At 45.2% G+C, this 281,444-nt stretch overlaps 12 protein-coding genes, 2 long non-coding RNA genes, 1 other non-coding gene and 4 pseudogenes across 63 annotated transcripts in view; 13 read left to right on the forward strand and 6 right to left on the reverse strand.

Moving 5' to 3' along the window:
* Positions 1–18,800: 18,800 nt before the first annotated feature.
* Positions 18,801–19,998, forward strand: LOC118672929 (annotated as a pseudogene).
* Positions 19,999–28,760: 8,762 nt separating this feature from the next.
* On the reverse strand, positions 28,761–47,188 carry ANP32E (acidic nuclear phosphoprotein 32 family member E). Of its 7 annotated transcripts, none has more exons than XM_036343376.1 (7): positions 46,797–47,178; positions 43,974–44,123; positions 42,402–42,524; positions 39,989–40,154; positions 37,263–37,426; positions 34,155–34,227; positions 28,889–31,010 (listed from the first exon to the last, which is right to left on the reverse strand). In XM_036343376.1, exons 1-7 carry the CDS (start codon positions 46,848–46,850, stop codon positions 30,943–30,945), a joined length of 798 nt encoding a protein of 265 aa, XP_036199269.1. In that variant the 5' UTR covers positions 46,851–47,178; the 3' UTR covers positions 28,889–30,942. The 7 variants fall into 7 exon arrangements, with proteins under 7 accessions (XP_036199275.1, XP_036199269.1, XP_036199273.1 ...); XM_036343380.1 differs by lacking the exon at positions 46,797–47,178 and adding an exon at positions 45,706–45,908; XM_036343378.1 differs by lacking the exon at positions 46,797–47,178 and adding an exon at positions 45,596–45,908.
* A 7,805-nt stretch (positions 47,189–54,993) lies between these two features.
* Positions 54,994–61,585, forward strand: CA14 (carbonic anhydrase 14). Of its 2 annotated transcripts, none has more exons than XM_036342445.1 (11): positions 54,994–55,669; positions 57,634–57,737; positions 58,884–58,944; positions 59,327–59,469; positions 59,686–59,781; positions 59,962–60,028; positions 60,247–60,404; positions 60,501–60,621; positions 60,849–60,869; positions 60,961–61,045; positions 61,158–61,585. In XM_036342445.1, exons 1-11 carry the CDS (start codon positions 55,618–55,620, stop codon positions 61,216–61,218), a joined length of 969 nt encoding a protein of 322 aa, XP_036198338.1. In that variant the 5' UTR covers positions 54,994–55,617; the 3' UTR covers positions 61,219–61,585. The 2 variants fall into 2 exon arrangements, with proteins under 2 accessions (XP_036198338.1, XP_036198337.1); XM_036342444.1 differs by having other exon boundaries at positions 55,066–55,669; positions 57,634–57,654; positions 58,765–58,944.
* A 761-nt stretch (positions 61,586–62,346) lies between these two features.
* On the reverse strand, positions 62,347–65,501 carry APH1A (aph-1 homolog A, gamma-secretase subunit). Its single transcript, XM_036342446.1, has 7 exons — positions 65,171–65,501; positions 64,449–64,619; positions 64,210–64,283; positions 63,854–63,976; positions 63,574–63,701; positions 63,040–63,163; positions 62,347–62,709 (listed from the first exon to the last, which is right to left on the reverse strand). Exons 1-7 carry the CDS (start codon positions 65,281–65,283, stop codon positions 62,645–62,647), a joined length of 798 nt encoding a protein of 265 aa, XP_036198339.1. The 5' UTR covers positions 65,284–65,501; the 3' UTR covers positions 62,347–62,644.
* CUNH1orf54 (chromosome unknown C1orf54 homolog) lies at positions 64,993–73,926 on the forward strand. Of its 5 annotated transcripts, XM_036342449.1 has the most exons (9): positions 65,006–65,095; positions 66,474–66,630; positions 67,863–67,919; positions 68,042–68,106; positions 69,329–69,412; positions 70,023–70,087; positions 70,497–70,682; positions 72,984–73,082; positions 73,847–73,926. In XM_036342449.1, exons 4-8 carry the CDS (start codon positions 68,061–68,063, stop codon positions 73,077–73,079), a joined length of 477 nt encoding a protein of 158 aa, XP_036198342.1. In that variant the 5' UTR covers positions 65,006–65,095; positions 66,474–66,630; positions 67,863–67,919; positions 68,042–68,060; the 3' UTR covers positions 73,080–73,082; positions 73,847–73,926. The 5 variants fall into 5 exon arrangements, 4 of the variants coding, with proteins under 4 accessions (XP_036198343.1, XP_036198342.1, XP_036198340.1 ...); XR_004973199.1 differs by lacking the exon at positions 68,042–68,106 and having other exon boundaries at positions 64,993–65,095; positions 67,863–67,995; positions 72,981–73,082; XM_036342450.1 differs by lacking the exon at positions 72,984–73,082 and having other exon boundaries at positions 65,003–65,095; positions 73,847–73,921.
* LOC118672739 lies at positions 69,862–74,999 on the reverse strand. The gene is made up of 2 exons (XR_004973200.1): positions 74,839–74,999; positions 69,862–70,098 (listed from the first exon to the last, which is right to left on the reverse strand). It is a non-coding gene; the product is annotated as an uncharacterized LOC118672739 (long non-coding RNA).
* A 671-nt stretch (positions 75,000–75,670) lies between these two features.
* CIART (circadian associated repressor of transcription) lies at positions 75,671–79,773 on the forward strand. Of its 2 annotated transcripts, none has more exons than XM_036342442.1 (6): positions 75,671–75,805; positions 76,423–76,850; positions 77,012–77,087; positions 77,340–77,418; positions 77,535–77,646; positions 79,089–79,773. In XM_036342442.1, the coding sequence occupies exons 2-6, from the start codon at positions 76,482–76,484 to the stop codon at positions 79,611–79,613; spliced, it is 1,161 nt and encodes a 386-aa protein (XP_036198335.1). In that variant the 5' UTR covers positions 75,671–75,805; positions 76,423–76,481; the 3' UTR covers positions 79,614–79,773. The 2 variants fall into 2 exon arrangements, with proteins under 2 accessions (XP_036198335.1, XP_036198336.1); XM_036342443.1 differs by having other exon boundaries at positions 75,780–75,858.
* Positions 79,774–84,660: 4,887 nt separating this feature from the next.
* On the forward strand, positions 84,661–93,147 carry MRPS21 (mitochondrial ribosomal protein S21). Its single transcript, XM_036342451.1, has 2 exons — positions 84,661–84,782; positions 92,859–93,147. Exons 1-2 carry the CDS (start codon positions 84,700–84,702, stop codon positions 93,037–93,039), a joined length of 264 nt encoding a protein of 87 aa, XP_036198344.1. The 5' UTR covers positions 84,661–84,699; the 3' UTR covers positions 93,040–93,147.
* Positions 93,148–98,178: 5,031 nt separating this feature from the next.
* PRPF3 (pre-mRNA processing factor 3) lies at positions 98,179–121,425 on the forward strand. 8 transcript variants are annotated; one of them, XR_004973295.1, is made up of 17 exons: positions 98,179–98,333; positions 102,893–103,082; positions 103,688–103,818; positions 105,793–105,939; positions 108,327–108,410; positions 108,678–108,898; positions 109,902–110,208; positions 110,796–110,962; positions 111,910–111,989; positions 113,228–113,371; positions 114,773–114,872; positions 115,045–115,158; positions 116,131–116,249; positions 116,528–116,611; positions 118,554–118,615; positions 119,386–119,447; positions 121,063–121,202. XR_004973295.1 is itself a non-coding variant. In XM_036343495.1 (16 exons), exons 2-16 carry the CDS (start codon positions 102,938–102,940, stop codon positions 121,207–121,209), a joined length of 2,052 nt encoding a protein of 683 aa, XP_036199388.1. In that variant the 5' UTR covers positions 98,179–98,333; positions 102,893–102,937; the 3' UTR covers positions 121,210–121,425. The 8 variants fall into 8 exon arrangements, 5 of the variants coding, with proteins under 5 accessions (XP_036199388.1, XP_036199390.1, XP_036199389.1 ...); XR_004973297.1 differs by lacking the exon at positions 116,131–116,249; XM_036343495.1 differs by lacking the exon at positions 119,386–119,447 and having other exon boundaries at positions 121,063–121,425.
* LOC118673071 lies at positions 101,162–101,931 on the forward strand (annotated as a pseudogene).
* An 8,055-nt stretch (positions 121,426–129,480) lies between the features above and the next one.
* Positions 129,481–196,699, forward strand: RPRD2 (regulation of nuclear pre-mRNA domain containing 2). Of its 9 annotated transcripts, none has more exons than XM_036343718.1 (12): positions 129,482–130,225; positions 153,386–153,515; positions 162,495–162,595; positions 163,459–163,536; positions 164,801–164,853; positions 166,005–166,131; positions 169,076–169,251; positions 180,236–180,518; positions 182,119–182,379; positions 183,839–184,039; positions 190,121–191,160; positions 191,443–196,699. In XM_036343718.1, exons 1-12 carry the CDS (start codon positions 130,021–130,023, stop codon positions 192,886–192,888), a joined length of 4,101 nt encoding a protein of 1,366 aa, XP_036199611.1. In that variant the 5' UTR covers positions 129,482–130,020; the 3' UTR covers positions 192,889–196,699. The 9 variants fall into 9 exon arrangements, with proteins under 9 accessions (XP_036199609.1, XP_036199611.1, XP_036199608.1 ...); XM_036343720.1 differs by having other exon boundaries at positions 129,485–130,225; positions 190,121–191,302; positions 191,443–191,676; XM_036343722.1 differs by having other exon boundaries at positions 129,487–130,225; positions 190,121–190,543; positions 191,443–191,676.
* LOC118673865 lies at positions 167,296–167,417 on the forward strand (annotated as a pseudogene).
* Positions 196,700–202,295: 5,596 nt separating the features above from the next.
* On the forward strand, positions 202,296–216,285 carry TARS2 (threonyl-tRNA synthetase 2, mitochondrial). Of its 8 annotated transcripts, none has more exons than XM_036343726.1 (18): positions 202,301–202,540; positions 203,284–203,582; positions 203,796–203,919; positions 204,763–204,887; positions 206,576–206,693; positions 206,814–206,878; positions 207,133–207,211; positions 208,241–208,387; positions 208,568–208,666; positions 208,955–209,172; positions 209,641–209,803; positions 210,015–210,152; positions 210,310–210,387; positions 213,759–213,859; positions 214,075–214,176; positions 214,348–214,372; positions 214,984–215,098; positions 215,931–216,285. In XM_036343726.1, exons 1-18 carry the CDS (start codon positions 202,466–202,468, stop codon positions 216,077–216,079), a joined length of 2,220 nt encoding a protein of 739 aa, XP_036199619.1. In that variant the 5' UTR covers positions 202,301–202,465; the 3' UTR covers positions 216,080–216,285. The 8 variants fall into 8 exon arrangements, 6 of the variants coding, with proteins under 6 accessions (XP_036199621.1, XP_036199619.1, XP_036199622.1 ...); XM_036343725.1 differs by having other exon boundaries at positions 202,304–202,540; positions 214,348–214,420; XM_036343727.1 differs by having other exon boundaries at positions 202,310–202,540; positions 203,284–203,480; positions 214,348–214,420.
* Positions 211,061–214,080, reverse strand: LOC118673189 (annotated as a pseudogene).
* Positions 216,286–217,313: 1,028 nt separating the features above from the next.
* ECM1 (extracellular matrix protein 1) lies at positions 217,314–222,789 on the forward strand. 10 transcript variants are annotated; one of them, XM_036343731.1, is made up of 12 exons: positions 217,314–217,514; positions 218,673–218,723; positions 218,804–218,905; positions 219,060–219,125; positions 219,214–219,324; positions 219,625–219,684; positions 219,844–219,858; positions 220,009–220,307; positions 220,543–220,917; positions 221,438–221,658; positions 221,824–221,911; positions 222,312–222,789. In XM_036343731.1, the coding sequence occupies exons 1-12, from the start codon at positions 217,445–217,447 to the stop codon at positions 222,540–222,542; spliced, it is 1,689 nt and encodes a 562-aa protein (XP_036199624.1). In that variant the 5' UTR covers positions 217,314–217,444; the 3' UTR covers positions 222,543–222,789. The 10 variants fall into 10 exon arrangements, with proteins under 10 accessions (XP_036199624.1, XP_036199627.1, XP_036199634.1 ...); XM_036343734.1 differs by lacking the exon at positions 219,060–219,125; XM_036343741.1 differs by lacking the exon at positions 220,543–220,917 and having other exon boundaries at positions 217,315–217,514.
* A 32,850-nt stretch (positions 222,790–255,639) lies between these two features.
* LOC118673325 lies at positions 255,640–260,373 on the reverse strand. Of its 2 annotated transcripts, none has more exons than XR_004973351.1 (3): positions 260,167–260,373; positions 259,085–259,236; positions 255,640–256,105 (listed from the first exon to the last, which is right to left on the reverse strand). It is a non-coding gene; the product is annotated as an uncharacterized LOC118673325 (long non-coding RNA). The 2 variants fall into 2 exon arrangements; XR_004973350.1 differs by lacking the exon at positions 260,167–260,373 and adding an exon at positions 259,535–259,818.
* On the forward strand, positions 259,077–259,239 carry LOC118673804. The gene has a single exon (XR_004973479.1). It is a non-coding gene; the product is annotated as a U1 spliceosomal RNA (small nuclear RNA).
* On the forward strand, positions 259,916–271,040 carry ADAMTSL4 (ADAMTS like 4). Of its 5 annotated transcripts, none has more exons than XM_036343948.1 (18): positions 259,916–260,050; positions 262,445–262,546; positions 262,785–262,905; positions 263,122–263,477; positions 263,666–264,347; positions 264,585–264,687; positions 265,420–265,556; positions 265,871–266,075; positions 266,260–266,432; positions 266,563–266,674; positions 266,775–266,960; positions 267,378–267,507; positions 267,826–268,030; positions 268,401–268,577; positions 269,120–269,326; positions 269,437–269,616; positions 269,872–270,031; positions 270,191–271,040. In XM_036343948.1, exons 2-18 carry the CDS (start codon positions 262,527–262,529, stop codon positions 270,325–270,327), a joined length of 3,291 nt encoding a protein of 1,096 aa, XP_036199841.1. In that variant the 5' UTR covers positions 259,916–260,050; positions 262,445–262,526; the 3' UTR covers positions 270,328–271,040. The 5 variants fall into 5 exon arrangements, with proteins under 5 accessions (XP_036199841.1, XP_036199842.1, XP_036199843.1 ...); XM_036343949.1 differs by having other exon boundaries at positions 269,887–270,031; XM_036343950.1 differs by having other exon boundaries at positions 269,905–270,031.
* A 10,159-nt stretch (positions 271,041–281,199) lies between these two features.
* Positions 281,200–281,444, reverse strand: part of MCL1 (MCL1 apoptosis regulator, BCL2 family member) — a 4,850-nt gene continuing 4,605 nt past the window's right edge. Inside the window, exon 3 of the mRNA XM_036343953.1 lies at positions 281,200–281,444. This exon is cut by the window's right edge and continues 2,626 nt beyond it. The gene's annotated coding sequence lies outside the window, so the exon portion shown is untranslated.

The following is a 281,444-nucleotide window of genomic DNA, read 5'->3' on the forward strand; positions in this document are numbered from 1 at the left end:
GGGACATCTGGCAACCTTGGATTGTGGGTGTCCCTGATGATTTTGGTTTCCCATACAAAGATGGCCCCCCTTCCCCATTAAGAGCTAGCACCACCTGCCCCCAGGATAGACAATGCAAAGGCTCCTCCCTAAAAAGTGACAGGGGTGCCAGACTGGAGTGGCTCAGTGGCTGAGCATCTACCTATGAACTAGGAGGTCACAGTTCGATACCCAGTCAGGGCATATGCCCAGGTTGCAGGCTTGATCCCCAGTGGGGCTGTGCAGGTGGCAGCCAATCAATAATTCTCTCTCTCATCACTGATATTTCTCTCTCTCTCTCTCCCCCCCCCCCCGTCCCTTTCTCTCGGAAATCAATAACAATATCACTAAGTTCAGAGGTGGCTCACCTCTTCAAGCCAGGGATGAAGGCAGGAGAGGTAATCACAGAGCTAGAATTGTTCAGAGCACTCATCACCATCAACAGAGAGAAGGCAGCAATAATAGGAGCTAAGAGTCAAATTATCTTAATGACCAGCCTGGTTGAAGGGCCAGCCAAGGGAGCTTGACCCACAGAGATCTGAGCTGGTTAATAGAACACAATGTCCCGAGGAATAAAATAAATGGGCAGCACATGAGAGCGTAGTTTGATATATAATCAAAAGAATGCAAGACTGGATGAGTAGGAGGCTGAGCACTTGATTATATTCCTTGATGTGGAGAAATTGGAATCCTACTGTTCGTGGGAATGTAAAATGGTGCAGCCACTTTAAAAAACAATATGGCAGCTCCTTATAAAAGCAGAATTATCACATGATGCAGTAATCCCACTCCTGGCATATTTCGAAGAGAACTGAAAGCAGGATCTTGAAGAGATACTTGCACACCCATGTTCATAGCAGCATTATCCACAATGGATCAGACGTGGAAGAACTCCAATATCCAATAAAGGGTGAATGTATAAACAAAATATGGAACATATACAATGAAATATTATTCAGCCTTAAAAAGGTAGGAGATCCTGTTATATACTACAGATGAATGAACCTTGTAGACATTATGTTAGGGGAAGCGGCCAGTCACAAAAAGACAAATACTGTATATTTCCACTTATATGATATATTTAAAGTAGTGAAATTCATAAAAATTTCTGGAGCTGGGATGCACAACATTGTGAATATACTTAACACTACTGAACTGCACATTTAAAAATGGTTATAGGTGATCAATTTTGTGTGTTTTTTACCAGTTAAAAATAAAATATTTTAACTTTTTAAAAACTCATGATCCCTTGCCCAATTCTAGACCTGAGATTGTTTTCAGATCTAAAATATATTGAATAAAACCGTGGCTGAGTCCCCGAAGGAAGGACCCTGCACTACCTCACCAAGGATATACTGTATTAATTCCACCAGTCTTTCTCCCACGGGGACTCACAGCCATTTACTTGGTGACTGTAAACTAGGGGAGGGGAACATCCAGTAGGACACTGGATCTGAAATGACACTGAGTTCAGAGACCTGAAATGTCACTGTGGACCCCCATTAGGATGGGATATAAGATGTAAGCCAGGTCAAAATGGAGTCTTAGCTGTAATTCCTCTTAAAGTAGATCCACTGGGTCCACAGCCCCACCTGGTAGTCACTGCCCCAGCCCCTGAATGTGTAACTGGGATGTATAATATATTTTGCAGTTCAGAAAGGCCCCACATTGGGTCATTGGTTTATGTGGTAAGAGCTAGCAAGTAGGGAAGGTCATTTCGACGCCTATGAAATTGTGCCTCTCTCTCCACTCCCCTAACTCCCAGACAAGATGGTAATAAAAAGATGATATCCTGTTTTGGAGGGAAGACAGAAATCAACGCCACCCTTAAAGATCTCAAGGATGCAGGGATAGTGGACTCTATCATTCGTCTGTTTAATTCACCAGTGTGGCCCCTGCAGAAAACAGATGGATCCTGGAGAAGGACTGCTGGTTATTGTCAGCTCAGTGAGAGGTGATCTCATTGCTAGAACATATAGATATGACTTCAAGTACTGTACACGACATGTGGCCAATGAATTCTTCTTTACTCCAGTCAGAAAAGAGGCTCTAGAAACAGCATTCACGTGAACGGAACAACAGCATTTAGCTTTTCCCCAGGCTCCAGTAACTCTCCCAATCTATGTCATGATACATTCAGAAAAGATTTAGACCAGCGGTCGCCAACCACTGGTCCTCGGACCACTGGTGGTCTATGAGGTCCGGAAGGTTGGCGACCACTAATTTAGACCATCTGGACATCACACAGAACATCACTGTGACCCATTGCATCGACGACATTATACTGATTGGGGAGAAAGAGCAAGAGGTGACCGGCACCTGGAAGCCTTGGTAAGACACATGCACTCAAGAAGGTGGGATAAAAACTCTATGAAGATTCGGGGAGCTGCTCCTTCAGTAAAGATTTTTGGGTCCAGTGGCCAGGGGTGTGCTAGGACATCCCCTTAAAGAAAAGACAAATTGCTGCATCCACAAAGAAGGAAACACAATGTCTGCTGGGCCTCTCTGTTCTGGAGACACCGTGTGCCACACCTAGGATACTGCTCCAGCCCACAGACAGCATGACATGCAAGCTTTCCACTGTGAGCAGGGCCTGAGGCAGGGACACTGAGCCTGGTCAGCAAAAGGAGGTAGAATTTCGACACAATAGGGCAGGGATGTGTGTGGAACTCGGGTCATTCATTTGGCCACCTCTTGGCACTGTGTTGCCCAATTGTGACGTGAATGGCAAGCGCGCCCCAGCCTGGAATGGGTGGGGTTCTCAGGGTCAGACCTCCTCAAGAGTAAGGGTTTGGACAGTGCCCTGGTGGTCCCGGGTCTCTCTTGTTTCAACAGTGGTGTCCGACCACCCTTGTCTTTTCCAGTCAGAACCACCTTCAGAACCACCTCCGAGACCAGCCAGCACACTGTTTTTTTTCTACCTTCACTCCTAATGCCGAACAACCGTGAGCCCCCAAATTCGTGGGAATTGTTCCACCCGCTGGAGGCTGCCCTCGACCGCCCGCCCGGCCGGCCTGCACCTGCGCCCGCACCCACCTCTGTCCGGACGAGGTGGCTCCGGGTCGGCGGCCGCGTCCTCCTCGAGTTGGTGGAGAAGCGCGAGGGCGCCCAGCGTCTTCGGCTGTGAAGCCAGCGCGGTGGCGCCTTCTCCTCCAGGACGAGCTGACGCCGCCCGAGAGGAGTGGGCACAGCTCGGGGCGCCCTGCGAGCCGTCCTGGCCTCGGAGAGGAGTGAGCCCGGCCTTCTGGGCCCGCAGGCCCCGCGCTCCCCGCAGACCCTCAGCTCCGGCTCCCGCAGAACCGCTGCCGGGGAGGAGGCGACGCCATCAAGGAGCCGGGCCCACCTGCCGCCCGCCGCCTGCGCCCCGGGCCGGGCCGGGCCAGTGTCTCCCAAAGGCCCCTCCGGCACCGCCCGGCGCCTCTGGAGCCCGGAGGCCGGTGCGGGGCCGCTGCCTCCCCCGGGGCCTGGCTTCCCCTGCGCCTCCCCCGGACCCGCCATTCTGTTCACCCCCTGAAGCCTCTCCCGGACCCGCCATTCTGTTCACCCCCTGAAGCCTCTCCCGGACCCGCCATTCTGTTCACCCCCTGAAGCCTCCCCCCGGATCCGCCATTCTGTTCACCCCCTGAAGCCTCTCCCGGACCCGCCATTCTGTTCACCCCCTGAAGCCTCTCCCCCACCCGCCATTCTGTTCACCCCCTGAAGCCTCTCCCCCACCCGCCATTCTGTTCACCCCCTGAAGCCTCTCCCGGACCCGCCATTCTGTTCACCCCCTGAAGCCTCCCCCGGACCGCCATTCTGTTCACCCCCTGAAGCCTCTCCCCGACCCGCCATTCTGTTCACCCCCTGAAGCCTCTCCCGGACCCGCCATTCTGTTCACCCCCTGAAGCCTCTCCCCGGACCCGCCATTCTGTTCACCCCCTGAAGCCTCTCCCCCACCCGCCATTCTGTTCACCCCCTGAAGCCTCTCCCCCCCCCGCCATTCTGTTCACCCCCTGAAGCCTCTCCCCGACCGCCATTCTGTTCACCCCCTGAAGCCTCTCCCCGACCGCCATTCTGTTCACCCCCTGAAGCCTCTCCCGGACCCGCCATTCTGTTCACCCCCTGAAGCCTCCCCCGGACCGCCATTCTGTTCACCCCCTGAAGCCTCCCCCGGACCGCCATTCTGTTCACCCCCTGAAGCCTCCCCCGACCCGCCATTCTGTTCACCCCCTGAAGCCTCCCCCGACCCGCCATTCTGTTCACCCCCTGAAGCCTCCCCCGACCCGCCATTCTGTTCACCCCCTGAAGCCTCTCCCGGACCCGCCATTCTGTTCACCCCCTGAAGCCTCCCCCGGACCGCCATTCTGTTCACCCCCTGAAGCCTCCCCCGCACCGCCATTCTGTTCACCCCCTGAAGCCTCTCCCCCACCCGCCATTCTCTTCACCCCCTGAAGCCTCTCCCCGGACCCGCCATTCTGTTCACCCCCTGAAGCCTCTCCCCCACCCGCCATTCTCTTCACCACCTGAAGCCTCTCCCCCACCCGCCATTCTGTTCACCCCCTGAAGCCTCTCCCGGACCCGCCATTCTGTTCACCCCCTGAAGCCTCTCCCCCACCCGCCATTCTGTTCACCCCCTGAAGCCTCTCCCCCACCCGCCATTCTGTTCACCCCCTGAAGCCTCTCCCCGGACCCGCCATTCTGTTCACCCCCTGAAGCCTCTCCCCCACCCGCCATTCTGTTCACCCCCTGAAGCCTCTCCCCCACCCGCCATTCTGTTCACCCCCTGAAGCCTCCCCCGGACCCGCCATTCTGTTCACCCCCTGAAGCCTCTCCCCGGACCCGCCATTCTGTTCACCCCCTGAAGCCTCTCCCCGGACCCGCCATTCTGTTCACCCCCTGAAGCCTCTCCCCGGACCCGCCATTCTGTTCACCCCCTGAAGCCTCTCCCATGCATTGGACCAAATGAAACAATAATAACGCTTTTTGCAGGGGGAAAAAAAGAAAAAAGAATAAGGGTTTGGGTCACACCACCAGGTAAGCCATTAGGACCAGCAGAGATGACAGTGGAATCATCTCTAGCAGAGGGGAGAGTGGAATTTAGAGCAGGTAATGGTTACCAGGTGCAGCCAAGACCAAGCACAGCACAGCCTGTGGTAATTTCTGGACCTCTCTAAGTCCCGACAGAGAGCGAGCACTGGAATCCTGGAGGAGCTACCCCTCACACGTGTATGGAGAAGTGGATCCACATGGTGGGTCTACTATAGGTACAGGGGTGGCTATAGTAGTCAGGGAGCTGCCCCACTTGGTCTGTCTTCAAGAAAGAACTTGATCATCAGCTGCAGGAACTGCAGGGAGCTCTCAGCCTCCAGCTGTTAGCACCTTCAGGACTGTCTCCTTTTCTCAGCCAATGACTGAGAGCAGAGTGAGGGGTCACGAGGGCCTGGCTATTTCTGCCCAATAGGAACTCTTCTCATGAGACTTCTTTGCTCTGGAGTTTCCCAATGGTTTGCCCAAGATGGTGTCTGCATTTCAAGCTGAGGCTCTCCCTGCCCATTCCTGCTTCCTCTCCCCTTTCCTTTCACAGGCGTTACCCCCTCTTATACCTCTCACACGCCTGACTCCGCAACACCTGCTTCCCAGAGGTCCCAACTGACACGTTTCTTCCTCTCGCCCTCCCCAGCGCCAATATCTAACCCATCGGCAAGTCTCTTGAAAGTATATCTGGAACCTGACCATTTCTTGGTCTCTCCTCTGCCAGGCCCCATGGGAATCGTCTGCAGTCTCCTGTTGACCTCTCTCCCACCTTCTCTTCCCCACACAGCACTGGGATGTCTTCTTACAGCACCTCATGTCACTTGCCTACTGAAAACCGTCCAAGTTTCACGTCCCTCTTAAAATAAAACGCCAAACTCCTTTCCCTAGTAAATAAGGCCCTTCATCGTCTGACCCACGCACCTTCTGTTGTGCTGATGCAGCCACAGAGACCTCCTTTCTGTTCTTCAAATACACCAACCTCTCCCACCCCAGGGCCTGTGCCTTGCTGCCTAAAATACACTCTAATTCTCTTCCTTAAAACATTTACTCAAATGTCAGCTCCTCTGCGAGCTCTTTACTGATCACTCTGTCTTAAGGAGCTCCCCTTCCATGGAATTGCTTCCGACCACATCACTCTATTCGGTTTCCTCACAACAATTACCAGTCTAATTATTGGACTCCGTTGCCTTTTTATTCTCTCTCTCCCTAAGTAAAATATAAGCCCCACAGGGGCCGGGTCTTGACTTGTTCGCTATTATCTCCTCAGCACTCAGTCCATAATACAAACTCGATCATTTTTGTGTAATGAGTGATTAAACATGATTACCTAACCTACTCACACCTCCGCCTGCCAATTAGTTCTGTTGTAATAATATTAATATATTTTGATGGCCCATTACAGTTTTTAAATAGCATATTCTTATTTGCTATTAATAGTTTTTACACACATTATTTGTTTGTCTTTTTATCTTAACAATGACCCCCAAATTAAGGATAAAAAATTGAAGCAGAGAGAAGTAACCAAGCTAGAAAGTGCCAAGATCTTAATCCAAATTCGGGTTTTGAGAAATGCCGTGATGTCTGACACCAACTGCCAGAGTTAGGCCAAACTTCACAGGTCAAGGGCACAGTCCTCCACAAGGCTGTCCTCACTTCAGACACCAGACCCAAGTTCAGGTCCCAGATGGCCTCCAGTTCCAGTGGAGGTCGGAACTGATATGGCATGTTCCCTATCATACGTCACATTGTTACACTGTCCAATGGCCAGACCCCACCAGGCAAACAAAGATACTCATGTCAGATAGGACATTTTCGGGGCCTAGAGATCACCTTCCAGCAGCTGAGGGCAATGGCCAAATCTCTCTTTGGGTAAAGTTAATTCTTCACTATACAGGGGAGTTTTATTCTTTCTTTAAGTTCCAAATCTAGTGCCCTTGGCACACTGTTTAATCTTTGTTCTCAAAGTTTTCCAGGCTGCTTCAGGTCACAGATTGCCCTGTGGAATGGAGAAGGTTGAGTAGACCAACAACCAATTATGGCCTCAAAAAAGCAAGAGGACAGAAGGAAGCAAAATTCTTATTATCAAACAAGAAATGTGCTGTTTACAAAGGAAATTATTACAAATTCTCTTCTTTTTTTAACATCATGTTGAAATACGATCTAGTGACTCTGTTAATAAGGAAAAGACCAAAGCAATGCCCAGCAGTGACATGAAAGTAATATAACACTGTAGCCTACTTGACATTTTCTGATGATCTACTCCAACACTGTACCCTATAATTTCCTACAGATTAACATGCCAAGGAAATCTCAGTTATTCATAGGAATGTAAAATGCAACAATTTACTGATGTGGGGGGTGGGAGTTACACACATGTATGTGTGGCTTCTTCCATTTTTTTACAAGCGTCATCATGATTTACTAACTTTTGAGTAAAAGGTGTCATCATGTCATCATTAAGTATCCAAATTTGCAAATTTGAACAAAAAATTGAATATTTGTCTTTGTAAACATTTGTTCACTTGCCTTTCTCCCAACTAGATGGTGAGCAGTTTATAAGGGTACTCAATAAACATTTCCTAATGAATGTCTACACAAGGTTATCTAAGTTGAATTTTCAAAACAGAGAATTACACAGCACAATAAAATCATAACAAATGCATAATAATAGTATGGAAGTTTAAAAAGGCATTGAGCCCTAGCTGGTTTGGCTCAATGGATAGAGTGCTGGCCTGCGGACTGAAGGGTCCCGGGTTCGATTCTGGTCGAGGGCACATGCCAGGTTGTGGGTTCAATCCTCAGTAGGGGGCATGCAGGAGGCAGCCATTCAATGATTCTCTTATCATTGATGTTTCTACTTCTCTCTCCCTCTCCCTTCTTCTCTGAAACCAATAGAAAGATATATATATTTAAAGCAGCGGTTCTCAACCTGTGGGTTGCAACCCCTTTGGCGGTCAAACGACCCTTTCACAGGGGTCGCCTAAGACCATCCTGCATATCAGATATTTCCATGACGATTCATCACAGTAGCAACATTACAGTTATGAAGTAGCCACGGAAATAATTTTATGGTTGGGTCACCACATGAGGAACTGTATTTAAAGGGCCAGAAGGTTGAGAACCACTGATTTAAAGCGACATGCATTTTATTAGAACGTAAAATATGATTGGGGAAACAGACTCAAGACTTCCAGGCCTACACAGATTGAGGTCAGGGGAGCGGCTCTCAGCTCATCAGTCCTGCAGTGGCCTAGAGGGGTCTATTCCTGCCCTCTGCTAGGTATTATGTATAGGCCTTCTCTGAGTCTCGGTTTCTTCATATCGATCACTCTGAGCCTCAGTTATGCCATCTGTTACATGGGAATGAAACATGCTTTTCTTACCCCAGATGGTTTGCTGGGAGGCTCACATTCGCTCGTTGTAGCTAAGGTCTCTTTGTGAGCCATCAGGTGCTGGACAAATGTAAAGAAACTTGGTAATATTTTCCTAAAGGGATGAACTCTCAGGACTGGTTCCAATCAAGCACACAGGCTGAGGCTGTGGGAGGCTGACACTGGCAGGCACATCCAAGGGAGAACAGAATATGCCTCACTGCCTTGGGCTGGATCCCATATTGCCTTACAAACTCCATTCCAGCAAGGCCTTGGGAAGAAGCAAAATGAAACGCAGGCCCTTTCACAGGCATTGGTTTATTAAATCTTCCCCACACTTCCACCAACCAGGAGTCAGTATGCCTGTTTTACTGATGGGGGAACTGAAACTTGGGCATGTGGAGACTGTCCCAAGATCATGCAACTGGCAAATGCCTGCATTTGAAACTAACTCTTTCAACATCCATGGGTGGGGGGGGGGGGGGGGCGGACAAAGTGTGTTTTAAGGAAAAGGAGGAACTAGTGGGCGGGAGCCTTACACAAACGGCCCATTTCTCATTCCTCCCTGGCACAACTTCCTATTCAAGCCATTGAACCTATTATATTCTGGCTTTTACAAATACCCCATGTCTCTGAATACGGCATAAGACAGCAAGTCGATCGAGGACACAATGGAGTGACAACCATGGATGGGCAAGAAGGCATTTCTACGGCAGGGAGTATCGCCAGTGTTCACAGCTGTGGAGCATCCTCCCCAGAAATATCTTTAATTGGTGAAGAAGGTGTTATGGCCAGCTTCAGTCCACCCCTGTTAGAAATACCCCATTCTTAAGTCACATCCCAATTCTACACAGACTTAAAGGTCTGCAGAAACACCCATTACTCTCCCACTTCCACCCTCATAAATACGGTCACCCTAAGACTTAGGCAAGTCAAGAGTAAGTAGTTCCTTGATCACCAGGGGTCCCTGTTTATGTATAAACCTTTTTTTTTTTTTTATCACCGAGAATTCTTTCTTAATTAATTTATGTTTCTTCTCTTATTTAAAAATCTAATTCAAGTACCATAAATTGGAAACAGCCCCAATGTCCATCAGTTTGGAAACTAATTTAAATAAATTATTATAACACATTCACTTAATGGACTATTAAGCTATCATTAAAAAGAATAAAGTAGATGTAGCAAGACTGCCAAAATATAATGTTAAGTGAAAGGGAAGAGCAGGGAGTACAGTGTGTTCCCATTTATAAAAATAAAAGTATTAAATATGTTAACACTTATTTTAGTAAAATAATTAAATTTAAACTTAAATTTACAAAAAATTTCTAGAAGAACACACAGGAAATATTAGAAGTGTTTGAATCTGGCTAATGAGACATACTTTTCATTGTATATCTTTAGTGCTGTTTGAATTTTATCATGACAAGTATTACTCTTTCAATTAAAAAACAACCTTAAAATCTTTTTCTCTCAAAAGTTTTCCTTGCCCTGGCCAGTGTGGCTCAGTTGGTTGAGCGTTGTCCCATGCACTGAAAGGTCACTGGTTCAATTCCCCATCAGGGCACATGCCCAGGTTGTGGGCTAGATCCCAGGTTGGGTGCGTGCAGGAGGCAGCCAATCTATGATTGTTCTCTCTCTCTCCCTATCCCTCTCTCTCTCCCCTCCCTCTCTCCTTTCCACTCTCTCTAAAATCAATGGAGCAGCTCAGTGGTTGAGCTTCCACTTATGAACCAGGAGGTCAAGGTTCAATTCCTGGCCAGGGCACATGCCTGGGTTGCAGGCTTGATCCCCAGTGTAAGGCATGCAGGAGGCAGCCAATCAATGATTCTCTCATCGTTGATGTTTCTCTCTCTCTCTCTCTCTCTCTCTCTCTCTCCCTCCCTCTCTCTTCCTCTCTGAAATCAATAAAAATATTTTAATATAAAATAAAAGTAAATAAAAATCAATGGAAAAATATCCTCCCATGAGGATTTAACAGAAGAAGAAGAAGAAGAAGAAGAAGAAGAAGAAGAAGAAGAAGAAGAAGAAGAAGAAGAAGGAAGGAAGGAAGGAAGGAAGGAAGGAAGGAAGGAAGGAAGGAAGGAAGGGAAAGAAAGAAAAGAAGAGAGAGAGAGAGAGAGAGAGAGAGAGAGAGAGAGAGAGAGAGAGAGAGAAAGGAAGAAGGAAGCAAGGAAGAATTACACCTGGTTATCAGGAATATTTAGTTAAATTGGAAGCTATTGGAGGGCACATCGCCAGTTCACACCTGTTTGCAAGCCATGTCTTGAATTACAGCATTCAATTTTGAGTGGTTTACCCTGAGCGCCAAAATTGTGATTCACGGTCCTGCCTCTGCAGGTTCAGGCCATCTACCTTTTCTCTTCAGCTACTGCCACAGTCCTGTAATGAGTCTCACCGACTCCACTGTTTCTCATCCTCCCTCTCCCAGAATCCATGCCCACACTGCAATCAGAGTGATCTAAAACTTAAATTTGATAGGCATGCTCCCCGTTGCTCTTGAGTTGATGTCTGCTTCCTTTAACATGGTTTACAGAGCCCTCTGGGTTCTTTAGCCTCATCGTCCCTTTTCTCCCTCTCCTTACTAGGTACCTCAGCACCTGGCCCTCTGCTCCAAACTCCAGCTAAGCACTGAATTTCCTGTTCCCAGTGCTCTCTCTGGCGTCTAACTCTCACTTGCTGCTTGCTCTTTAGGGACCCCACTCCCAAACTTGGCTGTAGGGCTGTGACCAGAGTATATGCTCTGCCACAGGCTTTCCTCGATGATGCATACCCTTCTCCTGTTGGAACAAGCACCCTTTCTGTTGAAAGTAATAAATCTCCTATTCAAGTGGCAGATGGTTAAGATTGTTACTTTTGCTTTCATCAATCCTCTAAAAAGGGACAGGAAATGTAAAAGCATAGCAGCAGTTCTCAGCCTGTGGGTCGCAACGCCTTTGGGGGTCGAACGACCCTTTCACAGGGGTCACCTAAATACATCCTGCATGCCAGATATTTACATTATGATTCATAACAGTAGCAACATTACAGTTATGAAGTAGCAACGAAAATAATTTTATGGTTGGGGGTCACCACAACATGAGGAACTGTATTAAAGGGCCGTGGCATTAGGAAGGTTGAGAACCACTGGCATAGAGGGTGAGAAGAGATCCAATATTAAGGCCAAGAACTCACGCCTAGCAGCCAAGAGGCATGGGGAGACTTGGGTTCTTTACATCAAGACCTCCACAAGGGCCCCTCCTGTCATAGACTCAAAGCTCTAAATGTAGACTCATCCTCACATGTGTGATGCCCTTTCAAAGCCTACTCAGAACGCCGTGAATCACTTGGACTTCACTTCCCTTTCCACCCCCCAACCTCCCAACCCCTGCCTGGCTTTTATTTTGATATTCACCAAGGGGACTTCCTGGGTACACATGGTCCAACAGAGAGCACATGTAAAGGCTTCACACTTGGACAGAAGACCATGAGTTTGTTCATGTATGTTCCCCCACAACACAGAACAGAGACTGGGTTTTTCTGGTTCTTTTATAATGTTCACACCATACCCATTCTTCAAAATCTGTCCCAGTTCCAGATAACTCCAGTTAACAATGAACTCTTCCCACATGAAATGGCAATTGATTACTCAGCTTACCCTTCATCATATATTGCCTGGATTCGTTCTCTAACAGTTACAAGGCACTTTCGACAACAGTCGAATGGAAAAATACGACCCTGGGAGTAAAGAGGTCTAGCCTGCAGTCGAGAGTCTGCCACTCTCGGTGCCATCCTGAGCAAGTCACCTTTCTGGGCCTCCGTGCGCCTGGCAGAATAAGGGTAGAGTGCTGACCTCTAAGGACCTTCCACAGTCTGTGGGTCTCTGACTCTGAGCTCCTCAAAGTTTGGGAGCACCAGCCACACCCTCTCTCAAGGCTCGGCACATACGGGAGCTGTGTTACTACTTAAATGAAAACCGCTGATAAAGAGGTTGCCGGGCCCCTGACCTTCCAGACCAAACCAACAGGCCGCAGATGATGGCGTCTTCCCTGAAGAGCTCTCTCGAAGTCTACAAATGAGTCCACTTCACGGCTACAAATCTAGTAACTTTCAATATCTTGTTCCACTAGAAAGTTATTCCTCAGCATAAACTGAAATCTCTCCAGATCAATTTCAAGAAAACGGAGAAGCCTGGCCGGTTTGGCTCAGTGGATAGAGCGTCGGCCTGCGGACTGAAGGGTCCCGGGTTCGATTCCGGTCAAGGGCATGTACCTTGGTTGCGGGCACATCCCCAGTGGGGAGTGTGCAGGAGGCGGCTGATCGATGTTTCTCTCTCATCGATGTTTCTGGCTCTCTATCCCTCTCCCTTCCTCTCTGTAAAAAAAATCAATAAAATATATTTTAAAAAATTTTAAAAAAAGAAAACGGAGAAACTATCAGTAATGGTTGAAATCATCAGCTTCTGATTTGCCTTATTTCGTCCACCCCACTCCTCCCTTTTGCTGCAGCACTGAGCTTCCAGTTCAGACAACAAACACTAGTGCTGTACCCCTAATCTTGGGGGGGGGACACTGCTTCAGCCCTACTGCCCAAGCCCCAGCGTTCCCACCCGGTACGCCGAATGATTGGGTAACTCACTGACTGACACCCAAAGGCAAAGGAGAAACAAAAACAAACACCTTTTCAGGAATGCCACTTAGGAAACCCTATAACGAGGAAAAAGAAAACTATCTTTTTAAGCTTTGGGGGACGTTGGGGGTGTGGGAATCTTGCGGGCTGGTTTCCGAAGGGCCTTGCATACCAGACAATGTGGCACAAGAGCCTCCGGGGTTCTGTGTCAATGAAGCCTTTCAGGCCCACCACACTACTTCGCTTGTTCCCCTAAAGTGGCGCTTTCTGGAAGTTAAACTCTCAGCTGGCGAGAACAGTGAACCCTGTGCCCTTTGTCCATCAAGTTCTTTACAAAGAAAAACCTCATGTGCAGTCGTCTTGCCTGGCATGTTCTGGTCTGTTCTTCGGTACACATAGTGGCAAACGGAGGAAGCAAGTAGGCTTTTTTAAAATGACGAAGAAAGAAGAAAGTTAAAAGCGCCCAGAAATCTCTGCGTTCAGCTACTGGAGAAAAGTTTGCAGCCCATAGAAACCAGCATTAATTAAAAAAAAAAAAAGTCAGTCCCTGAGCACTGGGAATTAACAGTAAGGCACTCCTCAGGTTTGGGGGTACAAAAAATAAGGGTGCAGGGCCCATCCATCATTTCCAAATCAAACTATATAGCTTTCCAAAATTTGAATGTAAACATCTTTTCATATGTGAATTTCACCTCAATAAAGTAATTTTTTTAATTGTTTTATTGCTTAAAGTATTACAAAGGGTATTACATATGTGTCCTTTGTTTTTTCCCCCGCCCTTGACAATCCCCTGTAATTTTTTAAAAATCTTATATACAGTCAACTCTATTGGCACTACTTTAGGAAAATAGTTGGAGCAGATAATCCAAAGCAGTAAATATTCCCAAAAGCATTTTTTTTCCAAACGCACGCTTTTACTACACATTGGTAAGTAACTGTTACAGAAAATTTATCTTTGTGGCTTTATTTTTTGTAAAATAAGTGATTAATATAAGTAGTTTATGCCACTTGAGCCCACACTCACTGACAGCATAATAAAGTTAATAATAATAATGAGGAGAAGAAGAAGAATCTATGGTACATTTACACAATGAAATACTACTTGGCCATAAAAAATAGAAGGAAATCCACCCTGGCCGGTGTGTCCAGTGGTTAGAGCCCATGCATTCCCAGTCAAGGGCAAGTACCAACGTTGCAGGTTCCCTCCCTGCCCCTGGGGCTCCTGCAACAGCAATCAGTCAATGTGTCTCTCAAATCAATGTTTCTCTCTCTCTCTCTCTCTCTCTCTCTCTCTCTATCTCTATCTCTATCTCTATCATCTCTCCTCCCTCCCTCCCTGAAAAACAATGGAAAAAATATCCTCAGGTGAGGATTAACAAAACAAAACAAAACACAGAAGGAAATCTTACTCTTTGCGACAGCATAGATGGACCTGGTTCTAGGGGACTACATGTTACTCCTGTATTTCGAAGGGTCTGCCCCGGTCCCAGTCTATCTTTCCGAGTTCTAGAAACTCATTTACCATTTACTGGCACCACTCCCACTGCCTCCAAGATTATAAGAATTTTTACCTGGACCAGTGAATCACCCAGCTGATTGCATGACTTGGGCAGTTTATGTACCTTCAAGGTTTAGATTCCCTCTTCTAAGGGCTAAGTGGCTTACTCTAAATATCTACAGTGGCCCATGTGGCCACACATGGCTCCTGAGCACTTGAAATGTGCCACCAGCAAATTCAGATGTGCTAAAAGTGTACAATACACACCACATTCTATAGATTTAGTACCATAAAATAATGTCAAATATCTCAGTAATTTTATGACGTGGCTACTAGAAATTTTTTAAATTTAAAAAGCAGCTCATGTTATCTTTCCATTACACAGCTTGACTTAAAGGACTGGAAACTACAGGACTTCAACGATCCCTCCTTCCAGGCTTATATAATAAAATTCCAACTGCTCAGCTTCAAAACTCTGCTCTGCAGGTTACTGGCTTTATGACCTTAAGCAAGTTTCTTAAACTTTCTGTATTTAGTTTCCTCATTGGTAAAAATGGAGATATGATAATAATATTACCTATCTCATTGAACTATTACATGAATAAATGAGTGTATACATGAAATGCACTTAGAACTGTGCCCACCCCTTGCTTACCAGTATTACCTATTTTCATTATCATTATTATTGACCACGGACAGCAGCATCACAAACTATGTCTGTACTGTATAAAATTCCTAGATGAAAACAGGGAGTATCTTGCCTAATTCCAAATATAGTATTGTTTAGTATCAAATGAAATATTCTAAATATCCAAGTACTGTGGTTCAATAAATTTTGAGGTTTCATCCAGATGGACTGTGTTCTATGTATTTGTTTATTCAACTAACAAGTATTCCTTGAACATCTACAAGTATAGACAAAACTGCTGTCTTCCTGGAGTTTACATTCCAGTAGAGGGCAGTAAAGTTAGTGACCAATAAAATCAGTCTAGCTTGTTGTTGTTTTTTAGATGACTTATTCTTGGATTTTTTAAAGAGACCTTAAAAGTAAGTTTAGCCCTGACTGGTTTGGCTCAGTGGATAGAGCGTTGGCCTATGGACTGAGGGGTCCCAGGTTTGATTCTGGTCGGGGGTGTGTGCCTTGGTTGCGGGCATGTCCCCAGTGGGGGGTGTGCAGGAGGCGGCTGATCGATGTTTCTCTCTCATCGATGTTTCTGGTTCTCTGTCCCCCCCACCCTTCCTCTCTGTAAAAAAATCAATAAAATATATTTTTTAAAATCTTTTAAAAAAAAAGTAAGTTTAAAAATTATACCAGCTCATTATTTTCCCTAGTCTTTCCCATTCCCAGCACCTTCTCAAAAGAAAGATAAACTTCATTGGTATTCTGTACCACTACACCAAGTGGTACCCACCCTGAGTTAGGGACAAAGAAGCTACAACAAAGATATAGTTAAGCTCATTATTTAAACCAAATGAAAGAGTAGGATTCAAAGAAATCTTTTCACATTTGTTTAAAAGTTTAAGACAATATACAATATAGATCTAACAAGTTATAGGGTTTTGTGCTTTTTAAAAATTATTTGAGCGGGCCTAAGCCATCAGTTGGACATCCCCCGAGGGCTCCTGGACTGCAAGAGGGCACAGGCAAGGCTGAGGGAACCCCCGTCCCCTTACCCCCAGTGCACAAATTTTCATGCACCAGGCCTCTAGTAGACAATATCTTTTTAAAATGAGTTTGACCGTTTCTGTTTCTTTGTTAATCCTTGCCCGAGGATATTTTTCCATTGATTTTTAGGGAAAGTGGAAGAGCGAGGGAAAGACTGAGAGAAACATTGATGACACATCAATTGGTTGCCTCCTGCACAAGCCCCGACCAGGGCCCAGGCTGGGGAGGAGCCTACAACCAAGGTTCGTGGCCCTGATCAGAATCAAACCTGGGATGCTTTGGTCCACAAGCCAACGCTCTATCCACTGAGCCAAACAGGCTAGGACAAGTGTGACTATTTCAATAAAGTTTTATCTTTAACTTTAATTTTCATGTAATTTTCACATGTCACAAAATATTAGTCTTCTTTTGATTTTTAAAAACCATTCAACAATGTAAAAACCATTCTTAGCTCTTAGGTCATACAAAAACAGGTGGAAAGCATTTGAATCAGCATAGTTTGCTGATTCCTGCTGCAGGGAACTTTTACACATGCACTAAAACAGCTATATATGAGAACCTACATAACATCGTGATTTGTATTAACAATTGAAAACAATCTAAATATCTATAACAGGGGGGAGGTAAATAAATGTTGGCATAACTGGAGCTACTTGCAGCAACATGGACATACAACAGTTATATGTTGCTACATATACTTAACACATGTAATACAAGTATGAAGAAATATGCAGGAACATTAGACATCAAACGCATTTCCCCAGCATGATGGCAGGGCGGGAGGCAGGGAGACAAGGGTGCACAGAGGGTTTCCACTGGACTTTTTTTTTTAGCTGAATGGCAGGTTCATAGATGTTCATTCTTTATACCATGTTGTACACCTTAAATATTTAATAATAAATGAAGAGGGTTGTGTAGGGTTAATGTGAGTTTAGCAAATGGTTTATCCTGTTTTGAGGAATAGGGCTCAATTTTTATTAAAATAGCCAGGAGGGTTATCTCCTGGATCTCTCATACAAAAAAAAAATTTTTTTTTTTTTCATTTAAAAAAACTGGATTGATCCTTAGGAGAAAAACAGAAAATTGTACTGGGTTCTTGCATCGTTAGCTAATATAAATAACCTTTGTACAACAAACTGGTTACTATCAGGGAATCAAAGAGCTGAATCAGAATGTGACGTCTAATGGCCTGTCTGACCTAAGTTCCCCTGTTCCAGACACAGCCTCCAACATTACAATGATCCACATGCCCCAGGAATAGCGACGTTCCATCACCTGCTTCACAGAGCAAATGACGCTAATGGCAATGACGCTAGTGTTTCTCCGTGTGAAAACCTAGCGTGAATTCTCCCCTTTCTCTGGCAAACGTTCACGAGGCATCATTATAAAAAGAAGAAAAAAACAAATCTGCTTTTACTGACTTCAGAAACAGTAGTCATTAAAACTGTCTTTTGATCTAGAATTACTTACATAGTTTCTTAAGGGTCTCCTACAGTCACTTACCTAAAACACAAGCTCCTTTTTGACTTCTAAGACCTCCCAAGTAAAGCAACATCAGTTTCATCTGTTGGACAGGGACTGCCCTCTAGTGCTTATACTTTTTTTAATAAAAATTTTAAACATTATCTGACATCATGCCACAGTAAGCCTATCAAAAATTAAATAACATTCTATTAACCCAGGATTTTTCCATTTCACACTATTCACATTTTGGGTCAGAAAGTCTTTTTTGTGGGGGCTGTCATTGCTGGGTGTTCAGCAGCATCCCTGCCCTCTACCCGACTAGGGGCAGTAGCACCCCCAGCCCTCTGTCTCCAGATATTACCAAATGGCCCCTGGGGAGCAAAATCGCCCCTGGCTGAGAACCGCTGCATTAGCCTAAAGGTTGTCCAGAACATTTACATTAGTCCTAATAATTATAAGCCAAAAACTCTTCTTCTCTAGACCAATTCCTTTGAGTGAGATAAAGGAGAATTTCATTTCTGCATGAAAACAAAAAATAGAAAATTATGACTTTCAGCTCCCTATCCTCCCCAAAGTCCTGGCTAGTGGGAAATTCTTTACACCTTTAACTTTCTGTTCCAGTTTTACTTCTTAGATCTGTTCACTTCCTTTCAAAGTGCTTAAAAAACAAAGCTTGCCCTTCTAGCAGAATGTAGGTAATATGTTAGGAATTGGGGGACGTGGGGAGGGGGGAGTATGAATGTTTGTACTATATTCTAGCACAACTTAGAGGGTCAGCATGAACAATATGGGCAACCAAGAATCTGTATTGTATAAACATTGGATAAGATGTTAAGTTTCAAATCTGAACTTCAGAAAGTTATATTAGGAGGGTTTATGCACATCTGCTCCGAATGATTATTACTCATGTAAATACATTATGCTTATAAATCCTGACTCTATCAATTTTAAAACCTACAAATCACTGAGGACTAGACGTTTAAAAATATTTTTTTAAATATATTTCTTTATTGATTTCAGAGAGGATGGGAAAGACAGAGAGAAACATCAGTGATGAGAGACAATCATTGGTCAGCTGCCTCCTGCACGCCCCCCTACTGGGGATTGAGCCTGCAACCCGGGCATGTGACCTTAACTGGAATCGAACCAGGGTCCCTTCAGTCCGATGCTCTATCCACTGAGCCAAACCGGCTAAGGTCGTTTGGACTGGCACTGAATGTAACTTCCTCCCTTCATCACATTTCTCACTGACTTACCTGATTTCACTAAAGAAAGAAATGAGGCCTCCGCAGGGAGCATGGACCCAGGAGGGAAATTCAAGGGGCGTGGTGTGGCCCGGACAGAAGTCAAGTGGGGGGTGCGTGCAGGGACAGACAAAGCGGGCAGCGGGCGCCCGGTGGCAGGTGCATCCTGTGACCGCGCCGCCCCGCCTTGCTGCAGAGGAGCAGGAGCGCAGCCTGCTCTGGGTGGCCTACGGGCACGTGGCCGGGAGCCGCAGGTCCGCCTCGAGGGTCATCTCCAGCATCGAGCAGAAGACCGACGCCTCCGACAAGAAGCTGCAAGTGATCAAGGACTAACCGGGAGGAAGTGGAGTCCGAGCTGCGGGGCATCGGCACCACGGCCCTGGAATTGCTGGATAAGCATTTAATAGCCCGCGCATCGAATCCGGAGAGTAAGGTCTTCTACCTGAAAATGAAGGGCGATCACTTCCGGTACCTTGCTGAAGTTGCTCGTGGTGATGATCGAAAACAGACGATAGATAACATCCAAGGAGCTTACCAAGAGGCTTTTGATATAAGCAAGAAAGAGTTGCAGCGCACACACCCGATTCGTCTGGGGCTGGCTCGGGACTTTTCTATATTTCACTATGAGCTCCTCAGTACCTCCGAGCTTTCCTGCGCACTGGCCAAAACGGCTTTTGATGAGGCCGTTGCAGATGTCCACACGCTGAGTGACTCACGCAAAGACAGCACCCCCATCATGCAGTTGCTTAGAGACAACCTCAGCGTATGGACACCGGGCAGTGCAGGAGAAGAATGAGATGCGGGAGACGGAGCCAAAAACGAACTGCAGAGTGTCATCCTTCCTCCCTCCAGAAGCCTTTGTGCACATCTCCATCCCTTACTCCATTTGGGTTTCCTAGAGCAAAGAAACCCATTCATGTGTATGGCATCAACGGCTTATAGTCTTTGCACACTGCAGCTGTGGGAAAGCTCCATTCCTTGAGTTGTGCTTGTCTTGGCCTTCCTAGTGTGCAGTTATCAATGTAGAGAAGTATTTTTTTTTTAAATATATTTTATGGATTTTTTGCAGAGAGGAAGGGAGAGAGATAGAGAGTTAGAAACATCGATGAGAGAGGAACATCGATCAGCTGCCTCCTGCACATCTCCTACTGGGGATATGCCCGCAACCTAGGTACATGCCCTTGACCGGAATCGAACCTGGGACCCTTCAGTCCGCAGGCCGACGCTCTATCCACTGAGCCAAACCGGTTTCAGCGTAGAGAAGTATTAATAGCTTCATTTCACATAAACACAAGTAACTTCCAAACACCTACAGAGAGGACTAAACATGTATTTGGTATTTAAGTAATCTGAACCAGTTCTGCAAGTGACTGTGTTTTGTATTACTGTGAAGATCTGAAAATGTAGCTAATTACAATTTAAAGAGGGTTTTACACAACTTCTTAATTTCTACATTCTCTCCCTTACTCTTCTTTGGGGGGTTCCTTCCGGTGAACAAGTTTCCATGTTCTTATTGCATTCCTTTTTGGCAGGAACCTGGATGTATTAGATTGAATGGGAAAGTATTTGATAATTCTGGGCTGCGGGTCACAACTTGAAATGCCTCCTGTGTCACATATGGTGGAAGTCTTGTGTTGCTGTGACAACAGGGAGTTTCCTTATTCACTCTTCATTTGCTGCTGTTTTGGTTGACAATTTCCTTTCCTAATAAAAACTCACTTACCAAAAAAAAAAAAAGAACTCTAGCTGGTTTGGCTCAGTGGATAGAGTGTCAGCTTGCGAACTGAAGGGTCCCGGGTTTGATTCCGGTCAAGGGCACATGCCCAGGTTGCGGGGCTCAATCCCTAGTGTGGGGCCTGCAGGAGGCAGCCGATCAATGATTCTCTCTCATCATTGCTGTTTCTCTCTCTCCTTCTCCCTTCCTCTCTGAAATCAATAAAAAAATATTCTTTTAAAAAGCAGATTATTCCAGAAATTAGTTTATGTATGCATTGCTAATTTCATAGCACTTTAAACTCCTCAGCAAAGGAAAATGTTTCTTTAGGTTTTGATTTAAAGGAACTGTAGGCAGATTACTCGCCCCACCCCGCCCCGGAAGTCCGTGTCCAATCCCCAGACCCTGTGAAAATGTTACTTTACTTGGGGATATAAGGTCAGGAATGTGGGCAGTGTCTAGCACAGGGGTCCTCAAACTTTTTAAATGGGGGGCCAGTTCACTGTCCCTCAGACCGTTGGAGGGCCGGACTATAGTTTAAAAAAAAACTAGTCGGCTTCTAGCAGCTGAAAAGGCAAGGAATGAATTCTCCACTAGAGCCTCCAGAATGAACACAGCCCTGATGTCACCTTGATTTTAGTAGCCTAAGACCCATCCCAGATTTCCAATATGAACAAATATATGTGTATATTGTTTGTATATCTGTCTATGAAAATGTGTATACATACACACATACAGGGTAGGGGGCAAAAATAGGTCTACAGTTGTGAGTACATGAACCACAGAGTTAATAAAGCTATTGTAATAATCATAACCTGCATGTCTTTTTCCATACGAACAACTATAAACCTACTTTTGCCCCACCCTGTATTCTCCGTTCACTGAGAAGGTCTGGGAGGAGCAACACTCCAATAGCACACCAAGCACCCATTCTCAAGGGCTCCTTGGAGAAATGGCTGATTCCAGGGCTGGCGCAGGAAAGGACAAGATAAGCAGGGACATCTTGGTGTTCCAGAAAGTAAGCAAGTGCTGAAATAAAGATAGGGGCATGTTGAATGAACACAGGAGCTTAGTTTGAAGCAATTCCAATGAGAAAATCTGAGAAGAGTTTGAACACCTAAATAAGGATATACTAACTCATTGACTAAAATAGAGAACTATGAACTCATAGATAGAAACAAACAAACTGAAAGTTTTATGAGGAATGTGGTCAAGCAAATACTTATTACAAAGAGAAGACTACCTTTACCATGAAGAAGCTCAAAAGATACCACCTATATCAAGAGATCCAAGTACACTAGTAGAAAACAGTGGTTTACACAGAATCAAAAGAAAAATTTGGTAGTATTAGTCTAGTATCTCTGAGACAAGACATGCTAAATACAACATATACTAAAACCTAGCCCTGGCAGGTATGGCTCAGTTGGTTTAGTGTGGTCCTGTGCACTGAAAGGTCACAGGTTCAATTCGCTGTCAGAGCACAATTCTCAGTGCCTTTAAACAAATAATATATCCCAGGATTAAAACCTGGAGGCTAATACACTACAATGAGGAGCTACTCTAGCATGGCAAGAGATTTATAGTGAACATGACACATGCAAGAGGCAGCCAATGGATGTTTCTATCTCCCCCCAACCCCACCCCGTTCCTATCTTTCTAGAAAAAAAAAATCAATAAAAACATATTTTTTAAAAAGGTATACCCTACTGTGGATCAGAGTAGGGTCATCATTTTTGTGTGGCCAATAAAATATCCTTCAAGACCATTTAGCATTCTGTATTCTGATTCTATGCTCACCAGAGAGCCTTCTGATTAGTAACTTGCCCTCCTATTTACCTTTTTCTCTTCAGGAGATATTCTAGACCTCCATGTAGCCACATAAGTACTGGAAATGTGGCTAATCTGAATTGAGATGTGCTGTATCTCCACCCCAGATTTTGAAGACTTTGTATGAAAAAGCAAATGGAAAATATCTCAGTAATAATGTTATATTGATTACATGTTGAAATTATAAACATTTTGGATATACTGGTTTAAATAAAATATAGCATTGAAATTGATTTTACCTGTTTCTTTTTACTTGTCTCAGTATGGCTACTGGAAATTTTTAAATTACTTCTGTAGCTCATATTTGTGGATAGTATTATATTTCTATTGGAGATCACTGATCTAGTATATTGAACAATACTGCAGTCAATGTAAATATACAACCTCCCTTTAAACTATTACATTGAGTTGAGTATTATTCATCTTTGTTTTCCTAGCACTTAGGTGTCTTAAGCAAAAATATTAGAAAGTCTATTAAATGGATGCTCTTCCACCATTTATGGCTTTGACCAGTAGCTATAGGCCTCCTTACTTTAAAAAGGATTTGTACATAACCTCTCCATTGTTTCCTTCTTCATCTGCTCATTACAAACAACTTGTAAAGACTGAACACAGAAAAACCTTTAAGAAAGTAATTTTCAGTTGTGCGAACTAAAAATAATGAAAAATAACTAATCTTATTAAGTGAAAGCTCACAACCATACAGCACACTGTATTTTATGGAGGACAGAGCCTCAGGAACAGATTGCGGAATTGAAATTTCATCACTATACAGTGGCCTACATTATATATCCTCTTATTTGTCTCTGAACTCCAACAGCAACCTCAAGGCTGACACAGCAGAGTGGTTAAAGGGAAAATAGATTATACAAAAAAGGAGGTTTATCATAAGATCAGTATAATGCTTTGGCCTCACCACATACACCAGATGGCAATAACCACTTCCTCAGCAGGTAGCTTCTATGTCTCAAGGGTTGTAAAAAACAAACTCACTATAAACTTCTCCTGCTAATAATTAGTTTTTTAATATTGTGGCAGCATCAAAATAGCACTGAGACACAATTCCTCAACATAAGAAGAAGAAGAAAAAAGTATACCTTACTGTGGATCAGGGTAGGGTCATGTTTACTCTGTTCAAAGGAAAATCCTTTTCTGAAAAATGATGTTATCCACCAGAAAATCTTGGCTTCTCAAAATACAGATATGTTCTCATTTCTCATTTTAAATGAAGTAAATGGCCTTGGTTTTACCCAATTCTGTGGCTGTTTTGTAAAAGACATTGAAAATGCCTGAGAAACTATTAACATTCGTTTTACTGAAGTTAAATATTTACAGTTGCTAATTCAATAGAATCATCAACCCATACTTTAATATTTTTCTAAAAATTGTTTAAAAACAAGAATTTAGTTGTCTTCTCCACCTTCCATAGCTCCAAAGAAACCTTTCTGGTGCACAAGACAAACTGAAGCAAATATTCTCTAAAAGGTGACTTACTGATTTCAATAAAAAGTGCAATTTGATGACAGTTCTGCTTCAATAATGTGAGGCACTTCTACCAAACTACAATTCAGTTGCCCTAACGAAAAGAAGAAAAAAATCCTAAGTCTGCAAGCTGACCTCTACAAAATTCCTGCCATGAAACCATTCTTTCCTTCCAGCGAAGAAAAAGATCCTACACGTTCAAGTTCTTTATCATTTTACATGTGGGCTGCATGTCATTCTCCAATGGTGTCCCTCTCGCTTGGTCGCTCTATGTCCTTCCCATAACTGATTCGTCCTTGGATACCGACTTGCCTAACGATTGAGACTCAGACCGATCCAGCCATTCTGGCTTTACGACAGGGAATAGAAACGACAAGGAATAGCAGGCTTCGGACCAGACGCAAAGGGCAGCCAAGTGCCATCTGGAACCAAAACCGGGACAAACAAGAGGTTGGGAAGCAAAGTGGCCTCAAGCCAATGACCTTTCCCCCTGACCTTGAAAAGGTACGTGCACACTGCCGCTCACAGTCGCTAAACTGAATGGTATTCATGAATGTGGAAATAAGAATAATTCAGTATTTGGAATTAAAAATAAAACAGAAACTAAATCATAAGCGACGGCTGCATGAAGAAAAGGAAGGTTCCAAGGCCCTGACAGGCGAGTCTGAATGTGCAGTAGCTGGAAAGAGGAAGAGGGAAGCGGAGGGAAGACACCGACACCTTCCGCCGACCTCAGGCGCCTGACGTCCCGGGGAGACGGCCACCGTCGGTGCGCATGCGCAACTCGCGGAGGGAGCGTGGCGGGCGCGCGCCTGCCTCGCGGATCCCGGGCCGCGAGGGTGGGGCGGGAGCACGTGACCGGCGTTGCCGCTTTTCCGGCCCGAGCCGCGGCGGTTCGGAGAGCGTCGGTGCAGAACAGTTCGGTCCGCCTGGGTTTGTCCGCAGGCCTGACCACTTCTTAGTCTCCCTGCTTCTCGTCTCTGCTCTTGAAGCCAGGATTCTGGTTTGGCAGACTTTTTTCCCACTGAGTGAAATTAGGGCACCTGAGGGGACTTCCGGTCAAGATGGCGGAGTGAGTAAACCGTCTCTGAGAAGCTGAAAATGTGTCCAAGGTCACAATTTTTTTTTTTAATGAGGGGCACAAGCTAAAGTGGTGCTTTTTCTGTCTTTTCCTCCATAGCTAGAGTGCCACTGCTCCAATTTGAAGTTCTGTGGCTCTCCCCGCAAGGCGATCAAATCCTGTTCCTACTGCTTGAGACTCCAGAATCTGTAGGGCACCCTGTTGTAAAAATAGTACCCTTAAAAGGGGAGAAAAAACTGCTTCATATCTCAAGGATTGAGGGCTTGGGGAAATTAAGGTAAAAATTTAGAGAGGCAAGTGTCCCATAGTAGTAGGACACATAATTTACCTCAAAACACGCATTCCAGAAGAGCACATTATTCCAATTTAAGCATCTAAAAGCATTTGAGCACTTAAATAAACTCTCCCCATCTGTTTATTCAAGCCTCCTGTCAAGAATCTGTAGTGCCCCAGCCGGTTTGGCTCAGTGGGTAGAGCCGCGGCCTGCGGACTGAAGGGTCCCGGGTTCGGTTCTGGTCAAGGGCCCAGGCCCGGGTTCCGGGCTCAATCCCCACCCAGTAGGGGGCGTGAAGGAGGCAGCAGATCAATGATTCTCTCTCATCATTGATGTTTCTTTCTCTCCCTCCCTCTCTAAAATGAATTTAAAAAAAAAAGACTCTGAAGTAGTGATGCCTTACCTGCATGATGGGGTGGGTCCGCCCCAGAGCAGTACGGCAGAATGAAAGGACTTGGAGAAACTTGATCTCAAGGCTGGAGTCCTTGACAAGAAAAGGAAATGGGGTAAAAGCAAATCAATGAGGCTTAATTCTAGAGTTCTGATCCACACACCAAAGGCTACAGCCTAGGAACCTTGGCAGCGGGGAAGCAAACAATCGTGCAAAAGGATAAAATGCCAAATATGTCAAAACAATAAAAAAGGGAATTTAGCCCTAGCCAGTCTGGCTCAGTGGTAAGAGTGTCGGCCTGCGGACTGAAGGGTTCCAGGTTCGATTCTGGCCAAGGGCACATGCAGGGGGTTGCGGACTTGATTCCCTGTAGGGGGCGTGCAGGAGGCAGCTGATCCATGATTCTCTCTCATCATTGATGTTTCTATCTTTCTATCCCTCTCCCTTCCTCTCTAAAATCAATAAAAATACAGTTTTTAAATTTAAAAAAAAAAAAAGGAAATTTAGCTCCACATATACCATTATACCGTAGATAGCTTGGTACAAAATAAATAAATAAGCCCCTGACCTGGAATCCTATTCAGAAAGATTTCCCTTATTTCCTACAAATATAAATCCTCAACATTACAGGTAGGAGTTCAGAATGTTCTCAGAAAACCAGGGGGGCGTGTGTGCACAGCTAACAGTGGATGTTTCCCTGCGGGAGTTGCACTGCGGTGGTAATTGCGGCTTCCCTGGCAGACGCCAGTTTCCTCAGGTGCAGCTGCCATTGGTTAAGTTTAGCTGCTGCCACTGCAGTTCCTTCCATTACACTTACCGCTTCGTCCGCCAATCCCAGCATTCCTCAGTCAGTCACAGCTACCGCGTCTATATAAATAACAGAGTTCCACTGAGCCTGTTGGCGTCTCCATGCCAAAAGGACAGGACTCCAGGAGAAAATGCCTCCAAGAGGAGAAACCTAGTAGGGCCTTTATGCGTTAACCCTAGGACTGTGGACTATTCAAGGAAAGTCACAGCTAAAGTGCAGGCCACAGCCCTAGCCTGTTTGGCTCAGCGGATGGAGCTGGGCCTGCAGACCAAAGAGTCCTGGTTCTCCCGCCAAGGGCACGTACCTTGGTTGCAGGTTCCCCCCCAGCCTGGGCCCTGGTCAGGGCTCCTGCAGGAGGCAACCAATTGATGTGTTTCTCTCACATCTCACATTGATGTTTCTGTCTTTCCCTTTCTCTTCCACTTTTCCTAAAAATCAATGGAAAAATATCCTCCGGTGAGGATTAACAACAACAAAAATAATAAAGTGGAGGGCATAGATCATGCATGGCCTCCTACAAGATGGTGCAGTCTGAGTATTTAATAGGATAATCAGAGGTGTAGGGAAGCATTTACAGTGTCACAGTAACTTCTTTTTTGTTGTTCTTTCTCTTTTTTAAATATATTTTTTGATTTCAGAGAGGAAGAGAGAGGGAGAGATAGAAACATTAATGATGAAAGAGAATCATTCATCTGCTGCCTCCTGCATGCCCCCTACTGGGGATGGAACCGGCAATCTGAGCATGTGCCCTTGACCTGAATCGAACTTGGGACCCTTCAGTCCTCAGGCTAATGCTCTATCCACTGAGCCAAACCGGCTAGGGCTGAAAGGAACTTCTTGAAGAGCTAAAATAGGTTGTTTTCACCAGTGTTGTGTGCCTACTAGTATTTAGTGGCTCGTGTCCAGTATTGACCAGTAATATGGATGTGTCCATTGCATAAGTGACCAGGTCCAAATGATGCCTAACAAAAATGTAAATGAGTAAACATTCACAAAATTTAAAACGTCACACTTGCTTCACTTCCTCTTAATCAGAATTGATTATAGGGTAAAACCTGCTTCAGGGTCTTATCACCCAAAAAAAGTGGTTAGATTTGTATGAAATAAAAATATTTTACTAGTACATAATCATTTTAAAGATTCTCTTGGAGAGTAACTCATTTTGTAATTTCCATTTTGTGGTATAACCTGTTCTCCTTCAAGTTAGGGTTGTCCAATAGACTAGTAACACAAGTAGCTACCTGGGGGCAAATTACCCAAGCCAGGCTCTCAAATCTTAGGCTGATTAATACATGAATAAGGAATGCAGCAGAATGCTATTAAGCAACAGCTGCAGAATATGATTGCACCCAGTCCTAGGAAGAACTGAGAGGACATTTTCAGCAGTTGGGAAAATAAATGTCCTTGAAAAGCCTCTCTTTAAAATATAGAACAAGGAATAAGCAATAAAAGTGTTTTGTTTTGAATTACAATCTCTCAGAACTGCTTCATTATCTAATACCCCCACCAAAAACTTTTAGTAGTTCTGCTATTTCCTTTAACCAAGAGGGGAAAGGCTTTTAATGTTTTAAAGATATAACACACACAAAAATGCCCTACTAATTTCAATAAACAATTCCTGTAGTTAAAATAAGCTTCAATATTTTCCAACTCTTCAGGAAACAGTTGCATAATTAATATACCTTTTCAATATTAAACTTTAAGACAATTATGAAAACATTACCTATTATTATACTTGTACCTTGATTTGATAAAATACATTCCAGAGTTGCCTAAAATGAAACATTTTAAAAACTACTTATCACAAGAAAACCAAGAGAGCAGGAAAAAAAAATTGTTTGGTTCAGGTTTGATTTGCTCAGGGTAAACATGCAAGAATTATGTGTTTGTATTTAGATTATCGAGGGGTCCTAAAGATAAACATACAGTATAAATGAAGAGTTTGGACCCATTTTACAAAACTACTAATGTACAACAGGTTTATAACAACTTTAGTTAACTACAAGTAATAATTACTTCAACTGTAGGTAATAAAGTTATTACTTCAAATCAAAATACAAAAAGTACTGGATCAATTTGCAACTCCAAAAGAAAAATTAAGAAAATCCAGAATTTTTTTCTGCTTCTTGGAAAAAAAAAATTAAGAAGGCAGATCATGAGTTAATTATTAAATTGCAATGCCTCATATCACACCCAAGTGTTTAAATGATTTAACTTCCAAGCTGTTGCTCAGTTTTTTAAAAAGATCTTCAATGCTCCCAATGGCCGTGTTCAAAAGTGAATATCATACGCTGAAACTAATCATTAACAACAAATCTTCAATTTATTTGAAGCAATTCAGTTTCAAAAACTTTAAATTACAGCAGTCTCAGAAAAAACAGGGAACAGTCAGAAACAATAAAGGAATACTCAGAAGAACTGCATTTTTTTTGTTGTTGTTTTAACACTGTCATGGCTTTATTCAAAACACAGTTGCACAAAAGTATTAACTTCAAAGATTTTTGAGTTTTGAGGAGTTTAACACACTATATACACACTGCCATACAAAGAAGCATTAAAATAGGACCGAAAACGTCTACAAAATATAAAACCCACCCTTATTTGCATGAAAATATCACCCACAAAGCTAAATAAGTCTTAAAAGTTATTTGGAGGCTCTTAAGTGTTGTTTACAAACCAAAGAACAATAATATTGATTGCACAATAAAATGATTGATAAGAAAGCCAGTATATAAATTTAACTTTAAAAATAAGTATTTTATAATCTGGCAAACAATGTGATGAGAATTCTTAGGGACTAAAACAAGGGATTTCAGTTGTTAAAAAGGAATAAAATGTTAGCTATTTGGATATTCGAATCCCCCCACTAAACTTATCTCAAGAGTTTTAGTTCAGTCATTTTGTGCCACTTTTTAGTTTAAGCTAAAGCAGTACTATACTCAGTAATTGAAATGTGTCCCAGTATGAAAGTGTAACTTCAGTTAATTTGCTGACACTAACAAAAAAACTTACAAATATTCAAAACCGAAGGGGGAAAAATTTAGAGAGCCAAGATTAAAAAAGCAATTGCCTTGAACATGGAGCCTCCATAACAAAAAGGGAGATGAACTTATCTACTCATATTATAATCAGTAGCCATATAAGAAAACACACTCGTACTTTTCCCAAATATTTTTCTATTTTTAATGGACATCCACTTGAAAACAAATCTTAATTTTAATATGGATTTAGTTTCAAATATTTTTCCATTGTCTAATATATTCCAATCAAATGCTAAATCTGATAATGCTTTAAAACTATAGAGAGAATAATTAAAGGTTCTACTCAGAAAAAATTAGAAATGCTTGCAGAGTGGTAGCTAAGTCATTTGGGAAGCTAACTTATAATTTGATTTGAATGTCTCATTAATTACCAACAGGCAAATTATTCTGACTTTTGAGGAACACTATTGCTGCTTCCAAAAGCCCATCTGCTTTTCTTTCTTCATCCTTCTACAGTCTGTATATCTTGTCAACCAAGAAGGATTTCCAGTAAGCAGAGTCTGTTGCATAAAACTGCATAGATAATAATATTCGTATCTCAGAAAATACTCAGTTTGTTTCACTTAGCTTTTTGAAAACTGAGACAGGTCTGAAAAGGTAATTGAGGTATAAGAATAAAGGTTTTCCTGGGTATTCATAAGTTTCCCCCCCATTTTTTTTTTTGAGGAGAGGGAGGAGAGTGAAACAAGAAAGGAAGGTGGTCGTAAAGGAATTGTTGATGAAAAATGCACACTTAAAAATAAAACAAAAACCAACCCTTAGCATGTCATGATCTTCATTCAGCTTGAGAACAGAGGGCTCCTCTGCATGTCTCTGAACTTACTATAAGCAATTTTTCCTTCAAAAATAAAATCTTATTAGCCACCTGGCTTAAAGGTTTCAGAAGCCTCCCCAAAAGCCAGGAACTATGTTGTTGAATAGAACCTTTACTATTCTGCTCCTACTTTCCAAGCACCCAAAATCCCTTAGCCAAAAAAGGCATTGCCTTCAAAATGAAGATCTCTGGGTCACCTCTAAAAAAATTACCAACTTATCATTCAAAAGACTATTTTTATTTCATACTCCAGCTGACTGTGATTTCTGTTAATTGATAAATAACTTTAAAACCTTATGAATGAAATGCACCATACTATGCCTGTGCAAAAGCCATCATGTTTTAACTATGGGCTAAAATGACTAAGAAGTAAACTTGTATTAGAAAAATTAAGATTCTAAATAAACTGCTAGGGAATTTCACAAGGAGGTCAATGAAAATTTTTCTCTACATATGATTAACAGACTAGTAAATCTTATTTGGAATGATAAGGCAAAAATAGTAAAACCACACTTTTCCTATAAAAAGTTACACATTATCTTATGTAGGGATAACTATTATACATAAAGAAACAAGATGTGACCACTCTATTGCACACCCAGGAATTTAGGGAAACTGGTTTTAGAATGATCTAGTCATCTTCTTCCTCTCCATCATCTTCAGCATCTCGTTTCCGCTTTTCCCCTCGAAGACCTTCTTCTGAAAGAAGAGTGAAAGGAAAAGTATAAAATATTTAATTTTAGCAAATAAATATTTGTTAAATTACAAAGTTTGGATCTATCTTAGTGAAAAGTTAATGGCGTAAAAAATGATAGGTTAAGTGTCCTCTGTGAATTTTTCAACTTCAGTTGAAAGAACTTAATAGACTTAGAAATCCATAAATAATGGAAGCTTGCTATGCACCCTTGTGGCCAAATCGTGAAGTACAGGTCAAGAAATTAAGGGCTTGCCCTGACCAGTTTGGCTCAGTGGCTAGAGCATCGGCCTGCGGACTGAAGGGTCCCAGGTTCGATCCTGGTCAAGGGCATGAACCTTGGTTGCGGGCACATCCCCAGTAGGGGGTGAGCAGGAGGCAGCTGATCGATGTTTCTCTCTCATGGATGTTTCTAACTCTCTGTCCCTCTCCCTTCCTCTCTGTAAAAAATCAATAAAATATATTTGGAAAAAAAAAAAGAAATTAAGGGCTTGATATAATGGACTTATTAGTGAATTTTAAAATTTATTTTGAAAGGCCTAGGTAGAGTACCAGAGAACAAATTTAAAAAGGGTATTATCGAGTTCAACTGTTCTTCCCTTCTAGAGAAGCCTTCATCCTCTCCAAAATGTAAGATCCTGAAAAAATTAATAAACTGAACTCAGAGATCCATTATCTTGCCTGGCCAGTGTAACTCAGTGGTTGAGCGTCAACCTATGAACCAGGAGGTCATGGTTTGATTCCCAGTCAGGGCACATGCCCAGGTTTTGGGCTCAAACCCCAGTGGGCAGGGTGCAGGAGGCAGCCGACCAATGATTTTTTTCTCATCATGAATGTTTCTATTTCTCCCTTTCCCCCGTCCTCTCTGAAATCAACAAAAATATATTTTTTAAAAAGAAATCCATTATCTCTTTATTCCTACTTTTTTTTAAAAATATATTTTATTGATTTTTTTTTTTTTACAGAAAGGAAGGGAGAGGGATAGCGAGTTAGAAACATCGATAAGAGAGAAACATCGATTCAGCTGCCTCTTGCACACCCCCTACTGGGGATGTGCCCGAACCCAGGTACATGCCCTTGACCGGAATCGAACCCGGGACCCTTGAGTCCGCAGGCCGACGCTCTATCCGCTGAGCCAAACCAGCTAGGGCTCTTTATTCCTACTTTTAAAATAAATGTTATAAGCTGTTTTTTGATTGGAATTAATGAATACCCTGAGAAAAAAGAGGTTTTATACCTTTCAAGGGAATTCTATGATATGTTGCCAAAATCAAAGAGATCAGTAGTAATTTTGAACTGTAGAGTCAATCTTTAAAGTCCATGAATAGCTGTAACTTTAATTTTAGGATATCTTTTTCTTCTTTTTTTTACTCTTTATCATTGAGTATTATAGATGTCTCCCCCTACCTCCCCCTGCCCCAACACACACACACTGCCCTCCTCCACCTGGATCCTGCCCCACTCCAGGCCTTTACCACCCTATTGTTTGTGTCCACGGGTAATGCATATATGCATATAAGTTCTTCCGTTAACCTCTTCCCACCATCCCCTCCCCTCTTCCTTCTGACATCCATCTGTCTGTTCTATGCTTCCATCCCTCTGGGTCTATTTTATTCATTAGATTCCTTGTTCATTTATTTTCATTTTTTAGATTCAATTTTTGATAGATATGTATTTGTTGCCATTTTATTGTTCACATTTTTTATCTTCTTCCTCTTTTTAAAGAAGACCTGTCAATATATCATGTAATACTGGTTTGGTCATGATGAATTCCTATACCTTTTTCTTGTCTGTGAAGTTCTTTATCTGACCTTCAATTCTAAATGATAGCTTTGCTAGGTAGTCTTGGTTGTAGGTCCTTGTTCTTTATCACTTTGAATATTTCTTGCCACTAACTTCTGGCCTGCAAAGTTTCTGTTGAGAAATTGGCTGACAGTTGTTTGGGCGCTCCTTGTAGGTAACTAACTGCTTTTCTTTTTCTGTTTTTAAGATTCTCTTTGTCTTTAACCTCTGGTATTTTAATTATGAAGTCTCTTGGTGTGTGCCTCTTTGGGTTCATCCTGTTTGGGACTCTCTGCACTTCCTGAACTTGTAAGTCTATTTCTTTCACCAGGTAGGGGAAGTTTTCTTCATTTTTTCAAACAGGTTTTCAATTTCTTGCTCCCTCTCTTCTCCTTCTGGCACCCCTATGATACGAATGTTGGTACGCTTGAAGTTGTCCCAGAGGCCCCTTACACTATCTTTATATTTTTGGATTTTTTTTTCTTTTTGCTCTTCTGATTGGGTGTTTTTTGCTTGCTCATATTCCAAATCGCTGACTTGATTCTTGGCATCCTCTACTGTTGATTCCTTATAAATTATTCTTCATTTCACTTAGTGTATCCTTCATTTCTGACTGTTCCTTTTGTATGTCCTTGAAGTTCTCATTAAGTCCCTTGAGCATCCTTAAAACCATTGTTTTGAACTCTGTATCTGGTAGTTTTCTTGCTTCCATTTCATTTAGTTCTTTTTAAAATATATACATTTATTGATTTCAGAGAGGAAGGGAGAGGGAGAGAGAGAGAGAAATATCAATGATGAGAGAGAATCACTGATCAGCTGCCTCCTGCACACCCCCTACTGGATCCTTTCAAGTTGCTGCCCCACTGCTGGAGCTCAGAGGGAGTGAGTCTGAGTAAGTCTGTGTGCGGGCCCTTTAAGAGGAACTGCCTGGGACTCCAGCAGCCTCTGCACCACTCAGCCACAATCCCCACTGGTTTTTAGAACCTGAAGTTACAGGGACTTCTCTTCTTGGCACTGGAACCCTGAGTTGAAGAGTCTGGTGTGGGGTTGGGATAGCCTTGCTCCTCACAGGGCGAACTCTGCAGCCAAGATATACCTTCTGATGTTTAACCATCACACATGGGTGTTGGACCAGCCCGTTCCACACCTCTGCCCCTCATACCAGTTTCAATGTGGCTTCTTTAATTCTCTAGTTGTAGGGCTTCTGTTCTTCCAAGATTTCAGGTGGTTCTGAATGATGGCTGTTCTGTGGTTTAGTTGTAATTTTGATGTGGTTGTGGGAGGAGGCAAATACTGTGTTTACCTATGCCGCCATATTGACCCTCCCCCTCTAATTTTAGAATATTTTTATGGCTAATATAACTCACCCTCTTCTTCTTCTTCTTCATCATCATCTTCTTCTTCTTCCCCTTCAACATAGTCATCATCATCTTCTTCATCCTTGAAATTCAAATATTCAGTTTAAGAATAAATGAGCCATGACACATATTTTCCAGTTTGATACTTATAATTTTAAAAACACAAGATACTAATCACATTTATCTCTTGATAATTTAGAAATGCCCAAGTTTAAAAAGCTAATTACTTCTCTGGAACTTGTTTTAAAGAAAATATGATTACAATGCCTATTATAAGTCCTACATAAAGTCCTTCTTTATACATATTAATTCCTTACTTTTGAAGAGCAGCTGAAATAGAAATAAGAGTCAAACTGCCCTGGCCAGGTGGCTCAGTTAGTTGGGACATCATCCTGTATACCAAAAGGTTTCAGTTTGATTCCCAGTCAGGTCACATCCTAGGTTTTGGGTTCAATCCCCATTCGAGGCACATATGGGAGGCAACTGATAGATGTTTCTATCTCACATTGATGTTTCTTTCTATATTTCTCCCTTCCTCTCTCTCTAAAATCAGTAAAAAAGATATCCTAAGGTGAGAATTTTTTTAAAAAAAGACTCAAACAAATAATACCTAATCAAATACCATTTCTATTTCCTTCTACTTTCTCTTTAAATCTCAGTAGTCTCTGACACTCCCTTCCACTGGCTCTTAGTTTCTAAAATCAAGACCTCATTTTAAACACCCAAATTATCTCATCATAATTGAACACTTCTAGTCCCTGCTATCTGGGTACTACCATTAACTTAATGTTATCTTACAGATGTTTGTTCTATACGTGACCATTCAGTTTTAGTTAATATTTCCCAATGTTCAATGGAATGATACACATAAACATTTGCAGTTAACTAAAGGTCATTTTTAAATTACTTAATACTATCCAGACTTAAAAAGAATGATTGACAGAGAAAATAAAAAGCCAAATACAAAATGACATGAGTTCATTATTTTACTAAATAAATTAAAACTTAGGGGAAAAATACTCAAGTTGTATACTGATTCAAATTAAACAGGTTGCCTTTCTCTATGAATACATAAGATACTTAAAAGTTCTATTCTTCATGATGCTATAGCTCCTAACTCACTAAGGGCCCAAACAAGTTTGAGTCCTATTTCTCCTCATACTAGTTTTATATTTAAAAGAGTATCAGAGAAAAATTACCATTAATCAGTGATATCATCTATCTAACCAATGTAAGTCATTAGGAAGACAAATGAGAATACTAACAATTTCTAGTCTAAGATATTATTTTTAATAATAAAAACTTGTTTTAAATTATAAATTATGAAAATGAAACTCAATAAATTAACAATAGGAGAAACTCCCTCCCCTTAAAGATCTCGCCATCTAGCAGAAAGTTGCCAAATAAACAAGTTTTTACAAAAGTGACTACAGGTAATAATAGAAGCCTAATCAAGGTTCAAAGGTAACAGAGAAAGGAGTAACTGTCTATTAAAAATTATAAAAAGCTTCAATGAGGCAACTCCAGAGCTGAGAGTTTGTGTGGTGTTTTTTTATAAAGTAGAGCCTTTTACAAAAAATACTTTCATTGATTTTTTAGAGAGAGAGGAAAGGAGAGGGATAGAGAGGTAGAAACATCGATGAGAGAGAACCATCATCGATTGGCTACCTCCTGCACACCCAGTGTAAGGATGGAGCCCGCAATCCGGGCATGTGCCCTGAAGGGGAATTGAATCACAATCTCTTGACGCTCAACCACTGAGTCAAACAGGCTGGGCCAGAATAGAGTTTTTAAAGATAACAGTTCACGAGACATGATTTGTGTGGTGGTTACACAAGTATAAACATTTGTAAAATCCTGTGGATTTTCCCTGGCTGGTGTGGTTCGGTGGACTGGAGCATTGTCCCGTATACGAAAGGCCGTTGCTTCAATTCCCAGTCAGGGCACATACCTAGGTTGCAGGGATCCGGGGCATGTAAGAGAGGCAATCAGTAGATGTTTCTCTCTCACATCTATGCTTCTGTCTCTCTCTCTCTCTCCCCCTTCCACTTTCTATAAAAATCAGTATTGAAAAAACATATCCTTAGGTGAGAATTAAAAAAAATGTCATGGGCTTGTACATAAAATCAGTGTACTTTACATGCTTTATTCTATTTATGTTTATCTCAAAAAAAGAAAATTCATCAGAAGACATGGGTACAAAGTCATTAATAGAATACTCACGTTATATATACAGACAGAAAGGCAAGAAATAGCTTCGTGTGACAATTTATTTTGGTATTGAGGGAGATAAAGCCAGAGAAGGAAGCAGGGGCTAGATAATGAAGGGCCCTGTGTGTCTTGGTGGCAACAGGGAAATATTAAAGGGTTTCAAGCAGGCTAGTATTTGCATTCAGAATACACAGGCAAGCACTGCAAAGGCTACACCTTAGTGGTGATGCTGTATTCAGAGAGAGCATTTAGAAAGCTACAACAAAAGCACAGCAAGAAACCGGCTCCAGTGACTTGGTTGGTTGGGCATCATCCCATGCACCAAAAGTTTGCCAGTCTGATTCTGTTGGGTGGAATACCTGAGTTGGGGGTTTGGTCCTTGGTCAGGAGGGAATGGAGAGCGGCCCATCAATGTCTCTCTCTCACCCCCTCGTCTTTCCTCTCCCCAAGCATGTCCTTGGGTAGGGGTTTAAAAAAAAAGCATAAGCAATTAATAATTAGGGTAAAGAAAAGTTTTCGTGAGTGCCTACAATGTGCTAGCTAGATACTTCATAGGTATTATTTTGTTAAACCCTTAAAACAATCCTACGAGATTGGTATAATCGCTAAGTTTTATAAAAGCAGAAACTGAGACTCAGAAACAGTTGTAAAATGTTTCCATCACACCATGCTGCTGAGTGCAGAATGGATTTGAAAGGTATCTAGGAGGTAAAATCAATAGATGTTTATGATTATCTGGATATAATATGAATTGAGGGGAGTGGGGGAGAAAAATGACAGGCAAGCAGACACATGCACCCCCAGAAGTTAGAAATAACTCAGATTTCTACACACCTTACTTTTTATAGTATTTAGCTCTATGCCTAAAAAACTAATTTTCAGTGCAGGTAAGAAGGGTCTGTTCACCTGAATTTCTTCTCTCATTAAGTATGAGAGGCCCACTTCCTCTTCTCCCTCTCCCAATTCTGAGCCTGCTTCATCTTCCTCCTCATCCTCTTCTTCCTCCTCTTCTTCCTCATACCCTTCAGGTGGTCCTGCTTCATCTTCCTCTTCATCATCTTCATCTCCATCTTTAAAAATATTTTCAGAGATAGGCAAATGGCTGGGCAAATGTTTCTTGATAATATATTGATTCTTTTAACCCTTGCCCCAATCACTTCAAACTCTTAAGCAAATGGGTAGGAGGTATCTCAGGGTGATTTTATTTCTTAAAATGTCCTCTTTATAACACCCATATTTACTACTTGAAAAAAAGGGTTTCTAAATATTGAAAATTTCCAACATATAGCTTTTTATCACAATATTACATGTACTAAAGTTTATTTTACTTTGTGGACACTTCAAAACCTGCTTGTCCATCATTCCATCACTTTATAACATTGTTTATCCACCAATTCTTTTCAAATAATAGTAACAAAGTGTACCATAACTAATAACAGCTTTTTGTCCATCTTATCTGTTAGTCACCCATTGTCCCAAAAATATATATTCACTATCTAATTCTAGAACATTTCCATCAACCCCAAAGTAACCCCAAATCCATTGGCACTCACTATTCTCCCCTCCCCTAGCCCTGGCAACCAATAATCTACTTTGTAGCTCTGTGAATTTGCCTACTCTGGACATTTCAATATAAATAGTTATACAATATGTAGTCCTTTGTATCCAGCTTCTTTAACTTAGTAGAAGGTTTTCAGGGTTCACTCTGGTATCAGTACTTCATTCATTTTTATGGCTGAATATTACTCATACATACATATACATGTATACTAGAGGCCCGGTGCACAAAAATTTGTGCACTTGGTGGGGAGGGGAGGTCCCACAGCCCGGCCTGTGCCCTCTCTCAGTCTGGGACCCCTCAGGGGATGACCACCTACTGGCTTAGGCCTGCTCCCCGGGGGATTGGGCCTAAGATGGCAATCAGACATCCTTCTGGCAGCCCGGCAGCCCTCGGGGGATGTCCACTTGCCAGCAGGGAGCAGGCCTAAACTGCAGTCAGACATCCTTAGCGCTGCTGAGGAGGCAGGAGAGGCTCCCACCACCACCGCTGTACTGGCAGCCATCAGCCTGGCTGTGGCTGAGCAGAGCTCCTCCCATGTGAGAGCATCCTGACCACCAGAGGGCAGCTCCTGCATTGAGCGTCTGCCCCCTGGTGGTCAGTGTGTATCATAGTGACCAGTCATTCCCAGTCCTTCTGCTGTTAGGGTCAGTTTGCATATTACCCTTTTACTATATAGGATAGAGGCCTGGTGCATGGGTGGGGGCCAGCTGGTTTGCCCTGAAGGGTGTCCCGGATCAGGGTGGGGGTCCCGCTTGGGTGCCTGGCCATCCTGGATGAGGGGATGATGGCTGTTTGCAGCTGGTCACACCCCCTTCAGGGTGGGGGTCCCCACTGGGCTGCCTGGCCAGTCTGGGTGAGGGGCTGAGGGCCATTTTCAGGCTGGTGGGCGACTGAAGCTCCCAACCTCTCCTTTTTTTCTTTTTTTTTTTTTTATTCTGGGATTTATTTACCTTCTATGGCTGTCACTGGAACTGAGAGCCAGCTTTAGCTCTGAGGTTCAGCTCCAGCTCTGACACCTTGGCTGCTGAAAGCAGGTATCTGGGTTTGTTTGGCTTCCATAACTGAAACACTGTTGCAACTCCAGCTCTGAGGCCCGGCTGGCTGAAAGCAGGTTTCTGGGGTTTGTTTAGCTTCTATAATTGCAACATTGTTTCTTAGAGTGCAGCTCAGAGGCCAGCAGCGGCAGGCGGGGAACCTTGGCTTCCTCCATTGTTGGAGCAAGCAAGCCTCCTGTTTGCTTCAGCTGCCTGGCTGCCGGCCGCCATCTTGGTTGGCAGTTAATTTGCATATTGCCCTGATTAGCCGATGGGAAGCGTGTTGGAGGTACAGATAATTACCATGTTTGTCTATTATTAGATAGGATATATTTTTTTTTTGTATTTTGTTTTTCTATTTATCAATTGATGAACATGGGTTGTTTCTACTTAGTGGCCATTATAGATAGATTTGTGCACATTGAAAGGAAATTGATTAAGTGTCCAGCAGGGTGGGGTCCCTCAGCCTGGCCTGCGGGGATTGGGCAGAAACTGGCTCTCTGACATCCCCTGAGAGGTCCCAGAGTGTGAGAGGGCAGTTCTCAGGTGACACACCCCAGAATTGAGCTCCCCCCTCTCTGGTTCCAGGGTGGGTCACCTGAGAAACGCCACTGCCAAGTCACCACAGCTCAGTAGCTCCTGCGTTGAGCATCTGCCCCCTGGTGGTCATTGCACATGATTGCTACCGGTCGGACAGGTGCTTAGCCTTGAATGGGATTTTTTTAAAGTACTATTTTAAAAGTTGCAAAAAAACCTTAACATTAACAAATAAATAAATAAATAAAAGTTGCCACTTTTACTGGGTGGCTTATACAGATACATAAAATTTCATGGAGCCTGATATAATAATCATTAAATGCCCCCAAAGCTATCAGAAATCTCAAAGAATATAGGACTAGGGCTATAGGTTTCTAAATGTTTCTTGTCTTATTAACATCTTTTTTTTCCTACACCTAAATATCCATGCCCAATCTAATTTGCATGGTTAGAGTGCAGGCTATAATTGTGGCATATTTATGAGTATTATGAATGATTACCCTCGTCATCCTCAGCTCCCGAGTCTGGTGCTTCGTTATCCTCCTGATCAAATCCATCTAAGTAGGTGATTTGCTGCAGCAGTTCAAAAATACTCTCTCTATAATCTTCTAGGGTTGTGATCTCACAGTTAAACAAGTCAAGACTTTTTAAATTTTTAAGATTTTGCTGGAAAAATAAGAAGTTAAAACTTACAATCAAGATGTAAAATATCTTGTTATTTTCTTTTAATTCATGAACCAGAAAACATGTACTTGAAATCAGAGGATGAGTTTTGAATCTTTAAAATTTTATAATGAAGGGTTATTATATCAAACACAGCCAATTCTCTTAACGAAGCACTGGCATGCTAACTCCACAGAAGTAGGAACTTGGTTGTGTTCAACTGCTGTGTCTCCAGCACCTGGCTTAGTGCCTTACGTATAAAAGGCACTCAATATATTTGTTGAGCGGATCCACGCACAAATAGGCAACAATAATAACATGTTTTGTTTAAATCCACAAACTTACTTCCAACAATTTCAACCTCTTCACAAACTTTTTAAAAATCAGAGCAACAATTTTTACTTTATCTTCTTTTCCTTTCATCATACTAGGAAACAAATGAGCAAATAATGAAATAACAAAAACAAAAAAAAAGTCAAGAAGAAAGGAAAAGGAATAGAATTTAAGAAAATACTAGAAATTTTCAGACCAGATATTCAACTCTAAAAGTTGATAAAATAAATTTCTCATGGGTTTAAAAAATTATCTTAATGTTTTACTTAAAAGGAAAAGAAAGTCTTAACCATCGACCAGTGATTTTCAACCAGTGTGCTGCAAGAATTTTTAAAACATGCAATACCTGACTAGTCAGGGGCACTCAACTCTTTTCCCCTTAGATTGTCAAATAAAAAATGACAACACGCCCTAGCCAGTTTTGCTCAGTGGAAAGAGTGTCAGCCTGTGGACCAAAGGGTCCCGGGTTTGATTCTGGTCAAGGGCACGTACCTTGGTTGCAGGCTCCTCCCCAGCCTGGGTCCTGGTCAGGGCTTGTTCAGGAGGCAACCAATTGATGTGTTTCTCTCACATTGATGTTTCTCTCTGTCTTTCTCTCTCCAACTCTCTCTAAAAATCAATGGAAAAATATCCTCAGGTGAGGTTTAAAATAAATAAATAACAACACAACACTAGCCATCTGGTGTGAATGCCCTGTCTTGAACCATAAATACGTATGTCATATAATAGAGTTGCATCTTATTGGTCACATCACATAAGGTTGTATCTGATTGGTTAATTCTTGATACCAGAAATTCTGTATAGGCACTTGATTTTTTTAAAAAGTCACTTTGGAGCAAAAAGGGTAGGTAATTATTTTTTTTCTGTAAATCATTCAAAATGCTATCTTTTTTTTTGGTCAGATCAGCAAAACATATATTTTTTGGTGTGTAGCAGAACTTTAGTAATTATTTTATGTGTGCCATGAGATGAAAAAGGTTGAAAATCGCTGATCTAGATAATAACATATAAGAAATTCAGAAGTTTCACAAGAATGAAATAGAAATCAATAGGATAACCTCTCCTGATATTTAAATATTTGTATAAATATTTATCAGTATTTTTCACAATAAGCAGATAAAATTTTCTGATATATATGAATTTTCACTTTTATTCTGATAGGTAATATCAATGAAAATTGTTATTCAAAGTACTATGAATATATCTATTTTTTAGTAATTAAAAACCATCTGAAATTTTTCAATGTTTTCAATAGTTTTCTAATATTGGTGTCTCATTTGAGAGTGACTGATTAAACTTTATTGTACCTTCCTATCTTCTTTTACTTTTTTCCTTCCAGCATGGTATTCATTGTATGCCTTTTAACCTTCTTATTTATATTCTTTTTTTATATATATTTTTATTCATTTCAGAGAGGAAGAGAGAGGGAGAGAGAGATAGGAACATTAATGATGAGAATCATTGATTGGCTGCCTCCTGCACACCCCCTACTGGGGATCAAGCCCACAACCCAGGCATGTGCTCTTGACTGGAATTGAATCCGTGACACTTCAGTCCGCAGGCTGGCACTCTATCCACCAAGCCAAACCGGCCTTATTTATATTTTTGTATTCTACTGATGAATAAAAGAAAAATATTTGTCTACTAAATAAATGAGCAATATTTTTCTGTTCCTGCTAATATATATATTTTATATATATAATATGCATATGTGTTATATATATGGTATCCCCAAAAAGATGTATATACACTTTAACAGCTGATAGCTCAATTTTGAAAATAAAATGTGTTTTAATAAACACTGCCTTTATAATTATTCAAAGTGTGTGTATACTTTTTTTTTTGGATACCCTATATATGCAAATCTCAGAAAATTCAACCAAAAAAGCAAGCCCAGAGACAAACCTTTCCACTTACCAGAGCTTCTAGTGCACTGAGATCTTTTATTTTGTTTCCACTCAGATTGAGGTGGGTAAGATTAGGACATTTCTCTGCCAGGACTTCCAACCCTCCAGAAATTCTATTGTTACTAAGTTCCAACTATATATTCAACATGGGGAGAAAACAAAGAATGGTGAAGACTTAGGACAGATCAAAGATTTTAAAAATATATCAATTTGACAGAAAGCATTTGTCATTCTCTCTGGCTTCAAGACTGTCACAAGTAATTAATTTCCAAATTCCACCTACAACCACCAAAGAGTATGTTAGAACTCCTGTATGGATGGATGCTTGATTTATGATGGGTTATATCCAGATAAACCCACCATTGTAAGTCAAAAATATTGCAAGTCAAAAATGCATTTAATGCCCCAGTCGGGTTGTTCAGTGGTTAGAGCATCAGCCTGCAGACCAAAGGGTCACAGGTTTGATTCCCAGTCAAGGGCACACACCTTGGTTGCAGCTCAATCCCCAACCCAGGTCAGGGCACATGCGGCAGGCAACCAATTGATGTGTCTCCATCACATAGATGTTTCTCTCTCTCCCCTCCTCTCTCTCTTTCCCCTCCCTCCCTCCATTCTCTCTAAAAATCAATGGGAAAATATCCTCACATAAGGATTTTTAAAAAATGCATTCAATACACCTAACCTAGCAATATCATAGCTTATGCCTAGCCTATCACATGCTCAGAATACTTACACTGATTAGCCTATAGTTGGGCAAAATCAGCTAATACAATTAACATATACACTGTAGGATATCAGTTGTTTACCCTCATGATCTCGTGTCTGACTGGGAGCTGTGGCTCATTGCCACTGCCCAGCATCACGAGAGAGTAACATACCCCATATTGCTAGCCCAGCAACAGATCAAAATTCAAAACTGGTGGTGCAGTTTCTACTTAATGCATATTGCTTTCACACCATCATTAAGTCAAAACGTTGTAAGTCAAACCACTATAAGCCGGGGACTGTCGGCATAATGTCTCCTAATGTAGGTTTGGTTCCAATTGTTTAACAGTTGGATTTTATGTTTCAGAGGAAAACTTTAAGCTGAAAATGTTAAGTTGAAATTCATACCATAAAGCAACTCATTATTAAATATAAATTTCTAAAAGCAAGCCCCAGCTGGCATGGCTCAGTGGTTGAGTGTCGACCTATGAACCAGGAGGTCACGGTTCAATTCCCCGTCAGAGCACATGCCTGGGTTGCAGATTTGACCCCCATTGTAGGGTGTGCAGGAGGCAGACGATCAATGATTCTCTCTCATCATTGATGTTTCTATCATTCTCTCCCTCTTCTCCCTTCTTTTCTGAAATCAATATATATAAAATAATTTTATAAAAGCAATTATTACAGCTGATTCCAAAATTCTACATAGCCCTTTTGCTTACCTCTAGAAACTTAGCACCTTTTAGTTAAAAGGCAGAATAGTAAAAATAAAGTAAAATAAATAAGGCAGAATAGTTATTACATTTGGTAAAAAAACAAACACAGAATAGCTCTTGGCATTCAAATCATAATGCTTTGATGCCTAATGTCAACTTACCTTTCGAAGTTTATTTAAGTTGGGAAGCCGGGCCAGTGAACTTAGTTCCACATTAATCATACTCAGAAACTCTAGTTTTTTAAAAGTATCATTCAGGCCCTCAATTTCCCCATTGACACAACGGCAATTATCAATGACTAACTGTGTCATCTGTAAGAGAACAAGAATGATTCTTCAGTTTGCAGTCTGTTTAGCAAAAGACCTGGGGTCCAGACACTCTGGAAAAGTGAATATTAAAACCACCAATCCCTTTTTTCATTCTCCAAAAATACTGAAATACAGTCAACCAGTCATCACTGTAAGTTAACCCTTTACATTTAAACCTGGACTAAGAAGTTTAATGCCTGCTTCAAATCACTGATGAACTAAAAAAAAAAAAAAAACCTTTGAAGAAAGTTCCCATGTGAAACTTGTTTCCAACTCTGACGAGAACTCTCAACATCAGGGCATATATTTATGCAGGGAGGGGACACCTAGGCTCCTGGGAAAGGATGCGAGTGAGCTGCCTGAAAACAGTAGAGAGAAGCAAGGAAATTATTTTTTCACTTTTTTTTTTTTTTTTCAGTTTAATCCCCCTTATCTTTGGTTGATAAATGCCACCAAAACTCAAAAATACCATGTTACCCTCCATGAAGAAATGTTAGAAAACTCCTCCTGAGACAACCCAACTTTTGGATGTTATTTGTTCTAATATCAAGGCCAAACAATACCACGCAGAATGATACATCGTTGACAGAATGTTTATTTCTCCCTGCCATCTTGGCAGCATTTTTGTGACTTTCTCCCCATGCCTGGGAGGGGGCAGGTGGTGGCTGGATCCTCTGTTAGGCCAGAGCTGTAGAACAAAACTTTCTGCTGTGGGCCTGCCCGGACTTAATCTTAAGGGGGAGGCGGAAGACCCTGCCTCTCCATTCCCAAAGGTTCCAAGTGTTCTGAGCGCTCAAATTAGCAACAAGGAGTGCCACCTTCTCTCCTTGAAAGTGTCTTCGCCATAATGACTTCGCTGAGCAGAGAAGAAGGCATCATGATCTGTTTAGAGAGGAGGAAGCCGAGCCCCAGAGGGTGAGAATGACCTGCCTGGGGTCAGACAAAACGTGGTAGCGCCGCAGGGCGGAGAGGACTGCTAGGTTTGGTGTCAGAACACCGGTTCCTCCACCCGAATAACTGCATGGCCCCGGGACGCCACTAACACAGTCCACCTCCCCAGCGTGTCTGGAGGAGTCGAGTGAGTAGCAAAGGGGAACGGTGCTTTGTAAATTGGGAAGAGCTATGCAAACGCACGACCGTTATTACACCATAGGGGAGGAAGGAGAGGCTGCAAAAAGCAACATCCGGGCACTCGCCAAAACTGGAAAGGAAATTACTTCCATGGCCCTAGGTAGGAGCGTGGGGGAGGGGTGACCGCGATGGGTAGGTAAAAGGATGGAGGGGGTATAAGTCCACTTGCCCATCCCAGGCCGTAAAGGCGCATTCCTAACGTGTGCTTCTGGGATGCAGCTTTTTAAGTTTGTTTTTTCCTGCAGCCCCCAAAGAGTCGGTGCTGGAAAACGTCCAGTTATCTCTGATAATAGCGGCCGCTTCCTCCTCCCGCCACCTGCCAATTCCGGGAAACAAACTTTTACAAGTGCTCGCCGCCGCCGGACAGCCCTGCCCAACTTCACGCCGGTGCACAGCACCGCGGCCACCGCTGAGAGATGACATCCCTTCGGCCCGACTCCGGCGTAAACTCCACTCTTGCAGTTACGGCTCTCGACGCCCGCCTCCGGGACCAGAAGCGCGAGGTTCCCTCTGGCACCCGCCCCACTCTGGCGACCTGCCTCTCCGGCCGACGGAAACCCCACACGGGGCGGGGACTCCCCCCGGAAAAACGGGGTCGCCTCCCAGTGCCGCCTCCGCCCGGGCCGGGATGGGCTCGGTAACGCCGGAGAGGCACCCTCGGGAAGGAGGCGGAAACGCCTCCCGCCCGACCCCCCAAAAGTTGACCGCAACCCCGCCTCGCGTGGCCCCTCCCAACCGCGTCCCTTTAAGGCGACAGCGGCGAGCGCGCCTCATTTCGTTCCGCCGAACCCATCTTTGAGGCACAAAACCCCTACGACCCAGGCGTTGAGTTTGGTGAAACCGTCTCCGGGGATCAAATTCGGGGTCGCGGCCGCCACGACGAGACGAGCCGAACGCCGCGGGGAAGGAGGCTGCTCCTCGGGTCCCCGCCCACCGCCGATTACAGCGACGAGTCCCCCAAACTTCCCCGCGGCCGGAGCGCCGGCCGCTGACCCACATTCCGCCCGCGCGGTCGGCGCGCGCTTCCCCGGGGAGTGGGCGCCGCCGGCGGGGGTCGCCGACCTCGGGAGCGACCCCGGGCTGCGCGGGCGCGACGTCGGCGGGCGCCCGGGGGCCTCCGGGCCGGGCCGCCCCTCCCCCCCAAAAAGAGGGCAGCACCGAGGAAAAGTTGGACTAACTTCTCGGGCGACGATGGCTGCGGAGGGGCGAGTGGGACTCGGGGTCGCGCCCACGCCGCCTGTCCCCGGAGGAGCAACTCGGGGAGCCGAGCGGCCCGCGACACCCTGCTTCCCGCCCCCACGCGGCCAGGGCGCCGTAAAGGAGAAGGGGACTAAGCCCCCAGGCACACACAAAAACGCCCCTAGAAACTTACACCCTTCGCCATTTTAAGTAAAAGATATATTAATGATTTAAACTTCAAATTGAATATTTCCTGGGGTTGGGGTTAATTCATGACCCCTCCCCGCGCACCCACCCGGGCCCCCCCGAAACCCGATCCTCCGAACACTGGCTGGTGGGGAAGGGGAGGGGGCTGAGTCATCTCACCTCCTCCGGGGCTCGGTTCCTCAACTCCTGGTTAATCCTCGTCTTCATCTCCATGTCCTCCTCCTGCTCTCCGCTCCTCCTCTCCTCCGTTACCCGGTCCTGCCTTCCCCACTGCCCCCAACCCTCAAATTGTAAAAGATTTGGAAATGAATGAAAAGAAACGCAAATATAAACGCCCACCACCAGCAGATAGGTGTGGGGGAGAAAGAGAATGGCCAATGGAGTCCAAGGAGTTGGGACTCTAACTCGGCTGCCAGCACCTCCTTGTCCACACACTCGCGCGCGCACTCACATGCACACACGCGCACACACACATACACACACCCGCAGTTCCTTCCCCTTCAATGGCTGCTGAGAGACTGAGCCTCCATGACACGACACCGCCAACCCCCTGGCCCACACCCCACCCACCTCCCGAGTGCATTGGTTAATGCTTCAACATCGCACTCTTCCATTGGACAGCACAAATGTCTATCAGCCTCGGGGGCGGGCCCGAACCAGCCAAGCCGTGTCTATTAGCTACAACCAAGCGCGCAGTTAACTCCGATAGGTCCAGGAGGGTGTTCGTCCTGGGAAATTATTTTGAATCCCACTAGCCCCCCTACTTTTCTTTGTGTGATTGGCGCGCTTTCTCTAGGCTCTCGGGCGATTCTGATGCTTGCTGGGTTTGTTTGGGTGTTTTGATTTGTTTTCTTCTTTATGTCCTTAGTGTTAAAGGGAGAAGGAAAGCATCCGTCTTCCGTGCCCAAGATGCGAGATTGGGTATTCACCACACAGCACGCACTGGTTCTTGGCGATTTGAAAGCACAGCTCCTGCTTTGTAGGCAAGGTGCACAGCAACATGCACGCACATCACATAAAAAGCATGCCTTCCTGGCACTGCCCTGCTGGGTCAGGCTTCTGGTGCAGAACCAGAGGCGGGATAAAAATGGTATTTTAGCCCTAGCCGGTTTTGCTCAGTGGATAGATCATCAGCGGGCGGACTGAAGGGTCCTCGGGTTCAATTCGGGTCAAGGGCACATGCCTGGGTTGGGGGCTGGATCCCCAGTGGGGAGCGTACAGGAGGCTGCGATCAATGAGTTTCTCTCATCATTGATGTTTCTATCTCCCGCTCCCTGCCTCTCTGAAATCAATAAAAATATATTGATTTTAAAATACCATGTTAATAAATGGTATTTTAACTTCCACCATGATGGCGCCTGACAAATTCTGCTGGCGTCACCCTGATAATTCCCTGAGATCCTGCCCCACCACAAAGATTGCCGGTGTTTCTATCTCATCCTTCCTTCCTCTCTCTCTAAAAATCAATAAAAATAGCCTGGCCAGCATGGCTTGGTGGTTGAGTGTCGGCCTATGAACCAGGAATCGGGCAGTCACGGTTCAATTTCCAGTCAGGGCATATGCCCGGGTTGCGGACTTGATTCCTAGTGTGGAGCTTGCAGGAGGTAGCTGGTCAATAGATTCTCTCTCATCATGGATGTTTCTGTCTCTCTCATCTTCTCCGAAATCAATAAAAATATTTTTTAAAAATTTTAAATTAAAAAAAAATAAATACTTTAAAAAATATCCTCAGGTGAGAATTAACAATAACAAAAAGGACCACATACTGTACATTATAATACATAGACTTTCTGGAAAGGGCAAAATTATAGGGTCAGAAAACAGATCAGTAGTGACCAAAGGATGAGTGTGGGAAGAGAAGCTGACTATGAAGGGACACAAAGGAATTATGGCAGGGAGGGTGTCAGGTGATGAACTGCTCTACATCTTGATTATGATGGTGTCACACAATTGTATGCATTTGTCAAAATTCATAGAACTGTACACTAAAAAGGGTGGATTTTACTGTATGTAATTTATACCTCCACAAACTTTATTTTTAAAAAAGGAATGAATCTGAACATTTTTTCCCAATAAAAAGGTGGGGTGTTTTTTTTTTAACTATATACCCTCTTGCAATTCCACTTTAAAAAACAATTGGCCGAAACTGGTTTGGCTCAGTGGATAGAGCGTCGGCCTGCGGACTGAAAGGTCCCAGGTTCGATTCCGGTCAAGGGCATGTACCTGGGTTGTGGGCACATCCCCAGTAGTGGGTGTGCATGAGGCAGCTGATCGATGTTTCTCTCTCATTGATGTTTCTAACTCTCTATCTCTCTCCCTTCCTCTCTGTAAAAAATCAATAAAATATATATTTTTAAAAAACAATTGGACGGATGTGTAAATGTACGTGAACAAGAATATTGTGATTGAAATATTGTTAGTTATAGGTAAAAACTGGGGAGGGGGGACCCTAAGAGTCTGAAGGCAAAGGATTGGTTCAATACATCAGTTACTTCTATATCATACTATGCAGCTTAAATTGATGACAGGGATTTATATTTTTGACATAGAAACATGTTCACAAAATAATGTTAGAAAGGTTATAGACCAATTATGTATATAATATGGTCCTATTTTTATAAAAACAATATTTATACACACAAAATATATGCATTCGGATGTAGCTTCACAGAAAAAAAAGTTTGTAAGGTATCAGAATACTAACAGTGGTTATCTCTAGTTGTGAGAATTTTGAGTGATGTTATTTTTTTGAATCTTCTATTTTCCCTAATCAGCTATCACTTCTATAATTTAAAATAATAATTAAGGAAAAGTGACAAATCATTTCCAATATCAGATGTTCTCTACCGTTCTGGTGCCAACTCCAAGGAACTGTTTCTTTTTTATTGTTTTAAAAAAGGAGCAAAAGGGCCAATCCTTCCCAAAGTGCATGGATTTATAACCAACTTGTGAGAGGGTTACTTAAATAAAATACATGTGATACATGAAATAAAATGCAAGATGAATGGTAGAACAATGGGGAGAATGCAGGGTCTGTGAGCGCATTAATAAGTGATTTATGAATCATTGAATAAAGCCAATGTAACCTTTAAAAAATTTTGCATTTCACTTTTGCAGGTGTTGCCTTAGAAATTACTTGAAGCTTTAAAACAAGGTGTATTAGTTTTTGTATTTGTACTTCCTCCTCAGAGCAATGCCTCCTTGGCTACTACAGGGAATTAACTGAGCCAGAATTGCCCTCTATTTCCTTTTATTTATTTATTTTTATTTACTTTTTTGTTAATCCTTACCTGAGGATATTTTTCCGTTGATTTTTAGGGAGAGTAGAAGAGAAAGGGAAAGACAGAGAGAAACATCAATGTGAGAGAAACACATCGATTGGTTGCCTCCTGCAGGAGCCCAGACCAGGGTCCTGGATGGGGGAGGAGACTGCAACAAGGTACCTGCCCTTGACGGTAATCGAACCTGGGACCCTTTGGTCCACAGGCCAATGCTCCATCCACTGAGCCAAACCGGCTAGGGCTTCCCTCTATTTTCTTTAAAGATTTTTGTTTTTTAATTATTTTAACACCTTTTGAGTGAGGGGTCAGTCAGAGCCTGATTCTTTGTCCTATTAATATTTCTATGTAACCTCAGCCAAGTGACTTTACCCTTCAAAACCCATATCCTTTTGAAAAATGTATAGATATTTTGAGAGCAAAATGTCAATGAAAGCACAGCAAGCTAGTTCATTATAAGGTTTCAAAGAAATCCAAATCATTTGTCACATTCTGATCTGAGAATAGACTTCTTATTTAGGGGATGATTTAAACCACTAATACCCATCGTCACAAGATTTTGGTGTATTACCCTCTTATTTCTATTCCTATAGCAATTCAGACATAAAGGAAAATAAAGAAAAAATTCTCTTTAACAGAATCTTCAATCAATCGAAAGGAAGTGTTAATGTATTTTGCTTGGGTTGGTACACAATCATCATTTGAGTTAGATGAATGGTAGAGAAGAAAAAGAAAGGGGAGAAGATAGGCAGAATGAGGTGGCCACCAAAGCAGATGGGACAAATAATCACAGTTCTAGGGCGCCATGATATCCTTTGTCCTTCCTCCTTGCAAAGGGAGCCGTTTATCAGCTGTATTAAGAGAATCCGGCCTTGATATAACCTATCATTTGGTGTCACCCTCAGAGACAATGAAGCAGGAGTCTGCCTTCCTTGAGTAGCAATTTTTATGTTCTTACATGTGACTATAGGACCTAGTTATGCTCCCTTCCTGTGGAAAGATTGTTGACATGAGGTCAAGAAAATCTCACTGCTAATTGTCCATCTGCCTTGGTTCCCATAAACACTTTGCTCTACCGCTAATTAGAACTTGTCACCGTTGTATTCCAGTAATTGGGTAAGGTATCTGCATCCCCTAAGAAGTTCTTAAGGGCAGGGATTACATCTGATTAATTTTTTTTTTCTAGGGTCTGGCATGATGCCTAGCGCCTAGAAGTATTCCATATATGTTTATAACTAACGAAGGTATTGTTGCTAAACTCTACAAAAGTGACTGCAAAGAACAATTCGAGATGGCTGGAACCCCTACAAAGAGTGGCAAATCCCCTGCTACCTCTGCTTTTCCAGCTCGTGTGGGGCATTCGTTCTTGTGTGGTGCCTCAGACCAGTAGCCTCAGCATCACACTGAAACCTGTCAGAAATGCAAATTTCTGGACATACCCCAAACTATGGAATCAGAAACTGTGAAAGGGGGAGGCCCAGAAATTTTTACTTTAATAAGCTTTCCAGACGATTCCGGTGCACACTGTCGTTTGAGAAGCAGTGGTACAGGAGGAGGAAGTTCAGTGGTACCTATATCCTTGCTCTGGTTCAGCTTAGCAACTGTATGACAAACCACAGGAAAATCCCTAAATCCCTCAAAACTCAGTCTTTACAAGGTAAATAAGGGAGTTGGAATGACGCCCGAGGATCCTTCTGGCCAAAAATTCTGCGAAAAACCAAAGGTAAAAAAAAAAAAAAAAGGTAAATAAATGTCCCAATGACTAGATTCATTCATTCAATCAGCAAATATTTATGTACCAGGCAGTATTCTGGGCATGGAATCAATGCATGACACAAAAGTACTCCTTTTTAATTAAAGTCACAACATTTCAGACCACAAATTCTTACCTGTCCTCTTTCTACAAGATTCTTATAGTGTATCTGTCCTGCATGTGAACTGGAAAACTGAGAAAATGATCCACCCCTCCCCCAAATTACTTTAATTCTTGGAAACTTTTGTGTTCACCTAAAGGGCTTCAGTACCAATGTGTTAGAAGACAAGGGTGTGATAATAAATGTGAGTATCTACCAAGTTAGACTATTGCTGGTTCTGTATTACTTCACAGAACACAGCTGCTTGCACTTGTAGGAAATCAGATGCTGTCGAATTCTGTCTCCTCATAGATTCTCTGCCCTCCGCGATTAGTTACCACCTGTACTGCTTGAGGAAGTTCCTTTTGATCTGCCTCCCTTCCTCTGAACTCTCATATACAGTGGGGCCTTGACTTACGAGTTTAATTCGTTCGAGACCGAGTTCGTTAAGGAGCTCGTTAACTCAAATTACTCTATCAACTTAATGCAAAAAATCCGCCGAGAGACAGTTGGTATCTCAAAAAACTCGTTAGTCGGGACACTCGTAAGTCAAGGCCCCACTGTACTCGTCATACAAACTCAGAGAACCTAGTGGCTTCCTGTGAGGTGTTTTAGACTATTTGGGATATTTAGTAAGTTTAAATATCCTTTTGTTAAAAAGGGCCTTTGAAGGAAAAACAAACCAAAAACTCGCCACACTTGCACGCTTTTGATTCTGACCTGTTCACATTTCACTACCTTGGAAAGGTCAGGAGATGGCGCCAGAAGGCAGCGGAGTGCCTTGGTTTTTGTAGGGTTTCAGCCAAACCCGGTGTAAGGCAAGGGCTGGAAAGTGGAATTAAAACAAAGGTGCCAGAGTTTGAGTAGCAACTAAGGGGGTGAGAGTGAGAGTGAAGGTGGGGGTGGGGGTGGGGGTGGGGAGGCTTTTTTTCTTAAACATAGAAGGCTCCTCTTGACATCTATCCCAAAGCAGCCTGGTGACGTCGGAAATACCCACATGGGAGCCAAAGATCAAAATAAAGGCAAGTCTCTGGAGACGGTGCTTCTCTCGTCTAGAAACCAGGCCCTTTGTCCTTTGGGGAAGCACGAGGGCCTAGATGAGCTGCTCCCTCGGAAGTGAGAAAATGCTGAGTTGGGGCTCAGACATCTTTGGGAAACAGTGTTCAATTGTGTAGACAAAATCCCAGAGCCCACCGCAGTGAAACACTTCCCAGAAGGAATCACTCACAAAACATTTTAAATTCAAATTCTAACAAAGTTTTTTTTAAAAAAGTTCATAAACAACCAGGAGGTGGCGCCTGGCGAGACGCACTCCCTGCCTCGGGAGGTGGAATCACAGCCCCAGGCGCTCCCCAGGAACTCCGGTCATTCTGAGCAGGCCCCTTCCTTAGTGCCAAGCAAAAGACTTTCTGCTTTCTTTATTTTCTTTTATTTTTGTTAATCCTCACCAGAGAATATTTTTTCCATTGCTTTTCAGAGAGAGTGGAAGGGGGCGGGGGGAGGGCGGGGAGGAGAAGGAGAAAGAGAGAAACATCAATGTGAGAGAGACGCATGTACTGGTTGCCTCCCACACACGCCCAACCCGGGGGCAGAGAGTGAACCTGCAACCCAAGTATTTGCCCTTGACTGGGAACGGAATCCGAGACCCTTCGGTGCACAGGCCAACCCCAGCCAGGGCTCTGCTTCTTCTTTGCTTTTTTTCCCCTTCTTGTTCCTCTGTGATAACTATCCTCATCCCCAGGAAGTCTAATTTACACTTTACCATCCATTCTTCTTAGATGAGATGTGTGGGGACTTTATGGGAACCTCAAAACAAAAACTTAACTGTAAGTGCCTTGGCTGGTGTTGCTCAATGGATAGAGCAGCAGCCCATGCACGGGGGCGTCGAGGATTCGACTCCGTGTCAAGGGCATGTACGAGGGTTGCAGGTTCAAACCCAGACCGGTTTTGGGGAGCAGTGGGAGGCAACCAATCATATGTCTCTCTCAAATCGATGTTTCTCTTTCCCCCTCCCTCCCTCCCTTCCACTTCCTCAAAAAAAAAAAAAAAATCAATAGAAAAATATATCCTTGGGTGAGGATTAACAATGACAACTTTCCTGCAAGGGAAAAATCATATGGAGGGTGATGAGAGAATTAAAAAGGAAGTGACATCTGCAAAATGGCTTGGCTTTGCAGATCAACCACAGAAAGGCCGGGGCCAGGGGCTCCTGCCTCCACAGGTGCTGATGACCCTGCACAGGCTTTATTCTGTGGGGCGTTTATCCTGCTCCCTTATTCAGCTTCCGCTCCCTTTGCTTTGGCTATTTATTGCTACTTAGCAGGCGCGAGGAGGGAGGGCAGAGGGAGCTCAGATGGGAGCATCCTCCCGGCTGGTGACTGATGAAGGATATGGAGGAGAGAGAGATCGCAGCGTCTGGTCTGAAAGTATCTGGGTTTCCCATTCTCTGATGAAGGACTTCGGGTGTACATTCCGATCGGGATTTCCAGTCCCCTGGGGAGCAAGCAGCAGCAGCCCACATTCCCGACCCGGCCCCGCGCCCAGCTCCCGGTGGCAGGTCTCACTGGGCCCCACGTGTCCTGCTCAGCCCTTTGTTGGGAGGGAAGACCCTGGGCCCCTCTTCCCGCCGGGTCACATGGTCTCCCTGTGCTCCCTCCCCTCTCTTTCTCCGGAGCCCGCCTTTTTTGGTGATGGCAGTGATTGTTTCTAAGGTCTCCCCACCTCTCCTCCTGCCCTGGCCTCCCTGCCAGGGGTTAGTGTCCTTTTCAGTGACAAAAGCCTGCCCTAGATCTGGACTCCCTGGGGAGGGAGGTGCCTGGGTCTGGCAGTTGGAGCCGCTGTCTCCCCATGGTGCTGCGACAGCCCCTCCCCCGCTGGGCATACAAATGGGCTTTATACAACAAACAAAACCCCCACCCCCCACCCAGGCCACACAGGCACGTGGACCCGGGCCTCACCGTGGGAAGGGGGTGGTGACAGGCACTCCAGACAAGTTCTCTTGGCCTCGCTGCTCCTCTTTATTTCCCACAACTCAGGTTTTAGTCCTTGACTTCCTACCCTGAGTCTCCCAACTCCTCCTCGTCACCTGTCTCCTAACTCTGGCCTCTTCCTATTCCAGCGCCGTTCAAATTCTTCAGGAGATTGGGAACGGGTCCTCCCACCATCTGCCCCACGCCACCCAGGGAGCTGCTCCTCAGAGCAGCCAGCCGGGGAATGAGAACCCAGTGTCCCCCTGCGTGGGCTGGATCGAACCCCGAAGCCCTCCTTCCCTGCCCCTCCCCCTCCAGGGGACACCCTTCTGAACAGTGTCTGTGTGGAAAGAGGAGGAAGGAAGAGCTCACCCAGCTGGGCTCCTGAGCCAGGGCCAGGTCTCCAGTGGAACCCGGGGTGCACTCAGCGTGCTCCAGCTCTGAGCAGGGCCAACCTGCATGCCTAATCGGCTATTTAAGGAGCTGTTGGCCAGCAACCCAGGCAGCCCAGCTCCCCACCTATACCCATCCAGAGCCACCTTAAAAGCAGAAGGCAATTGTGAAGTCGCTGGCCAGCAAGTAGAGTGAAGACTGCAGAGGGAGATAAAAGAAAGAGGGCCCAGAGAGAGGGCAGCGAGATTTGTCCTGGGGAACCTCGAAACCAACGGTAGCCGACTGAGAACCAACCACCTGGAAGCCCACAGAGACACAGAGACAGCAAGAGAAAAAGAGAAGAGATAAATACATTCAACTTCAGGACTCTCTCTCTCTCTCTCTCTCTCTCTCTCTCTCTCTCTCTCTCTCCCTCCCCCCCTCTCTCTAATCTGGTCCTCCAGTCTCCAAACTCCCAGTACCTTGTGCTCCTTCTGAGGATACCATCATGTTCTTCACGTTCCTGCTACAGGTGATTTGGATCCTGGCTGCTTTCGGGGGTAGGTACATCTGAATGTCGGTGTCTGCTGATGTCCTTACGCAAGCTTAGCGGGAGGAGGGTGGTTAAGGAAGCCTAGGGGCTAGAAAAATAGTCTCAGTGGTTGGGGGGCACAACAGGGGAGTGGGGAGAAGATCACTTTCCTTCTTTCCCCTCTGCCTTCCCAGCCCTGCTGTTAGTGAGGAGGGGGAAGCTGGGGGCGGGGGGGGGGGGGGGCGGGCAGGATGTGTAAACACACTCTGGAACCTCTGTGCTGGCTACGGATTCTCTCCAGAGCTCTTGCCCCCACTGTCCTCGTCCCAGGCAGCCCTCCTGGCCTGTCTCAGCTACTAACTCCCCCAATTAGGGAGTCAAAGAGCCCTGGAATGAGAAAATAAAAAACTAATGTCAGGGAAGGGTATAGCCTAACCACCGGCCTAACTCAGACCCTGATACCAGCCCATGAACCTCATGGCCAAGGGTCCCTTTGAGTCTGTGGAATGACTAATTTCCCAGTTTTTCCCTAGAAGGAAGTAGCAATGATAGTCAACACAGCTGGGCCCTTTACAGTTTACAAAGGCCTTTCAGGGGCCCCAGGGACATGAGGAGGGACTCTTGGGAGAACAGGCTGAGGTGCTTCGGGGGGGCGTCCCCAGGACCCCACCCTCATTTTTGTGTCTCCTGTGCCTCCCGCAGTACCCAGCACCCAGCAGGTGTGTGATTGGGTCGTTGGAAGAACACGGTGATGAGGGTTGTCTGGAGAGCACGGTGGCACAGAGAGGATGGTGGGGGAGCCAGATGCAGAGCAGCTCACTGCATCCGAGGAGAGAGAAAAACGGGAAAGTCCTCAGGAAGCGATGTAAAATGAGTGTGTGAGGACTTGGTGGAGGGGAAGGGCCAGGCGGCCCCTGCCCAGAGCCAGGGTTTCCAGTTGTTAGGACGTCCCGCTGAACTGGTGAATGGAGGCTGCTCTAGCCTCCAGTGGGCGGCTTTTCACTGTTGTCTGAACCAAGGGATGGGCTAGCGGAAGAACCCAAGACTGAGATCAAGGATATCTTAGAAGTCTGAGGAATTTAAGGGAATAAGAGAGAGAAAGGAAGTTAGGATTTTTCTCCAAAGTTTCTAGCCATTTGAATAATGCTGACGGAACCTGCAGGGAGGGCTCGCTTTCCCCCTGGAAGCAATTTGGCTCTGGGTGCGGTGAGGGCTGGGCCAGCAGACCCCCTGCCTGTCAGCCCCAGACGGGACTGCACGCGAGCCTGGCATGTGACCCAGCTGGCAGCTCTCTTTCCCACACACAATGCTCCACTTTCATCCTGTCCCTGCCAGCCTGGCTGCCTGTGCCCACCCACCACCCTCCGTGTAGAGTGGACCCTGGCCTGACTCCCGCCTTCCCTAGCCATCTGGGAATCTGGGGACCAGAGGCTCCTGGTGATGGGGGACGTTTCCTTTAGAGTGACTGGAACCAGAGCAGGAAGCTAAATGTTCACTGCCCGCTCAGTGCTTTGATTTGAACAATGCCCTTCTCCCCTCAGTAACACTGTCCCCTCCTCTGAACTTCCTTTCCCTCCCTGTTCATCTCTTTCCTCCAAACCCCCTGCCCACTCATCTCACCCCGATCTTCTCAGTGTTAGACTGGCTTGGCACAGGCTGGGGAAAAGTGAGGGTTGGGTGGACTGCTCATTTGGATCCAGGTTAATTTTAGTCTCCCGGCTTTATCTCTTTTCATTTCTCCTCCCCCTTTACGCAGCAGCAAGCACAGGCACAGCCTGGCTGGTGATTTTAAATAGGCACCTGACCTTTCCGACCTTTCCACTGAGGTGTCCAGTTTCAGGCCTTCCTATGGGAAGTGCTGGAGTGGAGGGAGGAGGAGGAGGGAGGAGGAGGAGGGAGGAGGAGGAGGAGCGAGCAGAGAGGGAGGTGGAGGGTACAGATGCCCCAGAGGGCCCTGCCCCAGGCTGTAACTCATATTACTCTGCCTTGCAGATGAACACTGGACATATGAGGGTGAGCTGAATCCAAGGCCTGCTACCTACACTGATTTCTCCTCTCACACGGGGACCTCTTCACCTGGCAGGAAGATTTATGTCGTACGGCTCTGCTTTAGCTTTTCGCCCTAGCTCCTTTCCTTCCCCACCACCCCAGGTCCTAGGTTTTGGATATGTGACTCCTAGACCTTGTTCGAATCATCAAATCCCACACCTCCTGACTCGGCAGAAAAGCCAGTTACGTCCTCCGTTTGTGGGATGGGGGAGTTGGAGTGGAAAGAATATTGGATAGGGCCCTGACCGGTTTGGCTCAGTGGATAGAGCGTCGGCCTGCGGACTGAAGGGTCCCGGGTTCGATTCCGGTCAAGGGCATGTACTTGGTTGCGGGCACAGCCCCAGTAGGGGGTGTGCAGGAGGCAGCTGGTCGATGTTTCTCTCTAGATGTTTCTAACTCTCTATCCCTCTCCCTTCCTCTCTGTAAAAAATCAATAAAATATATATTAAAAAAAAAAGAAAGAATATTGGATAGGGAAAATGAACCATGAGCTTAGCTGCCAATTCACCTCCTACCTCTCTATCCTAATCGATTCTACCCCCAACCTGCATCTGGAACTGGGACAGAACTTGAGGTCAGGGGTGAGGCACAGAATGGCAGGATTGTTTGTGATCCTGGTGGAGGTGGAATTCAATTCCTTTGAACTTCTGATTAATAACAAGTCCAGAGTCGATGCAAGGTCCAGGGTGAGAGCAAAAAGCAAATGAGGAAAAGCCCTATAGAGACCCTGCCTCTCGGGGACCCTTTTATGTCCTGTTTTCCTGCTTCTACTCCCCTCCCTGAGAGGTTTTATCCAGCCCCTCTTTCTCTCAGTGAGCTTTCTTGTCCTCAAACTACAGGTAAGTAAAACCCACGACCCCCATCTATCAGGAAAGCTGGGGGTCAGCCCTGCCCCGGGGGAGGAGGAAGAAACAGAAGCATCGGGCCCAGCAGGGGCTCCTGCCTCACCCAGCTGAACACAACGGGGTCTTCACCTGGGGTGGGAGGACACGCATTTCTGCCTCTACACAGATGTGTAACTTGGTGGGGTGATGGCTGGAGGGCAGGACAAATATCTGTGGTAACTTCCACCAGGCCCACATGGTCAAGACCACTGGCCGGCCTCTTTCCCTGAGTGTGGAGGCAATGCCCAGTCCCCCATCAATATCGAGACAAACGGTGTGACTTTTGACTCGGACTTGTACGCTCTGCAGCCCCACGGATACGACCAGCCTGGCACCGAGCCTCTGGAGCTGCACAATAACGGCCACACAGGTAACGAGCCCAGGCTCTAAGCAAGGGACCACGCTGGCTCTGACCTTACAGTCAGGGGAGAAGCGTTCTCCCAACTTCTGAATCCCAAAGCTGCTTCCAGAAAGGTGGAGATGTGAGAATGGGGATGAGGCTCCTGGAGCAAAAGTGGGAGCGGAATGTCTATGATCAAGCTCTCTGGGTGGATTAGTCTAACACCATCGACTTGATCTTCAGTGAGAAAGAGGTGCTAGAAAAGCAGTGGCCCACGGGAAGAACTGGGTGCTGTTGGTGAAGGAAGACTGAGAAGGCTGGCCAAGTCTCCCAAGGATTGGTGGCAACCCAGGGGCGGGGATGTGTCCACACTCCTCTACCAACCCGAGCTCTCGCTCTCTTTCCCTCACAGTGCAACTCTCTCTGCCCCCTACCCTGTATCTGGAGGGACTTCCCCGGAAATATGTAGCTGTCCAGCTCCACCTGCACTGGGGTGAGAGAGGATCCAAGATGGGGTCAGAGCACCAGATCAACAGCAAAGCCTCGGCTGCAGAGGTACCAGAGAGCGAGGCTTGAACTAGCACGTGGTGACAGGCAGGGTCGGCACCCGGGAAAGGAGGGCCTGGAAACTGGCAGAGTCACAGGTGGAGGATAACGCCGACCTGTGGGCAGATCTGGGGCTGGAAGTGGGGGTGGTGGCGGCGGAGGTCAGAGCCTTTGGGAGTGGGTAGTGGAGAAAAGATGAAATGATCCGATTCCCTCCCCCCTCAGCTCCACATCGTGCATTACGATTCTGATTCCTACAACAGCGTGGGTGAGGCTATGAAGAGCCCTCAGGGCCTGGCTGTCTTGGGCATCCTCATTGAGGTTAGTGGCCCCCACTGCCTTCTAGGTCTCTCTTCACTCCCTCTGCACCTCTCAGTCCTATTCTGCCCATGTCTGTTGTTGGTCTCCCTCCCAAGGCAAGTGAGCAACCACTCTGACCATTTATTTTCTAATGAATGTCTTACTCCAAACATGGACTCATGCCAAACTCTCCGTTTCCAGGTGGGTGAGAATGAGAATCCAGCTTATGAACACATTCTGAGTCGCTTGCATGAAATCAGGTATAAAGGTGAGCCCTAAAAATCTATTTTAGGACAAAGTGAGATTAGACGTCAGGGAAATCCCTCCCTCCCCCACTCCCCCCGCAAAATAAATAAATAAATGAATACTAAGAGGCCAGAGATGAGGGAGTGAGGTAGCAGCAGGAATTCTGCTTCCGGGCACCCTATCTAGGGAAACCAGAGCTAGGGTGCAGCCGGAGGGTGATCCCAGTCCGTTCTCCCCCAGGTCAGAAGACCTCAGTGCCTCCCTTCAGCGTGAAAGAGCTGCTCCCCCCAGAGCTGTCACAGTTTTTCCGCTACAATGGCTCGCTCACCACACCCCCCTGCTACCAGAGTGTGGTCTGGACAGTCTTCAGTCAGAAGGTCCAGATTTCAGCGGGACAGGTGAGTGGTGGGGAGATGAGGCAGCAAAGCCACAGCTGTAACCCCAGACCCTTTCCCACACCTAAGTGACACTCTCCTGTAACCCCACTCTTCTAGCTGGAAAAGCTTCAGGAGACACTACTCTCTAGAGAGAGGGAGCCCGCTCAGGTCCTGGAACAGAACTACCGAGTCCCACAACCTCTCAATCAGCGAAAAGTCCTTGCTTCTTTCAACCAAGGTGACTGTACAAAGCTCGGGAAAGGAGGGGGGAAACTGGGGTTCTCCATGGCAGGAACTAGGGAGCCCCTGGAAGGAAAAGAAGGCTAAGAGGGTAAGGGTTTCCAGACTCACTTGGACTGGGAACCAGGCCCCAACCCTCAGTGGCCAGGTGACCTCCCCAAGTTACAGGGGCAAGCTGGGACGGGGCTCTGACACCCCACTGACCCAAGTTTCCTTTCCTTACAGACGAATCCCCGTATACCACAGGTAAGGCACCCTGCCCAGTTACGGGGAGAAGGGAAGGGCTCAATATCTATGTCAGTCTTAGGCTGACACCCCCCATCTTTCTCTCTCCCAGGTGAAATGCTGAGCATAGGAGTGGGAATCTTGGTTGGCAGCCTCTGCCTTGTGGTGGTTGTTTATTTCATCGCTAAGAAAATCCAGTGAGGCCCTACTTCCCATTCCTCTAGTCCCTTCTTTCCTACTGAAAAGCATTCTCCTAGTCCACTTGGCTGTCTCTCCTAGTACACCAGTCATGTCCATTCCCTGTTCCAGGAAGAAGAAGTTGGAAGATGAGAAGAGTGTGGGATTCACCTCAGCACAAGCCACGGAATAGACTCCATCTCGAACATCATGGACTCCTAGGTCATACCTGTCAGGGAGCGTCTAGAATGGGAGACGGGGACTGGCCAGAAATACAAACCCCTCCTTCCTCCAGACAGTCATGGACTGGCTCTCAGTCGAGAAAGAACTTCAGTCTCTCAAAACATATAGGAGATGAGGAGACCCCTACATTGATAACGCAGAGGGCACACTGTGTTTGGTTGCAGGGGAAGTTGGGAATGTGACCCAAATTCCCCCACCCCCTCTCCTTTATGGCTCTTTCCCTAGATACGGGCAGGATATCCCCTCAGGAAAAAGGGTTGCTGTTGTGGGGGTTATATTTTTGCTCAATATATTTGAAAATTAAGGTTTCTGACCCACCTCTGGCTTTACCGTTGGGACTCTTGAGTGTGGGAGAGTTCCTTAATCCCTCAGGTGGCAGAGGTAGGCAAAGGATAGGGAAAAAGAAGCATGTGTGAGTAACTTCTTTTACCCCGATCCTCGGAGAGACCCTAGAAAATGCTTAACCCAAAGTTTCTGACATGTTAAACCACCAGCCCATATTTCTGCCCTTGCACCAAACCTAGGTCAGGCGGGGATCGCAGGTGCCAAATTAGGAAGAGAGTTGCACCAGAGACGTGAGAGGACAGGAATCTCAACTAATGTTACCCCTTCCTTCAAAGGCACATTCCCCCACAATTATAAAGTCCTTTTTATTAGTCAAAATCACAGTCACCTTGATTAAAAGGATGGGACACGCCATCCTCAGCAGAAAATGATACAGTTTATAGAAAACCTCCCCACCCCACCCCCATACAGTCCCAATTAAAAACTAGAAAAAAATCTTCCCTCCTTCCCTACGATGTCATGGTAGGCTGGCTCCTCCAGTGGCACTGTAGCTCCAGAGTGGGCCAGCTCACCACAGCACCCTCCACTTCACCTTGGGGAGAGGAGGGATGCTGGTGGTCAAGGAGGTTAAAACATTAGTTCCAGTAATACCAGTTCCCAAACATGCATTTCCTTTCCTATCCCCCATGGGACCATGGAGAATAGGGGACAGATAGGAGCCCAGCTAGAAGGAGCAATTTGAGGAGGTTAGGAGAAGTCCAACATACCTCCTCCCTTTTCCTTCTCAAAAAAAAAAAAAAAAAAAAAAAAAAAAAGAGGAAAGAAAAAGGCAGTTTTGGGTCTTTATCACGCCAAAAATGGTTCCCCTCAGACCTGAGAAAAAGACCAAGAAGTCCAGTCTGGGGCGGGGATACTGGGAAACTCAGAGCTCATCTAACCTTGCGCCGCCAATAATTTCACCTTCATGGTGATGGCTAAGCTAGGCCCCTTTTCTCGGCCACCTGCACTGTCCAGAACTGGAGATGGAGAAATACAGAGCGAGGAGATCAGGGGAGCACCCCAGGCACAGGGGTTCCCCCCCCAAGGTTCCCTCAATCCTCGGGTGGGATGCGCAGGGCAGAATACACCATCACCTGACTGTCCTCCTGCCGTCGGCCTGCAGAGGGGAAGGGAGGTGAGTCTTGGGCAGGGTGGAAGCAGAGCATTGACACATGGAAAGTCCTGGGTAACAAAGGGGTCCCCAGATGGTGGGGATAAGTGCAGGCTCAAACCCACCAGTCACTGACTGGCTGACCCCAGGCTGCTCCTGGTAAAGCCTAAAGGTCACCAATGGACAAAGAAAAACCCTGAAGGTGGTGGGACAGACCGACGAGAAGGAGGCAGAGAGTGGTGAACGGTGGGCCGGGGCTGGGGCTGGGCTCAGTCATGGGCAGTGGGCAGACAGGTGGGATGTGTCAGGTGATCGGTCCAGGTAGTCAGTCCTTACACGAGAGGCTGCGCTGGATACTTCGGAGGGACCCTCCAGCTGTAATAAAGGCCCAGAGCCCCATGGAAACCGTGACTGCATAGATGGGCAGCAGGCTGGCCTCGTACCATGGGTTCAGGAATGTCTGGGGATGGGAGTAAGAGTAGAAAAAAGGTTAGATTCTTCCTCTGCCTAATCCCCATGTACTCTTTGTGCCTTTGACCCAAACCTCGCCCAGACATCTCACTCAAGTCCCCCAGGCCTTCCCTTCAGCACCAACATCTTGTGGTTAAAGAGACTTCTGATTTTCAGCTTCCTCCGCTCCTGCTCACCTCAGGCCATCTGCATTACAGCTTGACCCATCCATGCAAACTCCTCCCCAGAGCACCCAGGGAAGGTTACTTCATTGATGCTGAAGTGAGGGACCTCTGAAGACTCACCTTTCTGCCTTCTCCCAAGATAAGTCTTTAAATGTTCAGAAGTGAAGATACGGTTCCCCTCCATACAACCCACCATTCAATTTTTCTCTGACTTAGGCCCCTGTCCCTGACTCACCAGTCCTGATGTCAGTAGGTGACTCCCAACCACCAGGCCCAAAGTCCAGTACCGTCGCCTCTCACAGGCGTCAAAGAACACAACTCCCCAGAAGGTATGAAGCAGGATGATGGCTGCTGTCAGGAAAGCTGCAGGGAGCGAGAGGGGGAGGGGATACATCCTTCACTTTCTCCCAGCCTCCTGAGATACTGAGCCGCCGAAGTCTCCCCGGGAGGGCCAATACATGAGGTCAGGGCCAGGATGGGTGGGGCATGAAGTCAAGAGAAAAAGTGGGACTTACCTGATGTCAAGAAGTAATAGGGTGAATCTCCATGGATCCCAACCACACCTGGCCCAAGTGCATCGGCCAAAATATTGATAACAGAGAAGACACCACTGATGATACCGAAAGAAAGACCAGAAACTGGGGGGAGGGAGGGGCTCATCAATGTCAGAAATCAGTAGAGCCTGCTTACCAGTGATCCCGCCCCGTTTCCAGGCACAAGCCCCCACACCTACTCTCCCTCCAGACCACCTCTCCTTGGAAGTCAGACATGAAGGAAACACGTAGCCACTTAGAACATGTGGGCGCTTAGAGACTTCCCAGAGAGAGGAAGGTGTCCACTGCCCTCCTCCAGTCCATCTCCCTTGGCTCACCATAGGCCATCTGGCGGATGGAGATGGGTGATCTTCCGTCCTCACTCAGCGATGCTAACCCCTCATCTGCCTTCCTGGGGTGGGGCGGGGCGGGGCAAACATGAGGGAAGGCGAGAGGCTCCTTTCCCGCTAATATCCTCCCTTCTTGCCTCTCCTTCCAAACCACCACCCGGGGGCTGCCCCACTTTTCAGGGTGCAGTCCTTTGCCCTTCTCCCCTCCAGACCATCCATCTTCTTACTTAAGCAGCTTGTAGTAGGCAAAGCGGAACATCTCCTGTAGAAGGACAGAGACCGCAGCACCAAAAATCAGGAGGCCATACTGGAGCCGGGCATCTGACGGGTCGGTCACATGGACCAAGATGAACCAGACCACAGAGGCCAGGAGCAGAGAGACCAGCCAGAAAAACGCCCTGAGGAAAAACGGGGGCCATTAGACAGGCAAAGGGGAGAGGCAGCCCGAGAAATCAAGGAGGGGAACCAACCAAAGCTGCAACGTGAAAAGTGGAAGTTAGACTTCCGGATGGTCAGGGAGACAGGGAACAGATAAGATAGGTGTCTCCACCAAGGGAGTCTCAGGGTTCCGGACCCAGGGGATGGGGTAGAAATGGACTCGAGAGCCTTCAGACCAATGAGAGTGGGAGTGTATGCGCACAGTAGGGCGAGGTATCCATGCCTGGACCCTCGCTTAGGGCCGCCCGAAGTCCCACAGCCCCTCCCGAGCCCTGGCCGCGGCCGCCTCTGACGTCGCCGGAAGAAGTGTAGAAGGAATCTGTGCGATCCCGGGAAGGCGGAAACCAGCTGCGGGAAGGGGCAATCGCCCAAACCCCCGACTCAGCCCTTCCGGATCTTCACCTCCGACTTGCCTCCCCCAACTCCGGCTCCCGGGGTAACCCCACTTCCTCCAGCCCCTTCCCGATCTCATTCCTGGGCGCCCTCCCGAGTCTCCCCGCCCCCTACTCACCCTGCGACCAGGATGATGACACGAAGGGGGTCCCCAGCCACAGTGATCAAGAAGAGCGCAAAGGCCGGGCCGAAAGCGACAAAAGTGCACCCGAAAAACACTGCGGCCCCCATTGCTGGTCAGCTGGGGGCGGGGTGGAGGCCTGGCCAAGAGAGGCAAATGGGAGGAGCACGCCCGCCAGAGAGTCCGCGTGGGGTGGCGACGCGACCCCGTAAGGGGCGCGGTGCAATGTCACCCCCGGGCCCCGGGGAAGGGGAAGGGGGGGCACCGAAACCCCAAATACAAGTCCGCGCGACTTCCTCTACGGAAGCCGAGGAGGGGACAAACCCCTGCCGCAGCCCCTTGGCCACCTCCCATCTACTCCCCGCCCCGCCCCCCGGCCAATGGAAAATCGGAGGGGGCGCGGCGGGGGCGGGATGCAGGGCCTGCTGGGAGTTGTAGTCCTCCCGCCCTTTTAAACCCTCCACTTCGGTGCTGGGCGTGGCTCAGGCCACAAAGGGAATTGGCCGAGACTGGGCCTGGGCGGGGCATGGGTTGAAGAGTTCGATTGTGCCAAGGCTGCGATTTCCTTTAGTTATTTTGTGGGAAAGGCTGGTAGCAGTCCTACCTCGACTTGAAGAGCTGCAGAGGGGGGAAGATCCTGTAGGAACCTCAGGGACAAATACGAAGAAAGCACAGGATAGAGGTTGCGAGGAGATAGGCACGGGTATTGTTCTGACTTGAATGAGAGGAAATGGGCTAGAGCTACTGCCTAAGGATGAAGGTTAGACTTAAAAGCAGGAGCTCTTCCAACAGGCCAGTATAGGAAACATGCAATACCGTGTATTATATCGCCAGTGAAGCCTTCATCGGTAATGACAAGAGAAATAGAGAGAAGGAAAGGGAGCTTGGAGAGCAATATTAAGGAGGTCAGAAGGGATTCACAGTTAAAATTGTAAAAAGCAATTAGAGCGAAGGGGTTGAAGGAAAGTTATTTCCTCCCCACCCCCCCACCCCCCCATCCCAGTCACTCAGTTCCTTTGATGTCATATTTCCTCTTTTTCCTGAAATGAACCTTGGTGGTGTCTTTTTCTCAGGCTGGGGGACGGGGCGGGGATTCCCCATTAGAGCGAAAGAAAGAGTAAGAGAGGAGGGTGTTGGACCCTCATTTGGATGGGTGGGATTAGTCCTTAGTGAGGATGTTGAGGCAAAAGTACCAGGAGGTTGTTCAAGGAGAACCAGGCCTCCTTTCCTTCCTGGAAGTGATTTATGTTTTAATGCATATATATCCACATAAATGTTTTTACATTTTTCTTTTTTTCAGGAAATTCTGGAAAGGAGAGGAAGGAATAGATTGTATGGATTTACATGGAAAGTCATCAAGCAAATCCTCTCCCAATAAGGCTGAGAGGGAGGGGGCACCCTGGCCAGTGCTCAGAATTCTAGTGTGTCTTGCATCTGAGTCTACCAGGCCAAGTCAGGTTAGACTTAAAAGCAGGAGCTCTTCCAACAAGATGTGGGGATAAGACAACTCTTCCTCTATCTCCTTTGAACCGGTACCACAGCATCTCCTAGGAGAGGAGAGCAGGTGCCAAATCTATCTTGTTCATGTGTGGTTCCACAGAGACTTGCAAGTGCCTGGCTCATAGTAGATATTGAAAAACATGTATTAACGCCCTTAAAAAAGCACACACACACACACAACACACACACACACTGTATTTTTTTAAATGTATTTTATTGATTTTTTACAAAGAGGAAGAGGGATAGAGAGTTAGAAACATCGATGAGAGAGAAACATTGATCAGCTGCCTCCTGCACACCCCATACTGGGGATTGAGCCTGTAACCAAGGTACATGCCCTTGACCGGAATCAATCCTGGGACCCTTCAGTCTGCAGGCCGATGCTCTACCCCCTGAGCCAAACCGGTTAGGGACACACACTGTATTTTTTTTTCTTATTCTTTTGCCTGTGAACCTGAATTGCCTATCAGACTCGGCCTAGCACTTTGTGCCTAGCCTGTATATTACTAAATGTTTCTGAATAGAATTCAATAAAAATGGAAAATACAAAAGTAGAGAAAAGGATAAGAGAAGCTATACTCCTGTAAGGCTGGAATGAAAAGAATACACCAAGTGACTGAAAGTGGAAGAGGTGTGGCCCTACGCAAAAGAGACTATCTGCTTTCTCCCTTCCATCCTGAATTCAGCAAGTTAAGAGAGAGGTGAGGTGAGGTCAGTACTTACCAGAGAGGAAATAGCTGGCCTTGGCTGAGAGATTTTGATCAAAAGCAATGCAGCAGGTGCTTTGAGAGTCAGACAATGATGTTGCTATTGCTCCCGTACTTCACAGTCCAAGGCAGGCAGAAAAGAGGGACTCTTTTCAGCTAGAAAATGCTCATCCCTTCTCAGAACATGTCAACTGTGAAGAAAGAGACTGTGATACAGCCTCAGAGAGAAGGGCGACTCTGGATGGTGATGGTAACTTAGGGACAGTGAGAGGGGAGGGGAGCTTTTTGTGAGGACTGAGAGAGAGGGAAGGGGAGGAAGGGAGAGGGCTTGCTAAGAGAAGCTTCTTAGTAGTGGGAGTGGGGGTTGTTTTGTTGTTGTACTTTTCGTTAGTGGCGGCAGGAACCCTAAATGGACCTAATCTAGGGCTGGGGGAGCTCAATGAGCATGCTCCCATCGAAGCCCACTTCACTTTTCTTCACAGGGGCAGCTCTGACTGAGGACAAGACCAATAGTGACTGAGGATCTAGTCCGTCAGCAAGTAGGAGGGGAATTCCACCCCTGAGAGTAGAGTTGCTGCAGCTCCCTCCCTGCTCTGGAGGAGGGCCGGAGGCGGGGTAAGTTTGGTGGGAAACGCTGTAATTTCCTTTTTAACTTTCACAGTCATAGTGCAGCATCCAGAATGGATGTCCTCCTTGTAGCCATCCTTGCTGTGCCACTCATCCTGGGTAAGTTCATGTCTCTCCCTGAACTTTGGGGCCAGGTCTTCTACTGTAAATGGAGTGGGAGGGGGGAAAAATGAGGAGCGGTTGAGAGGTGCAGTTCAATGGGGGAGTGCTAAACACTCTCCCATCTGTGCTACGGGCCAGTGTCGGGGGTGGAGGGGAGTCTGGGAAATACAGCCAGGAAAGGGGGAGGGGAGCAGAGTCCTGTCAGAGAGGAGACAGCTGATGAGGATGAAGCCCCAGAGCGTGGAGGTCCTAACAAGAGTGAACTCAGCTCTCCATCACCACAGAGATGAACAAGATGAGAGGGTCTGGACGGAGAGGAGAGCCGTGGACTCTGAAGGTGGGGAAGTTTGCAACTAGTGAGGGGAGCCAGTCTATCTTCTTTCCAAGAATGTTGGAGGGGGGTGGGCTGGGGGGACTTGCATTAGTAAAGAAATGGAAATGGAGGTGACCTTTAGGGGAGTGAAGAACTGGGTGCCTTCAGGGACAGGGTCTGAAAAGCAGCTTGGGTCCTTCCCTCCTTTGTTCCCCGTCTGCCAGGTGCTCTTGTTTCCTTTTCCTCCAGAGTCTTGTGTCACTGCTTGTGGTTAAGGACTTCAAGGGGCTTAGGGAAGTGTTTTAGCAGGAGGCCTCGAGCTCTTGATCCAATCATGTCAAAGCTACATATTTCCAGTCTGGGGAAGGAAAATGAATGCAGATGGGTTATTTACTCCAGCTGACTCATTTTAAGAAAACGGATGTTAAGTGGCTTGTTCAAAGTTATCCTGACAGCAATGAAAACTAGAACTAAAATAAAAATCCAAAGCCGAACGGGCGTGTATGTTCATTATTTGTGAGAGACACTGATAAGAGAATAACTCTTATAAACACAGTACAGCCTGGAGCATACTGAATTGTAGATTTGGAGTTCTTAATTTCTGGTCTCTCTCTCTCTCCCTCCTGCCTTTTTTTAGGTTTAGTTTTTGTTTTTGGTTTACAGTATGTGAAGGGATCTGTTTTCTGTTCTGGGATTTCCTGATTGAAAGGGCACAGAGGAACAAGCCTCATCCTGATATGAAGCCCAGAAGACTGAGAAGGGTTGAGAGGTACAGAGACAGGGAGATAGTTTTACCCTTGGAGGTGAGGTCGAAAGGAAAGTGATAGAGCTGAGATAAACTTCAAGTGTCCTTCTGTTGCTAAGAAGTCCCAGATACCCCTTGACCTCTAGTCCTTGTCCCCTTAGGACAAATATATGAGGATGAAGAAGGACTGGAAGAGGATTATTATTATCAAGTAATCTATAATTACACAGTCACCCCCACTTATGGTGAGTATTTATAAAGCTCTGACCCTTAGCAGGATGGAGAGAGGTTTAGGGGATACTTAGTTCTGAGACAAAGTCTTTCCCTTTGCAATAGAGCAACGGGGTCGGAGAAATTTTGCTATGAGCAGACTATCGAGGCTCATGATGTTGTTTCTCAAGATAGCAATTTCCAGTTCTTTGGAACTGGTTGAACAATTTGAAATTTTTCAAATTTGTAAATTATTTTAGGTGTTAGATTGAAAATATAAATGCTCTTGTGGCTCAATTGGTTAGAGCATCAACCCATACACTGAAAGGTGGTGGGTTCATTTCCTGATCAGGATACATACCCGAGTTATGGGTTTGATCATCAACTGGGACACATACAGGAGACAACCAATGGATATTTCTCTCTCACATCAATGTCTCTCTCTCACTCTAAAAAAATAAAGAAAGAAAATATAAACACATTCACAGACATTTCTCACATTCAAGTTTATTAGAATTAGATTTTACCAGTAAATTTTACAACTTGAACAAGTTGAAGTGTTCTGAGCAATTTCTTCAGCTTTTCATTACTAGAGGTAGTACTACCGTTCTCTTTTGTTACTACTGATTGTTTTCTCCTCTCCAGATCCAGATTATTTTGGTGCAAATTTCACTGTTGATTACTCCATGTTTGAGTTAGAGGACAGACTGGTAAGTGACATCTAAGAGGATCAGGAGAGATAACAGTTAAAAAGAAACTGAACAATGTTGAAATGAAAATTATTAACAGAAATGAAAATGAGTTAGTAGAAGTAAAACTGGGGAGTGGATACAAAACAAATGTGTTATCATAGGTGGGGAAGAGAAGCCAGAACCCAGTAGGTTAAGACACTAAAAGGAAGGAGTAGCCCTTGAGTCCAGGGAATTGGTGAATGGGATGGGTACACAATCCATGCAAATGCAAGGTAAAGAGGATCCCTGCGCTTAACTCTTGGAGGGTGAGCAGGATGGGGCTGGGGACAGGAGAAGTGAAGGAGAGATGAATTCTAGAGAATCAATGAGGATGTTGGATGGAGGTGATGATTGATAACTCTTAGTTTCCTAATCCTACTGAGGATAGAACAGGCTGGATAAGGAGGTAACGGAAGCAGAGGAGACAACCATTATTCATGAAACAGAACGTGTAGACCATCAGAGGCCTGTAACAGTGAAATCAGTGACAGTGGAACCAGTGACAATGGAACCAGTGACAATGGAACCAGTGCCAATGAAACCAGTGACAATGGAACCAGTGACAATGAAACCAGTGAGTTAATTGGGGATAAGATGGGAGGGACATGAGACATCCCTTACCCTGGATAGGTCCCAGGGCTGGTGACATGGAACAGAGGAAGGAATGGAATACCAGGCTTTGGTGGATGGGGAAAACAAATAACTAGTATTGCAATGCAGGTGTTCATCTCAGCTTCGCCATCATTTCTTTTACTGAGATTTAATACTAACCCTGTATACAGAACCCTGGGAATATTTGGTGCAGTTAAATTTCAGTTGGGTGTGTAATGTATGTAACCTATGCCTAAAGCAGCTAAGGATGCTGCCAATGATGAACAATAAATCCACGGTGTTGTTATTGTCCTCAAAGTATTTATGATACCCAAGTTTACACGTATAAAATATTTAGAAAAAAATGAGGAAATTTATAACAATGTTAAGTTACATACAAGTTTGAGAGCATGTGATGTAGACAAGTGCTTTAGGCAGTGGAGGGACAGAGATCAGTACAGGAGTTGAAGACTTTTAGAAGGTGATTATGCTGAGATACACTGAAGAATAGGTGAGCTTTTGATTGGTGGTACATAATAAAAGGATGAAAGCAATTAGGAAGAATAGCTATTAGAAGAATGGAGGAGCTGCATTAACTATGGGGATAGAACAAGCATGACATATTTTTTAGAGGAGCTATGATTGAACGAGGGGGTATATGGAAAGGAGCAGTGGGAAATTAAGAAAAAATAAAATTTACAAGACTCTTAATATTTGTTTGATAATTTCACAAATGGGAAGATAGGACAAAATAATATGAATCTGAAATGTCAGGCTTTATTTTTTAAAATAAAAAAAGTTTGAACTTACAAGAAATAGGGAGCCTAGTAAGTTCTTCAGGGTGGTAAAGACACACTAAAAGCGGCATTTTAGAAAAACTATTTGTCTGGTTGTACACAGGATGCAATGGAGTGAAGAGAGATTCATGAGATTTCTATCATCCCCAAAACAATCCATTAAAAGCTTGGACTAGGGAAGGCAGTGGCATTTTGAATGGAGAGAAGAAAAAGAAATACTTTGGGGGAAAAATACCGTGTTTCAGTGATAATTTCATATGAACACTAAATGAGTAGAGAGTTAAAATAACATATTTTAAACATGGATATCCAGGGAAATGGTTGACCAAAATGGGAAGTGGGAGGTCAGAGGGTTTTAGAAGTGGTTATAAATTTGGTATTGGCCAAGCTGAACTCATGTGGTCAGCCCTATGAGGCTATCGTAAAGGTAGCGGAATTAAAAGAAAAGAAGATTAAAAAAAAAAAAAAAAAAAAAAGGTAGAGGAATTAGGCCAGGACTGCAGTTCTAAGTGCAAAGTCACAGTTACGAAAGTAGTGAGCTCAGTAGAGCTGTACACACAGGAGACCAAAAGGCCAATGCCTGTGCCTGTAGAAGGTGAAAGAGGAATCAACCAAGGAAATGCAGGTAGCTAAGTTTGTATTATAGAGTCTAGAAGAGAAAGTTTAATATAATCAATGAAAAGCTACCAAGAGGCCAAGGAGAAGGAGATTATTCATAACCCCCAAAAAGCAGTTTTAAGTGAGTGGTTGGAGCAAAAGCTAGACTTTGTGCAATTGGAGAGGGAGTACATTGTAAGGAAGAGCATAGACCAGGGGTGGGCAAACTTTTTGACTCGAGGGCCACAATGTGTTCTTAAACTGGACCGGAGGGCCGGAACAAAAGCATGGATGGAGTGTTTGTGTGAACTAACATAAATTCAAAGTAAACATCATTACATAAAAGGGCACGGTCTTTTTTTTTTTTTTTAGTTTTATTCATTTCAAACGGGCCGGATACAGCCCGCGGGCGTAGTTTGCCCACGGCTGGCATAGACCAACCATTTGTGATATTTGGCAATGAAATAAAGAGAAGCAACAGGACCGAAGTACAGCCTGAATACAGTTTAACACAGATGGGAGGAATGGAAAGTTATAATTGACAAGGACAGAGAAACATTTTAAAGTATATAGTAGGCTTCCTTTAGGTTATAAACTCCTTGAGTAGGAACCATGTCTTAACCATATTTCTATCCCTCCTATAGCATGTAGCACAGGGACCAGCACATAAATAAAAATACATATTGAATTGAGTTGAACCTCCCTGGTATGGCCAGGAATGGGTGAAAGGCACAGAGGAAAGAATTCTTTATGGTGCTGGGATGGAAGGTATGCTCAGAGGAAAGGAAGACATAAGTTGGTATAAAGAGATGGCTATCTTTCCAGATGGTGAGGGAGTAGTAGGAAGGATGACACTGGCCTACTATGGCATGACATCTCTATTTTAGCAGAGTCCAGATAGGAACCACGCTGTATCCAGTCTGCAGAGTCCTGTTTCCCTTCTCCTGTCCTGGGCCCTCCTTCAGGAGTGGATGTATTTCATGTAGAAGGTGAGAGTGCAGCCACTGGCCTTGATAAAGTCTGTGAAGCAATTTTTACCACTATCTCTGGCTAGTGTTTCCAGCCTGGTCAATTTTCAAATGCATAAAAGAAGAGGGATCACATCTAGAAAAACCTTAGGAGATGTCGAGGCCAAGACTTTTGTAATAAGAATAATTAATTTTTTTGAACTGGAAGGATTTCAGGGCCCCCTAGAGCAGAAGCAGGTGGAATGGAGAAGAAACCTCTCCTGGTTCCCAGTCTGCCTTGAGTTATTAAAGGTGGTTCCAGCGTGATGGTAGTTTAAGGCATGGCAAGAGCCAGAGGGCAAAATGGGAGCGGCCCTATAACCTGGCAGAGTCAAGAGGCAAAGTTCAGAGACAGAAGGGGTGGCAGTTCCCTAATGTAGGGGAGAGGTGGTGGGGGAAAGGAGGAGGGAATAGAAACCTGTGTTATAAGGAAGGGATTTAAGTTGGGATTCTAAATAACTATGGGGCGGTGGGGGAGGGAAGGGGGAAGGGGGGAAGGGGGGGGGATAAATAAATAAATAAATAAATAAATAAATAAATAAGGGGCATGAAGAGATTTAGCAGAAGGAAAGGGTGAAAAAGGGAGGGGACACATCTTCCAGGAGATGTCATGGAGAAATATAGCTCAGAACATGAAATCTGGGGCGTTTTCATAGAGGTGGGGCATGGAGGGGTTTCCTGAGTCCCCTGAACCTGGTTGGTATTGTTTTCCTTTTTTTTTTTTTTTTTTTTTTTGCTTTTTTTAGGATGAGAATGCTGTTATGACTCTTTGGATGGGGATTTGGGAAGAGGAAGTTGGAAAATAAAATAAATAAATGAAATAATCTGATTACTCTCTACTCCTTCATGAGGGTCTGTTCTAAGGCTACAACACTAAAGGAAGCACCAGGATATGGGGGTGGGAAGGGTAGACTAGAAAGGGAGTTAGGTGGCCCAGCAGGTGTTGCTCAGTGGTCGAGCATGGACCCATGAACCAGGAGGTCAGGGTTGGATTCCTGGTCGGGGCACATGCCAGGGTTGTGGGCTCCCCACATGTAGGGGATGTGCAGGAGGCAGCTGATCAATGGTTCTCTCTCATCATTGATGTTTCTATCTCTCTCCCTCTCCCTTCCTCTCTGAAAACATAGTTTTTAAAAAATATATTAAAAATAAAATGTTTTTTAAAAAGGGAGGTGACAATAGTATTAGGACTGTGAATAAACCTGAAGTTTTGGGAAGAAAGGAGAAAAGCACCCTCAGACAACAGGTTTATTCATAGTCTATGACTCCCTCTGATTCTATTGCTTTATTTGATTATTTATAGTGTTAAAACTGTGTTTGGGGATAGTTGAAATTAGTTTATTTAGAACCCTTGTTTTCCTTTTATAAAATAAGCCTATTGTTAAACATATGTAAAATATAAAATACTACTTAGAATAGATAAAAATTTCACACCCTCCTCCATTCCTCCCACCCCCCCAACAATGTGCCTTTTCCAATTAGTAATTAGGGCAGGCAGGGACATTTTTTTTCTCTGTCCTCGAGACCCTAATCAAGACTGTGCTGCCCCCTTGCGGTCTCTCCTATGTTACAGCTTCAATCCGCTTACAGTCCTTGAGTCTCCCCTTTCTCTCTCCACCGTACCGTTTCAATACTGCAAGGGGCAGCGAACTCCGGACTTGGCACCTTCCCTCCTTCAAAGCCTTTCGAATTTCTCCAGGGGACAAATGGAGAAACTGAAGCCAGACAAACACCTCACCTGGAGGATCGGGGACCTCCCCCCCACCACGTTCCAGTGCTAGGAATCACAGAATTCAGGGCGCGGAGCCGGAGGAGCCCGGGCAGAAAGGCCAGGAACAATCGAATTCGGCTTTGACCTCTGGAGTCGTGGCGGGCTGGCATCTGAGCTAGTAACGTGCACGGCGGGTTATGTAAGGGAGGAGCCGCCCCAGCGGGAGCCCGAGAGAGAACGCGGTGTTCTCGGCGGCAGTCCCCACCCTCCCCACCCAGCAGGGCAAGAGGCACACAACTTGTAGGAGAAAGAGGAGGGGACGGCGAGACAGAGACGGCGGAGTAACGAGGTCTGGGCAGCCGACAGGGGGCGAGGCTACACGGCGGCACGCATCCATTAAGACACACATTGCAGATGCCAGTCGCTGTTGGCTCCACGTGCTTCACCCGTGAGCGGAGGCGCTCAAAGCGGGGGCAGAGGGGCCGGATCCCGAGGAGCCGGGAGTCCTACATCTCGAGGCGTGCGCCTCAGGTCACGCAACCATTCAGCACACCCCGGCCACGCGTTTCCGGCGCACCACCATCCTATTTAAGGCCACGGCTTCCGCCCTTTTCCTCCCCTCCCTTCTTTTCCAGTCTTTTTCCATCCTCCTCCTCTTCTCATCACCGGGTCCTCTCCCCGAGCCGCATGTAGGGGCGGGGCACGGAATGCTGCCCTTCCAGCCAATCGTCACCTGACCGCCTCTCTATTGGCCGAGCCCCTGTGTGCTGTAGCCAATGGGGTGAGACTGTCAGTAACTGTGGTCACGTGCCACCGGCGAGCAGACCAATGAGGGGACGAGGTCTGTGTACGCAGGGGGGAAGGCACGTGCGGAACTGCACGTGTCTGGGAGGGGCAAGGGGCGGGACCCCCTGGGAGCGAGGCGGAGGTGGGTAGCCGCGACCCGGAGTGTGCGAGGAGCTGAAGACAGCCCTGGCTGAGCCGGCCGACACAGGTGAGGAGACCGGGAGGACGGGGAGCTGCGCGGGAGGATCGGCCCGGGAGAGAGTAGGTGTAGGGACCTCTTGGTATTGGGAGGGATCGTATCACGTGGCAGAGGGACCCGAGAGGGTCCGGAGCAGGAAACCTGATGAGAAAGACGAGGAAGAGGCAGAGGGGGCGGGAGTGGGGGGGGGGGAGGAGGAATGTCTCTATGGGAGGGGTTCCTGCAGAGTCACTGGGTGGGTTCCGGTGCCGGAGCTTTAACGCTCCCGGGTGGCGCTCCCGGGTGGCGTGACCTCCGGAGGAGAGGCTCGCTGCGGAATCAGGCTCGGAACTCATCAGGCGAACCATGGGCCGGGCCGGGGAAGGTGTTAAGCCAGGTATTTGCTCTTGAAATCAGGGAAGAGAGAACAGAAGTCCGTCGGGCTAAGAGCTGCTCTGCCGAGGCCAGAGCGGCAGTTTGGGTTCTTAATGGAGGCTGGGGAGATGGCTTTTTACGATGGCCCTGAGACAGGTAACATTGGCGAGGCAGAGAGGAGAGAGGATTGTCCCGCACCGTACACCCCAGCCGCCCAGTCCATTTCCTGATTCTCGGATTCTGGTTTCCAACTCCTTTGCTTTGCTCTTCAGTTGCAGGTCCGATCTTTGGGTACTCCAGGAGCTGCTCTCCAGCCCCTGCTTCTGAACCTATGGATTCTCCATCTAGCGTTTCCTCCTATTCTTCCTCCTCTCCCCCTTCCTCTTTTTCCACCTCCCCAGTGAACAGTGACTTTGGCTTCCCCTCGGATAGTGAGGGGGAGGAGAAGGGGCCCCGTGGCCCCAGGCCGGACATTGTTGGGCAGAGGGGAGGCTCTCGGCCCAGCCCCGGTCCTATCCGCTGCAGGCAACGACCCAAGGTTTCTAGGAACCAACGTACAGCATCTCACTCGGAACAGCGGGGCTTGGCTTCTCCTATGGCAGGGTCTGGGGTCAAAAGATCAAGAGATCGCCGTGCATTGGAGACCAGTCTAAACATCCGTAGTACAACCACAGAAGGAGACCTGCTCTTTGCTCAGAAGGTAAGAGAAAGCTGGGGGGAAGCAGATACTACTGGGGTGTCTTAGCTCCCTGCTACTGGTAAGGACCCTGTGAGGATAGTATTGGCTCCCGGATTTGGAGGTGGAAGAAGAATCAGTGCTGGTGTAAGCAATGCTCATAGCCTTCCTCCGTTTTTCTACAGTGTAAAGAGCTCCAGGGATTCATACGTCCTCTCACAGACCTCCTGAATGGGCTGAAGATGGGTCGCTTTGAAAGAGGTTAGTTGCATTCATCCGAGCTAGGTTCACATCTCTTGTGTTTCCTCTCTCCTCTCTCTTTGAAAATCTGTTTTCAATGTGTATTTCTTGTAAGTCTTAGTTTGGGTCTTGATTATTCCTTTTTTTTTTTTTTTTTCGGGGACTTAATTTCTGTGGGTGAATCCATTTTAACCCCCTGCTGTCCTTCCTTTCTTTACCTGACTAAATTCTTGAATTCCAATCCTTGATCTCTTTCTCACTCCCTGAACCCAGGATTGAGCAGTTTCCAGCAGAGTGTGGCAATGGACAGGATCCAGCGTATCATAGGTGTTTTGCAGAAGCCACAGATGGGGTAAGTTCTTCTGGCTCTTTCCTCAGTACGTCCTTAAAAGGGAGGTATTTTCAGCCCTGTCATGTTGCTTCTTTCACATTTAATTGTGTGTTGTTTTTTTAATTTCTTTTTCACAGGGAGCGTTATCTGAGAACTCTGCTACAGGTAGAAGGAATGCTAAAGACTTGGTTTCCTCACATAGCTGCCCAGAAGTCATCATTGCGCAGTAGCAGGCATCAGCTGACCAAGGTAAGAATCTATAAACCTGAGGAAGAGGTGGGAAATTAACCAAGGAAATGAAGTGTACAATTAGAAATGGGCTTCCTCTTCTATTTCTTTCTGGGTCTTTTTATCTTTTCGACAAGTTCCTTTTCAGGGAAGGGGAAAATGAAACTTCCTTTATTGTCTTGATTCCTAGATGTTATTTTTGTTCTGTCACTGCAAAGGACTCTGTGAGGTTTAATCCTACCCCTCAGATGGCAGCTTATCTGCTTTTTGCATAGATATAGAAGGCTTTTACCTGGCCAAATGATTCAGGTCGGAAGGTGTCTCACTCCCTGAACCCAAATCCTTTCTCTCTGCAAATCTTTTTTTCTCTGCTGCCCCTAAGATGCTTTCCTTCTCCTTTTTATTCCTACCCAAGTATGGTCATACCAGACCCTCTAGAAGCATGGGCTTACTGGACTGGGAGAGAGGAGGGCAGCCCTGGAGCATTCATGGGGGATTGTTTGAGCCTTAGACCTAGTGTGGAAGTGAACTATTTTCTGGGCCTTCAAATAATAAGGTATTTAGGGGCACTCGAATGATAGGGAGGAGAAAGTTTCCTGTAGATAATAGACAGTCCTTGTTTTCAATCAACCACAGTTATCACTGTGAGAATAATCAGTTTTAAAATAAGCCACCGGGTAGCTCAGATGGTTAGAGCATCGTCCCAATATGCCAAGGTTGCAGGTTTGAACCCTGGTCAGGGCACATACAAGAATCCACCAGTGCATGCATAAGTAAGTGGAACAGCAAAGATGTTCCCTCTCTCTCTTGTTCCCTTCCTCTCTCTAAAAAATCAATTAAATTTTAAAAATTATTAAAAATAATTGGGAGGAAAACAATGAAATCTTACCATTTGCAATAGTATGGATGGACCTAAATAGTCTCGGGCATGTAAAGTACAGCATAGGAAATATAGCCAATAGTATTGCAAAAACTGTGTAACTGTGTAACGTAATACACCTAAAACTAATACAAAATAATGTTGAATGTAAACTGTAATTTAAAAATAAAATCTTAAAAATAAGCAGGAGGATCTTGCCTGTATGTTAATTTATACTTCTTAAGGCACTCAACATAGGAAATTAGAATTTAAAATACAGAAATGGGAAATGATTCCAATGAAAAGAAATTAAAAATGAATTATAATAACCCATAGAACTGTTTTATTTGGTATATGTCTGAATATCTAGTGCCCTAATATAGTGTGTGGTACATAGTGGGCCCTCAAGTATTGGTTGAGTAAATGAAAATATAATTTGGTTACTAAAACTTTTACTTAGGACCTGGCAGGAAATTATCTGTTGCATAAAACAAGGTATGTTTGCTTTGCAAACCGTTCCCAAGGAAAGCAAAGGTTTAAGTAACCAGGTAGAGTTCATCTGAAAGTTTTCTCATAATTTCTTTTCTTTTCTCCCCTTCCCTAGCATTTTCTAAGCCACCACAGTTATCCAGCTGCCTCCTCTCCTGCACCTTCCTTGGAAAAGATGGAACAGACACAGCTGGGACATCTGGTATTAAAACCAAAGCAGCCTTGGCATCTCCCTCAATGGCCAGCTATGAACCTCACTTGGATCCACACCACTCCAATTTGCAACCCCCCTCTCAGTACTCCAAGCACTGTCTCCTTTAGCCAGGGTCCTTTAGGCACTGGAACCAGCATTGGTGTCATCTTTTTCCTTCAGCATGGAGTGCAGCCTTTCACCCACTCTGCCCCGACCAGTCCAGTTCCACCTACTACAGCGTCTCCTGCCATCTCTGGTCATCCTAAGAAACTGTCTGGAGAGAGACCTCGCTGCCACAGTTTGCCAGTAACTCTGCAGTCAGACTGGAGCTGTCCCCTGTCCCCTCGTGATCTTCCCACCATGGCCAGAGAGAAGACTGTGGGACACCTAGAACAAATGAGAAGCCGTCCTCCAGTTGCTCCTGATGTCCATCCTCTCAACCCCTAATCCAAGACTTAAGACTGTAGTTTCTAATTTGTATAAATATATGTCTATACATATATATGTGTGTGTATGTATGTGTGTGTGTGTGTATTACTTTTAATGTGTGCATTTGTGTTGAGGGAAGAGAAATCCTTTCTGATTAAAGAAATTTTATACTTAAACAGTTTGCTGATTGGGGGGGAATTGAAACCTGTTTCAAATACCAATATTTATCCTCAATGCTGCAGAAAAGAAGGGATGGGCAGGTTTGTGAAGTTGAGCTCCACCCAGTGGGAAGTCTGGATGGGACAATGAAAGTCCTGTGGGAAAGGAAGAGGGACTCCGCTGCTGGCTTCCTAGAGAACAGCCTTGGGACAGTTACAGGGCTCAGAGTTGGCTTTGTTTTTTTTCATTCGGGCTCAGAGAATAGTACCTTTCTCTTTGTGTCTTTCCCTCTTGTAATCATCCAGCTGGCCCAGATTAGCAGGTTCTTCTGCTTTGCAATAGCTCTTTGCCTTGATGGGAGCTGTTGATGCTTGTGGATAAATGATATGTAATCTGCTGCCAGAGGTGGGACATAAGAACCAGAACAGGCACTGTGGTTGCCAGTTTTGAAGAGAAGGGGTGCCCTAGAGTTGTTAGAATGGGGAGTCCCTTCAGACATTGGGCCTCATCTTTAATAAAAAAGCTGCAGTTAAAAAAAAAAAAAAAGCTGCAGTTGCTAAATGTAAAAGGGTGGGCAAAAGTATGTTTATAATTGTAAGCATGGGAAACAGTTTATTGTATTATTATTATGAACAAGTATCAACCTACTCTTGCCCACCTCTGTATGTTGGACTAAGGAAGGCTACCTACCCAGTGTTATCAAATAGCAAAAATGAAGTCTGTGAAGTTACCTATATATCTACTTTCTGTATAGAACTCTTCCTGATTTGTCTCACTTTCCACCAAAACCATATCCTCTCCCATTCTAAGCCTTGACTGTGTATCAGACTATACAGTCATAGTTATGGTTTATTGGCTATTGAGTATGTTCCTCACAGCTAGTTACATGTCTTTCCCCTACGTCTCAAGTCCTCTTTTCTCAGTGAATAATTGTTTCCTTTTATTTCAGAGAACATGACCTCCTTTCTAAAGCAAACCTCTCCATTTGTGCTTTTGGTTGCCTTTCACTTCTGGAACTTGTGCTATACCACTTATTCTAACCTTTTTCTTTTATAACTTCAATATGTTATTGAATTATTTCTTTATCCTGCAAGTTTTTAAAAAATGTTTTTCTTTATTGATTTTAGAGAGAGAGAGAAACATCAGTGGGAAAGATACATCGATTGGCTGCCTCCCACACGCCCCCCAACCCCACCCCTGGGGATCGAACTTATGACTCCTTTGTACATGGGGCAATGCTCAATCCACTGTTCCACATTGGCCAGACTCTCCTATAAGTTTGATCAGGTTCCCCCTTCTTGAAAACCTCTCTTGAGCCTGATTGTCTTGTTTTTTTTCTCTCCATACTTCTTGACAGAGTAGTCTAATCATACTTTCTGATTCCCTCCTACCACTCAGTCCATAACCTCTTGTAGGCTAGCTTCTACTAACACTCTACTGCACCTTCCCAGGTCACTAATGAGCTCACAGAATCAGAGTATTAGAGTGTAGGTCCACCCAATCAATAGCTAGATCCAGGGGGCCTTTACAAAGGCTATGTAGTTCACGCTCCCTGTATCATTTGACACTCTGGATGCGGCCTCCTGAAACTCTCCTCCCTCGGATCCCATGACACTAGCCTGATTCTGCTCTTACCTATCTGGCAACGACTTCTATAACTCTAAACGGCACCACTTCTGCCAATTCCAGAGTGTGGGTGTTCCCCTAGGCTCACACATTGGCTCTTTATTCTTCTCTGACAACATCCTTTCACTAAAGGTTTCATCCCCATGGCTGTAATTATTGCCTCAATTTTAGAAGACTGCAAAAACTTCATCTCCAGTCACAATCTTCCACCTGAGAGATGACATAATGAATGTCTAAGTTCCTGCTGGAGAGTTCTATTTACATATTACTAACGCTTAAAACTTATTAAAAATTTCAGCATTTTATATCCAAGAGGTACCATTTGTATCTGATCAACCCCCTTCATTTTATAGATGACAAAACTTAGGTGCAATTGGATTATAGTCTGGTGCTTTTTCTAGTGCTCACCAATACAAACATTATATTTCCTTTAGAGATGTTCTGCTCTGCCTTCTTACAGTCTCTTTTTCTTCTGTTAGTGCTATCTATCTACCATCATTTTTCCAGATAACTAGGCTTAAAACTTGGTGTTATTCAGTCATCAAATCCTTTTTATTCTGTATTTGGGATATCTCTTAAAATACATTTCCTCCCATTCATTTCATTGCCACCTCTCTGATGTAAATTTTGGCTATAGCAATAGTCTTTCTTACCTCCAATCCCTTCTCACGATAACCAGATAAATTTTCCTAGAACAATGCTTTGAGTGTCATTCCCTGTTTAAATCCTCTAATGGCTCACCAGTGGACTTTATGATGAAAGTCCAAAACCTTTAGTCAGGCTATTTTCCCCCCTGCTCTCCTGTGTGATCCCTCTGTTCCAGTTTTCTTATTTGACCCTGAACACTATAAGCCTTTTTTAAAAAATATGATTTTAGAGAGAGAGAGAAACATTGATGAGAGGGAAACGTCAATCAGCTGCCTCCTACACGCCCTTGCATGCCCCCTACTGGGGAGCATGCCTGAAACCTGGTCATATGCCCTGATCAGGAATGGAACTGGCGATCTCTTGGGACATGGGGCAGCATTCTCAACCAACTGAGCCATAAACTCTAAGTCTTTTTGCCTCTCAACTCATACTCATGCTGATTACTTTGTTCAGTCTTTTCTGGTTCTGTTAACTAAACCCTACCCTTCTGTCAGTGACTAACAAGCCTTTCTCCCAATTACTCTCTCCATTAAACATTGTATATAGGCTCAGCCTTTGGCCCATAAAATGAGATCATGTACAGGGTTTGGTATATAGTAGGCCCTCAAAATATTACTTTCCCCCTTCCTTTATTTCAAGGTATTTTTATATTTTATTTCATTTGATTCTCAACAAATTTTGTGTGATTGAGGGCAAATATCAGTTCCATTTTACATATGAGGAAATAGACTGGAGGTTTAAGTCAGGAATCAGCAAAAGCCAAATAGTAAATATTTTAGGCATTGTGAGCCATACATCTCTGTTGCAACTATCCAACTCTGCCATTGTAGCCCAAAGCAGCCATACCTAATATATAAACAAATGAACACAGTTGTGTCCCAATAAAGGTTTATTTACAAAAACAATGATGGAGTTGGATTTGACCTGTAGACAGTAGTTTGCAGACTACTGGTTTAAGGGACTTGTTCAAGGTCATATGCCTGATATCAGAATTTGAATAGAATCCAGGATTCCTGACTTCTAATCCAGTGCTGTTTCACCATATTATGCTGTAACCTATATAACTTATTTTGCATTTATCATATGCTACCTTGTTTTATTATTTATCTTTTGTCTACATACTGTTTTTTGGTGATCCAAAAGGTACTGGATATCAACAATACTTAGCACAGAGTAGGCGTTCAATAAAACTTTGTTGATAAGCATGATGTCCCAGTGTAGCTCTATTTGGGTATTTTGAACATGACTTACTCTAAAAGTAATTAGCATAATTGATGAGGATGAGTGTAGTGTGTGTGTGTGTGTGTGTGTGTGTGTGTGTGTGTGTGTTTATTGTACGAGTTGCTTTCTTGTTTTGAGCCTTTCCCTACTATTTTCCAAGAGCCACTAGATCTGAACTGATGTGAATAGCCATAAATGGATATGTAGAAGTGTATACGAGTAAAAGAAAGGCTGTTTCCATAGTGAGAAAGAAAGAAAAAAGAGATATTTCTCTAGGTCTCACTAGGGGGCAAAATGACATAAAAGTCTTCCATTCTAAACCCTGCAGGCGTTTCCCAGTTCTTTATTTAGTGACGCGGCTGGCAAGATGATGTTATAGGAAACTCGTGGCACGTTCATTTCGCTTCTTTTCAGACCAGTTTTTAGGCAGATGAGGGGTGTGACGCTGTTCTGCATCTGGAGAGCAGAGCCCAAAGAATCCGTGTTCGTTGCGACGAGAAAACAGGATGCATGCGCAGGGAGGTTCGCCCACTTCTTCCATTTTCCTGAGAAAGATGAGAGAGAGAGAGAGAGAGAGAGAGAGAGAGAGAGAGAGAGAGAGAGAGAGAGAGAGAGGGAGAGAGAGATCAATGGCTTTTATTATTTTATTATTTATTAAAGATTTCATCGTTTTACGGGGTGAGGAATCGGGCTGATCTCCGGAGCCTTAGGACAACGACCTCCTCCGAAGGCGAAGGATTTGCTTACGGGAACGTAAGGCAACCGGTACTCTGTCAGGCGCAGAGGCCGGCCCGGGGTCTGGTGCGGACCGCGGGAGACACCGTCAACCCGGCAAGAGAGAACGTTGCCATGGTTTCCGCGTAGGTTCCCCCCCCCCTTCTTTCAGCCTGGATTTCCTTGCGCGGCGCCGGGATTACGCACTTCCGCTTCCGGTTGCGAGGGGGCTCGCGTCGGCTGGGGCCGTGGGCGCGGGGTGAGGAGCGGTGTCGGGCGCGGGGGGCAGGGAAGGCGGTGCCGCGGGAGGGCGCGTTGGCGCGCGGTGGTCCCCTTTCTAAAGGCCGAGAGCGGCCCCGGAACAAGCCCGCCCCGGCCCTCCCGAAGCCGCGAGCGGTCCTGGGGGTGGGTGTGCGGCGCGGGGTGCCCGCTCGGACCCGGCCGCGGACGTCTGCGCGGTGACCCCTCGCTACCGTCGCTTCGCTTCCCGAGGCAGGGTTTGCAGTGGCAGAAAGAACGAGGGTCTTGGGCAGGATGCGCGGTGACCTGCAGGCTAGGAGAACTTGCACGTGCCGCTCTCGCTTACTTTTGAACGTGGCGTATCCAGACACAGCAGAAGCCGTGCGGTAGAGTGTGCATTCGGGTGTTTCTCCTTCTTAACCTGGTACCTATATTTTCTTCCCCGTTTTAACATCAGCCTCTAAGTCCCAGGGAGTGAAGACTTCATCCCAAGGTCATGGCAAAACACCTGAAGTTCATTGCCAGGACTGTGATGGTGCAGGACGGGAACGTGGAAGGGGCATACAGGACCCTAAACAGGCGAGTGTTAAAGGGCCAGAATCATGCCGAGACCAGCTCTCCTGAGAAGTGCGGTGGCTGTTCTTTCCCCCTTCCCCGGTCACACCTTGTTCTCAAACCAGTGCGCGGCCAGGTGGTCACAGTCTTGAAACTTCCCAGCCCCTCAGGACCTGAAATCCATCCAAGGCCTCAAATAGGGCCCAAAGCGGAAGTCAGGTCATAAAGTTGCCAGGAGGCAGGAACCTAGGGCGTGATTCAGAGAAAGCTCAGGGAGGGAACGGTGTGGGACAGAGCTCATGGAAAAGGTGAATTCAGAGTTGGGATCTCGGAAAAGCAAGCAAGAGAGGAAAAGTGTTACAGGTTTAGAGGAAGGTTACAGCAGAAGCAGAAGCATGGAGATGGAAGTGAGCTGGCTGGAGTGGAGGAGCTGTATTGAAATGTTTTAAATGCTAGACTGAGAGATTTGAATGACCCTACTGAAGAAGGCCTTACCACTGTAGCTCCTCAAGCAAATAGTTCCTTAGCCTCCCCTTGGTTATAAGTTTTAGACTTTCTGGCTATGCCTCATTCATCATTTTCTCTCTCCAGTGTGAAGCAGAGTTTGGAGAAACAAAGGTTTGTTGAGTTGAATTATCGAAGAATGGTATGAAAGAGATCTTAAAGAGATTACATGAGGTGGCCCTCTACCTTAAGGCTAGCAAGGTGGTAGCTTTATTTCACAAGTCTAGCAAGATAAAATTATATTTCTTGGCCACACAGTTATTGAATGGTGGAGAGGAGTGTAAAACCCATTCTTGCTAGTGCAGTGTTCTTTGCTCTATGTTACTAGACTGTTGACTAGTTTCTCTGGAAATGGAGAGACTTCTGGTAGTCATTTTCCAGTTAGGAATCCTTATTTGACTGGGCTTAAATACTAGTGGGATTCTTGGGGGCTGAGAGGGTAAAGGAGAGAGAGCCTCGTTCTTAGCAAAGGGTGCTAGGTGCGATCGGCTGGATGGCAGAAGACCACAGTAAGTAGGGGCAAAGGTGCTGTCAGAAGCTGTATAAGTGAAAAACAGTTGCCGGCTGAGGGTAGTTTGTGTGTCTTTTCAAGGACTTGGTGTTGGGTCAGCCCCATTTCCTCATTCTATGTCTGCATGCCAGTCATATCCTTGGGCAGAAGTGGTTCCCTCTGCATTGTCACTTACATTGAGAGTAAAAATGATCAGTGACATACCCGGTGTAAGACACCCGATTTCATTTTTCTCTATTACTGCTCGTTCCCACCTCTCCTATTTCAGCCCTTTGAGCGGCATGTCGGTGAGAGGGTTGTGGTGTCTGATGACCTTTTTCTGCCCCTAACTGGAAGCACAAAATGAATGTCTTTAAGACTCCTGTAGTGAATTAGCTAGTGAGATGAAATGTTAAACTTGGAGAAAGGAAACCTTGCAGATTACTTCACCTTTTTTTCTGACTTCTCTCTGGGTGATGTGTTTTTGTAGATTTACATGGGTCTCCTAGTCAGGGTGATTGAGCTGTATTAGTATCTGCCTCTTTCAAAATCCTGATTCAGCCAATAACTTTTAATTTAATCAGCATTCGAGTTTTGCTCTTTCTGTTTTTTTCTTTTATCTAAAAACTAGAGGCTCAGTGCACAGCCGGGCCTGCACCCTCTTGCAGTCCAGGAGCCCTCAGGGGATGTCTGATTGATGGCTTAGGAAGCGACTGGCGGGCCAGTTGGGGGATGGCACGGCCAGTGAGCGGCTGGCCCTGCCCCCCTGATCACCCCTTTGTCCCTTATCACTGTCCCTTCTCTCTGCCTGCTGGCACCCACCTTGGCTGGCCTGTCACCACCTGCTGACCGGTTGTTCTGCTGATTGGTCAATTTACATATTAGGCTTTTGTTATATAGGCTCCTTCTTGATCCTGGGTGGGTGGTAGGTAAGAGAAGAATAAATGAATGGCAGAAGGTGAGGCTAATTTGTTTGGATACCTTTTGCCATCTGGCCTGGCCTGGCCCTATCTCAGAACTCATTCCTAGGCTGTTTTCAGATATCTCTAAACTTCTTTCTCCTTTTTGCTAAACAGCAGCCCCATACTTCTTTTAAGGGCCTCTTTTAGTCAGGACACTGGTCAGTGTGACACCACGTGGTTTTCAACCCTGGCTGCCAATTAGAATAACTCAGGGAACCTTTAAAAATAATTCCTGCTGCCAGGACCCAACCTAAGATTAAATCAGAGTCTCTGGACAGTGGCATCTGACAAGCAGCATTTAAAAAAATTTCCCATGAGCCCTGACCAGAGACATACAAGAAGCAACCAGGGAATGCATAAATAAGTGGAACAAAAAATTGATATTTCTCTCACTCTCCCTTCCTCTTTTATTTATTTTTTTAAAAATTGATTTTAGAGAGGGGAAGGGAGAGAGACAGAGAGAGAAACATCAATGTAAGAGTGAAACATTGATTGATTGCCTTCCAAATGCGCCCCAAACAGAGAAACCTGGGTATGTGCCCTGGCCAGGAATCGAACCCACAACCTTTTGGTGCATGGGACAACAGATGTTCCAACCAGCTGAGCCACACCAGCCAGGGCAACAGGCTTCTTAAGGATAGAGACATGTGCTTTTTCATTAGTATATCCTTTGCATTTACCAAAGTGCCTGGCACATGGAAAGCTCTCAGTAAATGTTTACTTAATGAATGTAAATGTTCCTTTTACCTTCTGTCAATTCCTTTACTTTAGTGTTTGTCACACCTTCCCGCTGAAGTGTCCTTAACAGCAGGGAGTGAAGGAACCACAGGCATACCTTGTTTTATTGCACTTGGCTTCATTGCATTTTACAGATGTTGGGGGTTTTTTGTGTGTGTTTTTATTTTTTTTATTTTTATTTTTTTAAAATATTTTTTTGGTTTTTTACAGAGAGGAAGGGAGAGGGATAGAGAGTAAGAAGCATTGATGAGAAACATCGACCAGCTGCCTCCTGCACACCCCCTACTGGGAATGTGCCTGCAACCAAGGTACATGCCCTTGGCCGGAATCGAACCTGGGACCTTTCAGTCCGCAGGCCGATGCTCTATCCACTGAGCCAAACCGGTTAGGGCATGTGTGTGTTTTTAACAAACCGAAGGCAAGATCCTTCAACAAAACGATTACCTGTTTTTATTGCGATATTTGCTTTATTGCGGAGATTTGAAACTGAACCTGCAATATCTCCGATATGCCGGGGTTCTGCCACCACAGGCAAACATGGAATGTCCTTGAAGTTGTTGTTTTTTTAATAAAAAAAAATTTTTTTAATATATTTTTAACTTATTTTTAGAGAGAGAAGAAGGGAAAGGGAGGGGGAGGAGAGAAAAACAGAAACATCAATGTGAGAAGGGAACATTGATCACCTGCCTCCTACAAGCTCTCTACTAGGGATCAAGCACGAAATCCGAGCATGTGCCCTGACCAGGTATTGAACTGGCAACCTTTCCTTGCATGGGATGATGCCCAACTGAGCCACATTGGCAGGGCTTAAATAAAATTTTAGGGTTTTATTTATTATTATTATTGTTGTTGCCATTACATCTGTTTTAGAGCTGACACCATCACCCGTACGTACTCAAGTTAAAATTGGTGTACTAGGTAGATATATCAAATTTATTCAGAGACTTTTGCCTTTGGATAGTACCTTGGGCACTCTGTCAGGTATCCTGTTAAGAAATGTGGCATTGTTGCCCTGGCCAGTGTGGTTCATTTGGTTGAACATTGTCCGATGCACTTAAGGTCACTGGTTCGATTCCTGGTCAGGGCACATGCCCAAGTTGTGGGCTCGATCCCTGGTGGGGTGCAAGAGCTGATCAATGCTTCTCTCATCATTGATGTTTCTATTGCTCTCTCTTCCTCTCTGAAATCAATAAAAATATTTTTAAAAAATAAAATAAAATTGCTAAATCCCTCATCTAATTTAAAAAGAAAAAAGAAAGCATGGCATTACTTTTTTTTTTCACTTTAGGGATTAAAACACCAATGTAGGAATAGGTTTTGGGAAAACCAATTCACATTGCTTAAAAAGAAAAGAATTTAATCAGAATGAAGAGGAATGGTTAGATAGAAAAATAATATAAGAGATTCAAGCATGGCTCAGTGGTTGAGTGCCAACCTATGGACCAGGAGGTCATGGTTCGGGGCACATGCCCAGGTTGTGGGCTCAACCCCAGTGTGAGGCTTGCAGGAGGCAGCCGATCAGTTATTCTCTCTCATCATTGATGCTTCTGTCTCTCACTCCCTCTCCCTTCCTCTCTGAAGTCAATAAATATATATGTTAAAGAGAGAGAGAGGGAGAGAGATTCAGGCCTGAGACTCGGGCCCTTAGGTATGATTATCTCTTTTAGGCTTCCTTATGAATTCGGAACATTCGAACTTTGTGGCTGGGATTATCTAGGGAAGCAGTGCAAGAAGGGCATGTGGTTGGAAGGAGCCAGCTTGGGGCAAATATTGTGGCAGTGATTTTTGTTATTTATGGGAAAGATACTTATTTTATCAATTTAGATTTTAGGAAGCTGCATTTCTCTCTCTCTCTCTCTCTTTTTTTATCGTGGAGTGTTAGATATGTATCTCATAATTGCATTTTAGCCTCAGGAAGTAAAGTGATATTTTAATCTATATTATTTTGCTCTTAGAATAATTTCCTAGGCAAAGAGTTTTAAGCATGCAGATATGAACTGGCTGGTGCTGGAGTGTCCCAGTCTTCTGTTGGTCAGACACAGTGTTTTCTGATACACTCTTCTTCTTTTTCTCTGTTTTTCCCTAATGTCCTCTCTCTGGCCACCTTTTCTGTATATGTCTACTACATCCCTGGCTTCTTATCTCTCTCAGCTTTCTGATAGTTGGTAGTTTAAAAATAAGTTGCATGTTCTGTGGTCTAATTACAACAATAGGTGGAGAGCAAATGAGAGGAGAGGGAGGTGGTTAAAACTTGAGCATGTGTTGTAGAAGCAGTCTGACAAAGGAAACAGCCTATGTGTCTGCCTAGTTAGATCGCCATAAGTGTTCATTACATAACCAAGGGCCCTCATGGGTGCCCTGGGATGAGGAGATAGAGAGTGTGGGTTGCTAGGAAGCCCTGCATGATTGGCTGGCCCCAAGCGAGGGAAGTTAAGTACACTGCACACAAGCCCGGATGACCCCTTTTATTTCTGGTAGGCAAGCTTCTGGGCCCATTGAGTCCTTCTGCGTACACATTGGTCCTGACGTAGGCTAGCTACATGGACATGTGAGTCTGCCTCAGCTCCTTTTACGTAATCCCTTGAATTTCACTAAAACTGGCAGCTGATTTCTCCTTCAGTGTCATGTTGCCAGGCGCCTGAACTCAAGGCTGATCTGTTTACACTAAGGCCGTTGGTCTTCTAGTCCTTGAACTACCTTTGGAAGCAGGAACATCTTTAGTAACACCCTGTCTGTTTACTTCATGAGTTCTGCGAAGCTCTTCCTGTATCCTTTTTGTTAGAAATAAGTTGAGTAGATGCCTCTATGGTAGGAACTCAGGACCATTTGAAGATAATCTGTACTTTTTTTAGGATAACTAAAATCTTGGAACTTATTTGGTCTGTGTTCAGGAATTAGGTGGAATAGTCCCGAGAAAACCATTAGCAATCTCCTAATTACGTTGTGGGCCACCGATCTTTTTGTTCTTTCCCCTCCCCCATTCTCATATTCTTCTGTTAGTTTCCTTCATGTCTTACTTTTTTGCCTCACCACACAGGCATTTACTTGGTAAGATGACCACTTCGGTTCCAAACCCCTTTTGAAACTCCGGTAGAATACCTGAGTATGTCTACTACACTCTCTCCTCCCTTTGCAGTTCTCTTTCATCCTACTTTTAAACTGCCTTTGTCATTCCAGTAGGATCCTCTTCCAAAGTGAAGTCATATCCAGGGGTCCCTGTTCTTTTTATAGTCTATCCTCGAATCCAGTCAGTCTCCTTATCCTTTTTATATTACATTTCTAGTTTTTTCTCTCTGGGACTTTTCCCCATTTTTTTCTCTAATATACTAGGGCCTAGTTGAAAAAGTGGCCTTCATCAAACAGCAGTAAACAACTGAAGTAAATGCGTAGGTGTTTCCATGGTTACTTACATGTCAGTGTGCCATGTCTTGGCTTACATCTTTTGAATTAAGGAGCCTGGCCCAGCTCTTCCTCCTTCCTTCTTTCCTTTGCTCAGGAGCACTGCAGTAATTTGTCTTCTGAACCTCAGTGGTTTTAGCTTGAGGAGCAGAATGCTGTTGTGGAACACAGCACTAAAGACTGAATTCTACTTCCAGCTGTATTCTGTGATCTTGGGGCAGATTAGCCTCTACGAACTTCAGTTATCTAAAATCTAAATCTTGCCGAAACCGGTTTGGCTCAGTGGATAGAGCGTCAGCCTGTAGACTGAGAGGTCCCGGGTTCGATTCCGGTCAAGGGCATGTACCTGGGTTGCGGGCACATCCCCAGTGGGGGATGTGCAAGAGGCAGCTGATCGATGTTTCTCTCTCATCGATGTTTCTAACTCTCTCTATCTCTCTCCTTTCCTCTCTGTGAAAAATCAATAAAATATATTTAAAAAATAAATAAATAAATAAATAAAATCTAAATCTTAGCAAAGATAATATTATTGAGGCTTTCTGAGTCAACATTTCCAAGAACTGTGTCTACTATAAAGTCAACCCCTTGAGCTGTAGACATTTGTCAGTCACCTAGAGGATTCATTTTTGTCATATATTTACTGATAAAGGCTTAATTCCTAACCTTAAACAGCACACAAACCAGTAAGGGAGATGAAAAAAAAATAACAAATAACCACAGTTAAATATAATATTGTCTGATCAATGTTTTAAAAGGGGCATTAACACTGTGCTGTGGCATTGGTTTTCCCTGGACTTTCAGCAGCAACATCATCTGGGAACTTGTTAGAAATGCACATTCTTGCCCTGGCCAGTTTGGCTCAGTGGATAGAGCGTTGGCCTACGGACTGAAGGGTCCTGGGTTCGATTCCGGTCAAGCGCCCATGCCTGGATTTCGGGCTCGATCCCCAGTAGGGGGACATGGAGGAGGCAGCCAATCAATGATTCCCTCTCATCATTGTATATCACTGCCTCTCTGAAATTAATAAAGAATCTATTTAAAAAAAAAAAATGTCCACCCAAAACCTATGGAGTCAGAAACTGGAGATGGCACAGTAGCCATGTCTCAACCTCCTTATCTCCAATTGTGTTTATGACTTCTTATATGTAATGAAAGGGCAGGGAAGGCAGGAATGGAACCACTCAAACAATGCCAGAAATGGAGGGCAGCAGCAGCAGGTGCCTCCAGATCTCCTCAGGATCAAGTGATGATGGGTTGAGAGGGAGACACAAATTACAGATTGGAGCCAGAGCTCTCCGGAGCATAGGGGTTAGATAGGTTATAGAATAAACCCCCATGTCTTCCTGGCTCAGTGAAAACAAAGAGGTGAGTTTGAGTTAGGCATGTTCTAAATCCAGCAGGAGAAGCTGCATTGCAAGGAATTGGGGGGAGGAAGAGGAAAACAGATTGAGCTCAGTTTTATGGACACTTAAAGATTAATAAAATGTGGTTTCTACCTTTGAGGATTTTCAGTCTAATAAGGGAAATATTTGTATAAGTAACGGAAGGGCAGAATGAAATAGTTGCTAAATAGGTCTACAAAAAAGTAAATGATTGTGTAATTAATTGCTTTTTTATTCCCCTCAAATTCCTATTTATATTTATTAATATTTTATTTAAAATTTCATAAGTTAATGCTGTATTGCCACCATTTCATACCTAATTTTTTTTTAGAGAGAGAGAAGAAGGGAGAGGGACAGAGAGATAGAAACATCAATGAGAGAGAAACATTGAGCGGCTGCCTCCTGCACTCCCCCCACCAGGGATTGAGCCCACAATCCAGGCATGTGCCCTGACCGGGAATCAAACGGGTGACCTCTTGGTTCATGGGTCGATGGGCCACACCGGCTGGACCCTAATTTTTTACAGACATCAGTTGTTTGGTCAGTTGACTTCTGGCCATCTGTAAAATTGAAAAGGAGTAATAATGAGCCCCAGCTTCTAACTTCATTGCCTGCCTTCGTACAGAATCCTCACCATGGATGGGCTCATCGAGGATATCAAGCGACGCCGGTACTATGAGAAGCCTTGCCGCCGCCGACAGAGGGAAAGCTATGAAACCTGCCGGAGGATCTACAACATGGAAATGACTCGCAAGATCAACTTTTTGATGCGAAAGAATCGGGCAGATCCATGGCAAGGCTGCTAAGGCCTGTGGATAGTAGGCCCAGTAGGAAAACACCTATCTGGTTGTATCTCCATCTCTTTTCTTTCTGCGACCCCGCTTCTTGCAATAAACTCAATCACGTATATACAAGAAGGCCTGTGTATATTGAAATAATCCTCTAGTCAGCAATGGACCCTCTCTTCTATTAAGTGAAAGAGAAACTGAGTCAGAAAGTAGTCTAGGAATAGAGGGGCTGGTTGGGAGGGGGGAATGGGGAGTTATTGTTCAATGGGTAAAGAGTTCGAATTTGGGAAGATGAAAAAGTTCTGGAGATGGATGGTGGTTGCATAGTTACATAACAGTGTGAATGTACTGAATGCCACTAAACTGTACATTCAGGTGGTTAAAATGGTGTATTTTATGTTAGGTCTATTTTACTTTAATAAATTTTTTAAAGTAGTTTAGGAGAAGTAAGGAAATTTCATAATTGTAGTGGAATATACCAGTATCTACCATTTCCTACCCAATTTTTATGAAACACAAAGCAAGATCTTACTGGAAAAGCATCTGTTAATCTTTTTCTTTTTTTGACAAGAGAAAATAAAATTTAATATCATGCACATGGGAACCCAACATACATGAGAGAGTCAGAGACCCTGCATACAGGAGAGATTTAGATACAGAAAGGGGGATTGAAGTATGTAAGACACCGAGTTAGAGATGAGGTAATGCATATTGCAGGATGATAAAAAGAACATATTTTCAGTTAATAAAAGTGCCCTGCCATATAAGTGGGTCAAAAGGTTAGTACTGATAATCTCTTTTTATGGGCAAGGCCTTTAATTCAAATTCTTCGAAGTAATTAAGTGGGGGGAAGGGGAGCAGAAGTTTCTCCTGAGCCTGAAGCTAAAATTGCCTTCAGCTCAAAGTAGTTTGCATACCACCGAGGCGCATCCTGGGGTGGCTGGTTCTAGACCCCCATACAATTTTCCCATACCCTTGTCACTGTCCTAGTCTTCTTTTTAAAAAAAATATATTTTATTGATTTTTTACAGAGAGGAAGGGAGAGGAATAGAGAGTTAGAAACATCGATGAGAGAGAAACATCGATCAGCTGCCTCCTGCACACCCTCTACTGGGGATATGCCCTTGACCAGAATCGAACCCAGGACCCTTCAGTCCGCAGGCCGACGCTCTATCCACTGAGCCAAACTGGTCAGGGCTCTTCTTCTTTTTCTTAAATCAATTTTAAAATTTTCAATTATAGTTGACATGTATTATACTAATTTCAGGTGTACACCCTAGTGATTAGACATTATATAACTTACTAAGAGATGATCCCAATAAATCTCATAATCATCTGACCCAATAATAGTTATTAAAATATTATTTATTTATTTTTTAAATCTTTTTTTAAAATATATTTTATTGATTTTTTTACAGAGAGGAAAGGAGAGGGATAGAGAGTTAGAAACATCAAAGAGAGAGAAACATCAATTAGCTGCCTCCTGCACACTCCCTACTGGGGATGTGCCCGCAACCAAGGTACATGCCCTTGACCAGACTCGAACCTGGGACCCCTGAGTCCGCAGGCTGACGCTCTATCCACTGAGCCAAACCGGTTAGGGCAAAATATTATTGACTATATTACCTATGCTGTACTTTACATCCCCATGACTGTTTTGTGACTACCTATTTGTACTTAATCCCTTCACCTTTTTCACCCAGTACCCAAACCCCCTTCCATCTAGCAACCATCAAAATGTTCACTGTATCTATGAGTCTGTTTCTGTTACACTTGTTCATTTATTTTGGTTTTTTAGATTCAGTTGTTGATAGAAATGTATTGGCATTTTATTGTTCATGTTTTTGATGTTTGTTTTCTGTTCTTTTTAAAAAAATTTTTTTATTGATTTCAGAGAGAAGAAGGGAGAGGGAGAGAGAGAAAATCATCGATTGGCTGCCTCCTACAAGCCCCTTACTGGGGATCAAGCCCACAACTCAGGCATGTGCCCTTGACCGGAATCAAACCCAGGACCCTTCAGTCTGCAGGCCGACGCTCTATCTACTGAGCCAAACCGGCTAGGGCCTGGGTCTGATGTTTAATAGCGGGAGGGGAGGGTGGTATCTGGCCCCTGGGAAGAATAGCTACTCTGCTTCCTCTCCTGCTGTGTATTTCCTCTTGTCTTGTTCCCCTGACAGCCATGCTGCTAATATAAGGAGAGTTGATGGCAACCCCCTGAAGGAGAACAGGGTAGGCAGAAGCTGCTAGCCCACCTCATCTCAACCAAGCGGCAGCCCTCAGCATGGTGTTTTAAAAAAAGTAAGGGGGTGGGGGGAGCAGTGGGTGGATAAGGACACATATGCAATACCTTAATCAATAAAGAAAAAAAATTAAACAGAGCAGATTGCCAAGGCCACCCCGCCTCCAACCTCTCCAGATTGCTAGTGTCCACACATTGCCCCCTTGTGGTGTAGTAGTGTGGCTTCAGATTTCTGGTCTCAATTTTCTTTTCACTATCTTTTCTCCCTTGCACAAATACCACACTTATTGATAAAGCAGGCCTGCCAGAAGATATGCTGTAGCCATTGTTCTTGCCATTCGAGGCTTGATCTCTCTTCCACTTGGCAGCTGTATGGTGAAGAAGACGTATTACAGGGCATTGCACAGAAATAGCTTAGATCTGGGCCTTGCCCTCTGGAATCTCACACTGTGGTTGGAGAAATTTTAGATACAGATAATCTTCGACTGGGTCACCTTTGTCTAACCTCATTTTAACAAGTTAGTCAGTTAGGCTTTGATACTCCTGAATCACCTGTCAATCTCTGACTCTGGTCTTTACTACATCATTTTCCTATGATTTTGAGCATGGTGTCACCTCCTGCCAGGTGCTATTGGTGAAGAATGGAAGCCTGGCCGTTGCCAAAATGGTATGGTATGTTTGAGATAGGACCAGGCCTGTTACTTCGCAGTATTCCTCTGAAGTAAAAGTTGCTTCTGAGCTCCCTCCAAAATACTAAGAGGTGACTAAGATCTATAATTTGTCTCTGAAATTATACCCTGCTTGTCTTAAATCTCCAGTCCTGTCCATTGCCCATGTCCCCTAGGGTAATGATGGGCTTTAGCAGCTGGTCCATTGAGAGGCCTCGTGTAAAGTGGGTATCTGGCCGGCTGGCTGAAGTTCTAAACAGCTCGTGTTGTCAGGGCAAGTAGAAAGACCTTCCACTCCCTGCTCTGGGAAGGTAGAAGATAGCTCGTGTTCATATAATGAGTAGGGATTGTCCTAATATCTTTATCTCTGTATTGGGTTCAGAAGAGGGGTGGTTTGGTATTCACCCACTTACAAGGTGATACATGCAATACCTCCTACCCTGTTCTTATGTACCTGTGACACTGGATTGCCTCTGGCAGGCCTGTTCCGATCACAATTTAAGGATCTTATGGTTAGTGCTCTGGAAACAGGTATCCCCTTAAAATTGGGACTGTTGAGTATCAGATGAAAAGCAATCTAGGCAGAAAGCAACAAATGCAAAGACCTTGAGCTTGGCATTCTTTGCATGTCCAAGGTACAAGGGGTCAGGATTCTAAAGCTGAATGAGTAAAGAGTGGCAATAGATGAGATCACAGAGGTAATGGAGTGGGGCACATATTGGAGGGCACTTGACTCAGGGATATGGAAAGCCAGGGGGGATAGTTTTGAGCAGGGGAGTAATATGACCTTTTTAATGTGTTTAACGTGCTCACTATAGTACCAGATAATTTACTTACGTTTTTGTGAGAGACTAAAAGGGGACAAAGTGGAAGCAAGAGAAAGCAGTTAGGCGACTACTAAAATAATCCAAGCATAAAAGTGATGTTAGTGAAGGTGGTGAGAAGCAGAAGAGTTTCTGTAAATATTTTGAAAAAAGGGCCAATGAAACAGGAGTCCAAAATGACTCCCAAGATTACTGGCCTGCATAACTGTAAGAATAGAGTTGCCATTAGCTGCGACGAGGAAGACTGTATTGGGAGCTGGAGTGTGTTTTCTTGGGGGAGGGGGAGTCAATTCAGTTTTCATTGTGTAAATTGTTTACAGCTTTATCGTAGATATAAGTAATATATAAAATATCTATAATAGAGATGTCTATTATACATGTATGTATATCCTGTATCCTATAGCTTTATTGAGAAGCACTGTTTTAAGTGTATTGTCCTTAGTCACTCATGTTCTCACAGCAGCCCAATGAAATGGATTTTTTTACAGGTGAGGAAATAGAGGGCTTCAGCGGTTCTCAACCTGTGGGTCGCGACCCCTTTGGCGGTCGAACGACCCTTTCACAGGGGTCGCCTAAGACCATCCTGCATATCAGATGTTTACATTACGATTCAAAACAGTAGCAACATTACAGTTATGAAGTAGCAACGAAAATAATTTTATGGTTGGGTCACAACATGAGGAACTATTTAAAGGGCCAGAAGGTTGAGAACCACTGGCAGTAGTTTGCCTAATGTCACAACTAATGAGCAGGAGAACTGGAATACAAATCTAAGTAGTTGAGCTTTAAAGCCCAGGTCTTACTTAATCATTAAGCAATATTGATTCTCAGAGGATTCCCGACACATTCTAGTAGGCAGTCAATAAATGTTTGTTCCAGCAATTAGTGAATGACATAATAAAATGTAGGGGGCGCTACTAACTCCAGAGTCCTACACTCGCCTTTTTTCCTGGGTGGTTGGTCTCTGGTACCACCGTTCATTTAATCGAGGGAGAAAGGGTAAGGAGACGTGGCTAAAACTAGGAAAGTCGACTGTTCCCAGGGGTTGACTTTCTGCCAGAAAGGCTTCGTTGGGGCTCGCTTTTAGTTTTAGCATGACTTCAGCGCACTTACTCTCCACACCAGGAACGCTGCTTTATGCAAAATTGTGCCGGCAGTAACCTCTGGGACGGAGTTGGCTGGGAAGCCGCAGCAGGCTGCAACTCGCAGGCTGCAACTCGCAGGCTGCAACTCGCAGGCTGCAACTCGCAGGCTGCAACTCGCAGGCTGCAACTCGCAGGCTGCAACTCGCAGGCTGCAACTCGCAGGCTGCAACTCGCAGGCTGCAACTCGCAGGCTGCAACTCGCAGGCTGCAACTCGCAGGGCGCACCTCCAGGGCTCCACTGCGCGTGCGCCCCGCCGCCGGGAAGGTGGCTACTGCGGCTGCGCGAGTGACGGGCCCGGCCCTCCCCCGTCACGTGTTGGAGGACCGCGGCGTGGAGGCCCCGGTGGCGGTAGCGACGGCAGAACGTCGGGCAGTCGGAGGGTTTCCGGTTCCGGTGTAACGTTCGGGCTCCGTCTCAGGGGCTGAAGTTTGTGAGGTGAGTAGTGGCCCCGGGCCCTGAGGGGGTGTCCGAGCGCCAGGGGCCGGGGCTCCGTCCCGGAGGAGGACCGCAGCGGGCAGGCTCCGCGGGCAGGCAGCCGAAGGAGCACCAGGCGCTGTGGGAGGACGGCTGAGAAGGAGATTGTTGAAAGGGCGGGGGCGGGAAGGAGACGGGCTGGGAGACCCGCTCAGAAATGGGGAGTTTGGGTGGAACAAGGGGGGCCAGGGACCCGCCGGAGGGAGGAGGGAGCAGGAAGGGAAGGATAGGACTGGGGGGGCGGGGGGGGCTCGGGTTGTGGTGAAGAAGAGCCCGGCGTGAGGAAGTCCTTCCGAAGACTGGGTTCTGCTCCCCGCTCATTCAGACATCATTCCGCCTTCCTCGCCTTCCTCCTCATAGCAAACACCCCCCCCCCGCCCCACTCGGTTATTGTTCTACGTTTGATCAGCGACAAAGCTAGTTACTGTGTGAGACTGATTTTTGCCCACTGCCTGTTCCGTGTGCACGTCATCTTACATGGACTTGGATACAGCTGTTTGTAGCGCTTGGGCGCACCTTGCATCGGATGAGCGGTACCTCCTTCGCTGCTGTGGGTTTCCACGCTGCGTGCACCCTCTCGCCGGTGATTCCGCTTGGCTGGACTATACCTCTCTTAAGGCGAGCATTCTTCGCTGGTCTGTTCACTGGTGTCCATATCCTCAGCACCCAGCGTATTGCTTGGCACTTGGTAGTTACACCGTACATATTTTTTTTTTTTTAATATATTTTATTGATTTTTTACAGAGAGGAAGGGAGAGAGATAGAGAGTTAGAAACATCGATGAGAGAGAAACATCGATCAGCTGCCTCCTGCACACCCCCCACTGGGGATGTGCCCGCAACCCAGGTACATGCCCTTGACCGGAATCGAACCTGGGACCCTTCATTCCGCAGGCTGACGCTCTATCCACTGAGCCAAACCGGTTTCGGCTACACCGTACATATTTATTGAACGGATTAAGTGCAGTGTAGGTATGGCCGTTGTCCTCATTTTGTAAGATGGGTAAACTGAGGCTTAGAGGGACTCACTTGCCCGAAGCCTGCTAAATAGTAGAGGCTTGGTGTTGTCCATGGTGAGCTCTTTTCTTCACTCTGGTATCAGGATGTGCTGCTTTTGAGCAGGACACACTTACACACTTAATATGTAGAGATTGGTAGGCTATACTTCTATTTCGTGATGGGTAAAGAGAGAACTGTTTCTGTAATGTGTCACTGAGGCATAAAATCTTTTTCACTCCTAGTTTCATGATTTTAATCTACTAGCTGCTTATGGTTATACCAAAATTAAATACAACTGTTTAACAACGGATCTTAAAGAGGATAAACCTGCCAAGAAAGTAGAAGTTAATCAGATGATCTTTTAGGAGAAAAGATACCTTAAAACATCTTGAAAGATTGATTCCTAGGTTAGACCTTGATAGGTTGCACTGCTGGGAGGTTAGCTTGGAAATCGAGGTCAGTGCAGTTACTGACTTCTAGGCATTATGGAGGAAGTCAGGGACATAAAATGTTCTCTATGCTCATGAGTTGTTTTTTAAATATATGTTTTTTAATTTTTAGAGAGAGAAGGAAGGGAGAGGGAGATAGAAACATCAGTGATGAGAGAGAATCACTGATGAGCTGCCTCCTGCACGCCCCTACTGGGGATTGAGCCTGCAACCAGGGCATATGCCCTGATGGGGAATGGACCCTGACCTGGCTCATAGGTTGATGCTCATCCACTGAGCCACACTGGCCAGGCTCATGAGTTTTGAGTTGAGATTTAGGTAGGAGATCAGAATGGAAACATGAATAATGTTTAAGAATTCGCCAAAACCGGTTTGGCTCAGTGGATAGAGCGTCGGCCTGCGGACTGAGGGGTCCCAGGTTCGATTCCGGTCAAGGGCATGTACCTGGGCTGCGGGCACATCCCCAGTGGGAGATGTGCAGGAGGCGGCTGATCGATGTTTCTCTCCCATCGATGTTTCTGACTCTCTATCTCTCTCCCTTCCTCTCTGTAAAAAATCAATAAAATACATTTAAAAAAAAAAAAAAAGAATTATACCAGCTTGCATTAAGTAACAAGGATTTGTTGTAGAGAGTCCTTTATGATAGTGTTTTCTCTACTAACCTAAATAGTAGGAGAATAAAGGTGAAAAAAGCAAAGAGCTAGAACATCCAAATGAGGGTATTCCCTTCTGAGCTGAGGGATTTACTCTTATCAAGTCAACTGACAGAGACCCTGTAGAACAAGCATGTCAAACTCAAAGGCTAACATGGGCCAAATAAGGTTGAAGTTGATGTGGGCCACAAAAACACAAAAGCTTCAATTTTCATAGAAACGTAGGTTTATTTCGATAGAGACATGCTGAATACAAAAGGCTGAAATAAATGAGTAATCATTAACATAAAATAATAGAACATTTTAATAAAAATTAATATTTTTTCTTGAACATTAACTTACCAGACACTGAATAACTGCACAAATTAATAAGCGTAACACAAATAAACCTATTTTTCTTGTTCTCCGAAAGCAAAATATTTCCTGTTGCGCACACCAGACAAGTCAGTACAAGACTAATGATGTGGCAGTTGGCTGTTCAAATATTCGCTGCTAGTATTAATGGAGAGAAGTGCGCCTGCGCGTAAGGCGCGTAAAGGAAGTGAATGCAACACGATTATAGTAATCAGTCATTAGCGAACATTGTAGTTCGTTATTATGTATAACAGGATATTGTAAAAATTAAGCTATGACGTTTTTATTAAAAAGTTTCTTACATACCGATATATTGGCTGGGCCACAGAAATATTTGTTGTAGACCACATATGGCCCGCGAGTTTGACATGCTTGCGCTAGGACATGAGAGAAAATTATCTGGATATAGAATTCTCACTGGGATGAATATGAGTTCAAAGAAATGTGACCAGCTCTTTACCGCATCTACTGCGAGGATGAAGACCATTCTCAGCAGTCAGACTGTGGACATCACTCTGAAGGGACGTACAGTTATTGTGAAGGGCCCCAGAGGCACCCTGTGGAGGGAATTCAATCAAATCAATGTAGAGCTCAGTCTCCTTGGAAAGAAAAAGAAGAGGCTCTGGGTTGACAAGTGGTGGGGGAATAGAAAGGAATTGGCCACAGTTTGCACTATCTGCCGTCATGTACAGAACATGGTCAAGGGTGTTACACTGGGCTTCCGTTACAAGATGAGGTCTGTGTACACTCACTTCCCCATCAACGTCGTTATTCAGGAGAATGGTTCTCTTGTTGAAATTAGAAATTTCTTGGGTGAAAAATACATCCGTAGAGTTCGGATGAGGTCAGGCATTACTTGTTCAGAATCTCAAGCCCCGACAGATGAGTTGATTCTTAAAGGAAATGACATTGAACTTGTATCAGATTCAGCTGCTTTAATTCAGCAAGCCACAATAGTTAAAAACAAGGATATCAGAAAATTTTTGGATGGTATCTATGTTTTGAAAAAGGAACAGTTCAGCAGGCTGATGAATAAGATCTAAGTTGTCCAGATATAGAAACACCGAGATGCCGAATGATTTGTCACAGTTGTTTGTGAAATTATAAAGATGTACAATAAAAAAAAAAAAGAAATGTGACCAAATAGTCTTAAGGATTATGAGCTTTAATATAGGATAAACTGAAAAAAATAAATAAAAATATAGGATAAACTGACCTGGATAAGCCCTCCCTTACTTGCAACCCTTAAAAGAAAGGGAATCTATAGGTCTGGGTTGAGCTAAGGCAGTGGTTCTCAACCTTCCTAATGCCACGACCCTTTAATACAGTTCTTCATGTTGTGGTGACCCCCAATTTCATTGTCACAAATTGAACATAATTAAAGCATAGTGATTAATCACAAAAACAACATGTAATTATATATGTGTTTTCCGATGGTCTTAGGCGACTCCTGTGAAAGGGTATTTCAACCCCGAAGGGGTCGCGACCCACAGGTTGAGAACCACTAAGCTAAGGAATGCCTGCTTAGAAGTAGAAAAGATAAACTCTGGGTGGGCTTTTTTCAATCTTGTTTTCATGTTATAAAACAAGTCCTTGTTGATATGACAGGATCAAAAAAGAAGCTAGAACTCTATCCTTTTGGATTTTTTTGAGAGAGGGGAAGCAGAGAGAAAACGTCTATCAGCTGCCTCCTGCATGCACCCAAGCGGGGATTGAGCCCACAACCCACGCGTGTGCCCTGACCGGGAATTGAAATAGCAGCCTTTCCATGCCAGGAGGACATCCAACCAATTGAGCCATACTAGCCAGGGCTAGAACTCATTCTTCAGACTAGATTATTCCCAGGGTTGGTTGGTTTATGCCACAAATTTCATTGACCCACTGATACTGAGTTAGGGTTAAAAATCCAACAGGATGGAGTTCTTTTTGCTATGAAGTATGCGTTTTGGGTAAAGTATTTGGCTTGAAATGAAGTGGAGGAACTGCCTAAGCATAATGATCTAACCATTGCCTGGAATCACTTTGGTCTTTTCCTGTCCTCTAAGACTTTCCTGATTTCTTTTTAGGTGCTGTATAGAACTCCGTTTGAGCCAGCCTCCTCTTCCTGAAGAATGGCGCTGTCGAAGAGGGAGCTGGATGAGCTAAAACCATGGATAGAGAAGACAGTGAAGAGGGTACTGGGCTTCTCGGAGCCCACAGTCGTCACAGCAGCACTGAACTGTGTGGGGAAGGGCATGGACAAGAAGAAGGCAGCTGGTATGTACCTTTCTGAATCTTCTGACTGACCCTGAGAGATGACCCCAAAGACTGCTTTGAACTTTCCCAAAAGGATCAGGCTACAGTTTTTTTCTTGCATTATAATGAAAATACCTCAACTGATGTTGCTTTTTCTCTTATTTCTTATTTTTGTGACATTTTGAATCTCAGACTGACGTCCCTTGACCACTGTCCTGAGTTACCTAAGTTAAACTTACTTAATAAATATATTAAAGGGAGGTGGATACATCATCTAAATATATAGAAGTTGTTATGAAAAAGTTGAGGGAGGTAGATTTTGTTTATGATCATCTCTGCTATTTGGAGAAGAGTTAGGGAGATTTTTTTCATCTCAAGTTTGATGCTCAACTTAAATAGATTGCTCTGGCTATGCTACCTCCTACTCTGAAGAATTATAACTGTATTTTTACCTCATAGGGTGAAGTTACTCAGTGTAAGAAGATTTATGGGAATCCTACAAAGAACTTAAAAGACTTTCCTCCCTCAGGGATAAATTTCCAGTGTTGGTGTCTGTTATATGCCTAGTGTTAGACTAAAGTACTCTTACCTTTTTAACCCTACCACCTCTTTTTTTCCCCTTTTAGACCATCTGAAACCTTTTCTTGATGATTCTACTCTCCGATTTGTGGACAAACTGTTTGAGGCTGTAGAGGAAGGCCGAAGCTCTAGACATTCCAAGTCTAGCAGTGACAGGAGCAGAAAACGAGAGCTAAAGGTAGGTTACAGTTAACTATCTGATGAACTCGGGATTCAGTGTTTTGAATGGTAACAAAGTTGCTGAGCTTACCTGGCTCACACTTTGAGATCCACTATTAGAATACCTAATATTCAAGAGAGGTACTTACTTAGAGCTGAAAGCAGAGGGGGTTAACTTGTATTATCACCGTCTATGGTAATGAACTACCTAAGTTCATGGGTTGAAATATTCCAAGGAAACAATTGATAAATTTGTCCTATTTTCATATACAGTTAGGGATTTTGGTTCTCATGTTTCCCTATGTTTCTTTCTCCCCCTCCCCCCACCTTTACTACTACCTAAAAATTGATTGATCTAAGATTTTATGCTTCGATTTGCTTGATGCCTGATAGATTGCTTCAGAATGTGATTCCACTGCTACCTGAGTGTAGACCTTATTGTTGCTCCTTTTTTAGAGGTTTCTCTGCAATGGACTTACAGATGGAATACCTAACAACAGTTACTATTTATTATTTGTCTGGAGAGCCTGCCATTTTTCTATATAGCATCTTACTAGCCATCTGGCCCCATGAGTAGAGTACTTAATGGGACCATCATTACTCCCTTACCTCCTTCACTTTTTATTCTATGGTTGCTGATTGGTCATGGCCTCTTGGAATATTTGCAGTATCAAGTAGCTGATCTCTATATATCTTTGCTCTCTGTCTCTCTCTTTAAAAAAATCTTCTTGTGACTTCTATCAAACCTTCCAAAGTGCTTTTGATACTTTGGCTATCCTATTGCTTTTCCTGAGGCACAAAAGGGGAATAAGCAATGTCTGCTTGGTCCCTAGCCAGGCTATGGAACTAAGAGAAACAAACATTCATGCACTCTTTGTGTTTAGGGCATTGGAGGGTGATCAGCGGAATAAGAGCTAGTCCTTGCCTTAAAGGAATTTGCTATTTAAGGGTTGAGGGTCAGGGGAGCACAACAAAATACTCACAAATTATAAAATATGAGTAGCAATTTCATGTAAATTTTAGAGTTGACTGTAGACTTTTGTTGAATTTTATCTTTAAAGGGGAATGCTTGATGTACAGTGTACACAGATCTGTAGAGTGAACATTAGTTATGATAGGGCATGCTGCTGTATAAGTGCTTAGGTGGGATTAATAAAAATGGTTTCTTGTAGGAGGTATCTAGATAGCCCTGGGATATGGGTCCCTTTTTGGTCCATTCACGTCCCAACCCCACACAATATATTATGGGAGAGTCCTTTTTCTTGAACTGTAGGAGTTCCAGGAAGCGCTCACCCCTGGCCGAGGATATGTCCTTGCAAAACACGAGCCCTCCTAGTGAAGAGGGGATGTCACCCAAAGCCTACCACCGGTGTGTACATTTGCTTTTTCCCATTGTCCCTTCCAGTTGGCCATTCTTGGTCCTGTTAAATTCACCTTGCAAGCTAGTCAACAATGAGTTCCCATGGTTTGATAAGAACAAAGTGTTATTGGGGAGTACTGAAGAAGAAAGAGAAAGCCCCTGTCCTGGAAGAGCTTAGATTCTAGTTGGGAGAAAGTACTAACATTGAAAGATGTAACACTGGGCAAGCAGAATGTAATTTTACGTAGTATAAACCAAGCTATTAAGTGCTAAGAGAAGGCGAAACAACAGTTTGATCAGAATGGGATGAGATTATTAATGAGGAAAACTTCCTGGAGGAGGTGAGTTTTAGGCAGGAATTGGAACAGGGGTTGTGGGAAAGTTGAGGGAGATCATTACACATATGGGCAGTAGCATTTGCAAAGACCTTGAGATGGGCATGTTGATAAGGACATGGGGATGAAAGTTGCTTGACTGGAGTGGGTGAATGATGAAGTTGGGTGAGATGGTCCATTTGGTGGAGGGTCTAGAAGACTCTGGGAAATGCCACAAAATGTTGATAGGAACTAGGATGATTCTTCTCTTCTCCCATGGGCAGGGATACAACTCTTCTTTCATCTTGGGTTCCCTTAGGAAGTGTTTGGTGATGACTCTGAGATCTCCAAGGAATCATCAGGAGTAAAGAAGCGACGGATACCCCGTTTTGAGGAGGTAGAAGAGGAGCCAGAAGTGATCCCTGGGCCTCCTTCAGAGAGCCCTGGCATGCTGACTAAGCTCCAGGTTAGTATTAAGAAATGGAAACACCTCTGGCCGGTTTGCTCAGCGGTTAGAGCGTTGGCCCGAGAAACAGTGTCTTGGTTTGGTTCCTGGGCAAGGGCATGTACCTCGGTGCAGGTTCAATACCTGGCCCCAGTTTGGACTCCTGCAGGAGGCAACCAATCGATGTGTCTCTCTCATGTTGATGTTTCTCTCTCTCCCCTCCTTTCTACTCCCTAAAAATCAATGGAAAAAATATCCTCACTCCTCGGGTAAAGGTTTTAAAAAAAACAGAGCTGGAAACAGTCGTTTTGTGAGTTGGAGAAGCAAGAGATATGTGGATCCAGATTTACTGTGGCCTCGATGTGCATTAGTGTTTAGTACTGGGGAACTTTCATTTCCTGTTTTATGTTTCATCATTCCTTGGACTAACCAGGAGTATTTCAGTTGAAGGTTAATGAAAGGCATTTACTGAGCACCTATTATGTGGCAGGCAAGGTGTGTTACATAATGTCATTTACCCAGGTATCTACCTCATTGGGTCATTGAGAAAATTATTGAGATAATCAGAATTCAGCTTGATGGCAGAAGAGAATTTCCAAAAACAATTCAGAGAAGGTATAATCCACTTAAATAGTTTCAGGTTGACTTTTAATGTTTTTAATAGGAATTACCTGGTTTGTTTTTTTTAATGGTCACTGTTAGACAATTTTGATACCTCATAAGCAGTAACTGTTTCTTACACCAGTTAAAATTTCTTGGGAGGAAATATATATGGATATATTCTATTGGATAGATAGGTTTGCTTATATGATATTTCTGAAAGGAATGAAACTGATAATGATGTTTTTTAGTAGAGAATGAGGTGGAAGAATTCACAATATAAGCTTTTGTACTTTTTACATTTTGAACTATGTAAATATATTACCTACTCAAAAAAAAAATGTGTTGCCCTGGCTAGTTTGGCTCAGTGGCTAGAGCATTGGCCTGCGGACTTGGAGGGTCCCGGGTTCAATTCCAGTCGAGGGCACAGCCCAGGTTGCAGGCTTGATCCCTAGTGGGGGGTGTGCAGGAGGCAGCCAATCAATGATTCTCTCTCATCATTAATGTTTCTATCTCTCTCCCTCTACCTTCCTCTCTGAAATCAATAAAAAAATATATAAAAAAAAAGTTGCCCTAGCCAGTTTTCTCAGTGGTTAGAGTGTTGGCTGAAGACTGAAGGGTCTTGAGTTCAGTTCCAGTCAAAGGCACATACCTTGGTTGTAGGCTCAATCCCCGGCCCGGTCATGGTGTGTGCAGAGGCAACCAATCAATATGTCTCTCTCACATTGATGTTTTTCTCTCTCTTGGTCTCTCCCCCTCCTTTCCACCTTCTCTAAAAATCAATGGGGGGGGGGGGGCGGGGGGCGGGGAATGTCCTCCGGTAAGGATTAATAACAAAAAATGTTAAAAATAAATTTAAAGGGGGGAGGGGAAGGAAACATTTGTAATACTTTAAGCAATAAAAAAAAAAAATAAATGAATTTAAAAAATATCTTGGAATGCCCTGGCCAGGTAGCTCAGTTGGTTAGAATGTTGTTCCAATACTCCAAGGTTGCAGGTTTGATCTCCTGTCAGGGCACATATAAGAAGCAACGGACGAATGCATAAATAAGTGGAACAACAAGTCAATGTTTCTCTCTCTCCCCCCTCCCCAGCCCCCTCGCCCCACCCTTCTCTCTCTGAATATAAATCTATAAAATTTTATATATATATATATATATATATATATGTATCTTGGAGCCCCTTGACACCAGTTCTCTTGGAAACTTTAAGAAGAGTTCATTTGATTGTGTCCTCAAGGAGTTTACAGTGACTATGAAGCAGGTCTTTGTATTGTCATCTCTGGTTACCCGAACAAGTAATTCAGGGACCAATAACCTGATTTAAAAAAAAAAAAAAAAAAGGCATGATGATTTCTATTCTAGGAATAGAAGTTCTGTTATGAGTTTGCATATGTTATTTAAATGCTCACAATAGCTTTGGTAAGGTATGTGTTACTGTTTTTACCCCTTTTAGACACTTGGAGGTTTAGGGATTAAATACCATGTCCAAGATCACACAGCATTAAGTGGCAGAGTTAAGATTCAAACTCAGATTTCTCTGACTCCAAAGTCTTAGTCATCAAGCTATGTTACTACCTAACATACCAGTCCTGCCTTGGGAAGATAGGTTGAAAAATTTTAGTGCTTAGCTATGTAGATTCATCTTTACTAAATTTTCTAGCCTATGATACAGGCAGAATGTGATGTAGTCATTCAAAAAATGTTAAGCCTCTAGACCTGAAAGCCCTTTGGATTTAGGAACTTGTATGGGAGAAATAAAAAGGAGTCATTAACAGCTTTCCAACTCTCCCCTATTCCCGAGAGCAGATCAAACAGATGATGGAGGCAGCAACACGCCAAATCGAGGAGAGGAAAAAACAACTGAGTTTCATCAGCCCCCCTACACCTCAGGTATTATACCCAGATTACTCTGAAAAGAAGAATCTTTAACACAGAATTTCTTGCCATCCATTCAAATGAGAGTCCAGAAGTGCCTGCATGTTTCACTCCAGTCTACCACTGAGTGCGTGTGCATGTGCGTGTGCGTGAGTGTGTGTGTGTGTGTGTGTGTGTGTGCGCGCGCGTGCATGCGTGCACGTGTGTGCATGGGCGCCTACCCACCTACCTACCTGCCTGCCTAATCCATCTAATTCTGACTTCTTTTTACCCATCTCACAGCCAAAGACTCCTTCTTCCTCTCAACCAGAGCGACTCCCAATTGGCAACACTATTCAGCCCTCCCAGGCCGCCACTTTCATGAATGATGCCATTGAGAAGGCAAGGAAAGCAGCTGAACTACAAGCCCGCATCCAAGCCCAGCTGGCACTGAAGCCAGGGCTCATTGGCAATGCCAATATGGTGGGCCTGGCCAATCTTCATGCCATGGGCATTGCTCCCCCGTGAGTATCTATTTCATGGAGCCCTGTTTCTGAAGCTTGAGAAGCAATAAATGCCTTTGAATGTCATTAATCCTCTTCTTCCAAGGAACCTAAATTATTTCTCACAGTTACATATATCTTATAAACTCAGTAAATACCAGTTGAATTTATTCTTTTGACTTCCCTGTTGCAGAGTTTATAATATTTCTATAATTGGTAGGACTGAGGTTAAGATTATTCATCTAATATTGAAGCTAGAAATAGAATCAGGTCTCCTGGTTTCTAACTCAGCTCTATCCAATAAACCACATTAGGTGAGACCATATCTGAGTGTTCTCTATAACTGGGTAAAGATGATAAACTTCATCTTTAGCATCTACGATTGGTGTGGCATCCCTTACTGACCCAAGAATTCAGGAGTAAAGAAAGATAGGATTGCAAATTTATATCAGTGTAATCTATCAGTTTGTTTAATCTGATTGTACTTTTGTTTTGAAAGTCAACATGCAAAGTATATTAGTCAATGTTTCTTTCTAAGAAACCTTGAAATCTCAGTGCATTACAACAATAAACATTTATTTTCTTGCTCACAAGTGTGCAAGTCATCTTTGGCTCTGCTGGACTTGGCTCCAAGCTGTGAGTTTCGGTTCAAGTCTATTCTTTGCATTTCCTCAATCTTCTGTGTCAGTGGCTTCCAAGTTCTTCCTGTGATGGATCACAGTAGTGCGTGAGAGTGAGATATCTCTTAAGACCTTGGCTTAGAACTAGCACACATAGTTCCTTCCACATACATTCAATTGGCTAATGCATGTTGCAAGTCCAAGTCCAACATTGATTGTACTTTATAGTCAAATAACCAGTTTGGTGTTTTCAATCAAGATATTACTCACTTATGGGTTTACGTTCCCTAGAATTGGGTAACCTGGTTGTGTTTGTTGGGTTTTGATTTGTTTTATTTTCTGTTTGCTTTTTGTTTGCCTTATTGTTCCATATGCAATTTATTTCTGTGTGGGCTATTTTTCAGGAAAGTTGAATTAAAAGATCAAACTAAACCTACACCACTGATTCTCGATGAGCAAGGTCGCACTGTAGATGCAACAGGCAAGGAGATAGAGCTGACACACCGAATGCCTACTCTGAAGGCCAATATTCGCGCGGTGAAGAGGGAACAATTCAAGCAACAGCTTAAAGAAAAGCCATCAGAAGACATGGAATCCAATACCTTTTTTGACCCCCGAGTTTCAATTGCCCCTTCCCAGCGGCAGAGACGCACTTTTAAATTCCATGACAAGGGCAAATTTGAGAAGATTGCCCAGCGGTTACGGACAAAGGTATCTGGATAAGAATATAACCTAGAACTCCAAAGAAGTTAGGGAGGCGACAAAGGACATTGAATAGAGTCTTAAAATACTGTCAACTCATTTCTCTGTGTTTTAGGCAATTGGATTTTTAGCTGATTTGTCTTCCTAATTATATTCTGTTTAGGTGGAAATAAAATTGAGTTGAAAATTCTCCACATCCAAATAACAGTAGAGGGAGACAATCCAGAAAACCCTTTGAGTGATTGAGGAAAGCTATCCTGGTGTTAAAATTTACTGAAGACAATCCACACACTTGGAGAGTTGAATTGACTGTATATTCAATGACTTTTGCCTTGTTTTTATCTTCTCAGAATGAAGTTTTCATAACATCCAATTTCTGCACATTTGCTGCAGGCACACATTGGGTGAAAGTAGTGATGAGGGTGAGATGTATTACGTAAAGGATAAAATAAAGCAGGACAGCTCTTTTTTCTAAGCTTTCAGAAATTATGAACTAGTGACAGTAAGTGTAAAGAGTTTAACAGGGGAGTGTTTTAAAATTTGGGATTCTACCACTCCATGTTTTATCTTCCTTTCTTGGTTTATCTTGTCCTTAGGCTCAACTGGAAAAGCTGCAGGCAGAGATCTCACAAGCAGCTCGAAAAACAGGCATCCATACTTCAACTAGGCTGGCTCTCATTGCTCCTAAGAAGGAGTTAAAGGAAGGAGATATTCCTGAAATTGAGTGGTGGGATTCTTATATCATCCCCAATGGCTTTGACCTGTGAGTTTGTTAGTTCCTTTTAATAAAACTAGAGTTTTAATGGGAGAGATGACACTTATGCATTAAGTAAACATTTAAGATCCAAGAGAAATAGGTAACTGTACACAGGCTCATATACTTAAAAAGAATATGTTGTATGAGTTATTTTTGTTTGTTTTTTTGGATAATATAGGAGAAATGGGCACAATCTAAAAGAGCAGATCTATTAATTATTTGCTTTTGTTATTATATTGCTATTTGTTTATAGCATACTTGTTTCTTATATTTTTTGTTACTTATAATAGGTGTTTATGTTTCTTAAAGATCCAGTTCTAGAATAGAGCAAGGATTCTTAGTTGATGGGAGAGAGAATGATAAATAAAGCATATAAGAAACATTTGGGAAAGGGTAAAGGGAGCCAAATATATAGTAACAGGGTGATTTGACTGGATGGGGGGCACACAATGCTGTATGCAGATTGTGTGTCATGGAGATATATACTTGAAACCTATAGAATCTTATTAACCAATGTCACCCCAATAAATTTAATTTAAAAAATAAAAATGTTTAAAAAGAAACATTTGGAGAGCATTAATTATATCTGCTTCATCATCCTGATACATGGCTTTAGGAAACTGTATTTCAGCCTTTCCTACCCTTTCTTTGTCAACCAATTAATGTTACTAATTAATGTTACTAATGAGAGAATGTGGTATCTATCAGGGTGTTAGAGTAGAAAAAAGGTCGAGAATAACTGGTGTGGAGAGTGCATCCAACCTTAGTGGGACCCAGTTTTCTCATCTTGAAAATGATGTGTAATGTAATTACATGTTATAGATATGCAAATACTAAAAAGTGCTTGAGTGCTATTATAGAGAGTGGATTTTTTCATTGTGTTTCTGAAACTCCCCCCTCTCGGAATCATCTCTACCCACATATCCTGTTTTCCCTTCTTCCTCCAATTTTAGTACAGAGCAAAATCCCAAGAGAGAAGATTATTTTGGAATCACAAATCTTGTTGAACATCCAGCCCAGCTCAACCCTCCAGGTAATATATAGATTACTCAGTCAAGACTCTAAAGAAGACTCAATAGAACTTTATGTGACAATGGTTTCTATCTGAATAGTAGCCACTGTCCACATGTGACTATTGAGCACTTGAAAAACTGAGTTGCACTAATATAGCAGGGATTGAATTTTTAATTTTATTCAATTTTAACTGATTTACATTTAAATGGTACATGTGGCTAGTAGCTACAGTATTAGTGCAGCTTTAGAGCACTGAGGCCTAATTTCAAGAGGCCCTCACTGATATATATTACAAGTTGGGCTTTTGCCATAGTGTTGACTCCCAACTCCAGTCTGTACACCAACTCTAAATATCTGTCCTTCAGTTTTTGTCTTTAGCCTTTCTCTCTCTTTATCATTATTGTAGCAAAGGTTTATTAGCACAGCCCTGGCCAGTTTTCTCAGTGGCGAGGGCATCAGCCCGTGAACTGCAGGGTTGTGGATTCAATTCCCTGGTCAAGGGCACATTCCTGGATTATAGGTTTGATCCCAGGCCCCAGTGGGGACACCAATCGTGGGAGGCCACCAATCGATGTGTCTCCTTCACATTGATGTTTCCTTTTCTCTCTCTGCCCCGCCCCCCCTTCCACTTTCTCTAAAAGTCAATGGAAAAAATATCCTAAAGTGAGGATTAACAACAAAAAAGAGTTATATGGATTATAAAACACTTTAATGTTTTTATCAGGTTTGAGATGAACAGAGGAGATAATACCTCAATTAGTAAATTTGCTTGCCAATATCAATATCTCCAGTAACTTCAGAAAAATAGATTGAGATCTTGAGTTCTAATACAAGGTATAATATTGAATTTTATTTAATCAGAGTCTAAAAATAAAACCTTACTACCTAAAAATAACCAAAACAATTAAAGATTCTGGTTTATTTGTTTTTTTGTTTTAATCCTTACTCAAGGACATTTTCCCATTGATTTTTAGAGAGAGTGGAAGGGAGGAGGAGAGACAGAGAGAAACATTGATGTGTCTCTCACATCGATTGGTTGCCTCCGGCACGCGCACTAATTGGGAATTGAGCCTGCAACTGAGGTACATGGCCTTTACTGGAATTAAACCTGGGACCCTTCAGTCTACGAGCCAGTGCTCTATCCACTGAGCAAACCGTCTAGGGGTAAACTAAAGATTCTTTTAATGTGATTGATATAACACCAATGTCCCTCTAATATGCTTATTGCTTTAGTACATTCATTTTTCTGATTAACAGTCGACAATGACACACCAGTTACTCTGGGAGTATATCTTACCAAGAAGGAACAGAAGAAACTTCGAAGGCAAACAAGGAGGGAAGCACAGAAGGAGCTACAAGAGAAAGTCAGGCTGGGCCTGATGCCTCCTCCAGAACCCAAAGGTACATTTTTTAAAAGCAGGGATGAAAGGGTGGCATGTTGATCTCTGCAATTCTAGAGGAACTTTAGCATCTCTCTGTATTCTGTTCCTGAGGATCATTTATTGGTGGTTCTTCCTTTTCCAAATTTTCTGTCATCTTTCCTTATTCAGATAGATTTTGAGTGAGCACTGTTATGTATAGGATCTTTCACTAAATGCTGTTATCGGAGTGAAAATACCAAAGAAATTAAGGTCCCGAGGTGAAAGAGAGTAAATGAGGGATAAGTGTTGATGGAAGGAGACTAAACTTGGGATGGTGAGTGCACAATACAGTGTTCAGATAATGTATTGTAGGATTGTACACTTGAAACCTATGTAATTTTTTAAAATATTTTTTATTGATTTCAGAGAAGAAGGGAGAGAGGGACAGTGAGACAGAAACATAAATGATGAGAGAGAATCATTGATCAGCTGCTTCCTGCACTCCCCACACTGGGGATTGAGCCCACAACCTGGGCATATGACCTGACCAGGAATCGAACTGTGACCTCCTAGTTCATAGATCGACACTTCACCACTGAGCCACACTGGCCAGGCAAAACCTATGTAATTTTATTGCTCAGTGTAACCCCAGTAAATTCAATTAAAAAAAGAAAACAATAGCCCTGGCTGGGTAGCTCAGTTGGTAGAGTGTTGTCCTGATAAGCCAAGGTTTCTGGTTCGATTCCCCGTCAGGACATACACAGAAATCAACCAAAGCACGTATAAATAAGTAGATCAACAAATGGATGTTACTCTCTCCCTCTCTCTCTCACTCCCCTCTCTCTCTAAAAAAATTAAAAATTTTTAAAGTTTCTTTAAAAAGAATAATAAAAAATAAAAATAGTAAAATAAAAATAATAAAAAATAAGGACATTTTATTTTATTTTTTATTTTTATTTTTTTAAATATATTTTATTGATTTTTTTTCTTACAGAGAGGAAGGGAGAGGGATAGAGAGTTAGAAACATGGATGAGAGAGAAACATCAATCAGCTGCCTCCTGCACACCCCCTACTGGTGATGTGCCCGCAACCAAGGTACATGCCCTTGACCGGAATCGAACCTGGGACCCTTGAGTCTGCAGGCCAACGCTCTATCCACTGAGCCAAACCTGTTAGGGCAAAAAATAAGGACATTTTAAAAAATTAAGTTCCTTGTCTTTTATAAATTTAATGCATGACAACTATTTAGATTAACTGTGTGAACATCCACAAATACTGAGTTAATTGTATGGTCTTTTCAAGGTAGGAGTTCCTAGAAGAAGTGAGTTTTCAGCAGATCTGAAATATGTAAACAATATGAATTGGTAGAGAAGAGAGGATAGGTTATCCCAGCCAGAGACGCGATATGGGAGATTGATTTCTGTCCTCTCTCCACTGCAGTGAGAATTTCTAATTTGATGCGAGTATTAGGAACAGAAGCTGTTCAAGACCCCACGAAGGTAGAAGCCCATGTCAGAGCTCAGATGGCAAAAAGACAGAAGTAAGTGCCATGGGATTGGGTGGAAACCCAGGGCAAGTATTTTTCCCAAACTTTTCTGGGGGATCCACATTTGAAGGGAGGGGAGAGTCCTCCGTTGCTCTCTCTTTCCCTCAGCCCTGCCTCTGATCTTCAATGCCTTTCTCACTTGTGGATGTCCTTCCTGTCACGACAGAGCGCATGAAGAGGCCAACGCTGCCCGAAAACTTACAGCAGAACAGAGAAAGGTCAAGAAAATTAAAAAGCTTAAAGAAGACATTTCACAGGGGGTACACATATCTGTATATAGGTAGGTGTTCAAACTGGCAGCCTTTCCCTTAGAACATTTCCAAGTCCTTGAGGCAGAATCACTGTGGTCTAAAAGCATACCTAACATCAGCCCCTACTCCTTAAATGACCTTAGTGTAAAGAGAGAGGAGTTAGTAAATCTTTTACAATGGTGACGGTTAAAGGCTTACTCTTCTGTGTCTGAGGCTTCTTAGTGGACCAGTAATATTTCTGAAGAATGAATGAGTGAGTATATTTGTTCAGGCTAAGATGTGAACTAAAGATCATCTATGATTTTTGAAGCATAAAATACCCTATTTCTCCAGGAAGCATTAAAAGTTTCTTCAGTAACTATATCCTTATCCTGATGTATTGCAGTAACCTTTTACCGATATTCCCACTCCAAAATGCACTTTATACAGTGTAAATACTTTTTACCTTTGTGTTGATTTAATGTTTTTATTCTCTTACGTTGAGTACCTGTGTGTCTTCTATTTTTTTAATGTTTTAGTACCTAGTTCTTTATTATAAAAGTGATATATTTATTATAAAAGTAGTGAATCCTTGTTCAGTTTAGAAAAAAAATTCTAACAATACAGAAGGGCACTTAAGGGGAAGTCCCCTTCCTATTCTCTATCCCTTAGGAACACTCACTGTAGATAATTGCTACTAACAGTTTTTCATGTATCCTAGAAATTTTTTATGGATAGCATTGTAACTACATTCTAAGCATCTAGAGTAAATTTTGATTACCTGTTATTTGTTTTAAGGTGGAGTGCTAGACTTGGAAGAAGTATAAGACAGTATAGACATAGAAATATGTCTAGACTCATCAGTTCTACCTTTTAAGCATTAGTATACTAGTATTTGCTTACTTCAAAGACCTTTGTTTTTAGACAGAAAATCATTTTGGATTCATCTTTTTATTTGCCATTCCATTCAGGCAGCTACCAATGCTAAAATGAAAGCCATAACTAAACTTTCCCTTCTCCAGAGTTCGAAATTTGAGCAACCCAGCCAAGAAGTTCAAGATTGAGGCCAATGCTGGGCAACTGTACCTGACAGGGGTGGTGGTACTGCACAAGGATGTCAACGTGGTAGTAGTGGAAGGGGGTGAGTCTGAAAAAATTGAGGGAGATTGTCCCCAGGCAACCCTGTGCCTCGAAGTGATTAGCATGGCGGGAGAAAGGAGAAAAAGATACTGTTTTAGAACCATACCCGGGTATAATATCCTGGGCCTCTGCTTTGTGTTTATTGGAGTAAAAGGCCCTAAGATATGATTCCCGGGATTGCTTCAGCTACCACAGTAATGTCAGCATTGAATGAGCTCAGAGGTGATTTTCTACCCCACCATCTTCCACAATTTTGGCAAAATTCTTTTCTGTTTCTAGGCCCAAAGTCCCAGAAGAAATTTAAGCGTCTTATGCTGCATCGGATAAAGTGGGATGAACAGACATCTAACACAAAGGGAGATGGTGAATGGGGGTTAGAGGGGATTAAGTGGGAGTTGGGATGGTATTGTGTCCACTCATCAATTCCCCTCCTGACGTTCTTGCTAACACTGAGTAATGTTCAGGAATTTTAGAAAGACCCATTTGGACTATGAATATGCTAGACATTCATACATGGTCATGTGCATGAGTGTTCGTTATTCTGCCTATCCATTAAGGCTTTTCCCTCTTTCTACCAGTTTCCCTGCCATGTGTGCATTGTCTATTTTATCCTTTATTTTAAATCCTCACTTGAGGATGTTTTTATCGATTTTAGAGAGAGGGAGAAACATCCATTGGTTGCTCCTGTTTGGGATTGAACCAACATTTAGGCATGTGCCCTGACCGGGAATCAAACCCGCAACCTTTTGGTGTGTGGGACCATGCTCAACTGACTGAGCCACATGGCCAGGGCTGTTTTTTAATTTTTTTTTTTTTTTTTTTAAGGGGTGGAGGGAGAGAGAGAGAAAAAAAAACATCAATTTGTTGTTCCATTTATTTATGCATTCATTGGTTGATTCTTGTATGTGCCCTGATGGGGGATCAAACCTGTAACCTTGAATGATGCTTTAACCTACTAAGCTACCCAGCCAGGGCCTTGTCTGTGTTGTTTGTGTGTGTGTTTTTAATTTGAGAGAGAAACATTGATGTGAAAGAGAAACGATCAGTTGCCTCCCTACGTGTCCTGACCAGGAATCAAACCTGAAACCTTTTGGTATATGGGACAATGCTCCAACCAACTGAGCCACCCAGCCAGGGCTGTATTATTATTTTTTTATATATTTTTTATTGATTTTTTACAGAGAGGAAGGAAGAGAGATAGTTAGAAACATCGATCAGCTGCCTCCTGCACATCTCCCACTGGGGATGTGCCCGCAACCCAGGCACATGCCCTTGACCGGAATCGAACCCGGGACCCTTCAGTCCGCAGGCCAACGCTCTATCCACTGAGCCAAACCGGTTTCGGCAGTATTATTTTTTTATAAAAAAATTTTTAGGGGTTGAAGGCAAAAACAAAAAAGATTTTCAGATCAAAAAAGCTTCCTGCTTTGTTCAAGAGAATGTACATTTCATTCTTTTGCCCAACTTCATCTTATCAAATATGTATATTTGAAATCCTCTTGGCCACCATTCTTCCGTCAGTATTCATTATGTTCTTTGAAAACTTTGGTTGGCATTTAACATATACAGAGAGCCTTATTTTTTTACTTTATTTTACCTAACATTTCGGTCTTAAAGTATTTTTTAACCTTACAAAGTTTATTTTTTTTTAAATATGGTTTTATTGGTTTCAGAGAGGGAGTGGGAGAGAGAAACATCAATGATGAGAGAGAATCATGGGTCTGCTGCCTCCTGCACGTCCCCTACTGGGGACCAAGCCTGCAACCTGGGCATGTGCCCTGACAGGGAATTGAACCGTGACCTGGTTCATAGGTCGATGCTCAACCACTGAGCCATGGTAGCAGGGCACAAAGTATATTTTTTACAATAATTGACCTATATTTTGTTTCGTAAGTGTTCCTATTTTTGTTTGATATATCTGCCCTCCTCCTCCATTAGGCTAAAACCTCCTTGAGAATGGACTGTTATGTTGGCATATGAAGCCTGGCTCTCAAAGTGCTCATGACAAGTTTTTATTTTTAATTGCTCGTTTTATTTATCTACTTATTCCCAGTATCTGGCACAACTCTTGACACATAGTAGGTGCTCAATAAATGTTTGTTGAATTAACTGATTTTCCTGCCTATTTAAAGCTTTCAGTCTAATTTGGGGTAAAGAGAAACAGAAGACATTTGATCCCAACTCATGGTAAAGGGTGACAATATTTAAAATAATTTGGGTAGATTTGAACATTGTTTGTTTAGAACCTAATTTTTGGTCTCTAGTCTATATCTAGAGCAAGACTTAGCTATATTGTCTTTTCCAGATGATGAGGAATCCGATGAGGAAGCTGTGAAGAAAACCAACAAATGTGTACTAGTCTGGGAGGTAGGTGATTCTTTTCTTTTTTTTATTTAATATATTTTATTGATTTTTTTTACAGAGGGGAAGGGAGAGGGATAGAGAGTTAGAAACATCGATGAGAGAGAAACATCGATCAGCTGCCTCCTGCACATCTCCTACTGGGGATATGCCCGCAACCCAGGTACATGCCCTTGACTGGAATCGAACCTGGGACCCCTCAGTCCGCAAGCCGACGCTCTATCCACTGAGCCAAACCGGTTTCGGCCAAGGTGATTCTTTATTAAACACTGAAGCAGAACTTTAATTCTTGATTGTACTATTCAAATGGAGTGATGGAATGGTAAAATTAAGTAATGACTAATCCCTTAAGTAATTTGTGTTTCTTGATTTTTTGGGGGTGGGGGAGGGAATTTATTGTTAAACGTTTGGTAGCAAATTCTAACTTATTATATTTTAGTTAAATTGAAGATCATGTTAGTATCTGCCATCTGGAAAAGAGTATGGAAAACCAGTGGCAAGATCACAAATTCTCAGTTGAGCTATTTCATAGTCATAGAAGTTGGGGAATCTGGGCAGTACTACTTATTAGCTGTGCAACTGGGTGAGGCATGTTTAACATCCAATACTGTTTTATGTAAATGTAATTTTCCCCTCCCTATTGTCAGGTATTTTTTTGTTTGTTTGAGAACCTAATTAGATTATTTGTGTAATTGTACTTTGTTCATTATAACTAAATCACTCTTCAAATAGAACTTTTTTATGATTATACAATTTTTTCATTCCTGAAATCTTAGTGAAGCAGTATTAGTTCTGAAGAACGAATGAATGAATATGCTTATTCAGACCAATTTGTGAAGTAAGCATTGTTCTCCTGTTTTGAAGCATAAAATATCCTATTTCTCTAGGAAACATTAAAAGTTTTTTTCTCAGTAGCTATCCGTGTCCTGATATAGTACAATAATCCTTTTATTCCCACTCCAAAATACACTTTATACATTGTAAATATTTTTACCTTTGTGATTATTGTTTTCATTTTGTTCTTCTGTACTGAGTTCGTGTGTACCTTCTATTTTTTATTTTTATTTTTTAATATATTTTTATTGATTTCAAAGAAGAAGGGAGAGGGAGAGAAAGATAGAAACATCAGTGATGAGAAAGAATCATCAATTGGCTGCCTCCTGCAAGCCCCACAATGGGGATCAAGCCCTCAACCAGGCATGTGCCCTTGACTGGAATCAAATTCGGGACCCTTCAGTTCGCAGGCCAACACTCTATCTACTGAGCCAAACCAGCTAGGGCAATATTTTAAATGTGCTCATGTATAGTAACTAGTTCTGTATTATAAAAGTAATGTTCTACAAAAGCAGTGAATGCTTATTAAAATAAATTCTAGCCCTAACCGGTTTGGCTCAGTGGATAGAGCATCGGCCTGCAGGTTGAAGGGTCCCATGTTTGATTCCGGTCAAGTGCATGTACCTTGGTTCCAGGCACATTCCCAGTAGGGGGTGTGCAGGAGGCAGCTGATCGATGTTTCTCTCTCATCGATGTTTCTAACTGTCTGTCCCTCTCCCTTCCTCTCTGTAAAAAAGCAATAAAATATATTTTTAAAAAATAAATAAAAATAAAATCAATTCTATTTTATTTCAACAAAGAAAAGCGCTTACTGAAATAGTTCCCTTTTGATTCCCTGATTCTTTAAGACCACTCTTTTATAGGTAATTGCTACTAATTGTTTTTCATGTATCCTTCGTTTTTGTCTCATAAGCCCCACCTGCATATTTAATATCCCGCCTCTTCATCTCTTCCATTAATCTGAGTGTCCTCAGAAATTGTGTCTCAGGTTCAAAAACAAGCCAAGTTCTGCTCTAGCCTCCTTATTGGAGTCTTCTCCCTGGAAGTCTCTTGAGGTAGCACTTTCTGCCTTGTTGCTACTGGTGCCTTTTGTGAGAATGCGCTTCCACCCAGTGTCTTTTTCTATTGCAGTTCTCTGGAGATCACCCCCCTGGCTCCCATTTCCCTCTCCCCCTTGTCCCTCTGTTCTTCATCACTGGGCCCCAAAGCCGCCTTCTTGTACACAGGGTCTCACTAAGTCTTGTGAAAAGAGTCCTTTTGGCCTCTGGTTCTCTAACACCTTTGTCCTGAAAAGACCAAATTTAGTCTTTGAGGCCTGGTGGGAGACAAGTTCATCCCATCTCACCATCCATCGTCCTTCCAGACTTGCTCTTCCACCCAAGCACCAGAGCACAGAACTCCTCTTTTTCCACTCAGTCAAAAAAGACCAACAAACCCTTATGCATAAATTCATGAAAACTCATGCAACATCCAAGGAGGTGGAGATTAGAATTTCTTTTTACCATCAAATCATGTTCAGCTAGGCACATTGCTACACAGGTGTTTAGGTTTTATGAAAGAATATCTGATTTAAACTAGAAATTGCAGTGTCGTTATTACAGATTTTGTCTCTTTCTCAGGGTACAGCCAAAGACCGGAGCTTTGGGGACATGAAGTTCAAACAGTGCCCTACAGAGAACATGGCTCGGGAGCATTTCAAAAAGCACGGGGCTGAACACTACTGGGACCTTGCGCTAAGCGAATCCGTGTTGGAGTCTACTGACTGAGACTACTGCCAGCCCTTGCCTCCACCCTCTTGCCCATGTCTCTTTAGTCCTCTCCCTTATGCTACTTCCCAGCCCAGCCCACTTGTGTGTGTGATCTCAGAACGGCGCCACGCTGACATTGGGACAGAGGGAGAACACATTGCTCTCTTCCCCTGTCAGCCTGGTGCTGCCCTTTACTCCCCTTATGTGTATATGATTAAAGAGTTATTTTTAAAATTTGTATGATATTTTTCATACACTCATAGGTATTGGAGTTTGGGTCTTCAGGTGATCTTTTCTCCAGACGCCTAGCAATTGCTGTGGAAAAGGAAAATTTTGTCCTTGAAGCTTATGTATATATGAATGAATGAAAGGATGAATGGGTATATATTTTTGAGGTCTAATGGAAATTTTCTGGCCTCATCTTGGAGCAAGAGTGCTAAAACGGTTTTTCTGGAGCAGAGTGAAGCAAAAAGAGGTGTTAAGTAGGTGAGGGGGCCGAAACCGGTTTGGCTCAGTGGATAGAGCGTCGGCCTGCGGACTGAAAGGTCCCAGGTTTGATTCCGGTCAAGGGCATGTACCTGGGTTGTGGGCATATCCCCAGTAGGAGATGTGCAGGAGGCAGCTGATCGATGTTTCTCTCTCATCGATGTTTCTAACTTTCTCTCTCCCTTCCTCTCTGTAAAAAATCAATAAAATATTTAAAAAAAAAAAAAAGTAGGTGAGGGGGAAACAAATGAGTGTCCATCTCTCAGCCTTCAATAGAGTCAGGAGGTAGACAGATTACTTCTGGTCTTGGCTAAGTAGTCATTTAAAAAAATATTTTATTTTAGCCCTAGCCGGTTTGGCTCAGTGGATAGAGCATCAGCCTGCAGACTAAAGGGTCCCCGATTTGATTCCGGTCAAGGGCACATGCCTGGGTTGCGGGCTTGATCCCCAGTGTGGGGCGTGCGGGAGGCAGCTGATCAGTGATTCTCTCGCATCATTGATGTTTCTATCTCTGCCTCTCTGAAATGAGTAAAATATATATATACATATATATATAAATTAAAAGTCTTTGTTCAAAATTTTTTTATTTTAAAATGTTTTTATTGATTTTTAGAGAAAGAGGAAAGGAAAGGAAGAGAGAAACATCGATCGGTTGCCTCGTATGCACCCCAACAACCTGGACATGTGCCCTGACCAGGAATCAAACTGGTGACCTTTCAGTGCATGGTACGACCCTCAACCAACTGAGCCACACTGGCCAGGGCTAACTATTTTTAGCAGGAAATGAAGTGGATGCAGAGGGAACATTGAAGGAGGATATTATGGGTCAATTTGTAAAGTGGAATGGGAATTTAGCGTTATTTCCTCTCTTTACTGATTTAAAAAAATCCACAATCCTTTTCCCACTGGTAGGCAATAATGCATAGAGCCATCATCTATGATAACAATGCCTTCTGAAATACTTCCTGAAGGATCAACCTTTTAATGATGGGATCCATGTTTTTAAACTTTCAATACTCAGTCAGTTTCTCAGGAATCATCTCTAGAAGCTCCTCAGTGTCATGCTCATCTACACCCAGGTTAAAGTTGTTTACTGTTTCAGCCATAGCCTTGTTGATTTTTGTTTTGTTTTTTTAATCCTCACCTGAGGATATTTTTTTCCATTGATTTTTAGAGAGAGTGGGAGAGAGAGGAAAAGACAGAAATATCGATGTGATAGAAACACATCTATTGGTTGCCTCCTGCATGAGGCCCGACCAGGGCCCGGGCCAGGGAGGAGCCTGCAACCAAGATACGTGTACTTGACCAGAATCGAATCCGGGACCCTTCGGTCTGCATGCTGATGCTCTGTTCCCTGAACAAACGGGCCAGGGTGCTTCGTTGATTTTTATAACCTCCTTATCCTTGGGAAACACTTTCACATCATAGATGAACTTCTTTAGTGACTTCTTAAAGGATGCTGTTCATACACTCCTTTGTTACCTAAGCCCAAGCCAAGTCCTTGATGTAGTCATAGATGTAATTCTTCCCGAATTGCATTAGTGTCTTCTCAGTGTCTTCCTCAGTTGCAGCAATAGCCTGGGAAAAGGTCCTCTTCAGGTAGTAGGCCTTAAAAGCTATTGTAACTCCTTGATTCATTGGTTGGATCAAAGAGATGGTGTTTGGAGGGAGAAACACCACGTTGCTATTGAGATGAAGATCACCAATAAAAGGAGGATGTCTGGGAGCACTATTAACAGTAAGCAAAAATCTTGAAAGGTATATTATTCCCCAAATAGTATTTCTCTATTTTTCTGGCATAGCAATTCAGGAAGACATCTTAGAAGAGGAGCTGGTCATCCATGACTTGTTACTGCTTCTGTAGTACACTGGCACTGTATGCTTATTGATATGCTTGAAGGCCATGGTGGTCTCACTTTGCCAGATCAAAGGTTTTAATTTGTAGCCCACAACATTGCCCCCAAGCAATTAATAACCTGTCCTTAAAAGCCTTCAAGCCCTAACCGGTTTGGCTCAGTGGATAGAGGGTCGGCCTGTGGACTGAAAGTTCCCAGGTTCGATTCCAGTCAAGGGCATGTACCTTGGTTGCGGGCACATCCCCAGTGGGAGGTGTGCAGGAGGCAGCTGATCAATGTTTCTCTCTCATCGATGTTTCTAACTATATCCCTCTCCCTTCCTCTCTGTAAAAAAGCAATAAAGTATATATATATTTTTAAAAAAGCTTTCAAGCCTGGGGGGAGGAGGGGTTCTGGTCAAGATATAGGGTAGTAAACATGGTATTCAGAACCTCTCACAACCACATCAAAATTCCAACTAAAGTACAGAACAACCATCATTCAGAATCACCCCAAATCTAGCTGAACAGAAATCTTACAACTTGGGATATATAGAAGCCACATCAAGATCGGTAGGCCCTAGCTGGTTTGGCTCAGTGGATACAGCGTTAGCCCTCAGACCGAAGGGTCCTGAGTTTGATTTCCAGTCAAGGCCACGTACCTCAGTTGCAGGCTCGATCCCAGGCCCTTGTCAGGGCACATGTGAGAGGCAATCAATCAATGTATCTCTCACATTGATGTCTCCCTCTGTCTCTCCCCCTCCCTTCCACTCTAAAAATCAATGAGAAAAATATACTTGGGTGAGGTTTAACAACAAAAACATGATAGGTAGGAGGGGTGGAGAGCTACCATATGACCCGGCAATCCTGGGTATCTACCCAAAACGTTTGAAAACATTTATTCATAAAGATATATGCACCTCTATGTTATTGCAGTGTTATTCATAGTGACTAAGACATGGTTAAAGCCTTGTCCTAATAACGCCAAGGTTGTGGGTTCAATTTCTGGTCAGAGATATATGTCTCCACTATAGTTCTGTCTAGAGAACCTCACTTCCTGGGCAACCTCATCCATCTCATCGTTTTAAAGATCCATCTATATACTGAAAATTTTTAAATTTATATTTTCTACCTAGACCTCATGAATTTCATACTTACATATTCAATGCCATTTATGTGTCTGATAGCTCAAACTCAAGATATCCGTACCTGAAATCCTGATTCCTACTCATTTTTCACATGACTGCTCCTTTCCCTCTTTCCTCCCCTGGTTCATCTGAGAAAATGGCCACTTCATTCTTCTAGTTCATACATATTTCCTCTAAGTTCATTCAGTTCTTTATTGGTTGTCTGGGTCCTTTAGCTGCCCTTCAACTTAGGGTCTTCCTGAGCTGCGTAGAAAGACCTATCACCTTCTGGGACCAGGAAGGTAACAGAGGTGGTGGTCCTTATCCCAACATACACACCCCACCCTTTGGGGCTTATGTTCTAAGACTTCTAGGGGTACAAACCTGTATCTTCAAGATTTATAGCTCATTATTCTCCCCTTGACTAGCATGAACTTTAAACTCATTTGCAGTGTTCTTAGATTCCAGCATTTCCCCCTGGAAGCTCTTCTGTTTCTGTTTTTCTCCAGTGGGCCTATGACTGCCCCCCAGTTTCCCCTCCAGGGCCTGGGGCTTCTCCTCCATCATTTCCTTGTCTGGATTATTCCAACAGCCTCCTTAACTAAGTGTTTCTGAAGTCTTGTTTTTTTTTAATCTTTACCCAAGGAGGGCAGATATTTTTTTCCATTGATTTTTAGAGAGAGGAAGGGAGGGCTAAGGTGGAATGAAAAGAGAGAAAGAAACATCAGTGTGAGAGAGATACATTGATTGGTTGCCTCACCCATTTGCCCCCACTGAGGGCAGGGATCAGGGATCGAACCTGCAACCTAGGCACTTGCCCTTGACCTGGGGATTGAACCCATGAGCCTCTGGTGCACAGGCAGACGCTCTAACCATTGAGCCATGCCAACCAGGGCTCTGAAGTCTATTTTCTTTTTTTTCTTCTGAAGTGTATTTTCAACAGCAACCAATGTGATCTTTTTTTTATTTTTTTGGAGAGGGGGGGGGGAGAGACAGAGAAACATCCATGTGAGAGAGACACATCAATTGATTGCCTCCTTCACTTGTTCCATCCAGGGCCCAGGCCAGGGAGGAGCTTGCAACTGAGGTACATGCCCTTGACTGGAATCGAACCCAGGACCCTTCAGTCGCAGGCCGCTCTATCCACTGAGCCAAACCGCCTAGGGCCCAATGTGATCTTTTCAAAATATTTCCCATGTAATTTTTCTGCTTAAAACTCTGCTTAGAGGAGTTCTCATCTCAGAGTTAAAAGCCAAAGCCCTTAATAGTGACCTCTTAGACCTCTACCACTTATCCCCTCTCCTACTCTTTTCTAGCCACACTGGCCTCCTTGTTCTTTGTCTGTCAAGACATTCCTATTTTAGGGCCTCTGCACTTGCTGTTCTTTTTTTAAAAAAAATATACCTTATTGATTTTTTACAGAGAGGAAGGGAGAGGGATAGAGAGTTAGAAACATCAATCAGCTGCCTCCTGCACACTCCCCACTGGGGATGTGCCCGCAACCAAGGTACATGCCCTTGGCCGGAATTGAATCTGGGACCCTTGAGTTCGCAGGCTGATGCTCTACCCACTGAGCCAAACCGGTCAGGGCTGCACTTGCTGTTCTTTCTGCCCTTCCCCCATATCTGCTTTGTTATCTTGTTATCAACATTCAGAATGACAAGGAGAAAATTATGAGATAACCTAAATTAAACTACAGCAGGCCAGAGGGTGGAAGGAAGAGACAATTAGAGGTTAAGCAGTTAACATCTGTAGTGCAAAACTAACAAAAGATTGCTTGCACTCAGTGTACTTGGGACTTCTGGGTGACTATTTCCAAATTACCTAAAAAGATAGAATAGCTAGTTTGGCCAATTTCTTACCTCCCCCCTCCCATTTTGAACCCCAGGAGTCTCTGCTTCTTGTTTACACATGAGTTTTACAGACTCTTGTGGACTCCGCTGCTCCTATCCCAGCTTCACCTTCTCCCATCCCCTTTGTCTATAGCTAACGTAAATTATTTAAGAAGGATTTGTTTGTTTTTTAATTTCTTTATTGGTTAAGGTATTACAAATGTGTCCTCATCCCCCCATTAACCCCCAACCCCCTCCCCCCCCCCCCCCCACACACACACTCATGTTCTCATCCCCCTGCTGTCCATGTCCATTGGTTTGGCTTATATGCCTGCATACAAGTCCTTTGGTTGATCTCCCCTTACCCGCACCCTCCCCTACTTTCCCTCTGGGGATTGATAGTCTGATCGCTGTTTCTCTGTCTTTGGATCTGTCCCTGTTCATCAGTCTATGTCAGCCATGGGCAAACTACGGCCCGCGGGCCGGATGCTGCCGTTTGAAATGAATAAAACTAAAAAAAAAAAAAGACCGTACCCTTTTATGTAATGATGTTTACTTTGAATTTATATTAGTTCACACAAACACTCCATCCATGCTTTTGTTCCGGCCCTCCGGTCCAGTTTAAGAACCCATTGTGGCCCTCGAGTCAAAAAGTTTGCCCACCCCTGGTCTATGTAGTTCTCTATATTCCACAAATGAGTGAGATCATGTGGTATTTATATTTCTCTGACTGGCTAATTTCACTTAGCATAATGCTTTCCAGTTCCATCCATGCTGTTGCAAATAACAAGAGTTCCTTCTTTTTTACCACAACGCAGTATTCCATTGTGTAGATGTACCACAGTTTTTTAATCCACTCATCTGCTGATGGGTACTTAGGCTGTTTCCAAATCTTAGCAGCACAGTTCACCATAGCTAAGATTTGGAAACAGCCTCAGTGCCCATCAGCAGATGAGTGGATTAAGAAGGATTTGTATCTTACTCCCCCTACTTAATGTACTGCATAATGCTTGCAGACCTGGCCAGTGTGGATCAGTTGGTTGGAGTGTTGTCCCATACACTGAAAAGTTTTGGATTTGATTCCTGGTCAGGGTACATACCTAGGTTGCAGGTTTGATGACTGGTCGGGGTGCATATGGGAAGGCAACTGGTTGATGTTTCTCTCACATTGATGTTTCTCTCTTTCTCCCTTCCTCTCTCTCTAAAATTAATAAGCATGTCTTCAGGTGAGGATTAAAAACAAAAATGCTTGCAAAACCCAAGGACATTGGACATGTTTTTCTTACCTAGCCATGTTGGTGGTGGTTAGGCTCACAACCCCAAGAATCAGTCTTTTTTGTAGCAATGGCCTAATAAACCTTTTCTTTTAAAGACTGTGAAAGTTAAAATTTTTGTTTAACAAGAGCAAGTATCACTTCCTTCCTGATTCACCAAACCACCATTCCTATGCCCATACAGGATCACCCATTCTATGCCCTCTGCCTCTCTTAACCTGCTTCATACTTCTTTATAGACTTCCTTACTACCCCCTGATATATATTTGCTTACGGTATCCTGACACTAAGCCCCAGAGGGAAGGAATTTTTGTCTGTTTTGCTGTTACTCTCCAACATCTAGAATGGTTCATTCCACATGTTCAACAACTTTTTGTTGAATTAATGAATACTAGATATGAGCTTGACAAAACAGGTTTCCTGCATCAAGAAACACGATTCTACTAGGGAGACATAAAATAATTAAAATATAATAATTGCATGTGTTCAGTGGGACACAGAAGCCTCCAAATCTGCTCAGAGGATTTACATGGCAGATGAGATAGAACAGTTAATCTAGGTGGTGCTAAGCAATATACTAGCTATCTAAGGCTCCTGTAAACTATAATGTATTATGCAATTGTGAGATTGTCTTAACTGGCCAAGGTGAGATATGTTAACCTTTACTGGTCTTGAAAATTTTAGGGGGAGCCTGGCCCACGTGGCTCAATGGTTGAGCATAGATCTATGAACCAGGTCACGGCTCATTCCTAGTGGGGAACATGCTCGGGTTGTCAACTCCATCCCAGTTGTGGGACGTGCAGGAGGTAGCCAATCCATGATTCACTTTCATCATTGATGTTTTTCTCTCTCTCCTCTCTGAAGTCAATTTTTTTTTAAAAACCTCACCAGAGGGTGATTTTTCAGAGGGGAAGATAGAGGGAAAGACAGAACTATCGTGTCAACTGGTTGCCTCCTGTAGGCACACCAACCAGGACCCGGGTGGGGAACTGGTCTGCAATTGAGTTCCGTGCCCTTGACCACGAACAGAGGACCCTTTGCTCTGCAGGCCAAGGCTCTATCCACGGAGCCAAACCGGGTAGGGCTGAAATCAATTTTTTTTAAAAAAAGAAATTTTTACCGGGAAATTTTCATTTACTGCTTCATCTTCCTATAATTCATATAGTCAAATGGCTATGAATGGTATGGTCCCAGGGTAATGGAAACTATCGCTTGGTCTGGGAGTCTGCGCAGAGAACGGCTCGCTGGAGCTGGCGCATGCGCATCATCAAGGCACTGCAAGATGGCTGCCAGCCACTTTGTCGTGCGTCAGTTCCCTGAGGAGTTAGTGCCCGGCGGCTGCAGCCGCCAGAAAGTAACAGTGGCCGCTAAGTGGTGGGCGTTCCCGGCCCTGTTTTGTGAAATGGGAAGCCCCGAGAGAGAGATCTCACTAGGGAGGAAAAGGCAGGGCGAGGCGAGGCGGGGCGGGGCAGCCCCCTCCCCCAACCTCTCAGTTTGACCAACTCCCTCCTCCTCCCCTCCCCGTTTTTCCTCCCAGCCCGCTACACGCCGAGGGGTTGCGCACGCGCAGAAATCATAGACGCGCCTCCGCGGCCCTACGGACCTGCGGCTCCTGCGCGCGCTTCTCGTGCTTCTCCCTTGATTGGTCAGCTTGCCCCGCCATCACGGCCTCTCTGCTTTCTAGGTTGAGAAGAGAGGGGAGGGACCACGCGGCGCGTGCGCGATACTGTTGCTGTCCCCTGGCTATTGCGTTGCAAAAAAAATCCTGACTAGCCATCCTTGGGCCTTTTCTGTACTAGAGGATCTAAAGGAGAAAGATTTCTGCTACCGAAGGGGCAGTCGGGTAGTATTACATTTCAGATATTAACGCCCGCCCTCATAGGAGCGTGGGGATAGGCGTGGGGAAGGGCCTCCGCGTAGAGAGCCGGAGTAGAAAACCATTGATTTGGGGGGCCAGGCGTTTGGAAAGGCTTTGCAAGGACCTGCCTTCCGCGTACTTCTTCCTTGGTTACTGACTGGTTTAAACACAACCCCTTGAGCAATTCTGATAAACCTTCGCGACCCACAGCCCCTCCTCGAAGCGTGTAGGAGCCGCCAGCGTGCCCAGCAGCTGGTCCGCCCGTCCCGCCGCCAGAAGAGCCCAGCGCGTGCACCATCCCCTCCCCCTGGCCTCCCTCCCCACCTCCGGCCTCCACGCACTCGCAGTGATTGTTTTGCTCGCTCCCGCCGCCGCCGCCGCCGCCAGAGGAGCAGCAGCGCTTGTGCAAACCGGGAAGATGGCGGCCGGCGGCGGCGGAGGCAGCAGTAAGGCCTCCTCCTCGTCGGCCTCTTCGGCAGGGGCTCTGGAGTCCTCGTTGGATCGAAAGTTCCAGTCGGTAACCAACACCATGGAATCTATTCAAGGCCTGTCGTCTTGGTGTATAGAGAACAAGAAACACCACACCACTATCGTCTACCATTGGATGAAGTGGCTCCGGAGATGTGAGTGTTGGGGGTGCCTAGGGGCCGGGAAGACTGGGGACATGAAGGAAATAATTGCGTGACTCGCGTGGGGTTTTCCCGTGGAGCCGCTGCATGTGGTGGGGCTGTTCATGGCTAAAGCTTTGACCTGAGTGTTCCCCAACCCAGACTCCATTCCTCCCAGGGTTTTCCTAAATTGCAGGAGGCTTCGCATTTCTCGGATGTTTTAGCCACTGACCTGGTGTGACCTTGGGCCGTTGGCCCCAGATCTAGAGGGATTTGTGCACGATGTCCTCGCAGAGCCCGGTGCGGTTTTGTGGACTTTGCTGAGCCTCCACGGAAATTGTCGCGTCCGTTTGTCTCTTAGGAGAGGCCTTGACGTGTTAATGATTTCTGGTTTTCCTGAAGATGGACGGGCTCTGGTTTAAGCGGTAGTAAACCCACCCATTTCGCTGGGATATGCTGGATCACTCTGTTGTAACTGATCTAAACTGGTGATGTGTAATGAGAAGGGCCTTACCTGGATGAATGTTAAGGAACATGAGTTCCTCTTAGAGCTGAAGCGACTTGACCTGGGAGGTTTCCCCGTGTTTGCTGCGGGGCTTTTCGATACTGGCCGGAAACAACTGTCGTCAGTATTATCGATGCTTTCAAATCACTTGCAAAAAAAAATTTTTTTTAAGGAATTGAGTTTGGTTTCATGTGTAATAATCAAAACGGGAAATCAGGAAATGCGCTTTCTTTTGGGGGTGCTGTTTGAGTAGTACCTTCACCACTCCCCTGGTTATGACTTTTTTGTCTTCATTGGGGAGTTTTTCCACTTTGCTGCTTTACTGCTGAAAAGAGGTCTGGTAAACTGTCAGGAAGCGTGGATCGTTTGCAGAAGGTGTCACGTCTTTCAGAAGGAAGTGTGGAGAAGTCACTGTTGCTTCCTGCTAAGAAGAGATGATTAATCCCGAATCCATCTATGCTTGAATTTTAGACCTTTGTTGCTTCCTGTCCATCGCTGGTCACCAGTGATACCCACCGTTCAGTTATTCTTATTCCACTGCAGCCATTGCTTATGTAGTGTTTTGATTTGTGTTTAGGGAGCAGATGGATGCAAAATCATAGGCCCAAGCTTAAAATCATTTGTATATATGAAGTTATTGTTGGGAGAGATGTTTTGTGGCTCTTTAAATAATATAGCTGAAACGGTTGTAGAACCAAGACGGGGATTACCTATATTTACCAATAGCAGATCGAAGTTACTTTCTGTACTTATCAAAAGCAGATTGAAGTTACTTTCTCTCGAAGAGGTCAAATTAGAACATACAAAATCAAATATATGTTATCAGAGACCCTCTCATATTAAATATCTGCCATGTGCCTCGCCCTCATCATTTAAAACAACTCTAAGAAGTAGAATTTTTAATCACTGATTTACAGATGGGGACACTAAGGCTCAGAAGTGTTAATTAAGTTGCTTAAGTTTACACAATAAAATGGTGGAGTTGGGATTTGACTCTACCATATCAGTTGGCAATGACCACATTTAACTTTGTAAAATGTTTTCAAGATTATTTTTTAATGTACTTGGTATACCAGTGGTAGCAAGCAGTGCTCATGTGAGTGGAGGACTTCTTTTCTTAAACATATTCTTTGTGTTTTAAAACATTTTTACTAAATTATGAAAGTATTTAGCATTTTCTGTCTTTGGGCTCTGGTGCTTTAACTGTATGGTTACATCATTTGCAAGAATAAATTGGTTTTCATCCCTGCCTTGTGGGATTACAAATGACAATTACCGTATTTTTTCTAGGCAGCCATACTAGAGCCAGAATTTTTCTGCCTCTGCTGTTGATATTGTGTCAATATCAATATTGTTAATATCTTAAGAAGGGAAAAAAATGATTGCTCTAGGATGGGTGGGGAATGTCTGGCCCATGGGCCCTATAAGGCCCTGGAAACCATTTGGTCTGGCCCTGCCAAGGCATTGGGGGTGAGTTAATTAAATGTTTTACCAAATATAGCAGGCTAATTTTTAAGTTAATAATTTTGTATGGCCCGCAAATGATGTTATAAATATCCAAATGACCCATGGTGGGGAAAAAGGTTCCCTACCCCTGCTCTAGGAAGACTACATTTGAAGTGCATAATATGTAGTTTATTTAATTAAATGCTTTTGGCTTTGTAAAAACCTGATTTTTGTTCTCTTGGCCTAGTGGAATGTAAGTAACTTTCTAAAATAGTTAAGGGTAATTTGTAGTAGTTTTGTATTTACAGTTGACCTTTGAACAACTCACGGGTTAGGGATGCCAACCCCTGAGCAGTGAGAAATCTGTGTATAACTTTTGACTCTTCCAAAACTTAATTACTAAGAGTCTACTGTTGACTGGAAGCCTTACTGATTACATAAAGAGTCGATTACACATATTTTGTGTTATATGTATTACCTACTGTATTCTTACATGAAAAATGAGGCTCAATGCATAAGCTACTTTCATTGTGCCCTTCACCACTCTTCTGTCTCCCCTTAAACTCTTGTAAGAAGAGACAGTAAATAAGTAAAATATTAAATATATTAGGAGGTGAGAATATTAGCAGTGTTGTAGAGAATATAAAATATAAAGCAAGGAAGGGCGATACAGAGTGTTATGGGAGTTTGCAGTTTTAAATTGGATGGTAAGGGAAGGCCTCACTGAGAAGAGATATTTGAGCAAGGAGGTAAGGTATTAAACAATATAGATATGAGGATGTGAGATAAAGAGTGTTCCAAGACAAAGAGGACAGAAAAATACAAAGATCTTGAGGTGCAGGGGTGGGCAAACTTTTTGACTCGAGGGCCACAATGGGTTCTTAAACTGGACCGGAGGGCCGGAACAAAAGCATGGATGGAGTGTTTGTGTGAACTAATATAAATTCAAAGTAAACATCATTACATAAAAGGGTACGGTCTTTTTTTTCAATAGTTTTATTCATTTCAAACGGGCCGGATCCGCCCAGCTGGCCGTAGTTTGCCCACGGCTGGGTTAGAGTGTGCCTGCTAAGCTTAAGGAGCAGCAAGAAAGCTTTTGTGGCTGGAAAGGAGTAGTTAAAATGAGGATTAACAGATGAACTCAGAAATTATGGTGAGTGATGGCAAACGGAGAGGCAGATCACAAAGAACTTTGTAGATACAGTGGGGCCTTGACTTACGAGTTTAATTCGTTCCGTGACGGAGCTCGTAACTGAAATTACTCGTATGTCAAATCAAGAAGTGATGCCGAAACCGGTTTGGCTCGGTGGATAGAGCGTCGGCCTGCGGACTGAAGGGTCCCAGGTTCGATTCCGGTCAAGGGCATGTACGTTGGTTGCGGGCACATCCCTAGTGGGGGATGTGCAGGAGGCAGCTGATCGATGTTTCTCTCTCATCGATGTTTCTAACTCTCTATCTCTCTCCCTTTCTCTCTGTAAAAAATCAATAAAATATATTTAAAAAAAAAAAAAAAAGAAGTGAACGAGTGAGACACGTGATGCTGGGCTGATGTTGTGGCATTCACTGTGACGTTCGCTGTGCCAACTAGCGGTGGGGTATCTGAAGCTGGCTCATAACCCGAATTTTAGCTCGTAACTCAAAGCAAAAAATCGGCCGAGACGGCTCTTATCTCGAAAAACTCGTTAGTCGGGACACTCGTAAGTCAAGGCCCCACTGTATTTTAAGGAGGTTTGGCTTTTATTCTGAATGAAATGGGAAGCCATTTGAGCAGAGGAGTGATGTGAACTGATTTGTGTTTTTAAAAAGGTCATTGGTTGCTGCAGAAACACGTATATCAATTAGGTGGCTATAATAGTAATCCTGGGGTCAGATGGTTTAGACCAAGTTGTGGCCAGTCGAATTGCTATGAAGTAATTTAATTCTAGACCTCTTCTTTTTTTAAAAAATTTTTTTATTGATTTCAGAGAGGAAGGGAGAAGGGGAGAGAGATAGACACATCAATGATGAGAGAGAATCATTGATCGGCTGCCTTCTGCACACCCTACACTGAGCATCAAGTCCAGGAGCCTGCAACCCAGGGCATATGTCCGGGAATCGAACAGTGACCTCCTGGTTCATAGGTTGAATGGTCCACCATCCATCACTGAGCCATGCCAGCCAGGCTAATTCTAGATCTCTTTTGACAGTAGATCGTACTGGAGTTCTAGATGGATTAAATATGGGGTAAGAGAGGAGAGTAATAAAAAATGACTTTTTTTGCCTGAGTTGTGCAACAGTCACCACAGGACAGGGTGTTAGTTGAGTGTGTCTTTAGAGCCACCAGGCTGGAAGAGATCTACAGTCATGTGCCACTTAATGGGGATGCATTCTGAGAAATGCATTGTTAGGTGATGTTGTCATTGTTCGAACATCAGAGTGCACTTACACCTAGATTGTATATATAGCCTAATACACACCTAGACTACATGATAGAGCCCGTACAGCATGGTACTGTACTGAGTACTGTAGGCAACTGTAACACAGTGGTAAGTATTTGTGTATCTAAACATAGAAAAGGTACTAAAATGTGGTATAAAATGGTTCACCTATTAGCATGAATGGAGCTTGTAGGATTGGAAGTTGCTCTGAGTGACTGTTGAGTGAATGTGTACACTACTGTACAGTAAGGCTACACTGAACACTGCACTCTTAGGCTACACTAAATTTATAAACAACACAAGATTAAATCAAGCACAAGAGAATGATGCGATCAGGAGAGTGGCAAACACCAGATCTGTGAGTCTACTGCTGGCATAACAAGGCCTAATGTTTTACAGCAAACTTTTTTTTAATAAGTAGAAAGAGTGCACTCTAATGACAAAAAGTGTAGTATAGTATAGTAGTAAATACATACACAGTAACAAGGTTGTTTCTTACCATTTTTAAGTATTATGTACTATACATAATTATATGTGCTATACTTTTATACAACTGGCAATGCAAGAGGTTTGTTTATACCAGCATCACCACAAAACAGGAATGAGGAATATGTTGTGATGGATACATCACTAGGCGATGGGAAATTTTCAGCTCTATTATAATCTTGTGGGGCCACCTGTATGTGCAGGCTGCTGTTGACCGAAATGTTGTTATGTGGCCCATGACTGTACTAGGGATTAAGTGTGGATAGAGAAGTAAGTGTAATAAGATAGAATAATAAGAGTAGATAGACAAAAGGTTGAGAGAAGGCTCTGGGGCATTCTAGTATTTTAGATACCTCTTTCTATTTATTTGATCTGATGTGTTCTGGGCTTAGGTTCTTTTTGAGGTTCAAGGTAAACTTTGTCTCAGGTCCCCAAAGAAGTAATACATCTATTTTGATCTCTTGCATATTTCTACTCTTGGTTTAGGCTTCTTGGCAAATTATAGCATAATTGGTCTTCTTCCTCCCCTTTGGATACCTAGGTCACATTTTCTTCATTCCATTGTCGTAGGTTCATAGAGATGCAAATAATATTTTCCATGTTTCCTGACAATGTTTAAAAACATGGAAGTACCTTAGTTATACCGTATAATTATTGCAATGGTATATACTAAATGAGCCTTTTTATCTGTATTGTGACATTTTATAAGCCATTGTTATGCTCTTCATAGAGCTGCTTTGTCTGTCAAATGCAGAAGGGTGGTATTATATACATGGCTCTAAGTCAGTGGCTCTCAACCTTCCTAATGCCGCGACCCTTTAATACAGTTCCTCATGTTGTGGTGACCCCCAATTTCATTGTTACAAATTGAACATAATTAAAGCATAGTGATTAATCACAAAAACAATATGTAATTATATATGTGTTTTCCGATGGTCTTAGGCGACCCCTGTGAAAGGGTCGTTCAACCCCCAAAGGGGTCGTGACCCACAGGTTGAGAACCACTGCTCTAGGTGGATCTGAAATAACATATAGAACATAATTTTGCTATATAGCTCATAGTAGGCTAAATAAATTATGTAACAGATAAACATTCTATTCTCATAACTCAAAGTGTGAAACAATATTGATAAGCTTCACATGGTCCTGTGATATGGAAATCTTGAAAGGAAAATTTCATTGGCAGTAGAATAATATATATTTTTTTTTTAAATATATTTTATTGATTTTTTACAGAGAGGAAGGGAGAGAGATAGAGAGTTAGAAACATCGATGAGAGAGAAACATCGATCAGCTGCCTCCCGCACATCCCCCACTGGGAATATGCCCGCAACCCAGGTACATGCCCTTGACCGGAATCGAACCCGGGACCTTTCAGTCCGCAGGCCGACGCTCGATCCACTGAGCCAAACCGGTTTCGGCTGCAGTAGAATAATATTAACATTAAAATTTGCTCAAACAGGTCACCCCAGAATTAAAGTTTTATCTGCAGAGAAGGGGTATGTATGTGTGTAATTTCTTAGGAAGTGAGGCTTACTAATTTTATTCAAGTCCAAAGAGGGTATGTGAGTTAGTTGTTTTAAAATTTCAACTATCTGATTATGTGAGGCCTTTTAATGTATAGAAGGAGCTCAGAGACCCTATAAAATTGCTCAATAATTTAACACTATTGTACAAACCAGCTTGACTGAGTTTCTCATTTGTCAAAGAAACAAAAAGTAGTTGTTTTGTATAATTATAGAGCACCTGGAGAAATGCACATCTTGTAGAGAAAGTAGTAGAACCTAGTTCTCCTTTTGGAAAAAGGCAAAAATTTCATCTGGGCTTTGGAACATAAAGTTTTTCTGGCTAAGATAAAGACAGTTTAAAAAATACCTCATTCTTTTTATTCTTTTCTTAGAGAGAAACATTGAAATAGAGGCTCTTTGATGAAAGAAATTAAATGTTTAGTTGCTGGGTTTAAATTTTTTGGTTGTGGCCTTTATTTTTTCCCTCATCTCTCTTACTCTCTCCACTCTTTAGTGAATAGTTTCACTTGCTTTCACTGTATGGTTCTTTGGTAACCACTAGAAGAGGGAGAGTGAGTGAGCGAGTTTCTTTTTTACCCTTTAGTAAAAGCCGCAGTGTTCGAGGAGGAAAGATCTTTTAATGTTAGGAGGTACAACATTCCACATTTTATTTCTAAAAGACCAGAACGGATACCGAGCTGTTTGATAGTTTAAAAACTATAGCATAAAGCAATATTTTAAAATGATGATCTCTTGTGTCCAGGAGACAGTCAGCATTACTTGAGTTACTGAAATGTATAGTGTCTTCCTGTGTCCAAAGACAGCATTCAGAAAATGAATTCAGGAATATTGAATGCTTGCTTATGTAAAACTCTGTATAGGATGCTGAAAATTATAAGAAACTGAACATTTAGTAGCTAAGATAAGAATTGAACAAAAATAATTGGTTCTGGGAAGTGTGATAGTATGCATTTTTATATGCTGTAATACTTTAAAAGCGGTATCACTTTTTGGTTGGAGTGAAAGTATTCACTGAGTTTATTTAATTTTTTAAAAAATGTAGGCAGAAGGTGAGAGTGGGAGAAAGAAAAGAAATAATAGATTCAAAGCCTCTGTTGCTTGCAAATACTTTATTATTTAACAATATTCTTTATTAAATTTCTAGTCATTAATGTAGTTAACTTCACAAACATATCACTAATAGATTTAATAATAAATAGTTAACATTTACTGAGTTCTTATGTGATCTCATTTAATATACAATTCATGAGGTAAATGTTTATTGCTTAATAAGTCTATTAGTGATATATATGTAAAATTACACTGGTGACAGGGAAAATAATGAAGAAATATTATAAATGGTAATAAGGGAAGTACTAAAGGCCTAGTGACGTAAGTTGTTCAAGGTACAGAGCAAGTGAACAGTAATTTCAAATCTAAGCACTCTTTATTCCAGAGTCTACTCTCTACCACTGTGCTAGACTGCTTCCCATTTCTTTCAAAGTTTATTGGTATTTTGTATTATTCCATACGTAGTGAGTGTGGTGTATATAGTATAATGGTTCCCAAACAGCCTTATGCCTATTTTTTTCCAGCTTTATTGAGATGGGATTGACATCTCAATAATCATGATACAACATGATTATTTGATATGCATATATGTTGCAAAATGATTACCACAGTAAGGTTATCACCTCATAAATTTATTTGTGTTAGAGAACGTTTAAAGATCTAGGAACTTTCAAGCATATAATACCGTATTTTAACTATAGTCGCTATATTGTACATTAGATCCCCAGAACTAATTCATCTTATAACTGGAAGTAAGTAGAATTTGATAGAACTTTTCAGCCAGTTGTATGTTGGGAATGAAGTTAGAGGAAAATTTGAAAGATGGATTCTATGGGTTCTGTCTTGGGTGACAGAGAATTGGGGAGGAAGCGATAGATAATGAAAGCAGATTTGAACATATGGAGTTGGAGTGTTTAGAGGGCATCTGAGAAGAGTTGTTTAGTAGGTAATTAGCCCTTTAGATAGTGTATATAATCCTCATATTGGCTAATATTTACGGACAGTTATGTACCTGATGCTATCCTAGGAACTTTACACGTGTTATGTCATGTAATCTTGATAATAACCTTTGAATAGGTAGGCATTATTATTATCCCATTGAGTAGATAAGGAAAGAAGTGTTTTGAAAAGGTCATGCAGTTGGAAATAGGGGCTGGGCTTTGAAACTAGGTCTGACTGACTTAAGAAATGTTCTTGCCCTGCTGGCATGGCTCAGTGTTGAGCACCGAACTATGAACCAGAAATAGTATAGAGAGTTGTCATATACCCTGTATCTAGTTTTTCTTGTTATTAACATCTTACATTAATTAGTGTGGTGCATTTGTTACAACAAATGAACTAATATTAATGTGTACTTATTAACTAGAATTCATACTTTATTTGTGGATTTCCTTAGTTTTTTGCCTAGTCATCATGTCTCTTTTTTGACTAACAGTTTTGAGGAGTACTGGTCAGGTATTTTGTAGAATGTCCCTTAATATGGGTTTGTCTGATTCTTTTTTCTTCATGATTGGGTTATAGTTCCTGGGAAGAAGTAAAGTGCCATTTTTATTGCATCATATCAAGGGTAACTACCAGCATGACTTATCACCCATGATGCTAATGTTGATCACTGGTTAAGGCAGTGTTTGTCAGGTTTCTTTTGTAAAGTTACTTCTCCCTCTCCCCCATCATACTGGACACTTTGGAAAGAGGTCACTGTGCATGGTACACACTTTAGAAGTGGGAAGTTATGTTCCTCCTCCTTGAGGGGGTAGTATCAATGTAAATTATTTAAATTCTTCTGTATGGAAGGTTATAAGCATATTTTTAAATGTTTTTATTCATTTTTAGATAGAAAGGGAGAGGAGAATACATCTTCAAAGAGCTCCTTTACTTTTTTTTTTAATATATTTTATTGATTTTTTACAGAGAGGAAGGGAAAAGGATAGAGAGTTAGAAACATCGATCAGCTGCCTCCTGCGCACCCCCCACTGGGGATGTGCCCGCAACCAAGGTACATGCCCTTGACTGGAATCAAACCTGGGACTCTTCAGTCCACAGGCCGATGCTCTAGCCCAGCCGTGGGCAAACTACGGCCCGTGGGCCGGATCCGGCCTGTTTGAAATGAATAAAACTATTGAAATAAAAGACCGTACCCTTTTATGTAATGATGTTTACTTTGAATTTATATTAGTTCACACAAACACTCCATCCATGCTTTTGTTCCGGCCCTCCGGTCCAGTTTAAGAACCCATTGGGGCCCTCGAGTCAAAAAGTTTGCCCACCCCTGCTCTAGCCACTGAGCCACACTGGTCAGGGCGCTCCTTTACTTTTTTAGCATACACTAGTAATGCATTAAAAATATGCTTATGCCTGGCTGGTGTGGCTCAGTGGATTAAGTGTCATCCCGTGAACCAAGAGGTCCTGAGTTCGATTCTGGTCAGTGCACATGCCCTGGTTGTGGGCTTGATCCCAGGTAGGGAGCGTGTAGGAGACAGCCAATCATTCTCTCTCTATCATCGATGTTTCTATTTCTCTATCCCTCTTCCTTTCTCTATAAAATTAATAAAAATATTTTTTTAAGAAAAAGACTAAGCAGATGAAGTATTTATGCATTTACTTTGGTAGCTCACAGTGAGTCATGGTCAGAGAAGATCTGTTAGACTGTAGTTTCTAGGTATGAGCTAATCAGTTTAAGAAAATAAGAAACTAAGGGTGCTGAAATAGGATTGTTTATATTGCCAGCTAAGGACATTAAATTTGTTATTATCATTTCATAAAGGTATTTTTAAATTGTTTTTTTTGTTTTTATATTTTATTGAGTTTTTACAGAGAGGAAAGGAGAGAGATAGAGAGTTAGAAACATCGATGAGAGAGAAACATCGACCAGCTGCCTCCTGCACACTCCCCACTGGGGATGTGCCCGCAACCAAGGTACATGCCCTTGACCGGAATCGAACCTGGGACCCTTCAGTCCGCAAGCCGACGCTCTATCCACTGAGCCAAACCGGTCTCGGCTTCATAAAGGTATTTTAATAGAAAAGTAGAAAGAAGATGATAAGGAAAAATCCCTTAGTATGGATACATTTTACTTTAGGAAAAATAAGCTGCTATGTCCTTATTTTTTTCATTTTTCTGCAAACCAGTAGAAATTTCATTAAAGGCCAAAACCAGAATTTGGGAACAACTGCCAAAGGCCATACTGCTTCGTGGAATTTTTTCTTTTTTTTTTAAATTATTGATTGATTGGTTGATTGATATTAGAGAGAGGAAGGCAGAGAGAAACATTGATTTGTTGTTCTGTTTATTTGTGCATTAATTGGTTGATTCTTTCTTGTATATACCCTGACTGTATATGGAACCTGCAACCTTGGCATATTTAGACGACACTCTATCAACTGAGCTACCCGGCCAGGGCGAAATTTTTCTTTACTTACTAGATAGATTGAGAAAAAAGTCAAGGCATGGTATCCAACTGTGACAACTAATTGTGACGTTAAATAAGTTTTATAGAAACCAGTTCTTCTAAATCTTTTGTAAATGTATAGTTTTACAACTCCTGATCTCAGATATGCTTTGTTATTGGTGGTGGCATTGATTTTGAAATGTCAACTGATACTTTGGTTAATATATTGTGGTTTTTTAAAAAGATATATATATATATTTTTTTAAAATATATTTTATTGATTTTTTACAGAGAAGAAGGGAGAGGGATAGAGAGTTAGAAACATCGATGAGAGAGATGGATCAGCTGCCTCCTGCACGCCCCCCCACTGGGGATGTGCCCGCAACCAGGGCACATGCCCCTGACCGGAATCGAACCCGGGACCCCTGAGTCCGCAGGCCGACGCTCTATCCACTGAGCCAAACCGGTTCGGCAAAAAGATATATTTTTATTGATTTCAGAGAGGAAGGGAGAGAGATAGAAATATTAATGATGAGAGAGAATCATTGATCAGCTGCCGCCTGCACGCCCCCCTACTGGGGATGGAGCCCGCAACCCCGGCATGTGCCCTCACCAGGAATCAATCCATGACCTCCTGGCTCATAGGTTGATGCTCAACCACTGAGCCACGCCGGCCAGGCAATATATTGTTTTCTTACAAGTTATCCTTTCTGCTCTTTGCAGCATCTCTCTTCCTATCTATTAGAGAAATATAAGGTGTGGAGAGGTAGATTATCATGATACACATTTAAGCATATAATTACCAAGGTAAATTTGTTCAAAGAATCAGTATGATGTGTTCTTAATACTCAATGGGATGTTTTGGGAATTAATTTGTTTGAATCAACCACACTAGTATTTCTCTTCATTGATGTACATAATAAATAGTTGTCTTGTGCCAATACTTATTGAAGATGAAAAGGAAAAATCTGCTGTTTTTTTTGGCCTCAGGTTAGACCAGGGCAGACAGGCAGTCAACAAAATACGTATTAGCAAGCTAGTTCATAGATAGTCAGCATTGTTGAAGATAGAAAAGAAGTAAAACATTTTACAGTCCACCCAAGAAGAAGCTAATGTGTGAAACACTGCATGATTCTATACAATAAAAGCCCAATATGCTAAGTGTCCAACCATTTGTTCAGCTGTTTGACCAGTCACTCTGACACGCACTGACCACCATGGGGTAGACACTCCAACTGGTAGGTTAGCTTGCTGCTGGGGTCTAGCCAATTGGGACTGGGCGAGACGGGCCGGACATGCCCTGGAGCCCTCCCGCTGTCCCTCCCCAGCCCTGATCATGCACCGGTGGGGTCCCTTGGCCTGGTCTGTGCCCTTTCACAATCTGGGACCCCTCGGGGGGGTGTTGGAGAGCCGGTTTTGGTCTGATCTCAGCAGGTCAGGCCGAGGGACCCTGCTGGTGCACAAATCTGTGCACCGGGCCTCTAGTATTAAATATAAGAGCAGTATGAGTTCAGAGTAAAGAAAAATGGAAGTGGTTCCAAGAGTTTTCATTAAGGACTAGGGATTTGACTTGGGTTTGTTTATTTTTTAAATTGATTTCAGAGAGGAAGGGAGAGGACTTTTTATTATACATGAATAGAGTTTTGTTTATAATCAACTTTTTAAAAAAATATATTTTATTGATTTTTTTTTTTTTTATAGAGAGGAAGGGAGAGGGATAGAGAGTTAGAAACATTGATAAGAGAGAAACATCAATCAGCTGCTTCCTGCACACTCCCTATTGGGATGTGTCCGCAACCAAGGTACATGCCCTTGACTGGAATCGAACCTGCGACTCTTCAATCCTCAGGCCGATGCTCTATCCACTGAGCCAAACTGGTTAGGGTGGTTATAATCAACTTTTAAAAATATTTTGTTAATTAAAGATATGTGCATAGTTATTCTGCATAGTTATCAGGTACTAGTGGCCCGGTGCACGAAATTCGTGCACAGGGGTGGGGGTGGGGGGTGTGTGTCCCTCAGCCCGGCCTGCACCCTCTCCAGTCTGGGACCCCGCGAAGGATGTCCTACTGCCGGTTTACAGGGATTGGGCCTAAACTGGCAGTCAGACATCCCTCTTGCAATCTAGGACTGCTGGCTCCTAACCGCTCATCTGCCTGCCTAACCTGATTGCCCCTAACCACTCTGCATGCCAGCCTGCTCATCCCCAACTGCCCCCCACTGCCGGCCTCACCCCCAAATGCCCCCCCTGCCAGCCTGAGCACCCCCAACTGCTCCCCCCTGCTGGCCTGCTTGCCTCCACCTTCCCTCCCCACCGGCCTGCTCACCCCCAGTTGCCCCCCTGCTGGCCTGCTCACTCCAAACTGCCCCCCCCCCCCACAGTCCTGATCACCCCCAACTGACCCCTACTGATGGCCTGCTTGCCCCCAACTGGCTCCCCTGCTGGTCTGCTCACCCCTAACTGTCCGTGTCCCCCTCCCCACCCTCCCCCGCCGGCCTGATCACCCCCAACGGCTCCCCCCCACACACACACTGGCCTGATCACCCACAGCTGCCCTCCCCTCTTGGCCTCTAACCGCCTCTACCTCGGCCCCGCCACCATGGTTTTGTCCAGAAGAATGTTCGGGAGGTCTCCTGGAAGGTCTCCCAGTCTAATTAGCATATTACCCTTTTATTAGTATAGAGGCCTGGTGCATGGGTGTGGGCTGGCTGGTTTGCCCTGAAGGGTGTCCCGGATCAGGGTAGGGGGGGTTCCCTTGGGGCATGGGGCGGTCTGGGCGAGGGGCCTGTGGTGGTTTGCAGGCCAGCCACACCCCCATGGGGTGAGGGTCCCCGCTGCGGGGGGGCATGGCCAGTCTGGTTGAGGGGCTGAGGGCTGTTTTCAGGCTGGCCACGCCCCCCGGTGACCCAGGCCCCCAGTCCCTCCTTGAGCGGAGGCCAGGGCAGGCTGGAAGCCTGGGTGGCCCCCAGCGACCTAGGCCCCCAGTCACTCCTCCATCGCTGGGGGCAACCCAAGCCTCCTGCTTGCTCCAGTTCCGTGGCCTCTGCCATCTTTGTTGGGTTATTTTGCATACTCACCCTGATTGGCTGGTGGGTGTAGCGGAGGGATGGTCAATTTGCATGTTTCCCTTTTATTAGTGTAGATAGATTTTATATTCCTCTTTTCACCAGCATTGTTATTAGTGAAATATGATGAAATTTGAAAGAGTAAATGTTACAAAAGAGCCGTGATTGTTTAAGACTGTAAAATATAGACTTATTGAAGATAGAGTTGGTTAACATGGGATGGAAATAAAAGATTCCTTTGCCTTCACATCTTAGATCATTGCTTGGTATTATTTAGTATAGTAAATATGTGCAAGGTGTTAGTAATATTGAGGAAGGGCAGTATAAAATGTAGCCATATATAGGGGTATTTTCTTTTTAATTTTTAATGTATTAATTTGAATAAGTAAGTACCCAAGTCAAATTCTAAAAAGTGTACAAGTATAAAAATAAACTCTTCTGCCCTAGCTGGTTTGGCCCAATGGATAGAGTGTCAGCCTGTGGACTGAAGGGTCCTGGGTACGATTCCGGTCCAAGGCACATGCCCCGGTTGCAGACTCGATCCCCAGTAGGGATTGTGCAGGAGGCAGCCAGTCGATAATTCTCTCTCATCATTGATGTTTCTGTCTCTCTCTCCCTCTCCCTGCCTCTCTGAAATCAATAAAAGTATATTTTAAAAAAATAAACTCTTCAATCATGACTGTCCCTGTCTCTCATTATCCTTTGGTTTCCTTTTGTAGCAGCTTCTTGTATTCCTTCCCAGAGTTATTCTCTATGAATATAAAGTACATGCTCATTTGTATTTTTTGTACAGATTTAGCATACTAGACCCATTGTACCTTGTTTTTTTCACTTTATATCTTGGAGATAGATCTAGATGAGGTATAAAATATCCTTGTATTTTTTTATGTACTATTCAGTGGGTAGAGGTAACATACTTTATTTAGCCAAGCCCCTATTAATGGACTTACGATATTTCCAGACTTTTGTTGGAAATAGTGTTGCAAAGAATATCTTTATAGTCTTTGTACATAGGGGCAAGCATACCTGTGGGATAAATTCTCAGCAGTTTGGAGACTGCATTGCAGAGTGGTGAAACTAGAGGCAGAGATCAGTTAATTAGGTTGTAGTGATAATGAGAAAATGAAGTAAGGTGGTAGCAAAAGGAGTGGGAAGGGAGAGAATGAATTATGAATTATATATATGTAGTCCATCAATTCTGAGACGTACGTTGTTTTTCACATTTTAACATGTTTGAAATCTGTGCATTTTACAGTTGATGGTTTCATACAACTAATTGGAAGTACTTATTCTTGGTGATATATTAAATGGTACATGTTATAAAGAGTGGTTTCTTAAATTCAAAAAAATACAGTAATAAAGGAGGTAGGATTCACAAGACTTACATGTGGTAACTAAGGGGAAACAAAGGTCAAAGATGACATACTTTTTCTCTACTTTCAGTATGTAAACCATTTTTCTATTTTCTGTATGGTCTTTATATTTGATTAGTGGTTAATTAATTTTGTTAATTAACCAACTCCACTGTTGGTGGATGGTTTTTTTAAATTTATTTTTTTTAATTTTTTTATTTTTTTAAAAAAAATATATTTTATTGATTTTTTACAGAGAGGAAGGGAGAGAGATAGAGAGTCAGAAACATCGATCAGCTGCCTCCTGCACATCCCCCACTGGGGATATGCCCGCAACCCAGGTACATGCCCTTGACCGGAACCGAACCCGGGACCCCTCAGTCCGCAGGCCGACGCTCTATCCACTGAGCCAAACCGGTTTCGGCTAAATTTATTTTTATTAAATATATTTTTATTGATTTCAGAGAGGAAGGGAAAGGAGAGAGAGATAGAAACATCAATGATGAGAGGGAATCATTGATCGGCTGCCTCCTGCATGCCCCCTACTAGGGACTGAGACTGCAATCCAGGCATGTGCCCTTAGCCAGAATCAAACCCGGGACCCTTGAGTCCACAGGCCGATGCTCTATCCACTGAGCCAAACTGGCCAGGGCTATTGGTGGATATTTAGATTCTATGTTTCTTTGACTCTTTATTGATCATTGGTAACACTGAACAGTTTTCTGTTTAGAATTAGGGAGTGTTTGTATTTAGTAGATTTCTAGATAATTGTATATAACAGTATTTAATAAATGAGTGGCAAATTATTTAAAGAACTTCTGAGTTGATATCTTATGAATGTTAAGAGACAACTTTGAAATTTTTAGTTTAGATGGTTTTCTTTTGGTATACATTGAAGTTATTTTATTCGTGATTCCCAACCTCGTGTATATACATATATGTATGTATGTATGATATATACTGTAACTGGTAGTATATAATTCCATAGAGTGAATCATTCAGAAATTAAATCAGTTGAAAGTTTTGATGCTTGAAACACCCACAGATTTAGGAATATTCAAACTTGCTGGTTCTTCTGTTTCTTTTCATCTTTGTGAAGATAATCTTATTATTTCTCCCAGTTCTTTGTTAGTCAGTATTTCTCTATGGCCTCCAATTTTATCTTGAAATTTAATTGCCTTTGTCCCTGAACCCTTGTTTAACTTTGTTGTTAATTGTTTTTGTTCTTAAACTCTGGCTCAGTACTTACGGATGAATTCTTGTAAGTTAAATGTAAATATGATTTGACTTCCATTAACCTATAGCTCTTGAGATCTCTAATTTCCCTATTGGGATATTCTTTGTACTTTATTTTATGGAGCATATTAATATATAAGACTTGGCTATTGAGGACGGTTCTCAAAACCATGGCATCACACCACTGAGTTAGTACATTGTTTCCAAGTCTCAACAAGAATACCTCATCATGAGGGAGTTCCAGGTACATTTCAGGTATGTTGATGAATCTGTTCCCAGATAAAACTGATTGTAAATCTGAGCCCTCAAGCAAAATATTAAGCTATTAGTTTTTTTTAAAGATAGTAAAACAATATAGATGATGTATGATAGAATTGTGCACCTGAAACCTACGTAATTTTATTAACCACTGTCACCCCAATAATTCAGTTTTAAAAATTCCTTTTTTTAAAAAAAATATATTTTATTGGTTTTTTACAGAGAGGAAGGGAGAGGGATAGAGAGTTAGAAACATCGATGGGAGAGAAACATCAATCAGCTGCCTCCTGCACACCCCCTACTGGGGATGTGCCCACAACCAAGGTACATGCCCTTCACCGGAATCGAACCTGGGACCTTCTGTCTGCAGGCTGACGCTCTATCCACTGAGCCAAACCAGTTAGGGCTAAAAATTCCTTTTTAAAAAAAAAACATGGCCAGTTTTGCTCAGTGGACAGAGTTTTGGCCCCTGGACAGAAAGGTCTTGGGTTTGATTCCTGGTCAAGGGCACGTACCTTAGTTGTAGGCTCGATCCCTGGCCCCGCTGATGGTTCTCTCAGCTGCCTTATGGGATTATTAACCAAACTGAATGGAAAACTACTTATTATTCTTCATTCCTTTTCCTCTTTTCATTGTATCTTCTTTCTCTTCTAATTTATTCATTTAAAAAGTTGTTACGAAAGCCTGCTGTGTGTAGATGCTGAGAATTCAACCATAAACAAAACTGACAAAAATATCCTTCCCTTGCATGAGGCTTATATTCTCACTAGGGGCCTGGTGCACGAAGATTCGTGCACAGGGGGTGGGTCCCTTAGCCCGACCTGCACCTCTCCAATCTGGGAGTCCTCAGGGGAGCCCTCTCCAATCCGGAGGTTTCTGTCTGTCTTTGCAATCGTATGAGCGAATTGTCTAAGACCCTCAACCCAGTTTGGTTTGTTGCTCACAGAATAATAGAGGCTTTTCTTTTTTCTTTGCTTCACTGGTGGAGATTTCCTGGAAGTTTTAGGATATCTTCCCTTTAATTTTTCTTAGACACTCTGATTTTACTATGTCTCTCACCTTTGCTTTCCCTCCACCCCCCACCACAACAGTAACTTGCTCCAGGCTCACTTTGCTCTAGTATCTAGGACTGTGGTTGGCAAACTGTGGCTCACGAGCCACATGCGGCTCTTTGGACAGAGTTTGCTCAGTGGACAGAGTTTTGGCCCCTGGACAGAAAGGTCTTGGGTTTGATTCCTGGTCAAGGGCATGTACCTTAGTTGTAGGCTCGATCCCTGGCCCCGCTGATGGTTCTCTCAGCTGCCTTATGGGATTATTAACCAAACTGAATAGAAAACTACTTATTATTCTTCATTCCTTTTCCTCTTTTCATTGTATCTTCTTTCTCTTCTAATTTATTCATTTAAAAAGTGAGTGTGGCTCTTCCTAAGCCTTAGGAGTACCCTAATTAAGTTAATAACAGTGTACCTACCTATATAGTTTAAGTTTAAAAAATTTGGCTCTCAAAAGAAATTTCAGTTGTTGTACTGTTGATATTTGGCTCTGTTGACTAATGAGTTTGCCGACCACTGGTCTAGGAGATCTATCTGCCACCAGAACTACGATTCCCAGCATTCCTGGTGCTCCCCGCACTCTTGGTTTTCCCTTCCTGCTCTGTCTCCGTCCCATGGCCTCCCACTCTGCCAAGTCCTCCAAGCCGCCAGCTCTCCCTCTCTGCTCTCCGTCTGGTGGCTTGGGGAGCCAAGTTCCCCAAGCCACTCCACTCTCTGCTGGCTCTCCCGCTCTGCTCTCTGCCCGGTGGCTTGGGGGGCATGGCTCCCTCGGTTGCTGGGAGTGACTGAGGGAGCCACGTCCCCCCAAGCCTTTGGCTCTCCTGCTCTGCTCTCTGCCTGGCAGCTTGGGGGAGCGACTGCGGGAGCCAGGTCTCCCCAAGCCGCTGGCTCTCCTGTTCTGCTCTCTGCCTGGCACCCATGTATGCAAATTAACCCACCATCTTTGTTGGGTTAATTTGCATACTCACAGCTGATTGGCTGGTGGGCAGTGTGGAGGGATGGTAAATTTAATGTTTCTCTTTTATTATATAGGATGGGAGGAGATAGGGAAAAAAATAAATTCTACAGTATATTGGGAAATTATGTATTATGTGGGAAAATAAAACAAGGAAGGATGATAGCAGTGTTGTTGGCTTGATGTTGTAGTTTTCCTGGTTAGGGAGTACAGGAAGTCACTGAGAAAATGACATGTGGGCAAATATTTAAAGGTGATGAGAGAGGTAAACTATAAGACTATATGGGAAAGGAATGTTTCAAGCAGAGAGAGCAGGGAGCTTAAAGGACCTGGAGGCAGGGAGTAGGCCAGGTGTATGTAGGTCTTGTAGCAGCAAGGTGGCCAAAATGGCTGGAATGGTGACCAGGACAGGGGATTGGAGACATAATGTGGGGTCAGATTATTTAGGACTTACAGGCCATTGTAAGGACTTTGATCTTTGCTCTGAGTAAGGAGGGGAGCCATTATTGGAGGGATTTAAGCAGTGGAGTAATATGATCATATTTCTATTTTAAAAGGATCAAGATCACTCTTCTGAGTTGAGATTAGACTGAAGTGAGGCAAACAAAGGTAGAAACAGGGAAACCAGTTAGAAGGCTACTACAGTAATTCAAGCAAAAGATGATTATGACTCAGACCAGGAGGCAATGGTAAGTAGTAGTTGGAGTCTGTATTTTTAAAATTTTGTATAAAAGCTTTTTATGGCTTCTTGTTAGCCACAGAATAAAGGCTGAAACTTTTTAGCTCATTATTTAAGTCCCACCAGAATTTGTCATCTGGCAAAGATTCTCCCACTGTTCTTCCCCCCAAACCTTCCTGGTCAGACAAATATAGAAATAGGTAATGGTTAAGAATATAGATTCTGGAGCCAAACTGTCTGTATTTAAATCCCAGCTTTACCACTTACTAGCTGTGAATAGGGACAATTCATTTAATTCTATCTCTTAAATGGAGCTAATAATAGTACTAGGGTTGTTGTAGGGACATCAGCTAAAATTTGTATCATCTTTAGAATAGTGCCTAGCACACAGAAAGGGATACATAAGTTTTTGTTAAATAAATTTAAAATTCTACCCTAAATTTCTCCCTCCTCCAAAACAAAAGACGATCATTGCACAGGCCTATTCAGCACCTTTGCTCAAGACTTGTTCTCACTGGAGTGCTCTTCCCTTCTTTCCTATGAAAATTTAACTTCTTCATTAAACATTTAATATTAATTGAGCACCTATCAGACACTGAATTAGTCATTGAGGACATGGCAGTAAACAAGACAGAATCCTAGCCTTCAGGGAGTTTATACTCTAATGGAGAGTGCAAACCAATACACTAGCAGGGGTCCTCAAACTACGGCCGCAGGCCCGCCGGGTGTTTTTGCCGCCGCTGCCTGTCCTGCTTAGCAGCCGACTTGTCCCGGGCCCGCAGTGCGCATGTGTGGAATGTCTGAGGGACAATGAACTGGCCCCCTGTTTAAAAAGTTTGAGGACCTCTGCATAGTGTGGTAAGTGTTGACTGGGTAAGTTCAGAGTTCGCTAAAGGCATCATCTTGTGGAGTTAGGGGAAGCTTCATCAAAGATGTGAGATGTCAGCTAAGACTTGAAGAAAGTGAAGGAATTAGCCTATTGAAATGGGTGTCAAGACGAGGGAAGGGGTGAGGCTTGGAGATGAGAACAAAGTTTTGTTCACCAAACTGGAGCTTTAAGGGAGAGAGAGGCTAAAGTTGAGGCTAAACAGGTAAGCAAGAACTATGGTATAAGAGGGTTTGAAAAACATTCAGGATGGGCCATCTCGAAAATCCATAGGCATCTTCCCAGATTACCTCAACCAACTTTTCTCATTCCTTCTGAATTTCTTAGTGCTCTGACTAAAGTGGAGGGTTTACATTGGGGGAAAGTGGCAGTAATGTTGTTGGGGATGATTTGTTTTGGGCAGAAGTAGAAATGAGATGGAGGGTCAGAATCTGACATGGATTAAATTTAAAATTTTGGATGTTTTCCGGTGGATGAGTGGAAACACTAAAGATTATTCAGAGTGGATTATCATAGAAAAGGAAAGTTCTGAGAGACAGAGAGAGAGAGATTTCTGGGAATTGTAATTCATTAAAGATAAAATTTGATTTTGAAGGGGAAGAGATGAGACTAGAACAGAATGTAAGATCCAGATCATAAATGGAGTCTAAGGTATTTGGACATTTTCCAGTAAGCAATTGGAAATCATTGGCAGATTTGATATCAGAAATAACTGGACAGTTTTGCATATTAGAAGATGAATTTAGCAACAATGTAGAGAATAAATTTGGGGTGCCCAAATCTAGAAGCAAGATCACCAGTTGGGAGGCTATTGAAGTAGTAGTCCAGGTCAAAGGTGATGAACCCAGCAAAGAGCTAAAGTAGATAGAGAAGGAGAAGAGGGATAAATTTGATATTATAGGAGACAAAATTGACTAGACTTGGAGATTTAACAAATGGGGGCTGAAGGGTAGGGAGTAGGAGGAGTCAAAAAAATTGCTAAAATTCTGGCTAAATACAGGAGCAGTAACAGATGGAAGAGGAGGAAGATTAATATTAGTAAAATATTGAAAAATCAAGTTCAGGGTGCCTCTGAGACTTAGCATTGATTGATAAAGGGAAATCCAGGCTTGAAAAGTATGGATATGGGAGTCATGGATACATAGGTGGTAGTAGTTAAAGGCATGGAAGTGAATGATTATGCTGGTAGCCATTTTCTGTGTGCTAAGCACTCTCCTTAATGCTTTATATACATTGTTTTATTTGTTTTAAAACATTTTTGTTGATTTTAGAGAACGAGGAAGGGGAGAGAGAGAGAAACATCAATTTGAGAGAGAAATATCGATTGGTTGCCTCCCGAATGTACCTGACTGGGGATCAAATCCTCAGCCTTTTGGTGTATGGAACGAAGCTCCAACCAACCAAGCCACCTGTCCATATACATTGATTTATTTAATTCTTATAACAACCTGTGAAGTTGTCATTCTGTAATTATGGAGTTAATAGAAGTTAAAGTGAAGACAGCGAGTACATAAAGCTCTTTCAGATTCCTGATTCTGAAAGACCTTACCTGACTCAGATAAGTTGATCTGGATGGGTTTAAATGTGGATACATTTTTTCGAGAGAACATAATTTCCATCTAATGATTTATGCTCTCTCTGTGAAATAGCATGTAAGCTTATCTCCTGAGAGTGAGAAAGGAATGTGGTAACATAGAGGGCTTGACAAGAGTAGTAGAAATTTGAAATAGCTTTTACAGTAAATGAGAGAAAATGCTGATTAAAGACATGTGGAAGGACAGTAGCATTGAGGGCCCAGCTGAAGGAGATTGAATTTATATGGTTTCAATCTTCCTGGTGATAGGATTTTTCTTCAACAGAACACAGAGCGGAAATAAAGTTGTAGTGAAGGCATTCAATTAGATTGATCCAGATTTAAGATTTTGTTGAGTGCATATGCTAGAAAGGCTAAATTTGAGGCAGGTGGGGGAACGATGATGAAGGTTTTGATAAAAGAGTTATTTTAATAATGGATCAGAAACTCTGGAATTGATGGAGAAAGAATTTGAATACTGGAAGAGGCTGTAGAGAAAATAAAGAACTGAGATTCTGATGAAAGTGAAGAACAAAAGAGTGGTTCCAGGAGGATACTGAATTTGAGATCAAGAAATTGGGGGACTAGAAAATACAATGGATCATCCATGTGGATATTAAAATTGTCCAGGATAACAATGAAATTTGGGGTGACATTGCTCAAGGTTCCAGATAGTAAGTTGATTGGGCCTAATCATGGGCCTTTGAAAAAGGTTGACTCAGGTGTGTTTTATGGGATCAAATTATTCATTTCCCAGGACCTTTGCTTGGTGATGCAAGTAGCAGCAGAACCTCTTTTCCAGTAGATGGAAGGACTTACATGTATCTGAGTGGATCTGGACTGGTTGATGAAAGGAGTCTATCTACAATTATAAGGAATTTGCCTGAGGTCACATTCTGATTGGATTCTAGAAAAGCCCACACTCTTTCCAGTAAACCTGGTGTTTTTGCAACAAGTTGAGCCGTTTCTACTCAATTTTTTTTATCTTTTCAAATGTTTGGGAGAGCAGTTTTTTTGTTTTTGTTTTTTAATTTTAGTTTCTCCGGAGTTAATGAGTTTTTTAGTGGCAAGCATCTATAAAGTGAAGTAGAAATCTATTCAAGGAGTACCTTAAACAAAAACTTAACCTGAAGCAGTCAAGGTTTTTAGAGCGTAGGTTCAGTAAGTTGATCATATTAGTTCATTTGTCTGTTCATCCATCCATCCAATAGCAGTTTGAGAACACTGTATTTGGAATAAATTGAACTAAGTATAAATTGACTGATTTTGTTTTATTTATATCTTTTATCATCTCTAGCTGCCTATCCCCACCGTTTGAATCTCTTTTACCTTGCCAATGATGTCATCCAGAATTGTAAAAGGAAAAACGCAATCATATTCCGTGAATCATTTGCTGATGTACTTCCTGAAGCAGCTGCTCTAGTGAAGTAAGTAAATTCTTACTGGTCTTTGGGATCTAAGCTTAGAAAATGTAGAATTTTAGATTCCATTTTTACCCATTACTAAGAACTGTAATTGTTGTACATGCTTAAGGATCCAAGAATATTTTGTCCAAGTTATTCATTGTAACTTTCCTGCTAATGTCGCATTTTTTTCTTTCAAAAACTCTTTGTTCCCTTTTTGAAAGTTTGTAATTTACAGTCTGCCTCTTCTGGTCTACCTTGCCATATGTATCTCCTGCTCATACTCTCTGGCTACTTCTTTCCAACCGCTTCTTCTGTTTTTATGGGGGGTTTTGCACATTTGCCTACTTTTTTTTAGAGTTTTTCTGAAATTTTGTTCCCTTCACGAAATCTGTGTAATTAAAGGGGAATGGAGATATTTATTCCCAACTCCATATTGATTTATTTCATTCTTAGCAAAATTATATTTTGGAAAATGCTGGAACACATATCTGATCTTATTTTTGCCCTGTACTAATTGTTTTTCTTGTGTTTTATCCATATTTGTAAGTTGTTTGGTACAAGAGACACACACACACACACACACACACACACAATTGGAAGGAAAATAATCATATGGAATAATCAAAATAGCTAAATATTTCCTCAAATTAGATATTTATTAGCTTAATATATTTGTATAAATATGTTAATATAATATACTACTGATCCATTTGTTAGTATTAACCCCATCATAGCTAAATGATCCTTGTTCCTTCCTTTGGATTATTAACTTGAGATACCTACTTTGGTATTACAAAAGGTCAAAATATGGCCCTGCCTGAATGTACTAAGTCAGTGGTCGGCAAACTGTGGCTCGCAAGCCACATGCGGCTCTTTGGCCCTTTGAGCGTGGCTCTTCCACAAAATACCGACTTCTGCGCATGGGCCACGAAATTTCAATCGCACTGTACGTGTGCGCCCGCACTTGGTATTTTGTGGGAGAGCCACACTCAAGGGGCCAAAGAGCCGCATGTGGCTTGCGAGCCGCAGTTTGCCAACCACTGTACTAAGTGATAAAGATTTATACACATGTCAGGAATACATAAAATAACAATTGCACCTAACATTTATTGAACACTTGAAATTGACCAGATATTTTACAAAGTGCTATGTGTGCTTTAAGTCATTTAATCCTGAGGACAACTTTATAAAGTAGCTACTACTACTATTCCATTTTAAGGAGGAGGAAACTGGCTTAGAGAGATTAAATAACTGGCCTAAGTTCTCACAGCTCCCTGGGTGGAGGGGTGGTGTCCTGTAGAATTCCCACCCAAGCCTGTCTAGACTCCAAAGCCCATGTTCTTTGCCACTTACCCACTAGTATGTGCTGCCTCTTTACATATATAAACCCAGTAATTTTAAGTAAGAAAAGCAGTGTGCCAGGTGATCCCCACTTAGAGTTTCTGCTGTAAATGTCACTGTAGTCTTTTTAAAATTTAACCTAGTCTTCCCTAGACTTAAGATTTCATGACCTAATTCATGGTTGTCAGCTTTTATTTGACAATGTGAAGATATTTTTTTAAAACAACTACTTTGTATTTCTATTACTATTTCACAGTAAAAGATGGGAAGGACATAATCTCAAAATACAGTACAGTCCTTTAAATTAAAATTTTAAGCTCTGAAAATGTTCTTAACTCAATGAAGGGTATCTTTAGAAATGTCTAGTAAATATCAGACTTAATGATAAAATAATAAAAGCATTCCAAGATGAGTGCCTTCTATTATGCTATTCCCTATTTTATTGGATATCCCATTCATTTCTAAATAAATAAGAAGAATGCATTTAGAAGAGACAGAATTGTCTTTATTTGCATATCATATGATTACACACATCAGGGGTAGGCAACCTTTTTCTGTAAAGGGTCAGGTAGTAAGCCTTTTAGGATTTGCAGGCCATAGGATCTCTGTCCCAAGTAGTCAACTTTGCCATTCTTGCATGAAAGCAGCCATAGACAATACATACATGGGATGGCTTTGTTCCAATAAAACTTTATTTACAGAAATAGGCAGCAGGCCAGATTTGGCTCAAGTTTGGTAGTTTACCAACCTGTGGCCTACATAGAATCAACTAGTAAGAGAGTTCAGTTAAATAGCCAGATTCAAGTTCAACATAGAAAAGCAGTACCTTTCCTATACTGTATATGTTAGCAGTAACCAATTAAAAAAATTTAAGTTCCAGGCAGGTAACATAGATGAGTGAAGTGAGTTGAATGTGAGGAATATCCATCAAAAAGGGACAGCAGCTATTCGGCCTTAGCCCATGGCAATAAAGAAATACGAGCCCAGTGTTAAAAACACTGCCAGACCTTGCAAAGACTTTTTTTTACTCTTTAAACTAAGTCAAAATGTGGATTTTTATATGAAGTCTTCCATTTTTTAAATGTGTAAAACTAAATCACGTTAAAAAAATATTGTTTGCCAAATAAAACACATCTGATGACTAAATTTGAGCCGTAGGCAACCTATTAGAGACCTCTGTAGTAGGCATTATTTTATTCTTTTAGAACCTTTAAGGGGTTACTTGATTTCACTTGATTAAAAGTTATGGGGTGAACTCACTGTCGTATGTTAAGGAAGATGGCCAGAGGGAAAATTAGTTCTTTTGGATGGGTTAGGGGACTTTTTCTTTCCAAATAATAATCTAATTATTCCAGTTCCTTTTTATTATAGTTCAGTTTATCCTTCCCTCACTGGTTTGAAATTTCATAGGTTGAGAACCTGAATGTGCTAGTTATTATTGTAATGAAAATATTTATGTGAGCCCTAGCTGGTGTGACTCAGTTGGTTGGAGTGTTGTCCCATACACTGAAAGGTTGCGGGTTCAATTCCAGTTGGGCACATACCCAGGTGCAGGTTTGATCCCAGGTTAGCGGTACTATAGGAGGCAACCAGTTGATGTTTCTCTCCTCTCCCTCCCTCTCTTTCTAAAAATGTGTGTGTGTGTGTGGGGGGGAGGCATAAATGAAGGTAACCTGATGATATTTATTTGCTATTTCTATCCTAGAGATCCTAGCTAAGGGGCAAAAATGCCAATTCATCTGCATGTATACATCATTGTGAGAACAGAATAGTTGAAATATCAATTTGAAGCACAGGGAAAGTGTCTTTATGAATGTCAGAGTTGAGTTACCACTTGGAAAACTAGGGATTATTCTTCCACTTCAATAAGTTTTTTATTTTATTTTTTTACCAATAAGTTTTATACACATGTTATATAGGTTGTAGAAGAATCCCTATAACTGAAGGTCTGTTTGTATTATATCAGAACTTTCCTAATGCCTGTTTCTATCCAAGGTTTTCAGAAAAGGCAGTCATTTTTGCTTTTAAATTCTCTTCAATTGAACTGAAAAGTGCATTTATGCTGATTATTATCATCAGAGCGTAATGTGTTTTGTTTGTTTGTTTGTTTTTACTTTGATGGTATAAAGATGGATATATGACCTTTATTGGGAAAATATACCATGACAGATTTTTGGGAAATGATGAGGTTGGTACTCTGAAATAAACCCAACTTAAGAGATTCTGATGACCTCATGGCTAGTTGTTAGTTAGTGAAGAAAGTCTTGAAACCTTTTGGAGTTTGAATTTTGGCAGTTTTCTCACCTTCTTGCTAAACTGTCAGACTTGCCTTTCTGCTGTATTTACACACTTTCTCTCGGAGACTTATCTACTCATGGATTTAACTGTTACTCATGTACTAATAACTACTATATCTGTATCCCTAGATTTTTTACTATGTATTTGATTACTTTCTGGGAATTACTGCTTCATTGCTACCTGATGATATTCAGCTCAAAATGTCTAAAACAATAATATACCTTATATTTGTATAAAGCCCTACTCCTATAATTTGTTGTGAAAGTATATTATATATTGAAATTGTTATACAATGTTATTTGAAACTCACAGTAACCAACTTTGCAGGTAAGCAGATTAGATTTTGTTTTTCCTTTTTACAAAATGAGAACACTGAAACTCAGAACAGTTAAGAAATTGCCCAAAGTAAAATGACAATTTAGTGAAAGAGCCGAGACTGAAACTGAGATTTTTCTGACTCTTAGTCCTCTATTATTTTTACTCTAGTACATAGTCTTTCTAAACTTAATTTATAGGTGTGGGTTTTTTTTTTAATCTTATAATGGACCCTTAGTAATTTTAGATTCTTATCTCTTTATTTCTTAGTCACTTACTAGGGACTGATTCTTCTGTTGTTTCTTCCTCCTCTTCTCTCTGCCTTTTAATTTCCCATTATCTCTATTTAATATATTGTATTATTATATCATCCTTCTAACTAGTTTCTCAGTTTCTGATATACTTTTCATTCACTTTAGGCTACATACACATTGATGTCCAGACATAATGGTTTAAGGCCATAGGCTCTGGAACCAAGGTACATGGGTTTGAATCCTGGTTTTGCCACCTTCCAGCTCTATAACTTTAGGCAATTTAAATTAGCCTCAGTTTTCTTATCTGTATAATGGAGTCAGTAATAAATAGTACCTACCCCACAGAAAGAGGGAACTGAGTTAATAGTACATATAAAGAGCTTAGAACAGTGACTGGCATATAATAAACACTTAATAAATGTTAGTTGCTGCTATGATGATGAGTCCGGCTGAGTAGAAGCTCTTCATTGATAACCTGACCAATAGAGTGTTGCTGGGGCGCACTACCAAGAGCTGGGGTTTGATCTTGCTCTTCTTCTACTGAGTCTTTTATGGGTTCCTGGCTGCACTTTTCACATTCACAGTGCTTCAGACTCAGAGCGATGAGGTTCCAAAATAGTGCGACCAGACTTCTAGTCCAGGACTTAGGGTTTTTCCAAAACTAGTGTCTATGCTGGAATATTCATTCAGTATGTTTGATCCAGAGTCCTATGAAAGGTACATTGAAAACATTATGGCCCTAGCCGGTTTGGCTTAGTGGACAGAGCGTCGGCCTGTGGACCAAAGGGTCCCGGGTTTGATTCTGGTCAAGGGCACATACCTTAGTTGCAGGCTCCTCTTCTGTCTGGGCCCTGGTCAGGGCTTGTGCAGGAGGCAACCAATCGATGTGCTTCTCTCACATTGATATTTCTTTTTGTCTTACCCTCTCCCACTCTCTCTAAAAAAAAAAATCAATGGAAAAAATACCCTTGGTGAGGATTAAAAAATTAAATAAAAAAGAAAACTTGATGAAGTTTCTAGAGATTTAGAAGAACAGAAGAATTTCACAGTCTGTCCTGATGGAGTACTTTTTGAAGGTCCAGTTTATGTTGCATGTCAGTTTCCCGTTATCGTACTTTAGGCATGCAGTGGTATGGATGATCCTGTCTGACTCTCCAGAGGACACCTCAAGGAGAACTAAGGATAGAATGCTTCAGTATTCCTAAGAGTGACAACTCTTATCAGCTTATCCTCCCAATTTTATTATAGGCAAAGTATTTTTCCATGTTATTGCTTGTCCAGCTTGGCTTTGGTGCTAGTTGTACGCCAAAAGAATAGTCAAATGCAAGATTATTGGACACCTAACCTGAAAAACTGTGATGATTGTGACAGGTTTTTAGGACAAGTTGTATTCAAAATCACAATATATACAGAGTAGGAGTTAGACTATCGCCACAGAGTAAATGTTGTATTGTCTTCATTTTGTATTAGCCGGAACTGGCATGCTAGGATCATGAGACCACCTTAGAGAAAGGGTGGGGTGGTACACACACTGGGATAACATCATGATGTGCTTCCTGATCATAGTGTTCAGTGTCCTCTGAAGTAACTGACTGTTGCCTCTGCTGCCTTTTGGAGCTGTTGTACAGCCACCGAATAGGGCCTGTGAACACCTGATTCTGAACATGTAGAATGGAGGTCTTGTCCTATTTTTATGTGGTTTAATTACCACATAAGCTTAATGTGCTATGCTCTATAAACATTTTATAGATTGAACATGGGTTAACTGTCATATTTTTATGCCAGCAAAGTTTTAGGGATAAAATGGTACCTGATCGACATGCAGTGACTTGATAGCTGAAAAAATAAATGTGGTGTGTGGAGAAGTTCTGTATGTGAAGAAGAAAAAAGAAAAGAAAAATGGATTTAAAAGCTTGCCTTGGAGGTCAGGGAGTGAAAAACAAGCCACAGAGTGGGAGAAAATATTGCAGTGCAATCAACAATGGGATCATAAAGAATTCCAAAATAGGAAGAAAAAGGCCAAAAAAAAAAATTAAAGAGTTTACCTGGCACTTATTATACTAGAAATTAAAACAGAAATTGTTTAAATACCTATTAATTACTTTAAAATGTATATATTTTTTGCCCTAATCGGTTTGGCTCAACGGATAGAGCGTCAGCCTGCGGACTCAAGGGTACCGGGTTCGATTGCGGTCAAGGGCATGTACCTGGGTTGCGGGCACATACCCAATAGGGAGTGTGCAGGAGGCAGCTGATTGATGTTTCTCTTTCATCGATGTTTCTAATTCTCCATCCCTCTCCCTTTCTCACTGTAAAAAATCAATTAAAAAAAAAATATATAAAATAATAAAATGTATATATTTTTTATTGATCTCAGAGAAGAAGGGAGCGGGAGAGAGAAATTGAAACATCAATGATGAGAGAGAATCATTGATTGGCTGCCTCCTGCATGCCCCCTTCTGGGGATTGAGCCCACAACCCGGGAAAAAGGGGACATCTATAATACTTTTAACAATAAAGATAAATTTTTTTAAAGAAAAACAATAAAAACATCCTCGGGTGAGGATTAAAAAAGAATTGTTAAGTAGGTAAAAGGTAGCTACTAACTACTAGAAAAGACTAAAAGAGCTCTAAGGTACGGCGGGACTACTTCTGAACCTGAGGGAAAAGTAAATGAGGAGCCCCCTCTTCTCCCAGCTGAGACTCAAACCTGAGGAGAGGGAATTGCTACCTGCACATGCTACTTGCCACTGTACTGGCTAAGAAACAGGTGGAGAGCACTCATCACTGAACTGCAAGAGCAACCCCCCACCAAAATGCCTGTATGCTTGCTGATCCATTTAAGAAGCAGAATAGAGCACCAAAAGAATCCCTACAGCCAATTCCAACCTCTCAGTGTCACTCTAGGGCCCTCTATTGGCAGAGTCTAACAAAGAGCCAAGGGTTCATTCTGGCTGCAGTAGCACCAAGAAGGGTGGCTTAGAGCAGAGAGGCAATAAATTAATATCTGGTACATATACATTTTAAAGTTCACCAATACCAAAATTAGCAAGATTGTGGCACAATGGGAACTCTCATATACTGTTGGTTTGAGGGTTGGTGGGTATAAAACAACCTCCTTTTGAAAAGTTTGTTATAGCCCTGGCCGCTTTGGCTCAGTGAATAGAGCATTGGCCTGCGGACTGAAGGGTCCCAGGTTCAATTCTGGTCAAGGGCACATGCCCAGGTTGCGGGCTCGATCCCCAGTGTGGGGCATGCAGGAGGCAGCCGATCAGTGATTCTCTCTCATTGATGTTTCTGTCTCTCTCTCCCTCCCTTCCTCTCTGAAATCAATAAAAAATATTTTTTAAGCCCTAACCGGTTTGGCTCAGTGGATAGAGCATCAGCCTGTGGACTGAAGGGTCCCAGGTTTGATTCTGGTCAAGGGCATGTACCTTGGTTGCGGGCACATCCCCAGTGGGGGGTGTGCAGGAAGCAGCTGAATGATGTTTCTCTCTCATCGATGTTTCAAACTCTCTATTCCTCTCCCTTTCTCTCTGTAAAAAAATCAATAAAATATATTAAAAATATATATATGTATATTTAAAATGCCCATACCTTTTAAAAAAATAAAGATAAAAAAATAAAAAGTTTGTTATGTACACCCTGTGATCTTGGGATTCCACCCCTAGTCTTTTAAAAGCCCTGAGAAACTTTTGTATATGTACAGCAAATTGATGGAAGAGAATTTTTATAGCAACAGTATTTGTGGTAATGAAAATTTGGAAACAGCCCAGATATATATTGCAAACTTATTTAAATCTTGGGGTATTAAATAAAATTTGGAAAACAACCCAGATATTATATACTTCAAACTTAAACCTTGGGGTATTAAAACTTTAAAATGTTAGAAGAAAATATGAAAAATTTTATGACAAAGGGAGTTAAAAAGCTCTTAAAACACAAAGAACAATAAATAAATGTATTTATGAATTTATTTACATCAAAATTAAACTTCTGTGTTATAGAATAAGCCATAAAATTAAAGACAAGTGACACACTAGGGAAGATATTTGTTATAAACAAATAAAAAAATTAAGTTATAAAATGGTCATTATTTTAGGAGATACGGAGTAGCAAGTTTTTAGAGATAAAATTTATCTCCACTCTAATTTCTGAATTTTTAATTATTATTTTTTAAGCTTCACTTGATATTTTTCCCATTGATTTTTAGAGAGAGTGGGTAGGGTGGTGAGAGAAAGATAGATTGACATGGAAGAGACACATTGATTGTTTGGCAAGAGTCTCAACCATGGCCGAGGATGAACCTGCAACCCAGATACGTGCCCTTGCCTGGGGATTGAACCTGCAACCCTCTCTGTTCCACGGGCCAAGCTCTAACCACAATACACACTGGCCAGGCCTAATTTCTGAGTTTTTTAAAGTATTGCTAAGCCTTGTCTTATTCTGTACTCATACAATTGATTTTTTAGACCAGATTCTTTATTATTAGATTATATCTTATTAGAGTCAGTCTATCTTTTGGGAGGCTAGTTGTGTCAAGGCATTCCCTGAGTGGCCCTCTCAACTTCATATCCCTCAATAAGTTCAGTGTGTTGTCCATAGCCTCATCTGTGTCATTCATAGAACTGAATAAGAGTGCTTCAGATTTTAGTCCTAGACATGTAGAAAAAAGTTTTAAAATAAACATCAAAAGATATTTGGAAAATAATTTGTTGATAACTTTATTTTTAGATCTATAGTTTGAGATATATTAACATTTTTATCTATCTCACTTTTTCTTTCTCCTCAGGGATCCATCTGTCTCTAAATCTGTAGAACGAATCTTTAAAATCTGGGAGGACAGAAATGTTTACCCAGAAGAAATGATTATGGCATTAAGAGAAGCTTTGAGTAAGTGTCTTTTCTTTCCTAGAAGGAAATTTGAGTCATTATTCAGACTTTACAATTATATATATTTTGTAGATTTGGTTCTGTTGCTTAATAATGAAATAGAAAGTTTTGGATCTGATCTTGTTTGTTTAAAATTAAATACTTATAAAAATCCGAATTAAAATTTAAGTAGAATTGGTTTGGGGAGGGTTGGATTTTGTTTTTATTGACTAAAGAAAGTCAAGCATATTAAGTGATGATGGTCATCTAATTATTCCATTTGCTTTACGTCAAGTGTTTAAACTAAAGTTCACTTTTTGTGCTTAATAATTACTGCCCTGTCCTCTTACTGTTGGAGAATTTTTGGACCGGATTTCAGTTTTCACTAGGTATTTGATATTAAGCATATATTGGCATTCTTTAGTCTCTCTTTTGGTTTAGATTTACAGTAAGTGGCATGCATATTTTTTAAAAAGTTATTTAGTTCCTATGTATTAGATACATGCAATTAAGTCATGGAATAGAAGCTGGTGATATCTTAAATCATGACCATTATTGACTAGAAATTTGCTTTACAAATAGCAACTTCTAAGAAGCTGTTAAATTCTTCATTGGAATGTGTTAACTGGTATTTTTAAGCTTCCTGTCCTGTTCTGAAAATCAGTCATTTCATTGACAGTAGAAATCATGTTTATTTGACAGCTTCTTAGAGATCTGGTAGGTGTTTTATTTATTTTTTTTAAAATAAAAATGAAAGAAAAGGAAAGAAAGAAACAACACACAGTCTCGGATTGCCTTTTTTCGTGCTACAACTTTGACACTCAAGTGGACAGACAGAACAGCTTCCCATAATGCCAGATTGCAAAAACTGAAATGTTTTCCAGGTACCACTTTCAAAACTCAGAAGCAGCTGAAAGAAAATCTGAACAAACAACCGAATAAGCAGTGGAAGAAATCACAAAGTAAGGAATAAAATCTCAACTAATATAAAATTAACTCCTCTTTTTGGAGCAGAAGAAAATGTAGACCATTTGACATCATACCTCGCATAAACTATGGGCAAACCTGTGTTTTCCAGGCCTGGGAGGCTCCCAGTGACTTACACTAAACAAGCCATCATGGAGTTACTTCTTAAAAACAAAACAAAACAAAAACTACTTTTAAACAAAGAAAATGCAGGAAGAGGGTTTAAATGAGTGAAGATTCAAGAGTAGTTGGGGGATTGAAAGAAGAAAATAAATACTTGATAGTGCCCAGGCTAACTCTCAGGTTCAAAGATATATGAAGTTAGAGGCAGCTGGCATTAAACAACAGAGCTGAAGAGGAGACTAGGCATTAAGAAGCATTTCTGTGGGAGCCATGAAATCCTTCAGATTTGGGGATACACTCTACCAGATTAGACATGGGCCTCAGATCAGGCCAGAAGCTCATTCTCTAACAGGAGCTCCTGCTATGTTTATCATGTTTACCCAGCATGAGATCAAGGGAGTGGAATACTGCATGTAATAGGCTGCTGTGGGCCAAACAGGAATATTGAGAAAGACCTGAAGGTGTGGAGGGAACAAGGTAAAAGACAGTGAGAATTGGGAGGTGAATCAAGACACTTGGGATGGTTTTGCTCCAGCAAGCATTTGATATTCGTCATGATTAAGGGAGTCCTCTATCTTCTTTTTGGGCATAAGTTGCATGCTTAGGAACAACAGGAGTCATCATTTCAGCCAAAGTTCTACCACAGTGGTAATGTACTTAGAACTTACTTTGCCTGTTTTTACTATGAACTGAGTCACCAGAAAAAGAAATCCAAAGCTAAAATACATAGGACTAGAGTTGATGTTTGTAAATAATTTTCTTCAGCCGGTGCTCAGGATTAATTGGATGTCTTGCTCCTTAACATTCTTTATTTTGAAGTATTGAGATCCTCTTACACTCAGTCAGACTAGGAAAAAAGGTACTTCATGTATCTCAGGATCTCCAAATCAATAATTCTAGGACTTTATGACTTAAAGGGCCTATTGGAGGTAAGTCGGTCAGTCATATGTTTTTATATTGACCATGCTTGGGAATGTTTAAATTTCATATTCCACTATTCTAGATACTATGATTTAAATGTGCATGTTTGACATATGTTAAAAAGTACACCCTTAACTATAAGAGCTAAAATTTTTCTGAATATTAGTCGGTATTTTCTGTCTGTATTCTTAATGATGTTTTGTTTCATTCCAACAGCATCCACGAATCCAAAAGCTGCTCTCAAATCTAAGATAGTTGCTGAATTTCGAGTAAGTTACAGAATATGTTGAACATGGCCAAAGCATAAATTATTTACCCTTTTTGTGTTACAGCTTCCTGTGTAGTCCAGTAAGATTTATTTTTAATCAATTTGTACATCAATTATATTTTAAGTTCTAAGGGAATCCAGATTGGGATCAGATTACTTGAAGTTTTATCTGTTTCCCTAATGCAGCGGTTCTCAACCTGTGGGTCGAGACCCCTTTGGGGATCTAATGACCCTTTCACAGGGTCGCCTAAGACCATCGGAAAACACATATATAATTACATATTGTTTTTGTGATTAATCACTATGCTTTATGTTCAATTTGTAACAATGAAAATACATCCTGCATATCAGATATTTACATTATGATTCATAACAGTAGCAAAATTACAGTTATGAAGTAGCAAAGGACAAGAGAGCAACTAAAAAACCAAATAATTTTCTGGTTGGGGGTCAACACTACATGAGGAACTGTATTAAAGGGTCGCGGCATTAGGAAGGTTGAGAACCACTGCCCTAATGGAAAAAATAACCTTACAGAAAATCTGTTACAGACTTAGTTCTATACTGAATCCCCCAACAAGGGGTTCATCTTTCTTTGAAGCTCTACTAAATTAGAATTTGTGTACAGTTAGAATAATAAGGCTATGTTTATCTAATTAAAATTTAAAGATTTAAAGTGAACCTTTGTTTCATTCTTAACCTTACATCTATAAAATAGCTTTGAATAACTAAGGAAAATGGCCCTTTTTTTTTTTTTAAATCCTTACCTAAGGATATGAGTTGATTGATTTTAGAAAGAGAAGATTGATTTTAGAGAGAGAAGAAGGGAAAAAGAGAGAGAAACATCAATCGGTTGCTTCCCGTACATGTCCTGGCCCAGGATGGAACCCGCAACTTATGTATGTACCCTGACTGGGAATCAAACCCACAAACCTTTTGGTGTATGGGACAAGGCTCCAACCAACTCACCCACCCAGCCAGGGCAGGAAAAGGATCTTTTAAAGTATAAGACTAAAAGAATATTTTGACATGAGAATTGCTATTGATATCCCTGATTATGAGGAAATGTGAAGGGTTTTATTAGGTTTTAATGGGGAAAGATAAATAAATCAGTGATCTTGTGAGTGAAATTTGACTCTGCTCTGTGTTCAGTCTCAGGCCCTCATTGAAGAGCTGTTGCTGTACAAGCGCTCAGAAGATCAGATAGAATTGAAGGAGAAACAGCTGTCAACTATGCGGGTGGATGTGTGTAGCACAGAAACTCTCAAATGCTTAAAAGGTAACATTTACATCCTTTAACAAGAGCAACTCAGATTTTCTTCCCAGATCTGTCATTTTCAAGTAAGACTGGCTTCTTACTTAAAGAGAACCCTCAGTTGATTGTAGAGAGCAGTTGTGCCAGCTCTGGTTTCCCAGGTACTGATTATATGCATATACATTTCGTAAGTAAATTTCTGTCCTTCACCTGTGCACATTAAACTCTCACAGTTTTATATGTCAATTATATCTCAAGAAAGCTGGAAAAAAATAAGTTTAAAAACCCAAAGAAATAAATTCTGTCATTTTCTTCATTTCTGGTGCTTTCTTGATATATTAGGTTATATATAGGCAGGTGTATTTCAAATATGTGATTAACTGGTTTGAATATGCTCTTTAATACGGTCACTGTAATGCCTCATAAACTCTAGTTAGTTGCTCTCTTGTCCTTACATTGTAAATTATAAATAATAGTTTTTGTTTTGTTTTTGTGTGTTAATCCTCACCTGAGGGTATTTTTTTTCATTGCTTTTCAGAGAGTGGAAAGGATGGGGGGGGGGGGGAGAGAGAAACATTGATGTGAGAGAGAGACACATAGACTGGTTGCCTCCCACATGGGCCCCATAGCAGGTGGGGAGCAAACCCCCAACCCAGGTATATGCCCTTGACTGGGAATTGAATCCGTGACCCTTAGGTGCTTGGGTTGACGCTCTAACCACTGAGAAACCAGCCAGGGCATAAATAATATTAATAGTTTATCATAGTATAAATCTCATGATGGTAGAAACTATCCTTTGTGCTTTAAATATATATTTTTTGTTGTTGACTTCAGAGAGAGGAAGGGAGAGGGAGAGAGAGAGATAGAAACATCAGTGATGAGAGAGAATAATCTATGGGCTGCCTTCTGCATGCCCCCTACTGGGGATGGAGCCTGCAGCCCGGGCATGTGCTCTGACCAGGAATCAAACCGTGACCTCCTGGTTCCTAGGTCAACATTCAACCACTGAATCACACTGACTGGTAAAATTATCCTTATTTGTTCACTGCTGTATCCAGCCTAGACCAATGCTTGCTTGGGACATAATAGGCATTTAATAAATATTTTTGAAGTAATGAGTAAATGGCTACTAGATATTCATTTTGGCCTTTATTTTGTTATTGTAACATCCTTTAAATTTAACATGTTAGCTTTGCACAGTGGCAGTATCATAGTCAATGGGGTTTATCTGAGGCACGATTATTGCTAATTGAATAAATAAATAAATAAATAAATTTAACATGTTATTGAATTTAATTCTCACAACCCAGAAGTATATTAAAAATTTCCATTTTATATATGAGAAATTCAAGACTTCATAAGGAGATGAATAGCTTGCCTAAGTTACACAGCTGATGAGAGACAAAGCCAAAATTTGTGCCCTTTTCTAAAGCCATATTCCTACAGTCATGGGGAATGAAGTATACTTAGAAGTGTAAGTAACAGTTCGTAATGTCACTATTGGGTTTTTTTTGTGTGTGTGTGTTTTTAATCCTCACCTGAGAATATTTTTTCCATTGATTGCTTTTTAGAGAGAATGAAAGGGAGGGAGGGAAAGAAGGAGGCAGAGAGAGAGAAAGAAACATCGATGTGAGAGAGACACATCGGTTGGTTGCCTCCTGCACATACTCCAGCCAGACCAGGGATCATCTACAACCTAGTTACGTGTCCAAGACTGGGAATCAAACCTGAGACTCTCTGGTGCTCAAGTCAATGCTCTAACCATTGGGCACAACAGCCAGGGCCATAATATCATTATTTTTTTTTTCCTTTTTAAAAAAAAATATATTTTATTGATTTTTTACAGAGAGGAAAGAGAGGGATAGAGATTTAGAAACATCGATGAGAGAGAAACATCGATCAGCTGCCTCCTGCACACCTCCTACTGGGGATGTGCCTGCAACCAAGGTACATGCCCTTGACCGGAATCGAACCTGGGACCTTTAAGTCCGCAGGCCAACGCTCTATCCACTGAGCCAAACCGGTTAGGGCCATAATATCATTATTGATGCAAAAATAATTGAGGGTTTGTACTCTTCATATATGAAATTATTAGACATCTTCAGATAGGAAAGAAGAATTTTTAGTGTGATTCACAGAGCGGTCACTTTATCTTTACTTTTCTGAACCTTAGTTTTTTCATGTATCTTACACATTCTAGTGCAGTGGTTCTCAACCTGTGGGTCGTGAACAATGAAAATACATCCTGCATATCAGATATTTACATTACGATTCATAACAGTAGCAAAATTACAGTTATGAAGTAGCAACGAAAATAATTTTATGGTTGGGGGTCACCACAACATGAGGAACTGTATTAAAGGGTCGTGGCATTAGGAAGGTTGAGAACCACTGTTCTAGAGGATTAAAAGTTAATGGTCTAAGTCAGGGGTGAGGAACATCCAGCCCAAGAAATCATTTGGTCTGGCCCTGCTAAGGCATTAGTGGTGAGTTCATTAAATGTTTGACCAAACACAGCAAGCTAATTTTTTAGTTGGTAATTGTGTATGGCCCATGAATGATATTATAAATATCCATATGGCCCTTGGCAGAAAAAAGGTTCTCCACCCCTGGTCTAAGTGAACAGAATCAACCTCATTCCATTATTCCAAAGTAGTAGAATGGCATCAAATTTGTAAAGAAAATCAATGAACCTTCTTTTAGTTGGACTTCCTTTTGTTTACTGTGATTATTGGTACTTTCATGATGCACTATTGCTTTTAACTCTAGCAGATTCACATGAATCATTTTAATAATCTGTTTTGTGATTTGGAGAAGCTTTTTAAAGTGGAAACTATGAGACTAAGAATATTACATGTTAAGGCAGTAAGAACAGGTTCACTGATAATCTGGAGGGAGGTTTTCAGAAAATTAAATTATTTACTTTTTCTTTTTTATCCTGAAATGAATACTTCCTCTGTTATTTTAGATAAGACCGGTGGGAAGAAGTTCTCCAAAGAATTTGAGGAGGCAAGCGCCAAGCTGGAGGAATTTGTGAATGGATTAGATAAGCAGGTGAAAAATGGGCCCTCACTAACAGAAGCACTGGAAAATGCTGGAATTTTCTATGAAGCACAATACAAAGAAGTAAAAGTGGTGGCCAATGTAAGTAGTAATTAGAGCTATCAAATTGATTGGTTACTATATGTCAGTGACTGTTTTACATGTGTACCTAACTCAATGTGGATAAACATTATCTCCAGTTCACAGATGAAGAAGTTACTTTTGAAGAGGTTTAGAACCTTGGATAGGTAATACTAGTATAGCTAGCAAGTGGTAGAGTCTAAATTAGACCTGGGTCTTTTTGATGCTAAAGCTCATGCATACCCTGGTTATTATTATGCCTTATGTCTTAGAATTTCAAAGGGAGTATGTCAAGTTATTGTTACAGGATATAAAATTAGGCTGACATATATGTAGAAAACTAGATGGAAACATTCTGTTACTAAATTTCATGTAAATTGACTGCGTTAAGAATCCACTGAAAAGGACTTGATAATGTTCATTTTGTACATAATTTTTTTAAAGTTTTAATCACCATATGTAAAAGCATATAGTATTATAGAACCCACCAGTCCCCACTTCCTAAAAACCATTCCTTTTACCTCATTTAACTATTTTTCTAGCATTTGCCTCCATATTTCTAAATTATATATCCATATGGTTCTTTCTTGGTTTATCCTATTTAAGAAAGATCTTTTAACTACTTGATGTGACAAATGAGGATTTGGCTTATATTTACCAGCCTTCCACTTTCTCCCAGTATTATTATACAACTGTTTTAAATCTTTGTATTACCTTTGTAAAGGGAAGTACAGTTGACTCTTGAATACACGGGGTTTAGGGGTATTGACCCTCATTCCCTGTGTGGATGAAAAACTGCATATAACATTTGACTCCCCCAAAACTTACTACTATGCAGTCATTTCTCAGCATCCACTGGGGATAGTTCCATGACCCGCTGCAGATACCAAAATCTGCAGATGCTCGAGTACCTTATATAAAATGACATAGAACAACACATCTGCAGATTGAAAATTCTGTTTTCAATCCATGGGTGGTTGAATTTGTGGATGGGAAACCTAGGGGATACAGAGGGCCAATGGACTCTTATAAATGGATCTGTGCAGTTCAAATCTCTATTGTTCAAGGGTCAGCTATACTATACTATTTTTTGACCACTAACTCTAGACTCCCTGCTTTGTAAAATGAGGATATTAACATCCTATCCTTTCCCATTAGTTTTCACCTATCTCTTCAGTTTCCCAGCTTCAGTGAACTATACTTTACTTACATACTGTTGTAAGATAGATAATATTTACATTCCATTCTGTAATCATAATTGTCTTCTTGTTTTAAAGGATGGAAATTAATAAATAAAGCTTACATTATATCTATGTAAACATTTGTTCACTGCAAGGTCTATGTTAACTATGGATATATTAGAAATATTTGGCTTTCTTATAGAATTTCTTTTTTACCTGCATTGTTTGCCTTTTCATATTCCCCTCCCCACTCCCCCTCCCTTTTCTCTGTCGCTTCAGATATTCTGAATCTACATTTTCCCCAGAGGCCTTTCTGCCTGAACTTCCATTCTCCTGATCCAGTTTTAGGTCTCTAGATCTCATCCTAGGATTAGTATTTACTGTTATTCTTAGATAAGCCCTCTATTTTGAAGATTTGTGTCTTCTTTTCTTGGTATTTTCTCATCTTGCTGGAGCACATCCTCAATAAATTTTTATTTTATTTTATTTTTTAAAAATTATTTTATTTATTTAAATATATTTTAATTGATTTTACAGAGAGGAAGGGAGAGGGATAGAGAGTTTGAAACATCGATGAGAGAGAAACATCATTCAGCTGCCTCCTGCACACTCCCTACTGGGGATGTGCCCGCAACCAAGGTACATGCCCTTGACCGGAATCAAACCTGGAACCCTCCAGTCTGCAGGCCAACCCTCTACCCACTGGGCCAAACTGGTTAGGGCTCAATAAATTTTTTTAAAAAGAGGGTATTGCAAGAAAGAAATTTCTGAATCTTTATATCTAAAAATGTCTTTATTCTGTTTTCACATATGCTTTGATAGTTTGACTGGTTGAAGAGCATTTTCCCTCATAGTTTAGAAGACATTTCTCCATTGTCTTTAGTGTTGTTGATATGAAGTCTTTGCAAGATCCTTTGGGGATGACTCTTGTTTCTCTGTAAGCTTTTAGGGACATTGTCCATGATGTTCTGAAATTTTTACAATGATGTATCTACATGGTTTTCATTCTTTATGGGTTACTTGGTGTGCTCTTTCAGTCTAAAGATTGGTATTCTTCAACTCCAGGACAATTTCTCTCTTTCCTTTTCCTTTATTTTCTCTTTCTGGAACACTGATTAATCACATGTTGGATCTCCTAGGTTGATATTTAATGTGTCCTATGTTTTCTCAACCTTGATCTTTTTGTTTTGCTTTCTGGAAGATTTCAACTTTATCTTCCAGCTTCATCTCTTCATATTTTTATGTTTGACAGTCATATTTTAAATTTCTAAGAATTCTTTTTTGTTCTGTGTTCCCTTTTTTATGGCAATCCTTTCTGATTTTATGGATATAGTATCTAGTGCCCATGAAGATATTAAAACTTTTTTCTCTTCCCTGAATTGTCTTGTTTCCTGGTAGAGCCTTTTATTTTATTTTTCCCCTCCTAGTTGTCTTAGTCTTTCTCTTTTATAAAGATTTTGGCTTTCCTCGAAATTCATATATCTCATTGTCCATTCCTAGTTAAGAATGAGTTATGAAAAAATTGATTGAGGGGCTTTCTATCCATAGGTAGGGATTCTCTACTTCTTGGGTTTAACCATTGACGTCTGTAGGTGAGGAGCTGGCTGTTAGTCTGGGCAGGAGGAGCTCTAAATGTGAGAAGGCTGGAGTCTTTTTGCCAGGATATTTTAACTCTGTAGAGAAGAACTCACATTTTTTGCCTGGGACATAGTGCCTTGGCTACCAAGTGTGAAGGCTGCAGAGGAGGTGGTATGAGTGTTTGGCATTCACACTTTTAATGAATTGTCCTATTTTCAACCCCACTACTTAACTCCTCCATCCTTTTATACTCATCATTTTCTGGATCAAAGTTTCTCAGGGGTTCTGCAAGACAGATTTGCTCCTTTCCTAGGTATAGCTCCCTTTCTGTATACTCCTAAACTCATTTTTCTCCACCCTGCCTCATCACTTCTCACTCTTCCATTCACATTCTGTTGTCTGAAAATCTGTAGAAATCTTTTTCTCAGGTATATTTCTTGTTGTTGGTTTATACCTTTGTATTCCTTTACTTTTTGTTTTATAGGAGTCTCAGGAGGGAGAAACATGAATGGGAATGGTCAGTTCATCATTTTGACCCAAAAATACTTTATAATTTTTGAATAGTGACCTATATCCCTAGCCCTTTATTTATAGAATCATATAAAATCATTTAGTCTGCTTTGGAGGCTATTCAAAAAATGGCTTGGTGAGGTCTATTAAGCAAGCATTTGTTGAGCACTTACTCTGTGCCACGTATTGTGTAATACAGAGAAAAGAGACATTGTTCTCACAGAATTCTTTTGCTCTGATGGAGAAAATACAGTAAAACACATCATTGCAATTTTGTGTGATATAGGTTACAGTAGGAGGATACTGTGAGAATAGATTGAATTGGTACTTTTATCTAATTTGGGACTGAAGGTAGACGATATGGAGAAAATTTTTTCCAAAGGAGCTGAACTCTGAAATTGCAGTCATTAGATAAATGAAAGCTCATAATCTCTGATGAGCATTTTCAAAAGCATGGGGACATAACACAGCATGGCAAAACTGGTAGACCTGAGAACAGTTTCTGATAGCTGGGTTTGTATGAGGAAGTAATAAGTAAAACTGGAGAGGTAGTTAGGAACAAAGTTCTGAAAGCAGTAGGAGGCAGTTGTGAGATTTAACTTTTTTTTTTTTTTTTACTGTTTTTATTAATTTTAGAGAGGAAGGGAGAGGGAGAGATAGAAACATCAATGATGAGAGAGAATCATTAATCGACTGCAACCTGAGCATGTGCCCTAACCAGGAATTGAACCAGGGTCCTCTTGGTTCATGGGTCAGTGCTCAACCACTGAGCCACACTGGGTGGAGAGTTTACTTTTTTTAAGTTTATAATATCCTATATAATAAAAGCCCAGCGACCTGTCAACCAGTTGCTATGATGCACACTGACCACCAGGGGGCAGACGCTCAACGCAGGAGAACTGTGAACCCTGGGTCAATAGGCAAGAACCCGGGCTGCGAATGTTGCCTCCTCGCCCCAGGCTCCTCCTCACTCCCTGCTGCTGCCTCCAGATGCCTGCAGGCCGCACAGTGCTGACCCCGAAGGCTAGAAGGCAGGTTTGTGGCCGCTGTGGGACTGAGGCCCACTCCGCCACCTCTCAGTGCTATTGTCCCCCAACCGGGTCCCCTGGAGAGGCGAGTGCTCTGGCTCCACGGAAGGTGCCGGACCAGGGAGCAGCCACTCAGAGGGCAGGTCCATAGCCACTTGGCAGACCGGGATGAGCGGTGCTCCCACAGCGGGCCCATCCCCATAGGCCATGCCCCCCACCAGTGCATGAATCCTGAGCACCGGGCCTCTAGTATTTTAATGATAGGGTTAATTTTATGGTGAAACACTGATGTAAAAGGCAGAGTATGAAATAAGTCAAATTCACGATGTAAAGAAAAAGCACGACTTTTATAACATTTCTATAACTTTAAAAGAAGATCTAAAGTAAATATTAGAAAATATTAACTTTTCAAAACATTTTAGGTAGTAAGTATATCAATTTTTTTATTTCACTATATTGTAGTTTATCAGAACTTTTTTTTAAAGGAGGAAAAGATCATGGGAAATAGATTGTAATAAAATTTTACCAAACCTATCACTTTTGGGAACTCATAAAATGGGTCTTCTTCCCCCCCCCCCCCCCCACAATTTTATACTTTTTATCAGTGTTCAATATTTCCTATAGGGGAAAAAATTCCCTCCCAAATGAACAAAAATCACCCAACCAGGCTTTAGACATAAGAACTTTTCAAAAAACTCTAACATCAACTAATTATTAGTTAACTGAAATTTAACCTCCCTATCCATTTCCTCATTCATAAAATAAATGGGTTAACATTTCTGTTTCCCAGAATTTACTGTGAGAATCATGTAATAAAATATTCTACAGCAATCCATCTCCATAAGGAGTATATTTTTTTAATGACTATCTTGGGGAGGGAGCTGACTTGGGAAGTAGATTGATTTGGTTTGTGGCTGAGAGGCTCAGTATTGGTTCTTGCAGTTATCACTAGAGTTAAACTGCTTCATCTAAAGCTCTTTTTAATGGGGAGTGTTGTTCATTCCTTTTGGAAGACAGGGTATTACAATGCCAATGTCATTCTGTGACTTTGGCAACATTAAAGAGAACAATAGAGGCAGAGGCAGAAATTTTGTTAAAAGCCCTGATTTATTTAGTTAAGGCAGTAAAATATTAAGTACCAAAAAGGACTTTAATTTGCTATAAATGTGGTCACGTTTGCATTTCAGAATCAATATAGCAGAATGGAGAATAAAAGAATGTTAGAGGGAGAGAGATGTTATTTTCTCTGTCTCTGCTTTTTAGTAGTTATTTAATGTTGTGTCTAGGTATGATAGATGTGGTCTTCAAGTTTGTATGGTTTTGGGTTTGCAGAACTATTTATTTTTATTTATTTATTTTTTAAATATATTTCTTTATTGATTTAAGAGAGGTAGGGAGATGGAGGAAGAGATAGAAACATCAATGATGAGAGAGAATCATTGATTGGCTGCCTACTGGGAATCAAGCCCACAACCCGGGCATGTGCCCTTGGTCGGAATCGAACCCGGGACTTTTCAGTCCACAGGCCAATGCTCTACCCACTGAGCCAAACCAGCTAGGGCTGCAGAACTATTTAAATCAATGGTATATTAGTTTATTAGGACTGCTATAACAAAGTACTTCAGACGGGGTGGCTTACCCAATAGCTTATTGCCCCATACTTCTGGACACTAGAAATCTAAAATCAAGGTGTCAGCAGGGTTGATTCTGGGGCTGTAAGGGAAGGTTCTGTTTCTGGCTTCTCTTTGCCTTGCAGATGGCTATTTTCTCCCTGTATTTCTTCGCGTTGTCTTTCCTCTGTGTGTGTCTCTGGGTCCAAATTTTCCCTTTGTGTAAGGATATCAGTCACTGGATTAGGGCCCATCTTAATGACTGCATTTCAACTTGATTGCCTCTGTAAAAACTTTGTTCTCCAAATAAGGCCACATTCTGAGGTACAGAGTTAGGACTTTAACACAGAAGATTTTGGGGGAACACAATTCAACCCTTAACAAATGGCTTAATGATTTTCATAAATTTTAGGAAATTCTTGGCTGTTACCTCTTTATGAATTGTTCCTCATTTCATTTTTCTTTCCTCCTGGAACTCTATGAATATATATTAGATCTCATTGCTGTGTTCCAAATTTCTTTATTTCCTTTCTGTATTTTCTATCCTTTTTTTTTATCTCAGGGCTTCCTTCTGGATATTTTCTAGGAACTGGTCTTCTAATTCATTAATTATCTCTTCTGCTAACTCTTATCTATTGTTACGCCTATCTATTAATTTTGGTTGGTTTAGTTTTCAGTTCAAGAATTGCCATTTGGTTCCTTTTTAGAAAGAATTCAATTTTCTGGTAAAATTTTGTTTATATATTTTCTTCATTTTTGCTGTTCATATTTTTGGTCTTACTCTTTTTTGGAAACAATCTCAAACTTAAATACCTTAAATACATGAAGATTTTGTTTTCCTGAATCATCTTCTATAGTAGCGGTTCTCAACCTGTAGGTCGCGACCCCTTTGGTGGTCGAACGACCCTTTCACAGGGGTTGCCTAAGACCATCCTGCATATCAGATATTTACATTACAATTCCTAACAGTAGCAGCATTACAGTTATGAAGTAGCAACGAAAATAATTTTATGGTTGGGTCACTACATGAGAAACTGTATTTAAAGGGCGAAAAGGTTGAGAACCACTGTTCTATAGTAATAAAAGCATAATATGCTAATTAGACATGATGTCCTTCTGGACAAAGCCGCAGCAGGTGGGGGCCAGGGCTAAGGCCCTTGCATGAATTTCGTGCATCAGGCCTGTCTCTCTCTCTCTCTCTCTCTCTCTCTCTCTCTCTCTCTCTCTCTATATATATATATATATATATATATATCATAGCCTAAGCAACCATATGACTGGTTGACCAGTCACTATGACACACACTGACCATCAGGGGACGGACGCTCAACGCAGGAGCTGACCCCGATGGTCAGTGCGCTCCCACAGCCAACCTCCCATGGCTGGCCAACCTCCCGCGGTCCCCGCCTGCTGGCCAGCCCCAGTCAGGACTGGGCCAGACGGCCCCAATAGCCAGCCAGGCCGAGGGACCCCACCCGTGCACAAATTCATGCACCAGGCCTCTAGTTTGAAAATAAATTGCTAATACCCCATCCCTCACAGGGTGCCCCCAAAAATGTATACAAACTTTTAACAGCTGATAGCTGTTAAATGAAAACAAAATGTGTTTTAATAAAAAAGTGTGTGTATACATTTTTGGGGGATACCCTATATTTTCATGTGTATTTCCTCCCAGTTATATTCTTCTTCATAAGCATAACATATAGCTATTTAATCAGGAAATTAATTGATACATTGACACTATTATTATGTAATCCTCAAGGCCCTATACAAATTTACCAGTTTTTTGGTTTTTTTTAAAATATATTTTATTGATTTTTTACAGAGAGGAAGGGAGAGAGATAGAGAGTCAGAAACATCGATGGGAGAGAAACATCGATCAGCCACCTCCTGCACATCCCCCACCGGGGATGTGCCCGCAACCCAGATACATGCCCTTGACCGGAATCGAACCTGGGACCTTTCAGTCCGCAGGCCGACGCTCTATCCACTGAGCCAAACCGGTTTCAGTGTGATGTTTCTTTGTGATCAGATTGAGATTATGCATCTTTAGAAGCAATATCACAGAATTGATTTGTTTGCTTCTCTTTTTATTATTTCAAATAGCATACAAGTTTGATTTTACTACCTATAATATTCCACTTGATATCTTTTATTAATGTGAGATCTTCTAGGCTTGTCCATTGACAAGTTCTACCTTGCTAATTGCTATGGGTTGAATTGTACCCCAAAAAGATATGTTGACACTCTAACCCATCCGTGGGCAAACTACGGCCCGCGGGCCAGATCTGGCCCGTTTGAAATGAATAAAACTAAAAAAAAAAAAGACCGTACCCTTTTATGTAATGATGTTTACTTTGAATTTATATTAGTTCACACAAACACTCCATCCATGCTTTTGTTCCGGCCCTCCGGTCCAGTTTAAGAACCCATTGTGGCCCTCGAGTCAAAAAGTTTGCCCACCCCTGCTCTAACCCCTAGTACATGTGAATGTGACCTTACATGGAAATAGGGTCTTTGCAGATGTAATCAAATTGAGATAAGGTAATTAGGGTGGGCCTTATTCCAGTATAACTGGCATTCTAATAAAAAGAGGGAAATTTGGATACCGATACATAGGGAGAACATTATGTGACAACTGAAGCAGATATTGTAGTGATGCAGCTGCAAGCAAAGGAATGCCAAGGGTTAATGGCCACCACCAGAAGCTAGGAAAAGATAAGGAAGGCCCTAGCTGGTTTGCTCAGTGGATAGAGCAGTGATGGCGAACCTTTTGAGCTCGGCATGTCAGCATTTTGAAAAACCCTAACTTAACTCTGGTGCCGTGTCACGTATAGAAATTTTTTGATATTTGCAACCATAGTAAAACAAAGATTTATATTTTTGATATTTATTTTATATATTTAAATGCCATTTAACAAAGAAAAATCAACCAAAAAAATGAGTTCGCGTGTCACCTCTGACATGCGTGTCATAGGTTCGCCATCACTGGGATAGAGTCAGCAGACTGGAGGGTCCAGGTTCGATTCCTGTCAAGGGCACATGCCCCAGTTGCGGGCTTGATTCCCAGTGGGAGGCATGCAGGAGGCAGCTAGTGAATGATTCTGTCTCATCACTAATGTTTCTATTTCTCTCTACCTCTCCCTTCCTCTCTGGGAGCCCTCAGGGCATGTCCGACTGATGGCTTAAGCAGTCGGACATCCTTAGCACTGCCACAGAGGCGGGAGAGGCTCCCGCCACCGCTGCTGCGCTTGCCAGCTGTGAGCCCGGCTTCTGGCTGAGCAGTGCTCCCCCTGTAGGAGCACACTGACCACCAAGGACAGCTCCTATGTCGAGTGTCTGCCTCCTGGTGGTCAGTGCGCATCATAGCAACCAGTCATTCTGCCATTCGGTCGATTTGCATATTAGCCTTTTATTATATAGGATTTGTCTATATGTATTGAAAACCATGAGTTCTCTAATCCCAATCCAACATGCAAGGTTTGTTCTAGTTTTCTTCCTTCCCACATTTGTATTGCTTTTTTTAACAGTGTAAAGCCTTGCTCCCTTTATCTTCTATATAATCACTTATTTGAGCAATCCCCTTGTGTGTAACCAGTCTTCCAACATGTCTGTCTCTTTCCCAATCTCCTGTCTGGGCTTTCTCTTTTTCTTGCTTGGGCTTCAAACATCCCGTGCAATGCCTTTCTCCCATGAAGACATTTTTCTCACCCCATTTTGGCTGCACTTTCTTACACTTATTACATCAAGTTCCAGCTAATGGGTTTTGGGCTGAATTGTTCAGAAAGGGAAAGAGGGGGGATTTTTCTCTATTTTCTTGAACATATAAAACAGTAGCTGTTGGTTTTGTTGGATAATTAAGTATTGGCTTTAACTGTTGTGATTTTGTCTCTAGTGACTGTTTTTCTTTTAGGTCATTTAGTCCTCTCTCTTGGCATGCCTACTGATTTTTTATTGAATGTTGGACATTGTATGTGAAAGTGTTTTTAGTCTCTAGATGATTTTTCTTCCTCTAGAGAGGATTCACCCTTTCCTTTGCTAGGAAGATATTTATTGTGAGAGCTGATCAAATTAATCAAATCTGAAAGTAAACTGATTTAAGGCTGAATTGCAGTTTGGGCAAGGCTTTGTCTTTCTCTGATGGTTCATTCCAGCTTCTAGGATATTGGTTTTTCCCACTGAGAGCCTGGGATGGTCACTGAATTCTAAACCTTGTCTCCTCGCCACCAATAAACTACATTAAACTCCACTTTGCTTCTCAGAGGTTTTCTTCTTGGCTTCTTAATTGTCTCTTAAGCAGCTTCAGACTTTTGCAGATATCTTGAAGGAAAAAACAGTAGCATATTGATGAGCCAGTTCTTTCCTTCCTCTTTCATCGAAAGTTGGCTTTTCAGATCTGCAGTATTTTTCTATACAGACCATTTCTGTTTAATAGTGACCCTTTGCCTTGTCCTTTTGCCTTGCATTTTTAATTTCTTGCCTCCTTCCCTAGTATCAGAACCCTGAGAGAGAAGGTAACTGCAGAATGTCACCGTAGCTCTCCTCATGGTTTCCCCCTGGTACATAGGGTTTGTCACTTAGGTTTTGGTTGTCTCAGCACTCTTCAGTACATTTAAATATATGTGCACACATGTGCATGCATATAAAAAGATGCATGTGTATATGTCTGGCTCTACAAAAGCTACTCAGTTATATCCAGAAGCAGAAGCTATTATAATCTTTTCTGTTCTGTTTCATTTTTAAAATAATGTTTTTTGAATGAGCAACCAAAATGATTTTTCAGTGAATGGTCCAAGACTAAAAAAAAAAAACAGGAAAAAGACACACAGCTTTAAGGCATTGGAAATTAAGATAATCAGATCAATAAGATTTAAGCCAGGTGATCAAGGTTAACATCAGTAGTGGTACATCAGACAACAGTAGTATGGTAGTTACCATAGGGAAAGGGAGGTGGGGGAGAGGAGGGTTGAAGAAGGACAAAGGGGGTCAAATATATGGTGACTGAAGGAGACTGGACTTTGTGTGGTAGGCACACAATGCAATACAAAGATGATGTATTATGGAATTGTACACTTGAAACTTATTCTTTCTCTTTTAGGCATACAAAACCTTTGCTAATCGAGTGAACAATTTAAAGAAAAAGCTGGATCAATTGAAATCAACCCTTCCTGATCCAGAAGAATCACCAGTTCCTTCCCCAAGTATGGATGCCCCCTCCCCGACTGGTTCTGAGTCTCCTTTTCAAGGAATGGGAGGTGAGGAATCCCAGTCACCAACTGTGGAGAGTGAGAAATCTGCCACACCTGAGCCTGCAACAGATAATCGTGATGTGGAAGACATGGAACTCTCAGATGTAGAAGATGATGGGTCAAAAATTATTGGTATGTCCTTATGTGATTAGTAGACAACTTGTTCTTTATCTGTTTTATTTCCCCACCAATAAATCTATCATAGGCAGATGTTAAAAGATAGTTTACCTCTGGCTCAGAAGCTCAGTTGGTTAGAGCATTGTCCCAGTACACTAAGGTTGCAGGTTTTATCCCCAGTTAAGGCACATACAAGAATCAATCAATGAATGCATACGTAAGTGGAACAACAAATTGGTCTGTGTCTCTCTCTCTCTCTCTCTCTCTCTTTCTCTCTCTTCCTTCCTCTCGCTCTAAAAATGAATAAATTGTTTTATTAAAGATAGTTCAATCCTTATAAGGTAGAATACCAAGGTAGCAAGCATTGTCTCCAGAGCAATAGTTCAGGATTTGGTAAGCCACATGGGTGAAGAATCATTGCTCAGGATCTATGTTATTCAATATGGTAGCCACTAGCTACATGTGACTGTTGAGCATTTGAAATGTGGCTTATCAAGCTTGAGATGTGCTCTAAGTATAAAAGGTACACATTAATATATTGAAATAAATAAGACATTAACATTAATTTTACCTTATTGTGGCTACTAGAAAATTTAAACTTATATGTGTAGCTTGAATTATGTTTTTATTAAACAGTACTGCTCTAGAGGGAGGAGCACTTATACTGAAATTCCCTATACTCTGTCACTCTTAACCTTCAAGATTCCAAAGCAACAGTTTGTTTACCACACTTTCAAAATTAATCTGGATAGCTCTGGCCGGTGTGGCTCAGTTGGTTGAGCGTCATTCCGTGTACCAGAGGTTGCCAGTTTGACTCCCCGTCAGGGCACATGCCAGGGATGCAGGCTCAGTCCCCAGGAGGATGTTCACAGGGACATTTCTCTCCTCCTTTTCTTCTCTCCCTCTCTTCCTTTTCCCCTCTCTCCGTCTCTCCCTCCCCCCTTCCTTCCTGTCTCTCTAAAATCAATACAAAAAATACTTTTTAAAAAAAAGCTAGCCTGCATTGGTGAATTGCTTCTCTGACATCCCCAGCTTTTATAATAATTGGAGAGTTTTTGATTTGTGTTGGATTTAATGTGCTATCCATACAGCGCATAGTCTTTTAGTTATTAAAAGCATCAAGAGTTAAAATTGCAGTTTCAAATTAGTGCCTAATTGCATCCCCTAATAGGCCAATGTCAGGAAGCCACACAAAAAATACGGTAAAGTATATTACAGAGTTCCTACTCTTTAGAAAGCTCTCAGGTTAACAAAAAAGACAGGACAATTTATGACATAAATATCATTACTGAAAGACAGAACACAAAAGTGTACCCAATAATAACATGCTTCTAGAAATGTACAAATTTAATATACAGGTGCTAAAAAGATGCAAATCATTAAAAATAAGATAAAGTATGAATTTGGGAAATTTCTTTTAAGTAAGTGTTGAAGTCAAGAAGGATCATAAATTATAAAGAGTGGGGCTTTTAAAAAAATCATGAAGTGAGTGGTTTTCTATAAAGCACAGTGCTTTTCACTCCCAAATCAGGAACTAGAAGGTGTTGTTCCATACTGGAAACAGAGTCTGGGTAGTCGTAAGATTCAATAATATTTGTTCTCTTTGTTTAAATAGTAGAGGACAGGAAGGAAAAACCTGTGGAGAAGCCAGCTGTATCTACTTCTGTTCCTGCAAAGCCAACAGAAAGTATCTCCAAGGCCTCTTCATGTGCCCCAGTGCCTGTGACCATGACAGCAACCTCGCCTCTTCCAAAACCTGTGAATACTTCCCTTCTGTCCCCGTCTCCAGCATTGGCTTTGCCAAACCTGGCTAATGTGGATCTGGCAAAGATCAGTTCCATCCTCAGTAGCCTAACATCAGTCATGAAAAATACAGGTAAGCAAGCCCCGTAAAGAGGATAAAAGGCTGACTGTCATCGTTCTAATTGAACCATCAGTCTGTTTTTTGTTGAATTGTTAAAATTAATTTTTTAAATTTACCTAAAAGTAATATTTAAATATGAAAATAAAACCAGCACTTGGTCATTATAGAAAAATTAGAAAGTAAGTGAAGAGAATAAAATAAATATAACTCTACCCCAAAGGAAATCACTTGTATATAACCTTACAAGTGTGTGTGTATCTGAATGTTTTGGGAGATTAAATATTTGTAATAATTTTTTTTTAATAATTGAAGCATATTGCGTATACTGTTTTGAAACCAGCTATTTAAAATTTCAGCTGTATAGTTTTTTATTATTTAAGCCTTTTAATTATTAGACATCCAGTATGTTTCCAATTTTTCACTGTTTTTCATGAACAACCATGATGCTAAAATTTTATGCACAACCCTTCCTATAAGGGTTGATGTGAATATAGGGTTTGTTTTTTTTAATTGAAATTTTAATGAGTATGTAGAGCACCTCCACATACTCATCTCTCATCTTCAACTACATAAACACATGGCCTACCCAATCCTGATTATTTTGAAGAAAATCCCAATTATTTCATTTCTTCATAAGTACTTAAATATATTATTTCTAAAAGATAGATTCTCCAAAAAATCAGCACTTAGATTAAGTCCTTTCATGTTATAATTACAATGATCTCCAGAAATGGACTGTTTGTTCCAAGTACTATATAAAGTCCCCGTTGTGCCTCAGCTTCTCCAAAACTATTTCGTTTTGTTTTAATCTTTATTAAATTCAATCTTTAAAAGTTGTTTGTTTTAATTTGCACCCTTTTGATTAAAGATGTGGTTTAAATATTTTTCATTTGCTTATGATTGTTTGTGTGAAATACCTGTTCATATTTTTGATCATTAAAAAAAATCAAAAATTATTTTATCTTTGTATACTTTTTCCCTATGTTAAAAATCAATCCATTGTTTTAAAATGTAAAAGTATAAAGGAGGTTGCTTATATAATCTCATTTTATAGGCCATTTCAAAAGCAAAAACTTATTAATCACTTAAAATTATGCTGTGGCTGAGTTATACAATTGCAGGAGCTCTGATTATAATTAGTCAGCAATATTTTGGGGGCACCTACAGTACTCTGAGGTGTAGGTTTCATTCGTAGAGAAAAAAGGAATAGGTTCCTTAGTCTTTTTCTGTTGGAGCTCTCTAAACTAAGGGAATTACATATGAGAAAAACTTATTCATTTATTTTAGGGGGGTTCCAAGTAGATGGAAGCAAATCTTCATGTAATTTTCAGATTTATTTATTTATTTTTTTGGTACAAGCCATGATATGGACCTTTTGTGAATCAGCCACAGAAAAATTTTGAGTGGAAAGTATCATGGATTTAAAGTCATTTTGAGTTGCATTTGCTTGAGTCAATCTTTCTGCCACCAGGGGTCAGTCCTGCATCAAGACCGTCTCCAGGAACGCCTACAAGCCCTGGCAACCTCTCCAGTGGCCTGAAAACACCTGCACCTGCCCCGACAGCATCTCACAACCCTCTGGCCAATATCCTCTCAAAAGTGGACATCACCCCAGAGAGCATTCTGTCTGCTCTTTCCAAAACCCAGACCCAGTCAGCCCCTACCCTGCAAGGTAAGCTTATGGCCAGAGGGACTCGCACTGCGAGTGCTTGTCTCAGGCTTAAGCCTGGACTCCATTTCTGAGAAAAAAGGAAAGAATCCAAAGCCATCTATAATAATAAAAGCATAATATGCTAATTATGCCAGAGGTCCTTCCAGATGACCTTCTGTACGAAGCTGAGTGCCGGAGGGAAGCCGGTGCCAGCAGCAGGGGGAAGGAAGGCCTACTCTTGCACGAATTTCGTGCTTTGGGTCTCTAGTGAAATATATAATTTAGTTGATTAATTATTCTCTTTATATTTATTATCCGTGAGCTGGCATTTGTAGTATTATAAAGTATCAAAGATGAAAGAGACTTTAAATATCATCTAGTCTAATCCCCTCCTTTTCAGGTAAGGAAATTAAGGCTCAGTGAGGTAATGTGACCTGCTTAAGGTCACACATCTACCTACTCAGTGATGAGCCAAGACTAAAAGCCATATTTCTTGACTGGAGTCCGGTATTCTTTCACCTACACCATGGCACCCCTAGGGGCTGCATTTATCCCAGCTCTTAGTACAGGTTAGTATATGTTGAGGTTTACATATTTTAATGTTAACCAAAGCTAAAGATAGTCAGAAAGGTCATTCTGCTATCAAATATCTTATGAGATATGTTTGTCTCATTTATGTCGTGTTTTATAGAGGCCTCTATTTATAGATATGTAGTGAGTCTTTTTGTTTTTGGTTACATATAATCTCTACCTTATTTGAACCTCTCTTCAGCTTTGCTAATTATCTGGGTTGGGCTTAAAACTGTTCACTTCTAGTATTTTTTTCATAAACTTAACCTGCTCTCTGTTTCCAGACCCTCCAGCTGCCAACACAAGTATCTCAGTATAATTATGCATTAATTACAGATACCAGAACAGTATCTTTCTAGTGATTTACTCTGTACTACTAGATCTCAACCAGGAAGCTCCAGGGGATATTTGCCAGTGGCCTAAAGGCATTGTTTGTCATAACTGGGGTGTGTGGGGATGCTGCTGCATCTAATGCATGAAGGCCAGGTAGCAGCTGAACATTCTACAGTGCACAGGACAGCCCCACAATAAAGAATTCTCCAGCCCCAAGTGCCAGTAGTACTGAGGTTGAGGAACTCTGCTTTATATGAATAGAGAACATTACAGGTATCTACTAATTTTATTTCCTAACTGTTCTGTAAGTGGATCAGCTAAGCACTATATTATAGTGAACTTTGTCTTAAGATATAGGACAATTTTATTACATTGAACTAAATACGATTTTTAAAATTGATTTTTAGAGAGAGGTAGGTTGAGAGGGAGGGAGGAAGGGAGAGAGAAAGAGACAGAAACATCGATGTGAGAGAAAAATGTCAATCAATGCCTTCCACATGTGCCCTGAATGAGGATCAAACCCGCAACCTGGGTATGTGCCAGGTTGATGGGGAACCAAACCCGCCACCTTTTGGTCTAAGGGACAGTGTTCTAATCAACTGAGCCATACCAGCCAGGGCTGAACTAAATAGTACTAAATGATAATTCATATCCCCATTCATAGACCAGCAATAAAGAATTAATGATAATACTATAGCACATCTGACACTACTAATTTCAGAGATAATTAGTTTTAGAGATTAGCATCATGTTTATGATTCTCCCTTCTAGCCTATAATTAATAGCAAAAATCTTGAACTCACTTGTTTTAGCTTTTTTTTTAGCTTCTTGGATAGATATATCTTAAAGAAAAAGCTTTTCTTTTTTTTAATACTTCAAGTTTGTATTACAGCAGTATACCAAATCAGTAACAGTTCTTGTTAGCTGGTCAGAGTAGCAGATGGTTCCGCAGTCTCAGTGGCTTAACACAATGCAGGTTTACATCTTGCTGACATTACATACATCTGATGCAGCTCTTCTCCATCTGGGCGCGCTCGTTGATGCCACCCCTCCAGGCAGTGATTCAGAGACCCAGGCTCTGCATCTTGTGACTTTTCCATCTTCAGTATGTGGCTGCCCTGGGAATGGGCTCCATTCCAGCCAGACAGCCAGGACCGAGGAGGGGGAGCTGTGCCGGGAGAAAGGTGTATGAGCCAGGCCTGCAGGTGGGGAGCTCCACCCTCATCCCGTGGCTCACATTCAGTTTTACAGCCAGGTCTCACTGCAAAGGAGATGGGGGAATGTAATTTAGCTCTGCAACCATGATCTAGGCCAGGTTCTTCTCCTGCTGTTTCACCCTCCGAGGTCCAGAGGCTGCAAACCAGCTTTCTGAGAAACGGAAATGGCAATGGCAGGGAGGGACGCTGTGCTTTCCTGGTCTTCAATCTCCCGGTCTCTGTCCCATCGTGGTTTGCTCTCTTTTACCAGAGGGGTGAGGTCCTCATCTCCAACTGTTGATTGTGGGAGTGGAAGTCTCATGATATCCTGAAAAAAAGAATTTTATGAGACTCGCATGGGGAAATGAGTGATTTTTTTATTTGCATGGAATTAATTCCTTGAATTTCAAGGTCCCATTTTCCTCAGTCCAGTCATAGAAGTGTAGCTGGGGGTTCAGCAGAGCTAAAATCAGAGCCAGCGTCCAAAGTTTCCTTTCCATGTTAGAGCGGAGCCCAGTCCAGCATCAGGCCAGCTTAGCTGTGTTTCTTTCTGCAGTCCATCAGTCCATTGCATGTGGAGTCTGCATGGCTGTATGGGCAAGTGCAAGAGAACAAGAATAGCTTTTGTCTCCCCACCCCCCCCCCCCCCCCGCCCCGGAAATTGTTGCAACGAGATCATGTGGGCTTTCTCATCAGGCAAAATTTGAGCAGAACTAGGTGTGTTCTGACAAAATGAGAAATGGGAATCCCAGAAAACACTTGTGGAATAACAGGGCAGTTCATCACCTTTCATTTCTTTAGAGAAAGTGTAATTCTCCTTAAGACAACTGTGCACAGCAACTTAAAAAGATGTGTTTCTTCAAAGACTATAAAGAAAATCTCTTAGAACTTTGCTCTGATTATGTCACTCATAGCCCGTATTGGCAGATTTTCAACACAAAAGAATGACTTCAGTGGGCAAAGGACTGTAGAGCAAGCATGTCAAACTCCTGCGAGTTTGACATGCTTGCTGTAGAGCAGTGGTTCTCAACCTGCGGGTCGCGACCCCTTTGGGGGTCGAACGACCCTTTCACAGGTGTCGCCTAAGACCATCAGAAAACACATATATAATTACATATTGTTTTTGTGATTAATCACTATGCTTTAATTATGTTCAATTTGTAACAATGAAATTGGGGGTCACCACAACATGAGGAACTGTATTAAAGGGTCGTGGCATTAGGAAGGTTGAGAACCAGTGCTGTAGAGTATGGCTTGTTAAGATGGAAAAAAAGTGCCCTGGCCAGTGTGTTCAGTGGTTAGAGCATCAGATTGCACACCCAAGGGTGTCAGGTTCGATTTTGGTCAAGGGCACGTAATTGGGTCGTCCATTCGTTCCCTGCCCCAGATCAGGGCACATTCGGGAGGCAACCAATTGATGTGTCTCTCTCACATCAATATTTCTCTCTCTCTCCCCCACTCCCTCCTTCCACTCTCTGAAAAGCAATGGAAAAAATATCCTCAGGTGAGTATTGAGAAAAAAAGATTGAGCCGGGACCGGTTTGGCTCAGTGGATAGAGCATCGGCCTGGGGACTGAAAGGTCCCGGGTTCGATTCCGGTCAAGGGCATGTACCTGGGTTGTGGGCACGTCCCCAGTGGGGGGTGTGCAGGAGGCAGCTGATCAGTGTTTCTCTCTCATCGATGTTTCTAACTCTCTATCTCTCTCCTTTCCTCTCTGTAAAAAATCAATAAAATATATTTAAAAAAAGAAAGAAAAGAAAAAAAGATTGAAGAAAAGTAATATTTAGGGGCACAAAACTGTTTCACCTATTGCCAGAAATCTGAATAGTATCTTTTTTTTCTTCTTCTTGTTTTTTGTGTGGTTGTTTTGTTTTGTATTTTGTTAATCCTCACCCAAGGGTATTTTTCAGGTTCTAATCCTAGCCTCAGTCAGGGTATGTGCGGGAGACAACCAATCAGTGTGTCTCTCTCTCATTGATGTCTCTCTCTCTCTCCCCCCCCCCTTCTTTCCCTTCCACTCTCTCTAAAAAATCAATGGGGGGGAGGGCTAGGGGCATCAATGGGAGAAATAAGGGGACATATGTAATACTTCCAACAATAAAGAATTTTTAAAGAATTTTTTTTAAAATATATTTTATTGATTTTTTACAGAGAGGGAGGAAGAGAGATAGAGAGTTAGAAACATCGATGAGAGAGAAACATCGATCAGCTGCCTCCTGCACATCCCCCACTGGGGAAGTGCCCACAACCTAGGTACATGCCCTTGACCGGAATCGAACCCGGGACCTTTCAGTCCGCAGGCTGACGCTCTATCCACTGAGCCAAACCGGTTTCGGCAAGAATTTTTAAAGAATTTAAAAAATCAATGGAGAAAATGTCCTCAGGTGAGGATTAATTTAAAAATTCTTCAGACCTTAAATCTCTTAGCAAATATGGATTAAAATTAAAATTTTGAAGAAACATTAATTGAAGTATTTCATGAACTATTTTCTTTCACCATATCATTATAAAGGAGCTCTTTTAGTGTATAACAAAGCTATGAGCTTGGGTTGGAGTATATACAAGTTTTCATTTATGACTAGAGAGTGGGTACATTTTTCAAAGTATGATTTTAATGTATAAGACTTGTTATCTTTTTGTTGTGTTTTTCTAAAAAAATTTCTACAGGAGCAATTTGCTTTGATGGACTTCAGCCTTTGCCCAAAAAATTCTATTTCATGGCTTCTGAGAAGGTTTTGTCTATCATTAAGTAGGGTTGAATCTTACCACTGTCAACAATAATTATTCCTTGAGTTTTCCACGCTATAAGGTGGTGATTGTGTGTTTTCTTGTGAAAGATCAGAGCCTTTGATGATCTAGCTTTGTAAGTGTTTGTGGTGTATGTTTATATGTTTATTATTGCTACATTTTACAACCAAAAATGATAGCTTAGAGCAGTGGTCGCCAACCGGTGGTCCGAGGACCACTGGTGGTCCATGAGGTCCGAAAGGTTGGCGACTGCTGGCTTAGAGCATTGTTTCCCCCAAAAGATAGCAAAAGATGCTTCTTTTTAAAGTGCCCTGGTTCAAATATATTTCTGCAGTTTGCATATCTTATCTCTCTCTTGAGAATAACAAAGTATATTAACTTACTAGAGATAATTATGGAGGTTGGAAACGAAGGATAGAATGTCTATTTAGATAGTGATGGCCAGAGGGAAGGGGCACGGAGGAGGTGGGCAAAGGAGGGCGAAATGGGGTCATCGGTAATAGTGTCAACAATAAAAATAAATTATATAAAAAAAAGAATATCTATTTAGAGAAACAGTTTCACAAATCAAACATTAAGAAATACTGACTTGCCCTAGTCAGTGTTTCTCAGTGGTTAGAGTGCCGGCCCAAGCATGGAAGAGTCATGGGTTTGATTCTGATCAAGTGCACGTACCTGGGTTGCAGGTTCGATCCCCAGGCCCCAGTCTGGATGTGTGCAGGAGGCAGTCAATCCATTTGTCTCTCTCACATTGTTGTTTCTCTCCCTCCCTCCTTCCCTTCCCCTCCCTCTCCCCCTCCTTCCTTCCCAATCACTCTCTCTAAAAAGCAATTGGAAAAATATCCTCGGGTGAGGATTAACAAAAAAAGAAAAAGAAAGAAATACTGGCTTAAAGTGTTATTTTAAGAATGATTTTGCTTTCTTTCTTTTCCTGCTTTGTCTTGTTTAAACTGTGAATGATTCTGACACTAAAATCTACCCCTTCCTGTGGCCTTTCATTGTGCTGTGTTGGGCTTGTTTCATGACTGCACTAGAAACATCTCAGTGATTTGCTCTCTTTATATTGGCAAGTAAGTCCAGTGTTTTCTGTGACATTTAGCAGAAATGCTTGTTTAGTCAGGATTTCCTTTGGCCTCACATTTTTATGTCCATCTGGTTCCCACTGGAATGAATGAGAATATCCAACTGGCCTAAACTGTTTATTGTAAGGCAGGGAGTTGTTCTTTTTAACTCCTCTAATCTCTGCTTCTACAGGCCTGTCGTCTTTACTTCAGAGCGTTACTGGGAACCCAGCTCCAGCCAGTGAAACTGCATCCCAGAGCACTTCAGCTTCCCCTGCCAACACCACTACAGTCTCTAACATAAAAGGAAGAAATCTACCCTCCAGTACCCAATCCTTTATTCCCAAAAGCTTCAACTATTCTCCTAATTCATCGACATCTGAAGTCTCTTCAACTTCAGTCAGCAAGGCCTCAATTGGGCAAAGCCCAGGGCTTCCAAGCACTACGTTCAAGCTGCCATCCACCTCTCTGGGGTTTACAGGCACCCACAATACTAGCCCTGCTGCCCCACCTCCTGAAGTTGCCATGTGCCAATCTTCAGAGAGCTCCAAGCCAAAGCTGGAGTCCGAGTCCACCTCCCCAAGCCTGGAAATGAAAATCCATAACTTCTTAAAAGGTAATCCTGGTTTCAGTGGCTTAAACTTAAACATCCCAATCCTGAGCAGTTTGGGGTCCAGTGCCCCAGCAGAAAGCCATCCCTCAGACTTCCAGCGTGGCCCTACTAGCACTTCAGTTGACAACATTGATGGAACCCCTGTGCGGGATGAACGCAGTGGGACGCCCACCCAGGATGAGATGATGGACAAGCCCACATCCAGCAGTGTAGATACCATGTCCTTGCTTTCTAAGATCATTAGCCCTGGTTCTTCAACACCCAGCAGTACAAGATCACCACCCCCCGGGCGAGAGGAAAGCTACCCCAGGGAGCTCTCCAATTCTGTACCTACATTTCGACCCTTTGGCCTGGTCAGTGAATCATCCTATAAGCAGCCTTCTGATGGAATGGAGAGACCATCTTCCCTGATGGACTCTTCACAGGAGAAGTTCTATCCAGATACTTCTTTCCAGGAAGACGAGGATTACCGAGATTTTGAGTATTCAGGGCCTCCACCCTCTGCCATGATGAACCTAGAGAAGAAACCAGCCAAGTCTATCCTGAAATCCAGCAAGCTCTCTGAGACCGACTACCAGCCAATCCTGTCCAGTTACAGCCACAGGGCCCAAGAATTTGGGGTAAAGTCTGCCTTCCCTCCATCTGTAAGGGCCCTCCTGGACTCTAGTGAGAACTGTGACCTTCTCTCACCTTCCCCTGGGCTGTTTGGTGCCTTCAGCATAAGAGGGAATGAATCTGGGTCTAACCGGTCACCGTCACCGAGTAAGAATGATTCATTTTTCACCCCTGACTCCAACCACAATAGCTTGTCTCAATCTACCACTGGGCATCTCACTTTGCCACAGAAGCAGTACCCAGACTCTCCTCACCCAGTCCCACATCGTTCCCTTTTCTCTCCGCAGAATACCCTTGCTGCTCCCACGGGCCATCCACCCACATCAGGCGTGGAGAAAGTCCTGGCCTCCACCATTTCCACCACGTCGACGATTGAGTTTAAGAATATGCTTAAAAACGCCTCACGAAAGCCCTCAGATGATAAGCATTTTGTCCAGGCCCCCAGCAAGGGCACTTCAAATGAAGGTGTCAGTCTCTCAAACCTCACCCAGCCCAGCTTGACCACCACTGAGCAGCAGCAGCAAGAAGAGCACTACCACCGCATAGAAACGCGAGTCTCCTCCTCCTGCTTAGACTTGCCTGACAGCACTGAAGAAAAGGGGGCCCCTATAGAAACCTTGGGTTACCACAATGCATCCAACAGGAGGATGTCCGGGGAGCCCATACAGACGGTAGAGTCCGTCCGAGTTCCTGGGAAGGGAAATAGAGGACATGGGCGTGAGGCTTCAAGGGTGGGTTGGTTTGATCTGAGCACCTCAGGCAGCTCTTTTGACAATGGCCCCTCAAGTGCCTCTGAGTTGGCATCCCTTGGGGGTGGGGGCAGCGGAGGCCTCACTGGCTTTAAAGCAGCACCATACAAGGAACGGGCACCCCAATTTCAGGAAAGTGTCGGCAGCTTTCGTTCCAACAGTTTCAACTCAACATTTGAGCATCATCTTCCCCCATCCCCCTTGGAACATGGGACACCTTTCCAAAGAGAGGCAGTGGGGCCGTCATCTGCCCCGCCCGCCCCTCCTAAGGATCGTGGTGGTGTCTTCTCTCGAGAAGCACCCGCTCATCTACCCTCTGTGGATCTTTCGAACCCCTTCACAAAGGAGGCCGCCCTGGCCCATGCTGCCCCGCCCCCCACTCCTGGAGAGCACAGCGGAGTTCCTTTCCCCACCCCACCCCCTCCGGCCCCTGGGGAGCATAGCAGCAGTGGTGGGAGTGGTGTCCCCTTTTCTACTCCACCCCCACCTCCCCCTGTTGACCACTCTGGGGTTGTACCCTTCCCAGCCCCACCACTGGCAGAGCACGGAGTGGCAGGAGCAGTGGCAGTATTTCCCAAGGACCATAGTTCTCTCCTTCAAGGGACCTTGGCTGATCATTTTGGGGTGCTCCCAGGACCCAGGGACCACGGGGGCCCCACCCAACGGGACCTCAACGGCCCTGGCCTTAGCCGTGTACGTGAGAGCCTGAGCCTACCCTCCCATTCTCTGGAGCACCTGGGCCCGGCCCATGGAGGAGGTGGGGGAGGCAGCAACAGCAGCGGTGGCCTCCCCTTGGGTCCCTCACACAGAGACATCATCAGCCGGAGTGGTATGATTTTGCGGAATCCCCGGCCAGACTTTCGGCCTAGGGAGCCTTTTCTCGGCAGAGACCCTTTCCACAGTTTAAAGAGACCCAGGCCACCTTTTGTTAGGGGCCCTCCGTTCTTTGCACCAAAACGCCCATTCTTCCCTCCCAGGTACTGATGGAGACCAAGGGAAAGGCATTTTGAACAGTCGAGAGAGCATTGGAAGTAGGAGTTTGGTTTATTGTTTGTTTTTCCTCCTTTATTTTTCTATGACCAAGGGCCTCCCTTCCAAAGTAAAAAGTCGTACATATATGCTTACATTTCACTATTCCATCCAGTCCTCCCTCCCACGGCACTTACCTACCTTCCCCGAGTTGTTTGTATTTTAGGGGGTGGAGGGGAGCAGGCAAAGGAACACAACCAAAGCCACTTCCTTTGGCTGGGATTTTGAGGGACGAGAAGAAAAACAAATCTGCTATTACCCCATCTATTGAAGAGTATTACTGCGTTTGAAATAAAACTTCCACCAGAACAGATAATAATGTGCAATGTTGGGATGTTATTTTGGGTTTGGCTTATCAGTAGTCAATGGAAGGGTTCCTGCCCCCTTCTCTCTGCAGCTACCCTAACTGCTGTAACCAGCTTGGCTTCCTTGTGGCTCTGTGCCCTGCTGACAGCCAAGAGATGTTGCAAGGGAGGAAATGCGGGAGAGCTCAGCGCTGTCATGCTGTTCTGCTTTGTTTGTTTCGAAAGGCGTGTGGAAGCTGAGCTCTTTATCTTTCTCCTCAAATCTTAATTTAACAACCACACAACAGGCAGCCTTTCCACAGCACTGTCAGGCCGCAACTGAGGAGATGCTCTTCTGTCCTAGTAAACGTTTTTCCTTTGTTTTTGGAATGGAAGAGAGCAGGCTGAATATATTTTGAGGTTAAAATACAGAGTAATTACAATAGAGAGTTAGGGGACTATTAACAGTGTGATGTGACCTGCCCATCCTTCATAAACGAGAGAGTGGAACCGTTTTTGAGATCGTTCCGCTCCTCTGACACCCAGCTCTTCCTGCTTTTCTTTCTTGGCTTTCTCAGCTTCGCTCCTGCTGTGGCCAGAAAGTCGCTCCAGTTGACAGTTGTCACAGAGGTGGAACTGTACTATTGTCCCTGTGTTTTTTTCATGTAAGAAGTAGACATTTTTTACCCTGGTGCCTCCCTAACGTAAGTGATACTTGTTGGCATATTTCAGCAAAGGTTAACTACCAGGGAGAGGGGATTGTCTTTATCTTTCCTTTCCCCTTGCCGTGCTCCTGTATTCACCCCATTCTTGGTATTTATTTCAAAGAAGGTTCAACAGCATCATTCTTTATATTACACCTCTTCAGATGTGTCCTAGTAACAAGTGAGTATTACTAGACATTTTTACAGAGGAAACTGGAGGACATGAGAAATCCAAATTTACCCCACTCCACAGTAGCTGCCCATCACATATCAAGGCTCAAGCCTTATCCTCACTTTCCACTCCCAGTAGGAAATAAAGGATGTTTCTGCTCTTAGTCATTTCACATAGAAAGTTCTGCCTGAACTGAAAGGCTTCTTATTTGTGTTTCTACAGAGAGTACTGGGGGATAGACAATCACAGCACTTTGAGTGTTTCTATCTTTATATTTTAGGGACATTGAAAAGCAAACGTTGCGTTACTATTTGTTATTTAGTGTCTTATCCTAAGGTACACACACGGGTAAACTCCAGCTAGATGAGTAAAACAATATGAGTGTGTTAGAGAATCCTAGTAAGTTTCCTATTTTCTTCCAGGTTAGTATAGAACTACAGGAAGTGGGATTGCTTTGGATTCCTGCAGTGAAACCTCAAAGGTGGGGGAGAAGACAATGTAGTGACAGAAGGTGATGCTTTGTCTCAAACTTGCTTTTCAGATAAAGAACAGCTTAAGCCAGGTGTGTCATAGTTTGGGGGTTCTCTGTAACTTATTCCATGTTATTTATTTGGGCTCGATATGTGTCCTGTGGTTAGGGTGCTGCAAGTCATTCATCTCCCTAATGCATTTCTGGTCCTAGGCCAACTAACTGTTCTTTCTTCCTTTGACCCTCTCAAGCCTCTCTGCCCTGTGGCTCTCCCACACCAAAAATGCATGATACCATGACCTTGTGTGTGGGATGGGGTATATAGAGTAGCAAAGCAAAGAAACAGTATAGTTACATTGAGTCCTCAGACATTTGTTTAGGAAAACGTATAAGTAGGGCAGTGAGGGTGGGGAGGGGGAGTTCTATTTGACTCAACTTAAAAATTATTTTTTTTTTTTTTTTTGCAGAAATTAAGGGGGATGTTTTTCATTCTAGAATAAAAGAATGTGAATTCTTTCTGCTGCTCTTGTTTAAGCTAAAAGTAGTGTTTACTTGAAAAGGCTCTCTGACCATTTGGTTTTATAAGAAAATATGGGGATGTCAGGAAAGTGGCCTCCTGAATGTTGTTGGGGCAGAGAAATTGTCCTCAAAAGTATGATGGCTAATACATGAAAGGAAGACCGTGTACAGTTTTAAAGATGGACTTTTAAGGGCTGGCTTTCTTTTGTGGGCTGTTTTGTTTTTAAGCCACAGAATCCTCCAAGCGCTTGTTTAGGATGGAAGTGAGGATTTGTGTGACTTTGAGGTGTTCACTTTAAGGAACTCTTGTCTACAGCAGTAAATGAAGACAACAATGTACATATGTGATATAGTGAAACAAAAGACAATTCTGGTATTCATAACATGAAACAGGGGTTTTATTCTTTCTGTGTCTGTGATTTAAAACTCCGTGCCCATGCTCTGACTTTTGTATTTCAACCTGAGTTTAAAAAAATAAACAAGATATTTTTTAAAGAAAGCATAACATAGTGTGTCTTGGAAAGGACATGATTCACAGGAAAGCAGAATATGCGAAGTTGTTACTAAGGTCTTTGGTGCTCACTGTAAAATCACAGACAGAGAATTAGTGGGGATTGTGAATACACTGGTACCACCTAAAACTCTGATACAGCGTCAGAAATGAGAGTCCTTAAGTAGTTTGTAAGTTTACTCTTCAGTGAGCTTAGAGGGAAGCTCTCCCTGCTTCTGCCCTCCCAAATGTTGAGAGTAAGTAGAATTCGGTTTGATTCCAGGGAGGGTAAAATGATCAGAGAGTAGGACTTTTATCCTTTCCAATCCCAGAGATACAATGTTTGTGATATATATGGTACAGCAAACCTATCTAGATAATGTGAATATGCTAGACTTCCTAATTGCAGAATATTCACTATTTCCTGAAATTACTGGTTCATGCAGAATTAAGCTTCAGCTGTTATTGTTTTGAAGCCGCTGTAAATTACTGCTTTCCCCCCTTTTTCCTCCCCTCCCCTTTTTTGAATGGGCGGGGGTGCCTGTTAAAATTAGAGATGTTCTATGATATTCTCACGTGTTCAGTGTGGAAAACAAAACAAGTACATGCTTTAGAGGCAACAACATTGAAATCCTTTTGAAATGTGTATTATCACTTAATAAAATAACTAGTTCTCAAGGTTTGACATTTTTCTTTGAGATTTGGGGCTTCAGCCAAGGGCCTCTGGCTTCTCTGGTGAGTGCAAAGAGTAGGAAACTTCTCCAGGAGCTGAAACTGCTGCTTTGTGGCGAAGGCCTGTCCTTGGAATATCGACATTTTCTCCAGCACAGACCCTACATGACTGTCCAGGGCTGAAGGTGAAACCAACTACAGAATGCAAAAAGAAAAGCCTGGATACATCTCTGAAGATATGATTGGATTGGCTTTGGTCTAAGAGTGTGTGGGGAAAGGATGGTTGGTGTGCCTGCACACTTCGGAGGCTCACACAGATACCGCAGACCACCCATCTCGTCCCTTCCTGTGACCATGTGCACCTTCCTCTTCCAGCCATTCCTTTCTTTTTTTAAGTCTGTTTGTCTCCAATATTACGTTTTTGTTTTCCAGTTTAATAAAATATGGTTTCCTTTGTGGTGTGGTTGGCTCTTCCCCTCTCACATTGATCTTGTCCACCTGTCCCCTTTGACTTCTGCACTTGGTGTCTCTGAAGGCAATCTGAATCTCAAACTCATGGCCGTGTGGGTTTTGTTTGATCCTTTGTGTAATTCAGTTTTGGAAAGGGATTATGGGTGGGATGAGATCAAAGATGTTCAGGGAGTGGCTGGGCTATACTGTGTGGATAATTATTTGTGTTTGTCTCCAACAAGTACAATTGTGAGCAAAGAAGCATTTGTAAAGCAAGCTTAGGATTTGGAGAGATGACGGGTCCTTAGGCCATCTCTGTACCCACATCTACCCTTTTTTGCTGCATATTAATTAGCAATCTGTCCTACAGAAACCACACAACCCTTCTTTCTTGCCCCATCCCTTTTCCGTAACCCACAGAGGCTTAAAGAATGGAATGTGGGCTCTCAGGTAGAGAGAGTCACGGGCAGGCATCTAGATCAGGCCTGGGTCACTGGCAGGATAGAGGCTCTAAATAGCAGCCTTGCTTATGTGAAGCTAGACACGTCACCAGAAATTCAGAAATAGCAGCGGCCTGGGAGCACACCCAGAGGTAGGGTGTACCGCTGGACTGCCTGCCACTGGAATCTGGCTCACCCTTTCTTCCTTGTCCCCTCAGGACCTTGACTGCCCACCTGATTCTTGTCTCCACCCTCATGGAAGCAACAGCTTTTAGACTTTCTCATTGGCTTTTCTGGGCATGCTGGATATGGATCCTTCCCCCAAAATTGTTTTTAGGCCAGTCTGGTATAGGAGGGGTGAGTTACTCCCCCATGTATGTAGATACAGTAACACAAACACCATCCGAATGGATTTAGGGTACTGGGGTGTTTCTCATACTTGTTTATGAGTAACTGTATAGACAAGTCCGGTCAGCTGCTGCTCACAATTGCTGAGTAATAACTCACTGCGGCTGCCTAGACAAAGCTGCTAAAGGGGCGTGAGTGAGACGGGCTCCTCAGTAAACATCCTGTTCTCCCCCCACGTAGAAGAAAAAACTCCATGCGTCAGGTTAAAAGAGCAAGTCAAGTGCAGTGTAAACCATCAAATTCTGACTGCTGGGGGAGAACAGGAGGAACCTCCTATGTTTATGCGTTTGAGAGGAAGGGGATAAGGCTGAGATCTATGTAGAAATTGACGCTGCCGTTACCTGTGGTTCCTTTATTTTTTCCTTGCCCTTTGTGCTCACTGTGGCCAGAGTCAAAAGTGGCGAATACAGATGTGGGTGGAAGGGCTGGTGAGCAGTGCCAACAGAGAGGACAAATCCAGGCCCCAGCTTTTTGTGTTTGACTCAAAGGGGTGTTGGCTAAACCAGTCCACCCTGGATCTGTTGGGGTTTGTAGCAAATTCAATGTTCCAGAACGTCCTGATTTTTCTTATTACTTCCTTATGTGTTTTTTAAGCCTCACCAACGGATGTTTATTGATTTGAGGGAAAGATAGAGAGAGAAACATTGATGTGAGAGACAGATTGGTTGCCTCCCATACCCGCCCTGACCAGGGATTGAACCCACAACCTAGGTATGTGCCCTGACCAGAAATCAAACCCCAAATCTTTTGGTGCACCTGGCAAGGGCTCCCTCCCCCCTTTTATTTTAATATGTTTTTATTGACTTTTTAGAGAGGAATAGATAGAAACATCAATGAGAGAGGAACATCATTGATTGGCTGCCTCCTGCACGGCCCCCACTGGGGGATCAAACCCACAACTGAAATACGTGCCCTTGACCGGATTTGAACCTGGGACCCTTAAGTCCACAGGCCGATGCTCTACCCACTGAGCCAAACCAGTTAGGGCAAGGGCTCCCCTTACTTTTGAGAATTACTTTGCTGCGTAATTTGTGGAAAAGAGATGAGGACTTGAGACCTCTTACATTTTTCTTGGGGTAACGCAGTTGAAATGCATGGAGAGACAGGAGATGGGTGGCACCCTGTGCCTCAGTTTTGCCCTCCCCTGGCTAGGAATTCTTTGCACCTACACAAGACAGTTCAGGCCCCATATCTCCTAGGCAGCCAGGCATTGCCAAAGGCAACAGAGACTAGTAAAGGATGGATTCGAAATCTTGGTTACTGGGGAGTGGACCTTAATTGCCTTCTGTAGATGTGTCTAGGACCTTCTTTTGGAGTACTTTGATCTTTCCTTTGTTTTTTACGTCAGCATCGAACCTCAGTTGACATCCCTGCACTGGTTCCTGTGTTTGGGAGACTTCTCTGTTTTTCCTTTGAAGGGTCGTTTAAGAGGCGGCGGGTAGAAGTGGCTGTTTCCTTGTTTCTCTTCTATAGACTCAGGAGATGTCTTGGGGAAGGGAACTAGAGAATTTAGGTGCACCCAAGGCTTTGTTTTCAAAGCCAAGTTCAACTTATTTCCATGCTCTTAATAGGAAGCTTTCCCCCCTTTATTTACTCAGCAAATTTGGTTGAACTTTTTCTCTCTTCATGGCATCTTAAAGCAATGTTACAGTAAAAAGCTTGGCCCCATCCTAGATCTTTATCACTAAGGGAAAAAGCTTTTTAATAAACCAAAACTCCCCATACCACCTGCTGTACCTTTAGACACTTGGCTAATTGGGTGAGCCTCAAAAGCATTTGGTGGCAATGATATAAACCTTTATATATTTTATCTTCTTAAATTTATCTTTTTTACCTCCAATATCTTTTTTGTCTCTTTGATGCAGGGAATTTTTGCTTCTAAGAGCTAAGATAGATTTGGAAGTATGTGTTCATCTGATGATAAGTGGGAAATGTTCTTTACCTTCAGTGGAGAGCATTCTTAGATATAAGATTATAACAACAATACCACCTCAACGCTTTAGCTCACTTTAAGATGTCTATTTTAAAAGTGAAGTAAAACTGAGAATCTCCCAAAACTTGATTAAGGGTCTAGGATACCCTTAACTGAGGATTCCCTTTTCCCTAGACTTCTGTGAAATCTGGCATTATTTCTTGAACACTTCTTTTTCCTTATCTTTAGTCTGCTAGAAAAAAATTTCTTGGCTTTTTATTGGACTCCTCTCTCCAACCTATATATGAAAGCCTTTTGGGCCCCAAACGCTCCAAGTAGTGTACCTGGAGAGCAAGCGGAGCCGTGCTACCAAACATGATGCATTCCGACTCAACTCTTCTGGTGTCTAAGAGGCAGCAGAGCATGGCATAGTATATAGGCTTTGGATTCAGAGATTGGGACTTCTCTGAGGGTAATTTTCCATGTTATAAAGGGAGCATAAGAAGAGCTACTACTTGTCAGGGTTTTTTCTAGGAATTAAGATAGTGAAGACAAGCACTCGGCACATAGGAGGTGTTCAGTGATACTCTGTATGGAAATAAGAGCACTTTTAGGGATGCTTCCCAGGCAGGCTAACTGGTTAAAATTCCCTGAGGCTGAGACAGAGTAGGCATAGTTCAGAAATGGTAGCAGAACCGGCGATGAACGAATTGGCCTTAGCTAGCTTGCTTTTGCTGGCTTGCTTGCGACAGAAGGAGAAATTGAATAACTTGAAATTCCTTCATTGCAGCACTGGTTACATAGGCGATGATGTAGTTGTTGATTGATCAGCATCCCACACACAGCTCAGTGCTTTGCACGTAGTGAGTAGCCAGTAAATGTTTGAGGGATGAGTATAGGAAGCTGCCATAATAATGGAACTTACTTATTCCATCATCTCTCTATTCTCCACACACAGAAAGGACAAGGTAGAATGATTAAAAAATGTGTGTCAGTATATGTACCCTTTGGAGTTTCAGCTCAATACAATGATTGGTACATTCTTAATTCAATAATTTATTGAGCACCTGCAATGTAACACTCCTGTCCTTTTTGGTGCAGAGCTATGGAAAGAATTCTGCCTCTTTTTCACACTTTGTGAATGCCACTTATAAATCCTCACTTACCTTTTCCCAGACACACACACACGTGATATCCCTTTTCCACAGTCTTATTTCTTTTTGTATTTCAGGGTGTCTAACATGTAAGAAGATGGAGCCAAGATCTAGAATGGTGCCTGTGACTCAGATCAACTGCTGTCTTTCCCAGACAGAACCTCTGGCCTCCGGAAACCTAGATTAAACAGCTCTTTTCTGACAGCTCTTCCTCCTGAGTCCTTGATTCCATCACCACTGGAAACTTGAGCACCAACTCTAACCACCCCCACCCCCAGGTGAGGGCACCAATGGGAATCACTGAGAACCTCACAGCTGGCTCCAAGTCCACGTTCCCTCTCACTTGACTAAAATCTGACTGAGATTTTGTTTTTACTGTGCAAGAAAATAAATATGCCTAGTCCTGTATCCTAGATATAGTATGGAAAGAGAGAAGAAGGATAAAGGAAGTTGAAAGCCAGAATGGGGATGAGAGGCAAAGGTCTTGCGTAGGAAGCAGAGAGCCAAGATTCTGGGTCAGGCACCTCTTTCTGAAGTAAACACTATTGCCAGTGGTGAAAAGCACAGGACTTGGATTAAATCCAGAATTAGCACTTAAACTGTTTGACTTTAAATCACTTACCTTCTCTGATTTTACTAGTAAATTTCTCATCTATAAGATTTAGAGGTCTCCTAGGTCCCTCTTAAGCCCCATGAGTCTGAAGGGACTCCAAGAAGTGCTCTCTGCAGATGCTCTGCTCCGGCTCTTTTTTTTAAAATTTATGCATATATATATAAAATTGATTTTTTACAGAGAGGAAGGGAGAGGGACAGAGAGTCAGAAACATCGACGAGAGAGAAGCATCGACCAGCTGCCTCCTGCACCCCCCCCCCCCACTGGGGATGTGCCCGCAACCAAGGCACATGCCCTTGACCGGAATTGAACCCGGGACCCTTCAGTCCCCAGGCCGACGCTCTATCCAGTGAGCCAAACCGGCCAGGGCTGCTCCAGCTCTTAAAGCTGTTATATTAATTTATTCTAGTGGTTTGTCCGTACTGTTGCCCATTACCTTATACCAGGGGTCCTCAAACTTTTTAAACAGGGGGCCAGTTCACTGTCCCTCAGACCGTTGGAGGGCCGGACTATAGTTTAAGAAAAAACTATGAACAAATTCCTATGCATATTGCACATATCTTATTTTGAAGTAAAAAAACAAAACGGGAACAAATACAATATTTGTATTTGCATGTGGCCCGCGGGCCGTAGTTTGAGGACCCCTGCCTTATACCATGCATTATATTAGATGATTCACATAAAATAAACGTCAACAATTGGGAGCAACACTATTATTCCCATCTCATAGATGAGCAAACTGAAGCATAGAAAAATAAATAATTTAACCAGAATTACATAGTGAATGGCAGGCAGATTCAGGATTTACAGTAGGTCCGTTTGGTTTCAAATCTATGCTCCTAAGTGTTTCCTATTTGCTAGTAAAGACTATGTAAAAATACATACGTGGTTAATTGGAAGTTACTGACTACCCTTTCTGGTCCGTTTTTCTCCCACTCTCACTCCAGAGTTTTCTTGCTCGTGTCCTCAAACCCTCAGGACCTCTTATTGCTACTTTGGGCTGAAACTGCAGGCATCGGATTGCCGGTGTAACCGTGTAAGTCTTCCGATTGGCCGGAACCACCCACATCGCTGCTGTTGCTGTGTGGGGTGGACGTACCTCTTCTCATTTCCTGGGGGTGGTCCCAGGCTAGAGTGGCAGCTGTAGTAACCAATAGGCATGGGTATTGTTGGGCCAGGGGCCAATGAGGAATCCCCTGAGGGAGAAGGGGATCATTTGGTTGAGGATGTAAGCACCGGAGGAACATGGGGCTGTACCAGAGGTGGCGGCGGCTCCGGCTCCCAGGGTTACAAGCCTGCGGGCTACACACGGCGCTTGAGGTACCCCAAAGTTCCGAACCCCCCAAAGCCCAAGGTGTAGGTTCTCAACCCAGCCTGACCCCCCTGCTCCCGCCCTGAGTCCCGAACCGGCTACTCTGGCCTTTTTTTAAAATTAATATGTTTTTATTGATTTCAGAGAGGAAGGGAGAGAAAAGAGGGATAGAAACATCAATGATGAGAGAGCATCATTGATTGGCTGCCTCCTGGACGCCCCACAATGGGGATGGAGCCCACAATCGGGCATGTGCCCTGACCGGGAGTTGAACCATGACCTCCCGGTTCATAGGTGATGCCCAACCGCTGAGCCACTGCGGCCGCCGTTTGAAGCGCTTTTTCCCAGGGTCAACCGCCGGCGGAGCCAGGACTCCTAACGTAGGGCCCTGGAGCATCCATTCCTTTTAAAGCAGTGGTTCTCAGCCTTGGCTGCACATTAGAATCACCTGGAAATCTTTTAAAATCCTGATTTCTGGGCCCCATCCTCCGGAAATTCTGTTTCTTTGTTATGGGGTGGGGCCACAACATGAGTAACAACGAAACAGAATTTCCGGAGGATGAGGCCCAGAAATCAGGATTTTAAAAAGATTCCCAGGGGATTCTAATGTGCAGCCAAGGCTGAGAACCACTGCTTTAAAGACTAGAGATTAGGACCCGGCCACTTCAGTGCCCTCATCTCCCACCACCCCCAGTCCCAGGAGTAACTGACGGGGCGGGACGGTGTTGCCTCCTAACGTCTGTCCCTCCAGGCAGCTGTGCCGGCGCCGCCAGCCTGCTTGGTAGAACGGCTTGGCCTTTTTGAGGCGCTCTGGGCTGCGCAGGTGAAGAGGTTAGCAGGCTTGGCGCAGAAGGAACCCCGGACTATTAGGGTCGCGCTCCCCGGAGGACGGAGAGTGGAGGCGGTGGCATGGAACACAACCCCTTACCAGCTGGCCCAGCAGATCAGGTACCAGGCCCCGTCTCTACCTGCCAGTATCGCTCTCCCCCTCTGCGTCCGCTGCACCCGAGCGGAGAGAAAACGCTGCTTTCTCTGTTCCACGCCATCAAGGTGCTTTAACCTCCGGTGCGGTTTTTTACGTGTTAGTTTCAGAGCCTCTGTCCTTGCTCTGTTGTCCTCGGGGGAGGAGGGAGGAGGGAGGAGAAACAGTAGGTTCTATTGCTCTGGTAACACAGTCCCCCTTTGCAAGTTGAGTCCCTCTTTTTCCATGTGGATTGTAACCCTCTCATTTTCTTCATCTCCACCCCGTCCCCGTTGTTGAAGTGCAACCCTGGCAAATACCGCAGTGGCCGCCCAAGTGAACGGGGAGCCTTATGATCTGGAGCGGCCCTTGGAGACAGATTCTGACCTCAGATTTCTGACGTTTGATTCTGCAGAGGGGAAAGCAGTAAGTGTCTTCTTCGTCACAAATACAGTGGCTGCTAAACTGAGATATTTAAGTGGGTGTTTCTAACATTTCTTTTGCCTGAGTTTTTCCATTTTCACTTGGGAGGGAGACTTACCGCAGATGGCTTATCTTAACTGTTCCTAGCTAAGCTGGAAACGTATGATGAAAGTTTTTACTCAGCCTAGGTCTCTCACAAGCAGACATCATTTGTGTTAGTGAAAGGGAGAAGTAATAAGCTGAAAACAGGAGGATATTGAGATGCCCAGTATAAGTGATCTGTAGCAAATATTTAATTTTAACGTGGCTTCCACAACTGAGCATAACAACCACGCCTCGTCCCCACTTTGTCCTCTTCCTGTCAGCTTAGGTAATGTGGACCTCATGTATTAGGATGCAGAAAAATTGAGTTCTCATGTCATTTATTTACAAATGACCAAATCCGAAAGCAGTGGTTGCATCACACTGGACTCCTGGGCTAGGGGGCAAGAAAAAGGACCCAAAGACTGAGCGGAGCCTTTAAGAGGCAGTCTTGCCGGAGTAGTTCACTCTGAAGCCCTGTGAGATGTTACAGGAGAGCAAAGGAAGCGGCCCGGCTTCCTCTGACCAGCAGCCCTGAGGAGTGGGGTAGGGGGTATGCTCTTCTGTGCACCGATCCTACTGACCTCTGCTTTCTTTTCTATTTTTTTTCCTTGTCACTATGTAATGGTCACCACCTCTGGGTTATTGACAGTTATTCCTAGAAGAGCCATACTGGTTTCACACCAGCTTCTTGGAGGAGAGGATCCAGAGCGAGGGGGTAAGGGAGAAGGTTAGGACTCATGAACTTCTTTCCTGTGAACCCAGGTGTTCTGGCATTCCAGCGCCCATGTCCTGGGGGCAGCGGCTGAACAACTCCTAGGTGCTGTCCTCTGCCGAGGACCCAGCACAGAGTGTGGCTTCTACCATGATTTCTTCCTGGGAAAGGAACGGTGAGCAGTGCAAGGAAGGGGGAGAATGATGGTTTCTTTTATGAGACTTCACCTTTTCCCCCAGGTGTTTTTGAGGTATAATTGACAAAATTGTAGTATTTTTAAAGTGTGTAGTGTGATCATTTGATATTCGTATACATTGTGAAAGGATTCCCACAATCTAGTTAACTAACCCATCACCTCGCATTTTTTGTGTTGTTTTTTTGTTAATCCTCACCTGAGGATATTTTTTCCATTGCTTTTCATGAGGAGTGGGAGAGAGAAACATAAATGTGAGAGAGACATGGACTGGTTGCCTCCTGCACACATTCTCACTGGAGATGGGGAGCAACCCTGTAATTCAGGTACGTGCCTGGGACCAGGAATCGAACCTGAGCCCCTTTGACGCTCTAACCACTGAGCAACCAGCTGGGACAACCTCACCTTTTTTTTTTTTTTTTTTTTTAAATATATATCTTTATTGATTTCAGAGAGGAAGGGAGAGGGAAAGAGAGATAGAAACATCAGTGATGAGGGAAACATCATTGATTGGCTGCCTTCTGCACACCCCCTACTGGAGATCAAGCCTGCAACCCAGGCATGTGCCCTTGATCAGAATCGAACCTGGGACTCTTCAATCCATAGGCCGACGCTCTTTCCACTGAGCTAAACGAGCTAGGGCACAACCTCCCCTTTTTTATTGTGAGAACACTTAAGGTCTGTTAGCAAATAGCAAATTTCAACTATACAATACAGAATTATCAAAATTATCAACTATAGTCACCATGCTATGCATTAGCTCCTCAGACCTTATTCATCTTATAACTGAAAGGTTGTACCCTGTTATTGGAGTGGTTTCTGAGGCCCTTTTCTGGGGTCTAGGGCATGTTCAATTTGGAGGAGCAAGCTGGGGGAAGGCCTCCAGGCCTGGTACGTTCTTTTGGTACCACCTTCTCCATTAGTCCATGTTCTTTCTCTTCTAATTCTGCTTGAAACATCTTCTCTAGCCTTTAGGAGTTCTTCAACTTTTATTTCATTCTCCATTACTATTGCTTTAATTTTGTCCATCCAGATTGCCTGCACTCAACTTTTTTTTTTTTTTAATATATTTTATTGATTTTTTACAGAGAGGAAGGGAGAGAGACAGAGAGTCAGAAACATCGATGAGAGAGAAACACCGATCAGCTGCCTCCTGCACATCTCCTACTGGGGATGTGCCCACAACCCAGGTACATGCCCTTGACCGGAATCGAACCTGGGACCTTTCAGTCTGCAGGCCGACGCTCTATCCACTGAGCCAAACCGGTTTCGGCTGCACTCAACTTTTAAAAATATATATATTTTTATTGATTTTAGAGAGGGAGGAAGAGGGAGAGAAATGTTAATGATGAGAGAAAATCATTGATTGGCTGCCTCCTGCATGCCCCCCTACTGGGGATGGAACCTGCAATTCGGGCATGTGCCTGGGAATCGAACCCGGGACCCTTCAGTCTACAGGCTGACTGAGCCAAGCCAGTTCGGGCTGCACTCAACTTTTAATTTCATACATAGAGCATTTGCTCCAGCTATAAAATTTGTACCTGATTTCCTGTTAGAGCAAATAATTCTAGATGTTTCTGGAGGGCAGGATTTCACCCCCTAGCCAACAGGTATGCCACCCAGGTGATGCTTCTTAGAGGGTGCAAACCAACCAGTTCTCATCTTCCCAGGACTATCCGGGGCTCAGAGCTGCCTGTTTTGGAGCGAATTTGCCAAAAACTTGCAGCTGCTGCTCAGCCCTTCCGGAGGCTAGAGGCTTCCCGGGATCAGCTTCGCCAGCTCTTCAAGGTGGGTTGGAAACACACAGTTTTAGGAGGAGACCAGAGGCCTGCGGGACGAGGTGGCTCTCCCTCATCAGTCCCAGAGGTGATGGGATCAAAGCTTGTCTTCACTCATCCCTTCTTCCAGGATAACCCTTTTAAGCTCCGCCTGATTGAGGAGAAAGTGACGGGTCCGACAGCAACAGTTTATGGGTGAGAGTGGTCAAGACGGAGAAATGGGGAGGTGGGGCGGCACTGACAAGGCCAGAGGGGCTACGGGAAAGGAGACAGAAGCTAATCTGTTGCTCCGGAAAAAGAAAGGGGACTGGGAATTGATTTTTATCCCCGTTGCTCTCTCTGTGGAACACGTTTCTTTACTTCCTCTTTCCGTCAGCTAAAGGCCAGGAGAGGGAGAAAACTAAAAACTCGGGAATTTGGAGACCACTAATGGCCCCTCTTCCTCCCAGGTGTGGCATGTTGGTGGATCTTTGCCGGGGCCCCCACCTTCGGCATACTGGACAGATTGGAGGACTGAAGCTGCTCACGGTCAGTTGTGGGGACAGGGCTAGGCGGAAATTCCCGTTTTCACTGGAGTAGCGGGGGGATGCGAAGATAGTTCTCTCAGCCCCATCCATGCTCTGACAGTGAGCAGGGAGTCCAGAGGGAGAAAGACACTTAGTCCCTGCCTTCTAGAAACGGAGTCTGATGGCAGATACTGGACACAGGAACCAACTCAGTTTCCATAATTGGACATCAACGCTAAGGGAGACGGGGTGGGAGGGCGTGGACAGGCTGGACAAGGTCTTACACGGCCGGCTCCTGTGGGTAGAGAAGGTGGGGAATACTGTTCGACAGGCACGGGGAGAATACTCTAAGTCAAGGGCGTGTCTTTTATGAAAACACTGTTTCTGGGCAAGGTGAGTTATTAGAATGGGAGCAGAGGGCGAGGGGAGAGGCAGCTAGGTAGAACAAAAAGCGCCGGACTGAAACCCTGGCCCTGCCATTAAGGACGTGTGTGGCCTGGGTACATCTCCTTACCTATTTTCCCATCTATTGAAAGAAGAGACGGTTAATTCTGCCAGTAAACCCACACCCAGAGCCAGAACCAACGAATGCAGGAGGAAGTGTTTGAGGGAAAGTTAAAAGTGCTATAAAGTGCAGGCTGTTTCTTATTAGTACTGTTCACGGAAAGGGCAAGCAGAGGCAGGTGATCTCACGGGCCAGAGATAGGGAAGAGTGTGGGAGGTTGGTAAGGGGGTGGGTGGATGACACTTGACCAGATCCTCAGGTTAACCTCCTGAGCAATCATTGATTAGAAGGGGAGGAACGAAGGCCAGGGGTGCTGGCAGGCAGCAGTGAGATTGCTCAGGATAATGTTAGGCCTGAGTGGGACGTATGTAGAAATCAAGAACCTGGCCCTTTGAAGGCTATGAGCATCACCTGCGCTGTCTGAAGGACCAGCCTGTGGTGTTGGTGGGAAAGTGGTGCATAACTGTGAAGCTCACACTGAGGTTTGCCAGAGAGGTCGGGTGGCTTCAGCCTCATCTTCGCATGGACTGCCTGTGCCCCCCGCAGAACTCGTCATCCTTATGGAAGGCCTCAGGGGCCCCCGAGACGCTGCAGAGGGTGTCTGGGGTTTCCTTCCCCACAGCAGAGGAGCTGAGGGCCTGGGAAGAATGGAGGAAGGAGGCAGAGTCACGGGACCACCGGCGCATCGGGAAGGTGCAGGGATTGGGGAGGGGGGAGGGGGGCTGATGGGAAGGGTTGGGACAAGGTGAAGGAACGTGATTGTGACGCTGGGAGCAGACTCAGAATCCAGCAGACTGAGCGGCTCCATCCCTGTTTCCTCTGGTGCCAAAGCCCCTGCTTCCCCCGTGAGGTGACACTGCCATTCCCGACCAGGAACAGGAGCTCTTCTTCTTCCATGAGCTGAGTCCCGGGAGCTGCTTCTTCCTGCCCCGGGGGACGAGGGTGCACAATGCCCTGGTGTCTTTCATCAGGGTAAGGGGGACCCAGCCAGGGAGGAAGACCAGGGAGGGGCTGGGGGCCTAGAAGAAGTCAAGTGTTAAAAGGGGGATTAGAAGCATAAACATAAATATTGTAAAGTGCTGGTGATTTTTATTGAGATACTAGAAATGTGTGGTCTACATTGGGGAACATAGAGAGTTAATATGGTATTTAGTAGGTTGTGATCAGCATGACTGAGGGCCCAGGAGAATCACACAGCTGCCCCCTCCCTTTCCCTCCCCCAGTCACTTTGACCTTCCATGTCTGCCCCCTCCTTTCCAGGCCGAGTACACCCGCCGTGGTTTCTCAGAAGTAAAAACACCCATACTGTTTTCTACGAAACTCTGGGAACTGTCGGGACACTGGGAGCATTATCAGGAAGACATGTTTGCCCTGCAGTCCCCAGGCTCTGACAGGCCCACCAGCTCCCAGAGTGACCACTCTACCAGCCATCCCACAGACACGCTCGCCCTCAAGCCCATGAACTGCCCTGCACACTGGTGAGCTGGAGCCAGAGGCCTGGGTCCTCCAGGGCTGAGGCCAGGCACCCAGGCTGCTAAATATTAAGTGACAGGAAGCATCTGGGAAGAGTACTGGGCACCTGATTGGAGTCTTGAATCTGCCTCTAGCTGACCATGTGAATTTGGGAAGATCATTGTACCACTCTAAGCCTCAGTGTCCTTATGGTAACATCAAGGGTTTGGAGTTGCTGCCCAAGGTTTTTTTCCCAACTCAGCGCCTGTCACAGCACAGGCGCACAGTAAATGATGTCTGTTGTTACTGAGAAAATCCCTTTGAGTCACACAGGGCTCCGACTGTGATGATGGGGATTGGCAGGACTCAGGCCACGGCAGGCCGGAGGGGTCCTTAGCCGATGGTGCGGGGAGAGGAAGCACACCCACTGGGCAGAGGAGAGTTCGGGAGCTAGTTCTCCCTGTGGCACTGACCCCTTCCCACCCCAATCTCAGCCTGATGTTCGCCCACCGGCCCCGATCCTGGCGAGAGCTGCCCCTGCGACTGGCAGACTTTGGTGCCCTTCACAGGGCCGAGGCCTCGGGCAGCCTGGGAGGACTGACCCGGCTGCGGTGCTTCCAGCAGGATGATGCTCACATCTTCTGTGCACCGGACCAGGTGGCTCCCCTGCTCCATCAGGCATTTCTAACCTCCGCCCTTCCCCCATGAGCCACCAACATTCCTGACCTCAGTTGCCCTCTTTAGATATTACAGTTCGGCTACGTGCTATCCCCAACTTTCCTCTATGTTTTTGCCCTCTGTTTGCCCCAAACCACCCTCACCCCAGAGCTCTGTCTAGCTCACACCCTCCCTCCGACTTCCTCCCCAGCTGGAAGCAGAGATCCGGGGCTGCCTGGGTTTCCTCCGCTCCGTCTATGCTGTCCTGGGCTTCTCCTTCCGCCTGGCACTGTCCACCCGGCCGGCTGGCTTCCTGGGAGAGCCCTGCCTCTGGGACCAGGCTGAGCAGGTGAGCAGGTGGTAGGGGATCGGGTGGGTGAACCCCTCTCCGATGGAAGGGGGACAGTTGGGAGTCAGGGTCCTCAGGAGAGGCGTGTGTGGAGGCGCTCGTTGCGGGGTTGGAGGGATGTGTTGCTCATGGTCCTCTTGTTTCACTCCCTCTAAAGGTCCTTCAACAGGCCCTGGAAGGGTTTGGAGAACCCTGGGACCTCCACCCTGGAGATGGTGCCTTCTATGGGCCTAAGGTAAGCTGGGGACTTTGATAGAGTTTCATTTTTTGTTTTATTAAGTGTTTAATAGATAAAAGGGAATTTTTTAAACTTGTGTATAAAGAGGAGTGATGCAGTCCCTACCCCCATGGGACTTACTGTCTGTGAGGACTGTGGGTGGCAGGCGCTAAGGGAGCTTGCTATTCAGGAGGGTCGGAAAGGCTTCCTGCAGGACTCTTTCTAATGCGAAACATGATTGTTGGCCAAGTAAAGAGGTGTTTCAGGAGGGAGAGTGGAGGCAAGGCTGGGGGAGGGTGGGAACTGACTCACGTGGCCAGTTGGAAGAAGTGAAAGAATCAGGGAGGAGGGGAGAGAACTGAAAAGTTTATCTGCTGTGTTTAGTGAAAAGGCTGTTAGTTTTTGTTGGTTGGTTGGTTGTTACCAGTGAATGTATTTGAGAAATCAGAATTACATGCAGACAGAAAAAAATTGGTTATTAAAACCACTACATTATAAAATTTTTTGCAATGTTTTAAACATTTCCAATCATGCAAGTAATAAAGATTTTAAAAACTGTATAGCCAGGCCAGTGTGCTCAGTGGTTGAGTGTAGACCTATGAACTAGGAGGTAATGGTTCGATTCTAGGTCAGGGCACATAACAGGTTGCAGGCTGGATCCCCAGTGTGGGGTGTGCAGAAGACAGCCGATCAATGATTCTCATTATTGATGTTTCTATCTCTCCCTCACCCTCTCTGAAATCAATAAAAAATAACTTAAAATAAAAAATTCATGAATGGCAAAGAATACTGCCTCAAAACATACTGAATTCATATATGTTAATAGTACCATAATGAATTCATGCTAGATATAAACTCAGGTTACCAATTAGGTTGTAGCAAATTTTAGAGCTATTTTTTTAAAATATATTTTGTTGATTTTTTTACAGAGAGGAAGGGAGAGGGATAGAGTTAGAAGCATCGATGAGAGAGAAACATAGATCAGCTGCTTCCTGCACACCCCCTACTGGGGATGTGCCCGAAACCAAGGTACATGCCCTTGACCGGAATCGAACCTGGGACCTTTCAGTCTGCAGGCCGACGCTCTATCCACTGAGCCAAACCGGTTAGGGCTAGAGCTATTTTTATAAGACAAATAAATGTACTTCATGATAAAGGCACAGCAGGATCTAAAAAAAATGATACATTTATCACAAAATTCAAACTCCCTTAACCATTCAAACTCCCTTAACCATTAACAACCCAGGACAGTAAAATTTTCTTGGAAACTTTTTTAGAGGCTTGATTTAACATGCCAGGAAAATGTTATTTTTCCATTAAGATACGTTATGAAAATTGACGTGAGGCCAGTTTCACACCTGAAATTAACAACCCCTAGCAAAAGTACCAGCTGCTAATAATGTTAACTTATATATAACTTAGCTACATGTTAAAATACACAACTGTTGGTGCAAATCTGCTCATAAAGGCAGTGCTCTGGATGTGTCTTCTCACAAACAGTGGGCAAACAGGTTTCATTATTAATGAATTCAACAATAATCCTGAATTCATTAAACAAGGTCCAACAATATGGTTTCTTCAAGAGGAATATCGAAGAATAAGAAATCTATAGTATACCGTGTGGGCAAAAGTGGGTTTTATGTTCCTTACAAACAACTGTGAGCCGCTTGTCCCCCACCCTGTATTTTGTAACGAGCAGTGAATTTCAGAACGTCCTGTTGGTTGGTGCTTAGTTTACCGAGGCTTGACCCCCACAGAGGCAAGTTATGTGACCCTTTGCATGTAGAACCTTTTTGTATATGTGGCAGCATGAAGCAGGGAGAGTCACAGACAAGAAAATTCTCATCATAACAGGCTAGGATTGACAGAGATGAGTGGATACAACAGGTAGTGGCAGCTTCTCTAACAAGCTCGGGCCAGGAATGTTCTGCTCAGCTGCAAGTGCGGTAACCTTTGGTGCAGCTCTGGTAAAAGCACTTGCCAGCAAAGCACATTGGTAAAAGCTTGCTGCTTCATGCAGCCCAAGAAGAGGCAGAGCAGTGAGCTGTGAGCAAGCGAGAAGCCACATTGCTGGGCCCAGTGGATTGGTCATCTGAATTGCACTGCGCCTGCCCCTTGAGGACGCTGTCTGGCACAGAAAAGAGCAGAGCTGGGTTTCTAGAAAGACCAGAGCGAAGGCGTAGCTCAAGGCTGTTAGGTTTTGCAGGCCCATTTTTGGTAAAGTGGAGAGTGAGGGTGGAGGAAGGGAGGGAATGAATGAACCTAACTCTTTCAAGAACTTTGGCTGTTACACAGGCAAAAGAGAATTACTAAGGGCCTGAGTAGTCAAAATGTTTATGAAGGGCGAGACTTGAGAATGTTTAAATGCTGTAATGAGAGGGTGCCTGTTGGGGTCAGGGAGGAGTTGAAGTTGTGGAAGGGGTTTCAGTGAGGGAAGTTCTACTGAATGTGGCTTTGAGAGTCCTCCACCAAAGGAACAACCTTTGCCATTCTTTGGGGCCTACAGAAAGGCTGGGGTAGGTGCAGGAAGTTCATAGGTGTGGTCATAGGATTTGAAACATTTCCCATCTCAAGATATTGTCTGAATTTTCCATGAAATAGGGGAAAAGGTCATTTGGTGAGATGGGAATGGGGGAGAGGCGTTTTCAGTGAGGGAGGTGAACACTGAAGAGAGAAGGGAAAGCTTGACAATCCTTGAGGAGAACAGGACACAGCTGGTCAAAGCAGCCACAGACTTGGGGGCAGCAGCAAGGGTCCAGCTGAGGTTGAAACAGGGACGTGGATGGCGTCAGTCGTTTTGCATCTGTGTGGTGTGCGCCATGTTGGGTAGCGCTGAGCCGTTCTGTTAAGAGCCAAGGAGGTGGGAGGGGAGGGTGCCACCAGGGGAGTTTGCCATGTGGATGTGATAGAGGAACAATGACGTCGGGAACCTGGGAGAGTGGGTACAACTGCCTAGGGAAGAATCAAAGGCGGGAGGGGCCTGTGAACTGGAAGAAAAAGAAGCATTAAGGAACCTAGACATTGAAGAGCTATTAGCAGGAGTAATTGTCAAAGCTAGAAAACCAAGAGACGTATCAGAGCAGGGTGGACCGTTCCAGAGGTGCAGCCATTCTGGGCAAGGACAGGACAAGGCTGTAGCCACAGTGTGGGTGAAGGTCTCTGAGATGAGGCGCTCGAGGAATTGAGAGGCCAGGGAGTGGACGGGTCAGTCATGTGGATGTGGGTGTCCCCTAATATAACACCACTGAGTCCCTGCCGGAGTCCCCGCTGAGCCAAGCAGAATCTGGCACAGCTGGGCGACAGTCTCTCAGAGCAGCCTGGGGCATAGGTAGGTGGAAAGGGGGTGGCACTGGCTCTGGTTTCTCGCAGGCCTCCCCTCTCTCCTTCAGATTGACGTGCACCTCCACGATGCCCTGGGTCGGCCCCATCAGTGCGGGACAATCCAGCTTGACTTCCAGCTGCCCCTGAGATTTGACCTCCAGTACAAAGGGTACAGAGCCTTGTCCGGACAAGTTCCCTTTTCCCGCGGCTGCCCATGGGATCACTGGAGAACAGCTTCCCCTTCTCCCTTTGGCCCTGAAAGTAACCAATCCTCCACACCCTCCCCTGCTGAGCCTGAATATGTCTATAAGAACTGGCAGGTGATCTTGATTGCACAATTTGTGCTACTTCCTCCATTCCATCCACTTTCCTTTTTCCCTCTAGGCGAGCCGGGGCCCTGGAGCGTCCAGTCCTCATTCACCGAGCAGTTCTGGGTTCTGTGGAAAGGATGCTGGGAGTGCTGGCGGAGAGCTGTGGGGGGAGATGGTGAGACCCCCGACTCCAGACTTCTGTTCTGAGTCAGGCATGACAGTGCATGCCCCAGACCCTGCCCCTTCAGGCTCCAGCTTCTGTTTCCTGCTCCAGTCTGCTCGCTGCAGCCACCCTCATGGTCAGAGCCAGAATGAGTCATTTGTTCTCTTCTTCTCGCCCAACCAGGCCACTGTGGCTGTCCCCATTCCAGGTGATGGTCATCCCAGTGGGGACCGAGCAGGAGGACTATGCCAGGGAGGTGAGGAGTTGGGGGCCAGGACAGGGCTGAAGCAAGACTAATAGGAACCTGAGCAAACGCCTAGGAAGAGACCACCTGGGGTGGGAGAGGCGCAAGCACTTGGAACCACAAGGCTGGGCTCAGATGGCTGCTGGCCTGTGTGCTGGGAATTCCATACCTGAGAAACAAACTGGTCCCTCCTGGTGGAGATGTGTGACAATTAAATCAGCTTACATGAAAGGCTGACAACAGAGCACAAAAAGGGGTTGGATAAATGTTGCTTTTCCTTTGCTTTCTAGAGAGAAGTAAGGCTATGGGCTGTCCCCGCATCAAGCAGCTGGTTGGGTAGAGTGTAGCCAGAAGCAGGCAGGCCAGGGAATCTGCAGGCTGGGCTCCAGCAGGAGGCAGGCAGAAGCCGCGGGGCGAGGGCAGGGCCTCCGTGTGGAGACAGTGAGGAGGGGTGTCTGTGAGACCCCGAGAGCCTTGAGGCAGAGGAAGGGGGAACAGATGGGGCTTTGGTATCAGACTGTTCTACTCCTCAACCTTCCATTAAATTAAGTTCCTATCACCAATCCTCTGCCCAGGTACAGCAGAGCCTGCAGGCGGCGGGGCTGGTCGGAGACCTGGACGCTGACTCCAGGCAGACCCTCAGCCGGAGAGTCCGCGGGGCCCAGCTCGCCAACTACAATTTTCAGTTTGGTGAGTGACAGCTCAAGCACCCGCCCTGTACACTGTCCTCATTTTTATTAAGTTTGGTCATCTGCATATTTGGCTTAATTGGGGTTCAGTTCCTGAGCTGGACAGGAGCCAGGATTCAGGATGCCTAAGCCATTTGGACCATAGTTTTCTTCACCCCGACAGCTACCTCTAACCCACAGAACAGTGTTCTTCTGACCCTTCATCGCTGTCTGTTAGGTTAATTCACCAAGGGTGTGCCAGAGAGAAAGGGACAGGAAGGGTTAATAAGGCCTTAATTAGTTAGCTTTGTTTATTCTAGACCTAGATGGAGTCAGCCCTCCTGGATGAGGAGAAAGGCCTTATGGAGACGAGTATAGCTCTGCCTGTTCCTTTTTTCATTTTCCAATAAAAGCCAGGAGCAGACAGTCCTCAGCCAGATAACCTGATTCTCTAGTTCTGCACACCCACTCGTGCTGCCAGCGCTTGGAGCAAGCTGCCCACAGCCCCGTGGACTCGCCGAGCCTTCCACCACTGCCACTTCCCCTTTCTCTCGTATTCACACACACAGGTGCACACACACTTCCTCTGGGTCAGCTGATCTTTGTCTTGCTCTGGCTGACCCCACTATCTCTGACCTCTGGGCTCCTGACCGGAAATAGCTTCTTATCTCCTCAGCACAAGCAGGGAGCTGAAGGGCAAGAACCAGTAAAATATCGGTCCCGTACCACATCTGGGCTTTGTTCTCACCCTTTCTAAAGATTTAGGTTAGATCTCTTCAGTTTCTGCATAGCAAAGGGAGACACCCCAGGTGGGTTACATCTGCCCTGAGATACCCACCCCCCTCTACTTGCAGTGGTTGGCCAGAAAGAGCAGAGCAACAGAACAGTGAATGTTCGGACGCGAGACAATCGTCGGCTCGGAGAACGGGACTTGACAGAGGCTGTGGGGCGGCTGCTGGAGCTGCAGAACACCAGGGTCCCAAATGCCGAGGAAATTTTCTGAGCGTTTGCATAGTCATGTGACAGACCTGCAGGAGCCACCAGCCTCTCCAAACACAGGAGGGGCCAACCTAACGGACAGTCTGGAGTCCCAGACCCTTTAGAACTTGTGTGGAGGCCTGAATCTCTTTGGAAAGAGATTTGTTGTGGAGGAAGCCACAGCTGCTTGCATGTGAGGAGAGCGAAACAGCATAATAAACCTAAAGCTCTAAGGTTGTGTGGTCATCTCTGACTCCTGATGGGGGATAAAAGGATTTTGACTTCGCCTCCCTCTCTTGTCCCAGGGTGATGGGGAGAGCGAAGAGGGACCGCCCCGCCTGGCCAGGTGCTCTGCTGGTTGGAGCATCATCCTGGGCACCGAAAGGCGGTGGGTTGGATTCCTGGTCAGGGCACATACCCAGGTTGCAGGTTCGATCCCTGGTTGGGGTGCACGCAGGCGGCAACCAATTGATGTTTCCCATATGGATGTTTCCCAAATTAAGGGACAACCAGGCTCTGGCCAGTTAGCTCAGTTGGTTAGAGTGTTATCCTGATGCACCAAGGTTGCAGGTTCAATCCCTGGTCAGGACACATAACAAGAATCAATGGATGAGTCCTAGCTGGTGTGACTCAGTGGATAGAGCGCCAACCCTGAGACTGAAGGGTTCCTGGGTTCAATTCCAGTCAAGGGCACGTACCTTGGTCGCAGGTTCCCCGGCCCTGGTCGGGGCTCATGCAGGAGGCAACCAATCCATGTTCTCTCTCACATCGATGTTTCTCTCTGTCCCTCTCCCTTCCACTCTAAAAAAAGCAATGGAAAAATGTCCTCGGGTGAGGATTAACAGCAACAAAAATCAACCAATGAATGCATAGACAAGTGGAACTAAACAATACTTCCCTCCCTCTCTCAAATCAATAAAAGAAAAAAATTAATAAAAAGGGCAGCCCAGGCCTCTCACTGGTTAGGGAGCCCCTAGGGTAGGTGTCCTGTTCCCACTCAACTCCTTAGTGCCCGTGTCCCCAACCCCAATTCAGCAGGTTGTCAGTTCCCTTCACCTGCAAACAGAGAAACTGAGGCACCAAATAAATGTTCAAACATCTTGGGGTCATAAAAATGTTCCCCTCTCATTACCCCCATTCTTCTCAATCCTCAGGATGCCTCAGGGTGAGTTTGGGAGGAGTGGCTGCCGGAGGGGGAGCAGCTGGGCCTGAGTCACGCAGGAAGCTGAGGAGGGCGGGAGCTGTGCCCACATCACCATATAAAAGGAAGGGGCCGGCCTGACCGCGGGAGCAGCAACCAGAGGAGCGGGTTCCCAGCAGCCCGGCCTCTGCTCCAGATCTACCTGAGGAGACACTTCCTGAGTGGCCACTGGCCAGTCCTTGCCCCAGGATGGGCACCATGTTCGGAGCAGCCTTGGTCTTGGCCTGTTTGGCTGTTACTTCTATGGCCTCTGAAGGAGGTGAGTTGGGGTTGGAGTGAGCCCTTGGGAAGGGGTCCTGGCCAGCGTGGGCCTGGGCCTGAGTCCAGCCATCCCAGGTGGCTCATCGCCAGCAGGTTGATTCTCCGATTGCTCCTGCTGTCAAGCAGGCCCAAGGTGGGCCTGGGACCGAAGCCCTGAACCAGGGAGGGCTCAGAGCACAGGAGGGGCTGCTAGAGGCTGCTGCTGCTCGAGATTGTGCCTAGTGATTGCTGCCAAGGAACCCAAACTTGGAGTCAAAGGCCACCTGGGGCGAGGGTGGGGAGGTGGACTCGCTGAGGGAGGCCTGTGCCTGAGGGAGGTGTATGTGGGACCAATTAGGCAGTGGAAAGTGGAAGGAGGGCCCCCAGGCGGCTCGAAACCAATTTGCTGACCTAGAGTCTGGACTACCTCCCTGCCTGGTTGGGAGAAGAGTTGAAAGGGTGCCCGTGCCCAGGGGACTGGACACAGCTGCCCTCGAGCACACACACCTGCCCCGCGTGGATGCTGGACAAACGCTCCCGCTCCCGAGGGAAGCTGTGGGGAGCAGCACAGCTCTCGTCTGTCTGCAAAGGCCCCTCTCGCTGCCCCTCCTGGGTCCTAGGCTTCGTGAGTGCAGGTCAGCCAGGCGGTTCCTTTCCCTGTGGCTGAGGGCGCTCAGCCTCAGTCCCGAGTCATCATCGCAGTGCCCCCTCCTCAATCGACACCTAAGCTGAGGAGGACCTGGGCGTAGCTAAGGGTGAAGGAAGCTTAGACTTCTGGGTAGGCGTCTGGTCAGAAGGCCCTGGAACAGGAGGGTCCTTTCCCTCTGAAGACGAGGGGAGCACCACAGCAGAGCGGCTGCAGGAGGGCTGCCCCGAAGTCCCGAGGGAGTGACCCTGACAGGAGAGGAGGGCCTCCCTCCCCGGCCCCATCCGTCCCCTTCTCTCAGGCCCAGGCTTGGGAGACCCTAGGCTGTGCGTCTGATGGGGGTGAGGCTGTCAGAGTATCCCGGGCTTGCTCAGAGCCCAGTGACGCACCCCAGGAGTGTTTGGGGGATGGATTAGCGGACATGGGGCAGGAGCAGTAAGGAGGGGCTGCTGGTGTCCTCGTCCTCTTTCCTGTGCTCAGAGCCAGGAAGGGCCTCTCAAAACCACCCTGACTCACCCTTCCTCACTCCAGGCTTCAAACCTTCAAGTCAGAGGGAGTTGGGGCCAGAGTACCTTCAAGAAGGTAAGAGTTTGGGGGAGGGGCATGGGATTAGGGGTCAAGTAGGAGCTGTAGGCACTGACTGTCTCCCTTCTCGCCTCTAGTTGGCTATGCAGCACCCCCTTCCCCACCCCTGACACGAGCCCGCCCCAGGGATCACCCTGACATCTCTCTGCATGACCCTGACTTTGCGGGACAGAGTGAAGGTAAGTCCACCCCTCCCCCCTCTGGGTATCGAGTCTGGCTTCCTGCCCCCCCACCCCCCACCCCCGTCTTCAGGGAGGGAGGGGAGAGCAGGCCTTGCCCTGTCTCCTCACCTGGCTCGAAGGAGTGGGCTCCTCACACATTCCCCTTTTGCAGTGCAGCCCTTTTCCTCCTTTGACCAAGAGGAGCAGCTGTTCTCTCCCCAGCTCCTTGTGAGGAGTGGTGAGTGCTGGCCCATTTCTGCGCCTCCAGCCCACTATCCTCTTGCTGGCATCAGTCTGATCCTTGTCCTTTGTGTCCTGCCCCTCAGGATCCCTCTCTCTCTTGGGAAGCCAGGCAGAGGATCCCACTGGCCCCGGGAGAGCCGTCCCTGTCCAGGAAGAGCTGCCCCCTCCCCAGGGCCCTATTGAACAGAAGGAAAGTAAGTGACTCCCTCTTCTCTTTACCCTTCGGCCTGCCCCTGGCTTTGGGGGCTCTGCCACTGACTAGCTGTGTAAACGTGGGTAAGTCACCTCTCCAAGCCTTAGCTTCTTCATCTGTCCCATTGGGGAAATAATACCTATTTTATAAAGTTAGGAGATCAACTGGCATAAGAATAGAAACTATTTTCACTTGCTTCTCTACTGAGTCCCTCTCTATGAATAGGAACTGGCCAGGTACCCCCCTTTTAGAGAGCGCCTTCCCAATGTGAGTTTTGCTTACGCGTCTTCTCCCACCTCAGTGGACGCACCACCGTTCCCAGCACAGGAGGAGAGGACCAACCCACCTAAGCAGGGAGAGGGTGAGTGATAGCTCTAGTCTGTCCCCCTGCTTTAGTGTCAGGACCCTGCAGAGGGGTTCAGGGAGCCTGAGCTTGAGACGCAGTGCAGGGAGCAGGCCTGACTTAGGGGGACAATAATGGTGACATGCCTTTCATGCCTTGGTTCTCTTTTCCTTTCAGCTACTCAGTCTGAAGGTAAGAGCCACAAATTCCTTTCTTTCTCTTCCCCCATATCTTCTCAATCCTTTCTCCTCAACCCCAAGTTCTTCCAATCCTCCCAACTCATTCAGCCTTTCTCTGCCCCTCCACGCGATCCGCCTGCCCACTTGGTTTTCCCGACTTTAGAAAAGCCAGCTCCCGTCTCGCAGCAAAGTCCAGGCCAGCACTGCCAACCGGGCCGACCCCAAAGGTGCTGGGGCCAACGGCTGGATGGCTTCCCTCCTGGGCGGCCTTCTCCAGACAACCTAGACCAGATCTGCCTTCCTACTCGTCAACACGTGGTGTATGGCCCTTGGGACCTGCCACAGTCTGGCTATTCCCACCTTAGTCGCCAGGGTGAGACCCTCAATATGCTGGAGACTGGATATTCCCGCTGCTGCCGCTGCCACTACTATGCAAAGCGCATGGATTGTGCAAAACTTGTGGTAAGGATCGGGCGGGTAGTCCTAGGGTGTCCTTTAAGCCCCAGACAGTATGTGTGTGTTTTAAGGACTGGAGGCCGAGGCCTGGGTGTGCAGAAACCTCCTTGGTCCTGTGTTGGAGAGCGGAGGCAGTCTCTGCTGCTTTCCGACCTCGCTGCCCAGAGTCCTTTCCTGGAGCCTGGGAGGAAGACAGGAATGTGGACGAGGGCTGCTAGGCTGACCCGCCCTTCTTCTCTAGTGGGAGAACGCAATGAACCAGTACTGTGAGGCCGAGTTTTCGGTCAAGACCCGAGCCCACTGGTGCTGCAAACAGCAGGGGGAGGCTCGGTTCTCCTGCTTCGAGGAGGAAGCTCCCCGGCCACACTACCAGCTCCAGGCCGGGCCCAGCCCCCAGCCTGTTATATCCATGGGCCTTGAGCTGCCTTTCCCCCCGGGGGTGCCTACACTGGACAATATCAAGAACATCTGCCACGCAAGACGCTTCCGCTCGGTGCCACGCAACCTCCCACCAACTGACCGCCTCCAAAGGCAGCTGCAGGCTCTGACCCGGCTGGAGGGGGAGCTCCAGCGCTGCTGCCGGCGGGGGAATAACCACACCTGTGCATGGAAGGCTGTAAGTGGGCGTCCCAGCCCCCCAGAGAGCCCGTCTGCCTGCCTGCCCACCTCTGACCTCTGATCCCGCTGGTCCGTTCCTCCACGTGCCTCCCCACTGTGAACACGTTTGCCCGTCCGTCTGCTTGTGAATGTCCGCCCGTCCGTTGTGTTCGTCACCTGAGTCTGTTCGTCTTGAGCCTTCATCCTGCACTCCCGGCCTCGTCCACCCGTGGTCCCACACGTGTACCTGTCTGCCATCCGTCCATCCATCCAGCTCTGGCCTCACCCAACCCCCTCCATCTACCGGTCCAGCTCATCTCCCGTGGCCAGCTCCGAACCTCACCTGTGCTTCCACCTTCCACCTCCCCAACCTCACACATCCACAGCTGCCTCCTTGCCCTCTGGTTCTTTGTCCTTCTCTTTTGGCACCTGGGGTTGGGAGTCCCTCTCCTTATAGCGTGGGCAACAAGGGAAGTGGCGGGTGAGGAGAGAAGGGGCCAAGTGTCCAGTCTTTTGACTTCCCTCTTTCTGGCTAACAGTGGGAGGATTCCCTTGATGGATACTGTGAGCGAGAACTGGCTATAAAGACCCACCACCACTCCTGTTGCCGGTACCCTCCTAGTCCTCAACGCGATGAATGCTTTGCCCAAAAGGCACCCTACCCCAACTATGACCGGGATCTCTTGACCATTGACCTCAGCCGAGTCACCCCCAACCTCATGGACTATCTCTGTGGAAACCAAAGAGTTATCTCCAAGTAGTAAGTCTTGTACAATTCCTCCCAACTCTCTTCCCTTCCCCAAAATCTCCTTTTGGGACATCCTCTGGGGCACTCTTGGCAAGATCAAAATCATGGTCTCCAAGCACCATTTTTATTGCCTGGGGTTTCCTGAAGACCCTGACCCCTACCCCTTTCCCACCATAGTAAACAGATTCCTGGGCTCATCCGAAACCTGACTGACCGCTGCTGTGACCTGCCCCTTCCAGAGCAAGCCTGCTGTGCCGAGGAGGAGGTGAGTGTGAGGGCAGGGAGTCACAGTCTCCAAGGGAATGCAGGGGAGGGGAGGGAGATGGCCAGACCTGGAGGCTACCCCTACTTTTAGGGCCTCAAAACAGCCCACAGAAATAATGAGGACTAGGGGGGAGAGATTTTTCTTGGTTCCAGAAGTCCTCTTTCCTGACCTGACCTGCTCCCCACTGCTACATTCCTATGAAGCTCCAGCCTTTGCAGATATGCACATCTGTCCATCACAGGAAGTCTAGCTGTGCAAGGGAGACTTGCATTCTCTCTGGGACCCAGGAAGAGAGCAGCAGAAGCTGAAGGAAGGGCAACTTTGGGCACCCAAGTATCCATGCCTGACCTTTCACAACCCCCTCCCTCACCATCTCTGCTTTCTTCTTCCCATACATCAGAAAACATCTTTCATCAGTGACCTGTGTGGTCCCCAACGTAACTTCTGGCGAGACCCTGCCCTCTGCTGTAGAATGAATCCTGGGGATGAACAGACCAACTGCTTCAACATTAATTACCTGAAGAATGTGGCTCTAGTGGCTGGGGACTCGGGGGATGCCAAGGGCCAGGGGAAACACGACCCAACTCAGAAAACAAATACCAGCCCCCCCTCTGAGCCCCAGGAAAAGTGAGTCACCCCAGAGCCTTGAAGGATCAGATTGGGTGAACCCCACCCCACCCCGCCCTCCTTGACTACGCATTGCAGTAAACACCTCGGGATTTGGTGTCCTCATTGTCTCACATACAAACACACCCTCCTAAGCCTGGCTGCTGGCATTTTCTTCAGTGACTGAACCCTGAGGACCACTGCCCTGCCCTCACGGAGCAGAAGTCATCCCACGGGCTGTGATGGAACCATAAATAAATGGCTTAACTTCACTATTTGTCATCTTGAATTTATTCACATATTTTAAAAGGATGGTCACCTTTTTAAATAGCTATCAAGATTCAGAAGTGAAAAAGATGTGGTCCATGTCCTTGGTGCACCCCCAAAATACCACATCCCTGCCTGACACTTAAAAAAATTTTTTTAATTGATTTCAAAGGGGGAGGGGAAGGGAGAATGAGATAGAAACAGCAATGATGAGAGAGAATCACTGATCTGCTGCCTCCTGCACATGTCACACTGGAGATCGGACCCGCAACCCAGGCAATGTGCCTTGACTGGGAATTGAACCATGACCTCTTGGTTCATAGGTTGACACTCAACCACTGGCCACACCAGCTGGGCTGCCTGGCACTTTTTAATCTTCACTTTTGATCCGTGGAGTCCATATATTGATTCATTCAATATCCATCTATTGAACTACCAGTGTCCACTGTGCCAGTCCCTTCCGTCAGGTCACTCACATTCCAGGTACCTAGCAGGTGCGGTAAGCAGTGTGGCACAGCACAGCCAGGGTGCCCGTCTGCTCAGGGCCCAGAGGGAGGAGAAGGGCTGCGGGCAGGACGGTGCACTGGGGAAGGCCTCAGAGTGAGGTCAAGCTTCTCCAGGGGCGAAACAGAGGGTGCAAGGGGCCGGGGCCGTCCAGGCAGAAGGGTCACCTCAAGCAGAAGCGCAAAGCTGAAAGGGCCTGACTCCGGTGCTGATCCTCTGAGAGGTGACCGGATAAGCAGGAGCTTGTCATGAATGCCTCGTCCACATGCTTTAGAGTGGATCTCGGCGCCTGTGCCCTGGAGGGCGAGGGCGGTTTCAGGCAGAGAATGTGTTTAGATTTGCCTTTTGCAAAGTCTAAGTGGCAGCCAGCCAGGCAACTACCTGGGTGGCCAGTTGGGAGCATATCTGGCCAAAGGCGACGGGAGGAGGCTCTAGCGGCCCCGCGGGCCGGATCCAGCCGTTTGAAATGAATAAAACTAAAAAAAAAAAAAAAAAAAGACCGTACCCTTTTATGTAATGGTGTTTACTTTGAATTTATATTAGTTCACACAAACACTCCATCCATGCTTTTGTTCCGGCCCTCTGGTCCAGTTTAAGAACCCATTGTGGCCCTCGAGTCAAAAAGTTTGCCCACCCCTGCAGCCGCCAGACCTAAAATGGACCACAGGGCGGCGGGACAGCCCTCGGAGGCCAGAGCTGAAAACACCGGAATGAAGACTCGAGTCTGGGGAGACTCTGCTGTCAGGACAACAGCCCAGAAAACGGGACTTCCCGGCCAGGTTAAGACAAACCTGGGTGGACAAGCTGAGCCCCGGCAGGACTCAGGCCGACATCGCTGCTCCCCTCCTCACAGCCTTTTGTTTATTATTTATATTTTGACGGGATGCAAGCAGCATCTTAGTGGCTCCTTCACCAGTCCGTCATCACGGGAGCCAATGAGCGAGCGAGATCTGCGTTGGGCCCCACCCCTTCACCAGATGCCCTACTTCCCGCTTAGGTGCGACCTGGGCAACGCACGCATCACGCTCTCTCAAAACGTCACTGCGCCTGAGCGGATATCCCGCGTCGCTCGGCCCAGCGCTAGGACGCAGGGACTGGGCACGGGGAGGCGGGGCCAGCTCTACCCCCCCACCCCCCCAACTCCTTAGTCGCAGCCGGAGTTCTGAGGCGCTCTTAGTGGGTTTGGGGGTGGGGGTGGGGGCTGAAACCCAACGGGTGAAGGGACAGGCGGGCGATCAGTGAATGAGGCTTTAGGCTGCGTTTGCAAAACGCAGCGGCAGGTGCTGGCCCGGGTCCGTAAGGAGCAGGACCACTGCCCCAACCTCTAGGAGTTTGCAGTCTCCCAGGGAGGAGAGGAGGGGACCCGGTCAGCAACTATAAGCAGCTAGGAAAGAATAGCAGGGCTGCCCTGGCCTGTGTGGTGCAGTGGTTGGAGCGATGGCCCGAGCACCGTGGAGTCGCGGGTTCAATTCCTGGTCAAGAGCATGTAGCTGGGTTGCAGGGCGAGTCCCTGCCCCTTGGGAGCGCCTGTGGGAGGCAACCGATTGATATGCCTCCCCCCCTCCCCCCCCATGTTCTCTCTCTCCCCATCCCTCCCTCTTTTCCACTCTCTGAAAAGCAATGGGGAAAATATCCTTGGGTGAGGATTAACGACAACAAGAATATCAGGGCTAAGTAGTTGTAAGCATCATGAGCTGAGTTAAAGGAAGTCATTCTCGCTGGGGGTCTGCGAACTAGTAAATGGAAGAGGTGCTTTGGGTAGAGCCTGGAAGCATGGATAGGATTGCCGTTAGTTCCCAGGAACGGCGGACGTGTTACCCTTTACTGCAGTTGTGTAGAGAAGCTATTAAAACATGATTCATTAAGTCCAGGGGCGCTGCATAGCCGAGTCAGAGTCCCACACGACTTGGGGGGGCGGGAGTTCAGGCTTGAGTAGGATGTTGCTGGAAGGAAAAGGGAGGTTTGCAAAGCCCTGTACTTATACCAAGTTCAGCTGGAGTAAAACAGAATGTCCGCTTTGTATTAGGCAAAGTGCTAAGTATTCTGGCTATGAGAGACTAAACACCCTCCTCAGGGATTTTCAGCTCTGTGGAGACTCCAATGTCCCAGCCTGGCTTTCGGGGACCTCTTGGAGGAGGCCATCGAGCAGGAAGTGTGGTGGGTATATTTGAGGAGCCACTGAGCAGCCTAAATGGTGTGGGGGAGCAGCCAGGCATGAGGTCAGCGATTTAGACTGAGTCATGCTCGCTGGGAGATCTTGAAGGACTAGAAGCCATGCCAGCCTGGCAGTGAGCACGTGCGAAGGACTGCGAAAGAAAAGTCATGTGAACAAACACCCTCAAGGGGTAGCCCAGTGGGTAGAGCATCATCTGCGTACACCAAGGTTGCAGGTTCGATCCCCAGTCAGGGCACATACAAGCATCAACCGATGAGTGCAGAAATAAGTGGAACGACAAATCACAATCTCTCCCTCCCTCCCTCTCGCCTGTCTGTCATCAAGAAATTTTTAAAGAAAAGTGATGTGAACGGATTTTTTTAAAAGTTGAATTAGCCGAAACCGGTTTGGCTCAGTGGATAGAGCGTCGGCCTGCGGACTGAAAGGTCCCAGGTTCGATTCCGGTCAAGGGCATGTACCTGGGTTGCGGGCACATCCCCAGTAGGAGATGTGCAGGAGGCAGCTGATTGACGTTTCTCTCTCATCGATGTTTCTAACTATCTCTCTCCCTTCCTCTCTGTACAAAATCAATAAAATATATTTTTAAAAAAAGTTGAATTAAATGGACAAACAGGTGGATAGGAATAGATGAGCTGAAGAGGGTAGAGACAAGAGATCAGTTCAAAGGTTGAAACTAATTTTTTAAATTTTTTAAAAATTATTTTGATTGCCAAAACCGGTTTAGCTCGGTGGATAGAGCGTCGGCCTGCGGACTGAAGGGTCCCAGGTTCGATTCCGGTCAAGGGCATGTACCTTGGTTGCGGGCACATCCCCAGTAGGAGGTGTGCAGGAGGCAGCTGGTTGATGTTTCTCTCTCATCGATGTTTCTAACTCTCTATCCCTCTCCCTTCCTCTCTGTAAAAAATCAATAAAAATATATTAAAAAAATTATTTTGATCGATTTTAGCTCTTTAAACGTGTTTCTGTGCCCTAAATCAGCACCCTTTTAGACAGGACACTTAGATACCACAAATTCAGCTTGCTCAGAAACAAACTCCTCTGGGTTCATGAGAAGATGTGAAGAAGAAAATACAGCAATAAGTGAGTTGTAGAATCTAGGTGGTAAGTGTATGAGCTGTACAATCTGTCAACTTTTCTACATTTTTGAGAATTTTCATACAATATCAAGAAAAAGGAGCTCACCATCTCTCCCCTCCAACTGTCCATCCCCTGGTAGGTCCCATCTCAATAAATAGAACCACTGTCTGCTCAGTTGTTCAGGCAGGAGACCTGAGAATATCATTCTTTAATTAATTCCTCTTTCTTTCCCTCCTATTCCAATTACCCACCAAACCTCCTAAAAACCTCAAGTCCATCAGCGATGGGGTTGCTCCTTACACGAAAGCTAGGTTCTAAAGTTAGTGTGTAAGGCAAAAGTTACGTACGCAACATCACTTTGGAAATCCCTTAAACCACTCATAAAACACAGTAGGCCTGATTTTGTGTGTATAACTCTGTACACAAAATGTATGTGCAAGTGTGTAGGTTATAAGCATGTACCGTATATAGCAAGGTACAGTATGTAATAGGGCACGCAATATAACATTACAGTATTTTTAACTACATACCAAAGAAACAGTGTCGTATAGAGTTGAACAGAATTGTTAAGCACATTAACGGCACAGGACGCTGCATTCCTCTCCACTGCCTCCACCCTGGTCCAAGCTCCCACCAACCTTCAGAATTATTAAAACGGCTTCTTCACTGGTTTCTTGGCTTCTGTTCCTGACCGTGTTCAATTTATTCCCATGTTCCAGGCAGAATGAGCTAACTGAATTCATCAGGTCACTTCCCTGCTTTAAAACCACTCATGATGTCACACTGTTCCCTGAGGATAAAGTCTAGAACACCCCATATAGCTCCCTGTCTGTCCACCATCTGGCCTCTGCCCAGCCCCCAGACTTGGTCACACACACCTCTTCCCACCTGTTCTCTAAGCCCTGGCAGAACTGGGCTGGTCACCTTTCAATCCTCAGGTGCTGGGAAGCATGAACCTTGGTTGGAAAGTTTGTAAGGAGGGCATTCTGAGGAAAGGGGAGTGTGTGGAAGGTCCGCCTGCCCTGTTTATTGGAATTCTGACTTAGGGGAGACTTAGGGGAGTGTCCAAGGCAGCACCCCTAATTATCCCTTGATCTTTCCAAACAAGTCTGTGCAGGTGCAGACCCCGGGTGCCTACCGGAATCCTTATGCCTAATCTTTGGGTGCCTTTGCTTAAAAGACACTACAAATACATGTGTCCTCCCAAGATTACTGACCTTATTGATTGTATCTAAAAGATAAACTTTATCTCAAACTGCTGTTACAATAAAAGGCCTATGAGGCTGCTTGGTCCCTTGAGCCAGGCAACCCCTTAGCCCTCTCTTTCACAGTGAAACTGTGTTGGAGTAATCTGTTCAGCCGTCGGGCACTCAGACTCACCACATTCTTTGTACATCTGCAGCTGTGACACGCTGCTGTCTGCGAGTGGAATTCTCTTCCCTCTCTGCTCAAATGGGTAAGCTCTGTTCCCTTGTAGCGGACACTTTTTGTCTACTCAACAAGCCATCTTCCTTCAACTCCCCAATACTTTGTTCTTGCTGAAATTTAAATTAAAAATAAAGTATTGTGCACCCTAGCCTGTTTGGCTCAGTGGATAGACCGCAGGCCTGCAGACTGAAGGGTCCCAGGTTGGATTCCTGTCAAGGGCACATGCCTGGGTTGCAGGCTCCCCAGTAGGGGGTGTGCAGAAGGCAGCCAATCAGTGATTCTCTCGCATCATTGATGTTTCTATCCCTCTCTCCCTCTCCCTTCCTCTCTGAAATCAATAAAAATATATTTAAATAATAAAAAAGCATTGTGAAAAATAATACACATGTTAAAAGTGTGCTAAACATGGCCAGGCTGGTGTGGCCCCGTTGGAGTGTCGGCACTGTGCACGGAGGGGTAGGGGTAAATTCCATTCAGGTCAAGGCCGGTGCCTGGGCTGCGAGTTTGATCCCTGGTCGGGCACATGGGGGAGGCAGCGGAAAGATGTTTCTCTCTCACACGGATGTTTCTTTCTCCCTCTCCTTTCTCTCTCTCTAAATCAATTTTTTAAAAAATTGTGCTAAACACGAATAAATAGGTCAATGGATTATTATAAAAAGAAACTCCCAAGTGCCCGCGGCGGTCCCGGATCTGTCTCTGGCTTCAACAGTGTTTGGACGGAACAGACCCAAAGACACCCCTTCTCCCAACCTCCAACCACCGTCTTTTCCAGTCACCACCTTCGGCATCAGCCAGCACACCTTCACTCCTACCGCCGAACAACACACCCTCACTCCTACCGCCGAACAACACACCTTCACTCCTATTGCCGAACAACACACCCTCACTCCTACCGCTAAACAACACACCTTCACTCCTACCGCCGAACAACACACCCTCACTCCTACCGCTAAACAACACACCCTCACTCCTACCGCCGAACAACACACCCTCACTCCTACCGCTAAACAACACACCCTCACTCCTACCGCCGAACAACACACCTTCACTCCTATTGCCGAACAACACACCCTCACTCCTACCGCCGAACAACACACCTTCACTCCTACCGCCGAACAACACACCTTCACTCCTACCGCCGAACAACACACCTTCACTCCTACCGCCGAACAACACACCCTCACTCCTACCGCTAAACAACACACCTTCACTCCTATTGCCGAACAACACACCTGTTGCTCCTTATTGCCAAACAACACACCTTAAGCCAGCGGTTCTCAACCTGTGGGTCGCGACCCCTTTGGGGGTCGAACGACCCTTTCACAGGGGTCGCCTAAGGCCATCCTGCATATCAGATATTTACATTACGATTCATAACAGTAGCAACATGACAGTTATGAAGTAGCAACGAAAATAATGTTATGGTTGGGTCACAACATGAGGAGCTGCATTTAAAGGGCCAGAAGGTTGAGAACCACTGCCTTAAGCCGTTATTGCCGGACCACACACCTTCACCCCTTGCAACCGAACAACACACCCTCACTCCTACCGCCGAACAACACACCTTCACTCCTATTGCCGAACAACACACCTTCACTCCTATTGCCGAACAACACACCCTCACTCCTACCGCCGAACAACACACCTTCACTCCTATAGCCGAACAACACACCTTCACTCCTACCGCCGAACAACACACTTTCACTCTTACAGCCGAACAACACACCCTCACTCCTACCGCTAAACAACACACCTTCACTCCTATTGCCGAACAACACACCTGTTGCTCCTTATTGCCAAACAACACACCTTAAGCCAGCGGTTCTCAACCTGTGGGTCGCGACCCCTTTGGGGGTCGAACGACCCTTTCACAGGGGTCGCCTAAGGCCATCCTGCATATCAGATATTTACATTACGATTCATAACAGTAGCAACATGACAGTTATGAAGTAGCAACGAAAATAATGTTATGGTTGGGTCACAACATGAGGAGCTGCATTTAAAGGGCCAGAAGGTTGAGAACCACTGCCTTAAGCCGTTATTGCCGAACCACACACCTTCACCCCTTGCAACCGAACAACCGTGAGCCCCCAAATTCGTGGGAATTGTTCCACCGGCTGGAGGCTGCCGTCGACCGCCCGGCCGGCCAGCCTGCACCTGCGCGCCCGCACCCACCTCTGTCCGGACGAGGTGGCTCCGGGGCGGCGGCCGCGTCCTCCTCGAGTTGGTGGAGAAGCGCGAGGGCGCCCAGCGTCTTCGGCTGTGAAGCCAGCGCGGTGGCGCCTTCTCCTCCAGGACGAGCTGACGCCGCCCGAGAGGAGTGGGCACAGCTCGGGGCGCCCTGCGAGCCGCCCTGGCCTCGGAGAGGAGCGAGCCCGGCCCTTCTGGGCCCGCAGGCCCCGCGCTCCCCGCCGACCCTCAGCTCCGGCTCCTCAGAACCGCTGCCGGGGAGGAGGCGACGCCATCAAGGAGCCGGGCCCCACCTGCCTCCCGCCGCCTGCGCCCCGGGCTGGGCCGGGCCAGTGTCTCCCAAAGGCCCCTCCGGCACCGCCAGGCGCCTCTGGAGCCCGGAGGCCGGTGAGGGGCCGCTGCCTCCCCCGGACCCGCCATTCTGTTCACCCCCTGAAGCCTCTCCCCCACCCGCCATTCTGTTCACCCCCTGAAGCCTCTCCCCGGACCCGCCATTCTGTTCACCCCCTGAAGCCTCTCCCCCACCCGCCATTCTGTTCACCCCCTGAAGCCTCTCCCCCACCCGCCATTCTGTTCACCCCCTGAAGCCTCTCCCCCACCCGCCATTCTGTTCACCCCCTGAAGCCTCCCCCGGACCCGCCATTCTGTTCACCCCCTGAAGCCTCTCCCCGGACCCGCCATTCTGTTCACCCCCTGAAGCCTCTCCCCGGACCCGCCATTCTGTTCACCCCCTGAAGCCTCTCCCCGGACCCGCCATTCTGTTCACCCCTGAAGCCTCTCCCCGGACCCGCCATTCTGTTCACCCCCTGAAGCCTCCTCCCCCACCCGCCATTCTGTTCACCCCCTGAAGCCTCTCCCCCACCCGCCATTCTGTTCACCCCCTGAAGCCTCTCCCCGGACCCGCCATTCTGTTCACCCCCTGAAGCCTCTCCCCCCACCCGCCATTCTGTTCACCCCCTGAAGCCTCTCCCCCACCCGCCATTCTGTTCACCCCCTGAAGCCTCTCCCCACCCGCCATTCTGTTCACCCCCTGAAGCCTCTCCCCGACCCGCCATTCTGTTCACCCCCTGAAGCCTCTCCCCGACCCGCCATTCTGTTCACCCCCTGAAGCCTCTCCCCGGACCCGCCATTCTGTTCACCCCCTGAAGCCTCTCCCCGGACCCGCCATTCTGTTCACCCCCTGAAGCCTCTCCCCGGACCCGCCATTCTGTTCACCCCCTGAAGCCTCTCCCCGGACCCGCCATTCTGTTCACCCCCTGAAGCCTCTCCCCGGACCCGCCATTCTCTTCACCACCTGAAGCCTCTCCCCGGACCCGCCATTCTGTTCACCCCCTGAAGCCTCTCCCGGACCCGCCATTCTGCTCACCCCCTGAAGCCTCTCCCGGACCCGCCATTCTGTTCACCACCTGAAGCCTCTCCCGGACCCGCCATTCTGTTCACCCCCTGAAGCCTCTCCCGGACCCGCCATTCTGTTCACCACCTGAAGCCTCTCCCCCACCCGCCATTCTGTTCACCACCTGAAGCCTCTCCCGGACCCGCCATTCTGTTCACCACCTGAAGCCTCTCCCCGGCGTTGGACCAAAGGAAACAATAACGCTTTTTGCAGCAAATAAATTAATTAATTAATTAAATAAAATGAAACTCCCTGCAACAACCCCCCAGGTGAAGAAAGGGAAATGTTAGCACCCCGAAATGCTGGATTCTGGTCGCAGACTCCTCCCACCCTGTAAAGTAACCGGTATCCTGGTCTCCTGATGTTTATAGTCATTACTTACTTGCTTTTTCTTTACAGTTTTACCTCCTAAAAATGAATCCTAAAAACAACATTTAGGTTTTTTCCAGAAAAAGCTTTATTGAGATTAAATTCACATAGTCATACCAAGCACCAATTTAAAGTACAATTCACTGGGTTTTTGGTATATTACATTATTGATTTTTTAAGATTGTAGTAAAACATGTAACAAAATCTGCCATGTCAACCATTTTTTCTTTTAATTTTTAAAAATTTGATTTTAGAGAGAGGGAGAAAGAGAACCATTGACAAGGGAATCAAACTTGTAACCCAGGATGTGCCCCGACTGGGAACCAACACTCCACCTGTTGGTGTACAGGTCGAAGCTCCAACCAGCTGAGCCACACCGGCAGGTCATAGGTATCTGGCTTTTAAAGTATGTATTTCTGTTATTCTGTATACCTGTAGGTCATTCACTTTTATATAGAATTCCATTTCAGAAATATACCACAATTTATCCATTCTGCTGTTTATGGATACTGTTTTTTTCCAGTGTCAGCTGTTTCAATATGGTAATATAAAAAATGCCCTGAGCCTGCGAGCTGAGTGAGCCTGCGAGCTGGGCCGGCAAACTGAGAAACTAAGATGGCGGCATAGATAAACACCGGGAAATTGCCGCCTCCCACAACAATTGAAAAATACTGCAAAGGACAGAGCAAACATCATCCAGAACAACAGGAAGGCTGGCTGAATGTAAATTCTACAACTAGAAGGAAAGAAAAGCACGCTGAGAGCCAGAGGCGCTGCGGAGGTGAAGTGCAGAGGTACGGCGGCTCGCGCGCGCGCGCGCGGAGAGGGGGTGGCACCCGAGGACGCGGCTGTCTTTTTGAATCACAAGCTCCTGACTGCTCTGAACTCCGGTTCCGGGAAGTCTCTGGGGACCCAGGACTCATACGGGGAGAAGCTGGTCTGTCCGGCAGCGGGCGAACTTGAAGGCGGCTTTCCCTCAGAGGTGCTTGCAGCAATTGTCGGGTCACTGAGAGCTGGGCGGAGAATCAGCCATAGCTGCTTGCTCCGCCCTTTGATTCCCTGAGACCCCGCCCCACCCAGGCTGCGGCAGAGGCTTTTGCATGTGAATGTACCTAACTGCAGCCGAGCCAGGCAGACCCGGAACTTCCAAGAGAAGGCCCAAAGCCCCGCAGCAGCTTGCATTGCTTCACAGCTGAGCCTCTTCGTGGCTCCTGCTGTGTGGCCTCAGGCAGAGGCTGAATTAGCACCTCCTTAGATCCAGGAGCCACTGTACCCAGTGGTCAGAGGGGGACCATCCAGATTGCAACTCCTCAGATCCATAAGGGACACATTCAGGGAGCAGACTCAGTGAGCACCAAAGCCCCACTGAAGCAAGTCTTGCCCCAGAAGGGTGTCTTCAGCACAGAAGTTCTCCCACTGCAGACACAGCTGATTCTCATAGCCAATTGGCCTGGAGGTCAATTCCTCCCAGTGATCCTACAACAACGAAGGCACCAAGAGTGTCCACCCCAGGTAACTGGGGAGGCTGAGCCACTGGGCCCTACAGGACACCTGGCGCGCAGGGCCACTCTATCAACACAGGGAAGCAGCCAAAATGCGGAGACAAAGAAACAGGTCACAAATGGCAGAAATGGAGGAAAGCAAACGACTGGATATAGAGTTCAAGGCCACGTTTATAAGGTTTTTCAAGAATTTTAGGGAAACCACCGATAAATTTAATGAATCCCTCAATAAGTATAGTGAGACCATGGAGGACATGAAAAAGGACCAACTAGAAATTAAGCATACACTGACTGAAATAAAGAATAATTTACAGAGATCCAACAGCAGACAAGAGGATCCCAAGAATCAAGTCAAAGATTTGAAATACAAAGAAACAAAAAATACCCAACCGAAAAAGAAAAAAGAAAAGAGATTCCAAAAATATGAAGATAGTGTAAGGAACCTCTGGGACAACTTCAAGCATACCAACATCAGAATTATAGGGTTACCAGAAGGAGAGAGAGGGCAAGATATTGAAAACCTTTTTGAAGAAATAATGACAGAAAACTTCCCCTACCTGGTGAAAGAAATGGACTTACAAGTCCAGGAAGCGCAGAGAACCCCAAACAAAAGGAATCGAAAAAGGACCACACCAAGACACATCATAATTAAAATGCCAAGAGCAAAAGATAAAGAGAGAATCTTAAAAGCAGCAAGAGAAAGACAGTCAGTTACCTACAAAGGAGTACCCATACGACTGTCAGCTGATTTCTCAACAGAAACCATGCAGGCCAGAAGAGAGTGGCAAGAAATATTCAAAGTGATGAATAGCAAGAACCTGCAACCAAGATTACTTTATCCAGCAAAGCTATCATTTAGAATAGAAGGTCAGATAAAGAGCTTCACGGATAAGAAAAAGCTAAAGGAGTTCATCACCACCAAACCAGCATTATATGAAATGCTGAAAGGTATTCTTTAAGAAGAGGAAGAAGAAAAAGAAACTCTTACCATTTGCCACAGCATGGATGGAACTGGAGAGCGGATAAATACCACAGGATCTCACTCATTTGTGGAATATAGTGAACAACATAAGCTGATGAACAAGGACTGATCCAGAGACGGAGAGGCATTGATTGGACTGTCGGGCCTTGGAGGGAAGGGAGGGGAGGGGAGGGGTAAGGGGGAAAGATCAACCAAAGGCAAGCATATAGGCCTAACCAATGGACACGGACAACGGGGGGGTGAGGGCATGAGCGGGGGGGGGGGGGTAGAGGGTAACGTGGGGACAAGGACACATATGTAATATCTTAATCAATAAAATATATATATATATAAAAAAAAATGCCCTGACCGGTTTGGCTCAGTGGATAGAGCGTCGGCCTGCGGACTCAAGGGTCCCGGGTTCAGTTCTGGTCAAGGGCATGTATGTACCTTGGTTGCGGGCACATCCCCAGTGGGGAGTGTGCAGGAGGCGGCTGATGGATGTTTCTCTCTCATCGATGTTTCTAACTCTCTATCCCTCTCCCTTCCTCTCTGTAAAAAAATCAATAAAATATATATATTTTTTAAAATGGCACATGTTGCATGCCTTTCTGTTGGGTATACAGCTAGGAAATGATCGCTGGTCATAGAATCTCTTCAACCTGATAATGCCAAGGTGGTTGTATTGATTTTTACTCCCACCAGCAGGGTCTGAGTCCCCTTGTTCCACATCCTCACCAACTCTCATTATCTATCTACTTAGCCACGCTGGTGAATTTGTGTTGATATCTCAGTGTGGGTTAAATATGCATTTCCAATGACTATAAATGAGGGTGAGCACCTTTTTATATGTTCATTGACTATTTATTTTTTTAATATTTTTATTGATTTCAGAGAGGAAGGGAGAGATAGAAACATCAATGATGAGAGAGAATCATTGATTGGCTGCCCCCTGCACGCCCCTACTGGGGATCGAGCCTGCAACCCAGGCATATGCCCTTGACCGGAATCAAACCCACAACCCTTCAGTCCACAGGCCTACACTCTATCCACTGAGCCAAGCTGGTTAGGGCTCATTGACTATTTAGACATCCTCTGTGAGATGCCTACTCAAGTCTTTTGCATATTTTTATATTAGACTTTTCCTTATTGATGACTTGTAGTTCATTTACTCTGGATATGAACTCGTTAGCACATAATATATGGATTACCTTACCCTCTTTATTGCTTGCCTGTTCACTCACTTGTGTCTTTGATGAAAAGATGTTCTTAAATTTAATGTAGTTGTTATTATGTTTAGTGCTTTTTCTGTTTTAAAAAAGTCTCCTATACCAAGTCTCAAAGATCTTCTCCTATATATTTTATCTTCTGAAAAGTGTTATTGTTTTGCCTCTCTCACTAAGATTAGTATCCACCTGGAGTTGATTTTTATTGATACTGGGAGGTAGGGGGTCATGATTCATATTTTATTCCATTTGGAGATTATTATGCCAAATTAATAATAAAAAGGACTATCATTTCTCCACTGCTCTGCAGAGGTACATTTAGCATAAATCAAGTATCCGTATTTGCAGGGGTTTATTTCTGGTTCCTCTGTTCTATTATCTGTTCATCCTTGCACAGTACTATACAGTCTGTAGCTTTACAACAAGGTTTGATATTGTAGGGCAAGTCCTCACACTTTCTTCTTTTTCGGGAGTGTCTTTGATAATGTTTACTGATTCGACAAAAACGTTAGGAACAGTTTGTACAAATCTTTTACGTAGGCTTAAAATAGAAAAGCCATTGTTGCCGTCATCCTTTTCTGAATAATTGTCCCAGTGACTTCCCAGTTTAGTAGCTGGCCTTGTTGTCGCCGGTCACATGTGAGTATCTTAGCTCCTGACATGTGACTGTTCTGAACTGCAGTGCGCTTTACATGTAAAAAAATAACAGATTTTGAAAACAGCATTGAACAAAAGCACAAGACATCATTAATAATTTTGTGTTGATTATATGTTGATGTCATATTTTGTGTACATTGAGTTAAATGTCATATATGATTAAAATTAATTTTGCCAGTCTTACTTTACTGTTTTAAAAATGTAGCTACCAGCCCAAACTGGTTTGGTTCAGTGGATAGAGCATCAGCCTGCGGACTGAAGGGTCCCAGGTTTGATTCCCATCAAGGGCATGTACCTTGGTTGCGGGCACATCCCCAGTGGGGGGTGTGCAGGAGGCAGCTGATCGGTGTTTCTAACTCTCTATCCCTCTCCCTTCCTCTCCGTAAAAAATCAATAAAATATATATTTTTTTAAAATGTAGCTACTAAAAAAAATTGTAAATTACATACGTGGCTTGTGTTTGTGGCTCGCGTTATATTACATTTACATGGGACAGTGTGGTGGGCTGGACAAAGCCTCCAAAGACACATGGGTCCTAATATCTGGAACCTATGAATGTTACCTTTCATGGCAAAAGGGGTTTTGCAGGTGTGGCTAAGGTTATGGCCCTTCAGATGGGCAGTTACCTGGGTTACCTGGGCAGATCCTAAATGCAATCACAAAGATCTGATGAGAAGAAGGCAGTGAGCCCTAGCTGGTTTTGCTCAGTGGTTACAGCATCAGCCTGTGGACCAAAGGGTCCCGGGGTTTGATTCCCCTCAAGGGCACGTGCCTTGATTGATGGCTCCTCCCCACCCGGGCCCTGGTCGGGGCTCATGCAAGAGGCAACCAGTCGATGTGTTTCTCTCACATCGATGTTTCTGACTTCCCCTCTTTTCCATTCTCCCTAAAAATCAATGGAAAAATATCCTCTGGTGAGGATTAACCAAAAATAAATAAATGAATAAGAAGTCAGTGAGATATGACAACAAACGAGGAGAAGGAATGTGACTGTGGAAGCAGATATTGGTGTGATTGGTGTGGGTGACGACCAAGAGCTGGAAAAAACAAGCAGGAGTCTTCTCTAGAGCCACCAGCGGGAACTGGCCCTGGGGACATCTTGATTTTAGTCCTTAAGACTCTGGGCTCAGATTTCTGGAATTCTGAGCATCGACCTATGAACCAGGATGTCGCGGTTCCATTCCCAGTCAGGGCACATTCCGGAGTTGTGGGCTTGATCTTCAGTGGGGGGCATGCAGGAGGCAGCCAATCAATAATTCTCTCTCAGGATTGATGTTTCTATCTCCCTTCCTCTCTGAAATCAATAAAAATATATTTAAATATATATTTAATAAAAACATGGGTATAGAAAGTAAACCATTTAAAATGTGTCAGACATTTTAATGCATGATTATGGTTCTAAATTGCCTCTGGTCTATGCTTTGTATTTCTCCAAGATTTGTTTATCTGTTATAAAAACTACCCCCCGCCCAGCTGGTATAGTGGTTGAGCGTCGACTTAGGAACCTGGGGATCACGGTTCGATTCCCTGTCAGGGCACATGCCCGACTTGCAGGCCCAATCCCCAGTGTAGGGCGTGCAGGAGGCGATCAATGATCCTCTCTCATCCTTGATCTTTCTCTCTCTCTCTCCCTCTCTGAAATCAATAAAAAATATATTTTTTAAAAAACACAAAAACTACCCCCTTCCCTGCCTATGGAATGTTAAGTTTACAGTCTAGAGAACTCTAGACAACAAAGTCTTCCTTAATTCAACATGCCACGAATTTGTGGTTGTTCAGAAATATCAGCAGCCTCATAAAATTTACATTTATCTAAAGTTGCAAAAAATAATGAGGTGAGGTGGAATTTTCTCCACCTTGAAAATTTGTTTTTAGGTTTTTAGCTACTGAAAAACCTAAATTTGTTTCTAGGGCTACAAAAAACACACATTTACAAAATAGTTAATCGACTATTTTGAAGAGAGGTACCAGGAGCATTGATAGTCCTGGTGTCAAACAGGCTCCCCAGCTCCTAGCACCCAGGGCTGGCCCCTTGCAGTTGCCAACATCGTTCTGCAGTTGTCATTCTTCATCTCCCCCCACTCTCGCCCCAGTCCTCCTCCTCCTCCTCCTCCTCCTCCTCCTCCTCCTCCTCCTCCTCCTCCTTCTCTTCCTCCTCCTCCTCCTCCTCCTTTCTTTTCTTCAAGATAATTCTTCACATACCAGTCTCTGTTTTTTAATTTAATTCTCTTTTGCTTCCTTTTTACATTGTGTAGACTGTTTTTGTAATCTGAAGATTTATATCCTTTCCTGTCTTTTTTTTTTTCACTTTGCTTCAACTTTTGTATTTTGTTTTTGTTGTTGTTAATCCTCACCCAAGGATATTTTTCCATTGGTTTTAAAAGAGAGTGGAAGGAAGAAGAAACATCGATGTGAGAGAGACACATCTATTGGTTGCCTCCTGCATGCCCCCCGACCAGGGCCAGGGATCGAACCTGCAACCCAGGTACTGCCCTTGACCTGGATGGAACCCGGGACTTGTCAGTCCGCAAGCTGACGCTCTATCTACTGAGCCAAACTGGCTAGAGCTCGTTGCAACTTTTTCAGGACAACCTTGCCCATCGCCTAGGACCTTTCACTTCCTTTCAGTGGAATTGGTTTTTGAAAAACTGCAATATGAGGGGTTAGGCTCAGGCATCCTGGGGGTGGCTTACAAGGGAAAGATGCCTCTTAGCTGTGGAATCGGTTGTTATATGCACACAATCACATCCACTGTGAATATCAATAAGTTTGTTTCTGCATTCTAATCCTTTTGCCTTTTCTTTCTTTTTCTTTTTTACTTCCCTGGGTAACCTCCAAGTCATGTTGATGAGAAGCAGAGACAGGGCATCCTGACCTTGCCTTGTTCCTGGTTGTGATAATCAGCCTCCAGCGTATTCACCCCCCCTCCCGCCCCCCCCATTCTTGCCTCCTGGCGTTCACAGCCTTGTACGTACAGCCCCCCTCATATTGTTTATGTGGCCAGTGGAGCAGGGCAGGAAGTGATGGCATGTCACTTCTGAGGCTAACGCATAAAAGTCATAGTAGCATCTGCCTCTCTCACTTGGACACTAGTTGTGGGGAAGCCAGCTGCCATCTCGTGAGCAGAGGTCCATGTGGTTACAAACGGAGGGCTCCAGCCAGTAACAAGTGAAGAACGGGGCCTCCTGCTAAGCCTGGGGGTGACTCTGAAGGATCCTCTAGCCCCAGTCGAGCCTTCAGAGGACAGCAACCTCATGAGACCCTGAGCCAGAGCCATTCAGTGAAGCCACACCCAAATTCCTAATGCACAGAATCTGTGAGATGCTAGCGACTGTTTTAATCCACTACAGTGTTGAGGTAATTTGCTACACGCAGTAGGGCACTTCACTAACCTCAAAGGAAAAGCTTTCAACATTTCACCTCTAATACGGTGTGTGGTGGCGGTGTTTCGTAGGTGTCCCTCATAGATTAAGAAAGGCCTCTTTTACTCTCGTTTGCTGAGACTTTATACCATAAATGTTGAATTTTATTAAATATTTTTTCCTGCAGCTATTGAGATGATTTATGATTTTTTTTCTTATGTGGTTTGTTAAAGTAGTAAATTCATTGATTTTTTTTTTTTGGAAAATTAAGCTTTGCTTGCATTACTAAAATAATAATAAACACAAATTGGACACGATGTATCATTCTTTTTTTATATATTACTGGATTCAACTTCCTAATATTTATTTAGGATTTTTTGTGTCACTGCTTGTGAATGAGACTCACCTGTACTTTTTCTTCCTCATACTTGGCTTTGTGGTTTTGATGAGATGCTCAGTTAGATGAGATCACAAGAGGAAAGGCTCAGGGGGAAGAGTTTATAGCACACTCATAGGTCTTAAAGGCAGGAGGCATGACAAGTCGACACAGGGCCAAATCTGAAAGACTCCAGGGTAGTCAAAAGGCAGAAAACAATGGGGTGGGGTGAGGTTAGGCCACCGCCTTTATTGAGGTTCCTGTGGGAAAGGCCAGGCAGGGCAGGGTGAATGGTTTAGGGCTGGATAGTTTGAAGAAGTTTGGCTAACTTGGGGCCATAGATGCGGTCCCTAGTTGCCTGACCCCTGGCCCTGGGATGCTTAAGGTAGAGGAGTATTTCCTTTTGGGATGCAAAGACCAGATAGAGGAGGAAGGCTCTGGACCATGCTCCAGGCCGGATCCTTTGTTATCTCTAAGAATGCTTCTCTCCAAGCAGAAAGGTGATTTTTAGGATGTCAAAACAGCATAATACATAGAAAAAATGTTTAACATTTACAATACATTATACTAGCCTCAGAATGATTTGGAAAATGTTTGGAAAAGCATTTCTATTCTCTAAAAGTTTGTATAAAATTGACCTAATCTCTTCTGTTTGATAGAAGTTGCTACGGCCCTAGCTGGCTTGGCTCAGTGGATAGAGCGTTGGCCTGCGGACGAAGGGTCCCAGGGTAGGTCCAGGGCACATGCCTGGGTTGCGGGCTTGACCCCCAGTAGGGGGCCTGCAGGAGGCAGCCAATCAATGATTCTCCCTCATCGCTGAAGTTTCTATCTCTCTCTCCCTCTCCCTTTCTCTCTGAAATCAATAAAAAAATATATTTTTAAAAAAGTTGCTGATGAAGCTTTGTGGGCCTGGAACATGCATTGTGGGGAAATGTTTAACTATTATTTTAATTCTATTAAGTTATTGGCATATTCAGAACTTCTACTTCTTCTTTGGTAAAATTTCATAAACTGTCTTTTTTCCCCTTGGGAACTTATCCCATTTCGTAAAACCTTTTAAATGCTTTAGCATAAAGTTCCTAACATCCTCCTAGTTTCTTTTTAAGTTCTCCGGGGACTATGGTAATGCCCTGGTTTTCATTCCTGATTGGGTTTATTTGTGTCTTTCTCTTTTTTTCTTTTTATCATCTCATCAAAGATTTATTAGGTTTCGTTAGTCTTTTTAAAATACCAACTTCTGGGGTTTTTTTTATTCTATTGTGTGTGTGTTTTCAATTAGATTTATTTCCTTCTTTCTAATTTCATCAAGTTTAATTTGCTATTCTTTTTCTACTTTTTGGTGCATATTTCATTTATTAATTTTCAGCTCTCCTTTCCTAATGTAACTATGTAAGGCCATAAATTTTCCTCAAAAGAATGGCTTGTATCCCATAACTTTTAATATGTAGTATTTTAAAATTTTATTAGAATTTCTTCTTTGATCCATGTATTATTTAGAAGTATATTGTCTTATTTCCAAACATATGAGGTTTTCTGACTATCCTTTTGGGTGTTTTATTTATTTATTTTTTTAATTTAATTACAATTTACATTCAATATTATTTTATATTAGTTTCAGGTGTGCAGCATAGTGGTTAGACAATCACATACTTTACAAAGTGTTCCCTCTCTAATAGATCCCAGTGTCCAACTGGCATAATACGTAGTTATTACAATATTATTGACTATATTTCCTATGGTGTACTCCTTTTGTTTTTATTTATAGCATAATTGTATTGTGGCTAAGGAATGAACTCTGAATGATTTCCATCCTTTGGATTTGTTAAAACTAGTTCTATGGTTTAGAATATGGTCAATTTTGGTAAATACTGTATGTGTGTTTGAGACAAATGTGTATTTTACAGCTTTGCAGGTATAATGTTTTATATATTTATTTGGTAAAGTCAGTTAATAGTATTATGTAAATTTCCTATATCTTTACTGATTTCTTTTTTTGTCTACTGAGAGAGTATATGAAAATCTCTACTATGACCAGATATTTGTTTATTTAAATTTTTTATTTAAATGCATTGAGGTCATGTTACTAGGCACAACATATTTAGAATTGTTATATCTTCCTAGTGACTTGAACTTTTATAATTATGAAGTATCTCTCTTCGTTTCTAGTAAAGAGAAGACAGTAGGATTTAAAATAGTTGGATTTTAAATTGGGTGGTGAGCCCTGCCAGCATAGCTCAGGGGTTGAGTGTTGACCTATGAACCAGGACTTCGCGGTTTGATTCCCAGTTAGGTCTCATGCCTGGGTTGCAGGCTTGGTCCCTAGTGTGGGGTGTGCAGGAGGCCAGCCGATCAATGATTCTCTCTCATTATTGATATTTCTCTCTCTCTCTCCCTCTCCTTTCCTCTCTCTGAAATCAATAAAAATATATTTCAATTGGGGAGTGAGTACACAATACAATGCACAGATGTTGTATTATAGAACCTGATTCTACTCCAGTGACCTGTCTGGCTACACGTATGCTCCTGCCACAGTCTTGGTTACCGTAGCTTTGTAGTAGCTTTGAAACCACGAAGTGAGACCTCTAAATGGTGAGACCTCAAATTACCTCTGAAGGTAATTGGTCAGCTTTATTCTGACCGCTTTTACTAAGTTTTCTTTGTCGTTGGTTTTCTGCAGTCTCAGTGTAATGTGTGAGGCCATGGTGTTTGTTGTTGTTTTAATCCTGCTTAGGATTTGTTGGATTCTTACATGTATGACTTAGTGTGTTTCATCAATTCTGGAAAAAATTTGAGCCATTTTCCTTCAACTATTGCCTATGCTCATTCTTTCCTCTCCCTACAGGACTCTATTTAGCCCTTTTCATTGTGACGTCCATGTCTCGTACCCATTCCTCTACATTTTCTATCTTTTTACTCTATTATGCATCGTTCTAAAGATTTCCTTCTGACCTATATTCCAGTCCATTAATTTTCCCTTCTGCTATTTCTAATCTGCTGCTAAACTGTTTCTAAATTTTGATTATTTTGTTTTAAATTCCAGAGTTTACATTTTTAATCTGTTAAATTTGTTTTTTGTTTGTTTGTTTGTTTTGGTTTTGTTTTTGTTTTTTAATCTCCAGTTCCCAGCCAAATTTTCCACTCTTGGCTTTTATTTCTTGAACATAACAAACACAATTGTTTTGTAATCTATGCTGATAATTTCATATCTGAAGACCCTATGAGTCTATTTCTACTATCTGTTGTACCTACTGTTCTTATTCATGCTGTCTTATATCCTTGGGTTATCTTTGTGTGATAGACATTTTTAAAAAATTATTTATAGAAGTGCCTTGGAGCTCAAGATAATATTATCTTCCTCTAAAGAGAACTTTTATTATTTTATTTTTTTGCTGACTCTTGAGGGAACTAGCAATTGGGAACCACCTTAAAGCAAGTTCAGGGCTTGAGATTTCCTGGGTCACTCTTACACCTAGCGTACATCCCTTTAGCATCACACCCAAAAGTGAGACGTGTTCACTGTGGTCCTCATTCTTGGCAGGACTCTAACTCGGACATTTTCACCCCAGCCCCCTGAGACTGCCAGAATTGCAGCCCATACTTTTTCAGAACAAAATTCCCAAGGTATAAGCAGCCTTCAAGAAAGGCTTCACATCTCCACTTTCCCATCCTCTGCAGTATCTCAGCATCTCGAGTCAGCGATTCCTCAAATCCTGTTACTTCTCTGATGTCTTAAAAGATGATTTTTTAGTTTTTTAAAAAGTTTTTATTGGTATGAATATTTGTTTGAATTATCTAGGCTTCCATATCCAGAATTCATGGGCCCTCATACCCTCCATGGAGGGGTCCAATTATCTTCAGAGATAGTAGGGTCCTCACTGTGCTATGGAATAAATCATGGCTGGTTTATGTCAATCATGGTAAACCCTTCCTCTTTGCTCATCTGAGGTGGGCATATGACTTCCTTTTGAGCAAAAGGCACAAGAAGAACACGCCTGGGAACTTGACAAGGAATGCTGGTGTCCTTTTTGAAAGAGCGGTTTGGGAACCTGAGCCCTTTCTCTTCTCTTTGTTTCCGGATGATGTTACGTAAGGAGGTCACGCTCGGTTCTGTGGCCTGAGGTTGAAAAACGACTGAGGGAGAAGAGAATCGCAGAGATGTCAGCTCACGGCTCTTGATGTTGTTGAGCCACTTAAAGGCTCGGGGCCCTTTGCTCTCAGGCTTCTTAAGGAAACAATCAACATCCTCGCGGTTTCACTGTTTGATTTCCCGTTGTGTGCAGCCCAAAGCGTTCCTGACTGACATATCATCCTTCAAGACTCGGCTCTAAACCTTACTTCCTCAGGGAGGTCTTCCTGAAACCCCAGGTCAACACATTTGACAATACTCTACTGTCCCTTTGGTAGCCCTCATCACATTTGTCATTATTTGTGGAATGACAGTCTTTCTCCCGGGGCGGTGAGCCAGAGCTGGGTATCCCAGAGCCCAGCCCAATGCCTCGCATGGTGGCCTCTAAATAAATACCCAGATAAACAAACACAGAAAAGAGTCAAGAAAACACAAGAGGGCCGAAACCGGTTTGGCTCAGTGGATAGAGCGTCGGCCTGCAGACTGAAAGGTCCCAGGTTCGATTCCGGTCAAGGGCATGTACCTGGGTTGCGGGCACATCCCCAGTAGGAGATGTGCAGGAGGCAGCTAATCGATGTTTCTCTCTCATCGATGTTTCTGACTTTCTATCTCTCTCCCTTCCTCTCTGTAAAAAATCAATAAAATATATATAAAAAAAAAACACAAGAGGAAGGAGAAACTGGATGAAAGAATTAGAAGATGTGAGTTAAAATGTGTGCAGTTGTGCTTTTTCTAACACATGAAAATTTTCAAGGCTCAAAGAATCATCAACGAAGGGTTGAACGGCCATTCAGAGAAAGGGTGTGCATTTATGTAACCTCGTAGAAACTTCATTTCTCTCATATGACCTTTTCTCCTTTCTTTCCTTTTGATTCAAATTGGCCTCAACAGCACCCTGACTCACTCACCTGCCTCCTTCTCCCTTGCACGTGAACTCCCTTAAGCATTAAGCCCTCAGGACAACAAGGTTCTGATGAGCATCAAATAATCTTGGGAACAAAGCCTCGGGCCTATGGACCCAGAGACAGAGTTTCAATCAAACCAGAGATAACAGCTAGGCCTCAGTTGTGGTTCAGCTCCAGGACCAGCTGCGTGGAATAATGACCCCCCTGGCGCCAGCCAGTCAATCCGTGGAGACCACAACCCTGAATGGACACACCTGGAAAACTGCTAACACCTGTATTCTATTGAGATCTTTACTTAGGCCCTAGGCCCTAGGCCTAGGACATCCCCTAAAATCTCCACCCTTAAAACCTTAGGACTGCTTGGCCGGTGTGGCTCAGTGGATTGAACTTCATCCCATGAACCAAGAGGGCCCCGGTTTGGTTCCAGGTCAGGGCATTTGCCCGGGTTGCAGGCTTGATCCCCACTAAGGGGCATGCAAAAGGCAGCCCATCGATGTTTCTCTCCTCCCTTCCTCTCTATCTAAAAATCAATCAAAAACATATTTTAAAAACTGCCCTAACCGATTTGGCTCAGTGGATAGAGCCTGCGGACTGAAGGGTCCCGGGTTTGATCCCGGTCAAGGGCACATGCCTGGGTTGTGGGCTCCATCCCCAGTAGGGGGCATGCAGAAGGCAGCTGATCAATGATTCTCTGTCATCATTGATGTTTCCATCTCTCTCTCTCCCTTCCTCTCTGAGATCAATAAAAACAAAAAAACAAAAAACCCAAACACCTTAGGATGAGGACCCAGCATGCTCTCCCTCCTGGGAGCACGACCCGTGCATTTCTCTCCCCCACCCCTCCTCCAGGCTCATTACCGTTAGCCTCCTCACTCCCAAGCTCCCAGGGCCCTTCCTTTACCTCCATAACTTGTTTCCTAAGCCCATTTCTTCTAGGACTTACTTCTACCTCTGTAATTTACCAAAAAAATGTTCTCTTACAAAAAAACAAACATAAAAAAAGAACCAACCCTAGCTGGTTTGGCTCAGTGGATAGAGCATCGGCCTGAAGACTGAAGGGTCCCAGGTTTGATCCCAGTCAAGGGCACATGCCCTGGTTTAGGGCTTGATCCCTAGTAGGGGGCGGGCAGGAGGCGTGCAGGAGGCAACCGATCAATGACTCTCATCATTGATGTTTCTATCTCTCTCTCCCTCTCCTTCCTCTCTGAAATCAATAAAAATATAAAAATAAATTAATTTTTAAAAAAGAACCAGCCGAAACCGGTTTGGCTCAGTGGATAGAGCGTCAGCCTGTGGACTGAAGGGTCCCAGGTTCGATTCCGGTCAAGGGCATGTACCTGGGTTGCGGGCACATCCACAGTGGGAGATGTGCAGGAGGCAGCTGATCGATGTTTCTAACTCTCTATCTCTCTCCCTTCCTCTCTCTGTAAAAATTCAATAAAATATATTTTAAAAAAAAAAGAACCAATGAATGTATGTATATATATATATATATAGTCCCAAAAAATGTATACACACACTTTGAATAATTATAAAGGCAGTATTTATTAAAATACATTTCATTTTCAAAATTGAGCTGTCAGCTGTTAAAGAGTGTATACATTTTGGGGGGACACCCTGTATGTAGAATAACAAATTGATGTTTCTCTCTCTCCCTTCCTCTCTCTCTCTCTCTCTCTCAAATCAATAAGGAAAAATTTTAAGAAATAGTAACTATCGCATAGGATTGTTGTAGGGGTCCCATGCAGACTCAGCAGTGAGTCCAACTCCGTAAGTGCGGGTGCCTAGGGAATAATAATAATCACCTAGGGCCCCTCCTTTTGATGACAAAGGCCCTTTCCAGCTGGTTCCCACGGCCTTCCCTCGCAATGAAACCTTCACAACCCACAATCACCTTCACACACAGTGTCTGCCTCCCAGCGGCTCCAGGGGGTGAAGAACTGAAACCCGAGGAGAGTAAGTATCTAACCCCTGGGTCCCTCCCCCCCCACCCTTCCTCACAGTATCCCCTTCGTTCCAAGAGACCCCCCTTCTTCTCCTCTTTCCTGCTCATGAAACTCCACACTGACCATACAGCCTTCCTAATTGCCATAATCGGCATTCCCTGCTCTGACCCAATCGTAGAACGCCACGTGCACAGCCCTGCAGTCACGGCAGCCGCGCCTCTCTCACTAGACCTCCAGGCACAGGGCCTGCCCAGTCCTCGTCCTTCTACTGTACTTCTCACCGTTCCCTGCACAGAGGCTCCTTCTCTAGAGAACTGCTGAATGAGGAAACGAAGCACTGGATGATCCCACTCTTCCAGGCATGAGTATGATTAAGGGGAGGAAGGAAGAGTCACCCAAAAGGCTGATGTGCACTGTAGACTAAGAGACTGAACACACAGTCTGAACACACAAGGCCGTATAGAAAACTAGAACTCCGATCCACAACCTGCAGAACCCTGCCCAGGAAATCAGCTCGGGAAGTCAGACTATCTCTAGTCACAATCCAGGAAGCTACACAATAACTCCTGGAACAATTGGCTCAGCGTGGCCAGGACTTGATTAATAACTGAAAGTTTCCCTAATTTTTGTCCCCATTTCAACTTAGGACCAACCAGGGAAAGCCAAATATGCATCCCCAGCCAGCCCGACAGGATGCCAGGCTGCTGGTCAGCCTGCCCACGGCCGCCCCGTGCCAACAGCCTCCGCCAAGGGCACACCTGGGGCCTCCCTTTCCCCCTGTCGTTTCCCACTCCCACTGCCTCTCAGCCTCTGTCAACAGGCCAGTGACCATAGTGACTCCCTCACAGAGCAGGTTCCAAATCAATAGCCTTTGCTTTTCTCCTTTGGTTGATCTTTATTTCCCAAGACCCAGGAACGAAAGGGTAGGGAGCAAAGGCCCAGACAGCCCTCCACCAGTTCCCTGGTTCCCCCTGGGGTGGAGCTCTGAGCCCTCAGACAACATGGTTGCTGGCTGCTCCACTGGAAACGCTGATCAGACCTTTGGACTCAGCTGAGCTTGTGCGGGAGAAGCCAGCTTGACTCAGATGAAATCCCCCAGGCACACAAGCATAGAGACGTTGTTGTTAAATGCTGATTGGGAGGGAGGGGCTCCGGAGATCTGGGAAAAGGATAGGACAGCTGGGCCTAGAGAACAGAGGGGAAGGCAGGAACTTTGCCCAGAGCAGGAGCCAGAGATCGCCTGGAGCTGCTTTGGTGGGATGGAGAATGAGTCAAGATTCTAGTCAAAGCCCCAAGATTCTTCACTCAATCCAAGTATATCTGTTGAGTGCATTTATTCAATCCACAGATACTTACTGAATGCACTGACTCAGGCCACAGATATCTGCTGATGCATTTGCTTAATCCAAAGACTTGCGAACCCACGGTGTGTGGCAGGCACTGTGCTAGGTGCTGGAGATGTGAAGGGCAAGGCCATGACTTTGTGGAACTCGCATTCTAGTGGGGGAAGGCAGACAGTACATGACTAAACCCATAAAATAATTTCAGGAGTGGTAAGTACCCCGAGGGAAATAAAATAAATGAAGAGACAGAAAGAAGGGTGCTGAGGGGGGAGGGGAGGGGAGAAGCATGAGGACATTGGAGCTGACACCTGAAGGAAATAGCAATGCAACTCTCAGGGGACCCAGGGTCCCAGGCAGAGGGAACAGCTTATGCAAAGGCTCTGAGGTGGGACCAGGTCTGACACGTTCAATAAGGAGCAGGAAGGCCGGTGTGGAGAGAGCAGTGTGCTCAGAGGGCAATGGTGGTGGCCTGGGGCCAGGAGGGACGCTCAGGCCAGACCCCTGTCGAGGGGTCTTCCGGGCCCTGTTTAGAGTTTAGGTTTTATTTTCCGCTAAATATAACAGGAAGTTATGGAAACAAGGCCCCGAAGGCCTGGCTGCCTCTGCACTTTTGTCAAGGCAGCGATGGCGAACCTGTGACACAGGTTCTGTGTCTGACACAGAGGGCAGAGCAGTGACGAACCCACTGGTCCTAACCTGACCCACCCACCCCGATCTGTGCTCACAAGCTTCTCTTCAGGGCTTGTCCCAGAGGGGAGGGGGCAGACACAGAACCTCTGACACTCGAACTCATTTTTTTGGTCGATTTTTCTTTGTTAAATGGCATTTAAACATATAAAATAAATATCAAAAATAGAAGTCTTTGTTTTACTATGGTTGCAAATATCAAAACATTTCTACATGTGACACGGCACCAGAGTTAAGTTAGGGTTTTTCAAAATGCTGACACGCCGAGCTCAAAAGGTTCGCCGTCACTGCCTTAGGAGATCTTGGGAAGACCCCAGAAGTTGGTGATGTGTGTACAGGGGCAGTGTTAAGGAGATAGAATGTGGTCAGACCCAGTTGCTATAATCCACACTGGGATCCCTTGTTGAACAGGACAAAACGGGCCCCAGGTGTGTGAAACCCCCTGAAATTGAACAGGGGCGTGTGTGTGTGTGTGTGTGTGTGTGTGTGTGTGTGTGTGTATGTGTGTGTCATATTTTAGGGAAGAACTCAGAGCTGTTTTAGACTCTCGGAGGAGGTTCTGTGACCAAAAGAAGACAGGCAGGGGAATACTGACCGTCTGCTTGCATGTGTGGGCGCCAAGTAAGGACACACAGATGTTGCCTGGGAGGAGGGGGAGCGGGTGGGAGAGGGAGCCTTCTCCCTGCTTGCCACATGCTTTACCTATTTTTAAAAACCCACTTCAGTGTAAAGGACCGAAGCTGGAGAAGTGCGATGGGTGGGGAGGAAGGTGCCCAAGTCTTGGTGTGGCCGGGGCAGAGCAGTGACGAACCCACTGGTCCTAACCTGACCCACCCCACCCCTGATCTGTGCTCACAAGCCTCTCTCCAGGGCCTGTCCTGGAGGGAAGGGGGCAGGCAGGGGGGCCCACAGATGGCTGCCCGGCCAGCGCCAGGCGCTCTGCTCTGGGAGAGCGGCTGGAACAGAGTCCTGGAGACGCCCTTCGCTCAGGTCACCGATGCCGCTGTCCTCTGCCCACGCCCCAGTCTCCTCCGAGCCCTCACATTCCTGGAGAGAAGCCCAGGCCTCCTCAGGACAGTATCCTGCCAACCCCACCAGCAACTCTGGGCTCAGATGTGAGCGCATCTCTCAGCTGCTTTCATAGGGTCCACCCCGAAGTCTTGGTTAGTCATTTGCTTTGAGTAAAAGTCCCCCCTCGCTCTTCCCGGTATCTGTGCCCAGTCCTAGCCGGGCAGATGGAGGCTGAGATGGGCATGTTGGCTCTAATCCTCTCCAGAATCTTGGCTTGGGTTTGCTTTGCTTTCCCACAAATAGGTCTGGACCGGCCTTCAGCACCCACCTGTCCTCAGCAATCAGCCAGCGGCTGGGACCCACCTCCCTGGGTGTTCAGAGCCCCAGTAATCCAGGGCCACGCGGCAGGGAGTGGAGTCAGCTGCCGATGACAGGTCCCTGGCAGGGCGCAGGGCAGGCCAGGCCTTGTGGCCCGTACTCACTCGGGGAGGGTACCAGGGGGGCGGCTCTCCTGCCATGGAGCCGTTGGAACCTTTCAAAGTTTCCTCCCGGGGTCCCCTTTGGGGGTGTCAGCTTTTAGTGCCAGTCTTCAAGCTGTCAATTAAGTAACAACACCCGCCAATATCAGTGGGGAGTTACAGTGCACCAGGCACTGTTCCATTAAAACTGTCTCCATCTCATTTATTTTTTTTATTTTTAAAAATATATATTTTATTGATTTTTTACAGAGAGGAAGGGAGAGGGATAGAGTTAGAAACATCGATGAAAGAGAAACATCGATCAGCTGCCTCCTGCACACAGACCTCCTACTGGGGATGTGCCTGCAACCAAGGTACATGCCCTTGACCAGAATCGAACCTGGGACCTTTCAGTCCCCAGGCTGATGCTCTAACCACTGAACCAAACTGGTTAGGGCTGTCTCCATCTCATTTAAACCCCACAGGAACCCCGAGGTGGTGGCCTGGTGACATGCCCCCTTCACAGAGCCAGTCGGCTAGGGAACTGCAGTGGGACCCAGGCATTCTGGGAACACCGAGCTCATCCATAAACACAAAGTGACCCTCGGGAAGGCCCCGCAGCCTTGCCACATGGATCCCACCTGGGCCAGCAACAGAGAACAAAGCACAGGTCCTGCCTGGGGCTCACGCAGTGGGGAACCAGCACAAAAAGGGGCACCTGTGGCCTGGAGTTGGGACGTGGGCTCCCAGCTCTGCACCCCCCACCACGTGGCTCCAGCAGTTCATGACCTCCTGGGGTGGGGGTGGGGAGTGAGGGGCCCTGTTCCTCTGCAAAATGAGGGGGTGGCCTGCACCTCTCCCGCCCTCCCAGCTCCAAAAGGTGTGAGCTCCTCCTGGGATGCGGGCACCGGAAACCTTGCTGAGCCGCCAGCCCTTCTCCTGGCCCCAGCGCCCCGGAAGGCTCCGGAAAGGGGCCGGGGACCTGAGCTCTGGCTCCAGAGCTGCTTCCAAAGCCACACGCTTGGCCTCTCCTGCCTTGTAGCTCCCATCTGATCCATGAAAGCAGCGCCCACCAGCCCACCCCCACTTTATGGGGCTCAGGTGGCGAATCGGAACCGCCCTGGGAGACCGGGGCTCCCTGCACACGGAGGATTTAGGGCTGTGATGGCCTCTTACCCTCTACCTGCTGCTGTTTCCCAGTCGCTGAGATGAGGACAGGACCCGATGTGAGCGAACAACAGGCGGCACTGGGCGTCACTGCCGGCCTCGGCTCACAAAACCACGCAAAACCACCGCCGCCGGGTCCAGGCCCCCGACCCACAGCAGCCCCGCCCGGTGCGGGAGGACGGCCGGCGAGCAGCCTGGGAGTGAATTGCCTTCAGGTGGCCCAGTGAGGCCCGGTGAGGCCGGGGGTGTGGGGAGGCCAGCGAGAGGGGTTTTCCTTCTGACACTGGCCCTGTGTGGACTCAGGGGGGCTCAAAGGTGAAGCCTCAGGGAGCTGACCCCAAAATGACAATCATTCGTTAGACATTGTAGCTGAGCACCCACCGGGTACCAGACACTGGGAAACAGCTGCAAAATGCCCGAGGGGGGCCCCCCCGCTGTTGGGTTTCCGCGCACCCCCTGCCCTTCCCGCGCCCGCAGCGTCTGGGCCTGCCTGGGCCTCTCTGGGGAGAGCACAGGGAGGGAGGCAAGTGGGAGTGGCAGCCAGAGCCGGACTAAGGAAGCTGGGGAGCCGAACCCCGGCTGGCACAGGAGGCTGAGCAGGGGCCGGCACACTTCTCGGCCCCAGGAAGAGCAGTGGTCACATTCGAGCCCAGCAGCCCCACTGGGCCGGCGGCGACAGCCAGCGTCAGGCGCGTTTTGCATGTGTGGCCCGTGATCACCTCCTGCCTCAGCCTGCGCCGCCTCCACCCGCCTCGCCTCCTCGGCCTGACTTCAGTCCTTGGTATGCACAGTCTCTCCCCTGGGCCCCAACAAGGCCTGCTGGGCTGGTGGAGGTCGTTCCCACTCCGCGACCTTGCTCACTCTACACATCTAACATTGCCTCTCAGTCTGTGTCCCCAGTTCCCTAGGGCCAATGGCTCCCTGACCATTTGTTTCTAAACCAGTTGCTAGTTTCCTCTCAAGGTATACACCACGTAACCAGGGACTGAAATGTTACAATTCCCAGGTCCCGCGGGGAACCCAGAAGTGCAGGGCGAGGCCCTGCCCTTAGGAGTGTGTAATCGAGTTACTGAAACTTAAAATCGAGTGAGGATGCAGCCGCCCACAATCCTACCATGCCACCGGCTGGCGGATTACAGTATGTGCTGAATGCCGCTGCAGGGGGAGAGGTCATGACCAGCCAGCTTAGGTTCTCGTAAAAGGTGGCATTGAGCTGACCTGGAAGGATGAGTAGGATGTGAGGGAAGAGGGCAGAAGGCGTTTTATGGAGGGCAGCCCTAGCTTTTTGGCTCAGTGGATAGAGCGTCAGCCTGCACATGCCCGGTTGTGGGCTCAGTCCCCATTAGGGGGTGTGCAGGAGGCAGCCGATCAATGATTCTCTTTCATCATTGATGTTTCTATCTCCCTCTCCTTTCCTCTCTGAAATCAATTGTGTGTGTGTGTGTGTGTGTGAGAGAGAGAGAGAGAGAGAGAGAGAGAGAGAGAGAGAGAGAGAGAGAGAGAGCGCGCAGAAGGCATTCCATGGCATCCATGGCCAAAGTGTCATGCATTTTGTATTGATCGCTGTCACTGTGATCCAAGTAGGAGGCGATAGCCTAGTCAGGTGGTGGCCACAGAATGGATGAGGACACATTACTTTGGCTGCTCCTTCCTCAGGGAATAAATGCCTTCAGCATCACCTACACAATCTAAGTGTGAAGTGCCATCAACTCCCACAGGTGAGGTAGGAATCCCCTAAACTGATAAATGTCCATTGCCCCAGGGGAAGGGACTCTTGAAACACAAGTCAGGCTTTTATTGGGAAATAATTTTAAGTGTGCTTCCTGCATATTTGTGATCACTCAGACTGGTGACCAGGCACCTATATTTTTATGATCCCCGCAGGCAACTGTCAGACACACCTAAGTGAGAGACTCCCTGGCCCGAAGAGAGAGCTATTGTGGGGGGTGGAATGTAGGGGAGTAGGGGGGTCAGGGAGACCCGGGGGAGAGATGGAGGTGGCCCTGGCAGGTGAGGGGCTCACTCAGAGAGAAACGGAGCTGGGGCTGGGGGCTGGATGTTCCCAGTTCAGAAGATGGAGAGGGAGGCGTTGCAGGCAAGAAGGCCCTGGCTTCGGGGTTCAGCCTGTTCCGGGTGAGGGAGGCAGGCTGCGACCACAGGGCAAGGCTTTGAACCCCAGGCTAAGAACCAGGACCAGATCCTGAAGCTTCCAAAAGCAGGGAAGCCCTAGCTGGTTTGGCTCAGTGGATAGAGCACTGGCCTGCGGACTAAAGGGTCCCGGGTTCAATTCCAGTCAGGGGCACATGCCCGGGTTGTGGGCTCGATCCCCAATAGGGGGCATGAAGGAGGTAGCTGATCAATGATTCTCTCTCATCATTGATGTTTCTATCTCTCCCTCACCCTTCCTCTCTGGAAAAAAAAAAAAAAATAGATTAAGAAAACAAACAAAAAAAGGCAGGGAAGGCTGTGAGCAGATGTGAGCAGAAAAGGAAGACCCTTTCCAGCACCAGGAGCGACCGTAGCTGCTATTCACCCACTCAGGGCCCTGAGGTCTCTGAGGTGAGCTGTGGTCAGAGGGGCAGCCCACGCCACCTTCTGCCCCAGCTCTTATCGCCTTCACAGCGTGCCCTGACTTTACTTCCATTTCTGACCTCAAGTCCTTGGTATGCACAAAATTCTTACTTCTCCTCTGGCTGCCCTGCCCGCCTCTCTGGCCACAGTTTTGAGTTCTGTACCCTGATTCCTGCCCTTTTATGTTTGCTTTTCTTAGGCCTTCAGCACAGTCCGTCAAGATTAATTTGACACCAAACTGGCTCTCTCTAGACCGTGCCTCGAAACCGGCTTCCTCTCGGCACAAGAGCAGGACTCACACAGGGAGCATGGCCCCCCCTAGGGCAGTCCTGGGGGCGGAGTCCTCTGTCTCCGGGGACAACTCACTGGAGAAAGAAGCAATTCCTTTTATTTTAAAAATATATATTTTTACTGATTTCAGAGAGAAGATGGGAGAGGGAGAGCTAGGAACATCAATGACGAGAGCATGCCATTGATTGGCTGCCTCCTGCACGCCCCCTAGTGGGATCGAGCCCACAGCCAGGGCATGTGCCCTGACTGAGAATTGAACCTTGACCTCCTGGTCCATAGGTCAACACTCAACCACTGCGCCACACCAGCCAGGCAAAGAAGCCATTTCTTGAAGCTCCGTTGGTAGAAGTAACTTGCTATGATTCTGGCCCGTGGGCTCCAGCACTCACGTGATCTTGCCTGCTCTGCTCTGAAAGGGGTGGGTGCCTTCCTGCAACCAGGACAGGGCCCCTCACCCCCAGAGCCTGCCACTCCGGATGCCTCCGCCTTACTCAGAAGGACAGTCTTCATTTGCTTCCGGGATTAGGTGAGAGGGGGAAACTGGGCCCAATTACCACATGGACTTTTATTCTCTTGTAGGAGCCGCTCTGGGGAGGGAAGAGGAGTTTCTGACACCTTCCTTCCCCGGGACAGAATGCACTGTTTCCTCCTCTTCACTTACATCTGCAGTTGATCTTGGAATTGGTCACAGTACTTTGTGTGGCCAGTACATTGAGTGCAATTTCGGGCTCAAGAATGAAACAATAGGTTGCTCTGTTTTCTCAAAATCCTTGGAGTCCTGGAGCCTCGTCCCTACCACATCTTCCCTGAGAATCTTTGTCCGCAGCAGTTGCTAAACCTGTGCCAGCCCACAGCACCTCACATTGTTGGGTTTTTTTGTGTGTTTTTTTCATTGATTTTATTCTTCTATGTTTTTATTGATTTTTTAGAGAGAGCGAGGAAGGAAGAGGGATAGAGAGAAACTTCCCTCAGTCTTATGGGTGCCTCCTACACGCCCCCTACTGGGGATCTGCAACCTGAGCATGTGTCCTGACCTGAAATCGAACCAGTGACCTCTTGGTTCATGGGTCAACGCTCAACCACTGAGCCATGCCGGCTGGGCTATTTATTGATTTCAGAGAGAAAGAGAGGCTTGTTGTCTCACTTGTTTATGCATTCATTGGTTGATTCTTGTATGTTCCCTGACCAGTGATCGAACCCAAAACCTTGGCATAGCTGGAGGATGCTCCAACTAACTGAGCTACTCGGCCAGGGCCAGCACCTCACATTCTGGTCCAGGAACCCCAAGGCACAAGGAGCCTGCCAAGCTGGGACGACATCACAGAACTTGGTCCTGGTGGCATATCTGCTGCCAGATTTCTTAGTCAGAAAGACAGGTTCTGCCCAAATAGCAACATCACTTTTTTCCCCAACCCCTGGCACAGATGCCAGGCCTGCGGTGAGAACACATTAACGTACGCTGTCACTGGCGCCTCCCTGCTGAGACCTGCTGGGCTCTGAGAGAGCATCTGAGACAGCAAAGAACTCCGGGCAACATGATGGGGCGGCTTGAAGTCTTCACACAACGCTGAGTCTTGATTTATGTGGCATATGAACTAAAAATACATTTGAACAGCATTGTTAATCATAACTCTGGCGTATTTTTCTATATGACTCTACGTTTTTCACACACATGCTATCATTTTTTTGATTTAATTTTATTTTACAATAGCCTATGAAGTACATAAGCTGGGTATGGCTGTCACTTTCTAAGATCCTAGGAGGGGGCTGAGTGGAGGCTTGTGTAGGAGGGACGAGTCCTGGCTGGTTGCTCCTCATTCCCAGCGATAGGTACCATTTTATTAAATCTGTTGTATCAGCTATGTCAAGACTATCACAGGAAAAATATCATTGGAGGAATCTTCCCGATTTAGCAGACAATGCATATCCTCAAACATTCTAGATGCCTAATCCAGAAGCTCTTGTTCATGGCCATGTTTTCCAAACCCATACGTAAGAGGCTGTTTACCTGGGTTCAAGCCACTTAACATAGTTGTCAACCTGCTGATGATTTTGCAAACTTAATGGCTGCCAAGGTTATGTCCAATCAGTTCATTCAATTCCATGAACATTTACAGAGCACTTCCTGTTTTCAGAATGCCAATGGACAGACACACGGCTCAGGGCAGTCCCCAGGCAAAGTCTGTGCCCAAGGACGCCAGGACCTGCTGAGAGGCCCTGGTAGATTGAAATTTGGATTCAAATCAAGAAGAATTCTGGCTTTGGGAGTTTCTGACCAAATTAGGAGACCGGAACATCCATCCACGTCTTGGTCCTCATCTTACCAGACGGGTCACATCCTGTTTTTCATCGTTTCATCAGCCTAGAGCCAGCTCAGCCATGATGGGGCGAAACCACCACCAGAAAGTCCTGGGACGTGGCCCACGCGGAGGCAGTGCTCACCATTTCTCACTCACGGGCTAATCCCCCAGGCATTTATTAAATGCCTACTGTGTGCAAGGTGAGGTGATGAACAGAAAGGCAAGCATGGCCAGGTGGTCCCCACCCTAGGTTCCTGGTAGAAAACAGGTCACAATAGGCTGCTCTCATAACTGCTGCAGGGTGAGCTAAGGGGCCAAGGCAAAGCCAAATGGCCAGGAGAATGGCCCCAGTGAAAGGACAGTGTGAAATACTGTGACAGGACGCTGGGAATCAATGGCTGGAGACCAGCCTGGTGTGTAGCAATTGGGAACCCAGTGGCTCTTCTGGAACAAAGGAGCTGAGTAAACTGTGATTCCCAGAGGCAGAAAGGCAAACACCAGGCTTTCTGAAAACGGTTGCCATGGCCACAGACCAAAAACAGACAGTTCTCCATCAGTTTCTGGCCCCACCTGTACCCACTGGTATTAGCATCAGTATTTTCTTGGAGTAGGAACAATGTCTGACAGGAAACATTAGTTTACAATGTTATTTAATTCAACACAAATACAACTTCCTTAGTTGTCACTGGCCAACTAGCAGAAAAAAAAAAAATATATTAGCCAAAACCGGTTTGGCTCAGTGGATAGAGCGTCGGCCTGCGGACTGAAAGGTCCCAGGTTCGATTCCGGTCAAGGGCATGTACCTGGGTTGCGGGCATATCCCCAGTAGGAGATGTGCAGGAGGCAGCTGATCGATGTTTCTAACTCTCTATCTCTCTCCCTTCCTCTCTGTAAAAAATCAATAAAATATATTTTAAAAAAAAAATTAAAGGAACTCAACTAAATTTCTCAAAAATTTCACTTGCATACAACCTATTCAGATAGTAGCTTCTAATTGTGAGATTTGGGGCAAATTACTGCATTTCTCTTTGTGTCTTTGATTCCAAATCTGTTATGATGAGGACTGTACACAGAGTAAGTGCTATAAATATGTTAGCTATACATTATTATTATTATTGTTACTAAATCACTATGCTAAGCTCGAAGTCAGACAAATGCTCAGCCTTTCCCGATCTGTATCCTTTATCTGTCCTATCCTTAGAGATGCTTTTGGGTGAGCATCTACTTATTACAGAATCTTTTAAGAAGCGTCTTTTTTAATCTTTGAGACAGTGTCCACAGATTTTTCTGGTACTTCACAAGTTGCTGAGGCATCGTAAATTCTTTTCTTTATCCCGTATTTTCAGACCATCAAGTCAGGAGCGGTGACAGCTGGATAAGCCTCATGAGCTCTTTGGTCTGCAGCCACTCCTTAATGGAAAGGGCTATTTCTGCCCCTCGGTGCAGGGCAGTTACAAATGTCAAAGGCAGACCTATCCCATCCTCCCCGGCTCCCTTCCCACTCTGCTGTCTTCGGCCCCACCTTCCTGTCCCGTCCCTGGCCTCCTTGTGGATGAGTGAACGCTGATGGGGTGGGCCTGGGGCGCACTGACCTAAAATACCTTCCCGGGCCCTCGGGCTGGGCGTTTCACCCTCTGCTTTGAACTCTGAGGGCTGAGCAAAGGGGCTTCCTGCTCCAAGTCCATGACTATAAATATGCCTCTTGGTCAGGGCTGTCCCCAACAGTCCCTAGATAAACCACTCTCCTGGGAGGGGACATTAACCTGTTATCATCCCAGGCTCTTTAGGACACAGGACCAAAACACCATCATTGATGTTCCTATCTCTTTCTCCCTCTCGCTTCCTCTCTGAAATCAATAATATATATGTATATATATATATTTTTTTAAAAAATCAATCAGCTCTAGCTGGTTTGGCTCAGTGGATAGAGCGTCAGCCTGCGGACTGAAGGGTCCTGGGTTTGATTCCTCTCAAGGGCACATGCCTGGGTTTCGGGCTCAATCCCCAGTAGGGGGCGTGCAGGAGGCAGCCTATCCATGATTTTCTCTCATCATTGATGTTTCTATCTCTCTCGCCTTCTCCCTTCCTCTCTGAAATCAATAAAAATATATTTAAAAAAATTTTAATCAACCAATGAAAGCATAAATAGTGCAATAACAAATCTCTCTCTCAAATTAATTAAAAAGAAAACACTTTTTTAGTAGACCCAAAATACACAATGGCTCATGAGTAAATGGCAAATAAACATGTTTAAGTCACAGTGACCAGACTTACCCGGCAGGGGAGATACATGGATCACAAAAGCGGTTTTCCCAGAGAGAGGCTTGTCCACTGCACTCCGCACGTGCCGCCCCTGCAGTTTCCCCAAGTGTGGGGAACTCGGCAGCGTAACTTGTGGTGGAGGGGGCCTGCGTTCATTCTCTCCCCTAAAAATAAATAAATAGACAGATAGTAGTGACCATTTATCACCTATTCTATATCAGCCATTTTATACATATTATTTATGTTTAAGTAATAATTTAAAATAAAATATTAAACAAATATTTTATATTATTTATTTTAAACATAACACAGGTAACACTTGTGGTTAAAAATTCAAAAACATATCGTTTTAAAAGGGAAAACCTGTTTTTTTTCCTCCCCAACCCTGCACCCCATCATCTCATGTGTCGCTGCATATTCTGACTTTGGGGTACATTGTTCCGAGTACGAAGGGATACAGACACGTTTCCAAGTCCAGCATTTCTATCCGATCAGCCCCATCTCACAGAGGCGGGGACTGCAGTGCAGAGTGAAGTGTTCACCCGAGACCACAGGCACAGGAGCGGGATTCAAACCCAGCCCTGCCTCCCGCCGCGCCCCCTCGGAGCCGTCGGAGGACCGGGTCCCGAGTCCGAGTCCCCGCGGCCGCGCCGGGCCCCAGGGGCAGTGCCAGGGGCGACGGGCCTCCAACCCGCGGGGAGCGCTCGCGTTTCGACCCCTGGAGCCGTCGGCGGCGGCCCCGAGTGGGTGGCCGGGGCGACCAGGGGTGGGGGGGCCGCCCCACGCGGGGCCGCCGAGGGGCGCGGGCGGGCGCGTGGCGGGCGTGGCGGGGGCGTGGCGCGGGGCGGAGCCGCGGCCGGAGGCGGCAGAGTCCGGAGCGGGGCTCAGGGGCCGCCGTGGCCGCCGCGGAGCCGGGCCGCCTCCAGGGAGCGCCCGGGCGCAGAGGGGTTAACGGGCCGCCGGGGCCGCGCAGAGCAGGTACAGACCTTCCCCGGGGGCCCCGGCCCCGGCGCCCTCCGTCCCGGTCCCGTTAGGCCGCCCGCCCCGCGCGCCCGCGCCGCCCCCGCTCCCTGCGCCCCGCGGTGCGTCCTCACCGCGACCCTGACCCCAGCGCTCAGAGCCGCGCCGGATCCTCCAGTCCCCGAGGTCGAATTCCTGGGGAGGGGGCTCTGACCCCGGGACTCTCCCGGGTCGCCCTGGAGAAGCACCGGCCAGGATTCCTGCTAAGTCACATAGTCAAACTGGAAAACATGCTAGGACGTCCTCGCACGCGCCAGCGCCTCCCGCCCTCCCCTGGAGGATGGTGTGCCCCCCCCCCCCCCGCCACGTCCCTCCCAGAGTTGGGGGACAGGGGAGCTGGGAGGGATGGAGGTGGGTGCCCGAGATCCAGCACAGCCTGATGACCGGAAGGAAGACACCTGTTGGCAGGGCCGGTCCTCCAGGACCCAGGAATGGAGGGCGCCCTGAGGACCCAGGAGTTCTACCCAGGGTAGGGGCTCCGTGCCAGCCTGAACATGCTGCCCAGCCCTCTCCCCCCAAGCACCCCCCCTTCCCGGAGGTGGGTGCCTCTGGGGGTAAAAGGGTCAGTTAGCCCTGCCCAGGTCTCTCTCCTCTTTGATCTTCACTGGCCAGCGTGGAGGTGTGGCCAGGAGGAGCCCAGGTTTACCCAGGCCCATGCCCAGCCTGGCACCGGAGCGCCACTTCTGACCTCCCCTTCCCTCCCCCTGGGCAGTGAGGGACCCACCAGATGCGGGACATGGAAGGGGTAACAAGCACATGTGTGTCCTGTTTCTGCAGTGGAGGGGCGGTCGGCCCCCTGCCCAGCTGTGCAGGGGGGCTGGGGTGGGACTTTTCCAGAGAGGGAGCCAGGCCTGGCGAGGGCCCCAGGAGCTCACGTCACCCCCACCCTCCACCCCTCACTTCTCCAGGGAACTGCCAAAGCCAAACCCAGCTCAGGACAGGATTATGTGTGCTGGGTCGATCCATGGGAGAGACGACAAGACACAGAGCTGGGGGAGCAGAGGGAAGCAGAGTCAGAGAGGAGAGGAAAGGGGACCCCGAAGCAGAGAAGGGACGGGCGGTGACCATCACCCTCAGCTCTCCTCCCTTCAACCTCAAGTCACTGCGTCAGGCAGAGTGGAAGGTTTGGGTGGAACTTTGGCCCTTCTCTGGAACCACTACCTCCCGCCCCCTCCATCAGGGTGGAGTTACTGACCTCAGTGGTCAGCCCCGCCAACAGCAACCCCCTCCCCAACCCCAAGCAGCTGGGGTGACCCCGCAGGTCAGGCTCAGCCATTGTGATCCTGCCCTCGGATTCCCAAGTCCCGGGGTCTCGGGGAGGGAGTGGGCTGACGGTTGCTCTCCCCAAGCACATTCCTGCCCTTCCCGCTGTCATTTCCCGGCCCCTGAGCTGGCCCACCTCGGCACTGGCTCCTTGGACTCCTTTCCCGGGTGCCTTTCAGATCCAACAGAAACATTTTTTTTTTCCTGGAAAGCATAACTAAGAGTGGGATGAAGGGTGGGGGCGGGGAGGGCTGGTACTGAACAGGAAGGGGCTGGAGGGCCATGGGGGAGCCATGGGAATGCCAGGCTTTGAGTCCGGGAGGGCTCCAAGCGCCGCTTTCCTGATTGATCAACTAGACTTGGGGACGGACGCCTGTGCTCTTCGGAATGGCAGGCCTGTGACTGGGGAGTGGCGGCAGCTATACCGCATCTTTCCTTCCCAGGTCGTCCCCCCCCCCTCGTCCATCACTGTCACCCCTGAAATAAGCTCTCATTGAGCCAGTGCTGGACGCTGGCCCCTGAAGGGAGGTTATGTGGAAATGGGAACATCACCTGCTTCTCTAGAGATTAAGCCATCAGCCCACTTAGTTGATCCCACTTTGTTCAAGGCAGGCTGGCCTGTGCCTCAGTGTTTTAGACGCAGCTTAGCTAAGAAGGGAAGAGGCTGGGAGGCAGGTCGGAAACAGAAAGGCCACGGGCTTCTTGGCAGCTCCTCAAGGGGGCGCCTGGCCTGTCCTCCCCAGCCTCCCTCCTCCCCCGGGACCTCCAGGAGGGCAGGAGTGGGAGCCAAGGGAAGACCATCCTAAGAAAGACGCACGGGCCTGAGCCGGCCCAGGAACAGTTCCTAGCTGGGACGAGGGAGGAGCTAAGGAGTTCCTATGGGGCTGGGGGAGGAGGCTGACTGAGCCCTCCACCCTCTGGCCTCAGCAGCTGGACAGGGCGCATGCCTTCTCACGCTCACCCTTAGGATCATCAAGGGATGGGCCAGGCTCCCCCCTCCCACATCCTCACTTCGAGATGACCTTCTGCGGAGTCATCCCTCTCAACCCCAAGCTTTCTGGAGTAACCACCAGGCTTCTGTCCCTGCAGCGAGCACCCCCTCTGCGTCCAGATGACTGAATAGTGTGTTTACTTCCGGTCCCCTCCTCCTTTGCCCCATCGAGGAGGAGTGATGGAGAAGTGGGCAGGCAGGTAAGAAGGGGTGGGTTCCCCCGGTGGAGGAATGGCTGGGTCCCTGGGAGTGAGGGAGAGGAGAGGACTGGGAGGGGCGGAGGCAGGGGGGGGTGAGGTGGGGGGGGGATGAAGTGATGAGTAACTTCTGCTTTCTGAGAATCTGCATCAGGATGTGGGGAGCCTGCTGGGGGTGAGGGCAGTGTCGCAAGACCAACTCCGGCTTCCATCCGGTCCCCACTCTGCCTTTGGTTTGTAGGCCCCCGTTTGGTCTGGTGCTGCTTCTGTCCCTCCCTCAGCTCTGCCTGGATCAGGAGGTGAGCCAGGGACCAGAAGCTGTGATCCTTGCATCTCCCCTGACCTCCCACCCACTTCTCCAGGTCATGCCTCCCTTTTCCAAAGCCTCTGCTGAACCATGGCCCCTTCCACCCCCGGCCTCCCCAACGCCCTAGCTCCTGGCCAGATCACACCTCTGCTATTGAATGTGGCTTTGGGCTGGCAACAGCCTCCCTGAGCCTTGAGCATTGGACTAGAGCCTCTCTGTATGGTTCCCTCTAAAATCATTCTCATTTTGTTTGACCTTTTTGTCTACATAGGTGTTGTCTGGACACGCTCTTCTCACACCCCCTGAGGATGGCCAGGGCCCTGAGGGCGTCTGGGGTCCTTGGGACCAGTGGGCCTCCTGCTCCCAGCCATGTGGGGTGGGGGTGCAACACAGGAGCCGGACTTGTCAGCTCCCTGCAGCTCAACTCCACCAGGGCCCACCCTTCCCGTCCCGGCCCCCAAGGCATCCAGAAATCTTGCTCTCCCAAAGTCAGGGCCCCAGACCCCAAGCTCCCCAAGAAACTCTCCCCCTGTACAGGCCACAGCCTCAGGGCAGAGGTGGCCCACTGCGAGGTCCTGCTTCCCAGTTAGGGAGAGAGGAGGCCCAGGAGACTCCAGGAGCCAGGAGGTGAGGGGAGGGGCTTTGAGGGAAGGGGTGGGCCTTAGGCAAGGGCTGGGGCTTGGAATAAAGGAATGGGGAGGAGGACAGAGGGCTGGAGTGGGTGCTTATCTCTGGTGCCAGGAAGTAGAGGGGGCAGGAGAGGCCGGGTAACAGACGACCAGAGCCGTGACCCCATGTCTGCAACACCTTCTCAGGTCCCGGGTTCGAGACCCCATCAAGCCAGGAATGTTTGGTTACGGGAGGGTGCCCTTTGCTTTGCCACTCCATCGGAACCGCCGGCACCGCCAGAGACCACGCAGATCCGAGCTCTCCCAGGCCTCAGAGCTGCTTCCCTCCCTGACTCCAGGAGCAGAGCCATCCTCTGCAAACCACACCCCTCAAACTCACTTCCCCCCTGTGCAACCAGCCTCTCACACCCTGTCCCCCCCTGCAGAATCCCCAGGCCCTGAGGCTGCTCGGACAGAGGTGCCTTCGAGAACCAGGCCCCCTCCCAGGGCTCAGGCCTCTGGCAAAGAGCCCCCCTCGTTTATCCCCTCCCCAGGAGAAAGTGTCTCCTTCCACGTGTCCCCTAAGCCAAGAATGCCAAGTCCCCAGGGTTGGGCCAGTCCCCAGGTGGCAGAGAGACACCCTAATCCTTTCCTTTCTGTCCCTCGGGGCTGGGGCCGGGGCCGAGGCCACCAGGGCCGGGAGCACTGGCGATCTGGGGGGCATGGCCCCAGGTCCCCCCCAGAGTCTGCCCCTGGATACCCGGATGGCTGGTTGCCTCTGCTGAGGGCTGGCCCCCACACCGGCTCCCAGTGGAGCCTCTTTGCTCCCGGTAGCCCCGTCCCAAGATGTTCTGGGGAGAGTGAGCAGCTGAGAGCCTGCAGCCACGCGGTGAGTTCTCCTTGGACCCACACCCCCTCCACTGCTGCTTCCCTGACCCTGCCTCTGGGTCCTCAGCTTGTCAGATTGGGACCTGAGGGAGAGGGGCCTTCCATTTGACCTCCTCAGGGTAAGGGCCTTGGAGCCCCTCCAGAGACCAGACCTCCTCCCTACTCCCCAAACCCAGCCCTGACCCACACCCCCATTTTCCTCCCCAGCTTTGACTCCTCTGTATCCCCCCCACCTCAGCCCTGCCCCCCTGAGCATCCAGACCCCCGGGCCCTGCAATGTGCAGCCTTTGACTCCCAGGAGTTCATGGGCCAGCTGTACCAGTGGGAGCCCTTCACAGAAGGTGAGGTTTCCAGCCCATCCCTGGACAGGGAGCGGGGGCCGCAGGGGGCTTAAGACTGGGGGATGAGCAGGCAAGTGGCACCTCACCCCTCGTTTTCTCCTCTGTGGGCCCTCATGTTCCTACTGCGTCCTGTTTTCTTTCTGTTTCCCAGAGCCGGGGTGAGGAACAGCTCGGGCCGGAAAGGGGGAGTGTCTCAGACGGGGTCAGGTTAAGGGGCGGTCGGTAGAGGGGTCCGGCTGGGAGAGGATGTGTCCAGAGGTGCCCTTTGCCTGGTTCCCTCTGGGAGAAGGCGTCCAGGAGATGAAGTAGACACAGGGGGCGAGATCCTGTCCAGGAGTGACAGCCGGGTGGGCGTGTGCCCGGGTCCTGGGTGGGGTTATATCGCTAGCTCCCAAGTCACCATCCGCTTGATTTGGGGCCTGTCAACTTGATACCAAGATAGCCCCTCCTGAGCTCTGAACTCACCCAGGCGAGGGTTTCAAGTATCTCTCCTCTTTCGCAACCCTGGTCTCGGTGACCTAAATCGACCCGACCTGACTTCTAAATGACCCTCAAACGAACTTTTCCGAGCACAGAACTGTCGTTGTTCCCTTCGCCCACAGTGACCCAGGCCACCCCCAGATGTCCAGTAGCTAATACAAGCCAAGCTTCCGTCAGGACCCGGGGGCCTTTCCCTGTCAACTCCCCCCAGGGAGGCCAGCTAACCACCTTCCCTCCCACCCCGGCTCTCAGTCCAGGGGTCCCAACGCTGTGAACTGAACTGTCGTCCCCGGGGCTTCCGCTTCTATGTCCGTCACACTGAGAAGGTCCAGGACGGGACCCTGTGTCAGCCAGGAGCCCTCGACATGTGTGTGGCCGGACGCTGTTTGGTGAGGAAGGATGGGGCGCATGCGCGCACAGTCTCCTCGTTTATCATGACAACAACACACCAGAGGGTGGAGGAGGATAGCTCTCACCTGCCAGGCTGGGCAGCGAGCAGAGCCAGGAGGTGGACGGCAAGGGGGCTCCCCTCAGGCGCACCCAGGCTTCCCCGAGGCTGGCGGGGCTGAGAGAGAAACACATTCTCACTTGTGGTGCAAAGATCAAGGGGCATGGAGGGCGGAATGGTCCCGGGAGGCCCAGGCTGAGGTGTGAGGTGGTGTCTGCCTTCTGGTGGCCGCTGCCTCACTCCACTCTCCTCCAGAGCCCTGGCTGTGACGGGATCCTCGGCTCTGGCAGGCGTCCAGATGGCTGTGGAGTCTGTGGGGGTGACGATTCCACCTGCCACCTCGTCTCGGGGAACCTCACTGACCGCGGGGGCCCTCTGGGTTATCAGAAGATCCTGCGGATTCCAGCCGGAGCCTCCCGGCTCCAGATCGCCCAGCTCCGGCCCAGCTCCAACTACCTGGGTGAGCTCTCGGGGCTCCCCGGTCTCTTGGTTCTGCCTTCCACACCCCCGTGCAGCCTAGCAAGCCCCAAGGGGAGGAAGGAGGAGGCCAGGAGAGCAGGGGGGAGCGGGGCTCTGAATGGTTAGGAAGTGGTGGGTCAGGAGGACAGCTGACTCACCTCCTGCGTCCTGACTGCCCCCTCCAGCACTTCGAGGCCCTGGGGGCCGGTCCATCATCAATGGAAACTGGGCTGTGGATCCGCCGGGGTCCTACGCGGCCGGTGGGACTGTCTTCCAGTACAACCGTCCTCCTCGGGAGGAGGGCGCCGGGGAGAGCCTGTCCGCCGACGGCCCCACCACCCAGCCCGTGGACGTCTACGTGAGCTCGGGCCTGGGGAAGGACTGCCGGGGAGGGGGCCGCTCCCTCTGGGGGCAAAGACGGGGGGAAGGTGAGTGGTATGGGACCCTTGCCACCCCAAACATTCATTATCTTCTCTTTCTCTCCCCAGATGATCTTTCAGGAGGAAAACCCGGGTGTTTCTTATCAGTATGTCATCTCTTCACCTCCTCCGGGCCCCGAGAGCCCCGCCGCAGAGCCCCGCGTCCCCCAGCTCCAGCCTGGTGAGAGTCCGGTCCCGAGACCTAGGAGGAGGGGAGGGCGGAAGGGAAGCTGCACAGCCGTGGGGGCATCTGATTTGCCTCCTCGACTCTCCCTGCGCAGAGATTTTCAGGATGGAGCCCCCACCTGCGTCAGCACCCCGCCCCACCCGGACCCCCGGCACCCTCCAGCGCCAGGTGCGGATCCCCCAGATGCCTGCCCCACTCCACCCCAGGACACCCCTGGGGTCTCCCGCCGGATTCTGGAAACGAGTGGGACACTCTGAGTGCTCAGCATCCTGTGGAAAAGGTGAGACTCACACACCAGCCTGTGTTCCTGGCACCCTCAGCCCAAGTCCCCAACGTGACACTCCTGGTTGCAGACCCTAGATTAGTGATGGCGAACCTTTTGAGCTCGGCGTGTCAGCATTTTGAAAAACCCTAACTTAACTCTGGTGCCGTGTCACATATAGAAATTTTTTGATATTTGCAACCATAGTAAAACAAAGACTTATATTTTTGATATTTATTGTATATATTTAAATTCCATTTAACAAAGAAAAATCAACCAAAAAAATGAGTTCGCGAGTCACCTCTGACACGGGTGTCATAGGTTTGCCATCACTGCCTAGATCGCGGGGCCACACCTTGCCGACTCTGTGCCCAACCCGGGACCCCACTGGCACGGGAGCCGTCCCACCCCCTGGCTTCCCTCTCACCCCTCCAGGCGTTTGGAGCCCCATCTTCCTCTGCATTTCTCGTGAGTCGGGAGAGCAACTGGATGAGCGCAGCTGTGCTGTGGGCACCAGACCCCCCGTCTCTCTGGAGCCCTGCCACGGCCCCCCGTGCCCCCCATAGTGAGTATGACCCACAGGGAGGGGCACAGTCCTGGGATCACAACAGTTGCTCCAGGCAAACACGTCCTCGCTGCCCAGGCCTCACCTGGACTCTGCAGGCAAATGAATCTCCTGGCCACAGGGACAGTGTCCGATTAGCAAGGCTGGCCGTCCATAGGCAGAAGGAAACCCGGCAGCCTGAGCCCACAGAACCCCGACCCCGATGCTAAACATGCCCCTCTCCTCTGAGGGTCCCCACCCCCGCACATGGCAGCCCCACACATCTTCTCTTTTGCCACCTGTGGCTCTGTCTCTCCCCCGCCCTGCGCACAACCACAGCTGGGAGGCCGGCGAGTGGACGTCCTGCAGCCGCTCCTGTGGCCCCGGCACCCAGCACCGCCAGCTACGCTGCCGGCAGGAGTTTGGGGGGGGTGGCTCCTCAGTGCCCCCTGAGCGCTGTGGACACCTCCCCCGGCCCAACGTCACCCAACCCTGCCAGCTGCGCCTCTGTGGCCACTGGGAGGTCCGTTCCCCCTGGAGCCAGGTGAGTGGGACCAGACAAGCAGGCTTTCCGAGGGGGAGGATTCTAAGGGAGTGGGCACCAGTGAGCGAGAACAGTGGCTTTCCAACTTGTTTTTAATCAGAAATGTTTTACAAACAAGATCTCTTATGGAACCCAATCTATTAGTCAGCTAAGAGGCTGAATCTGGGATTGGGCCCAGAGGCCCATGCCCACCCCACAAAGCCATGTACCGTTGAGCCAGGAATCAAAGGCAGATCCTTGTTCAAAAGCCACAGAGCTACATATGTCATACTTTCAACAATAAAGAGTGTAATTAAAAAAACAAAAGCCCCAGAGCTGGCGGCTGGTGAGGACGCCAGGCCCAGCTCCCCGGACCCCCTCATCCCCGCAGTGTTCTGTGCGCTGTGGGCGCGGCCAGAGGAGCCGGCAGGTTCGCTGTGTCGGAAACAACGGTGATGAAGTGAGCGAACGGGAGTGCGCCTCAGGACCCCCGCGGCCCCCCAGCAAAGAGGCCTGTGACATGGGGCCCTGTACTGTGGCCTGGTTCCACAGCGACTGGAGCTCCAAGGTGGGCCCACACCCAGCACAACCTATCAGAGACTTTCCCAAACAGTTCAATAAGCATTTACTGCCTGGCCAGTGTGGCTCAGTGGTTGAGCATCGACCTATGAACCAGAAGGTCATGGTTCAATTCCCAGTCAGGGCACATGCCTGAGTTGGGGGCTCATTCCCCAGTAGGGGGTGTGCAGGAGGCAGCTGATCAATGATTATCATCATTGATGTTTCTATCTCTCCCTCTTCCTTCCTCTCTGAAATCAATTTTATATATGTGTGTGTGTGTGTGTGTGTGTGTATATAATATTTACTAAGCAAGCACCTACTATGTGCTAGACACTGCTGATGCTGGGAACATGGAGATAAGTGAGAAAAATTTCCACTATGAACAAAACTTCCAGCAAAGGTTCCCCTTATCTGGCTGGGACCCTTGGGACATTCCCTAACTCCCAGGATCTGGATCCAGGACACAGGGATCCTCTCAGCCCCTCCCTCTTCCCCTCTTCATCACTCGCATCCCCCCTCACACAGCCCCCTCTGCTCTGCTGCTCACAGTGCTCAGCCGAGTGTGGGACTGGAATCCAGCGACGTTCTGTGGTCTGCCTTGGGAGTGGGGAGACCCGTGGGGCAGGCCAGGAGGAAGCAGGAGTGGGAACCAGTGAGCAGAGCTGTGCCCCAGGAAGCCGCCCCCCTGACATGCGTGCCTGCAGCTTGGGCCCCTGTGAGATGACATGGTGCTGGTACACGGGGCCCTGGGCGGAGGTGAGCTGGAAGCCTGGGAGGGGGTGCATGTCAGTGGATTCCCTGTGGGCAGTGGGCAGTGACCCCTGCGCTCCCTTCCCCTTGTACACCCGATGCTTCCTCTCCATCAGTGCTCCTCAGACTGTGGCTCAGGCACACAGCGCAGAGATGTCATCTGTGTGTCCAAACTGGGGACTGAGTTCAACGTGACTTCTCCCAGCAACTGTTCCCACCTGCCCAGGCCCCCTGCCCTGCAGCCCTGTCAGGGGCAGGACTGCCAGGACCGATGGTTTTCTACCCCCTGGAGTCCGGTGAGTGCCTGGCTCCCGAGCCCTGCTCAGTGTGGGAAGGGGAGGCTCCGCTCACTAAACCCGGCATCTGTGCCCGGGACAAGGCCAGCTGCAGCCTCACATTGTCCTACTTCCTGTTCCCCTGAAAGACAGGTGGGCCCTCTCCATGTGGGATGTCATAATGTCCCAGGACAGTCTCGCTCACACCCTCCTTTCAGAGGAGGCGGCCTGGGGTTCAGGAGGAGCCTGGGGCACAGCCAAGGTTTGATTTGGTAGCTGGGGTCTCCCCAGTGTTCTCGCTCCTGCCAGGGTGGTGTGCAGACCAGGGAGGTCCAGTGCCTGACTGCCAACCAGACTCTCAGCGCCCGCTGCCCTGTCCATCTGCGGCCCTCCAGGAAGCGGCCCTGTAACAGCCAGCCCTGCAGCCAGCGCCCTGGTAAACGCCCCTTCCCCCACCTCCCAGGAGAACGGAGTTGGCTGAGGTGTGGGTGGGCCACCTACACAGAGAAAGGACCAGTGGAGAGGGCAACACTCCTCCAGGGGGATGGGTCTTGGCAACGGCTATCTGGTGCCCACTGGCCTCCTCTTTCCCCAGATGACCAATGCAAGGACAGCTCTCCACATTGCCCCCTGGTGGTCCAGGCCCGGCTCTGCGTCTATCCCTACTACACAGCCACCTGTTGCCGCTCTTGTGCCCATGCCCTGGAGCGGCCTCCCCCGGAGCCCGCCTGAAATGGGCCCAGGAGAACCTCTGCTCAAGGCTTCTCATGCCACCGTCGGTCACCCGTCAATCAGCTCGCTTTGCACCCTCTGGCTCTCCAGTCTGTCCTAGTCTCACCAGGGGTGTCCCCCAGGGTGGTTGAAGGAGGCAGGATGACTGACAGTGTGGTGGTGTGATGGTGTATGTGCACGTATGTCCCCAAATGTGTATCTGGACCTGCATGGGCGTGTGTACACTCAAAAGTGTGTGTCACTTCTCACAAAGAAGTTAGACTGTGAAGGAAGGGGGAGGGGGCGACGGCGGTTTCCCTGCGACTTTTCTAGGCTGAGCGGAAAGCAAGTGTGCAGCTCCTTAGTAATCTGAGCTGCTTAGTGCCTGCCCGCCCCCCATCAATTCCAACTTTGTGCCCTAAACCTCAGTTCTCATGGTCAGGCCTCCCTCTTCTAAACCACCCTTTTGTCCTCAGACCCCTCCCCCCTTACCTGGTCTCTCTATCGCACCCCTCATAATTAACTAGCTAGGGGTGCGGGTCAGCCACTGCCAAGCTGGTCTTATCCCAGGAAAAGTGACTAACTTCCCAGAACCGGGACCAGCTGGGCAGAGGCTGGAAAGAGAAAGGTTAGAATAAGGCCACCTCGCCCCTGCTCCTGCTTCCCACCTCCTGAAATGGCCCCCGCCCCAGAACTAATTTATTTTTTATTAAAGAAGATTATATGACAAATGAGAAACAGGCTCTTTAATGTCGTCATGGAAACCCAGCCATAGGAGCCACCTGCACAAGCAGTGTCCGGTCAGAGTGAAGGGTGAGAAGAGGACACGGCACCCAGCCGTGTGTGGGGCGGGAAGAGCCAGGTGGAGAGAATCTGGGCCCAGAAAGGCTCATGTGTGAGCTCCAATCACCTGAGAGCAGAAGCCCGGCTCCCAGGACCAGGATCCTGGCCAGCCACAGCCCCTGCAGATTGGTCATTGGCCACTAGAGGTCATCGCTTCTCCCAGTTTAGGTATGGGGCTGGGAGCTTGGGTCCCTCGGAGGAAAAACTGCTGGGCCTGGGGTGAGTTTCCTGGTCGGCTGGGTCTTTCTGTAAAAGTCTCTTGGCCTCCAATAGCACTACTTTCAATTTGGGGCTGAGCTGAAATGGCAGCCCCCTTTTCAAGGGTCCTTTTTCCAGTTCTCTCTCTTTGGCCCTGTCTTCCGGCCTCCCCCATCCTTTCTGCTATTACCCATTTCCCTATGAAGCCGCTGGTTTATGGCTTTTCATAGGGTGTGTATGGAGAGGGTGGGGGGAGGAAGTGACTTCCGAGGTCCCCTCCCCCCTCCCTCAGCAGACATGGCTGGAGGTGGAGCCTGGCCTGGCTCTAGCAGAACTGGATGTCCTGCCAAAGACACATTCTTCAGAGATGTCTCACCCCAGTCTCCGCCCTCCTGCCTCCCCCTCGCGTTTAATCTCTCAAGGTAAATAGAGAGGTGGTGTGAGAGCCGGCAGCCTTTTCCCTGACCCCAACCAATCTGAGGGCCAAGTCCAGGTCTCCACTGCTGGAAGCATCCCTCCCCGCCCATCCATCCACCCCGCTCTGCACCTCCACCGTCTCCCCGAGGAAGGCCATGAATAAAGGCCTGCAGAGACCGCTGAACCCAGCGACTCCTGTCCCGGCGCGCACCCAGACGCCTGCATCACGCGGCTGCCTTGGGACTGGGGCTCTCCCTGGGCTGGAGTGGCTGGGAAGGAAGACTTTGGACTATACCCTGAGAGTGGGTGAGGAAGGAGGCCAAAGGGCATGGAGGGGAAGGAAAATAAAGCCGACGTGAGCCCTGGACAAGGCGTGAGTGAGGGAAGGGGGCCCAAGGGGGTCCGAGGAACCCCAGCCGGGAAGGCTCTGCTCAGCCTGAGCAGGACACTAGAGAGACTTGTTCCTCTGGCGAACCTGCAAGGGGATCCAAGATCCGCGGGGCCCGGGGAGCGAGACCTGGCCCGCCCAGCAGATACTGAAGGTGGAGCCCTTAGATTAGGAAGGGGTGGTGGTGAGTCGCCTCGGGCCCTCCCATCGATTCCTGGAAGCCGGCTGGGCGGTGGCCCGGCTCAGCTGACTTCCCTTAAGTTCCCCCTCCCTGGTAGGGCCTCTCAAGGCTGTTGCTGGGCAGGTTTGGCCTGAGCGAGAGAGCCAATCACAGGGGGGGAAAGCAGCAGCCACATCCCCTAGCAAGGCTCCCCTGCTTCAGTACCTCCTTTGAGCCGCTTCCTCTTGGCCTCCAGTCCCTCACTTCTCAGGCGTGGGCTTTCCTCTGGGGTTGCCCCTTCCCCCTCATTTTAAAGCTAAGGTTCTTTGAGGTCCCTAAGGATCCTTTCCTCTGGTGACTGAGGTCAGTATAGGTCCGTGTGGAAGTTTTCAGGAAGGGGAACCCGATCCCAGGCAACCCCTTTTCCTGGCTCCATAGAGGGGAGTAGTGTGGCCTGATACCTTGTTGTTTTTAAAATATGTTATTGATTTTAGAGAGAAAGGGAGAGGGATAGAGAGAGAAACACTGATAAAAGGGAAACATGGGCTGCCTCTTGCACACCCTCTATTGGGGATTGAGCCCACAACCCGGGCTTGTGCCCTTATCGGGAATTGAACCTGTAACCTCTTGGTTCATGCATCGAAGCTCAACCACTGAGCAGCACCGGCCAGGCCAGATACCTCGTTGTTGACCTCTGAAGCCCTCTGGAAGGACTTGGGAGAGAGGAAGCTACAACCAAAGCCAGGAAGGTGTGGAGGGGCCCGAGGTCTAGTGTACTGAGGGGAACTTAGGGAAGGACTCAGAGGAAGTGCACCCCTGAGAACTAAGGTGAGGTGGGGTGGTGACAGGAACAACCTTGACATGCACAAGAGAGATGAAGCATGGAGAAGGCCAGCAAAGGCTGAGGACTCCTCATTGCTGAGGGTTTGCAAGAGAACTGTGGTTCTGTGGCGGTGTACGTAGGGGTGAACTTGTGAGGTCTTAGTTCAGCTGGGTCAGTATTCTCCCCGCCCCCTCCCAGCTTCCCCAGGGTAATTACCCACCCAGCTGAGCTGTGGCCTTCAGACTAAATTTAGCTCCTAGACTTCCCCAACCCCTTGGGCCTCCCTGCAAGCCGGTGCTCACAGCTGCCCTGCAATCAGGTGCGCTCACAGCTGCGAGGCTGGACCTGTGGAGGCTTCTTTTTGTCCCTGTCGCCTCCATAGTCCAGATTCAACCTCTCTGGGAACTAGGAGTGCAGCAGAGCACAGGAACTCGGTTGCTGGCCTAGGCAATGAGTGTCTCAGCTGCAAGTCACCTCTCTCAGGCGCTTGAGAACTATGGTTGGAGCATCTAGGTAGACCTTGAGAGTAGTGGGAGGGCAGAGAGAGGACCAAACACAAGAAGCAACCCTTCAGATTCTCTCCAACCAGATCCTCTTTCATTTCTTGCTTTCCTCTTCTCCCCCGTTTTACAAACAGAGAACTTCATTTTAATTTAACAACCTCCCCCACTCGAGTAAATGAACCAGGGAGACCTACCTACCCTCTCTTGAATCATGGAGAATCATGCCAGACTAGAGTTGTAGTTTGGGACTCTGTGGTGAGGGTGGAGATTCCCGCCCTCTCCTATGAACATGCCTCAATCCCACCATCTCCAGTGCTGGGAATTAGTTGGGGGGGGGGGGGGAAGGAGGTTAGTGAAGAGGGGGCTTATTTGTCACAGGTGATGAGGAGGTGTCAGCTTTAAAGGGCGAGAGGCACCTTTACAGGAAGTAGAAAGCCTCAGGAAAGTACCTAGTCTAAGTTTGTCAACACGAGTGGTTTTGTGTTAACCTTAAACTAGCCAGCACACATCATGATGTGCCTTTGAGCTGCTTGACCCAGGAAACTTGGATACAACTCTAGAGGAGGGTGTTTCAGGGCTGAGGTCTGAAGGCAGAAAGGGTTTGAGAGAGGAACGTACAAGACTAGTCCAGATAAAGTATGCATGAGCCATGGCCACCAGATTTTAGGGAACCTAATCAGCTGAAGGGGAAGTGCAGTGGACAGACAGAGCATTTTCTCAGGGAGCGCCAGAGAACTATGAGTGGCCTGGGAAAGAACCTCGGTGGTTATAGGAGGGATGGGTTCCATTTCAGGAAGGTCCCATGTGGGGTTAGAATACGTGTGTTGTACCCCCTGAGCCTTGAGTGAATCTCGATGACGCAGCTCCACAGAACTTTTGAGTGAAGGAAAGAAACTGGGGCGAGTGTGGCCTTACTCATAAAAAAGAGCAAACTGTGTTTCTGGGACCCCTTGGCTAAAAGGCAAGGTGGCCAAGGCCCTGCCCTTGACGGGGGGGGGGTAAGTTTATCTGCCCTTGGCACCAGAGTTATCTCTTTGTTCACACACACACACACACACACACACACACACACACACACACCACTACTGATTCATCACATTGTAAGGCGTTTTCAGCTCTAGTAGAGGAGTGGACAATGATTTTCTCTAAAGGACCAGTGAGTAGATGTTTTCGATTTTGTAGGCCACAGGACCTGTGCTGCATCTCCTCACCTCTGCTATTACAGCACCAAAGCAACCCAGGACCACATGTAAAAATGGGCGTGGTGGCTGTGTTCCGATCAACTTTTTGACATTGAAATTTTAGTTTTATATCATTTTAATCAGTCATAAAATGTTAATTTTTTTTCATTTTCTATGCAAAAAACCTTTCTTAGCTTTCAGGCTGGACAAAAATGGGTGCTAGGGCCAATTTGGCAGACAGGTAGTACACTGACCCCTGGGGTTTTTTTCTATCTGGCTGATCTGCTCTGTCCAGAAAGTCCTGTTTGTGTCCTCTCTGGGCTTCCAAATACAGCTGTAGAACCTTTTAATTCAGCCTCCTACCTACTGATGTCTGCTGCTTAGTGGCTTCTCCCAGGGAATTCAATTACTTGAAAATGGCCAATGAAGAGGCACACAGGTGTACCACAAGAATTTTAAAAATCTGCAATACCCAGCTTTTTAGTCAGGGGCAATGACCTTTCTTTTCACCCTTTGATTGTCAAATAAAAAAACAACAGGCAACACAATAGCCGTCCAGTGTGAATGACTCAAAAGTATACCTTTTTGTGTGTGTGTCAGATCCGCAAAAAACACATTCTTTGATGTGCCGCAGAATTTTAGTAATTAGTTTATGTGTGCCATGCAATGGAAAAGGCTGAAAATTACTGGAGTGATAAACCTTTAAAGAGTCCTGAAATTCCTCACGCTTGTACAGTGCTTTAAGGTAAAGTACTTGTAGATCTAATTTTTAAATCTTCACAATAATAATAATGACAATTAAAGCCAGTTTACAGGGGAGAAAGTTAAGGCCTGAGACCTAGTCTAGTCTTTCTCACTCTTTAAATTGGGGAAACTTCCCCCTAACCCCTTAGGTCTTCTGGTTGGTTGATTAATTCAAATGACATACAGCAGATTAACAAGAGAAAATCAAATTTTAATAATGTGTGCATGGGGAAGTCCGATAAGCATGAATATTCTAAAGTCAGTGAGGCAAAATGAAGTATATATATGTCATTTTGGACTAAGGAGGGGGTGACCAGTTTTGCCACCCAGAAATATGGCTTTTGAGATACTGATTTTAAACTGGTTTTTAAGTAAGACTGCAGAAAAACCTTTGTCCTTCCCTCAAATTTTGGGCATTATGTACATCTGTAATAAATTTTGGACATTTTCTCCTGTTAATCTGTATCTGTTAATTGGATTATTAGACTAAACCAGAAGAATTTAGAATGATGGAAGGAAAATTATTTTTCACTTCTCCACATAGGCAATTCACAGGTAGATGAGAAAAGAGCAAACATTTGGTAAACAAATTCTCGCAGGGCCACCCAGAAACAATGGGACACAAAGGGGAATCTAAGGAACAGATTTTTGCTGGGATCCTCCCAGTCTGCCACTTAACCCATAATTCATCTGTGCTAAGGTAATTATGTTAAAGGTTGCCTTCCTGAAGCAGGTTTTTTTAATCTGAATCTCTTTAGGCAGGTTAAGGGGGAGGTAAAAAAACAAAAACAAAAACAAACCTCTTCCTGAGTTTGTTAAGGCTTTGTTTTCAACTCAAAAGAATGTGCATGTGAGTTTGACACATTCTGGGGATGACTTTGCTCCCCACCCTCACAAAATCCTACCTCATTCCTTTGTTCTTACCCAGTTTCACTCAGCTAGGGCACCCTTTATCAGAACACTCGGTAATTTGGGCCAGTGATCCACAACTTGAATGGTTTTAAGTGTTTTTGTTGTTTTCAGCTGTCTTTCAAGACTTCTCAGTATTTTAGGAAAAATAATACTATCTAAATTTTTATTTTTCAACCCAAAGTTGCAAGGAATTAAAAATCGTTTCAAATGTAATTCAGTGTGTGGGTCCAAGGAAGTAATGAAACAAATATCCCTGGTCCAGCTCAGTTAGAGCACTGTCCCCCCCCCCACACCAAGTTGTGGGTTAGATCCCCACTCAGGGCACATAAAAGAACCAACAAATGCATAAATAATTGGACTAGGTGTTTCTTTCCCTCCCTCTCTAAAATAAATTTAAAAATAACCTACATCAGGGATTGCTTCCAAATCCTTATTGTGATTAGAAGTTTTTCTTTCATTCACTAGAATTTACATATATCTTTCATGGTTCACAATTGGGAACCCTACCCTGGTTCAGACCTGACTACTGAAAACTTGGTGGTGGGGGAAGGGGCAAGGAAGCAGGTAAACTCCACCATTACCAAACTCTGAAAACAAGACCTCATTTCAAAACAAAACCTCATTTCCCTCTTTCTGTTTCTTCACTTGCCTCAAGAGGGATTTCTGAGAAATGAAAAATGTCACCTCCCACAACCTCAGTCTAGTTTTTTTTTTTTTAAACAATGAACAGGAGACGATTGGTGGAAAGGAACTGCTCAACCATATAGTGTTAATCCAAAATTTAAAGAGAAATGCCCTATCAGTAGATGGCCCCACCTTGCCTTAGATCTGAGCTTTGAGAGTCTAAGGAAATAAACAAGCTATCCTCCCAGGAAATTTCAGTAACAAGCAGTGAAACCCAACAGCTGCTCCTTGCAGGAGCCCAGCTGTCTCTCCTCGCCCCAACCCCCCCCTCCCCCCACCCCCTTTTGCCACCAAGGACAGGAGATGGGTGGTAACTGCTCCAGGCAACCTCAAGAATGGAGGTGTGAGCTGAGAATGGAATGCATGAGAACTGAGTATAGAGACTGAGGAATACAATGCATATGAAAGCAATGTTTCCTAGGGGAAATCCCTATCGCCCCCAAAAATCTGGACACCTGAGAGTCATACCAGCCTGGTAAGGGAGACAATGAAATGTCTAACAAAATTTTCAAGACCAGCTCCTTCTACTAGACAATTAACTTTTTTTGGGGGCAGAGTTTAAACATTTCTTAATCAAAATAAAGTGGAAAACTCATCGTTCAATGCCAGGATGAAACCCAACAGTTAAACATTCTTTTCCTTGGCTCTCTTTCCCAGCACACCTTGTCCCCAGGCTAACTTGAATAAACACACACGTGACCACAGGAGGTCGGGAAGAAAACCAAGTGGGGGTGGTGAAATTCTGAATGGAATGCAGCTCCAGCTAGTTAGGGGCCGCGGCTGAGACCTCTGGCACTGGCTGTGGATTTATACAGGCAGAGAAGCCAAAACAATGAGCTCATAAGCAAGAATGCAGCCAGTGGGGCAGTCTGGGCAGTCAGAGCAAACTGGTTTTTTGAACCAGGATGGCAATAGCTTAAGTCTCCCACGGGAACAAGATTAGGGAGAGTAGAGCCACCATTCAGTATCTGGAGGTCTAGTTAAATAACTAAGGGTGTGTGTGTGGGGGGGGGGGGGGGCTGTTCCTTATTAAAATTCTGTTCTGCAGAAAGCATAGCACTCAGTCCTACATTCCATGGTTATGTGAGCCTGGGTGGGGGACGATGACACATGGCTGGTGAGATGTGTGCGTGAACTATCTCAGGTGATGCTCTTAAGACTTTATTCAAAGCAGGCCTGCCAGTGCCAACACCTGCACTCACAATCCTCAAGTTGTGTGTTCAGGGCCACAATATTAACATGATAGTTAACAATGAAATCTATCTTTACTTCTCAAGTAAATACAATGCACTCAGTCATTTACACCAAATTCAGACCTCTAAGACAAAAATGCATCTTTTTTTCTACACGTTTCCCAATATCCTATAATAAAAGCCTAATATGCAAATTGTCCCGTCCACCAGTTCGACCACTCGCTACGACGTGTGCTGACCACCAGGGGGCGGCGCCAAACATGGCGGGCGTCAGCAACACGGCACTGGCAGCGGGCAGCAGTGGAGGCCCAGCTGCCCCCAATGGGAGCAGGCCTGCAGCAGGATGGTGGAATAGGTGAGCGGGCAGTGCCAGGCCAAGGCAGGTGCAAGCAGGGCCCGATCACCCAGCTGATCACCCCACAGACAGCGACCAGACAGATTGGTGGCAGCGGACGGGGCTGCTGCCCGGCTCCCATACACTGAGGGAGCTGGCAGGGCCTAATGACTCGGGTGGAGGAGGGCACGTGGGGGCCCAGGTGCTGCCCAGGGCCCAGAGGTCAGCTGGGTCCTGCCCTTCCACATCAGATGCTCACGCTTCATTCGCCAGCCAGGCCTAGGGACCACATCTGTGCACAAATTTCGTGCATCAGGCCTCTAGTTTTTATATTAAGGCCCCAAATGGAAAAAAATTGGAGATAATATATATTCACTGGTCATTATGATAAAGGGGAAGTAAGGCAGGGAGTAAAGATGAAGTGATGAGAAGAAAAATATCTATAAATCTCTCCCTCCTCCTACAGCTGTAGAGGTTCTTTCCCAACTCCATGCATGTTGTTTCCACTCATTCTTTAAGGTCCAACCTCAAATCCCACCTTATTCTTATACTACTTTACCACAGCAGTTTTGTGCACCGTGTTCTACTTATTTTTGTCACCCTATTAAATTGCGAGCTTTAATATTCTGCCGTAATTGCTTTCTCATTCTAGTTATGCACAAATTTTTCAGAATGTATCTCCTAAAAACAAATTCATTCTCTTACATTACCACAATGTAATACTCTAAAATTTAACACTGACAGTACTAACATATTGCCCATATTAAAATTTCCCTAATTGTCATGTCCTTTATGCTTTTTATTCATTCAGATCCAGAGATCACCTTGCATTTAGTTATCATGTTTCTTTGACTGTTCCCTGTCTTTTTGGACTGAGTTTCTTAAAGAATTATTCCCTTTATGATTCCCACATCCAATAGTGCATAGTACACAATAAGCAGTTCACTGCCACGTAATGGGATCGAGACTCAACATCTGGTTGCCTACAGCTCATTAAATGTCCCAGCTCATTGCAGTGTTAAAGAATTTTTAATAAACTAACGTAATCCCTGAACAGGGAATGAGAGAAGGCAAAGTAAGAATACAGAAACCAAAGGCAGAAGCAAGCTATGGAAATGGTTATTTGCAAGGAGTAAAATTGGCTCTAACACACTTCCCAACAGTCAGGAACTACACTTTTCTAATCAGTTAAGGAAAGGAGCTCTAAGAAACACCAGGTATAGTGTGGGAACAAAAAAATATATATATTTTTTTACTTCACAAGAATCTTTAGTAAATAACACTGAATTCTCAGAAAGGTCTTTTACTTCTGCCTGCAGGCAGATTCCCAACCCTCACTGTTCCACATGCTTCACATAACTAAGAGAACACTGTAACTTTGAAACAAAAGAGGGACAAAGTTTTCAAAACTTGGATCCCAGAACCCTCTGAACAGTGTGGGAGGGTTCAAGAAGACAAAGTTCTGTAATCACTGACAAGTGGAGCCATATGAGAACTAGGACTCAACTGATCATCGTGAACCCCAGGAATTAATGGCCTGTGTGTTCTGGGAATCTGGCTGGACCAAGTTATTTCACTTAAACTTTTGTAAAATTTCCCACCTGTCAAATTCTTGAAACTTTCTGAAATAGTGTGAAGTGGCTCTAGTCACAAAACAGGAACTGAAAGTCTGGTTGTCAAATGAAGGAAGTGTTATTTTGACTTGCTCAGTGACTCATGGTACCTGGTTACCCAAGTTTTGGGGGTGTTCCACTAAGGAATATTGCCACAGACATGGCTTCATGTCAGAACATATAACTGGGAATAATAAAACTCTTTAGACTCAGGCCAAGCAAGGTTTGGGCCCTTGTGTCCTGTTACCCACCCTCCACCCCTCTCCTTGGGTATGCACTTGTACAAAAACCCCTTTCTTTGCAATAAAATGTTGCTGTCTGGTAGTTATGGGGGAAAGCACAGAATCCTGCTCACACATTAGCATTTTGTGCTCAGGGCTTAAAACCAATATGCAAACCTCCTATTTGCACATTTCCATGGTGACTCTAGGCTAGCAGAAAATACAGGATAGCATTTCTGAAACTGACTTGCTTATTCTCACCTCTTTTTGGCAGAGGAAAGGGGAAAAGTACTGAAACGTTACTACCAAGAATCTTATTAAAACCCTTAACTTTGGGTGTTAATTCTTCTAGAGACAGGGAGATCGAACCCTCTGACATCAAAATTATACCAGCATTTGATGACCAAAAGAAAATCTGGACAGAAATTATGATTTTTGCATTAAAATGTACAGGAAGTACTCCAAAGTACAACAGTAATACATTTAATTAAAAAGCCAATATCTCTAATTTGAATGAAAGGAAGGGAACTGTCCTTTGCTCTAAGGCAAATTAGCTTTATGGGGCTGCTTTTGTTTGTTAATTCACCTTTACTTATTTGCTCAGCTGACTTTCCTAAAATGCTTGCCTAAGATGGGGAAGGAAGACAGGCAACAGACTAGAAAACACCCATACCACACCTTGCATTTGAATAAAGATTTATTATTTTCTTCTCAGGAAAAAACAGGAAGTTAGGGAAACACACTACATTTTACAGCCCACATTTAATTTGTAGTTGGTCCTAACCCCAATGGTACAGCTGTTAACAATAGCAGCCGTTTAACTAGAACCAAGGTGTCCACCTCTGTAGAATGTCACACTAGAGGACTGAAGGTTTTTCCCTGAGAGAAGCATAGGACAGAAGTTGCTGAGACAGCCATTTTCCC

The sequence above is a fragment of the Myotis myotis genome, unplaced genomic scaffold (genome assembly GCF_014108235.1).
Source record: "Myotis myotis isolate mMyoMyo1 unplaced genomic scaffold, mMyoMyo1.p scaffold_m19_p_18, whole genome shotgun sequence".
Classification (NCBI taxonomy): Eukaryota; Metazoa; Chordata; class Mammalia; order Chiroptera; family Vespertilionidae; genus Myotis; species Myotis myotis.

Bases quoted from the DNA above. Each gene is read 5' to 3' on its own strand.
- ANP32E (XM_036343376.1), bottom strand. From the start codon at position 46,850: ATGGAGATGAAGACGAGGATTAACCAGGAGTTGAGGAACCGAGCCCCG. The intron at 37,427-39,988 runs GTAATCATTCAT...ATATTTTTAAAG, and splicing joins GGGAGCTGAGGATGACGAGG to ATGGAGATGAAGATGATGAA. The intron at 34,228-37,262 runs GTGAACAGACCC...TTGAATTTCAAG, and splicing joins TAATGAGAGAAGAAATTCAG to GATGAAGAAGATGATGATGA.
- CA14 (XM_036342444.1), top strand. From the start codon at position 55,618: ATGTTCTTCACGTTCCTGCTACAGGTGATTTGGATCCTGGCTGCTTTC. The intron at 58,945-59,326 runs GTAACGAGCCCA...TTTCCCTCACAG, and splicing joins GCACAATAACGGCCACACAG to TGCAACTCTCTCTGCCCCCT. The intron at 60,405-60,500 runs GTGAGTGGTGGG...CCACTCTTCTAG, and splicing joins TCCAGATTTCAGCGGGACAG to CTGGAAAAGCTTCAGGAGAC.
- APH1A (XM_036342446.1), bottom strand. From the start codon at position 65,283: ATGGGGGCCGCAGTGTTTTTCGGGTGCACTTTTGTCGCTTTCGGCCCG. The intron at 64,620-65,170 runs GTGAGTAGGGGG...GTTTTTCCTCAG, and splicing joins GTCATCATCCTGGTCGCAGG to GGCGTTTTTCTGGCTGGTCT. The intron at 63,702-63,853 runs GTAAGTCCCACT...CGCTCCCTGCAG, and splicing joins CTATTACTTCTTGACATCAG to CTTTCCTGACAGCAGCCATC.
- CUNH1orf54 (XM_036342447.1), top strand. From the start codon at position 68,061: ATGGATGTCCTCCTTGTAGCCATCCTTGCTGTGCCACTCATCCTGG. The intron at 68,107-69,328 runs GTAAGTTCATGT...TTGTCCCCTTAG, and splicing joins TGCTGTGCCACTCATCCTGG to GACAAATATATGAGGATGAA. The intron at 69,413-70,022 runs GTGAGTATTTAT...TCTCCTCTCCAG, and splicing joins CACAGTCACCCCCACTTATG to ATCCAGATTATTTTGGTGCA.
- CIART (XM_036342442.1), top strand. From the start codon at position 76,482: ATGGATTCTCCATCTAGCGTTTCCTCCTATTCTTCCTCCTCTCCCCCT. The intron at 77,419-77,534 runs GTAAGTTCTTCT...TCTTTTTCACAG, and splicing joins TTGCAGAAGCCACAGATGGG to GGAGCGTTATCTGAGAACTC. The intron at 77,647-79,088 runs GTAAGAATCTAT...CCCCTTCCCTAG, and splicing joins GCAGGCATCAGCTGACCAAG to CATTTTCTAAGCCACCACAG.
- MRPS21 (XM_036342451.1), top strand. From the start codon at position 84,700: ATGGCAAAACACCTGAAGTTCATTGCCAGGACTGTGATGGTGCAGGAC. The intron at 84,783-92,858 runs GCGAGTGTTAAA...GCCTTCGTACAG, and splicing joins GCATACAGGACCCTAAACAG to AATCCTCACCATGGATGGGC.
- PRPF3 (XM_036343495.1), top strand. From the start codon at position 102,938: ATGGCGCTGTCGAAGAGGGAGCTGGATGAGCTAAAACCATGGATAGAG. The intron at 103,083-103,687 runs GTATGTACCTTT...TTCCCCTTTTAG, and splicing joins GGACAAGAAGAAGGCAGCTG to ACCATCTGAAACCTTTTCTT. The intron at 110,963-111,909 runs GTGAGTTTGTTA...CTCCAATTTTAG, and splicing joins ATCCCCAATGGCTTTGACCT to TACAGAGCAAAATCCCAAGA.
- RPRD2 (XM_036343715.1), top strand. From the start codon at position 130,021: ATGGCGGCCGGCGGCGGCGGAGGCAGCAGTAAGGCCTCCTCCTCGTCG. The intron at 130,226-153,385 runs GTGAGTGTTGGG...TATCATCTCTAG, and splicing joins GATGAAGTGGCTCCGGAGAT to CTGCCTATCCCCACCGTTTG. The intron at 169,252-180,235 runs GTAAGTAGTAAT...TTTCTCTTTTAG, and splicing joins AAGTAAAAGTGGTGGCCAAT to GCATACAAAACCTTTGCTAA.
- TARS2 (XM_036343725.1), top strand. From the start codon at position 202,466: ATGGGGCTGTACCAGAGGTGGCGGCGGCTCCGGCTCCCAGGGTTACAA. The intron at 206,879-207,132 runs GTGAGAGTGGTC...TCTTCCTCCCAG, and splicing joins CCGACAGCAACAGTTTATGG to GTGTGGCATGTTGGTGGATC. The intron at 213,860-214,074 runs GTACAGAGCCTT...TTTTCCCTCTAG, and splicing joins TTTGACCTCCAGTACAAAGG to GCGAGCCGGGGCCCTGGAGC.
- ECM1 (XM_036343731.1), top strand. From the start codon at position 217,445: ATGGGCACCATGTTCGGAGCAGCCTTGGTCTTGGCCTGTTTGGCTGTT. The intron at 219,126-219,213 runs GTGAGTGCTGGC...CCTGCCCCTCAG, and splicing joins CCAGCTCCTTGTGAGGAGTG to GATCCCTCTCTCTCTTGGGA. The intron at 221,659-221,823 runs GTAAGTCTTGTA...TTCCCACCATAG, and splicing joins CAAAGAGTTATCTCCAAGTA to TAAACAGATTCCTGGGCTCA.
- ADAMTSL4 (XM_036343948.1), top strand. From the start codon at position 262,527: ATGGAGAAGTGGGCAGGCAG. The intron at 265,557-265,870 runs GTGAGGAAGGAT...ACTCTCCTCCAG, and splicing joins GTGTGGCCGGACGCTGTTTG to AGCCCTGGCTGTGACGGGAT. The intron at 270,032-270,190 runs GTAAACGCCCCT...CTCTTTCCCCAG, and splicing joins GCCCTGCAGCCAGCGCCCTG to ATGACCAATGCAAGGACAGC.